Source organism: Blennius ocellaris, assembly GCF_963422515.1.
Source record: "Blennius ocellaris genome assembly, chromosome: 23".
In the NCBI taxonomy this organism is placed as follows: Eukaryota; Metazoa; Chordata; class Actinopteri; order Blenniiformes; family Blenniidae; genus Blennius; species Blennius ocellaris.
The window spans coordinates 535,021-823,378 of record NC_137672.1 but is presented as its reverse complement, the minus strand read 5'-3'; the positions used below and the strand labels follow the sequence as shown (position 1 = coordinate 823,378).

The 288,358-nt window shown below is 44.4% G+C and overlaps 1 protein-coding gene across 8 annotated transcripts; it reads left to right on the top strand.

Moving 5' to 3' along the window:
• Positions 1 to 63,191: 63,191 nt before the first annotated feature.
• camk2d1 (calcium/calmodulin-dependent protein kinase (CaM kinase) II delta 1) lies at positions 63,192 to 224,553 on the top strand (the record flags this gene model as incomplete). Of its 8 annotated transcripts, XM_080519060.1 has the most annotated exons (19): positions 63,192 to 63,452; positions 66,115 to 66,209; positions 123,776 to 123,835; positions 147,223 to 147,277; positions 148,742 to 148,807; positions 159,137 to 159,209; positions 174,029 to 174,131; positions 175,592 to 175,675; positions 178,078 to 178,172; positions 196,049 to 196,171; positions 196,245 to 196,328; positions 196,413 to 196,455; positions 203,176 to 203,216; positions 213,072 to 213,116; positions 215,002 to 215,050; positions 219,319 to 219,394; positions 219,475 to 219,569; positions 220,210 to 220,438; positions 220,682 to 224,553. In XM_080519060.1, exons 1-19 carry the CDS (start codon positions 63,391 to 63,393, stop codon positions 220,683 to 220,685), a joined length of 1,482 nt encoding a protein of 493 aa, XP_080375186.1. In that variant the 5' UTR covers positions 63,192 to 63,390. The 8 variants fall into 8 exon arrangements, with proteins under 8 accessions (XP_080375186.1, XP_080375188.1, XP_080375187.1 ...); XM_080519062.1 differs by lacking the exon at positions 213,072 to 213,116; XM_080519061.1 differs by lacking the exon at positions 220,682 to 224,553 and having other exon boundaries at positions 203,179 to 203,216; positions 220,210 to 220,442.
• Positions 224,554 to 288,358: the final 63,805 nt, after the last annotated feature.

Here is a 288,358-nt window from a genome sequence, read left to right as displayed (position 1 = left end):
AGTTCTGTGAGGCGTCGTTTCCCTGGTCCCGTCCTGGAGGAACCGGGTGGTTCCCTGGAGAGCAGACTCTGGGTGCTGGTCTCTGGATCAGGGGAAGGTCTGACCCTCGTGGTCGGGTCAGCGGATGAGTTGAGGAGTGAAGGCCTCTGGTTGCAAGAGCGTCTGGTGTTAGCTGTGTGCTAACGCTGGGTGAGTTGAGCTGCTGGGAGCAGCTCGTCAGCAACCCACCTCCTTAGAGTTTGCTTTGCAAGAGAGCGATAATGGAGGCTGGTTGAAGCCTTTTGTTGAACGTGTGAATTCAGAGGTGTCCAAGCCTGAGAGCTTCAGCCAATCAGTGACTGGCTGATTGCATGGGGGAAGAGGCTTGTGAGCAGAAAGGGGGGGGGGGAGGAAGGTCCTGTGGAAGCCCTCCACCCCCACTGGGTGTGATGGGCAATCACATTCCTGGGTCAGAATTCATGTCATGACTGCGTCTCATGACAAATGAATATTGTCTCTCCCCAGAAATGAACCAACTTTCTGTGGTCCTGCAGATCCCAACATCCCTCCTGTGTCTTCAGAAGCAGACTCGATGTGTGATTCTGAGGGCACACACGTTCAGTCCACAGATAAGAAAGTTCATTCATCATTTCATCAGTTCATCAGTTCATTCATGTGGTAACATCTGGACATTTGGTGACCAACTGGGCATTGTTGGTACTATCTATCTCTGCTATGCAAGAGTAGTACAAAACAATCCTTCATGTTATGGAACAAAATTCAGATAAACCACAATGACACTGGCATGATGTGAAATAACTAACTTGTTTCCCACTAGGTGTTAGTGAGACACAGGGTTGTTAGTTAGAATGGGTAAAGGTGAGAAGGAGGAGAGGTGTCACCTTGATGAGAGCTGCATGGAAATGCATGTATATGACTATGTGTAAGTTATACTGAGTCCTAACTAGTGTTTCAAACTAGCTATGTGTCTGACAAGGTTGTGCACAAAATATAATCCAAGTGTACTTGTTAAGTGGACAGTGGTGTTTTGAGTCCAATCAGGAGTTAGGCTTACCAAGTTAATAGCAGGGTGTCTTGCTATTACTGTTTAGGGACGGAGTTTCTGCTGCCGCTGACCACTCAAGTCTGCCTAACTGCAGGAAGCAAGGTGGCTACATTGGATTAGCATTTGTGTTGATGTCAGTGCAGGGATGGACTATGAGGAGCCCTGGAGCGTCTGTGGTTTGCTCGGGGCTCCGGGCGGTAACGCTCCTGGTTGTGGGAGACAGAGAGACGTCGGAGGCGTTGTCCCTGTCTGAGAAGTCCTGACTGTGCCTGGAACTGCCAGAACTGTCAGAGTGGGCGTCGCTGTCAGACCGGTCACTGTGCACGTCTTGGTTTTGAGTCAGAATCTCCCAGTATGGTCTTCTGCAGCTTCTGTTCTGAGCATGGCCATCTCTAGGCAGCTGTGGGATGCAGCGGTTACGCTTCTGGGTTCCCTGCTTTCTCTTCACACCCTCCCTCGACCTGTTGTGAGAGGGCTGTGGGGGAGAACATCTGTTTGACACTGTAGGATTGGGACTGGCAGGTTCAGATTGTTTTGCGATGATTTTAGAAGTGACAGCAGTTTCCCAGACTGCTTGTGTGATCTTCCTGAGCTCATGCATGGATGGAATACCTTTAAGTGTCATGAGTGCAACGTGAACACGTATGGAAGGGTGCAGGTTACGCAAGAACATGGATTTGAACTTTGGGTTCTCTTCCAAGCCTGGTGCGTTTCTACCCTGAAAGTACATGTGTCTCAAACGTTGATAAAAATCCCTGGGATTTTCAAGACGTGAATGTTTAATTTGGAGAGCTGCAACTATACAGTCAGTTTCGTCAATAGCAGAAGAAAATTCCTCCGTCATCGCTTGGCGAAGCTGAGTGTAGTTGTCTTGCACACTGGGAGGTTGTGTTTGGATAAACTTGTGGACCACTCGTGAGCTGGTTTTCTGCAAAAAGATAATCCTTTCCCTGTTGGTGGCGTGTGGAAGATCAACTAGGTGAGTGTCTAACTCTCTCAAATAATCCTCAATATGTTGATCAGAGTTGTCTGGATCAAATATTGGCATGTCTTCTGCTAAAAATGTCAGCTCTTTAAAGCGAGGGAACTTGGATTTCCTCTCTGATAAAGGCAAGACTAAATTAGCATTTGAAAAGGTATGGCTTGAGTCACATACCTCAGGTCTGGGAGGTGTGTTGGGGGGAGCTGTGAAGCAGCTGACCCCCCTTCTCCTGTTGACCTGGGAGTCACAAGATGGATGAGAGGGACTTGGATCAGAGAATCTGGATGATAATCTTACTGTCTCCTCAAAATCTGAGTCGGAAAACTGGGAAGTCAAGTCATTGCTGACTGTGTCTGTTGACAGACAGGTTGCAAATGACTGTAGTCCCAAAGACATTGACTCGGTTGGGACAGATTTCACCGTCTGTGGGGATCCCTTCTCCTCTTCACCAGAGGATGAATCTGTAAAACCAGAGTCACGTTGGCTGGAAGATCTGACTGGGGTTAGATTCTCTGATCTAAGCCTGAACAGTTCTTCTCTTTGTGAGCAGAGTTCTGACTCTGCTGCATGTAGATCTTTTAAGTAGTGTAATGCTTTCCTACTCACTGCTCCAGCTTCATGGAGGAGAGAAGCATTTTGCACTTTTAAAAGTTCTACTTCCTTTTCTAAGTCTGCTTTAATTTTACAGGCGAGGGTGGTTTGCCTATGAAAGATTAGAAGCAAACATCTCAACAATGAACCATGGGATGCAGTCTGTGCATTACCAGAACCATTACTTAGAGAGATTATCTCTTCATTGCATTCAACCAGACTCAATCTGCCAATGAGTTCCGTGAAACCAGGTTTCAAGCTTTTTGCAATTGAAGCGATCAACTTGTCCAAATTATTAATTTCCATTGTTTCAAAAGGGATGGTGATGATGAGGCTAAGATTAAGTTATTGTTTGAAAACTTAAGTGTGTGTTTATGGAGTTGTCTAGCAGACACCATAAAATGTTCCTGTGGTTAGCCTGATCAAAGGATTGTTCTTCTCTATGTGGTGAGGGGGACTCCCTGTGGAGAGAGAGCTTCACACACACAGATAAGATTAGGTAGGAATTTACGATTGTAAATGCGTACCAGGGTTAAAACATACACTATCTAAAATGCATGGCAGTATCAGTTAGGAAAAGTTTTAAATTTAACTCGAGCTGGAATTTGTGAAATAACAGCAAGGTAAAAACTTCACAGTGCTTTTGGTCACTGTGGCTAAAATGCTCTTATGCTGATATGCGTTGGCAGTATCAGCTGATTCTCACTCACTCTTGAAGTATCACACGGCCGGTGGCACTGGTGTGAAAAGTTTCAGGACAATAGAATCACCAACTTTGCTTCTAGTTGCATTGAATGGGTGTCATTCGAATGCTAATGTTTCACTGCAGGGCAGTAACTTGGAGACATCAGCTGGAGCAGCAACTCCAGTGTAACTCAAATGGCTTATTTACTCACACACTGTCTCTCAATTTTGATTCAGTTGTGAATAAAATCATTTTCACCACATCGTACTTTTGTGAGTACGGCTGGATGTCTACTGCGGTAGCAGGAAGACAATGGTGGATGTGAAAGCTTTGGGAGATTTCACACCGGAATCAGAGATTTTTTTGGTTTGTACCAAAGTGTACGCTGATATTAATATTGCACAAATATGAATGAAAGCCGACTTTGCTATGGCCTCACACGGAGCACCATTATGTAGGGATTTACTACCTCATATGGATCACTATTCATGTTATGGTTGGCTATCGATAATGATTAATAATTATCAAAGATAGTCCCGTCCTGGAGGAACCGGGTGGTTCCCTGGAGAGCAGACTCTGGGTGCTGGTCTCTGGATCAGGGGAAGGTCTGACCCTCGTGGTCGGGTCAGCAGATGAGTTGAGGAGTGAAGGCCTCTGGTTGCAAGAGTGTCTGGTGTTAGCTGTGTGCTAACGCTGGGTGAGTTGAGCTGCTGGGAGCAGCTCTTTCAGCAACCCACCTCCTTGGAGTTTGCTTTGCAAGAGAGCAAATGGAGGCTGGCTGAAAGCCTTTTGTCCACGTGTGACTTCAGAGGTGTCAAAGCCTGAGAGCTTCAACCAATCAATGACTGGCTAAATGCGTGGGGGAGTGTCTTGAGCAGAAAGGGGGGGATGAAGGTCCTGGAGAATGTCCCCCCCCTTCCCCACTCTAGGTGTGAAAGGCCCTGGTGGAGGTGCTCCACCGTGAATTCCAAGCTCTTCGTGAGTCGCTGGAATTCAGCCAACAGCAGGTGGCCGACCTAACAGCAGAGAACATCGGACTAAGAAGTGAGATAGACCTGCTGAACCAGGGACTGAGCTGCATGACTCGGGAGAATAAGAACATGAAGGAGTCGATCCTGGACCTCCAAAGCAGGAGTATGCGGGACAACCTCGTCTTCGCGGGACTTCCAGAACGCGAGGAGGAAAACGCGGAAACATCGCTGCGAGGATTCATCCAGGAGCACCTGAAGCTTCCCGAGGACACTGTGAACAAGATCACCTTCGCCCGAGTTCACCGCCTGGGAGGGAGACGACAGGACAATCAGCGCCCGCGGCCCATCGTCGCCAAGTTTGAACATTTCAAACAGAAAGAACTGGTGAAGAGCTGCGGCCGGGAACTACGAGGGACGCACTTCAGCGTTAACGACCAGTTCCCGAAGGAGATCTTAGACCGTCGCCGCTTGTTGTTTCCTGTGAGACTGTCAATACTGTCCCACTTACACATGTGATGTCAGCAGTCTCACCACCCTGGAGTACATTTTTACACAGCAACGTACATGTAAGTATTATCTCCATTTATGAACTTATTTTTCATTGACAGATTATGATGTGTGATCAAATTAGTGATCAAATGTGTGACCAGATTAGCCTACTTTGTTGTTAGCTAACAGTATTGTATTTAGGTAGGTAACACAGTATTGTGTTCGCTAACAGTAGCCAACAGTATTGTTAGCTGCATCTATATAATTTATAGTTTTCTGTGCATTTTAAACATTGTCCTTTCTAGTCTTTTTATTTATTTATCTAAAGTAACATGGCTGCTAGGAGGCCAGCGAGGATCCCTGTGGACCTTGTCATACAACTGATCCAGGACGGATGGGTTATGTAGAGGACTCCTAAAAAACATACAGACTGGTACATCCCAGTTCTTCTCACTTCCATCAGCACCTCTTCTATTATATTATCAGACATGAACAGCTTCCTTGCATCTATTGGGGAGATAGTACAAAACCCAGGTGCAGGCCCTGGCTGACAATTTGGAATATTGTGCCGTGGTGTTTTAGCCTGGTTGGGCGGTCACTCTGCCCAGTAAGAGCCTTAGCGCCTCATTCTGTTGGACACAATATCAATTTCTTCTTCTGAGGACTCATCAGAGGACTCCTCTGTGTCTGACTGGCCTTGTTCAGTGGGGGACGACAGTCTGGGTCGTCTACATCTGAGATGTCACATTCTGAGTCAATGCCTCTGATGGGCTCCAATGATCCAATGATCCAATGATCCAATCTGTCCTGGATCATTTGTATGGAAAGTCCACAGGGATCCTAGCTGGTCTCCTCGCAGCCATGTTACTTTAGATATATATATATAAAAAAAAAACATTAGAAAGGACAATGAATGCACAGAAAACTATAAATTATATAGATGCAGCTAACAATACAGTTGGCTACTGTTAGCGAACACAATACTGTGTTACCTACCTAAATACAACACTGTTAGCTAACAACAAAGTAGGCTAATATGATCACTAATTTGATCACACATCATAATCTGTCCATGGAAATTCATAAATGGAGAGAATACTTACATGTATGTTGCTGGGTAAAATGACCTCTCGGGTGGTGAGACTGCTGACATCAGGTGTGTAAGTGGGAAAGTATTGAGAGTCAAAGTTACATTAGATGTGTGAGATGACATCAGATGTGTATGTGGGACTGTTAGAGTTGCTAAGAATTAAGTTTCATAGAAGATTCCATAGGAACTGCTTGGGGTCATTTTTGACCCCACTTGTGCAAGAGTGGGGTAGTGATACAAAAACTGCAGTTTCTTAAAATTTATGAAAAAATTAATAAAAATGCAAATGGCCTCATGTCAAAAACATGTTTTTTGAGGAATACCTGGAATATGAAGATATTACAACTTTTCATTTTAAAGATGTTGAAGAAAAACAACCCCTGGGGTCATTTTTGACCCCACCTGTGCATCTAAGGGTTAATTTAGTGAAGCTGTTTGAACCAGCTAAAGACATATCTTCTTCCACAACTGCTTCCAAAAGAAATCTGAGGTCTAATGTAAAGAAAAGCTTCATAGTTACAGTGAATTTCACTGTAACATCACATTCACACCACACACGCCTTTTTCATGGTAACAGGCAATTTGCAGCTCATTGCTAAACTTCCTGTTTCAAATAAAGATTTCAACTGATTTCTCAAAACCCATAACATCGCAGCGAAACAAAATAAGATAGAAATGAAAGGAGACTGGAAAGAGACGGAATGCAATGAAACGAGAAGAAACGAGATGAAACGAGACTAGGGATGTCCGATAATATCGGTCCGCCGATATAATCAGCCGATATTATGGGCCGACATTGACTTAAAAATGTAATATTTGGAAATATCGGTATCGGATTTTTACAACCGATATCGGAATTTCCGAGTCTGCATGAACGCAGCATGGGACGTTTACGGCGCGCGCTTGATGACGTTTAACAACAACAAATACAACACGCTGGACTCGTGGCTAAGAAGGAGAAGCCCGGTGAATGAAATGTCCGTGGAGGACTGGAGGCTCAACCAGGCCCTCTTCCCTGCTGGACCAGTACCTGACTGCACCCTGCACCAGTGTTGACAGTGAACCAGTGTTCAGAACCAGTACCTGACTGCACCCTGCACCAGTGTTGACTGAACCACTGTTCAGCACTGGTACCAGTACCTGACTGCACCCTGCACCAGTGTTGACAGTGAACCAGTGTTCAGCACTGGTACCAGTACCTGACTGCACCCTGCACCAGTGTTGACTGAACCACTGTTCAGCACTGGTACCAGTACCTGACTGCACCCTGCACCAGTGTTGACAGTGAACCAGTGTTCAGCACTGGTACCAGTACCTGACTGCACCCTGCACCAGTGTTGACGGTGAACCAGTGTTCAGCACTGGTACCAGTACCTGACTGCACCCTGCACCAGTGTTGACGGTGAACCACTGTTCAGCACTGGTACCAGTACCTGACTGCACCCTGCACCAGTGTTGACAGTGAACCAGTGTTCAGCACTGGTACCAGTACCTGACCGCACCCTGCACCAGTGTTGACAGTGAACCAGTGTTCAGCACTGGTGCCAGTACCTGACTGCACCCTGCACCAGTGTTGACAGTGAACCAGTGTATTCATACAGAACAATCTCCCTCTTACACATGAGGACATGGGGAAAGAAATAGACCAGTTATATGGACGAGTCAACTTCAGTCTTTGTTTTTGTTGCACTTTAAAGGATGGCTGTTTTAATTTTGTGAGCATTTCTGTGCCTTTCTTGTTTATATTTGCACTATTTTGTTACTCTTAAAAGAGATTGAGCCCAGTTTGAGTCTATTATTTGACAAGTTATGTCCAGTTATTCATTCATTGACTGTTTACAACTAATGGACTGAAGATATGCCTCTTCCTTTTTTTTATATTGTCTGTGGTGTTGTTGAGTTTGTTGTTGAGGTTTCTCTCTAACACTAAATAAATATGGCACTTTTTTCCAGAATTTAAGTTGTTGTTCTCTTATTTTTCTCAGTGTGTACATTTGGAAAGCCATGTTTGATTCACATATGCATCCAGTGGGGCGTCACAATAAAATTAGGCATAATGTGTTAATTCCACAGTAGGAGATGTTTTATGTTGTTGTTACCTAACAGTTTTGATGTAAAAAGCCAGCATATATCGGTATCGGTGATATCGGTATCGGTGATATCGGTATTGGAAATTAAGAGTTGGACAATATCGGAATATCGGATATCGGTAGAAAAGCCAATATCGAGCATCAATAAACGAGACAGAACGAAAGTAGACCGGAAAAGATGGAAAGAGAAGAAACGAGGTGAATCAAAAGGAGACGGAACGAGATGGAACAAGAAGAAATGAGATGGAACGGGCGGGAATAAAGCGGAACGAGATGGTCTGGGGCTCGGCGGCTGGGGCCCTCTCTGTGCCGCCGGGGTTGGGTGGGTGGTGGGGGGATGGCCCCTGGGGGTCCCGGCTTGGCGGCTCGGGTCGGGGCCTGGGGCTCTGCGCCCTTTATCATTCTCTTGTGGGCCCCTCTGGCCTGGGGGGGGGATCTCTTCTCTGCACGCTCCGTCTGGTGCCGTCCGGGTAGGGGCGTGGCTCTTCGGGGTTGTTTGTCGGGGCCTCCCTGGATCCGGTGGGCTGCTGGGTACTTCCACTCCTCATTGACGATTTGCTGCGGATTTTTCATATTTTCTGCTATTGTTCTGTCAATGATCAAAATCATACTGTTGTTGTTTTTTTGTTTTGTTTTTTTGTTCTTGATTTTGTTTTGTTTTTTTTTGTTCTTTGTTTTGTATCCTTTTTGTTTTTGCTTTTGTTATCATTCTTGTGATTATTTTGGTTTTTGCTCTGTTGTTGCTCAGGCTGGTTTAATCTCATGGCAGTTGGAAAATATTTGGATCACTGTGATTACTGTATTTATAAAAAAAATAAATAAAATAAAATAAAAATGTAGCACTAACAAGGGTATTGCATGTATCTCCCCACCAAGTCTATCTCTGTCTTTCCTATCCTATCCTCTCCTCTCCTCTATCCTTTCACCCCAACCGGTCCGCAGAATTCCTCCACCTCTGACTCTGGTTTCTGCAAAGGTTTCTCCCTGTTGGGGGAGTTTTTCCTTTCCACAGTCGCAAACACACCTGCTTGCTCATGTGGATATGTTGGGCTTCTCTATTTTCTCTATAAAAGCACATTGGAATGACTGTAATGGATTTAAAAATGTCTTTTGTTAATAAAAAAAAAAAATGTTTTCTAATCTTCAGCTGCTGTAGTTGTTTCGGTTACTCCGTTTCATGACTGGGGAAGGTATATATATATATTTATAATTGTATTTATTCACCATTGCATTGCAGTTAATGCTGTTTGTTTCACTTGAGGTTAGGGTCAATAAAGTACAATATACTTGAAAAAAAAAAAAAAAAAAAAGGAGTTGTGGGTTGAGCCAAATAGTTTATGTTCATGGTGTTAACGGGGATTGTGTTTGGCTTCCACCAGGGTCACATTTCTGAGTGGTTGGGTTCATTACCCGATGAATATACTGTACAGTCATTTGAAATATAAAAGATTATTTTTAATTCAAAAAAAAAAAAAAAAAAAGTAGGTGTCGCTTTCTTGGGTGTATCGACATGTTTGTCCTGCAGACAAACACACATAAAAATGGGTAAAGTAGACGGGGATAGGGGGAGGTAGGGGTGTACCTGTTGGTTTTTTTCCGATGCAGGAATAAAATTTCCTCTAGATCAACAATCTGTTGTCAGACATGACGAGTGATTTCGCTCTGATCCTCAGGTTGAATACCAAATCATGTTCTGGCTCTGTGAGGCGGTCCTGCAGATATCTGCTGCTCGGGGATGCAGGGGCGATAAAACACACGCCTTAGCCCACATGGAAAGAACCTATATGAGGATATATGCACATATATGAAACCTATATGCAGCATATATGCACATAAATGACAATATATATGCTGTATATATGCACACCTATATGTGCACCTATGTGTGCCCATATATGCACACCTATATGCGCATATATGCACACCTATATGTGCCCATGTATGCACACATATATGTACATATATGTGTGCATAAAATATAGGAAAATGGCCAATTTTATATATGCCACATATATCCTAACCTTTATATAGGTTATTTCCATGTGGGCCCACACTGGATGCTGTTATTTGCTCAGTGACCACTAGCGGGAATCGAACCAGGGTCTCCCGTGCACCAGTCCGTTGCCTATATAGGTCCATATATGTGCATAAAATATAGGAAAATGGCCAATTTTATATATGTCACATATATTCAAAACCTATATCAAAACCTCAATTAAAACATATATGTTTATATAGGTTCTGTCCATGTGGGACTTTCCATATATGCAGCATATATATTGTCATATATATGGTCATATATGTGCATATATGTGCATATATGCAGCATATATATGGTCATATATGTGCATATATGCAGCATATATGTGCATATATTGTCATATATGTGCATATATGCAGCCCATACATTGTCATATATGTGCATATATGCAGCATATATGTGCATATATGTGCATATATGCAGCATATATATGGTCATATATGTGCATATATGTGCATATATACAGCATATATATTGTCATATATGTGCATATATGCTGCATATAGGTTTCATATATGTACATATATCCTCATATAGGTTCTTTCCATGTGGGGAAGCACGGGATGCTCATCGCTGCACCTTTCCTCTGCAACGTGGAGCAGGTTGCTCTGGCTGTGTGGGAGAAGGTTGGTTACAGCAGCGTGAAGGCGTATATATATGCATATATATGCTGCATATATGCACATATATGACCATATATATATGCACATATATGACAATATATATGCTGCATATGTGCACATATATGCACATATTTGACAATATAGATGACAATATATATGCTGCATACATGGAAAGTGCCACATGGACAGAACCAGAATATATATACATATAAAGATAGTGGCTCGATAGCTCAGGTGGCAAGGCAACGGACTGGTGAATGGGAGACCCTGGTTTGACTCCCGCTAGGGTCACTGAGCAAATGGTAAATGGTCTACATTTATATAGCGCCTTCCAACCACACTGACGTAGTCCCAAAGTGCTTTACATATCAGCTCATTCACCCATTCACGTTCACATTAACACACCAATGGGACAGAGCTGCCATGCAAGGCGCTAGTCGACCACTGGGAGCAATTTAGGGTCTGCGGTGTAGACTGGGATCGGACCTCTCACTCCGAAGACGACCACTCTACCACCTGAGCCACGGTCGCCCATGATGCCCCAAATAACAGCATCCAGTGTGGGCCCACATGGAAAGAACCTATATAAAGGTTAGGATATATGTGGCATATATAAAATTGGCCATTTTCCTATATTTTATGCACACATATATGTACATATGGTCTAGATTTATATAGATTTATGTATATGTACATATATGTGTGCATACATGGGCACATATAGGTGTGCATATATGCGCATATAGGTGTGCATATATGGGCACATATAGGTTTGCATATATTGGAACATATAGGTGTGCGTATATGCACATATAGGTTTGGAATATATGTGACATATATAAAATTGGCCGTTTTCCTATATGTTATGTACATATATGTACATATATGTGTGCATACATGCGCATATAGGTTTGGCATATATGTGACATATATAAAAAAACCTATATCAAAACCTATATTAAAACATATATGTTTATATAGGTTCTTTCCATGTGGGAGACAATGGAGATTTAACACTTCACTGCTCAAGGATCAAGACTTCCTCACATTCTTTAAAAAACAATGGACACTCTTTTTAGACACAAATGATCTGCCTGGTGTTTCTCCCGGTGTCCTCTGGGAGACAGCTAAAGCTGTCATGAGAGGCAAAATAATTTCTTACTCCTCATACAAAAGCAAAAAGGAAAAAATAAAGGAAAAAGAATTAGAAGATAAAATCAAGACCATAGAGACAGCTCATGCTGCTTCCAATGACGACCGCTTATTAACGGAGTCAAAGAGATTCAAAATGGAGTTGAATGAAATAATTGAACACAAAACACAATTTCAACTACAGAGATTACGCTGGGAGAACTTTGAACATGGAAATAAATCCAGCAAACTCTTAGCCACTCAGCTAAAACGAAATAAAGAAAAATGTACAATCCCCTCAGTTAAAACTCAAAATGGTGAAATCACTTGTGACCCTCAGGAAATAAATACTACTTTCAGAGAATTTTATAAAAAACTTTACTCTTCACAAATTGACCCTTCACAATCTGAAATAGAGACCTTTCTAAGCACAGTTGACCTCCCAAAATTAAAAGACGAACAGATCCAAGGCCTAGAAGCTTCCATCTCAGTAGAAGAACTGCATGAAGCTCTCCAGCACATGCCTGATGGTAAACCTCCAGGACCTGATGGTAAACCTCCAGGACCTGATGGTAAAGCTCCAGGACCTGATGGATACACCACTGAATTTTACAAAGAATTTTGGCCTTTACTCTCACCAATTTTTTTTAGAACAGTTGAGGAAATTAAAGAATCTTCAACTCTCCCCCCACATATGAACTGTGCAAATATCAATCTTCTTCTTAAACCGGATAAAGATCCTCCCATCTAGCTATCGCCCAATATCACTAATCAATGTAGATCTTAAAATAATCAGTAAAACCTTAGCAAGCAGAATAGAAAAAATTACACCCCACATAATACACCCTGATCAAACAGGGTTCATTAAAGGACGACACTCCACTAACAACACACGCAGATTAATTAATCTTATAGACCACTGCCACCAGAATAAACAAAAGGCCATTATCACCTCCTTAGATGCAGAAAAAGCTTTTGATAGGGTAAATTGGAAATTTCTACTCGCTACACTACGGAACTTTGGATTTGAACAAAATTACCTCTCCTGGATTAAAACATTGTACACTTCACCCAGTGCCTGTGTTAAAACAAATGATCAAATTTCCTTTTTTACAATTTCAAGTCACTTCCAGATTCACATTACAGCTCATACACATTCACCGTTATACCCACCAAATGTGTAGAGGCTTTAATATAGTTATGTTATAGAAAGAATGGAAATAGACACCCCACCCATAAAACTTATTTTTATTTTATTTGTTTAGAATTAGTTGGTTCAAATACAAGCTCTTTTGAGTCAAGTGTAATTCCTATACTGTCCATTAGACGGCGCATGTCGGGAAATAAACGGCTTCAACGCATGTGCTCTCTCTTTTCTTTATCACAGGTTGGTAAATACTTAAGATTCACAAATGTAAAGCATATTATCTGGGTTGTAACATGTCAAGGATAATTTTGTGTGAGTAAGGAGTCGTAAAACTAAGTTTTACCGGAGTTTTTGAGTGAAATGTGAACCGTGTTGATGCTAACCTGCTAAGCTAATAATCCCACATGGAAAGAACCTATATAAACATATATGTTTTAATATAGGTTTTGATATAGGCTTTGAAAATATGTGACATATATAAAATTGGCCGTTTTCCTATATTTTATGTACATATATGAACATATATGTTTCTAGTGACACACATCTTCTAGGTGGGTTTTCTAATGCTGTGTGTGTGTGTGTGTGTGTGCGTGTGCGTGTGCGTGTGCGTGTGCGTGTGTGTTTGTTTAACCCTCTGGGGCCGATTGACGCTCCAGAGCGTCAAAATCACATGAGCGTAATAAAAGGCAGTGACGTCACAGTGTAGCGTCATCTGGTTCAGTCATTCAATCCGTGCCGAAAGTGGAGATGTAAAACTACAAAATTGTTTTCAAATTATGTTGATGTTATGTTGTGGTATGTTGAAATTATGTTGGAGATATGAGGAAAACTGTGTCCGTGTTTTTCCGCGTCATTTTAGGGTGAGTAAGGTGCACCAAGAGCGCTTCCAAAATGAAGTGAAAGGAGCAGAGATTCAAAAAATAACGGTCGGAATATAACAGTATGCCTTTCACACATTGGTTGAGAAGAAGAGCCCATGTCCAATCAAAAGTTTTCACAGGTGGCGGTTACATTTCAAATCGCTCACCTGTGCAAAACTTTGCATAGCGAGCGGCGGCGAGAGAGCGAGACGGAGCGAGCGAGAGCGAGTTACGATTTACATCAGCAAATTAGCGATTATTACCGTGATTTAGCCGTGTAAATACTCAGGAGTGAGTGAGATTAGAGTGGAGTGTTTTTTAGTTTCGTGTGGACTCTTTTTTTTCCCGATCAAGACAATGAGGCGCCTTCTGAACGTGGATCAGGCGCTCCGTCTTTTTTATGAAGAAGAAGGAGAAGAGCACATCGAGTCAGACAGTGAGTTTGATACTGACTCCGATGATGATATTGATGACCCCAGCTTCGTTTTGGAAGAGGGGAGAGATGGACAAGTGGGAACAGAGGAGGAGAGAGAGGATCCTTGGAGGAGCGCAACGCAGCTCACCGTTGCGCACCGTCCCGCTGCGCAGCGCCCCGCTTTGCAGCGCCGTGCAGTTCAGCGCAACTCGACGCAGCGCAGCTCAACGCAGCGCAGCAGGTCCACACGATCCAGATCTCCAAGAGAAGACAGCAGGTCAGAGACGATGGAGCAGCCACGCTGCTCTGATGCATGGAAGACTGAGAGGGATGTTGACTCTGGTCCTGAGGTGAGCAGATTTCAACCCAGGAGAACACCAGGAGTCCAGTTGGACACTCACTCCACCCACACACCAAAGGACCTTTTCCTCTTGTTTTTTGGCACTGATTCAGTGAAAGCTATCTGCAGAAATACCAATAAAAATGCTGCAAAAAACAAAGAGGCTGGGAAGAAATTTGCATGGACCGACATAGAACAAGAGGATTTGCACAAGTTCTGTGGACTCCTGCTCTACATGTCGCTGATGTCTCTTCCCAGTGTAAAAGACTTCTGGAAACATAACCACGTTCTGTCTGCACCTCTTCCCCCTCGAGTCATGCCCAGAGACAGATTCTTGTCCATTCTTTGGAATATTCACCTGAGTGATCCTGAGGAGGACGTGGAAAATGACAGGAAAAAAGGAACACCAGCACATGACAAACTTTTCAGAGTCAAGCCGCTTTATGATGACATCCGCACTGCCTGTCAAGCTTACTACCATCCAAAGAGGGAGCTGGCAGTGGATGAAAGGATGGTGGCAACAAAAGCCAAAACTGGCATGACTCAATACATGAAAGATAAGCCAACTAAATGGGGACTGAAACTCTTTGTTTTGGCTGAGTCATCCACTGGTTACACCATCAGGTTCGACTTTTACACTGGGAAAAGAACAACCTCCAGTGAACATGGGTTGTCGTATGATGTGGTGATGAACCTTGTGCAGCCATCCTTTCTTGGCACTGGGTACCACATCTACGTGGACAATTTTTATACAAGTCCCAAACTGTTCATAGAACTGGAGAAAATGAAGTTTGGAGCATGTGGGACGTACAGGGAGAACCGGAAAGGCTGCCCCAGAGGCAAGGAAAATGCGCTCACCAAAAAAAGTGAGAGAGGATCTCTGAGGTGGATCCGTGAGGGGCAGCTGGTGTTTGTAAAGTGGATGGACACGCGAGAGGTGGCTGTGTGCTCCACCATTCATCCTGCAGTGATACAACAGACTGCCCGGAGGAGAGTGAAGGACAGAGATGGACACTGGATGGTGAGAAACATCCCCTGCCCCAAACCAATAACAGAATACAACAAACACATGGGTGGGGTTGATTTATCAGACCAGCTGCTGCAGTACTACTCGGCTCATCGCAAAACTGCCCGGTGGTACAAGACTGTTTTGCTCCACTTCCTCGACATTGCAACGACGAATGCTTACATTCTTCATCGAGAGTTGTGCAATGTGAAGGAGGGGCAGCCAATGTCCCACAAAAACTTCCTGGTGGAGCTGGTCTGTCAGCTTTGTGACACAGATGCAGCAGGTGTCCCCCAGAGCAGGAGAGCTGACCACATCCCTGTCCCCATCATTGCAGCCTCCACCGCAACAGCCAAAGGCAGGCTAAAATGTAAGCATTGCCTGCAGGTTCACAACAAAAGAAAAGACACTCCATGGAAATGCCAGGCCTGTGATGTGCCCCTCTGTGTGCTGTTAGATAGAAACTGTTTTTCTGAGTGGCACAAATAGTAATAGTCACTTGATATTGTATGTGTGACCTTTTGTAAAAAAATTTACAAAAAACGCCTGAGTCATTGCTTCTTATTTCAATGTAAATACTTGTATATAGCTGTTTTTTTAGCCCTGTTTTGATTAATCTTTGAAGAATATAGTTCATATTTACTTTACAAGTAAACAAAATGATTCGTTAACCATGTCTGTGAATTTTATAGTCAATAACTCTAGGTTTTTTCCATCCGAATTTTTAGCTTTATGGTGTTTTTAGATCCACTGTGTTAATACAGTATGCCATACTGACGAAAATACTTCAGAAATGCATTTATGAGGTTGTCCTGAACAAAATGACACCAAACAAGGCAAGGTTTAAGGATTTTATCTCTGAGATATAAAGGAAAAATCAACTGTAGTGAAAAACGGCACAAAATGCTTCAGGCCCCAGAGGGTTAAGATTCCAAATTCTGACTGGTTAATTAAACATGGGAGTGTGTGTCTGCCAATATATGATATCATGACAGTTGGATTGTGGTTTTAGTGTGGCTAAAACAGTGGAAATGCATTACTATTAAAACAAGGGAGGGGGTATAGAAATAGAAAGTAGGAAACCAAAACCAAATTAAAGCTGCAAGCAGCATTGGCCGGGACCTCATGAAAGACCGCCTGTCGGGGTGGGCACAATCCTCTAGACTGGTTGATTATCATTTTTTAAGTTAACATTTTTTTTAATGACTTTTATTTTGAAAAAACGGCGTAAAAAAACAGCTAGTTAGCTAGTGATTCGTGACTGCTGCGCCCCCATTAGGCCACCTACCAAATTTCAGCTCAATCAGACAATGTTTGCTAGCATGCTAACGGGCATGCTAGGCCGCAAGCTAGCTCAGCTGCCTTAAAATGTCTGTTGGGTACTCTCCAGGTGCTCCCGATCCGGAATCTGGTCTTACTTCAATTCTGGTGTGAATGACACAGCACTTATGGAACAATAATAGTTTTTCAAAAACATTCACCAACATGAATTTGAGGGCCTTAGACCAGGCCTTCTACGGAGGTCAGTGCGATGCATGAGAGTAACCTGGTGGAGTGCTGGGCCTAGGAGGCCCGGCACTAGTCGGCGGCGTACGAATTACAAAATTCGTCGAGGTCCCTAATAATATACTCCTCAGTCCTGCATGCAGTTTGTCCTGACTGTAGACGGTGCGTTCAAGGACCTCCAGGAATAGTTCGTCTTGAAACTTGTTTGGACCATAAATCTGCAGCCAAACGTCGTCGTTTCCTCCTTCAGTCACTGCAGGTTGATAAAAACACTGTTAAATAAACAACGATGTTGTTGAGAACCTGTCAGGACAAGAGGACAGAATTATTTAATGAGTCTTCATGGACAAAATATGATCAACATCAGTCTCTGATTCAGATCCTTCAAGGCCTTCAAGGCCCTGACGGTCCGCCACTGTCACAGAGAACCAAGATGGCGCCGGTGTGTCTGGTACGCCGCTTGGCTCTGCTCAGTCTAATTTGTTTTATGCTGCTTTTAACTTCTGTCACAAGGACCATCGACTCACTGCTGGTGTATAATCGTCAGGAACTACTAATAATACAACAGACGGTGCAATCGTGTACCATTCGTGACGCAAACAAGTCAAATGCTTTCTACCTGGCCGACCTGCCTGAGCACCTCGTCCGGGTGAATATGCCGCTTCCCAAGAAACGCAAATGCCGGGGAGTGCGATCCGGTCGGCTCGTGAAGTTGAAAGCCTGGCTGGCCCTTTCTCCCGGCGCGGTGTGGTCCTCGGATCTTCCACGAGACTACAGAGACTGCTTTCGTCGTTATGTCTCTCCGACGGACACTCGCTCCTGTTGGCACCTGGTTGGTGCCCATTCTTGGACACCGGGAGGATTTCTGCGCGCTGCGCCCTCACCGCTCTTCTTTCCGGGGCTCTGGCGGTGTGTCCCCGGCTAACCTCAGGCCGCTGAGCCGGGCAGCTCACGCGGCTACCACAGCTTCAACGAGGTGCGCACTCGTGAACGCGAGGTCTGTGGTGAATAAGACTTTCATCCTGCAGGACTTCTTCACATCGTGCACTTTGGATGTACTTTTTTTAACAGAGACTTGGATCAACACCGGTGAGTCCACCGCTTTCTCAGAGCTACTACCTCCAGACTGTACTTTTATAAACGCACCGAGAACCACCGGTCGTGGCGGAGGTATAGCTACTATTTTAAAAAACTGTTTTTACCACAAAGTGGTATCTGAGTGGTCATTTTCTTCATTTGAACTGAGCTGTTTCGAGCTCCGCCAGACTGACCCAGTACTGTGCGCTGTCGTCTACAGACCGCCGAAGCACAACAAGGATTTTATGAGAGACTTTTATGAATTTATTGCTTGTGTGCTCACGCGTTATGACAGGGTTTTAATTGTCGGAGATTTTAATGTGCACGTATGCTGTCCCTCTAAGCCAATGGCCAGCGAGTTTTTGGACTTGGTGGAAGCTTTTAATTTAACACAGCACGTCACTGACCCAACACAAGTGCACGGGCACACGCTGGACCTTGTGTTGTCTTGTGGTTTTTCTGTTGACCATGTCCTTGTCGGAGATGCCGTGTTCTCTGACCACAGCCCTGTCACCTTTGATTTTATTTTGGACTTGGAGGTGAAGCTGTCTCCCGTGCGTCATGGTCGTGTTATCAAGCCGGGCACGGCCGTTGCTTTTTCTCATCTTTTTACTGCATCGGCACTGGATCTTCTAAACTCCGCTGCATTTATGGACACGGAGCAATTGATGAACTCTTTTATTTCCACCTGCTCTGAAGTCCTGGACAGTGTTGCTCCACTTAAAGCCATTTGTCCCAAGCCAAAGCAGGAACCGTGGCTCAATGACACTACGCGCGCAGCTCGGCGTGAGTGTCGGAGGGCGGAGCGTAGGTGGAAGAAGGATCGCTTGGAGGTCTCGCACCAGATTCTTAGAGAGTGCTGGAGAAATTATCAGAGTGCTGTTAAAGCTGAAAAAACGAAATATTTCTCAGACTTGATTTTAGATAATATCAGTAAGCCTCGAGTTCTTTTTAAAACTATTGGTTCTGTTTTTAATCCGAGTCTGTCCACTTCATTGGAGATGTCAAAGAAAATGTGTGAACAATTCCTCTCCTTTTTTAATGAAAAGGTTGCTGCTATTAGGGCCAACATATCTCCCTCTTCATTGTGGTGTTCTTTATCCACTCAGTGCTCAGCTGTTTTTGATCAGTTTGAGTCTGTGACACTGTCTGTGCTCACAGGTATAGTTTCTAAACTAAAACCTTCCTCCTGTCTCACAGACCCAGTCCCTCCTCGCTTTTTTAAAGAGGTTTGGGGCACCATTGGCTCTTCTGTTAGGGAGATCATCAACAGCAGCCTGGCTTCTGGCATAGTGCCCTCCTTTTGTAAGAAAGCTGTTGTAGAGCCTTTGATTAAAAAACCTGGCCTTGACCCTGCAGTTTTAGCACACTACCGTCCAATCTCCAAATTACCTTTAGTGTCTAAAATTTTTGAAAAATGCGTTTTTGCACAGTTGCAACCTTTTTTAGATGCAAATGGCACCTTAGATCCTTTTCAGTCAGGTTACAAAGCTTTGCACAGTACTGAATCTGCACTTTTAAAGGTTTTTAATGACCTGTTTTTAATGACTGATTCTGGAGGCTCTGCCATTTTAGTGCTTCTAGACCTCACGGCTGCTTTTGACACAGTCGACCACACAATTCTTTTAAACCGCCTAAGAGATTGCGTGGGTGTCAGGGGGACCGCGTTGGAGTGGTTTAAGTCCTACCTGTCGGGGAGGTCCTTCTCCGTCAGGCTGGGGGACTCCACCTCTTCTTCTGCCCCGCTTCACTGTGGAGTCCCCCAGGGATCTATCCTGGGACCCATTCTTTTCGCCTTATATCTCCTCCCACTTGGAGAGATTTTTAAAAAGCATGGCATGTCTTATCATTTTTATGCAGATGACTGCCAAATTTACATGCCCATTGCCAAGAATGAGCACAGCCCCCTGACACCCCTGCTCCACTGTCTAGGTGACATTAAGGCTTGGTTAGCCCAGAATTTTTTAAAACTGAATGAGGGAAAAACCGAAATTATGGTATTTGGATCAGCCCTCACGGACTTGGGATCACTCGGAAATTATTTGCATCCCAAAGTCACCAGCCTTGGCGTCACCATAGACAGTGATTTTAGATTTGATAAACAGATAAATGGCGTTTTAAAATCGGGCTTTTATCATCTTCGACTTTTATCTAAGGTTAAGCCGTTTTTATCTTTAAATCTTTTTGAGCAAGTCGTGCACGCTTTTATTTCTTCTCGTCTGGACTACTGCAATGCACTTTATTCTGGCATTAGCCACAAAGCACTTTCCCGCTTGCAGTTAGTCCAGAACGCTGCGGCACGACTTTTAACAGGGACCAAAAAACGAGAACATATTACCCCAATCCTCGCATCTTTGCACTGGCTCCCTGTTAATTTTAGAATTGATTTTAAAATTTTGTTGTTTGTTTTTAAAGCTTTGAATGGACTGGCCCCTCAGTATATTACAGACCTCATTCAAATTTACCAACCCCCTCGCGCTCTGAGGTCTGAGGGCCAGCTCCAGCTCATGGGTCCTAAGACCAAGTGCAAAACAAGAGGGGACAGAGCGTTCTCCGTTGTAGGCCCTAGGCTGTGGAACGCTCTGCCCCTCCACGTCCGAACAGCCTCCACTTTAGACTGTTTTAAAGCTCGTCTTAAAACCCACTTTTATTCTCAGGCTTTTAACGCCGCGTGAGTCGTGTGGTCCCCTGTGTCTTTTACTTATTGTTTTATTTATTTATTCTCATTTATTTTATTGCTTTTTAAGCGTCTTTATTTTTCCATTTATTCTTTTGAATTGTCTTTATTCTTATTTGTAGTTTCTTAATGTGTTTGTAGTTTTTCATCTGTTTTGATTTTTATTCTATGGTTTTATACTTATTTAGTGTTGGACTGTTTAGTTTTTATGTGCAGTATGTGAAGCACTTTGTAAACGCTTCGTTTTTAAAAATGTGCTATATAAATAAAGTGGATTGGATTGGATTGGTCACTTCTATTTCTCAAAAAAAAACTAAACAAAGAAACGATGACTAAATAAATAGATGAAAATAAATAAATGGATACATGCAATACTGTAAATACTAAAATTTGAATAAATAAATACATAAATTGACATTTTAAAATTTTAATAAATAAATAAGTAAATAAAAGACATTTAATTAAGTTTTAATATTTAAATAAATAAATACCTAAATTGCCATTTTAAAATTTATATAAAAAAATGAATAAATTTTTTTAAATAAATACATTTAATTAGGTTTAAATATTTAAATAAATACACAAATAAATATATATGTGTGTATATATATATATATATATATATATACTGTATATATATATATATATATATATATATATATATACATAATAAGTAAATAGATATATAAATAAAACACTTTGTCTCATGTCATTTCTTTGTATTTCAACAATAACCTGGTTTTCATCACTGTGTTCAGATTCTACGTCTCCATTGTTCCATAACTGGACTCATTTGACTGAAATGTTCCTTCCTGTGGTTCTAAACTTTACTTTGTTGAAGGTTTCTACTTGACTCTTTTTACCGTCGTTACTCATGCAGGTGATTCAGACACTTTCCTTCACTCTTTTAGAATCTATATGTTTCAGAAACACTACCCTTCTCATCATTAAAGGATTCATAAACATGAGAAAATGACCTAATATGTCATAAAGGGTTGAATCAAAGAGCCATTTCCTTTGTTTTTTTTATTTTAAAAAGCCACAGCAGTACATCAAAGGGTTTCAAAGTGTCTGAGACAGTAACAGTCTCGAGCAACACACTGAATATTTGTACAAATACAATCTTCAACTTTATGTGACCTTCAGCTTCGTACCGTCTGAAAAACCGTGTCGACCAGCAAACAGAACCAGAAGAGACTTTATGGTCATGAAACAGGAGAGAACGGCTATAGATGTATATCGGTAGGTGTGTAACCTGGTGGTCTCTACAGGACGCTGGCCTCAGAAGAGCCATCCTGCTGGATCTACAGCGTCACGGTGATCCTCAGGGCTTTTTGGAACCAGGGGTAGAACAGGACGTAGATCAAAGGGTTCAGGCAGGCGTAGATCAGGGCGTGGAACAGGGCGTAGATCAAAGGATTCAGGCAGGCGTAGATCAGGGCGTAGATCAGCAGGTTCAGACACAAGTTGGAGTAGAACAGGAATATCCTGATCTCCACACCCCGTCTACCTTCTTCTACCTTCTTCTCTCTTCTTCTCTTGTTGACACTTCATCTCTTCCACGTCTCTTATTGACAGATATTGAGGATTATATGAAAATAAAGTCAAGCTAAAGCAGTACATTTGGAGTCGGACGGTCGGTCAGGGAGCAAATTCATAAGGTGGAGGCTCAGTGGAACCCAGAAGTGGATTTTTGTAGTACGGCCCCACCTACAAGACAAGACAAGACAAGACAAGACAAGACAAGACAAGACTGTCAGGATTTTAATCAAAACAACCACGTTGCTAATAGACGTTATATTTACCTGTGGGTGTGGCTGAGCGGGGTCCACAGCCTCTGGCTGGAAAGGGGGCGGAGCCTGAGCAGCGAGCGCACCGTCGGCAGTCTGAACGACGACTTGTGGCTGCTAGAAGACGAGAGACACAGAATGTCACTGAGGCCCCGTTTCCATGACGACGATTCACATTTTAAACATTTTGAAAAAGATGCCTGTTTACATGGAAACTGCAGAAATGCTGACAAGTTTTTTATGCCACTAGTTGGTGCTGTTGTTCATTTTTGTAATAAAATCACACATACACACACACACACACACACACACACACACACACACACACACACACACACACACACACACACACACACACACACACACACACACACACACATACACACTCACACACACACAACGTTCTAGTGGACAGACGACCAAGCTAGATTGTTATTATTCCAAGCACTTTGAGAGAACGGGTCCTGGCCATGGTCCACGGTGGCCATCTTGTAAAGGTCAAACGAGGCTGCTGGGTCCTGGTATGGTGACCAGGTATGGTAAACAGGTATGGTGACCAGGTATGGTCACCAGGTATAATGGCCAGGTATGGTGACCTGGTATGGTGGCCAGGTATGGTGACTTGGTATGGTGACCTGGTATGGTGGCCAGGTATGGTGACTTGGTATGGTGACCAGGTATGGTAACCAGGTATGGTGGCCAGGTATGGTGACCAGGTATGGTCACCAGGTATGGTGACCTGGTATGGTGACCTGGTATGGTGGCCAGGTATGGTGACTTGGTATGGTGACCTGGTATGGTAGCCAGGTATGGTGACCAGGTATGGTGGCCAGGTATGGTGACCAGGTATGGACAGAGACATCGAGGTCAGAGACTGCGTCCTGCCTCACCAGTAGTAAAACCGGCCCAGCTCTCCTTCCTGTTACTGCAGCTCTCCTTCCTGTTACTGCAGGTTTCCTTCCTGTTACTGCAGGTTTCCTTCCCTTTCCTGCAGCTTTCCTTCCTGTTACTGCAGGTTTCCTTCCTGTTTCCATCCTGTTACTGCAGGTTTCCTTCCTGTTACTGCAGGTTTCCTTCCCTTTCCTGCAGCTTTCCTTCCTGTTACTGCAGGTTTCCTTCCTGTTACTGCAGGTTTCCTTCCTGTTACTGCAGGTTGCCTCACCTCCCGGCAGCAGCCGCAGGTTTCACTACTGCAGAACACGGCCATGGTGATTGAAACGATGAACTGCAGCAGCTGGAACAGGGCCAACAGGGCGGAGAAAACCATGTCGTAACCCTGCAGAGAGGAAGTGAGGATCTGCTCAGAGGAACGGCGGCAGCAGGAGACACGTCAAACATAAAGCTCTGGGCGTCTTCGCTCACGCTGGAGTGAACGTAAACCCTAACAGGAGCCTGGTTACCATGGAAACAACCATTAGCGTTCTTCCGTCAACGGGGTGGTATAAGACCTCCAGGACGTAGAGAATGGTTCCGATTCCAGCAACAATCGCCGCGATGATGTTCAACACCAGAGAGGCGTTGATCTGGAGGGACGGGAGAAATTAGACGGAAACAATCTTTAGAATGTCAGATTTTTTTTCTTCAAAACTTCATAAATGATAAAAATTTCACATTTTTTTTCCTCAAATGCACGAATCTGCTTCACTCACCAGACAAAGGCTGGCCTTCTTCTCTGCAGCCACCGTCACTGATCCAGAGGCAATGTACTGCAAAACATAATTGTAGGGATTTCTTACCACATAAGGATCAACATTTATGTTTTGGTTGGCTATCGATAATGATTTATAATTATCAAAGATAGTTATTAATAATGTTATTGAATTTTAATCTGATCTGTATCAGAACCTCGGAGCTCCACCTGTCTTAACAGGAAATGATAGCCAATTCGGTTATATCAGTCTCATAAGATATACTAAACAGTTAATCGGGAATTTGAATTAATAGTTAAATTAATTACAGTTACCAGAATTAACAGTAAAGGTTGAAGTATTTTGGAGTTCTTGACACAGAAGAGGTCGACATTTCATTCACCTTTGTGCACATTAACAAAACAGCAAGTATGATTCCAAACATTATATTTATTAACAATGAAAACAAGTAAACACACATTCTAACTACCTATATACAGCTTGGTGTGTGTGTGTGTGTGTGTGTGTGTGTGTGTGTGTGTGTGTGTGTGTGTGTGTGTGTGTGTGTGTGTGTGTGTGTGGAGAGAGAGAGAGAGAGAGAGTTGGAGGGAGTGTGTGTGTGTGAGATGTGTGATGGAACTAGAAAACAAGATGGCGGATCACAAGAAACTCCATTCAAATAGAGGTTATCAGAGAGCAGGAGGTCTGTCCTGGGTCTCCACCACGTGCTGGAGAACAATGGAACATGGAAGCTAGTCTTTAGCGTCTGCTTCCTGTGTGTCTCTGCTAAAGGACCATTTCTAGAATGAGTTGATGTGAATGAGACTTGTTTTGTAAAACGTCAGGAGTCATCAGATGGTGTTCAGTTACTGTGTGATGTTGTCTTTGATGTGATATGTGTAGGATTGTGAGTTAACAAGTTAGTAAAGCAAAGATTAGCATGCAGACCCTGTGTCTGTGGCAGAGCTAACGGTGGTTTACAGGTTAATAACTGCTCCTAATATGACTATCTATAGAACTCAATCACTGTAACAGAACCAACACATCTTCATGAAGTTAAACAGTTCTATCATAGCATCAGGTTTAACTCATCTCAGGTAAAGCCCAGTTGTTGTAGCCCTGTAGTTAGCACCTCCTGCTAACTGTGGTTGCTGGTTCTGCAGGCTGAGGAGAAGAAGATGAAGTTGATGTTTCAGGAGTCCTTCTTTGCAGCTCCTGGTTGTTCCTTTTGTCCAGACTGAGGAGCTGGTCGCTCAGGTCTGTGATGGTTTTCCTGCTGGTTGAGGAAAACACAAAGAAGTTCTGTGAAGCGTCGTTTCCCTGGTCCGTCCTGGAGGAACTGCTTGGTTTTCCTGGTTGATGGGAGATCAGACTCTGGGTGCTGGTCTCTGGCTCAGGGGAACCCACATGGAAAGAACCTATATGAGGATATATGCACATATATGAAACCTATATGCAGCATATATGCACATATATGACAATATATATGCTGTATATATGCACATATATGCACATATATGACAATATATATGCTGCATATATGCACATATATGACAATATATATGCTGTAAATATGCACATAAATGCTGCATATATGCTGCATATATCCACATATATGACAATATATATGCTGCATATATGCACATAAATGCTGCATATATGCACATATATGACAATATATATGCTGCATATATGCACATATATGCTGCATATATGCACATATATGACAATATATATGACAATATATATGCTGCATATATGGAAAGTCCCACATGGACAGAACCTATATAAACATATATGTTTTAATATAGGTTTTGATATAGGTTTTGAATATATGTGACATATATAAAATTGGCCATTTTCCTATATTTTATGCACAGATAGGTGCATATTTATATATATAGTGGCTCGAAGTCCTAACAACTCCTAACAAAGACCTAACAACTCCTAACCAAGTCCTAACAAGTCCTATCATATCGGAACGCAGTCCTAACTGGTCCTAACGGGTCACGTGGTACAATACGTCATGTCATCAAAACTCCGCCCCCCTGAGACGTGCCTGCACAACACTTGAGGAAGAGAGGAAAAGGGAAGAAAACTAAGAGGTACCTCCAGTAAATTCATTATTGTTCTTTTCCCTAAGTCTATATCAGTTTCGTGTTGTCATACTACCGTCATAGTCGCTCCTAATATCATAACTGCTTCATAATTCATAATTGCGCGATTATGAATCCCGTAAAAAATTGGAGGTGGTTCACTTTTAAATATAAATGTATATATCTATAAGTAGACATATTTATCGATATGTCCTGTATGCATACATATATACTTGTATGCAAACATGTATATTATGTCTTGGACTGTACGGGGAATATTTAACTGAATTCCCTTCGCTTTTCATTCTGCTCGCGGGACGTTATCACGAACCGTCGGTGGATTATGATTTAATAAGCATTATTTATTCTCCGATCGATGGCAATGTGCCCACTCCATAGAAGACTTAAATACTCTTTTTATTGGTGCGTGCATGTGCAATATTGCATGCAACAATAGGTTACGTTAATTTGCTCTTTTATTATGACGACTGTACTCAAAAAATAAAGACGTATATCTTGTGTAATTTTTGCATGTGTATATAGTATGTGTAATGTATAAAAATTATATAGTGTATGGATTTCATCGTAATATTGCATAATTATTATTTTAATATAATATAAATTACTTCTTTTTCTTCTTCTTCTTCTTCTTCTACTTCTACTTCAGTTTTACTTCTACTTATTATTATTGTTAATAATATTATTATACTCAATTATAATATATAATATATTTTATAATAATAAAACATGATAAATCTCAAAGACAGACCTTATTTCTTGAATAAAAAATAAAATCTTTCTTCTCTGACGGCCCAGTGTGTATTCTGGGCTGTATTCAACCATGTGTATTTGTTTATTATTAAAGAGAAGACATTTTTAAATACATTACAGTCATTCCAACGTGCTTTTATAGAGAAAATAGAAAGCAAGCAGGTTTGTTTGTGACTGTGGAAAGAAAAACTCCCCCATAAGGGAGAAACTTTGTAGAAACCAGACTCAGAGGTGGAGGATGGAGGAGAGGAGAAGAGAGGAGAGGAGAGGAGAGGAGAGGTGGAGGAGAGGAGAGGATAGGATAAAGGAGAGGAGAGGAGAGGAAAGACAGAGATAGACTTGGTGAAAAAAAATCATGTCTATTCTGCTCATTCACAAAAACATTCTTCCCTTTTCTTTGCTGTTCTCAATGTGTTGTTTGTGTGTTTTTGTTTGTTTACAACAGGCGAACCATCGCTGTGGAACACCTTCTCACACAGTCCAACAGGGAGACTGTCCCCAGCAGGACAGTGAGCTGGACATCACTGGACCAGATCTGCAGGAGGAACGTCCTGATGTCAAATCAGTGATCAGCTGATCTCTGTGAGAGAGCACCTGAAGAGCCCCCTGTGGGACACCATGGACTCTTCCCCTCCTCACAGTCCCTCTGGCCATGGTGACTCCACTCATCCATCATCTCAGGTAATGAAGGATTGAACAAGAATGTTTTACAGGCACTGAACATAGAAATTATTCATTTGTACATGCTGTGAAGAACTCGGTACACAATGTTTCAGAGTTTCCAGGAGCAATTTGTGCCACATTTTTAACACCATGCACTGAAAACAACCTACAGAATAAGAATACAAGTGATCAAATCATTGCCAGAGTTTCAGCTGGAACCTTGTCAATTAGAAACCGTACCAGAGAGGGATTATTGATGTTCAGCATAGTGAACCTGTTCATTCTGGTCATCACATGACAGGAAGTGACCTCCACACAAAGTAATCACATGTGTCCAGGCATCATTTCTAATGATTGTGTCTTTCTTCCAAGGATACTAGTACCAAGGATACTAGCACCAAGGATACTAGCACCAGCAGCCACCACCAGCCCCATCTCCCACCTGGTCCATGTTTCCCCACCAGCAGCCACCACCGGCCCCTTCACCTGCCTGGTCCTCCCTTGGACAGAGTCAACAGCTGCAACCAGCTGCTTGGCCTCAGCATCAGCTGCACCAACCTCCACCAGCGCCACCATCTGTCTCCCCAACAGCCCTTCATCACCCCCCCTCTGTCCCCTCTTCATCTTCAGGTTCCTCTGCATTGACACAAGACGTGTTTCCTTCGTACTTGAACTGTCAATTAAAATGGAGGCACCAGCGGGCAGCACTTGAAGATGAGAAGCCATGGAGAGGGGGGAGACACCAAAAAAGCCCCCTTTCAAGGAGGACTATTATGACACATGTAAAATGTGTGGCCTCTCAAAAAACAAGAGCACTGGCCACACTCAAATAAAGGGGAAATAGTACTGTCCAGCCTCTGGCAAGACTGTGACATAATGGAGAGAGAGCCTGGAAAAATAGCTTCTGTCTTCTTTTTATTGCAATATTTTTGTTGGGTCAAATCTAAGATGCAATCATCTGTCAGTTTTGTGTGCACAAATAAACTTCATTTCTTTGTAAATAGTTACAAAAGTGCCTTTTTTCCGTTTTGTGTGCATAAATAAACTTCATTTCTTTGTAAATAGTTAAAAAAGGGCCTTTTTTCCATTTTGTGTGCACAAATAAACTTCATTTCTTTGTAAATAGTTAAAAAAGTGCCTTTTTTCCGTTTTGTCCCACATGGAAAGAACCTATATGAGGATATATGCACATATATGAAACCTATATGCAGCATATATGCACATATATGATAATATATATGCTGTATATATGCACATATATGACAATATATATGCTGCATATATGACAATATATATGCTGCATATATGCACATAAATGCTGCATATATGCACATATATGACCATATATATGCTGCATATATGCACAAATATGCACATATATGACAATATATGCACATAAATGCTGCATATATGCACATATATGACAATATATGCTGCATATATGCACATATATGCACATATATGACAATATATATGCTGCATATATGGAAAGTCCTATATATCATGGACAGAACCTATATAAACATATATGTTTTAATATAGGTTTTGATATAGGTTTTGAATATATGTGACATATATAAAATTGGCCATTTTCCTATATTTTATGCACATATATGGACCTATATGCACAGATAGGTACATCTTGTATATATATATATATACATAGTGGCTCGATAGCTCAGGTGGCAAGGCAACGGACTGGTGCACGGGAGACCCTGGTTCCCTGCGCATATAGGTGTGCATATATGGGCACATATAGGTTTGCATATATTGGAACATATAGGTGTGCGTATATGCGCATATAGGTTTGGAATATATGTGACTGTAACGAACAGGAAGCTCGTTCCTTTATTTTGATGCACTCACAGCACTTTATAATGTTCATCAGCACTTTAAGAAGCACACGGCACTTTAAGATAAAGATATTTGCACATATATAAATGAATTTGCACACAATTGTTGTTTTAACTTATTTATTGAATGGTCTGTTGTCGATAGGTCCGGCCACCTGTGGAGAAACACAACAATGAATAGAGCAATGTGCAATATCTGTATTTAAGAATATCTTATTATTTTAATTGTTGATGTGTTGTGTGAGGAGTTTCCACTTACCTTGTCTTGTGTTCAGGCTGGTGTCCGAGTAAAAGATTCCCCCTGGGACGGACACATGGAAGAAGGTTCCGGGCTGAACCAAGAGGAGGAGCAAGTGGGGGTGTTGCACATAGTTTTAGTAGGGTTTAGGATTTAATTTACTATTTAGGGGTTTGGTTTTAGAGGTATTGGCTGATAGGAGTTTTGGTTCATTAAGTTATAGTTAGGGTTTTGGTTTGGAGGATTTTAACTTAGTTTTTAGACACTAATGTTAACTTGTATTACCTATGGAGTTTTAATGGTTTCACCCAGTTGAGGGAAGTGTATTTAAGGCGCCTTTTTACATCATTCACGGTTCTGCTGCTGGAGAAGCCACACTCCTCAATCCTCCAATGCATTTGTAGCACGTTGTAAGTTTTTGTTTTGGGCACGTGTGAAAAATAAAAGAAAGAAAGATGTGGACCACCTGCAAAGCTGACTCATCCCTGATTTTACTCACGGCTCAACCCGCTCGCCAGACATTCTGAGGCCATATCGGAGATCCGAGGTCTAACAGTGACATATATAAAATTGGCCGTTTTCCTATATGTTATGTACATATATGTACATATATGTGTGCATACATGCGCATATAGGTTTGGCATATATGCGCGCATGTATGCACACATATATGTACATATATGTACATAACATATAGGAAAACGGCCAATTTTATATATGTCACATATATGCCAAACCTATATCAAAACCTATATTAAAACATATATGTTTATATAGGTTCTTTCCATGTGGGAAGGTCTGACCCTCGTGGTCGGGTCAGCAGATGAGTTGAGGAGTGAAGGCCCCTGGTTGCAGGCCTCTAGTGTTAGCTGTGTGCTAATGCTGGATGAGCTGTCTCCAGCAACTCACCTCCTCGGAGTCTTTGCTGCAAGAGATTGGGGAGGCTAGTTGAATGCCTTTTGTTCCACGTGTGGATTCGGAGGTGTCAAAACCTGGGAGCTTCAACCAATCAGTGACTGGCTGAATGCCTGGGGGGGAAGCGTCTTGTGAGCAGAAAGGGGGGAGGAAGGTCCTGGGAAAGCCCGCCCCCCCCCCCCCCCCCCCCCTCACTGGGTGTGAAAGACATTCACATTCCTGGGTCAGCATTCATATGTCATGACTGCGTATCAGGACAAATTAATATTGTCTTTCCCTAGAAATGAACAAACTTTCTGTGGTCCTGTGAGATCCCAACACAATGTTCTAGTGCAGGGGTCTCCAACCCTGGTCCTCGAGGGCACCTGTCCAGAATGTTTTAGCTCTCTCCCAGTTGCAACACACCTGATTGCAATGAAGGGCTCGTTATTGGGTTTTTCACAACCTTGGTGATGACATCATCATTAGCTTCAGGTGTGCTGAAGCAGGGAGAGAACTAAAACATGCAGGACAGGTGCCCTCGAAGACCAGGGTTGAAGACCCCTGTTCTAGTGGATCTTCATGTTGAGCTCCAGAGGGAGACCTCTCCAAGATGGCGGCGCTGTAGGCATCTAGGGTTTTATATCTACGGTTGGGGTGACCTTGGATTCAAGAAAGCAGAGTTCACCACCATCCGCACCGGACGTTGGTCCCAGAATCAGGACAGACTGTGGAAACTTGACCCTTGACCCCCAGCAGCTCGGTGGGGTTCCTCCACCGTCGTCCCCCAAACCCTCGGACCCCGTTGAAAGACATACTTTACTTTCCTGGGACAAGAGGACCGTGGTCCACTGGCCGACAGTCCAGTCCTTCTAGCGTCTGAATGCGGCGCCGCTCTGCACCCTGGATCTCGGCCAGATTCTTCAATTTTGTAGTTTGATAATCCGCCGAAGCCCCTGGTCATACACTTTGCTGGTGCTTCTTCTCCTGCCACATTTGGCCGTTCCACGAGACGTTCCACTGGACACGGCACTCCGTGAGCGGCCGGCCTCCTCAGCGAGGACGGTTTGTGGCTCAGCCATCCTGTAGGGGGCGTCGCTGATGGTCTCCGGGCCAGTTGTCCAGTCTGTCGTCTTCCTCGTATCGAACCGATCTGGAGCAGTTGAGTGACCCTGGAGAACCTGAGCAGGTGCTTCGAGTCTCGTAGAGGATCAGGTTCAGACATTCAGTCATGCTCTGAAACATTTGGGCTGATTTCTTCTCAGTACTCTGATTTTCTTTTGAATTCCTGTTTTCATGGGTTTTAGGAGCTGGAAGCTCAAATGATGTCAAAATAAACAAATAAATACTTGAACTTGTTTAAATTGTGGGCCCTGAATCTGCAATCTATGAAAGCTTATCTGTTTGAATGATGGAAATAAAGAAACTTCTCCACAATATTCTGATTTCTTGGAAAGAGTCTGTACTTCTACAATCACATGGTGTCTTTCTGTTGATGAAGACGGACGGAGATGACTTGAAGACAGAGGAGGATAAAATCCTGACTTACGATCGCAGCTTTCCAAACGAAAATCCCGATGAAGATTCCCAGTGACTGGTGCATAATAGCTATCGTGATCCCGAACAGCAGGATGATCACTCCAATCATGATCTGGACCGTCTGTAGAGACAAACACGACTGATGATGGACAGAATGACTGAAGGGAGGAAGGAAGGAAAACCTTGGTTCCCTCCAGGAGACAGTGTCTGTTATGAGAATCTCACCCCCAGCGCCTTGGGCTTTCCCCTCCTGAAACTGCTGCCTCTTTACCACGCCGGGAGCACATGGGTGACCACCACCATGTTTCCCACATTGGTGGACGTAGAAGAAGAACCCATGTTGAGATGTTCCTCTGACCCTCTGAGCTGCTTCCCTCACTGTCACATTTAAAACCATCAGTCACTGTCATGAACCTGAGGAGGAAGATGCTCTATAATCTGGATTAGAGGAGGAAGATGCTCTATAATCTGCTGCTGCAGCTCAATACAAGCTTCAATAATATATTAAAGCTGCAAGCAGCATTGGCTGGGACCTCGCAAAAGACCGCCCGTCGGGGTGGGCACGATCCTCGAGACTGGTTAATTATCATTTTTTAAGATACATTTTTTTTAATGACTTTTATTTTGAAAAAACGGCACAACAACCAGCTAATTAGCTAGTGATTCGTGACCGCAGTGCCCCCATTAGGCCACCTACCAAATTTCAGCTCAATCAGACAATGTTTGCTAGCATGCTAACCGGCATGCTAGGCCGCAAACTAGCCGAGCGGCCTGAAAATGTTTGTTGGGTACTCTCCAGGTGCCCCCGATCCAGAATCTGGTCTTACTTCAATTCTGGTGTGAATGACACAGCACTTATGGAACAATAATAGTTTTTCAAAAACATCCACCAACATGAATTTGAGGACCTTAGGCCAGGCCTCCTACGGAGGTCAGTGCGATACATGAGAGTAACCTATTCGGCGGTGTACGAATTACAAAAGGGACCTGCCGTTGGCCAGGCCTATGGCCTGGCCTTTCAAAAAGTGGCACATATGACAGCAGGTCAGCCCATAGAGCAGTTCTGTAATGTTCCTGCTATCTAGGCTGTCAATCACACAGCAGTGATGAAACCAGAAGCTACAGGAAGCTGCCCATATATGGAGTGATTCACTGACCAATCACGGTGTAGAATTTCACAGCTGTGTCAGGCGCAGGCACTCTGAAATCAGAGTGAGAGAGGCTGGATTTTAATTCCAAGATTTTGGAAACAACTGCTCTGAATCCATACTTATCAGGGAAGTATGTGGATAAAAATACCATTACTTTGTAGGAATTTTTGTCCTCTTTCAGACTGTGTGGGTTTGGAAGCAGCCAGAGGTAAACTTTGGACATCAGGGGGCGCTGTTTGGCACCAACGCCCGATTATTCCCCATAGGAATCAATTGAAAATCTCGGACGAAAGAATTTTTACTCTGTCGCTTTAATTCGTCATAAAGGTGACTTGTTTTGGAATTTTCCCCACATATGTTACATCGCCTTGTTCTCCAGGTTCTCGTGGCCATGACAATGTGCTCGGTGTGTGGCTGAGACTCATGGTTTGCGAACAGTTAAGAGTAGTTCGGGGTGTTTGATATAGGTGGTTTTGGAGAGAATTTTCCGTCTCCCCATGTTTCCGGATGGTAGGAGGGGGAGAGCTGATTTCGGCGTTGGGAGCTTTGACGGCTAATAAAAACTAAACCGGACTAGGTAAGAAAAATCCCCTCTAAGTTTTTGTCGTAAACAATGTCCTCCACTTTTGTATGTGTGAATTGAACCGATACGACCTTCGCCCTATTGCAAGTAAAATATAGTTTGGGCTTTTTTGGGCGAAAACCTTACTTTGAAAGGCAAATAGCGGACTTCCTGTTGGAGTTAGGTCAAAAGTTAGAGCACGTGAGTTGTAGGTCTCGAGGAGTCGAACAAATGGATGTTCGTTTGATCTCTCTACGACATTCCTACGGGCCGTGGTGGGCGATTAAAAGTGTCTAGGTGGCGCTAGAGAGCCATTTTTTGACTTTTTGGGGATTTTTTATGTGATTCTTCACGAGCCTGCCAAATTTGGTGAGTTTTTGAGTATGTTTAGGGAGTGATTTATGAGTGAAAGTGGAAAAAAACACGGAATAATAATAATAAGAAACATTCAAAAAGCAATATAGAATTTCGCCACTAGGTCAGAGTGGCCGGGGCCCCCTTGGGAGGCCCCGCACTCATTCGGCAATGACGAATTACAAAAGGGACCTGCCGTTGGCCGGGCCTAGGGCCCAGCCGTCGGCGAGGTCCCTAAAAAAACGACAATCCCAAACTCATAGGTGACATACGCGGTGACGTAATGAGTGCCTATTTTTTTATATACATATATACACTCATACATGCATACACAGCCGTTGTATGTGTGTGTGTGTGTGTGTGTGTGTGTGTGTGTGTGTGTGTGTGTGTGTGTGTGTGTGTGTGTGTGTGTGTGTGTGTGTGTGTGTGTGTGTGTGTATATATATAAAAAAAAAAAAATCCTCCTCTCGCCCTCCGCGGGCGGTCACCGGTTTTTCTATTCCAAGCTCGGGTCCTCTACCAGAGGCCTGGGAGCTTGAGGGTCCTGCGCAGTATCTTTGCTGTTCCACGTACTGCACTTTTCTGGACTGAGATGTCCGAGGTTGTTCCAGGGATCTGCTGTAGCCACTCCTCCAGTTTGGGGGTTACTGCCCCGAGTGCTCCGATTACCACGGGCACTACTGTCACCTTCACCTTCCAAGCCCTCTCCAGCTCCTCTCTCAGCCCTTGGTATTTCTCAGGTTTCTCATGTTCCTTCTTTCTGATGTTACCATCACTTGGTATTGCTACATCCACCACCACGGCTTTCCTCTGCCCTTTATCAACCACCACGATGTCTGGTTGGTTCGCCATTACCATCCTGTCTGTCTGTATCTGGATGTCCCACAGGATCTTGGCTCGGTCATTCTCCACCACCTTTGGGGGTGTCTCCCACTGTAACCTTGGAGTTTCCAGACCATACTCCGCACAGATGTGTCGGTACACTATGCCAGCCACTTGGTTATGGCGTTCCATGTATGCTTTCCCAGCCAGCATCTTGCACCCTGCAGTTATGTGCTGGATTGTCTCAGGTGCCTCTTTGCACAGTCTACACCTTGGGTCTTGTCTGGTGTGGTAGATCTGGGCTTCTATGGCTCTGGTGCTCAGGGCCTGCTCCTGTGCAGCCAGGATGAGGGCCTCTGTGCTGTCCTGTAGGCCAGCCCTCTCTAGCCATTGGTACGACTTCTTGAGGTCAGCCACTTCAGTTAAGTTCTGGTGGTACATCCCATGTAGGGATCCCATGTAGGGATATATATATATATATATATATATATATCCCAGTGCTGACAGTGCTGCAAGTCCAAGATGATTAACACTATAATAATATTGTAAACATTGTGCATATTAATGATGTAATACCAATTAAGAGACTGAACAGGCTGGTCAGGAGAGCCGGCTCTGTCCTGGGACGCTCGCTGGACTCGGTGGAGGGGGTGGGACAGAGGAGGACATTAACCAGAATGTCCTCCATCATGGACAACACACTCCACCCACTGCACCTGACAGTGGAGGAGCTCAGCAGCTCCTTCAGCGGCAGGCTCCGACACCCGCAGTGTGAAACAGAACGCTACCGGAAGTCACTCATCCCAACAGCTGTTAGGATATTAAACAACTCACTGTAAATGTCCTACATGTACCGTTTACACCTGCACTGAGTACAGCTCTTTTACCTATCTACACTGTGTGTATATCAATCCTGGCAATTTACTCTATTTTTAGAGGATTTCTTTCTTTTTTCACTGGATTGTTTTACTTTTTTATTTTATTTTTACATATTCTATTTTTTGCTCTTGTTTACATATGTTTCCATATTTTAATTCCTTAATTTTATAATTTCTGCACCTTTTTACCTTGAGCTGTTGTAAGTTTGTGTTTCCCCCTGGGGAGGACTAAAGCTCTCTACTCTAGTTTCGTCATATTTAATCAATCATGATGTGTCAGGTCTAAACCCCTGAAATAGGTAAATAAAGAGAAGACACGTGAATCAAGAAACAATCAAGGTACTTGAAGCAAGAGAAGACACCAAGTTCACCTCACAGGGTTCACCCAGAAGTCTTCCCAGAACGCTCTCTACCAGCCTTCTTTATTGATAGCTCAGTGGGCGGGTTCACAAGTTGTAAACACACTGGTTCAAACTGGGTCCTGTGGTCTGTCTTACAGGGTCGTAAAAACACAACTAATTCGAAGGGGGGAGAAACACAAACACTTAACAGATAAAGATCTCATGTGAGGTACAGGGCTGCAGTCCGCTGCACTCAAAGGTCTGCACAGAATTTGCACAAGCATGAACAGATGATAATGAAACATTTCTCCTTACATTTCCCTCCTGTTTATCATTTGTGAATGCCAAAGTTTTCCATAGCATGATTATTTTCTATAACACCTTCACAACTTACACACAGAAAGAAAATTGTACTGATATTTTCACAACATCATCATATTCTTCTCTCTCGCGTGGGTTACAATCTCCTCGAATGGAGTGAAACAAAGTCACATACTCATCAGACAACATTACATTCGTGACTGAACCAGTGGTCATTTTCAAAATCATAGAACGAATACACAACAAGTTGCATAAGGTGAATAGACAGGATAACAATGATATCATCAGAATCTGGATACATATTTTTTCAACAGCATTATTTTCCATCCGCCTTGCTAAACCAAGACGCAAGGTCTCAATTTGCCCAAGTATCCTTTCATTCTTTTATTTTCTTCTTTAAGTCACTTGGTTTGTAATGAGGAAATAATTCACGCAGAGTCTGGAATGTACATACAGCAATGTTCTACAATTATTTCACAAACTCCTCCCTTATCTGCCAATAGAAAGTCCAAAACCACTCTGTGTTGTAAAATCATTGCGCGCATGGCTCACTCTTCTGGATCATCTCTCCACTCTTGTGCTTACTGCAACACAAGTTCCATGAGATCCTCCAAGTCCCAGTAGATCTCATTCATTCATAAGCAACACCATACTGAGGAAATAATGTCATAAATACTCCTCATACATCAGAAATTACTCACTTGTGATTTCATTTATGGACCTCTTTTCCGGCGAGAAGATTTCAGGTGGGGAGTGTGTGTAACATTAACTCTTGGATAACAATTGCTGCTACAGTTAATTTAGCCAAATAACAAGTTCCACACCAAAACAAAGAAAACACTACAACAATTGCTACAAGAATACCAAATGTAACACAGCTTGTAGTTGCATCCTGGAGTGACTCCCAGGGGGAGTCAACCTTTCTTCTTTGTTGATGTCATCTCTGGCGGAGTCATCTCTGGCGGAGTCATGACCTATCTTGGAGGGATAGGTTACAAGCACAGTCATTGGGGTTCTCTAGTTAACAGTGTTCTTTCCTGCTGGGTTCCTCAAGTGTCAGGTTCTCTAATGACTTAGAGGCTCTCCCTGCTTCACTGACGGTTGAGACGCGCAGACTCTAAATTGCTCCGCACCCCTTTGTAGTCAGCCTTCCCCTCTTAGTCGTCAGAACCTTCCTTGAGAAACCTCCATGTCTTGCAGTGAGACAAGTGGATCCAAGTGGATCGCTCAGCAACCTTCATAGCAGTTGGTGTGGTCGGAAGTACTTGGAACAGACCTTCCCGTCGAGGGCTGGACCATGTCTTCCGTTTCCCACCTTCACCGGTTCTGCTTCCTGTTGGGAAAGTTGAGAATCTCGCATTTTGTTAGTTTATTTTACTTCCTTAGATTTCAACATCTCCCCTCATATAATCAGCAAGTGACATTTCAGTTTCATCTTGTAGTCTCATAATCTATAGTTGGAGTAAGTGGTTCGGTCTGCCGTAGATGATTTCAGATGTTAATCCTGTTTCAGTGTTAGGCACTATTCTCATGTTTAGTTGCACTAAATCTAAACATTTAGTCACTTGGTTGCACATTGGTTTACCATACACTGTTCTAGTCTGCTTCTAACTGTCCCATTTGTTCTATCTACTAGTCCTGCACTTTGTAGATGATAAGCAAACTGTTTTACTAGTTTTATTAACAAATTTTCCTACAACTTTTTTGTACGATCTAATTTACAAAATCTTCCATTATCACTGTAAATTAGTCTTGTGATACCATGTGTTGGTATGATAGTTTTACATAGTTTTCGCTACTGTTATTGCGTCAGAGTGTTTTCATAAAATTTTTTAGAATAGGAATTTAATCCATAGGTATTAGTGTACTAGTGCCTCCATCCCTCCTGTTGAGACATGTCTTTGCCCATGACTCATAATTGCTGCCAATTTGTATGGGGGTTTCAAGAGGATGGGTTTATCTCTCACTTTTTTTTCCTACATTAGCCAAATAATGCAAAAATGCGATTGTGTCAGTCATACACTGTTCTTTCGTTTTAGACGCTACAAGAATATCATCCACATAGATTCCAATTTGGTTTTCTTCTGGAGGAAGAAATTTAGCTAAGCAACTTGGAATAGCTTTTGAGAATATTGTAGGACTTTCACAATATCCTTGAAGTAATCTTGTTGTATATGTATACCAATTTCCATTCATATATAAATTCAACCCATATTGGCTGTATGGATGTACAACAATTAAGAAATTCCTCACTTAGATCAATTACTCAGAATATTTTTGCTCCTGGATCCAGACTATTTAACAGAGTGTGAAGATCTAGCACCACGATTGTACGCTGTATAACTGCAAAGTTTCCAGCCTGTAGATCTTGCACCATTCACCATCCCATTGACGGCGCTGCCTATTTTTTTTACAGAAAATATTGGAAGTTAAATCAAAACATTCTCTGAGTAGTCCCACTTGCAACAATTCTTTGATCACCAGTCTAATTCCCTCTTTAACATCTGGTTTGAGAAGATATTGTTTCACACAGGATCTATATTCAGTTTTACATCTGATTTTTATTGATTCGCCATCTTTCAGCAGTCCCACATCTGTGTGCTCTTGTCTCCACAGAGATAGGGAAGACTCTTTAAGTGTTCTTCCTTTCCTGCTGTGAGCAGAATGTTTCACCATTCACTTTCCTGCTGTGAGCAGAATGTTTCACCATTCACTTTCCTGCTGTGAGCAGAATGTTTCACCATTCACTTGTGCACTTGTCTGTCTTTTGGATAGCGGGTGTTGTGTTCGCAACCCAGCCTAGATTTTATTGCCACAATCTGACGTACTGGCCATAAAAACTCCCAAATCCTCATGTGGCTGCCCATCAGTCCTTTGAAGGTAGAGGATGTCAGGTTGATAACATCTGTGTCTGTTGGTCTGCTAATCTTCTCCAAACCTTGCTGTTTGACAATTTCAATCCCCTGGGTTTTGAAGGAATATACAAGTTAAACATTTGATTTCTGTGGGACAACTGAAGACATTGTATTGTTATCTTCCTACACAGCTGGGATTCCTCCCTGCTAAAGTTGGGAAAAACAAAGCTATAAATTAATGTTCAGGGACATCCCAAGTTGGCTGGCAGACGTCTTTTAAGTGCCCCACTCTGTACATTTTATGGTTAAGGTAAGATTGGAACAGATAAGAGGTCAGAGGTCACTTTGGTCCCACAGGAACGTCAAGCTCTGAGGAAAACCAGTTTTAAGCAGTTTTGTAGACAAAGGAAGAGCAACTTCACCAAAGCAACGCATACATTACGAGGAACTGACCAATGTGAGGTTGAGGTGTCGTATGCAAATGTATAAATAGGGACCACGCGTTGCAACAGGGCCCTTCTTCATTGTAAACCTGGCCTATATACTTGGGTCTGCAAGGAAGAACGGTCCGAGCTCATATAGATGCAATCTCTGATATATGGAATTTTGTAGCATTGTATAATCTGATATGCATTTTTGTAATCTCTTGTTTGTGTGATTAATAAATGCATTATTGAAGAAATTAACGCTCTCTTTCTGCCTCTCCCGGATCAAACGAACATGCAGGAATTCAGGGGAACACAGGTACGAATTCCAACAGTTTAAATCACAAAACTATTCTGCAAGTTCCTCCGTCACTTAGGAAAACAACTGGTTGTCTGTCCACGAACAGTGTTATTTCTGGTTTACAGCTAAATCCCTCATATGCTGCTAGAATGTCCCTCAAATCTATGTCAAATTCTTCACTTGGGTACATGGGTATGGGTCTGTCACCTATTTGCTCCATTTGTATGTCTATTTCATCATATACTCTGAGAATAGCTTTATCTCTTTCTGGTTCACTATTCTGTCCTCTGTCTAGCCATGCTTGTCACTGACCCTTTCTTCCCTTTTTCCTACAGTCTCTTGCAAAATGTCCAATCTTTCCACAGTTCCAACACTCATCTCTTCCATTTGCTGGTCTAGGTTGTCTACCTGCCTGGTTACTGTCATAACTTCTTCCTTGTCTTCTCCCTTGTCTTCTGCCTCTTCTTTTTCTTTGGCCGTCATGGCCATCAAAGTAACATACTTCTCCTTCAAAACACACATTCTCTTCTCCTTCAAAATAAATCACCTTTCTGTTTCTTGTCCTTCTTCTTTCTGCTAACCTTCTCTGCATGTGTTGACATCTCATCAATTGTGCTGTGTTTCCAGTTGTAAGGTCAACACAGTGCTCTCTCACCCTACTTTGCACTTCTGGTCTAAGTCCATTCAACAAAGCATTTGATACAGTTGATTTCTCTGGGCTAAGTAATCCACCTTTTTTACTCCAATTTTGTTTAAGCGGTTTTGTAAATCTAGTGTTTGGTCTCAAACTCTCTGATTGTTCATGTAGGCAATAATAGACAGTAAATCCAGAGAGGGGTAAATTCTTGCACCACTGTTTACATAAGGACGGGGGTGTCTGCTCAACTACTCCCCCAGCCTGTCCTTCATCCTCCTCTCCCTGTTCATTATCTCTATGTCCCGGTCTGCTTCTGCCCTGTGATGTTGTTTTATTGCCCTCTTCATTTGTTACTAAGCCATGAACTGTTTCTGTTTTTATTTTTATTACACCTAATTTTCTGCGGTGGGCTTCACTAAGCCATTTTTCCGTGCGCGTTGTCGCTCTTTGGTTTTTCTTTCTTTTCTCTTCCTGCTTGTTGCATTTCTTCTACTTTAAGTTTGTTAACTAATTGAGTACATGTTTCAACATGCAGTTTCCCATGGAATTCATATTTCTTTTTCCACGATTTTAAATATTTAACTGAATCTGGGTGTTTTAGTTTCATATTTAGTTTTGCATCTCCTTCCACTTCAGTAGTTTTACCGCAACAATTTTCCATTTTCTTTTGTTGTTCTTTTGTTTTTAGAAATGTCACTGTTGCAGATTCAAAGATGAGAAATGTCTCACGGACCAGTCGCTTCCTCCTTGACAGACAAGCTTCTTGGGCAAACCTGTTGTTCGCTCTGGTCTTTCACTTGGTGTTCTATCACAGGAGTAAGGACCGTTTTAGTTCTCACTTCAAAACTGCCTAAAGATCCTCAATAAAAGGCTGAATTTACTCAACTGGAATGACCTCAGTTGTCACCGTATGGTTTACCAGTCATCCAGTGTTTCGATTCAGTCACTTTTCATTCACACAGTCATTCACTGAATTTCAGAGTCTTGCTTCCCTGTTCTTAAATCAGCTCACCAAATCCATCAGTGGGTTCAACTAGTTTTTTATTCTTTTTTATTTAGCGCTGCCTGTGGACTTACCTACTGCTCCTTTATAAGACTTATGCAGGGTTTTTGCCTCCCTGAGGACTTTTCTTCCCCACTCGCCTGATTCAGATCTTGCTGATCTTAAATCAGCTCACTAAATTCATCAGTGGGTTCAACTAGTTTTTTCTTCACTGAATTTTAGTTCTTGCCTTCGTACATCACGTACTTTAAATACGATCACCAAATCGGCTCACTCGATTCTTAAATGTAGTCCTTGCATTCACGATTTCCCACGTAAAGTCCTGCGCTAAATCGGCTCATCAATAACTGTTGAGTCCTTGCCTTTATGATTTAGGTCAACAAAATACCTTCATGAGCAATTCACCAAATAAGTTCAGTTCTTGCCTTCATGATTTAGTCCCTCACGCACTTTAAATACCTTCACTATTCGCTCACCAAATATTCATTCACTCACCCGATTATTCTTTGATCGTGTCTTCCTCGGATCCCGTCAATCCGGTTCTGAGAGGAAATCCCAGACGCTGGCCTTCCAACCAACTCGTGGTTGGAAGTCTTTCAGGAGCCTGCTCCTGACGTGCACGTTTTCAGCAGTCTGTTGGATGTTCTCCCAGAAGCGCGGGTATGTTGGGATCCGGCTTGAAGGACCAAGTTCTATGTCAGGTCTAAACCCCTGAAATAGGTAAATAAAGAGAAGACACGTGAATCAAGAAACAATCAAGGTACTTGAAGCAAGAGAAGACACCAAGTTCACCTCACAGGGTTCACCCAGAAGTCTTCCCAGAACGCTCTCTACCAGCCTTCTTTATTGATAGCTCAGTGGGCGGGTTCACAAGTTGTAAACACACTGGTTCAAACTGGGTCCTGTGGTCTGTCTTACAGGGTCGTAAAAACACAACTAATTCGAAGGGGGGAGAAACCCAAACATTTAACAGATAAAGATCTCATGTGAGGTACAGGGCTGCAGTCCGCTGCACTCAAAGGTCTGCACAGAATTTGCACAAGCATGAACAAATGATAATGAAACATTTCTCCTTACATGATGTTTACAAATGTTGCTGTTAAATACATACCTGGGCCTGAGTAAACCTGTGATGTGTGTGTGTATGTGTGTGTGTGTGTTCGAGGGGTTAATACTCAGTTGTGAGGGACCATCAGTGGAACCAGGGGGTGACGGCGGGGTCCCGGTACAGCTGGTCATTGATGTAGAGTCTGTCTACTGTGATGACGGCTTGAGATCCTTCAGCGATGAGATTCTTTGTGAGGAATTTCCATTTGGAAACTGGTCGTTAATTCTGAAGCGCGTCCCTCGCAGTTCCCTGCCATGGCTCTTCACCAGTTCTTTCTGCTTGAAGTGTTCAAACTTAGTGACGATGAGCCATGGGCGCTGGTTGTCCTGTCATCTCTCTCCCAGGAGGTGGACGCAGACGAAGGTGATCTTTTTCATGGTGTCCACGGGAAGCTTCAGGTTCTCCTGCATGAAGCCTCGTAGCGATGTTTCCGTGTTTTCCTCCTCCCGTTCTTAAAGTCCCACGAACACGTGGTTATCTCTCATGCTTCTGCGTTGAAGATCCAGGATGGATTCCTTCATCTGCTTGTTCTCCTTCGTCAGTCTGTTCAGTCCCTGGCAAAGCAACTTTACCTCGTCTCGGAGCCCTTGGTTCTCAGCTGTCAGTTTGGCTACCTGCTGTTAGCTGAATTCCACGAGTCTCGAAGAGCTTGAATCTCACGGTGGAGCACCTCCACTAGGGCGAGACGGGTATTGAAGCTGGACAGCTTGGTGTTGATGCTGTCCAGGATGTCCTCAAACTGTTTGGTTGGAGAGCTTTCAGCACGGCTCCTCTTTGAAGATGAGGTCTGCAGAGTCTTCGACGTGACGAGATGGTCGTAACACTCGTCCAAGTAGGCTTGAAGGTCTTCTACTGTGTCCTCTTCCAGCGTTATAATTTATCCTTTGTTTCTTTGTTTAGTTTAGTTTGAGCTTTTTTTGTGAATTTTGGTCAGAGAAGTTTGCTTTACAGCCTGGGTGTGGTCATGGTGGGTTGCACTCGATGACGTCACACCCGAATCACTCACTGCACATGTCTCCCACCTAACCTTAATCTTAATCTTTACCCTACCTAATGAATGTTTTTGTCTGCAGGGACAAGGCTGTGTTGACCATGGCAATGTCTTTGTGGTATCTGGTCAATTAAGATGCTTCATTACACTGATGAAACATTCATATGTTTTGAAGTTGATTTGCTAAAAGCTCAAACCCTAGCTCAGTGAGGGGAGGCTCCTCTCTGATAAGGATGAGGCGGATGCTGATGAAGAACATGCACAGTTTATCTGTGCAAATCCACAGAAAGCAGCCATCGGTGTGTTTTACAACCCCTCACTGCTGGATTAGAGCAGTTTAGTGGCTGATGGAGGATTATCAGAGATCCAGTTAAGTGCAGGTCTGCAAGGTGGACTTCATCTGGACGGTTTCTCCTCTGATCATTGCTGCCGGCGCTTTGGATGTCATGTGCTCCTTTATAAAAATGCACTTTTTAAAAGCTTTGAATGGAGTCATTTAATGACATGAAAATAGTTTCTAGTTTTAGAAATGCGGCGACCTAATTACTTGATTAGCCTGCAGCTTTACACTAATGACTGACCTGGTGTGTTCCTCCTATATCTCCTATTGAGAGCTTCTCAATGTAGGTCTAGGTCTCTCCTCTGCCTGGAGGAGTGTGGAGGTTCTGATTCACTGCTGATGTTTGCTCCGAGATTGACCAGTAGGGATCTCTGAGACTGACCAGCAGTAGATCCCTACCCACATGGAAAGAACCTATATAAACATATATGTTTTAATATAGGTTTTGATATAGGTTTGGCATATATGTGACATATATAAAATTGGCCGTTTTCCTATATGTTATTGTCAGGTTTAGGCTACAGACATTTATTAAATCTGCAAGAAAGAAGAAGACAACACGAATGAGCTTTGGTTACTCGCGAGGAGAATGGCCTAGGAGCGTGTTCAGATTACACCTCCTACCCACTCTGAGCTTCAGACCATTTCTCCTGCGGTTTTATTTCATTAAACAAAGGGGAGGGTTTACAGGATACACATCATAGTAACAAAACATTCTGTGAGTTTTAACAGTTTATCAACTATGAATACAATCAAAGGACATCCCGCGCATGGGACGTCGAGATGGCAGCTGTGTGGAAGACGTGGCTCATCTTGTTTATCAGCCTCGGTCAGGTTGACCTGCTCAGAACATGTGATTAGTGAGCAGCGCCTCAGGGGCGCTGCTAAGAGAGAATACACAGAAATAAGATAGAACTTGAATATGAATATAATTAAGCACGAATATGGCAACTATATATAAAATTACTCTGACATATTCCCCCTGTTTGTCATATCTTATGCTTAATTTCTCACACCACTTGTAACCAACCACTTCAATATTGATTTTCAGTTGCAAGATCATTTTCGCAAGAACACAAACATTTACACTCAGGTTTCTAATGTTTTACTGTTACTCGTAATCTTCAGGGTCTGAAAAAAAGGTCGGGCAAGGATGGAAAGTCATCATCCTCGCTAATTTCAGAGTCATGATCAGCATTCCCCAACAATGGATAAGCCTGCGCCAGGTCCTGTCTTATGGGAGAGTTAGCAGTGTTGATTAGGCGGGTGAGAAGGGCGCGGATACATGGAATACAGCAGCAGCCACACGGGGTGAGGGTGGCGATGAAGATTTGCCAAGGAGATCAAAACAGACATTACTAGAGCTTTGTATCTCCCAAACATATCAACCCAACCATCCCACATAGATGTGTCAACGCCAGAGTGATCTTTCATCTTTTTATTCAAAGTACGAAGACCCTCCACGGCGCGTGTGAGCGTTTCATCTGCTGCTGTGTTGTTCGGAATAAAGGTACAACATTTGTCACCAAACATCGAACACACACCCCCCTTCTCCGCCAACAACATATCAACCGCTATACGTGTCTGGAAAGCCGTCGTCGATGTTGCTGAAAGCATCAGTCTGCAACAATTTCTCAGAGATTTGAGTTACATGCAGGGGAAGGACGTTTTACTGGAATGATTAAAATTATGAGTGCACACAATCCTTGCGCTCGCTTAGGAAGGCCATCATAGATTTTGTTTGGGCCACACCACCACCACACGTCTGCTCGTGCTCATGGTGTGAATTTGGCTGGAGCTTGAACTGTTTCAAGGCACCAGGAATTGTTTAGGCTTCCAAGGAAATGTTTAGGGTTTGTGCTCGTGATGTTTATGCAGGTGAAGTTCTGAGGTGCTACGGTGTATCTTTTATGTCATTAGTTAAGTAGTCAGTAAGTCTGTTTGGAATAACAGTACAGCACATTTCCATATGTTGACAATGAGACAATGTCTAAAAAAGAAAAGAAAAGAAAAAAAATCTAAAGTACCTCCTATCTAAGGCATCTGTTCCTGTCTCGAAAATTATTTTCCCCAAAAATTTTAACGCAAACTAAGTATTTGTTTTTCCTTAAACAGTTATTTAAACTGAATTTATTAATATTAAACAATTGAAGTTGATTTTGTTGGCGGTGCAGCAACATCAGTTCAGGATACACCTGCAACATCTCACATCAGATTAGACAGTTCGATAATTTTATTAATGATCAACCACCAAAGAAATACTGACTTTAAATTATTGTCATTAGAATTTATTCTATGTGCTCCTTATTACCAAATGTGTCTTTTGAAGATTATCTTTTAACTCTCATCATGTTTTTTTATTGCTTTTATATATATTTATTGCCATTCCCCCTTTTATAACAGAAATAGAAAACATTAAATAATCTTTTACTTTTAATTTAACATTACTTTTAATTTAAAGTATTCCCCATTTATCCTTTATTCCACATCAACACAAAAACATCTCTAGTTGGGTCACTGTGCTCCTCCTCTTTTCCTCTGTCAGCGTCTCCCATGAGAACTGTCCTGGACAAAACATCGTCTCGTGAGGAAGTCATGTTTCCACCTCATGCTCCTCGTCTGTGGTGTTTCTGATGTGTCACAACAATCTCTGCAGAGAACCCACGGTCTGTCCTGAACTTCTTATCAGGCAGGTGGTGTTCTCTTTGTACCACAAACAACGTCTGAGTCTGTTGAGGGACTGGACAGCGATGGTCAAGAGGACAAGAGGCTGAGAAGACAGTCCGAGGATGCATCAGTAGATTTAATTATCATCATTTGAATTCAAAGGGAATGGCTTTGCCCGTCGCATTAGTTTGACTTTAAACAGGTAAAAAACCGTAAAACTAGTTATTTTCATATCTCTTGGTTGGTTCATTTATTGGTTTATTAACTTTGTTCATACACTTTTTCCTGTAGAAAGTTGAATCACTAAATTTGGAGTTTGAAAGTATTGCCCTGGTGGTGGTCTGTTTAAATTGCATCTGATGGTTTGTTATTTGGACTTTTAGTTCAGTTCTTTTGATATTAATTGTTATGAGACCCACAAGATCTCTTTCTGAAACTTTTACTCCTGGTAAGTAAGTAAGTAAGCAAAATTTATTTATAAAGCGCTTTTCACAGATAAAAATCACAACGTGCTGTACAGGAGAAAAGGTAAAAAACAACAATATAAAATGTATATACATGTGTAAAATTTAAGTGACACTAGTGAAAAAATACCCATCAACCAAAAGCTCTTCTAAGTAAACATGTTTTCAAATCCTTTTTAAACGAGACGACATAGTCTGCCAGGTAGACGGTTTTAACTAGAACCTGTTCTGTTAGTTATTTTAACTAAAACTGCTGGTTGGAAGTGATAACTTTAATTTAATTTAGTTTAATTTAATTTAATCAATTTATATTAACCATGTTTCTTTTCATTTATTTTACTTGTTAGATTAAATCTACATCAGTTAAAAACATTATTTTAGAATAATGGCTGGTAGTGTGTTTGATCTGGTTTGGTTTCTTTCGCTGTGTTGAGGCGGTTCCCACAGGAACCACACTAAGGCAAAAAGCATTATTACGATTGCTACGACGGTTAGGGTCCGTTTGACTTTGTCATTACTGCTCAGTTCGGCTTCCGCTAAGTCACTTCACGGCTTGGAATGGTTCTTCTGCTGACTTTCAGGTCTACCCAGGCTCTAAACGTCTGAATCCACCCTATTATCAGTCTTTTGCTCGTTAGGTGGGGTCGGAGACTCAGCAGTGATGATTTTACAATGTGATAAATGTATCTAAGTTTGCCTTTCTGCTATTTTGAATATGTTTCCACTAAATCAGCTCTTTCTGGACAAAAGCTCAACGATTTTTTATTTTATTTTATTTTGTTCCTAAATTTTCTGATACCTTCTATGTGAATTTGTTTACCGAATGGCTTCCATTATCGCTGTAAATTGTTTTTGCTATTCCGTATGTTGGGATTTATAATTTTTGCAAAGTGCTTTTGCTAATGTTACAGTATCTGGATGTTATGTTGGAAATAGTTCTATCCATTTAGAAAATGCATCTATTATCACTATTCTGGTTTTGGAAATTTACCTCCTTTTTTGTTTTCTGTTTTATACAGATTATACATACTGCTCAAAAAAAAAATTATTATATATTTTTTTTTATTTAGTAAGAATTGATGATATTATTAGTGTACCATCCCTCCTGTTGAGGCATGGCGAAGCCCATGGCTCATTATTGCTCCTATTTATATCGTGGTTTTGGTGGAGTAGGTTTTCCTTTTGGTCAGAAATAGAAAATCTCTTTCTGCTGTGCTACATTTTTTATTTATTTATTTATTTTTCATTCTATTTTCTCATCCAATATTGTTAAATCTGATTTTGTTAGACGCACCTTTTAAATCTGGTCAAGGATGTACGTTTTTGGTAGACAGTCAAACTGTCATGTCTCGCATGATAAGATAGTTTGTTTTGACGTAATATCACAGACAAATACTAGCCAGATTATTTTGTTTCTGCAAAGGTAACAATCTATTATCTTAAAAAATTGAGAATAATTTGATCAGTTTCTTATTTTTTAATTTCTTGTTTGAGGTTTTGTTTTTTTTGTAAACTGACTCTTTCCAAACTTCATCTAAATGTTTAGTCTAGTTTTAGTCACCATGTTAGTTTAGTTTAGTTTCACTAATCTATTGTTGATTTTATAAACCATTTAATTCCTGGACCTCTGTAAAAGGTCTTAAATTTCATTGCACACATCAAATTCTAATTTTGATCCTCAAACTTTCAAGTTTAAAACTCGTATCTACTTTTTCCTACTGAAATGTTCAACATCGTGTATTTGAATCCCTTCATTCTCCCACTATGTGTGTGCGTCCTCATGGTACGACCTTGGCACGCTGAAGTGTATTTTACGTCGCGACACGGCATGTCGTCATTGCGTTGAGAGTTTCCATGTTTGTAGTCCAACCTAGCGCCTCCACAGCCTCTCATTCCTCCACCAGCAACGTCTGGTAGAAGCAGAATGGGATCGGAGCTGTGGATTCTGTTTTCATTCAATGTCCTCGGTCTCCATAACAGCTGTTTGATAAGGAGGAGCTCTGATTCATGCATATACACCCAAAGTATTTGTTCAAGGATTCCTTTATTGATTCATTTATTTCATCCATTTATTTTATTCAGTTTATTTATAGATTTTTTAAGTTTAAATTCCAAATAACTTAAGTTTACTTTAGATAAGTTTATTTCTTCACTAAACACATTAAAAGTAGTCCCGACACATTACTTAGAGCAGCTTTGTTTTGTTTTTGTGTTATCTCGTCTAAAGCCGTTCAGTGTGGAGACGTGTCTCCTGCACACACACACTGAACACACACACAAACACGCAAACACCTAAAAACACAAACACACACACACTTGTACTTTAAGTTGTATAACTAATTTTACACACTCTTCTGATTGCAGTTTTCGTTTAAATCCGTATTTATTTTGCTTTACTGTTTTAGATATTGAGTCAAGCGAGGGTGACTTTTACTCATAAATTTTGCGTCACCAACTTCATTACTAATTAGTTTTTGTACAACAGCTTCCCATTTTTTATTTATGTTGCCAGTGCGATCTCATGGAGAGAAAATGTCTCATGGACCCACTAATTCCTCCTTGAAAGACGAGCTTCTAGGGCAAACCTGTTGTTCGCTCCGGTCTTTCACTAGGTGTTCGATCACAGGAGTGAGAGTCATTTTAGATTTTCCCACAATTTCACCTGATGAGTCAGCAATAAGAGATTATTTTGACTCCCCAGATAGAGCTCAGTTGACACCGTGAGGTTTTACTGATCGTCTGGGTTTCGAAAATAATGTCTCTTCATACACACAGTCCTTTGGTCAGTCACAGTCACTCGAGTACTTTTTGTTTTTATTTATATAACGCATACCATTTCTATGTGCTGTCATAACCTTTTTGCATCTTTTTAGGATCCTTTTTAGTTTTTTTTTTTCTTTAATCGCCTTTTGTAAAGCTGTTATTTATTTATTATTATTTATTTATTTTGGTGTATTGAGACTCCCGTCGAAGTCGTATTTTGCGATCCAATTATCCAAATGTTTTACATTTTCTTCGCTGCAGCGTTCTACATATTTCCAATCTTTACAAGTTAATTTATCGCGCGTTTTAGGTTTTTTTCGTGTTCCCTTGTCCCATTTTGTTTTTAAATTTGGACGGACCGTACTACGTGGGGTAGTCTATGGTTCCGTTGGTCAACCTGTCAACAGGGTAGTGGTTAATCTTTACTGATCGTGGTAATTCTCACTTCAACCCTTTCAGGTGGAGAATTCTTGCCTGTGCATCCACGTCAGCCCACTACTTCCTTTCCTGTTGTTTTTAAATGGTGGCTGTAACCTAGTGGTTCACAGTCCACCCACTCATTCAACATGCACACTTTTAGTTTATTTCTTACGGAATTTTCGGTGACGCTGTAACCGTGGACTCCGCCGTCCGTTTTTAGTGTGAACTATTCTCAGGCGTCCACTACCTCAGCGCCTTTTTATTTACGGAATTTTCGGTAACGCCGCAACCGTGGACTCCGCCGTCCGTTTTTAAATGTGAACTATTCTCAGGCGTCCACTCCTCAGCGTTTTTAGTTTTACCTGTTAGAGTCTAGAATTCACAGGGTTTTACTATCCTGCAACCCTCAGTCGCACATTTTCTTTTTAACCCAAAACAATGCTCACCCGTCGGAGTCTTTTCCTCTCGCCGTTGGATGCCTTCAACCTGCGGGTCCCAGCACACGAAGCAGTGTCAGTTCCTGGAAAAGGTGCTGGGTCTCACCTAGTGAGGCCCGCCACGGCCGTGGGCTTGCTGGCGACGACCGCGTGTGCCGGAACCACCAGGCGTTGTTGGCATCCGGCTCGAAGGACCAAGTTAAATGTCAGGTTTAGGCTACAGACATTTATTAAATCTGCAAGAAAGAAGAAGACAACACGAATGAGCTTTGGTTACTCGCGAGGAGAATGGCCTAGGAGCGTGTTCAGATTACACCTCCTACCCACTCTGAGCTTCAGACCATTTCTCCTGCGGTTTTATTTCATTAAACAAAGGGGAGGGTTTACAGGATACACATCATAGTAACAAAACATTCTGTGAGTTTTAACAGTTTATCAACTATGAATACAATCAAAGGACATCCCGCGCATGGGACGTCGAGATGGCAGCTGTGTGGAAGACGTGGCTCATCTTGTTTATCAGCCTCGGTCAGGTTGACCTGCTCAGAACATGTGATTAGTGAGCAGCGCCTGAGAGGCGCTGCTAAGAGAGAATACACAGAAATAAGATAGAACTTGAATATGAATATAATTAAGCACGAATATGGCAACTATATATAAAATTACTCTGACAGTTATGTACATATATGTACATATATGTGTGCATACATGTGTGCATATATGTACATATATGTATATAACATATAGGAAAACGGCCAATTTTATATATGTCACATATATTCCAAACCTATATGCGCATATACGCACACCTATATGTTCCAATATATGCAAACCTATATGTGCCCATATATGCACACCTATATGTGCGCATATATGCACAACTGTATGTTCCCATATATGCACACCTATATGTGCACATATATGTGCTCACATATGCACACCTATATGCGCATATATGCACACCTATATGTACATAAAATATAGGAAAATGGCCAATTTTATATATGCCACATATATCCTAACCTTTATATAGGTTCTTTCCATGTGGGCCCACACTGAATGCTGTTATTTGCTCAGTACCCCTAGCGGGAATCGAACCAGGGTCTCCCGTGCACCAGTCCTTTGCCTTGCCACCTGAGCTATCGAGCCACTATGTATGTATGTATATATATACATATATATATACATATACATATATATATACATATACATATATATACATATATATATATATATATATATATATATAAAATATGTACCTATCTGTGCATATAGGTTCATATATGTGCATAAAATATAGGAAAATGGCCAATTTTATATATGTCACATATATTCAAAACCTATATCAAAACCTATATTAAAACATATATGTTTATATAGGTTCTGTCCATGTGGGACTTTCCATATATGCAGCATATATATTGTCATATATATTGTCATTTATGTGCATATTTGCAGCATATATGCAGCATATATATTGTCATATATGTGCATATATGCAGCATATATATTGTCATATATGTGCATATATGCAGCATATATGTGCATATATGCAGCATATATATTGTCATATATGTGGATATATGCAGCATATATGTGCATATATGCAGCATATATTGTTATATGTGCATATATGCAGCCCATATATTGTCATATATGTGCATATATGCAGCATTTATGTGCATATATGCAGCATATATATTGTCATATATGTGCACATATATGCAGCATTTATGTGCATATATGCAGCATATATATGGTCATATATGCTGCATATATGCAGCATATATGTGCATATATGCAGCATGTATATGGTCATATATGTGCATATATGCAGCATTTATGTGCATATATGCAGCATATATATGGTCATATATGTGCATATATGCAGCATATATATTGTCATATATGTGCATATATGTGCATATATACAGCATATATATTGTCATATATGTGCATATATGCTGCATATAGGTTTCATATATGTGCATATATCCTCATATAGGTTCTTTCCATGTGGGTAGACTGACCAGAAGGAGGCTCTTAGACTGAGCAGCAGAAGGTTCCTACACTGACCAGGGGGTTCCTAGACTGACCAGCAGGGGGTTCCTTGACTGACCTGCAGGGAGTTTGTAGACCGACCAGCAGGAGGTTCATAGATTGACCAGCAGGAGGTCTGTAGACTGACCAGCAGAGAGTTCATAGACCGACGAACAGGAGTTTTGTAGAGTGACCAGCAGGAGGTTCCTAGCCTGACCAGCAGGGGGTTCATAGACTGACCAACAGGAGGTTCATAGACTGACCAGCATGAAGCAGGTTTTTGTCTGGACAAGTAAACAAAAGTAAAATTTAGGGTTCCTCTCATTTACTTATTCAACACATTGACCACTGGTCATAACATTTGTGGACGTTTCTGTTTTCATTATGATTCCTGCAGGAAAAGCAGAATCAGGATTTTAACTGTACTTTTCAAGATAACAAGCGTCACCTTGGATATTTAATTCAATTCAATTCATGTTTTTCCAGACACGAGGTCCAAAGACAGAGGGACAAAGTATAACAAACACCACCAACATACAAATACAATACAATACAATTACACAGTCACTTTAAAAAGACAGCCATACCAGTGCCGCCACATCCTCAACTGATAGCGAATGGCACCATAGGTGACATCAACCCAATTACTGTATTCACCGACTTATTCAAAGTGTGTATAAAACTATACATAAGCATCCGCAGTGTGGCTTGCAGCGTGTATATTTCAGCAGTGACAAACATCTCACTCGCACTGGACCACCTCAGCCTCCTGAGAAGCACACGCAGAGCGTTATTTTATGCCACCTACAACCTTTGCAAAGTTCCTTTTTTATAGCTCGACCAGAGGTGCGATGTGTACATAGGTGTACAACATGATTTGAACATTATTTTCACTTTGTCTCTACAAAAACCAAATTTACACACCAGCGTGTTCTCCTGAGCATACAACGTTCTACATTGTCTCTTTATGTCAGCATCATCAGACAAGTCCTCTATGAATATATGCCCAAGATATTTTGTTTTGTTTGTAACATAAAGCATTGTCTTAGTCAAATAAGAATCAGAAATGTTGTACTTTTATCCTCCTTGGTTCAAACATATCATAACCAAACTTTTCACTGCATTATATTTCTTTGTATTATATTAAATTATATTATATTATATTATATTATATTATATTATATTATATTATATTATATTATATTATATTATATTATATTATATTTCTCTCTTCTCTCCTCTCCCCCTCGTCTTCCCTGCTTGCTGCTCCCGTCCTGTACTGTCTCGTGTCAGATCTAACAAGAGCCTCTCTTCACACCCCCATCCGAAATTAACCGAAACCATGGACTGGATCAACTGGTCTCTCAATACGATCGACCAAATTTTTACGACACGACGATCGGACAAAGGAGAGCCCGCATGTCTCGATTACAGCCGGATACACCCACATGGAAAGAACCTATATAAACATATATGTTTTAATATAGGTTTTGATATAGGTTTGGCATATATGTGACATATATAAAATTGGCCGTTTTCCTATATGTTATATACATATATGTACATATATGTACATATATGTGCGCATGTATGCACACATATATGTATATAACATATAGGAAAACGGCCAATTTTATATATTTCACATATATGCCAAACCTATATGCGCATGTATGCACACATATATGTACATATATGTACATAACATATAGGAAAACGGCCAATTTTATATATGTCACATATATTCCAAACCTATATGCGCATATACGCACACCTATATGTTCCAATATATGCACACCTATATGTGCACCTATATGTGCCCATATATGCACACCTATATGCGCATATATGCACACCTATATGTGCCCATGTATGCACACATATATGTACATAAAATATAGGAAAATGGCCAATTTTATATATGCCACATATATCCTAACCTTTATATAGGTTATTTCCATGTGGGCCCACACTGGATGCTGTTATTTGCTCAGTGCCCCTAGCGGGAATCGAACCAGGGTCTCCCGTGCACCAGTCCGTTGCCTTGCCACCTGAGCTATATATATATATATATATATATAAATATGTACCTGTCTGTGCATATAGGTCCATATATGTGCATAAAATATAGGAAAATGGCCAATTTTATATATGTCACATATATTCAAAACCTATATCAAAACCTATATTAAAACATATATGTTTATATAGGTTCTGTCCATGTGGGACTTTCCATATATGCAGCATATATATTGTCATATATATTGTCATATATGTGCATATATGCAGCATATATATTGTCATATATGTGCATATATGGAGCATATATATGGTCATATATGTGCATATATGCAGCCCATACATTGTCATATATGTGCATATATGCAGCATTTATGTGCATATATGCTGCATATATGTGCATATATGCAGCATATATATGGTCATATATGTGCATATATGCAGCCCATACATTGTCATATATGTGCATATATGCAGCATTTATGTGCATATATGCAGCATATATGTGCATATATGTGCATATATGGAGCATATATATGGTCATATATGTGCATAAATGCAGCATTTATGTGCATATATGCAGCATATATATTGTCATATATGTGCATATATGTGCATATATACAGCATATATATTGTCATATATGTGCATACATGCTGCATATAGGTTTCATATATGTGCATATATCCTCATATAGGTTCTTTCCATGTGGGCATGCTGGATTCCTGGGGTTCCTGGAGGTCCCTGTGTTTGGCCATTCTTTCCATCGAGGATGTGGAGGACCTCTACATATTGGTAGCAGGTATGCTGCTGATTGGGGCTGGCGGCTTTCTGATCTATCGCAAAGTTGAGAAGACGTGGGCAGCTGCATTGGGAAGGCTGCCTATCGTCACTGAAGGACTGTGCCGAGTTTGAACGCTCAGACTCATGTGATAAATGAACTCAAGAGTACGCAAATCACGACTCTTGAACGTTTACACGAATTTGGATCCATCTTGGAGAATATTAGAACTCGGTTGCAAAGTTAAAATCTTGCCAATATTGGAGCAGCATTGGAGACCAGAGACACTCAAGGTGGACAGATAAAGCTGAATCGCCTGAATGAAAACAAACCTAATCTACATTTCAGATTCCCAGATATCCAGTCGCCAAGGCTGGTGTTTTGTCTTCAACTCTCCTGGATGTGACCAAGGAACGAAGGCTCTACTAACAGGTTATGAGCTAATAAAACCAGCTGACAAGAGTCCAGAGGTCCGTTTCACAAAGCAGGTTCATTGATTACCCCAGGTTAATTAACCCCGAGTTGAGGGAAATGCAGGGTTTTCCGTTTCACAACAGGAGGTAACTCCAACCAGAGGAAGCGAGGGAACTCCAGCCTGTTTCACAGAGAGGGGTAACGTCAACTCTCGGTCAGTTACCGGGGCAACAGACGCTCTAGAACTAACCTGGTTGGGAGCAGGTTTTTGTCAGTGAACCTGGAGTTTTGCTCTGGCTCCGCCCCCTTTCAGACGGACACGGGATTTCATTTCCTCATTCAGCGGGGGAGCTTTGGCGAAACCGTTCTGCAGTGCCTTATTCCCGAGGCAAATTGGACGTCAACTTTTTTCCCTCAACATGGTGTGTCCTTTTGATAATGATCCGATTGATGAAGGCGCAGCATTACTTCGCCAAGAATTTAATATTGACAGACAGATCATCATCAGACCATAGATGTACTGGCATTTCCAGACACCTTCCTTTTTGAGCGGTACCGTTTTACTGCAGAGACCATTATGTACATCTACAGTTTAATCGGTCCGTACATTAGCAACATCACCAGCCGTAGCCATGCCCTGACAGCAGATATTGTGTGTTGCGCTGCGTTTCCTCGCAAATGGCAGTTTTCTGTACAATATTGGAGACGCAGAGCACCTGAGTAAGGCCACTGTATGCAGTCAATCAGAAAGGTGCGCCTGGCCCTAAAAAGGTTTTTAGCAACTTTTGTTGTTTTCCCTGGAGAGAAACCTTCAAGAGTTATCAAGGAGGAGTTCCACAGGATTGCAGGGAATGATGAGAATGATGAGAACGTTATTTAATATTTATTTAATGGATCTCAATCCATTAAATAAATATTAAATAACATTCTGTTAATGATATTGTGCTGCAATCTTAGAGTAGGATTAGTAATTTTCCTGTCTTTCAGGATTCCCAAATGTGATAGGGTGCATCGATGGAACACACATCCCCATCAAAGCTCCTTCACAAAATGAAGCAGATTTTGTGAACAGGAAGTCCATTCACAGCATAAATGTGCAGGTACATGAGGATTGATTGTTTCAGAATGTTAAAGACAGAGTGCATCATAGTTAAACATCTCTTATTCTGTGCACCATCCAGATCATATGTGATGCTGCAAACATCATCAGTAATGTGGAGGCCAAGTGGCCTGAGTCTGTACACGAGTCACGGACGTACCGCGAGTCACACCTCAGCACCAGACTGCAATGTGGTAAGTAGCCTCAGGATTTGCACAATATAATTCACCTATCTCCCTCATGCATATCATTTAATGTGTCCACTTAACATTACAGGAGTTTGATGGCCTTCTGCTGGGTGACAGGGGTTACCATGCCAACCCCGGCTGCTGACCCCTTACCCAGACCCTGAACCAAGCCCCCAACAGAACTTCAACCGGGATCACTGCAGGACAAGCGCCCAGGTGGAGATGACCATAGGCCTGCTGAAAGCCTGTTTCCAGTGCCTACGTCACCTCAGGGTGACCCCTGAGAGGTCCTGTGATATTATAGTGGCATGTGTTGTCCTTCATAACACCCTGCCCTACATAGAGAGGACCCTGCCCTACATAGAGAGGACCTTGCCCTACATAGAGAGGACCCTGCCCTACGTAGAGAGGGCCTGTGATATTATAGTGGCATGTGTTGTCATTCATAACACCTTGCCCTACATAGAGAGGACCCTGCCCTACATAGAGAGGGCCCTGCCATATGTAGAGAGGACCCTGCCCTACATAGAGAGGGACTGTGATATTATAGTGGCATGTGTTGTCCTTCAAAACACCCTGCCCTACATAGAGAGGACCCTGACCTACACAGAGAGGGCCCTGCCCTACGTAGAGAGGACCCTGCCCTACATAGAGAGGGCCTGTGATATTATAGTGGCATGTGTTGTCCTTCATAACACCATGCCCTACATAGAGAGGACCCTGACCTACACAGAGAGGACCCTGCCCTACGTAGAGAGGACCCTGCCCTACATAGAGAGGGCCTGTGATATTATAGTGGCATGTGTTGTCCTTCAAAACACCCTGACCTACATAGAGAGGACCCTGCCCTACATAGAGAGGGCCCTGCCCTACATAGAGAGAACCCTGCCCTACACAGAGAGGACCCTGACCTACACAGAGAGGACCCTGACCTACACAGAGAGGACCCTGCCCTACATAGAGAGGGCCCTGCCCTACGTAGAGAGAACCCTGCCCTACGTAGAGAGGGCCCTGCCCTACATAGAGAGAACCCTGCCCTACACAGAGAGGACCCTGACCTACACAGAGAGGACCCTGACCTACACAGAGAGGACCCTGCCCTACATAGAGAGGACCCTGCCCTACATAGAGAGGACCCCGATGATGATGATGAGCCCATTGACTTGTCAGCTATGCAGGACGGCAGAGCTGTCAGAGACACCATATGCCATCATCACTTTGGGGTCTGATCACCACCACCACCACCACCACCACCACCAAATAAAGACATGATGCACAATTCATTTGGTCTTCTTTATTTCCTACAAATACAAGAGCTAGTTTAGTTAATGTAGTTAGTAGTTAGCATAATTCACCTGGGACTGTACACCCACCCTTAACTTGTGCTCCAGTAGTTCAATTTCCACATCTGCCTTTCTAATCTGGTGGTCCAACTACTGCATTTCCTTAGCAGTTGTTTCCATCTTCTGGAGCAGGTGGAGTCTATAGATCTGTTTTACAGATAACTGGGAGGACATAAGGAGGACATTCAATTATTACAGTTGGACATGAATTCCACAGAATGAACCTCTGGTGTTTACTGAACATCTGTCTCACTGTGTCAGTCCTTGCAGTGGCTGTTGAGGGACCCTCCTGCTGCTGCCCAGCCAGGCCCTGTTAAAAATACTGTGTCAATACTTCAGTGTAGACAAAATATCACTCTTTATTCCACCACAATGTTTCAGAAATGTAAACAGGATGAGAACTATCATACCTCTACAGGCCTTTGTGGATCCTCCTCTGTAAAGGCAGCAGGCAGGGTTTCCTCGTACTCTTCATCCTACATGAATATGTTTCAGTATATTTAAATTACCATTTTGCAAGATCTTTGGAGTGTTGTCTACTTACAAGGTCTGTTGTGGCATGAGGGGGTCCAGCAGGCAGAGAGCACCATCACAATCTGTTGGGTGACAAAAAAAAAAAAAGACATGATGGGGAAATAAAGATGAACAAAAATAGGCTTAAAGAGATATATAGGCCTCGGCATATTATATATTATGAAGGAAGTGGTATCTTGAGGGGTGAGCTCTGAAGAGGAGCTCCTCCAGGGATTCCCTCAGCCACTGGCCTCCCAACATTCTGGCTTAGGGCTCCTCTGCCTCTGTTAAAGGTGGAGGTGCTGGGCCACCACCCGTTTTACTGGCCACCACCCGTTTTACTGGGCCACCACCCATTTTACTGGGCCACCACCCGTTTTACGGGCATCTGCCTTCTTTCTGTTGGCTGAGTAAAGTCTGCGTTAGTTTAGCCTTAGTTATTTGACAGCACATGATATGGGTGAGAAGACATTTATGTGTTTGAAAACAGCATTATGTTGGGAATAAAACACCTCACAGTCAAATGGCCACTTGATATTTACTGTACAATGTCACACATGATCGAAATTACGTTAAGAAATGTATTGATTAACAATTAAATTGGCAGCGGTCTTACCCGATTGGACAATGTTTTTATATTTCACTTTCAGCTGCTGCCAAGAGGCTTCTCCCCCACGGAATTGCACCTAAAAGAAATAAATTAATAAGCTACCATCCAAGCAGTATTCCCTTGCAATAATATCGCGATGACAAAGACGTTTGAACTTACGCATTCACTTGAGCAGCAATCTTCTTCCACGCCGCCTCCCTCTCTTTAGCAGCCGCTGCAACGTTGCATTTTTTTTTTTTAATATGTTCATATTCGCCATATGATCGGATCAATACTTCCTGCTCCACTGGCGTAAAAAACGCTGCACTCCGCGTCTCAGTTGTCATGGTGACTCGTTGAATCGGGGCTCCATTGATGCGGTCTTTTTAGAGTCGTGGTGCACGCACTTAACTCCAGGTGAAACTACTCTGAGTTCATCAAACTGACCAAAATCCAGTGTTGTGGAACCGAAATCTCAGCGTTTTCTGTCTCAGGGTAACTCAACTCAGAACTTGGGGTTAAGCTCAGGGCTTGTTAAACCTGCTTTGTGAAACGGACCCCTGATGTGCATCAGTGAAAGTGAGCGGGTTTTATCCTACTGTGCGTTCCACGGCTCTTCGCTCTGATCGTCCTCGGTGCTCCTCCTCTCAGTGCAGCGCTCCTCCTTGTTGCAGTCCTCTCACCTTGCACCCCGGAGTCTCCGACCCCGTCTCACAGGTTATGCAATATAAATAAACTGTTGCTAATTGGACCCATTCTGCCACCTGGTCTGCTTCTGTGTTTCAGAACACTACACTCTGGCTCCCAGCCGTATCATGTAAGAAATGTGTAAAATTCTGCTGAAGCGAGCTGCGCCAGTCCAAGTGTGGGAATGGGACTGGAGATAAAGACAGACTTTCCACAGTTACTTAAAAACTTAAAAACCTCATTAAAGTCCTTCTTCGTCACTTCGGATTGCTGACGGGCCGTATCATTAGTACCAATATGGACTATAACTTAGTGGACGGACGGGGAAAGTGTGCATCAAAAGCTCTAGAATCTTACCAAGGATTATCGGAACCCTTGCGCCAGGAAAACAATGTGTGATCGCGTTGAAGTGGATGTTTCTGGTGATGGAATCTCCTATTATTAATGTTGTTGGAGAGAAAAGAGGACAAGGAGTAGGTAGTGGATGAACATGAGGAGGTGACCGGGCAGGCTGGTTCTGTGGTGAAGCGGTGCCGGCGACAGGAGTGACGCGGTCTCTCATCTGGGCTTCCTTCAGGAGTCTGTGATGCGAAGCGGCGGTCTTCTGACGGGGAGAGGGTCACTGGTCTGGCTGTCAAGGGGAGAGGGAAGCCGCTCCAGTGCTGTTGCTCTCCGATGATGAAGATGCAGCTGTTGTGGGTGCAGGAGGAGGGAGATCCAGGCGGGAAGCTACCGGGGCAGCAGCAGGTGAGATGAAGTCTCAGTGCGCTGGGCCGACAGAGCCACACTCTTCTGCCCACCCAACGCACCACCATTTGAGCCAGAAAAACCAGCCCTGCTGTTGCGTGGCTCATAAAAGCGCCTTACATAGACACCAACAGGGCAGATGCAACGCCATGTAACTGGGATTCTTTCTCTTCTGGCTCCTCAGAAACCAAATCCAGCAGCACCAAGCAGGACTGATCACAGGATTGATCATACATTAAATATAATGAACAGTAGAATGGAGACTTGCTCCATGTGAGAAATGTCCTGACATTCTAGATGATTCAGCTCTACATTAATGAAACTGACCTGAACTTTGTTAAAATTGTATATTTGTGTTGTGAATATAGATCATTGTTAAAAAAAAATAATTTTGTGTGAGAAGCATAGCCAGTGGTGATGAGGGGAATGATCCTTCACAATGGGGGAACAGCTGAGCTGTTGAAACTGTGTATATTGGAAGCAGTACTTCCAATATATGAGAAGATTCTCAACAGTACATTTGATTAAAAACAGACTCAGCAGCACATTGACCAGAAGAAACTTGAGGCATTCATGCTCATGAGCCCCGAGGAATAAATCCTCATGTTTGTGGACAATGGTATTGTCAAAAAGTGGCAGAGACCAGGGCACTGCTCAAGGTTTTTTCATATTCCAGGGTTGGCCATATTTCTTTGAAAAACACATGATAGTGTTATAAGAAAGTACATTTTTTAATTCAATGAATGAAATGTTTTTGTTTTTATTTTTAAGTTAACACATATTTGAAAGATTCTAAAATTATATAAAAAAATATGTGTTGTATAATGTTGGTGCACTTGTGTTGAACTAAATTTTCATTATGAAGCCACCCTTACTTGCAATGAATTGGAACCCTTTTTGAAAAATACACTGAATTACAAGGCTTTACAGAACAGTGCGATGGACTTCACATGTAATATTATAATGACATGATTTTAATAGGTTGTGATCTAAAGTGGGCCGGTCTGAGGTGTGAAACTCCAGGGCTGAACATGAGTCCCACTCCGGCCATGGCTGTAGGTGTGAAACACGCCGCTGGATGGAGCCACTGTGCAGCGCAAAGCAGAAACTGCGTTCAAGCCTGACGTGCACCCGCCGTGCGACTGGTTTATCTCCACAGCGAAATCAGGAGAAGCGAGTAAATCGAAATTAAAAACAAAAAATAAAGGAAAAATAAAACGTCATTCAATGGTATTTGAGTGATTTATTATAGCTATTTTTATTTGTACCAGATATTTGACTGTAGTTTATTCACTATAAACTATATATAATATAATGAAGATCAGAGTCAAATCTTCATTAAAGCTATTTGTAGATAAAAGTAGAAAATATAGTCGTATGAGTCTATCAAAATATGTATAAGAAACCAGCCATCAACAACAATAATGACTAATAATGATAATGTATGTATCAAATCATTTGTTTGCAGTTGAATAAATAATAGATAATCGATATCGACAGGGCCATTTGTACTTTAAGCAGCTACAAAACATTTACCTGCTTTGATTCGAGATTTCTGTTGGATATATTCTCTTGAACTCAAACACACGCGTCACTCAGAGTACTTTTGTTGTGAAGAGCCAGGCCGGATGTACGTCTGGTGAGTCCCGACGCGCCGAAATGACCGAAGTTGTCAGTGCGGGACAAACAGAACAGCAGGTCACGACGTCTCTGTCAAGTCTGGGACGAGCCGACAGGAGCGCTCCCAGGACCCATGCAGCTCCTCCCTCCGCAGAGCCCCCACCCCCCGGAAACACACTTTGTGGAGGAGACGCGCACAGGGAGCGCGTTAGTGATCCGAGAAACGAATCTCTGCTCGGAGCTTTCACTTTCAGCAATTCTCTCACCTGAACATGGCTTCAACTATCTGCACCAGGTTCACCGACGAGCACCAGCTGTACGAGGAGCTGGGCAAGTGAGTGCTTTCTACTTTACGCACGATTCCACCGCCAACTTCCTGGGCTGGCTTTAGATTTGCGCGCACGCAGGTGGACTTCCTCCCGCTTACCTGCGCGTGTTTGTCTGTCCCTACCTGCGCCGGTCTCTCTGTCCCTACCAGCGCCTTTCTGTCTGTCCCTACTGGCGCCGGTCGCTGTCCCTACCTGCGCCTGGGCATAAAATGTGAAGCGAGATGTGGCGCGCGCCGGAGTGCACAGTCTACATTGTCTGTGCGGTGAAACAGACCTCCTTCCTGCACCTGGAACCTGGAGGGAGGCGACAGGTAGAAACGTGGATTTTCAGGTGTGATTGAGGTCTGCCGCGGGATGATCGTATTTTTACGCACCGTCGTTTCATGCAACCTTCAGAAAATGGAAGTCACTTATGTGTTCATCCTGTTTTGTGTGAATTTACAGCATTTTTAATGCGTGTTCAAGCTCCACGGGAGAGCACGAGCTGTGCGGGGAAGGTGTGGCTCTGCTCTGCAACCTGATCCGAGGTGAAGCGCAAAGCCAAATCGGGTCACCTGAGCTTGTCGAGTCAAGTCAAGTCTGGAAGTTCCTCTGCTTGCAGCTCCAGGCAGAGTTCATGCGATTGAGATGCTCGGCTGCATATTTTTTTTTAGAGTGAGTGCCCAGAAAAATCCTTTAGAGAAGGTGAGTGCAGGGTGAGGAAAGAACAAGGGCCATTGGTTGTGAGCATGGCTCTCATCAGAGAGCAGAGCACCTTTTTAAAGGGACAGAATCAGCTTCTGCCTGTAGCTTCTCTCCTGAGCTCTGCCTCTCAACCTTGATCTCTGGTGGCACTGTGGTGACCCCCTGGTGGCACTGTGGTGACCCCCTGGTGGCACTGTGGTGACCCCTGGTGGTACTGTGGTGACCCCCTGGTGGCACTGTGGTGACTCCTCTTAGCACTGGTGACCCCTGGTGGCACTGTGGTGACCTCCTCTTGGTACTGTGGTGACCCCCTGGTGGTACTGTGGTGACCCCCTGGTGGCACTGTGGTGACCTCCTCTTGGTACTGTGGTGACCTCCTCTTGGTACTGTGGTGACCCCCTGGTGGCACTGTGGTGACCTCCTCTTAGCACTGTGGTGACCCCCTGGTGGCACTGTGGTGACCTCCTCTTAGTGCTTTGGTGACCCCTGGTGGAACTGTGGTGACCTCCTCTTAGCACTGTGGTGACCCTTGGTGGCACTGTGGTGACCACTCTTAGCACTGTGGTGACCCTTGGTGGCACTGTGGTGACCTCCTCTTAGCACTGTGGTGACCTCCTCTTAGCACTGTGGTGACCCTTGGTGGCACTGTGGTGACCTCCTCTTAGTGCTTTGGTGACCCCTGGTGGAACTGTGGTGACCTCCTCTTAGCACTGTGGTGACCCTTGGTGGCACTGTGGTGACCACTCTTAGCACTGTGGTGACCTCCTCTTAGCACTGTGGTGACCCCCTGGTGGCACTGTGGTGACCTCCTCTTAGTGCTTTGGTGACCCCTGGTGGAACTGTGGTGACCTCCTCTTAGCGCTGTGGTGACCCTTGGTGGCACTGTGGTGACCTCCTCTTAGCACTGTGGTGACCCCCTGGTGGCACTGTGGTGACCTCCTCTTGGTGCTTTGGTGACCCCTGGTGGAACTGTGGTGACCTCCTCTTAGCACTGTGGTGACCCTTGGTGGCACTGTGGTGACCACTCTTAGCACTGTGGTGACCTCCTCTTAGCACTGTGGTGACCCCCTGGTGGCACTGTGGTGACCTCCTCTTAGTGCTTTGGTGACCCCTGGTGGAACTGTGGTGACCTCCTCTTAGCACTGTGGTGACCCTTGGTGGCACTGTGGTGACCTCCTCTTAGCACTGTGGTGACCCCCTGGTGGCACTGTGGTGACCTCCTCTTGGTGCTTTGGTGACCCCTGGTGGAACTGTGGTGACCTCCTCTTAGCACTGTGGTGACCCTTGGTGGCACTGTGGTGACCTCCTCTTAGTGCTTTGGTGACCCCTGGTGGAACTGTGGTGACCTCCTCTTAGCACTGTGGTGACCCTTGGTGGCACTGTGGTGACCACTCTTAGCACTGTGGTGACCTCCTCTTAGCACTGTGGTGACCTCCTGGTGGCACTGTGGTGACCTCCTCTTAGTGCTTTGGTGACCACTCTTAGCACTGTGGTGACCTCCTCTTAGCACTGTGGTGACCCTTGGTGGCACTGTGGTGACCTCCTCTTAGCACTGTGGTGATCTCCTCTTAGCACTGTGGTGACCCCCATTAGCACTGTGGTGACCCCTGGTGGCACGGTCGGTCGGTCTAAGTTATTCAGTTTATTGCATCATTGCACTTTGAAATGAAAGCATAGAACAAATAAGCAGTAGTTGGTTCTGTTGAGTATTTGAGTGGAGGAGTAGGATGAGCTTGAACTTCCTCCTTTTTGGCCATTTGGAGACACAAAACCTTTTTTCATTTGGTTTTAGGTTGGGTTTTTTTTGTCCCTTTCTTTGCCTACATTTTTTTTTTTTTTTTTTTAACATTATAATATTATGAATAAAGCCGTAAACAGCCTTTTGTGTGATTCAGGAGGGAGATTGTGTGAAGAGATGAATTATCTTCTCACAGCTATTTTCACGTCAGGCTCCTGGTGTAACGAGCTTCTCTCTCTCTGCAGGGGGGCATTCTCCGTGGTGAGGCGCTGCATGAAGATCTCCACTGGCCAGGAGTACGCTGCCAAGATCATCAACACCAAGAAGCTGTCTGCCCGGGGTGAGTGACTGCCTGACGGGAGCCAGCGGTCACGTCACTGAAGGCCTGTGGCCAGAGGTCACCAGAGGCCTGTGGCCAGAGCAGTTTTGCTGAATGGTTCCTTTTTCCCACATGTTGAACTTCAAACCAACTTCTTTTCTCATGACTGCGGTCAGTTCTTCACGCCTCTGCTCTGTCATGTTCGGCCGCTGTCCTCAACGTGGCTCCCTTCCCTCCCGCTCCGTACACGCCGCTGGTTTCTGTTTTGGTTGCTGTGTCTGCGACGCGCTGACTCGCTTTCAATCGGCTGTGGATTCCTGGTGACTCGTGCATGACTCAGCACTTTTCGCTCCAGAACCCACAGCATGATGCTCGGGCCAGGAATAGTCTGCTCATGACCTCAGTGCTTCTCTCTTTGAGGAGGAAGATGCTCTATAATCTGATGTTTGAGGAGGAAGCTGCTCCATAATCTGGATGTTAGAGGGGGAAGATGCTCTATAATCTGATGTTAGAGGAGGAAGATGCTCTATAATCTGATGTTGGAGGAGGAAGATGCTCTATAATCTGATGTTAGAGGGGGAAGATGCTCTATAATCTGATGTTAGAGGGGGAAGATGCTCTATAATCTGATGTTAGAGGGGGAAGATGCTCTATAATCTGATGTTGGAGGAGGAAGATGCTCTATAATCTGATGTTACAGGAGGAAGATGCTCTATAATCTGATGTTACAGGAGGAAGATGCTCTCTAATCTGGATGTTAACGGAGGAAGATGCTCTCTAATCTGGGTGTTAGAGGAGGAAGATGCTCTATAATCTGATGTTAGAGAAGGAAGATGCTCTATAATCTGGATGTTAGTGGGGGGGGCGGTTCTGGAAGGGCAGCAGATGATGGATTCCTCACTGAGTGGGGCGGTAATGGAAAGTGAAGCCGTGCTGGTAAATCTCTGAATGGATCCAGCCAATGGTTACTGCTTCAGTCCAGAGGCTGTTTAAAGAGGAATATTCCATTTTATTTTACTGCTTTTTATAGACATTTGTTCCCTGTTTCCTGACTATTGTTCTCTGAAAGTATCAGTTTCATTTTCTTTACATTTATAAACCTGAAGGAAAAAGTAAGGCTCCATCACAATAGATTTTTTTCATTGTTGGACTTTTTCATTTTCCTCCATGTTGTGTCACATGTTCAGCATCCCAATGCTTTTAACACTAAATGTGGAAAAAATGTCAAATATGAAGTTCTCTCCACATTTAAGAAATTATGAGAAAGCTAAAGTTCAAGATTTAGGCTTTGTTTATGCAACTTTTCAGCTGTAAACATTATTTTATTGCATTTTCAGTTTCAGAAAAGTTTTGTTCACACAACTTTAATGAAAACGTCTGTTTCCAGGGCAATGGCAGAAACCCTGGTAATTATGTAATTCCATGTTGGGCCACTAGTTGGAGCAGTGGACAGTTTCCACTGCTAAAGACACTGAGAATTGTTTTTGCCTGTTTATATGGTGATGGAGCGCGAGCATTTTCATAAAGGTTCATCTTTATATCTACAATATTCCGTGTAGATCTGGTTGGCATGTCTTCTAGTCCTTGAAAGTTTGACATTTTGAAAATGACTGGCTCAGTTTTCTGGCTGTCGTGCTAGACTGCCGGTCACTTCCTCCTTGGATCACCGCCAGCACGTTGTTAAGCAACCATTGCATGAGTGCTGCATTACATGTTGCCCCCTACCTCCGTTAGACTGGTGGTTTTATTTATCTGCTTGTAGACTGTTTAACAGATTTGAACTGTTGGAGGGTTTTCTCTTGTTTCATGAAGCTGTGGTTCTTTCATCCATTGTTCCTTTCATACAATCGCTTTGATGATGTGCTTTTTTAAAAACATTTTTACACTTTTAGGCTCCTGTGTCTGCTTGACCAGCTTCAGTGGATTTAAATTGAGGGATGTTCTGATACTACACAGCGTACTGTGTAATATCTGTTACAACTCGGTTACAACTCGGGGATTGTCACACGTCGTCCATCAGCAATGTCGCCTGCCAGTACGCAAGAGAGGACGAGGGAATGGCGGTAGTTTAGAGTCTTTATTATCAATGAGATTGACAAATGTAAGACAGACTGAGAAGTATGTTCTGACAAAATATGAAAAGGAGAATGATGCAGTTCAGTTGGTACGTCACCAGCAACTTCATCACTGGAGACATTTGGCAGCACAGTTAGCCTGAAGTCGCTCAGCAGTTTAACTGCTCAGGGGATCAGGAGGATTTCACTCCGAGCCATGCTACGTGCTACATGCTAAGGAGTTTGAGAGATCATGAATCAGCCATGCTAGATGCTGAGGAGTTTCAGAGGTCATGCATCATCCATGCTTCACGCTACACATGATTAAATGTGAATAATGTGTGATCATTTAGTTGCTGGTGTTGTATGAACTATTTTATCTTCTTGATTTGCTGGCAGAACCTAATTCCCAATCAGTCTTACTTTTTTCGTTCTCATTATTAACGATGCTCGTGCTCTCTTGTATACATGCGGCTGACACACGACGTCACGTAATACTGGCTGGATTGTATCGGTGATCTCTCACGATTACCGGTACTCCATGCTGTATCGGGCCAATACCTGATACTGGTATCGGTGCATCCCGACGTGAATCTGACTGTATGTTTCACTGACAACAGGCTGTTTCTGTGTCTGTACCTTTAAAAGCTTGAGCTGTGTCTTGTTTTCCAGTCGTGTCTATGAGACGGAAAAAGTGGCGCCCGCTCATGATTTCGGAGGCCAGAGCTCCCTGTTACGCAGTCAAAGGTTAGGGTTTTGAGCACACTTTGTATATAAAGTGGATGTAGATGATGGGCTTCCTTCACTTCAGGGGCCTCACACAGGCTGTGGAGACACACGTTACTGATAGAAAACCATCAGAAAGTAAATTTTGCACAATATAGGACCTTAAGTTGTTATCTCATCTCTCCCTCTCTAAAACCAATATTCTTAGTTGTGATTCCTTACAAAAAATAGCAAAAGACGAGAGGACAAAATGATCTAAAAAGAAGAAAAACGTTCCTGTTATCCCCGTCACCTGCACAGCAAGCCTGGTTCTTCAAGTTTCCCCACAATATCACCACAGAGCATGAGGAGGACCTCTAACTCTGTTCATTCTCAAGCTGCTTTTGGCCTGAGTTGGTAGGAAACGTGGGTTCTTGTGTTTGGACTGTGAGAACATGGACAGTCTGATGGAGAGAATTATATCAGCCTCAAGGATGAGCAGGCATTGAAGTGATGGGACCACAGATAGACAGACATGTGATCAGGATCCTAAATGTGGAGCTCCGGCCCATCACAGAGTTTTTATGTGCCTATAAACCTCAGCTTCACCTCCACAGCTGCATTGTGTGGTAAGGAACCCTTCCAGTAGCCCCGAGGTGGAATCAGACAAGACAGTTGATTGATTAGTTGCATCTAAACACAACAAAAGGCTGACATGACATTGAATTGTTCTGTTTCGTCTTTATTGTGTGGCTGTGGTTTCTTGACAGAGCATTTTATAGTTAAATACATAGAGTTCAGGATCAACTCCATCCATCCAGACCAGTCTTGGCATTGTGCCAACTGGATCCTGGATCCACTTCTTTGCATTCTTCGACAGTTACATGATCTTAATGTCTTATTTGTTTACATTATATCCTGTGTGTTTGACACAGTGGTTTGCGGAGGCCTAGAACGCCAGGCCCATCCGAGCACATGGTTCTGAGAATATCCAAACATCTCTGCACTGTTGTCCATTTTCCTTGTCATTGGCTTCCTGTGCTGCCAAACAGCCCCATGACACCATTTCCTGCGCTTGTGCTCCGCTCCTTCCTGTGGAGGGCTGCTGGGGGGCTAACCGCCAATAAATGAAACCAGACAGGCAAACGTTGTGGGTGTTCCATCAACTGGGAAGTTGAGAAGTCACTTCTGAGGAAAATCCCATTTCCCAGTTGGGCCATCCAAGCCATAGTTTCAAAAAGACACGTTTTTCAGTCCATTTTTACTTTTGTCATTCTCATTAATATTAAAGACTCTCCAAATCGCTGACATGTCTCTTGTGTCCTTGTGGGTGCTGCTGCTGACACATGACATCACAAAATACAAGCTGGGTTGTAACGAGGAGCTTTTCCTGAGTACAAGTATTGGATCTGATACCCATCGATTGGATCGGTGCATTCTGAGGAAATACTGCAGATCATAGTTGCTAGCACACTCCGTAGGCCAAGCTGCTGAGATGTGGGTGTTCTCACTTTGAGTGTAAGGTGATGTTTGTTCATTAATATTTCTTGTGCGCACACAATGTCAGTTGTGTTATGTGACGTTGTGTTCAGTTGTGGACGGTTCGAAAGCTTCACACAAATTTTCACGTGGAATCATCTCGGCTTAACATTTCCATTTGTAACTCCCGCTGCAGCACAGCGCAGCACAGACTCCTGTTCTTGGCCATCTTCTTAGATTTTTCGTCATTGTTCTAGTTCCTATAGAGTGAAAGCTATAAAAGCGCTTTTGTCCAGATGTACCTCGCCAGCAGCCCGGCGGTCCTGCTGATGGCTTGGGGAAACTAGGGCAGCGGCTACACGATGATCTACTGATGCTTGGACTCGACAGAGTGGAAATTATCACTTGACAAACCCCAGTAGGCTGCGGAAAAGCCCGCTCCGCTTCCAGCGCATTCGCTCCTTTTTAATGTCTTCTGGAAAATACCCGCGTGCCTCTCCATCCCCATGGAAACAAAGAGATGGTGAGCTAAATATAGTTCATGGGGGTAACTTGAGATTGGGAGTGTATCACACGCTGGTGGGTAATTGTGCACGATGGTGAATGCCTTGGCTGTCGCGCACCGAGCCAAACAATAAGCAGCAAATGCTCAACGGGCCATTGTTGGGCGACATCCACTTGATGAAAAAAACCCATCTTTTTTCTCCCCAGTCTTTTCCAAAAACATTCTGTCCACACGTCACTATGAACATGGCTCAACACAAGGCTTCAGGGCATGTAGTACACTCTACCTCATCTTTTTTCTCCATAGATGGTCATCTTTGATGTCCACACCCCGGGGTATTGGACGGCACGAGCTGGGGTTTTAGAATTTACCCACTCTGGGACCATTGTTAAAAAAAAACTATTTTCACGCTTCTAAAACCGCCTCATGTAGATGACAGGCCAGAAACATCTGGTTTTGATGAACCAGGTTCCTGGTGTGGACGAGTCCCTGGTCTGCTTTTTATGGTGGCTCTAAGCTCGGAAACAAGTGGGGGTATGACCCGACCCTGTAACCCCGAGGTTCACATCCAGGCGGGGTACCTTAATCCCCGCAGACACACTCATACACACTTAGAGCCAAACTAAATAAAGCCCTCCATCAGAGGTGTATGCCGTGCCAGCCGGCGGCTTAGCGGCTAATGTCACTGGCTCAGCACGCCATTTACACAGCGCCCTGCTGACACCGGCCATGAAAGAAGCAGATAAGCGGAGGGAAGCCGCTCGCAAAGCGACGGCCACTTTAAATTGTGCCTTTTGTGCGGTTTAAACGGTATCTGGCACTTTAAATGGTGTGGTGGGAGTTCCTGCAGCTGGTCAGCCCTCAGACCTCGGGCTGACCCACCGGACCCCGTGTCAGGTGAAGGCTGAAGCCGAGACTCATAACACAAACCAAGGACTCGATGACGAGGGAAAGTCCAGACATGTCTCACTTCTTGATTCGTTTAGTCAGTGTTTCATATTGATGATGACCTTCAATGCCGCTCATTTGAATAACGTTGACATCGAAAAGAAAGTGAAATATAAAGGCTGATTCATCCTCCATGAGAACAAGAAGAAAGCTGGGCAGTGTGGAGTCCTGCCCAACAAAATGATGTCATTTCCTTCGTCCAGCTCCTTCTAGAAGAAGAAATTAGTCTGGACTGTTCCAAGTGTCCTGGTGGAACTGTGTCGGAGCTGCTCTGCTGAAACTTCTGCTCTGACGTGTTCCAGCTCGCTAATCACTATCAGTCATATTTAGCTTGTAGCATCGCTACTGTCTGAGCCTCTCAGCTCGTTAAAATGTCCTGATGCACCTGAACGCATCACTCAAAGCTGTCAGCTCCTGCAGTTCAAACCAGACCAACATGGCGGCTCAGACACAAACTCTTTTATTACTGAAACAGTTCAGAGGAATGTTTCTGTAAGTTCTGGAGGAGAGAAAAAAACTGTGCAGTTGAAAAGTTACAGTGGTGCTTCACAGACATGTGGCTGCTATGAGGGGGCATGGCCTTCCATGTGGGGGGGTATAGCCTACAAGTTCGACAGCTTTTTATCGGCGTATGAACAGTCCTGTAGAAAAAGCATTAATTTCGGCAGCTGGCTGAATGTTGTTCTTGTTCTTCTGGGTTCTAAAAGAGAGTCTGCAGGGACCTTTAGTCATCTCTATGAGTCAGAACAGGAAATGCAGGGCTGGCTTCATGAATCCTCATTTAATGTTTGAAAGTTTTGTTTAACTGAGTATTTCTTCTGTTTCTGCTGGTGAAACGGTGGATGTTTTCTCAGAAGGAAAACGTCATTGACATAATTTGTCATGTCGATTTTTTTCCAGGAATCAAATCCGTTATGAAAGTGAGTCTTGGTTGTTGATAATGGAGCAGTGGTGAGAAAGGTGAAAGAACAGCTCTGGTTTGAATCCAGCATGTGGATCTGCCACATGAAACCTTCAGCTGGACCGTGCCAGACAAACGTGTGACTTCCTGAGAGGAACCTGCACCTTCTTATTGTGTGTGCAGAAGAGAAGAATCACACAGCAGATAGTTGAATTTGACCCAGAACTGCTGAGAAACCGTTCAAAGGGTAGTTTGAAGTGTTTTGGGTTTGGCTCAAGTTGTCCTGCGAATGTGGGCTCACGGTTTCCCGCAGGAATGCAACAGCTCCGTCGACAGCTCTTGAAAATGGCCACACCCGCTGAGTGACTGGAAAAATATACAACTTCTTGTGGCAACTTGCTTCACAGGTGCCCTTCATGTTACTGTCTAGTTGGAGCTGCTTTGGTTGGTTTAATCTCATAACAGTTGGAAAATATTTGAATCAGTGTGATATCTGTCAATAATATATGTAGCACTAACAAGGGTATTGTATGTTGTCCCACACCCATCCTCCTACCCCCACTCTCGCTCTCCTCTCAATCTTCTCTCTCCTCTCTCTCTTTGAGCGTTTCCCCCCCGGTCGCGTTCGGCAGCCATGTCAACTTCTAATAAAGCAGTAACATGGGGAGACTCTTAGTCTCTTCCTGTTGTAAGAGCAAAAACTGTTCTGACATCAGAAGCTCTCAATCATATATTGTCTGCCCAAGCTGCCGAACAGGAGTGTAAAAAAAAAAAAAAAATCGGTGTAAAATATGTTGTGATCAAAAATATGATACCAAATGACTAGTTGTCATTTGCTGTTTGTTTCTTTTCACATGTGAATCTCATGTTGACACGTCTCTAAACACCCAGGGTGGAAAACTTGTGTTTAAATCCATCCTGCAGTCCACTGACACTAGTGGTTGGGTTTATGTCACAATGTGAGTGACGCAGGACAAAGTTCACATCCTGTGGTTCACTGCTGTGGATTTTCATCCTGAAGGAAGATTAGTCACAGTTGGACATCACAACTTCTTGTGCTCTTGCTTCCAGTCAGGCCAGATGCTGTTTATCCCTGAAAGCAGCATGAAGAAGAACTGCCTGTCCTCACCAGTGTTACTAGTTACTCCTTTAAAAAGTAACTTGGTAACTTCACCGATTACTTGTTTTTAAAAGTAACTAAGTGAGAGATCACAAGTTCCTTTTTTAGTAACTTTTCAGCAGCTGCCGACCCCCCCCCCCCCATCTGAACATAAAAGCTCTGCTGATCCCTGCCTCCTGAACCTGCTGGTACATATTTAACCTTTGACCTCCCACTGGTACATATTTAACCTTTGACCTCCTGCTGGTGCATATTTAGGCCGATCGCTTCCTGAATCATGACTCACATTCATGGCCGCAGATGACTCTAAATCACATGGAGCATTAAAAATCTGACTACAAACAGTCAGACTGAACAAACTCGACGAGAATGGAAGAAAAGCGGTAATGCAGGTGGATCACCAGCTGGACTTTCAGGCGGTTCGGATAACCACCAAGCAGAACCAGACTGAGTCTCCTCCCTCGATGTCTGATCGGTGCTTTAAGGTAGAATGGACACAAACGTTTATCAGCTGGTGAATGTTTGTGATAAATGATCACAGAAGTAAAAAGCAAAACAAAGTTTTATCTCTCATCTGCAGGGAAATGGCACCTCTAAATCCGAGGCCATGGTTCTCGACCGGAAAAAGGTGGCTTGCCCCCTCCAGGTCGGTGGAGTACCCTTGTCCCAAGTGGAGGAGTTTATGTATCTTGGGGTCTTGTTCACGAGTGGGGGAAAGATGGAGCGTGAGATCGACAGGCGGATCGGTGCAGCGTCTGCAGTTATACAGACGTTGTATCGGTCCGTCGTGGTGAAGAAGGAGCTGAGCCAAAAAGCGAAGCTCTCGAATTACCGGTCGATCTTCGTTCCTACCCTCACCTATGGTCATGAACTATGGGTCATGACCGAAAGAACGAGATCCTGGATACAAGCGGCTGAAATGAGCTTCCTCCGTAGGGTGGCTGGACGTACCCTTAGAGATAGGGTGAGGAGCTCAGTCACCCTTAGAGATAGGGTGAGGAGCTCAGTCACCAGGGAGGAGCTCGGAGTAGAGCCGCTGCTCCTCCACATCGAGAGGAGCCAGCTGAGGTGGCTCGGGCATCTATTTCGGATGCCCCCCGGACGCCTCCCCACGGAGGTGTTCCGGGCATGTCCCTCCGGTAGGAGGCCTCGGGGCAGACCCAGGACACGCTGGAGGGACTATGTCTCTCGGCTGGCCTGGGAACGCCTTGGGGTGCCACCGGAGGAGCTGGAGGAAGTGTCTGGGGCGAGGGAAGTCTGGGCAACTCTGCTTGGACTGCTGCCTCCGCGACCCGGCCCCGGATAAAGCGGTAGACAATGGATGGATGGATGGATGCAGGGAAATGTTTAATATAACAGTTAATGCCACATATTGGGCTTTTGTAATGCTCATTATTGAGTTTCATTGTGTTGCCAACCTCACAATCTTTTAGAATGCCTCAGATAGGCCTGGGCAATAAACCAAAAAATGTACCAATACGGAAATTTAGGAAAATTACTGAGACCATTTTGCTCATGTTGGTATATTTGGTGTTTAAAAATAAAGAAAGGAAAGGTTGGTTTTGAGTGTGTGTGCATAGGCTGTCCCTTTAAGACGCTATACTGTGTGAGAGACGTGACTCCACCCATCCAGTCTGTAACAAAAATGGAGAAAGGAGGCGATGGAGGATGGTTCAGAAGTTGTAGCGGCTGCTGTGGTGGCTGAAATGAAAGGCTTTAGAAGCCATCAAAGCAAATCGTCCGTATTTAGAATCAACAGGCAGAGTGACACGATCTGCGGGAATCTGCCTCCATCACGGGCAGAGCGCCATGTCGTGTGTCGTGCTGGACGTAAAGTCATTTTACACACAAAATATGTAAGTTCTTTTAGGAGAATTAGGTAAGATAGGTCTTTTTTCAGATCACTGTGGAGAAATCTCCCATTTTCAGGTGCGGTCAACTCACGGTATATCCTCTCCCAGTCATTCTCACTTCAAGAAATCTGTGCTTATCAGCTCTTAAATAAATCTCAACTAAAAGTACTTAATTTGTATTTTATTAATTTATTTTCAGACAGTGTAGTCTTACGGCCCTTTTAAAGTGGCAATAAATAGGTCCAGGGGAGTCATGCTATCAATATAACTGCTGCATCAAGTGTGCAAACATTTTTTTTGCGCAGTGGAGTCGTTATCGTCCATTTATCGTGATCAAGATGAACTGTTTAATATTGATTTTGAGGCCATATCGCCCAGCCCTAGCCTCAGACATAGCAGGAGGCCTGAGGGTTTCTCTGCTCAAAGAGAAACTTCTAGAACCTGGGCAGACCCGCGAAGCAGCCGACTGATGTATTTCTGAAGCATCCTGCTCTTATTGTGGCTGTAAGCAGGCTGTTGGAAACAGGGTCGGGTCATTGCTTAAAAAAATTGGTCAGTAATAGTGTTTAGTCCTGGCATTGATAAGTATACTTCTCATACTTCTGAAGATTTTCTGCTGGGATTCACTCCCCAAATGACGAGGCTTTTTAGTTTCTTTCCCTCATTTATTTTACGCAGGTGAGAAAACCTTAACCTAACAAACACCAATGCAACTATGCAAGATGAAATATAATCAACACATAATCAAAAAAAAGTTACAGAAATATGACATCACAATTATAGTTGTCAATTTAGCAAGTACTTAATATATTAATATAGTTACATTAGAATGACTATTTGAGTCAAATTATTAACCATTTCCAATTCAATCATTTATCCTAAATATACATGCTGGTATTTAATTTATCAAGCACTATAGAATGATAACAGTTTATGTAAGTTCAATATACATAACATTGTTTAAAGTATATTTTAGTAGATTCAAGTATAATTTGCCATAATAATTACAGTTGACTTTAATATTAAATTACTCATTTATGTACAGACACATAGCAGCTATATTTACCCAAACGATGACTACACAGTGAGATGAATAAACCATTTAGGCCAAATCAGGAAGAATAATCCTGGTTGTTTTTCACCTTCAGAAAACCAGATCTCTGGTGAAGCAAGTTGCACCAACACGTTAGTTTAATATTTATGTCAGAGTGAGCAAGGTCTCTGAACAGAGCGTGGCTGTATTTTCTTTGCTGATGACATAACTGTGTTTGTATCTGAGTGGAAACTTTCATCTTCCTGTTTGGACTGTGAGTCCACCTGAATGGAAAACCTTGTTTTTCTGCTTTATTCCGACTGTCTTGATCTTCTTCCTTCTCCTTGATCCTGAAGTGATTCTTACACAGGTTTTCTTCATCGGCTGTTGAAGTCTCCATGTGTGACTCGGTTGAGAGGAAATCCTCCGGAGCTCTGAGGATATCTCGGTTGATCCTGAATCTGAGCAAACACTTGATCCCAATGAGAAAAGGAAAGCAGCTGAGAGGCCAAAGATTTGGATTAGTTACATAAAGTGTTTATAATGTTTGCAATAATTCACCCCAGATTCCCTCTTCTGGTAAGTGATGCGCAGCTGCTCGCAGCAAGCTAAAAATAGCTGATGAGGGCTCCAGTGGGGAGCTGGAGAAACAGGAATCAGGCTGCTGCGTAATAGAGCAACTGTGGATGGGAGGTGAGGACTCCCTGTTCCATGACAAAAGGTATTCTCCTCTCCTGCTGGCCTCATTTCCCCATCAATCAACTGGCAGCATGCATCACCCTGCTCATTTAGCTTCTGTGTTGTTTCTCCCGCCGCATGTATGTAATTAATGTGATTTCCACTCCAGCTGTGAAAACTCAACAGAGGACCTGGTGAAAGAATGATGAGGAGGAATGGAGGATAAGAAATCAGGGGAAGTATGTGTTAGATTAATGGCAGCAGTGAGACAAGTCCAGCAGCCGTCAGACGGGAACATGTTGTCTTATCCCCTCACTATTTAACAGTACGGCCTGTTGGCTTTGCCACATGGTGCCGATGGTGTTTGGACTGCATTAGGATTTTCTCTGAGGTTGTGTTTATGCTCTGCAGCAGATGGTTGGTTTCTCTCTATTTCATTTAGACTCTGATTTTATGATTGAAAAGCCCAGCGACTCGCAGTGTCCTGACGGCATGAAGCGGACGGCTCATGCTGGTGGCTGCAGGTCCAGCAGCCGCGGGAGGCCCCGGATGAAGGTCGCCACTGAGTGTAAAAGTGATCCTGCAAAATGCTTTGAAGGTGAACTCGAAAGGTGAAGTGAGTTTGTTGTCATGCAGGTACAACTGGGTCATCTTAGTCTGATAGGAATCGTATCAGCCAGCGTTTCATCTCCTCCTCTTGGTCTGGTCGGTCCAGAAGCCTTGTATTCAAAGTTTACAGCTCCTCCTTGATTTTCCTCCATTTGAATATTGGATCCTAGGTGCTGCATACAGAATCTGCTGTCTGTGTGATCTGGACTGGCTCCGCCCACACATGCCCATCTTGGGAAGAGGAGGAAGTACTTCCTCTCGTGGTGCCATGTGCCAGAGCAGAGTTGCCTAATTGTGGGAGGAGTCAAAGGGGAGGAGCCTACCTTGATTTTGATTGGCTAAACCCCCAATGACACTATATAGTGTTTGATATCTGATTGGCTGGTTGGAGCGATGCACTTTTTAAAACCTGTAACAAGCCAGGGAGAGAGAGAAGACACACTTTCTTCGCTTCTGGGGCGTCGTTTGAGGTATGGAGACAATTAGTACTGCTGGAAAACCTCTAGGAAGTGGATTTAGGATAACATGAGCCCATTAATGAGACCGTTCAAGCTGGTAGCACGAGGGCTGGAGTCTGTCTGAGCTAACATTGAGTCTGGGACGCAACACACCGCTAAGAAGAAAAAGAAACAAGCAGTCATACTCTCAGAAGTTAGGTTCACTACTTAACCTAAAAAGAATTATTTAGGATTGTAGGAGGAAGATGAAGAATGTTGAAAACCCTGGTATACATGAAAATACAGAAGGTGAGACCTCCACAGTAGGGTCTGGAGACTAACCTAGGTTTTCTCCTGTGCTGCTTACAACATGGTAGCGGCCACCTTGAAACAGGAATGGAGACAAGGCATAACCTTGATTGTCCAACAACTCTGAACACCAGGTATGCCAGTAACATTTCAAAAGACCAACATGACCTTTATTCCTCACAAAATGCTTTGGGAAGGTCTCGGGACTATCCGTCTGATGTTGACACTCGGCTGGTGAAAAGTGTTCAGTGTTTGTCTTGTACCTGAACGAGAGCTCAGTGGTTTTATCACTGTTTGGCTCTAAAACTGGGATGCTGAAGGAGCTTCTCTCAATCTCTTTGACACCTGTGGATAAAGTGGAGTATTCCCTTTGAGTTTTCTTCCAAATCTTCATTTAGCCAAGTAGGCCAGCCTCTTGAGACGAGCCGGCTGCCTTAATTAGGGCTTTTTGTCTGCCAGCTCGTCTCCAATCCAGAGAGGTTCTCTCCTCCACCTTCATAAACACTGGGCTGCCTCTGAGAAGACCTGGGGCCTCATTTATAAAACTGTGCGTAGGATTGACGTCAAAATTGGCGTACGCACTAAACACAGAAAGTGCGTACGCACAAAAATATCCTGATTTATAAAACAGTGCGCACGCACGTCCTACGCCGATTTCCCTTTATAAATCACAATCCACTCTAAATGTGGCGCACCTGTGTGCGGGTCAGACCACGCCCATATTTGCCTATAAATATTCAGAGAAACGCCTCTCATGAATATTGATTCATGACTGACAGCATGCCGAAAGCAGAAAGAAAAGCCAAGAAGCGCAATTTGACCCAGTGTGAGGTGGAAGTTCTGGTCGGGGAGGTGGAGAAGAGCAAGGCGATATTATTTGGTGGACACAGTGTTGGGGTCACCAATGCCAAAAAGGCTGTAGAGTGGCAGCATGTGGCGGATGGTGTCAATGCTGTGGCCTCAGAAGGTCGGAGTGTGGCTGAGGTGAAAAAAAGTGGTCCGACATCAAAGTAGATGCAAAAAAGCGCCTGGCGTCACACAGGCAGAGCGTCTGTGCCCCGGGCGGGGGAACGGGCCCTCCGGAGCTCACCCCGCTGGAGGAAACACTGGCGGGGGTCATCGGGGAATCCCTCCTGAGTGGAGTGGTGACGGAGGTGGAGGGGGACACCGCCACCTGCCCTTCAGGAGCCGATGGTGCGCTCCACAATACTATAGATTCTAGGTCCTCTCCTCTGCGCCTTGTGGGTGAGGAAAAGGGGTGAGCAGCCACCGCTTGAGGGTTAGGGTTCTCCACTGTCGCCTGCAAGGTCGGTGAACGGGTTAAACACTACTACAAAATTGCAAGCCTCAGGATTTCCACATGAATTCTCCGTACCTAGAAGCCACCCATCACGTACAGCCTCCAGTCTGCGCCCAACACTGCTATATGGGCTATATGATATAGGATATTACACTGCATTCATATCAGTGGAAACATCATTTACCCTACTGTTGTCTTACTATTGTCTTAATCATATGTTTCCTGTGTGCACTCCAGGGAGTATGTTTGTTTATTCATTGTAGAAATTAAATTTTTTACTATCCATTTCTTGCAAATAAACTGTCCATATATGAGGTCATATAACTATTTATTTTACACGATCAGTTTCACACAGTTTCTCCCGTTTCTTTCTTCTGCCATCAGTGGCGCAGTTTCTCCTTCCCCCAGTTCTGTGCGTACGCCTGGGTCAGAGTTGGGTTAGGGTTAGGGTGACCCAGGGTCAGAGTTGGGTTAGGGTTAGGGTGACCCAGGGTCAGAGTTGGGTTAGGGTTAGGGTGACCCAGGGTCAGAGTTGGGTTAGGGTTAGGGTGACCCAGGGTCAGAGTTGGGTTAGGGTTAGGGTGACCCAGGGTCAGAGTTGGCGTGGAGGACCGCACATTTTCCCGTCAAGTTCTCTTTTTATAAATCCCACGGTTTGCGTAGAGAGTGGCGTACGCATTCTTTTGTGCGTACGCAACGTTTATAAATGAGGCCCCTGGTCTGGAATCACACTTCCTGGTCTCTTGTGCCTCCGGGTCCTGTGGAGGGGACAAGAAGCTTGGACCTTTGGCTGTTTGGTCCATCACTTGTTTTTGAGGAGATGAGGGTGAAGTGTGAACGTCTTAATGACCTGTGAGACACGTAGTCCCAAAACCTTTCAAACCCTCCTCCTCCCCGAAGTCACAACTGTGTGTGTGTGTGTGTGTGTGTGTGTGTGTGTGTGTGTGTGTGTGTGTGTGTGTGTGTGTGTGTGTGTGTGTGTGTGTGTGTGTGTGTGTGTGTGTGTGTGTGTGTGTGTGTGTGTGTGTGTGTGTGTGTGTGTGTGTGTGTGTGTGTGTGTGTGTGTGTGTGTGTGTGTGTATTCAGTACAGTTCCTCCTGAGTTTTATGTATCCCAGCACTGTGAAGCATTTTTAGACCACTGACCCTGTGTGTTTTCATCTTTGCATTTTAAGCTTCTTAAACCTTGTACCTGATCACATGATCTTTTAGATACACTTGTTTAGCACTTTGTGACCACCGTCTGTGAAAAGCACTATATAAATAAAGTTTACTTACTTACTAAGTTCAGTACTAAAACTAACGACACCACCTAATGGCCCAACATGAAAACTACATAATTTTCATTGTTTCTGCGGTGCCTTCACAACTCCTCTGAACCAAATGTTCCAAAAACATGTATTTTCACTTGACACATCTAGGAAATGTGTTGTATTTGTTGCAATATAAATAAGATCGGGTTGAATGTGGCCTGAGTCATGCTGTGAAGAGGCTTCAACCTGTTTTGAGTGTTTCCTGTTCCTGCAGGAGTGGAACTGTTTCTGTCATGGCAGCACACTCTGATTCTGAACCTACCATCCAGGAACTATTCTGCTGAACCAACCTGTCAGTTGAATGGAGCTAATTATTCCTTTGAAGACCGTTGATGATTAGGTCGGTTTACGCACCTTGATTAGAGTCCTCAATTATCCTGGTTTGATTGAAATGGGTTGTGTTTAGTGCCGTGATATTATTCACTTGAAATGGAATATTTTCTGACTTCTTTCCCTCAGTCCACTAATGCTAATCTGATCCTCTGTGTCGTCCATCAACCTCATTTCCCTGCACTTGCTCTTCCTACTGCTGTACTTCACTCTAGATGTTCTCGTGGGGTGTGTTCTCTCTATGTTCCAGAGCTCTCTTCAAACAAAGGCATCCTTCGTATGGTCCATCCACACGATGGGAAAAAAATAAAAATTTTCTCCCCATCCTTCTCCATAAACAATTTGTCCACACATCACTATGAACACTGCTCAACACGAGGCTTCAGGGCATGTAGTACACATGGAGGCCTTTCGGGGCGCTGTGACTCAAGAAATACACTAAAAACACAGAAGAAGACAGACCACATAGAAATTTAGAAGTAGATTCCTGCTCATAAACCTGTATATAACTCTAGTTCTATAGGCCTATGGCCGGAGCTTGTAGTCCCTGATTGTTGTGGTTATTTGATGACATCACGGACCGTGGTGGGGGATTAGAATTTCCCCACTCTGGGACCCGTGTTCAGAAATATTTGTTTTCACGCTTCTAAAACCGCCTCATGTGGATGATAGCCCAGAAACATCTGGTTTAGGTGAGCCAGGTTCCTGGTGTGGATGACAGGCCAGAAACAGCTGGTTTAGGAGAAACAGTTTCATGGTGTGGATGACTGGGCAGAAACATCTGGTTTAGGTGAACCAGGTTCCTGGTGTGGATGACAGGCCAGAAACATCTGGTTTAGGTGAACCAGGTTACTGGTGTGGATGACAGGCCAGAAACATCTGGTTTAGGTGAACCAGGTTCCTGGTGTGGATGACTGGGCAGAAACATCTGGTTTAGGAGAAACAGTTTCATGGTGTGGATGACTGGGCAGAAACAGCTGGTTTAGGTGAACCAGGCTCCTGGTGTGGATGACTGGGCAGAAACATCTGGTTTAGGTGAACCAGGCTCCTGGTGTGGATGACTGGGCAGAAACATCTGGTTTAGGAGAAACAGTTTCATGGTGTGGATGACTGGGCAGAAACATCTGGTTTAGGAGAAACAGTTTCATGGTGTGGATGACTGGGCAGAAACATCTGGTTTAGGTGAACCAGGCTCCTGGTGTGGATGACTGGGCAGAAACATCTGGTTTAGGTGAACCGGGCTCCTGGTGTGGATGACTGGGCAGAAACATCTGGTTTAGGAGAAACAGTTTCATGGTGTGGATGACTGGGCAGAAACAGCTGGTTTAGGTGAACCAGGCTCCTGGTGTGGATGACTGGGCAGAAACAGCTGGTTTAGGTGAACCAGGCTCCTGGTGTGGATGACTGGGCAGAAACATCTGGTTTAGGAGAAACAGTTTCATGGTGTGGATGACTGGGCAGAAACATCTGGTTTAGGTGAACCAGGCTCCTGGTGTGGATGACTGGGCAGAAACATCTGGTTTAGGTGAACCAGGTTCCTGGTGTGGATGACTGGGTAGAAACATCTGGTTTAGGAGAAACAGTTTCATGGTGTGGACGACAGGCCAGAAACAGCTGGTTTAGGTGAACCAGGTTCCTGGTGTGGATGACAGGCCAGAAACATCTGGTTTAGGTGAACCAGGCTCCTGGTGTGGATGACTGGGCAGAAACATCTGGTTTAGGAGAAACAGTTTCATGGTGTGGATGACTGGGCAGAAACATCTGGTTTAGGTGAACCAGGCTCCTGGTGTGGATGACTGGGCAGAAACATCTGGTTTAGGTGAACCAGGCTCCTGGTGTGGATGACTGGGCAGAAACATCTGGTTTAGGAGAAACAGTTTCATGGTGTGGATGACTGGGCAGAAACATCTGGTTTAGGTGAACCAGGCTCCTGGTGTGGATGACTGGGCAGAAACATCTGGTTTAGGTGAACCAGGTTCCTGGTGTGGATGACTGGGTAGAAACATCTGGTTTAGGAGAAACAGTTTCATGGTGTGGACGACAGGCCAGAAACAGCTGGTTTAGGTGAACCAGGTTCCTGGTGTGGATGACTGGGCAGAAACATCTGGTTTAGGTGAACCAGGTTACTGGTGTGGATGACAGGCCAGAAACAGCTGGTTTAGGTGAACCAGGTTCTTGGTGTGGATGACTGGGTAGAAACATCTGGTTTAGGAGAAACAGTTTCATGGTGTGGATGACAGGCCAGAAACAGCTGGTTTAGGTGAACCAGGTTCCTGGTGTGGATGACTGGGTAGAAACATCTGGTTTAGGAGAAACAGTTTCATGGTGTGGATGACTGGGCAGAAACAGCTGGTTTAGGTGAACCAGGTTCCTGGTGTGGATGACTGGGTAGAAACATCTGGTTTAGGAGAAACAGTTTCATGGTGTGGATGACAGGCCAGAAACATCTGGTTTAGGTGAACCAGGTTCCTGGTGTGGATGACTGGGTAGAAACATCTGGTTTAGGAGAAACAGTTTCATGGTGTGGATGACTGGGCAGAAACAGCTAGTTTAGGAGAACCGGTTTCATGGTGAGGACGGACCTTAAGATTCATGAAACACTATGAAGTGCATGCGTGTGCGAGTTGTGCTCTTAAAGTCTTGTGGTGGATCAATAACCTGTCCGTCACTCTGCAGGCCTCCATAACTTCCTTTCATAGCCTCCATAACGAAGTGGGTATAGAACAGAGAGTTTAATGATGAACATGTTTTTACCTAAAGATTTTTTAGTAAATAAAAGTAGGAGTTATTTCAGCCTCTTTTCAGGTGCTTGTAAAGAAGATGGGGAGGAAAAGAAAGTTGAATAATTCTTCTTTTCCCTCCTGGATCCTGTGAATCCTGCTGCTGAAATCCTCTGCACTCTGATGAGCACCACACTGACCTCACCCTGTTCACATGTTCTCTCACATGCGTCTTTCAGTTGGAAGGCTGTGGTTTCGATTCACCATCTCTCCATGTTTACATGAGGACGTGACTTCAGCATGACTTTAACCCCCAACCGTTCCTGTTGGTGGATAACATGCTTTCAGGACAGTTTCCACTGGGTTTGAAGAGTTTCCTTCTGGGGTTAATAAAGTATTTCAACTCTGTTCTTTACTGAACCTCTTGGAATTGATCTGTGTTGGAATGTCAAGCTGACACATTTAAAAAGTGGATTTCCACACAAGATGTGATGATTGTGTTTCCCTGGTAGCAGATGTTTATTATTCTGCACTGCCTCCTTGATTCAGAGTTAAAGGTTGAGCTCTGGCTCTGTGTTTGCCTCAGTCAGGTTTGATCTGCTTGTGCAGGTGGACATGTGAAGGAAAGAATTAAATCTTCTCTATTCATAGCAGATCATGAGAAAACCTCATTCCTACTTCAGGAAATGCTGTAGAGTATGACCATGTTTGGTAAAGTCAGAGGTTAACGAGGGGTTCTTAAAGAGAGGTGATTTTGTGAATGCCAGAGGAGAGGAGTGAAGGAATTCTGGAGGAGAGGAGTGAGGGAGCCTGATCAGAATCTCAGTTGCACCTGGGTAGATCCATTTTTGTACATCGCCAATGCAGCTGTTGACTATTTCAGCCTCATTAACATCTTTTCCACACTCTCATTCACTCAAACTCATTAAATTCCACATCATTTCCTGTCCGGGTGAATGTGGCTTGTTTTAAAACAAGCTAATCCTGCTTTCATCCCACCCTGCGTTCCGCTTTGGCAGTGGCAGCAAATTTTGCTTCCAGTCTATGCTCCAGAGCAGCTTCCTCAGCCTGACACAAACTGGCTTGACTGAGCAGGAAACCAGAGTTGCTTCACCAGGCAGAGAGGCGGCAGGATCCGCCAGGGTTCGTCTGATCGGGGGCTTCCACGTTCTGTTCTACACTGGAAGCACATGACACTTGGTGAAAACTGGGATGTGTGTTAGGATTCAGGGGTTTGGTTCTCTCCTGGATGGACAAGAAGCAAGGACCACCACTTTCCCAGGACTGTCATGCAGAAGAGTGTTCGGGTTACCCGTCCAGGGTGTCCATCACCTTTCAATTTCTGCCAGGTGTGATTGGCTCCAACTCGGTCAACATACCCAAGACGACCGGCTGAGTTGAAACCTATAGATGCTGATGGTTCACATGACATGTTCACCCTCCTTTTTTTCAAATTGCACATCCGTCGTCATCTAAACAAGCCAGCTGGGATCTGATCTTTCTGGTTCCAATGAGTGGGAAAATGCAAGTTTACGGCATCCACCACTACGTACCGCTGTCCAGTGAGCTCATGACTTAGCATGTCAATGTAGTGAAGATAAACTGGAATTGAAGCACTTTCACCTCAGGATTAATCATTTTAACTGTGATTAAGTTCCGATGCATAAAACTTTTAATCCAACCACACACTAATTGTTGCAGTCATGTTCAAGTCTCTCCTTTTTCTCAGAAGGTTGAGTCTGAAGCGACTGCGGAGGCTGCGGCTGAGCATAATTGAGTGTTGCACCACTGTGGACATGAAACGCCTCCACTCCAGTGTGACTCAGCACTATAAATGGGCTGTGGGCCAGAAGGAAATGTACATGCATGTATGCCTTTTATATGCAGTTCTAATTGCATGTCTGTCAGGACTCTGTGTCAAAGTGAGGAGCAAAGTGGTGCCAGAAGGAATGTTAAACAGCAGAGAGCCGTCACAGAAGGTCTGGCACCATCGCCTTGCCACACAAGACTGGAACCCCACATTACAGCAGTGCATATCACACGTGAGCTGTGGGACGGGTTCCATTTCAAGTAAAAGTTAAAAATTAAGCTGCAATCTTGACAAAAGACAAAAACTCAATGAATGAATCAAGAAAAAAAAATCTAAATACTGACAGTTGAAAGGAGGCTGTGCAAATGACGGAAGAAGAACCTTGCAAATGTCAAGACGATGAAAGAGAAGCAGAAAGTGTGAAGGTCGTTAAGACTGGAAGTGTTGAATAGAGGAAATCAGCTCAAATGTTTGGAGCAAAGTTTATTTGGATTAAAATTAAAAGCAAAGCATACGTTTGGATGTTTTAAACATTTCTTTACATCAGTGTTTTTCAACCACTGTGCACACTGGTGTTCCGCGAGATATAGTCAGGTGTACTGTGGGAAATTATCTAATTTCACATTTTTTTCTAAAAATCATTTGCTCTCACAGCCGCTGTCAGCTGTGAGAGCAGTGTCTTGCAGAGTAATCATGTATAAATACTCTTCACCAATAGATAGCAGCACAGAACTTTGAGACAAGACGTTAGGATGTGCCGGTGAAATCGAAACTGAAAGACGTCAGTCTCATTAATCACCATCACCTACGGCTGCTACCATCTTGTATAAAAAGTACTCTGTCAGTGACAGTGATGGAGAAGTTTTTGAAAAGGGAGGATTCGAACTCCGAACTAGACATGTTCGTGTTTGTCTATTCCTGCCAGGATCTCAGCTCTGTGTTCATCCATCAGGTCCAGGTTTCACACTCAGTGAGTAAAAATTAAAAAAAAGAAATTGGGAAATACTTTTTTTCTGTATTTGTTTGATTCCCGTTGATAAAACTTTGATGAGAATGACGTTGTATTGTTAATAGAGGCTACATAGTTTAAAATTGTAACATTTTCGGGTGGTGGTGTGCCTCCAGAGTTTTCCAAAGAAAAAAGTGTGCCTTGGCTCAAAAAGGTTGAAAAACACTGCTTTACATATTTCACAAAAAGTATCCCAATTGTGCAGTTTTTTCGTCCTTGTGTGTTCGTGGTGTTCTGCTTGTAAACAAGCCAAGTTTGGTGTGGATTATATTTGAAAATAAAATGTGTGCTCACTGGGCAGCAGTGACTCGGCTGTTGGATCCAACCTGATCTGGTCGTTCCTCTGAGGAGCTGACGTCACATGGCAGTGAAACCCAAGGAGGACATGTTTCTCCGTCACACACACCATGTTTGAGGCCCAGTGAGAGTGGGAAGCCATGCCCAATCCAGCAGCAGATTAGTTTTTATCATGTGTAATCCAGGGTTTCTAATTCCCCGGTCTCGTGCTGCCATTTCTGCGTCGATGCCACAGACTCGCACACCTCCCCCCCGCCACAGTGGATTATGTCCTCGTCTTTGTTGTATGTCACCGTTGCACATCTGACAGGAAGCTGTCTGGAGAAATGACTGCTGGGATTGAGGGAGGAAGAGGAGTCCTCCATCCAGCAGTTGCATCTCCCTCTCATTCCCTCTCTCACACTCTTGCTCTCTCTCTCTCACACACTCCCTCTTGCCCTCCCTCTCTCTCTCTCCCCCTCTCTGTCTCTCTGAGTTGTTTGATGGAGTTGAGATCAGGAATCTGCAGATCAGTTTTTTTCAGCGACCCCCTCTAACCTCTGCCCTTATACGAGTCACTGAACACGAGAGTAGAGTCTCCAGAATGCCTCACTCAGTGGGAGGGTTAGGAATCATTCGGTGGGGGGTAAGGAATCATTCAGTGGGGGGTTAGGAATCATTGAATGGGGGGGGGGGGGGGGGGGGGTTCTAAGGAATCTCCTTCAACCTGCCTTCAGGGCAGTGAGACTCTTCCAGCAGGCTGAGATGTGGAGGTGTGACTGAAACGCAACCAAACAACCGAGTTCAGGTTGTGCATTCATGTGACCACTTCCTCCAGTTAGAGCCCAGCTGTGATGGAGCTCCAGCAGCTCATCAAGCTGGAGAAGAAGAATGGCTCAGAGTCGTTTCACTGACTGGAAGCCTTGGTGAGAGCTTGTTTCAACAACACCCTCTCGTGTGTGAATCCCCCTCAGTGATGTGGAGCCTCCGACTGTCAGGACAGCTTGGACCAGCGCTCCAGCGCAGTGGCCTAGAGCTCCAGCTTCATGGAGGTGGCGCAGTGGCCTAGAGCTCCAGCTTCATGGAGGTGGCGCAGTGGACCAGAGTTCCAGCTTCATGGAGGTGGAGCAGTGGCCTAGAGCTCCAGCTTCATGGAGGTGGAGCAGTGGCCTAGAGCTCCAGCTTCATGGAGGTGGAGCAGTGGCCTAGAGCTCCAGCTTAATTGGATGTGGAGCAGTGGAGCAGCTTCATGGGAGGTGGAGCAAAGGAACAGAGTCCCGCTCTGTGTAGGGCAGAGCGGCGTTCAGGCCACAGTTGACTCATTTAAAAAAAAAAATTTTCTTTGGCGAGGGTGACTCACCTGCAGCCCAACCTGCTAGCTCAAGACCGCTGCCGTAAAAATGTGGCTGGTTGAACTGGCAACATAACCAGCATCTGAAACGGCAACTGAACCGGCTACAAAACCAGCAACTAAACTGGCAACTGAACCAAGAAATAAATCGGCAACATGACTAGCAACTGAAGCAACAGCTGAAGCAAAACAAAGTCAGCTGACAGACTGAATGCATCAGTGAACATCTGGAACTGGTGGTGAAGTTGACTTCCTGCTGATGAAGGTGGCTGGCAGGAAGTGAATGTGGAAGACTTGAAGATGATGGAGAGACTAAGAACTGAGAAGTTCTAATCTCTGAATGGTCACATGTGGAGGTTTCCCTCTGACAGTTGGTCAACAATAAATGAGTTGATGCACCTTTAATGCAACATGATGAGGAGTTGGTCCAGAGGGCGTGTACACCTGGGACTTGATGAAGAGTTAGTTCAGAGGGATTGTACACCTGGGACTTGATGAAGAGTTAGTTCAGAGGGATTGTACACCTGGGAGATGATGAGTGAGTTCAGAGGGATTGTACACCTGGGAGATGATGAGTGAGTTCAGAGGGATTGTACACCTGGGAGATGATGAGTGAGTTCAGAGGGAGTGTACACCTGGGAGATGATGAGTGAGTTCAGAGGGATTGTACACCTGGGAGATGATGAGTGAGTTCAGAGGGAGTGTACACCTGGGAGATGATGAGTGAGTTCAGAGGGATTGTACACCTGGGAGATGATGAGTGAGTTCAGAGGGATTGTACACCTGGGAGATGATGAGTGAGTTCAGAGGGAGTGTACACCTGGGAGATGATGAGTGAGTTCAGAGGGAGTGTACACCTGGGAGTGGAGGTGTGACTTCAGAGTGGGTGTACATCTGTGAGGTGATGCAGTTTCATGGTCACACACCAAGAACGATCGAAGAAATTAGAAATCCACGATGTGCCGCTCACACGACAACGTTTCAAGTAAAAACACTTTGTTCTGTTTTCATTTCAGATAAGGTTTATGTTTACATGGCAACATTTTGACCACATCCATTTCCACAGCAACAGCAGGAGTTTTAGTACTGAAAACACACGCACACGCATACACACACACAGCAGAGAACAATGAGCTCTAAACATTAACAATGGGAGAACACTGGCATTCTAGTGGACAGACCAAGTTGGATTGTTATTATGCTGTCTGTCAAGATAAAACTATCAAGATGGATTGTTATTATGCTGTCTGCCAAAATAAAACCACCAAGTTGGATTGTTGTCATGCTTGCTGTCAAAATAAAAGTACCAAGTCAAGGAGAATATGGACTGGGAGTCATGAGTCACTCTGGAGGAACCTTTGTTCTGATTGGCTCTACTGAGCATGTGCAGAGTGATATTTAGCCAATATTTTGTCGAGAGGCACGTAGAGCACCGCCACCAAGTCATCCTGAGGGGGGGGGGGAGGGGGGAGGGGGGAGAGGGGAGGGGGGAGAGGGGAGAGGGGAGAGGGGAGAGCTTCCAAACGTCAATACGATTCAGGAGCTAGCTAGCGAAAGAAAAAGTCCAGACAGGAAGAGGCTCGTGCTTCACTTGAAGGTGGGATGTTGTTGAAATAAAAAAGAAAAAAACTTTGTGGCATAAACTGTTTATGCCACAAAGTTTTTTTCAGACGTGTGCATCTGTAAAGTTATTGTTCCACTGTTGATAGAGGCTGTTCATTTGATTCGTTAGTAATTGTAATTTATGATTATTGTTATTGTTACTATTATTGGAAGGGGGGCCCCAAAATAAAATCCTGCTTAGGGCCCCCACTTGGCCAGGGGCGGCCCTGCAAATCATTATACATGTTCAACAGAGGATCGACCAGCACATTGTGAAATTCCTTGTAAAATTCTGCACTCAAGCCATCTGGCCTGGGGGACTTGCCAGATTGTAACCCTTTAAAACCATTTTTTTAGCATCCAGACATGTTCTCTGCTCTTCTCACAAACATGGCAGATTCAATGTAGAAAAAAAGCAATCCATTTTCTCAAGGTAATCAGGCTGCTGTTCAGATTTGTATAAGTCCTTGTAAAAGCTTTTAAATGTGTTTTTAATATTCAAGGTGTCAAATGTTTGTGTACGTTGTTTGTCTATCCCAAATACTTTCCTGCTTTGTCTCCGTGTTCATACAGTTTCTGTTTTGAAAATGTTATCTGAGTTTCGGCTTCCTCTGGCAAAAGTGATTCTAAGGCAAATCTGAGTGCAGATACTTCATTTTTTTGTGCAGATGGGCATTGGACATATATATTCTCAGCACGTTTCAATCGAGACTGAAGAGTCTTCCTTTGTTCACCCTGCCTTCACTTTTTAGCTGATGTATAAGATATAATGAGGCCACGAGAAAAGGCTTTAGATGTGTCCCACAATAATGACGAGTCATTTGTGGAATTTGAGTTGGTAGCTAAAAAAACATGAAATTCATCTTTAAAATAGGAAAGAAGCTTCTGATGTGTTAATATGATGGGTCTAAATCGCCAATGCCTCAAATGATTAGCTGGGTTTGAGAAATTATATTGTAAAAAAAAAAACAGCAGAATGATCAGAAATTATAATTGGGCCTATTGAGTTCAAAGTCACTGAATATAGTAGATTTGTAGGAAGCAAAATATAGTCTATCCTAGTAGATGATAATGAAACATTTGAGAAAAAAGTATATTCTTTATCATTATCTCACCAAACATCAGCATAATCCATGTCTTCGCAAAATGCGTTACAACACTTGGCATGGGGAGAGAGTGATAGTTTACTAGGCGGTGATTTACAATGATAGAATTGAGATGGCAATTAAAGTCTCCTCCTATTAGAGCCTGTCTTATACCTAGGTTAATAATGATGAATCCGTTTCAGTTATTAAATGTGATTTATAATCAGAATTATTTAGACAATAATAGACTCTATATTTCCTGATGTTCTTTACATAAATTCAAATCAAATCAAAATTATTTTTTCACAAATTTATTGAAAAAATAGTGCAATAGTAACATTTTACAGGGTACAGTGCTTCTTCTGCCTGTAACCACGAAGAACAGGGTTTTGTTTAAGTACATTTCACAATGTTAAACATTTTAAACATTAGTTTAAAACTAAATCTGAGTAATGTGCCATGCAAAACAACTTGACATTTAACCCTATACAACAATTGGTATACAAATATTTTTCATAAAGGAGACACACAGCTTTTGGCAGGGTCGCCAGTCTGTCCACAACAACTTCACCCTCAATGACTATTTTCAGGCTCTCCGGGTCTGGCATTTGGAAGGAGACACCTTCAGGATTCACCAACAAGGTCCCAACATCCATTTGGCCAAATAACTCATCACCTTTCTAAAGATAAACAAAAATGATTACCAGAAATATTCCCACTGGTGAATAAAATGAGTGAACTACAACAGACCACCATTAAGAATGACAGAACAGGAATTGTATGAAAAGCAATTTATGCTGACGTGACAACCACTATTTGGAGGAGCATTTTTACATTTTCTCACATTAAACATATTCCTGGACAGAATTAACAAATTAGCATTAGCTGCTATCTGTTATCAGGCTGGCGTGGGGTGAAAATGATATTTTACACAGCGACTATATGTATTATGCTGTTAATGGAACCAAATGTGGGTACTTGCCCATAAATTGATCAACCAGACTGACGCTTATTCCCCCACTTAACAGTTAACACGCAACAGGAGACGAGAGTCATCGCATCGGCTCACCACCAGCTCAGAGCTCATAGGTAGTCAAGGCCCTCCCCAAACCGGTAAAAACATGCAAGTGTGAGGTGTCTCTCCTTAGAGACTTTAGTGCAGAAATAACTTTTTGACATCGTTTACAATTCACGTTTTGTTTAGTAATGGTCCCTCCTTTTCCTCTGTTTTCCAGGTCATCAACTCGCTCGACCAGGTAGTTCATGGTGTTCTCCAAGGTTGTTACTTTAGCATAAGCTGAATTAGCTGCATCTTCAAGCGCCGAGTTACATCGCTCAGACTCTTTCAGTCTGCTTCCATGGCTCTTGAGCATGCCACCCTGTTTCCTGAGCAGCTCCAGTAATGGAGCCAACTTCTCGTCGATTGCTTTGGTAACACTGGCCGTCATCTCAATCATCGTCTCTCGTATACATTCACGCATACTAGCGTCCAAGCCGCCCTGAACAATGCTGGCTTGACAAGCCTGCTGCGCCTCCTCGTTAGCATCCTGCTTGGAAGTGTCTCCCGCGTTGGTTTTCCTATGTGGTGGCTTATTTGCCTGTATCACAAAGTAGTTGTTAAGGCTCATTTTAAGTTAATCTACTGATCAACAAATGGTTCTGTAGTTCTTAGTTGAGTTAAGTGATGATGTAAGCGAAAAGTCTGTCCAGCATTCTCACAGGATGGCCGAAGTACCAACATAGAATGATTCATTACTGTAGTTTAGATTAGTATCTAAACTTATTTATTTCTTTTCAAATGATTGAGTGCAGTACAACAGTTTATTTTTTACTACTACATTACAAGATATTTTTATATATTTAACAGGAGAGTTTTTTTTTTTTCAAAACATGTTCAATAACTGCTGTTCCAAATTCAAAGACATAATCGTGTAAATAATTGACCAAAATAATCATGATTATGATTTTTTTCCATAATGGAGCAGCCCTACAACCCATCACCCTGTCATGACGCAGCGCCTCCATGTGAAGATTCAGGGGGTGAAAAGTGGAGCAGAGGGATGAAAGAAGTGTGAGATGTTGGACGTGACTGAAGAGCGTCCTCCTTGCTACATGCGCCTGCGGTTTGACAGACGGTTAATAACCTCATGGAGGATCGTTCAGACGCTGGCATGAACATGGCCTCTGTGTCGATTTGGGGTGGTGGGATCACTGGAATGCAGCCTCGCTCCCACATGTTAGCGTTTCCTCAGTTTATGTCGGAGCAGGTCGAGTCCTGCAGAGGCGTGCTAGAAACCAGGAATGTGGATTGATGGACGTGTTGGCGGCAGTGAAGAGACGCAGTAACAACGGAATATGTTCCTGCTTGTGAGATTGTAGTCATTCTGCGCTTTCTGTCACCAAAATGATCAAACTGAATGGTTTTTCCACGTGTTCACCGAGAATGTGGATGGACTGTAAGGAAGCAGTGAGACGTTCACACCTCCTCCTCACTCTTTCTACAGTTTCTACTGCCTGTCTCCCACCATCTTTTTTAATAAGTGTAATGTCACAGCAGACTTTAAGGACTCCCTAACAAAGTGTCCAAATTTTAGAACTGATGCCTGTAAACTAGAAAATTGAATTAATTGGATTGTCTGTTAGTGGCGGTCGGTAAAGATGGACGACTTATCGTCAGTATGCGCCCATACTAATATTAAGTATTAGGTCTGATATTGCACAGTTCTAGTACTAGTACTTGTGAAAGCTCCCAGATTCAACCCGGCGAGCACTACAGGGAGACAACACAAGACCGACTGTCAATTATGTTCTGACAAAATATCAAGAGGAGGAGAAAGATGGTTGGTACAACACCAGCAACTTCATCACCAGAGACATTTGGACGAGCAGTTAACCTGATGTAGTAGTTTCCAGCAACTTCATCACCAGAGACATTTGGACGAGCAGTTAACCTGATGTAGTAGTTTCCAGCAACTTCATCACCAGAGACATTTGGACGAACAGTTAACCTGATGTAGTAGTTTCCAGCAACTTCATCACCAGAGACATTTGGATGAGCAGTTAACCTGATGTAGTAGTTTCCAGCAACTTCATCACCAGAGACATTTGGACGAGCAGTTAACCTGATGTAGTAGTTTCCAGCAACTTCATCACCAGAGACATTTGGACCAGCAGTTAACCTGATGTAGTAGTTTATTGACACAGGCTGGTGGAGGTGATGTCGCATTGATAGACGCTGGTGGAGGCAATATACTGTTGACACAGGCTGGTGGAGGTGATGTGGCGTCGACAAAGGCTGGTGGAGGTGACGTAGCATCGACACCCAGGCTGGTGGAGGTGATTTAGTGTCGACAAAGGCTGGTGGAGGTGACGTAACATTGATACACAGGCTGGTGGAGGTGATGTAGCGTCGACACAGGCTGGTAGAGGTGACGCAGCATTGTCACAAGCTGGTGGAGGAGGTTGAAGGTAACAAGGCCTTGGTGTATTGTTTGCGTACGAAGTATAAATTAGGCTTCATGGTGTGGGGATCTCACAAGACCACAGAACATAGACAATTTTCATTTGTCATGATAAACGGTCATGACATGAATTTGGACCCAGGAATGTGAGTGACCCTCACATCCAGTGGGGGCGACCTTTTGCCACGGCAGACCCATGAAATTCCTCCCCCGCTTTCTGCTCAAAAGACACTTCCCCCATGCACTCAGCCAGTCACTGATTGGGTGAGGCTTCAAATCCCACAAACTTCACCAAAAGCCTTTGGAAGAGACTCCTCAAGCGAGTCTTGCCCCGAGCCTTCCCTGGTGAACACCAGGAAGGAGCTGCATCCGAGCAGTTCCTCTCACAAAAGACTTTTGCTCCTGTTCTTCAATGGAGGAGGTGGGTTGCTGGAGGCAGCTCACCCAATGTTATCATCCAGCTAACACCAGAGGCCTGCAACCAGGGCCTTCACTCCTCAACTCCTCTGCTGACCTGACCACGAAGGTCAGACCGAACCTTGAGCCAGAGACCAGCACCCAGAGTCTGATCTCCCATCAACCAGGGAAAACCAACCAGTTCCTCCAGGACGGACCAGGGAAACGACGCCTCACAGAACTTCTTTGTGTTTTCCTCAACCAGCAGGAAAACCATCACAGACCTGAGCGACCAGCTCCTCAGTCTGGACAAAAGGAACAACCAGGAGCTGCAAAAAAGGACTCCTGAAACATCAACTTCATCTTCTTCTCCTCAGCCTGCAGAACCAGCAACCACAGTTAGCAGGAGGTGCTAACTACAGGAGAAGACACCAGCTTCCCTCCAGCAGGACAACAACTGAACTCCTTCAAGGAAGTGGGAACAACAACTGGGCTTTACCTGAGATTAGTTAAACCTGATGCTATGATAGAACTGTTTAACTTTATGAAGATGTGTTGGTTCTGTTACAGTGATTGAGTTCTATAGATAATGATATTAGGAGCCGTTATCAACTTGTAAACCAACGTTAGCTCTGCCACAGACACAGGGTCTGCATGCTAATCTTTGCTTTACTAACTAGTTAACTCACAATCCTACACATATCACATCAAAGACAACATCACACAGTAACTGAACACCATCTGACGACTCCTGACGTTTTACAAAACAAGTCTCATCCACATCAACTCATTCTAGAAATGGTCTTTTAGCAGAGACACACAGGAAGCAGATGCTGTGCTTCTATTGTTCCATTGCTATCAGCACATGGCCGAGACACAGGACAGACTTCCTGTTCTCTGATAACCTCCATTTGAATGTAGTTTCTTGTGATCCACCATCTTGTTTTGTGGTTCCATCACACGTCTCACACACACTCCCGCCACCTCTCTCGCTCTCTCTCTCTCTCCACACACACACATGCACACACACTTATACGCACTAACCTGTATACAGGTAGTTAGAGTCTGACTTTATTTGTATACATTGTAAATAAATATAATTTTTGGAATCATACTTGCTGTTTTATTAATGAGCACAAAGGTGAATGAAATGTCGACCTCTTCTGTGTCAGAACTCCAAAATACTTCAAGATGTACTGTTAATTCTGGTAATTGTAATTAATTTGACTATTAATTCAAATTCCTGTTTAACTGTTTAGTATATCTTATGAGACTGATATAACTGAATTGGCTATCATTTCCTGTTAAGACAGGTCGTGCTCTGAGATGAGATCAGATCAGATTAAATTTTCAATAACATAACGATCTTTGATAATTATTCATCATTATCGATAGCCCACCACAACATAAATGGTACCAAACGATGCTTATGAGTTAAGAAATCCCTATAATGGTAAATTGATTTCTCTCGTATAAAGGTTGCGTGGCCTGTCCTGAAACACTTTAAATTGTTAATCACACTCACTCACTCACTCGTTCACACACTCACTTATTCACACACTCGTTCACGCACTCTCTCACACTCAGTCATTCACTCATTCACACTCTCGTTCACACACTCATTCACTTGCTCACAAAATTAACTAAGTACCAGTATCTGTACTCTACAGTAGCAAGTTGCCAAATGCTCTGTTTCTATAATATAATTTGGGCTTTATCCATCCATCCATCCATTGGCTACCGCTTTATCCGGGGCCGGGTCGCGGAGGCAGCAGTCTGAGCAGAGTTGCCCAGACTTCCCTCGCCCCAGACACTTCCTCCAGCTCCTCCGGTGGCACCCCAAGGTGTTCCCAGGCCAGCCGAGAGACATAGTCCCTCCAGCGTGTCCTGGGTCTGCCCCGAGGCCTCCTATCGGAGGGACATACCCAGAACACCTCCCTGGGGAGGCGTTCGGGGGGCATCCGAAATAGATGCCCGAGCCACCTCAGCTGGCTCCTCTCGATGTGGAGGAGCAGCGGCTCTACTCCGAGCTCCTCCCTGGTGACTGAGCTCCTCACCCTATCTCTAAGGGTGACTGAGCTCCTCACCCTATCTCTAAGGGTACGCCCAGCCACCCTACGGAGGAAGCTCATTTCAGCCGCTTGTATCCAGGATCTCGTTCTTTCGGTCATGACCCATAGTTCATGACCATAGGTGAGGGTAGGAACGAAGATCGACCGGTAAATCGAGAGCTTCGCTTTTTGGCTCAGCTCCTTCTTCACCACGACGGACCGATACAACGTCCGCATAACTGCAGACGCTGCACCGATCCGCCTGTCGATCTCACGCTCCATCTTTCCCCCACTCGTGAACAAGACCCCAAGATACTTGAGCTCCTCCACCTGGGACAAGGGCACTCCACCGACCTGGAGGGGGCAAGCCACCTTTTTCCGGTCGAGAACCATGGCCTCGGATTTAGAGGTGCTGGGCTTTATAATGTTTCTAATGTGATGCAATGAAAAACACCACAGATTTAATGTGACAGAGGCAACGTGCCGCCATTTAATCTTCATATCTCGTTTTGTTGGAACAACAAAAAGAAGCACGGCTTCGCCTACACCCTCTGAATTTAATCCACTTACTTTGTTAGCTTGTTTTAGTTTGAAGTTTAAATGTTGGTGTTGAATCCTTCAAAATGAGTTCTGGGAATGACCTTGTGAAAACCTAAGCTAACATTTAGCGATGTTGCATTTTCTGCTGACGTCACTCCTGCGCCGTTTGGGAATCCAAAGTCATTGAATATTGAGAATATTGGCACGGTGGACATGAAAACGAAAATGCAATCCCCTCTTTAGGTTTTCTTTTAAGTTCTGTTACAAAATATGTAGCCTGAATAAGAACATGGAAATACAGTTTGGATGATGCATCAATTTTATTATCACTATTCTGCTAATGCAGATTAATTTTCAAAAATGACATTTCAAAATGAATTTTGGTCACTATTGGCTGGAGTGTCATTTGAAAATTCTAATTATTGTCATTTTCTTTTTGATTTTAATTAAGTCACAGAATAAACTGTCTTGTTTTAGAAAATGAAAATGCTGTTTAGATGATTGATTGTTAATTTTAATTTGAGTCAAAAAATTAAATACCAAAAAGTATTTCAGTTAATACATTTCAAATTGATTTTTAAGTCACATTCGTTTTCATAGTGATGGCGCTGGAGAGTTCACAAGTCGTCTTCACTGCAAAACATTTCCCTGAGTCTCTTTTTCTTTCACTTCATCTTTCATTCATTCAGCTTTAAATATGCTGCCTCAGCCTTTATCCAGTTAAAAGCGGCCATTTTCCCTCTAAAGCGATCAATTTCACTCCATCTCGGTTTGCGTTCATTTATTTGGACAGTTTGTCGCCGGCGGTTCTGCATGTTGTTGGCAATATAGTGAGCTCCTGTTTGCTGATCTGCATGAGCTGATGAATGGGCAAAAAGCAAGGCTGGTTTCCAAAGCGAAGCCCCAAGGTCTTGGACACGTTTATCCAGTGTGTCGGGACGCAGCCGACCGACTGACCGAATCGTTAAGCTCTGTGAGCTTCTGGAGCCACAGAAATGGTTTTGACGTCTGAGTGGTGAAGGAACTCAGAAAAACCTTGTTTCACTTGGCTTTTCACAGTAAAACAAGCAAACGTCAAGATTTGTGCTGACGATTCAGTATCTTATAGGGTTTTTATTTATTTTTTTGTACAATTTGATGCAGTTTTTTTACATTAAAGACATGTTTGACAGCCATTGGAATTTGTACGATCAGAAAAAAAAGGGTTGTAGTTTTGGGAAAGGATGTTTGCTACAGAAATTGGAACACGCAGTAGCGTGCTGTGGTGTTTCAGTCAGGGCCACCAGTAGCAAAATACCTCCACCCTGCCACACATTATGTCCTAAAGTGAATACACAATCCGAATCCAATGTAAGGTCACTATTATGCATCAGTACTAAATCCACACCAACATGATAGCTGATCAACGACCACAACACATCAAGACACCACTGTGCAGCTTCGCCATCAGATAATTTTCTGGTGTTTCCAACAGGTTTGCACGAAGGGGGAACAGCAGCGCCAATCTAATCCAGATAAAGTAAAAAAAAAAAACTAGCACTCACCATGACTTGTAGATTAAATCCATCCTGCTGTAAAATGCTGCACAAAGCCTTTGTTAGTCTGAGTTAACTCATCCATTTCTGTTGTAGGTCTACTCACAATTGAAAAAGCCCCAGAAACAGGTCCTCTATGTATCATGGATCTTGCTGTTAAATTAGCCGCCATCACTCCAGAATAGCAGATAATAGAGCGTCATCACCACCTGCCCATGGGCCAATCAGTCAAGCTCATTTCAATGGTGACAGCAAGGCCAGCGCTTGAAACTTTGCTGGTCCGAAGGCATTCTGTCAATGACACATCAAAATCTGATTGGCTGATGACACTGTCACTCAATATTTTAACCCAATAGCAGCATCCAGCTTCCATCAGAGGTTAGCAATGAAGTTACTGCCCCCCCCCCCCAGCAGAGGAAAGGCGTTGCGATGCGTTCAGATGACATAGGAAATTTGAGCTCCACAAAATATAACCAGTCGTCTTCTGGATAAAGTTGCTTAATCACTAATTGATTCCAGACACAGATTTTAGAATCACTTTTTAATTATAAAAAAAAAATGAAATATCATTTTTGACATCATGACAATCATTCTGCCCCTGGCTGCACACCACTGGGATTAAGTCATTGGTAATAAATGACATCCAATATTTTGATTGGAGAAATATCCCCAAATAAAAAACTTAACTATTGCGATTATTGGCTTGACGATACAACACCGAAGCAAACCAAAAGCATGCATGTTTTCCCGTGGTCACGTGACTGCAGTGAAACATGAATTGGTGATTGTTTAATATGACAAATACAAATTGTTCAGCTGTGTGTTCGTGGGTTTTGGAGTTTAGTGTCTTTATTCGATGTGGAGCTGCAATGAATCTGGGTTAGAAGTGTATGGGAAAGGGTTGAACTTTATCAAACAGGAAACAGCTTTCATGAAGTGTCAAAGCTGCTTCATCAGTTCAGATGAAACCCAGAAAGAAAAGTCGGGCAAACAGAGTTATGGAGGAGGCACCATTATGCTGGAAGGCTGCCTCCACTGAAAACTTTTTGTTTGTCAGAGGAATGATGAAATATTTTAAGGAAGAATTGTGAAGAAACTCTTTGGGCTCTTGGGTCAATTTACTTTTTTTTTTAACTAACGTTCTTTTACTTTGTTTTTCAACATACACGAGTCTTCAATGCTTGGTGTCTTAGCCCAAACTATGTGATTCTACAATTATTTACTAATTTTGAAATACTGGATGAACACAGACATTTTATATATCTACTGAGATACGACTTTTTAACCCTGAGAACCCTTTCTTTTCTTTTTTTCTTTTTTATCTGTACTGATGTGAGAGTGTTTTAATCATATATATAGCACACACTGGATGTTGCTGGACATTTCACCTGAATTTCACCTGAATTTCCCCAATTTTCTATTTATTTTATTTCATTCATACAGGAGAACCAGATTGAGATTAATAATGTCTTTTTCAAGTGTGTCACTAAGAGAATGGGGGGGCTGAGGGTCCTACTCAGGGACCTCCCAGTGCATGTTTTTTTAGTACTTCTAGTCTACTTCTGCTACTCACTGGTTTTGAAACGGCAAAAAATTTAATAAAATCTGAGTGGGGGAAAAAAACTGTTTTTTTATATTGAGACACACAATCTGTTAGGGGAATTTGTACTTTATGTTTTTTATTAGTACTTGATATAATGGGAATTAACATTTTGTAAGTAATCGTTGATTCATGCGTGTCTATTATAACCACTGTTCACTGTTTCACATCTGCAAGGGCACGAGTCTTTGTATTATTGACACTGTACCACTCTGAGACTCTTCAAGGTCTCTGGCCTCTGGGCCGGGGGACATCTGATCTGAGACTCCTGCTTCAACTGTGTGAACCACATAGAAGTGTGTTGGGCCACTCAACCTCATGGAAGTGGGGAGGGGGGACCACGTTTTGAGAACAAAGAGACCACATGGTCAGAACTGGAAAAGTTCGCCATTGGTCACGTGATCACCCCCCGGATCCCCCCCGTCCAAGGTGCAATACTGGAGGCCAACGGCAGGGGGAGCACAAGAGCTCCCTCACCAGCTGGAATGTCTGGGGCGGGCCCTCCGTCAGGATTGGTCCACATGACCCAGAGCCCACCGGAAACACGAAACCACAACAAAAGGTATAAAAAACCCCCGCGGGGGTGATTTCTTTATCTCCAATGTTGAAACCTGCGTAAAGACAGACGCATCCTTTTCGCACGGAGACGAAGTGCCACGTGTGCCCGCTGACCGGGCCCCGGAGTTCCACACCTGGCCGGACGAGCCGACAACCACCGTGGAACTACTTTCGTTTTTCCTTTTTCCTTTTTTCTTCTTCACCGGAGTCCGAGTGTGCAGCTGGCAGCGCACACTCCTCCCGCATGCAGACCTGAAGCCGCTTCTCACCCCCCCCCCCCCCCCCCCCCCCCCTCTCAAAAGAAGCGCTTGATTATCCTGTGGACTTTTCCCCGTCCACAGACCAGTTGAGCTTGTTTCCCTGGGACGCCAGAGAAACCAGCTCGCAGCCGGGAAATCAACGGACTTTCCCCGCCAGCACGTTCGCCCTCGTCAAACTGAGTAAGGCTTAGAGTCTGGGCAGGCAATGAGAATAACGTGACTGTAATATTGCTGTGTGTTTTATTATTGTGTTGAAGTCAGGGACGCCGATCCCTGTTTCAACCAATCTGTGTCTGCGCGTTGGATTTACATCCACGCGAACCTCCTCTCTCTCTCTCTCTCTCTCTCTCTCTCTCTCTCTCTCTCTCGCTCTCTCTCGCTCTCTCTCGCTCTCTCTCGCTCTCTCGCTCTCTCTCTCTCTCTCTCTCTCTCTCGATCCTGCACATTCTCAGATCTGGACTGGTGAAAAGCTGCACAGTTACACACACGGACTGTGCAGTTGGACAAACTCTGTCCTCCTTTCTCCCCCTCCTTCTCCTTTCTCTCTTCTCCTCCTCACTAAACGAGCGCATAAAGCAGCAACAGCTGCTCCCCATGCGCTCTGTGACCGTGTGTAGTTCACTGCCCCTGGGAAAACTCGCTCACGAGACCCCAGGCGCGCTCCAAGCAGGCTCACGAGCCGTGCACGAGCACAGTGACGTCACGCCGTCCAGAAAGAGTGCGCCGAGCGCCTCTGGTGGCCGTGTGGGTGATTGCATTCTCTTGAGAGACCGCCACTCGGTGGACACGTCGAGTCATTGCATTATCCGTCCGTGCGCCGCCGCGCCCCTAGTGGTCGTTACGGTCACTGCCCCGAACCAGACGCCTGCCGCCACCTAGTGTTCGTTCGAGGTCATTACACCCACACACACTGACCCTCCAAGGTCCGCTGCCACCTGGTGGACGTTCAAGGTCATTACACTCACTGACACTGACCCGCCAAGGTCCGCCGCCACCTGGTGGACACTTGTGATCATTACACCCACACTCAGGCTTCCACACACACACACACACACACACACACACACACACACACACACACACACACACACACACACACACACACCCTCTTTCATTGTACATAGTGTTGGCTGTTTAATAGATTAGATCTCCGTGTTTGATTGTTTATTACTTAATTGTGTTGTTTTAATAAATAATTTCGGAATATTTTTTTTTATAATTATCCTTTTGTTAATAAACGCATTTTAACTGAATTGATGGATTCTTGGTAATCATTGTGTATTTATTGTTGACAATTCACTGGTTTGTAACAGTCTGTGCTCGAATCTCACACCTTCCTTGTTATTTAATATTGTTATATTTACACAGAAATATTAACTTACTTAAATAACCCTTTTGACAAATGAGACTGAAATTTGGTATTAGCTATTTCCAGCTTAGCTGGTGGTGCCCCGATTCATTATTATTTGATAAATAATCAATTTATTCAAATTTATAATTTTTCATTAATAAATTCTTTTTGATAATTTATTAACTTTTGAGTAATTACTCAAGTACTCTAGGAGTTGCTGATGAGTAACTAACCGGTTACTTTATTAGTAATTCCAATTTTTCCTCAATTACTTTCAGTAATCTATTACTTTCAGTAGTCCATTACGTTCAGTAATTATTAATGCTAATTACCAACCATAAATCCCCACAAGTGTAACCATACACACACACACACACACACACACACACACACACACACACACACACACACACACACACACACACACACACACACACACACACACATATACACACGGGCCTGAGAACCAGTGTTAATCTGCTTTGTTGTATCTGTGTATAAAAATGTAGCCACCTACTTTAACTTTGAATAAAACTGGGCAGCGAAATGAAGATCTCTGCAGATCGATGAACTTCAGCTCCTGAGGTGAATTCATTTCTCTGTCCTTGTACAAGCTGACTTATTGTTTTGACTCTTTATTGCTCTCGATACTGGGGTTGTCTCTCTTCTCTCATTCTTGTAGGTTTTTTACCTAACATAAATGTATAATGAAACGTTTTCACAACTTAGAAGGCATATCCAATTAGTTTATCTACCATCCACACATTTCTAAAAAAAAAAAAAAAAAAAGTAATTTTCATGCCACTGTTTGCATCAAAATATAAGAAATTCCCAGGTGTTTTGCTCAAAGCTACAGTTCCAGTTGGTTTCAGGTGAAGCTGTTCGATATGCGAGGAGCCAAAGCTCTCATCCAGCTGTACAGAGGGATGACCAGTTCAAGAGATCCACAAGAAAACATTAAAGTTTGTAGGGTTACCACAGAATAATAATTTGGGGACGTTGCAGTGGGAACATCTGTCATAAACACTTGGTATCTTCAGTGTAAAGCTCCAAACTGGTGGTGATACAAAATATTGTGTTTGGTTTTCTGACATCTTGGCATGGTGTTTGTGTTCACATTGAGATCTCCTGGGTGACACCTCCTCCTATTAATGTTCTCCCTCAGAACCTCCTCAAACTCTCTTTCTGCTTCTTCTTCTGTCTGTCCTCTACGCTGCCGAGCGGATGCCACTTGGTTTTCATTCCTTTCACAGCCTTTCATTCCTTTCACAGCCCATTTTTCTGGACTTGACTCCATTAAACCTATAAAAACATTTTCTCCTCCTGCATGACCTTTTCTTCATCCTCTCATCAGCTCCTGTGAGCCTCGGGGGGGGGGGGGGGGGGGGGGGGGGGACACCTTTTTATTAGAGTTGTAGGAAGTGTGACGCATTGTGTTTCTGATGTGCTTCCGATGGAATGATATCCTTCTGCCTGTCTGTAGTGTTGTAAAGGCTATTATATTTGTGTGACCTTCCCTCAATATCAAAGTATTTTTATCCGTGATGCCAAATACAGCAGACATAGCATTGGGTTGCAGGACAGTTTTAAGTGCCTCTGCCAATGTTTAAACGATTATAGCCCAAAACGTTGGCAGGACGGGATCAGAACATGTGGTTAGCAGGTGAATAATGACATCTGTGGAACACTTTCTGATGGAGAGAGCTGGGTGGATGGATCAAAAAATAAACCAAGCTCGGAACTTGATAGAAGAATAGTTTGCGTGTGTGTGTGTGTGTTTTCTTTAGTTCTTGGTTTTTGGTTAGCCATGTTTTGATGAGACGCTAACTGGGAGCTGGCTAATGAGGTGTCCCCCGCTATTGAACAGCAGCAGTGGTATCAATTTCATTACTGGCTTTCTACGCACTATACCTCGTCCTTCATTAATCCCACTAATAAGTCATTTTCAACACTTCCTGGAAAACCTAGAATCATGGTTTGCAAAGCATCACAGGACTGATCCTCTGGCTGAGTGGCTCAATGAAAACATGCACATCAATGTAATCAGTCAGTGTTCATGTGAACGGAGAAATATCCTCCCCATTTCGAATGAGAGTCACAGTGAACCTTGACTTGCTCCTGACGGCAAGTAAAATACAAATATTTATATATTTATAAATAATCTCTTCACATACGAGCTGAAGATGAGCCCAATCAATAATACAATTAATGTCAGAAATAAACTGAAATTCTTTCGGAGGTTGTAGATGAGATAAAAATATATACCATACACCCCCCGCCCCCCCCCCCCCCCCCACACACACACACACACACACACACACACACATACATAGCGAGAACAGCTGTTCCTGTCTTCCTGTTTATGCTACATCACATGAGCAGTCTGAAGTGTGTGTGTGTGTGTGTGTGTGTGTGTGTGTGTGTGTGTGTGTGTGTGTGTGTGTGTGTGTGTGTGTGTGTGTGTGTGTGTGTGTGTGTGTGTGTGTGTGTGTGTGTGTGTGTGTGTGTGTGTGTGTGTGCGTGCGTGCGTGCGTGCGTGCGTGCGTGCGTGCGTGCGTGCGTGCGTGCGTGCGTGCGTGCGTGCGTGCGTGCGTGCGTGCGTGCGTGCGTGCGTGCGCGCAAATCTGGGCCGCAGCATTTAATCTCCACACGTAATCATGGTCACTCAGGCTATGGGGTCTTTTCCTCTCATCAGAGGCTCCGCCTCCTCTTCTTCATTTTACTCATCCTAACTCTGGCCTTTCAGGAGCCTCGATTGTCACACAAGGGATTATGATGGATGTTTCTCTGACTGCTGCTAGTAACAGCAGGTCACATGCTGATGGCAGAATCCCCTGCAGGCTCCATAGCATGACCCCCCCTCCCCATACTTCCCCCCACCCCCGCCTGCCCACATGACCCCCTCCATACTGCCCCCCCACCCCTGCCTGTCCACATGACCTCCCCATACTTCCCACCCCCGCCTGTCCACAATGACCCCTCCCCTTCCCACCAGAGTGTCACTGATTAGCTCAGTGTCATTAGGATTAAATGAACAATAAAGGAGCTGAACGCTCCACCAGCTTTGTTGGCTGATTTAAAAAATATACAGCAATCATCTCTTCACAATGATTTAGTGCGAATGCTAGTTAATCATCCATGACAAAAGCATCTGAATAAAGGGATATCTTCACTGCCTCGTCCCACATGAAAGAATGTATAACAAGTAGGGATGCTCCGAATAAGGTTTTCTGCTGCCAATCACTGATACTGAGCACATGGATTGGCTGCAAAGTTTTCAATTTAGTTATGATGAGTGCTACTGGCTCAATGATTTGAAAAAAAAGGAACGACAAAATCACCTTAATTTAGACAAAAGGACATTTATTCAGCCAGCGTAATGTTCATCCGGCCACTTGGTTTGTCGGCTGGCAGGAGGACAATACTTGTCTGACTGCATTGTTCCTGTAAATTTTGGGCAATTTCATGCTCCCAACATTTTAGTAATATTCGGATCTCAAAATCAATATCTGGAAACCAACACAATGACTGAACGTTCAGATATTTGGATAATCGGATCAGGTCCTGGAGTACTCATCTAGGATATCACACTGCAGGTGTGAGTTAAGAAAGAATCTCAAATATTTCTTCAAAGCAAGTAAAGTCTAAGGAGTGTTGAAGTCTAAGATAGTCTGAATTCTAAGTCAGACTGACAGACAGGAGCAAAGACCTGCAGGGTGATTAGTGAGGGTGCAGCTGACCGAATAACAGTTTTCACAATGTTTTCGGTGTTTCCTCTGATTCAGTGAAGAGTTGAAACAATCACAGTAATCCAGAGCAGAAGGTCGTATTGTGTCGTTGAGCAGTGTATATACAGTATGTCATAACTTTGAGTGTCTTTTCCTCATAAATAGATCTTTTGAGTTGTTCTGTGAAAATTCTAGAAACGGTGCAAAATGTTGACCAGAAATGCAATCCTGTGCCATCACCCACAGTTCGCTTGGATTGGCCCGTGACCTTGGGATACTACTCGGTCTAGATAGATGGTGAAACAGGCAGATCATTCTCCAACTGGGTTTTGTCTGTAACCAACCATCATTCCCCCTGGACAGGCAGCTCTGGGTCCCGACTGGGTATATAGTTGAGAGGATTCCAGTGTGGGTGGAGTGCATTTGAGGGTTTTGCAACCGATACAAAGATTCTCCCCGCCGTCATTAGTGAAATTCGAACTTTTCAACACACAGTCCATTAACAATAGACTTAAGGAACTCTGGGCGAATCTCATCCACTCCTGGTGCCTTGCCACTGAGGAGCTTCGCAACAACCTCGGTGACTTCAGCTTTGGTAATGGACGAGTCCACCTCTGAGAACCCAGTCTCTGCTTTCTCAACGGAAGACGTGGTGGTGGGATTGAGGAGGTCCTCGAAGTATTCCTTCCATCACCCGACGACATCCCCAGTTGAGGTCAACAGCTCCCCACATCCACTGTAAGCAGTGTTGGTGGAGAACTGCTTCCCCCGCCTGAGGCGCTGGACGGTTTACCAGAATTTCCTCGGGGCCGACCGAAAGTCCTCCTCCATGGCCTCTCCGAACTCCTCCCAGACCCGAGTTTTTGCCTCCACCACAGCCCGGGCTGCAGCTCGCTTGGCCTGCCGGTACCTGTCGATTGCCTCAGGAGTCCTATGAGCTAACAGTGCCTGATAGGACTCCTTCTTCAGCTTGACAGCATCCCTTACTTCTGATTTCCACCACCGGGTTCGGGGATTGCCGCCACGACAGGCGCCAGAGACCCTGTGGCCACAGCTCCGAGCAGCAGCTTCAACAATGGAAGTGGAGAACATGGTCCACTCGGACTCAATGTCTCCAGTCTCCCTCGGGATCTGTGAGAAGCTCTCCTGGAGGTGGGAGTTGAAAACTGCGTGGACGGAGGGCTCGGCCAGGTGTTCCCAGCAGACCCTCATAAGACGTTTGGGCCTGCCGAGTCTATCCGGCCTCCTCCCGGTCCAGCGCATCCAACTCACCACCAGGTGGTGATCAGTTGACAGCTCTGCCCCTCTCTTTACCCTAGTGTCAAAGACACACGGCCAGAGATCAGATGACACGACCACAAAGTCTATCATTGACCTCCGGCCTATGGTGTCCTGGTGCCACGTGCACTTATGGACACCCCTGTGCTCGAACATGGTGTTCGTTATGGACAAGCTGTGACTGGCACAGAAGTCCAATAACAGAACACCGCTCGGGTTCAGATCGGGGAGGCCGTTCCTCCCAATCACCCCCTTCCAAGTCTCGCTGTCATTGGCCACGTGGGCGTTGAAGTCCCCCAGGAGAACAATGGAGTCCGCAGTTGGGGCACTATCCAGCACCCCTCCCAGGGACTCCAAGAAGGTTGGGTTCTCTGAACTGCTGTTCGGTGCATAGGCCGAGACAACAGTCAGAGACCTGTCCCCTACTCGAAGGCGTAGGGACGCGACCCTCTCATTCACTGGGGTGAACTCCAACACATGGCGGCTGAGCTGTGGGGCAATAAGCAAGCCCACTCCAGCCCGCCGCCTTACACCGCGGGCAACTCCAGAGAAGTGGAGTGTCCAACCCCTGTCGAGGAGCTGGGTTCCAGAGTCCAAGCTGTGTGAGGAGGTGAGCCCGACTATATCTAGACGATGTCTCCCAACCTCCCTCACAAGCTCGGGCTCCCCCCCCCCAGCGAGGTCACATTCCATGTCCCGAAAACCAGATCCTGTGTCCGGGGATCGGGTCATCGAGGCCCCTGCCAGCGACTGCCACCCAATCCACACTGCACTTGACCCCTACGGCAGCCTCTGTAGGTGGTGGGCACACAGGAGGACGAGGAGGAGGGGCCCGCGTCGTCCCTTCGGGCTACCCCACCACGATAAGGTAACAGTTCAAGGGGGAGACTGAAAAACATATTGGGAGAAAGGACTTAACTTTGTGTCCGACAGAAACCTGGTACCAGCCAGAGGTTTACTCCACCCTGAATGAAGCCTGTCGCCCCAGCAGGGCCTCCAGCTCTCTCCCAACTCGCTGTCTACAACATCCTCCTGCGAGTGTCTGGCATTCAGCTGTAAGCCTCCAATCCCATGACTCATCCACTGGCCCCCAAAGCCCAACCCAGCCTTCATCTTACAAATATCTGATCTCACAACTTTCTGTACTCCTGTGTCATAATTGGGCGGTATAATTGGGCGCCTGTGTCATAATTGGGCGGTATAATTGGGCGCTTGTGTCATAATTGGGCGGTATAATTGGGCGCCTCTGTCATAATTGGGCGGTGTGGCTCGGTGGGTAGAGCGGTCATCTCCCAATCGGAAGGTTGCAGGTTCAATTCCCATCTCTACCTGCCCAAGTGTCAAAGTGTCCTTGGGAAATACACTGATCTCTGAACTGCCTAAACTCTGGTAGTCTGCCTACGTGAATGCAGTGTGAGAGTGAATGATCAGCCTCATAACATATACTGAACAGTTAATCAGGAATTTGAATTAATAGTTAAATTAATTACAATCACCATAATTAACAGTAAAGATTGAAGGATTTTGGAGTTCTTGACACAGAAGAGGTCGACATTTCATTCACCTTTGTGATCATTAATAAAACAGCAAGTATGATTCCAAACATATTATATTTATTTACAATGAAGACAAATAAACACACATTCTAACTACCTATATACAGCTTGGTGTGTGTGTGTTTGGAGAGAGAGAGAAAGAGAGAGAGAGAGGTGGAGGGAGGGAGTGTGTGTGTGAGACGTGTGATGGAACTAGAAAACAAGATGGCAGATCACAAGAAACTACATTCAAATGGAGGTTATCAGAGAGCAGGAGGTCTGTCCTGGGTCTCCACCATGTGCTGGAGAACAATGGCACATGGAAGCTAGTCTTTAGCGTCTGCTTCCTGTGTGTCTCTGTTAACCCTCTGGGGCCTGAAGCATTTTGTGCCGTTTTTCACTACAATTGATTTTTCCTTTATATCTCAGATATAAAATTCTTAAACCTTGCCTTTTTTGGTGTCATTTTGTTCAGGACAACCTCATAAATGCATTTCTGAAGTATTTTCATCACTTTGGCATACTGTATTAAAACAGTGGATCTAAAAACACCATAAAATTACAAATTCGGGTGGTAAAAACATAGATTTATTGACTATAAAATTCACAGACATGGTTAACGAATCATTTTGTTTACTTGTAAAGTAAATCTAAACTATAATTAACTAAAATGTATCAAAACAGGACTGAAAAAACAATTATATACAGATATTTACAGTGAAATAGAAGCACTGCCTCAGGCGTTTTTGTAAAACTATTTGCAAAAGGTCACACATATAATGTCAGGTGAAGACAAATGATTTGTCCACTCAAAAAAACAGACTCTGTCCAACACAACACAGAGGGGCACATCACACATGGCATTTCCATGAAGTGTTTTTACTTTTCTTGTGTTCCTGCAGGCAATGTTTACATTTTAGCCTTTGGCTGTTGTGATGGAGCTGGAATGATGAGGACAGGGGTGGGGGACACGTCTCCTGGTCTGGGGGACACCTCACTCCCCTCTAACAAAAATAAGCTGAGGTCTTCAATATTGTCATCAGAATCACTCTCAAACTCAGTGTCAGACTCGATGCTCTGCTCCTTCAAAAAAAAAAAAAAAGTCGGAGCGCCTGATTGACGTTCATAAGGCGTCATTGTTTTGACAGAAAAAAAAAAAGAGTTCACTTGAAACTAAAAAACACTCTAATCTCACTCACTACACACTCACTACACACTCACTACACACTAACTACACACTCACTACATGGTCAAATCATGATAATAGTCGCTTTTTCTCTGATATAAATCTCAACTCACTCTCGCTGTCTCCGTCTCTCTGTTTACTTTTTCACGGGTGAACTAAACAAAATGACACCTCCCACTATGGAAACTTTTGATTGGACATGGGCTCTTCTTCTCAACCAATGAGTGAAAGGTATACTGGCACATTACAAGTGTTGTTTTTTTTTGCTGCTCAGTTACTTTCACTTTCACTCCTGACCGGTCTTCTGCACCTGACGCACTAAAATGTCGCGGAAAAACACGGACACAGTTTTCCTCATATCTCCGCTTTTACTTGGGCTATCAACATCATTTAAAAACGAGCTTGTAGTTTTATATCTGCACTTTCGACACGGATTGAAACACTGGACCAGATGACGCTGTGCTGTGACGCTACTGCCTTTTCAAACGGTCATGTGATTTTGACGCTGCAGAGCGTCAATCGGCCCCAGAGGGTTAAAGGACCATTTCTAGAATGAGTTGATGTGAATGAGACTTGTTTTGTAAAACATCAGGAGTCATCAGATGATGTTCAGTTACTTTGTGATGTTGTCTTTGATGTGATATGTGTAGGATTGTGACTTAACAAGTTAGTAAAGCAAAGATTAGCATGCAGACCCTGTGTCTGTGGCAGAGCTAACGTTGGTTTACAGGTTGATAACTGCTCCTAATATCATTATCTATAGAACTCAATCACTGTAACAGAATCGACACATCTTCATAAAGTTAAACAGTTGTATCATAGCACCAGGTTTAAGTAATCTCAGGTAATGCCCAGTTGTTGTTACCACTTCCTTGAAGGAGTTCGGTTGTTGTCCTGGAAGCTGATGTCTTCTCCTGTAGTTAGCACCTCCTGCTAACTGTGGTTGCTGGTTCTGCAGGCTGAGGAGAAGAAGATGAAGTTGATGTTTCAGGAGTCCTTCTTTGCAGCTCCTGGTTGTTCCTTTTGTCCAGACTGAGGAGCTGGTCGCTCAGGTCTGTGATGGTTTTCCTGCTGGTTGAGGAAAACACAAAGAAGTTCTGTGAGGCGTCGTTTCCCTGGTCCGTCCTGGAGAAACTGGTTGGTTTTCCTGGTTGATGGTTGATGGGAGATCAGACTCTGGGCGCTGGTCTCTGGATCAGGGGAAGGTCTGACCCTCGTGGTCGGGTCAGCAGAGAAGTTGAGGACTGAAGGCCCCTGGTTGCAGGCCTCTGGTGTTAGCTGGATGCTAACATTGGGTGAGCGGAGCTGCTGGGAAGCAGCTCTTCCCAGGTGTTCACAGGACTGGTTTTGCAGGCTTTTTGTTAAAGGTTTGTGAATTTGAGGTTGTCAAATCCTGATAGCCTCAACCAATCAGTGACTGGCTGAGTGCATGGGGGGGGGGAGTGTCTTTTGAGCAGAAAGCAGGGGAGGATCTGCGTGGGTCTGCTGTGGGAAAATCCCCTCCCCCTCACTGGATGTGATGGTTAATCACATTCCTGGGTCTGAATTCATACGTCATGACAAATGAAAATTGTCTTTCCCTTGAAATGAAAAAACTTTCTGTGGTCTTGTGAGAGCCCAACATTATTATTATTGTTATTGTTATTGTTATTGTTATTATACAAGGACATAGAAATATTGGCTTCAGACTTCCTCCAGCTCTGGACTCCCTCGACCTGCAATGTCTTGATGTCCCAACTCCGGTGACACATATTTGACCTGGTCATCTCCGACTCCGCCCCCATCAGCAGACTACAGGTCTACGAGCTTTGTGTTTCCAACCACAAGATCATGTCAATGGAGCTGCTCTTTCCTTCCCTCATCCCAAAGCAGAGTGGAAGTCTTCAAAACATCAACATGGATGCCCCGGCGCTGGACCATCAGCTTCTCTCCTCGACTGACTCCCTCTCTGTCACTGACAATAGATTTCTACAACCAGTCCCTGAGCAGCATGCTGGACTGCCATACCCCCTTAACCTCCAGGCCACGTCTCACTGTGGCGCTCATCTGGTGCCTGTGAGCCACCAAAGATGAATCCGGCTGGCAGGTCCTGGAGTGGCAGTTCAATGCCTCTGGACTGACTGTTAACACTATGCAGACACTCTGAGGAGTGCACGGTCCAGTTTCACCCCGAGGCCACTGAGGAAAGGTGGAACATGCATTTTTAGAGAAAAAATGTATGACATCTGCTCACATCTGTCCACCATTGCCACCCGGCCCCTCTGCTGCTTCTCCACAGTCACCCAGGAAGAGGTGGAGGGCGTCATCAGAACAATGCAGCATCTTCCTGAGCCCTGAACCTTGAAAGACAACTCAAACGTCAGGATCGGTTGTGAATATCTGCAGTAGCGTTCAGATACCGAGTCTGCTGCGGGAGTTGCTGCGACTCCAGGTCAGAGGTCTTCAGTGTGGTGGCCACTTCCTGCCTTTCCGGTTAAACAGCAGAGAACTGGCGCCACCACCCGTCATTTTGGCATCACACAAGTCGAAGCATCTGCTCAGTGCGCTCCATCCTTTCGACCCCAGCTTGAGTGAAAGTGGAGAAGGGGTGGGGTCTCACTACAAAAGTAACGCTACAAAAGTAACTCTACAAAAATAACTCTACAATGGTAACTCTACAATTGTAACGCTACAATAGTAACGCTACAATAGTAATGCTACTATAGTAATGCTACAATAGTAATGCTACAATAGTAACGCGACAATAGTAATGCTACAATAGTAATGCTACAATAGTAAGAAAGTGACTTGGGAAAGTAACTTTAATCTGATTACTGGTTTGGAAATAGTAACACATTAGATTACTCGTTACTGAAAAAAGTGGTCATATGAGAGTAACATTAGTAATTAACACGTTACCAACATCACTGGTCCTTCGATTACCTGTAACCAGTGATTTGTTGATTTTGGGAAATGATCTGGCAGCTAGTGGATGATATGGACTGACATGCGGCGGACAAAGAAAACACTTTTCATGACCGGTCTTGTAACTTATAGAACTCATGCTCTCTGGCCACCAAACCCCATGACTCATCTTTTACTCTGAAGCAGGGCGGTGCTGAGGAATGACTCATCTTTTCTGTGTTGTTGAGGTCAAAGGTCCTTTCCTTTGAAGACACTGGTTCACTGCTTCCTAAATGTTGTGTTGCAACAGCTGATCGAGATGTTTGCACGTCGACTGGAAATACCTCGAAGCTTCGGTTTGGTCGAGGCAGTTTGGGAACATTTCAGATGCATGTCAGAGTCGGATTGTGATGGACACTGTTGGATAGGTAATGGAGTATATCACTGAGAAGCCCCCATTAGTGTTTGTGTGTGTGTGTGTGTGTGTGTGTGTGTGTGTGTGTGTGTGTGTGTGTGTGTGTGTGTGTGTGTGTGTGTGTGTGTGTGTGTGTGTGTGTGTGTGTGTGTGTGTGTGTGTGTGTGTGTGTGTGTGTGTGTGTGTGTGTGTGTGTGTGTGTGTGTGTGTGCGTGTGTGTGGGGGCGTGTGTGTGTGTGTGTGTGTGTGTGTGCGTGTGCGTGTGCGTGCACGTGCATGCGTGTGTGCCCTCCCTCCCTCCCTTCCTTCTGGAATTTATTGAACCTGCAGACAGAGGAAGCAGATGTGGAAGCAGCTCATGCCGTAAGGCGACTGCATTGAAAATAGCCAACCTCATTTTACGCCGCCTGCTGACGACGTTCACGTGTTCTTCTTGGTTTTCTAAATGGGGCCAGCTCCGGAGTGGATCACAATCAACCACCTTGGGTTGAGGAACATCAGGAACATCCAGGGGCGCGTCGAGTCGCGTGCTGGGCTTCGTTCTGCACCATGGTCCTTGTTCATTTAAAAAAAAGATACACCAAATAGGTTGAAAAGTAACTAACTCTAGAAAAATGAATATTTTTTAAGTGTTTTATTAGTCTAAAAATAATATAGTTTTTAGTATTGATGTTATAAGAATTCAAGGTAAAACACAAGAAGAATTGTGTTTTATGAATCGCCTTGGGGAGGTTTCTTTACTGAATTGACCCGTCAGTGAGCAGCCACGTAGCATAGCGGGCAGCTGCTGGAGGCCACGGAGGGAGAATATGCAAACTACACACATCCAGCCTTCACACCTTGGCACCCATGTGAGGCGAGGGCCCTGACTACTGTGCCACCGCGTAGCCGACATCCCGATCGCCGCCACCATTTAATTGAGGATCAAAGCCCATAATAGCTGAAAAATGCAGCTTGGCTGCCGACCAATTTCAGTACTTTGTTAACCCAACAGGCATCCACCAGGTGGAGAGTGGAAGTTTTCATTGAGCTGCCTGAATTTCGCTGCACCAACATCCCTGAAAGAGTCGACCATAACAAACCGTCATACATGCAGACGTTCAGAGCGACAACTCCAATGAACTGGCTCCATTTAAATTCCTAATCATCTATTATACAAGTGGGTTTCATTCAGGTAAAGTGGTATTCACCAAGGTTTTAGACTCCTTGTGTGACATTTTTGTTAACCAAAAACCGACTTCTAAATATAAATACTGACATTCGTGTGGTATTATTAGACGTTTTCAATTTTACGTGAAACCACAGATTTCTGTGAATCTTCTTGACAAGCAGCAGTGACGGTTCATTAAAGCTTCCGATGGACAAAATCCTACTTTTAACCTTTTACTAATGACAGGATTTTGTGTTTTTCTGAAAACCTGTGGCACTTCCTCTGGTGTGGCACCACATTGGCTCTCCTGTTAACATTTCAACCAAAGCTTCATGCTTTCATTGTTGATGTTCTTTGCTTCAGTTTGTGCATCAGCACTCGACAATGTTCATCATCAAGCTGTCACTTCCTCCTGTTTTTTTCTGCAATGCCTCTCTGGTTCGTCCAGCCAGCCTCTCTCACTGCCTCCATCTTTGCTCTTCAGCCATCGACAGTCTGTCAGCCAACACTTTGGTTCACACTCGGTTCTTGAAGCTTCTTTTTTTTATAGTTTTTTTTAATACATTTTTAAATACATTACAGTAATCCCAATGTGCTTTTATAGAGAAAATAGAAAAGGCCAACATATCCACATGAGCAAGCAGGTGTGTTTGTGACTGTGGAAAGAAAAACTCCCCCAACAGGGAGAAACCTTTGTAGAAACCAGAGTCAGAGGTGGAGGAATTCTGCGGACCGGTCGGGGTGAGAGGATAGAGGAGAGGAGAGGATAGGGAAGACAGAGATAGACTTGGTGGGGATATACATACAATACCCTTTGACAGAACAATAGCAGAAAATAAGAAAAATCAGCAGCAAATCTCGTCAATGAGGAGTGGAAGTCTGTGTATGTGTGTGTGTGTGTGTGTGTGTGTGTGTGTGTGTGTGTGTGTGTGTGTGTGTGTGTGTGTGTGTGTGTGTGTGTGTGTGTGTGTGTGTGTGTGTGTGTGTGTGTGTGTGTGTGTGTGTGTGTGTGTGTGTGCGTGCGTGCGTGTGCGTGTGTGTGTGTGTGTGTGGTTTGTCCTCTGGATGTGAATGGAACTGTTGTGGGGGGGCCCGCAGTACCACCGCGGGGCCCGAGGCCACCAGGGCCGGACGCCGCCACTCCGGCACCCAGCGACCCACCGGATCCAGGGAGGCCCCGACAAACCCCCCCGGAGAGCCACGCCCCAACCCTGAAGGCACCAGACGGAGCGCGCAGAGAGCACCCTAAAAGCCAGCTTATCCCCTCAAGATCCTGTGTGACTAAGTGTAGTTAAAATTGTGGTCGGTGCAAAGTCGGGGGAGGGACAGACCACAGTTAAGTGGCCTGGACCCCCCACCCTAGGCCCTGTCCACTGGTTCCTATTGTTGAATGAGGTAAGGTGAGTTAAGGTAGGGGGGCCTGAGAGGCTCTTGCAGCTTCTAAGTTCTAGCCAGAGCTTCAGGTCTGTGGATAGAGTTGATCGAGAGGTGACTTGTCTTCAAGACCTTCCTGTTGCCTTTGGAATCTTCCGGAGTTCTCTTCATATGCAGTCCATAATGGTTCTCTTCTACAAGCCCTTGGCCTGGCTTTTTGTAGCCTGAGACCAAAATATATGCAGGAAATTATGTACCTGCCTATTAATGATATTTTAATGCACCAACACCCAAAACGTCAAACCTATGAGCTGTGATGGTTTCAGCGTTTGCTTCCTGATGCGAAGCCTCAGTAGTTATTTACAGTAATGGAGGAAATTCACTGTGAAATGAAGAACAGCCCAGTCAAATCCATACTGCTCAACAAAAACAAGCGCATGCTTTATCTCTTTATGCCGTTCATCTACAGGTATTTGCAAGTATGGTTTTGACATGTGGTTGTAATGCCTGTAAAAACAGAAATCACCACCTATACTCAGCCATAATTGCTTCAAGCAGATGTAATATGAAGATACTGGACTGAATAATATTCTGAAAACACAGACATGAAGAAAGTGAGAGTGCAGACAATGTGGTGAAGGATGGGTATAAAGGAAGAATAGACAAAGAAGAGGTCATGCTTCCTGGTTGCAGTGGGACTCGGGATGACTGGGATCCGGTGGCTGCTTCTGCTCTAATCTTGTTATGTCACAGATTAGCGGCATGTCATGCGTTGAAATGGAAAAGGGTGACGTGGCACTAGTGAGAGTAATCCACCTTCACCTGGTGGCCACGCTCACCCGGTGGCCACCCTCACCCGGTGGCCATGCTCACCCAGTGGCCACCTTCACAGCCCCTGTAAAAGCACATCCCACCGATCGGATCAGGATTAGCGACTCGTAAAATGACGAGATTGGAGACGATGTGACCTGGTTGAACCTCGATGGGATTACAGGGCAGCATGGCTAGATTCTACTGACAGCTCAGTGGAGGAGCAAACACTCCATAATAATCGAGTATGACCAGTAGAGAAGTATCGGCCAACATCACATTCATAAACTACAAGGCAGAAAGAGCTTATTGAGAAAAACATCCTAAGAATTTCAAATATAATTGTTAAAAAAAAAATCGATCACAATTTTTGTGAATCATTGACAATTTAACCTCTGTCTATTGTGGTCTTTTTTCAAAATGTAACTGGCGTTTGAACCCTGACCACCTGAAATCTTTCTTGTTTGACTCTCTGGTTTGACTGTGGTTTGATTCTCTGGTTTCACTCACTGGTTTGACTCAGTGATTTGACTCTTTGGTTTGACACAGTGGTTTGACTCTGGTTTGACTCAGTGGTTCCCTCCCTCTGCTCCTCAGTGATTACTCAAACACATTTGCTTGAGCTCTTAATTCAGTATTCATCAGTCTCCTGGGAAACCTGGTCCCTGCTGTTTTGTTTAAAAATTGTTTTATTTGAATATGAAATGAGGTGAACTGGCCATGATGGCGTTGAAGACCCACTAATGTCGCCGCTGCTCACAGTTTAGCTTCTAGTCTTAAAGTCTGCAGTACCAGTTAATTAATAATTACTTACCTGTGCAAAGAAGATACCTCAAAACATTTGAAATGCCAAAACATTTAGTAGAAATTTAGAAAAACTCCATCAGATAGCTATGGCAAAAATCTGGTACAAAGCATCTTTTCTTCAAGATTGTTTTTGTTCATGGTCCCTGAAAAAAAAATAAAATAAACAAAGAAATGTTTTTAGTGTTTGGAAAGTGTTTGGAATGAAATGGATGCTCTGGTCCTGGATGACCTGATTAAAAGTCATGTCGCCATCTCTGTTCAGAAGCGTTGATCATTTCTAGAAAGGGAGAAGTCTGTTTGCTGCTTCTCCACCCACGGTTTTCGTTTCTCACTTTAAGCTTTCCTGTGCCATTTTACTCGATTGTGTGTTTTCTACGAGGCCAGTGTTCTAGTTTTCTAGACCAGTGTTTTTCAACCACTGTGCACACTGGTGTTCCGCAAGATATAGTCAGGTGTGCCGTGGGATATTATCCAATTTCAAATTTTTTCTAAAAAAACATTTACTCTCACAGCCACTGTCAGCTGTGAGAGCAGTGTGCAGAGTAATAATGTATAAATACTGTGGCGAGCGCTGCGGAAGAATTGCTCTCAGTCGAGATTCTTTTCTGCCAGCTGAACACCAGAGGCTTTTATTTTGACATGGACACACACAACCGGATCTTCATAACAGGATGACACTCCACACAAGACATTTCTCACTCATGGTTACACACCAACATCCAACAAACCAAACCAAACTAACCTAAATAATTAACTATCTGAACCGAGGAACAAAAACACAACACAACCACAAACCAACACACACAACAACCCCAACAATAACCCTCAATAACCTCCGGCAACACATAACCTGAACTCCCATCATGCCCTGCAGTGACCCACTCCGTGATCGCTACAATACTCTTCGCCAATAGATGGCAGCACAGAACTTTGCCGGTGAAATCGAAACGTAACAGACATCAGTCTGGTTAATCACCACCACCTGCTACCATCTTGTATCAAAGTACTGTGTCAGTGGCAGTGATGGAGAAGTTTTTGAAAAGGAAGAATCTAACCAGGATCTCAGCTCTTCATCCATCAGGTCCAGGTTTCACACTGAGCGAGTAAAAATAAAAAAAATAAATTGGAAAATACTTTTTTCTGTATTTATTTGATTCCTGTTGATAAAGCATTGATGAGAATGACTTTATATTGTTAATATAGGCTACAGAGTTTCAAATGTTGACATTTTCGGGTGGTGCTGTGCCTCGAGGTTTTTCCAAAGAAAAAAGTGTGCCTCACCTCAAAAAAGGTTTAAAAACACTGTTCTAGACTGTCATCCTCAAATTCACCCACTTGTTTCTACTGGTGGAGCAGTGAGGCAGCAACCTGCTACTGTCGACCTCCAGCGTTCTACAGTCGACCTCCAGCGTTCTACTGTCGACCTCCAGCGGTCTACTGTCGACCTCCATCGGTCTACCGTCGACCTTCAGAGGTCTACAATCGGCCTCTACAGGTCTACAGTCGACCTCCAACTGTCTACAATCGACCTCCTGAGGTCTACCATTGACCCCCAGTGGTCTACCATTGACCGGCAGCGGTTTACAGTTGTCCTCCAACGGTTGACCATTGACCTCCAGCAGTCTAGAGTTTACCTCCAAGGGTCTACAGTCAATCTCCAGGGGTCTACCATTTACCTCCAGAGGTCTATAGTCGACTTCCAGTGGTCTACCATTGACCTCCAGGGATCTAGTCGACCTTCAGCGGTCTACAATTGACCTTCACAAGTCTACTGTCGACCTCTAGTGGTCTACCGTTGACATCCAGGGGTCTACTGTTGACCTACAGTGGTTTACAGTTGACCTCCAGCGGTCTACCATGGACCTCTGGTCTACAGTGTCATCTGCCTGGATGTGCAGCTCTCCTCCTTCCACCATGGTTCTAGCACTCGGGGCCAACGCTGTCTGGTGAGCAGGATCTCACCGTGGTCATCATGGCGCTCAGCTGCTCCAGCTCACAACCACTCCTGAACTTCACACCTCCACCATTAAGGGCCTTGGACTGCTCCTCTTGATACGAGTTCGTCACATGTCTCACATCTGACATGTCATCAGAGCGCCGTCACGCCAGCAACCACCAACATGGGAAATATTGTGAGATCCTCACACTGTCGGCTGGACGGAGTGTGTGGAGTGGACTACAGTGCGCTCAGTGTGGATTTTGTAGTACAAGAGTTCCCTCCCCATCTACCAGTGGATCCATAACCCCATCTTCTGCCTCCAGAATCACCCTCCTGTCTTTTATGCTTTTCCTTTCATCACTCAAAGGCCTTGATAACCTGTTAAATTTTAACAGTTTTTCTTTTCAGTGGCACATTCAGATTGTTGAATGTGTAGGGATTTCTTACCACATAAGGATCACTATTTATGTTGTGGTTGGCTATCGATAATGATTAATAATTATCAAAGATAGTTATTAATGATGTTATTGAAATTTAATCTGATGTGTATCAGAACCTCGGAGCTCCACTTGTCTTAACAGGAAATGATAGCCAATTCAGTTCTATCAGTCTCATAAGATATACTAAACAGTTAATCGGGAATTTGAATTAATAGTTTCATTAATTACAATTACCAGAATTAACAGTAAAGATTGAAGGATTTTGGAGTTCTTGACACAGAAGAGGTCGACATTTCATTCTCCTTTGTGATCATTAATAAAACAGCAAGTATGATTCTAAACATTATATTTATTACAATGAAAACAAATAAACACAGATTCTAACTACCTATATACAGCTTGGTGTGTGTGTGTGTGTGTGTGTGTGTGTGTGTGTGTGTGTGTGTGTGTGTGTGTGTGTGTGTGTGTGTGTGTGTGTGTGTGTGTGTGTGTGTGTGTGTGTGTGTGTGTGTGTGTGTGTGTGTGTGTGTGTGTGTGTGTGTGCGTGCGGAGAGAGAAAGAGAGAGAGGTGGAGGGAGGAAGTGTGTGAGATGTGTGATGGAACTACAAAACAAGATGGGGATCACAGGAAACTACATTGAAACGGAGGTTATCACAGAGCAGGAAGTCTGTCCTGGGTCTCCACCATGTGTTGGAGAACAATGGAACATTGAAGCTAGCCGTAGCATCTGTTTCCTGTGTGTCTCTGTTAAAGGACCATTTCTGGAATGAGTTGATGTGAATGTGACTTGCTCTGTAAAACGTCAGGAGTCATCGAATGGTGTTCGGTTACGGTGTGCTGTTGTCTTGTGTAGGATTGTGACTTAACAATTTAGTAAAGCAAAGATTAGCATGCAGACCCTGTGTCTGTGGCAGAGCTAACGTTGGTTTACAGGTTGATAACTGCTCCTAATATCATTATCTATATAACTCAATCACTGTAACAGAACCAACACATCTTCATAAAGTTAAACAGTTGTATCATAGCATCAGGTTTAACTAATCTCAGGTAAAGCCCAGTTGTTCCCACTTCCTTGAAGGAGTTCAGTTGTTGTCCTGCTGGAGGGAAGCTGGTGTCTTCTCCTGTAGTTAGCACCTCCTGCTAACTGTGGTTGCTGGTTCTGCAGGCTGAGGAGAAGAAGATGAAGTTGATGTTTCAGGAGTCCTTCTTTGCAGCTCCTGGTTGTTCCTTTTGTCCAGACTGAGGAGCTGGTCGCTCAGGTCTGTGATGGTTTTCCTGCTGGTTGAGGAAAACACAAAGATGTTCTGTGAGGCGTCGTTTCCCTGGTCCGTCCTGGAGGAACTGGTTGGTTTTCCTGGTTGATGGGAGATCAGACTCTGGGTGCTGGTCTCTGGATCAGGGGAAGGTCTGACCCTCGTGGTCGGGTCAGCAGAGGAGTTGAGGAGTGAAGGCCCTGGTTGCAGGCCTCTGGTGTTAGCTGTATGCTAACACTGGGTGAGTTGAGCTGCTGGGAAGCAGTGTTCACAGGAGAAAGCTCGCTGCAAGAGAGAGCGTGAGACTGGCCCTGCAGCCGTTTGTTGCAAGAGTGTGGATTCAAAGTTGTTGAATCCTGGGAGCTTCAACCAATCAGTGACTGGCTGAGTGCATGGGGGAAGCGTCTTGTGAGCAGAAAGTGGGGGAAGAAAGGTCCTGCAGAAGGTAAAAGGTCCCCCCACCCCACTGGGTGTGATGGTCAATCACATTCCTGGGTCAGAATTCATATGTTTTGACTGTGTATCATGACATATGAATATTGTCTTTCCCGAGAAATGAACAAACTTTCTATGGTCTTGTGAGATCCCAACAAATGGAAATTCTTATCATTATTAATATTATTGTTATTGTCATGTTATTACCTTCAGCACTAAAAGGCCTGTGAGACGTTATGATCCATTCTAACGACTCCAGACAACAGAAGCAGACAGATGGTCTGTTTCACTGCTCCCACAGTAGAAATCTCATTTATAGACCTCAGTCTGTGCTTGAGTAACAAACCCTACAAACTAACGTGAGCTATTATCACTTCTAGTCCTGAGAGACTTTCACAACCACTCAGGATGTATGTCTCCGGTTATCAGCAGCTTGAGAGTGTGAGAATGTTTAAACATCTGTGGTAGTTTTTCTCCCTGTGGTGCCAAATAAATGAAACATGCAGAGAAACAAGAGATTCACACTTTCTACTACATACATGAATTCAATATATCAAGACCATCTCATAGGAATCCCTCTTTCCTTCTCTGCTCCCAACTTAAAACTCAATGTCTCAGGTTTTTGGTTGGAAGGAAATGAAATAAGGAAGTCTTAATTCTGTCTCACTTTCCTGAAGGCCAATTCTTCATGTTGACACATGCTGGAGGACGAACCAGTTCACTCTAAAGACAAAGTTAAACTCACTGAGATTTTATGCAGTATTTCATGAGGGATGAAGAATTGCATGATGGGAACATTGTACTGAAGACGTCAAATGTACAAAACCAGTGGACTCCATGAAGCATGTGAATGGTGCTGCACAAAGAATCTGTCAACTGGAAGCAGGTTGTTTCATGCTTTGAACACAATTTGATGAAAAATGAACCAGATGGTTGATTTTAAGAGTTTTGACTTCAGTAATCCTGGAGTTTCTCTGTCACTACTCTCGATGGATAGCTGACGTGTGGATTTGCTGGAGATGAAGCCTTGGCTAAATAATGAATGGAGAATAAGGATTAAGCCAGAAAGGGAGGGAATCATTTGTGACACATGGTTTTCTGTGTCATGTTGTGCAGAATGGTTCTCGTTCATAGGAAGGATTCCGCTGACAGCCGTGTTGTTTTTGTCTCTACAGATCACCAGAAGCTGGAGCGAGAAGCTCGGATCTGCCGCCTGCTGAAGCATCCCAACATCGGTAATGTTCCCCTCCCTGCATATCGTTCTGCCGCCTCACCGCTTCACCTCAACATGTTTTAAAGGAGCCATACCATTCAAAATTCACTTTCTACTGGTTTAACCAAGAATGACATCCCAGAAGTGAAGAAAGTATGTCCTCTGGTTTGTTTCAGGGTTTAAAAAGTGTTTTGCTCTTGCCTGGCCAGCAGGGGTCACTAGCTGGAGCAACAGCACAACCAGCACTATCACAAACTGCACCCAGACATTCCTCACCAGAATAGCAAGGACCACAGTCACCATCACAAATATTTTCACTCTCTCACACTGATCTGAATCCACCTGACATACAAAGAGTCGTCGTGGAACACATAGTGAGAGCAGATGAGCTCACAACTCACTCAGTAACCAACTTAAGACTCCATCCATTCTCCGGAAAAGTCCCCAAACCTGCAAATGAAACTGATTATGAAACAAGGAGATCTCACATAGAACTGTTGCTGGCTGATGTAAACTTACCTCCAGTCTATGTCACCCGAAAGATTATTGAAAGAGTCTACTGTCTCCTGCTGCTGATGTTGTGAAGGGCCTAAAGCCTGACACATTAGCATGTGTCTACTTACAACTGTTGGACTCAGCATACTCCACAGTCCAAGATGGAGAAGAGCTATTTTCCCAGTTTTTAAACATGGTTCAGGATCCTGGTGAAAAGCCCTCCAGTTATCTTCAGCGTCTGTTACTAACCATAAACACAGTCGTGAAGAGAGGCGGAATTGTAGCAGCAGACATCGACAAGCATCTGTCCAGACAGTTCTGTAGTGGGTGCTAGGATAATGACATCATCACAAAGCAGCTGGAACAGAAATGGGAGAATTCACCGGCATTTGCAGCGTTGCTCCTCCACCTAAGGAGCGTGCATCACTCCATGCCCAGACGTGTTCCTGCAGCCACAATGATACAAACACATCCTTCATTGACGAGCTGAAACAGCAATTGCAGAAGCTGCAACAATAAATGTCAACATTGCTTGCAACTTCCTAACAGAGCCGACATATACCTCTGCCAAAACCCTGAGCCGCAACAAACCTGCTATGACTCAGTTATCAAGCAGCAAAATGCGGAGCAGAAGACCCCGAGCTGGTTTTTGCTACAAATGTGGAGATGATGGCCACATTGCTACTAACTGCAAGCAACCAGCAAATCCAATCCTGGTGCAACAAAAGAAACTTCGACTTCAGCAAAGACAATGACAGTGGGATGGAAACAATAATCAGAAACAGTCAAACTAGATTCAGCCTCTTCTGTGGGACAAGCAGAGGATGCAGCGACATCACAGTGTCCCAAAACAAAGATCTCAACACCACTTCAATATACTGCCAAGAGGACTCATCGGTACCAAATGCACTGCTCAAATCATCATTAAGGGAACCCCGATCAACTGTCTGCTGGATACAGGTTCACAAGTCACCACCATTCCTGACTCTTTCTACAATGTTCATCTATCAGACTATGAACTCAAACCTCTGGACGACCTTCTTGAAGTTGAAGGGTCAAACAGCCAAGTTGGGCCTTACCTGGGCTACATAAACCTGGACATCACATTTCCTCCAGACTTCCTTGGGACTCTGATAGCTGTAGCCACGTTGGCTTTGGTGATGCCCAACATCAAGACTTCCTAGCTTTTCATCTTGGTTGAAACAAACACTCTTTATACCATATATGCTCTATCCAGTGAACACAGTTTCCACCCTTTTGCCTGTGGGTACCGTGCTGTAATGAAAATCCTGGAACATAGACACAAAATGAGCAGTGAGGAACATCATGGAATGGTAAAACTGCACAGCACTGCTCCACAACTCATCCCTGCTGGAGAAATCATCCTTCTGGAAGTCATCTCAATTGAACACTCCCTGGCAAGAGCGCGTTCCTGTGAAAAACGAGTCAGACCATGATGTGATCCACCTCCTCGGACCATGTTTGATGAAATAAGTGCTTTCCAGTCTGTGTCCTGTGCGGCTCACACTACTTCAGACCACACTCTATCCAACTCTCCTGAGCCATTGTTCAATTACAACTTTGAAAACTCTTCTCTCACTGCTGAGTGGAGAAACAGAATCATTGCAAAACTCGACAGCATTCCAGAAGTTTTTGCAAAACATGATCTTGATTTTGGCAAAACAGACCGGGTAAAGCATCAGCTAAAGCTCCTTGATCCAACACCATTCAAACCGAGACCTCGACCCATACATCCTCAAGATTTGGATGCCGTCAGGAAGCATTTGCAAGAGTTGTTTGATTCCAGAGTAATGAGTAGTCCGACTCATCTTTCGCCTCACCAATCGTGGTTGTATGGAAGAAGAACGGAAGTGTCAGGCTTTGTATTGAAGCTCAACTTACAGACAATCAAAGATGTATATGCTCTTCCCAAACTCTCAAAGGGTAAAGGGTTCTCAGTGGTTCTTGGTTTTGGACTTAACATCTGGGTATTATCAAATAGAAATGGCAGAACAGGACAAATGTAAAACTGCCTTTGTGTGCCCACTCGGATTTTGGGAATTTAATCGAATGCCCCAAGGGGTCACCAATGTTTTCAACGATCGATAGAAAAGTACGTCGGAGAGATGAACTTGAAGGAGGTGCTTGTATTTATCAACGACCTCATTGTCTTTGCCCCCACATTGGAAGAACATGAGGCAAGACTGATGAGAGTCCTGAAATGCCTCAAGCATTTTGGGCTGAAACTTTCAATTGCAAAATGCTCCTTTTTCCAGAACCCCGTATGATACCTGGGACACATTGTGTCAAAGCATGGCATGGAAACAGATCCTGACAAGATTGATGCCATCAGAACCTGGCCTGTCCCTAAAACCTTAAAAGAACTCTGATAATTCCTTGGCTTTTCCAGATATTATTATCAGAGATTCATGCTAGGATACTCCACTATTGTGAAGCCACTCCATGGACTTACATCTGAATATCCACCATCACAAAATAAATTTAAACCTAAACTCTACCTCAATCCCAAAGAGCTATTTGGTGGTTGCTGGGCATCTGCCTGCCAAGAAGCATTTGAGGCCATAAAAGAAAAACTTACCTCGGTGCCAGTGCTAGCTTTTGTCAATCCACAGAAGCCTTACATTTTACACACCAATGACAGTTCCACCGGGCTAGGTGCTGTATTATATCAAGAGCAGGATGGATGGCCAGAAGAGAGTTATTGCTTACGCCAGCCGAGGACTGTCAAAAAGTGAGTCTCAGCGCATACCCAGCGCACAAGCAAGAGTTCCTCGCCTTAAAATGGGCCGTCATCGACAAGTTCAATGAATATCTGTATGGGACAGATTTCACTATAGTGACCGACAGTAATCTGTTAACATACCTCCTCGTTTCAGGCAAACTCGATGCTACAAGCTACCGCTGGTTGTCTGCTCTCTCTTCCTACACCTTCAGGATCACTTACTGGGCTGGAAAGCAAAATGCAGATGGTCTTTCACGCAGACCTCATGGAGAACTCTTACCCGACATGATGTTCCAGAAAGAAAAGGAAAGAATTCTCAGGTTTACTGAGCGACATCTTGAAAGTCCTAATGTCATATCCATTGATCAACACACAGTTCAAGCTCTTTCAGATCGACAACTGATATGTAGTGCTCCCGATTCAACTCCTGATTATGCACTCATTCACTCGTTGTCCATGTCCGCTGACAGTCTGCCAGCTAGCTATACTGTTGACAGCAGTTTGCATCCTCGGTGGTCCCTCAGCTGAGCCCATCTGAAATTGCTGACAATTGCACTGACCCAGTTCTGAAACACGTGATCGCACAGCTGGAGATGGGTGAATCACCATTACCCTCCTTGAGAGACGAACTGCCAGAGTTGCCACTCCTTCTGCGAGACTTAAATCAGTTGGAGCTACAGAATAACATCCGCGTGTGGAGGAGGCAGCTTGGGCCCCAGCTCCAACATCAATTGGTGCTACCACTGGAAGGTCGCCCCGACGTGCTGGGAAGCTTCACGACCAAATGGGTCATATGGGCCTCAAACGCACCTTGGATCTTGTCCGGAATTGTTCTTTACTGGCCACGGATGGCCAACGATGTGCAGACTATGGTGAGGACGTGTGAAAGACGCATAAAACAAAAAGCTTTACCACAGAAAGCTGCACCTTTGGTGAACATCCGCACTTCACATCCGCTTGAGCTGGTCTGTATTGGCTTTTTGATGTTGGAACCTGATAAGAGCAAAACGAAAGACATCTTGGTCATCACCGATCACTTTACTAAGTATGCCATTGCTCCACCTACCCTGAACCACAAAACAAGAACCGTTGGCAAATGCCTCTGGGAAAATTTCTTTGTACACTATGGCATTCCTCAGAAACTTCACAGTGACCAAGGCCCTGACTTCGAATGGTGAACAATCAAAGAACTCTGTGCACTGACATGAATCCACAAGATTAGAACCACTCCTTATCATCCAAGAGGTAACCCGGTTGAGAGATTTAACAGGACTCTGTTGGACATGCTCGCAACACTCGCAGTACAACAAAAATCACATTGGAAGGACTTCGTCAAACCACTTGTACATGCGTATCATTGCACGTGAAACGACACCACTAGATTTTCACCATACAAGCTGATGTTTGATCACCAACCCCGACTCCCAATTGATCTTGTTTTTGGCCTCCCTGAGTGTAAGCCCAGCCAGAATCACACTGACTACATCCAGAAGTTGCGATCACACTTGGAGAAGAGCTATCATATAGCTTCTGAAAATGCAGAGAAAGGCATGCTGAAAAACAAAACCCATTTTGATCGAAATGCCACTGCATCAGAGCTGGAAGTTGGAGATCGTGTACTTGTCTGGATCGTCAGACTGAGAGGGAAGCACAAAATCGCTGACAAATGGGAATCCGACATCTACATAGTGGTAAAGAAAGCTGAAAACTTACCGGTGTACACTGTCCAACGTGAGCATACTGACAAGCTGCTGAGAACTCTCCATCGAGATCTACTCTTACCCTGCGGACACATACCTGCCAAGTCTCAAGTCCAGCCAATACCTGTCAAAAGACCTGCCAAACCCACTTTACTTGCAGCAGATCCGGAAAATGAACTAATATCCGAAGATGAGATCATTCATGCAAAATGGTATGAACCTTCTGTGCCATTTACCACAGCACTTGAACCTGCAACAGAATTTGAACCATCCATACAACATGACCCATCACCAGGGCACTCTGAATCTGAAGCTGCTATCTCAGACCTTGGACCTGACTTACCTGATGAAGATTCCTCTGAGACTGATTCCTCTGCTGAAGTACCAAATGCCAACTTACCTGGTCCCGAAACCAACTTACCTGATCCTGACACATCTGCCTCTGACGCTGATCCACCTATAAGAAGCTAATCACGAGCCAGATACCCTCCAGAGAGCTCCACTATGGCGAATTGGGTCTTCCGCTGCTGAAAAGTATGTGGTCGCTCTTTGATGGCCTGGGCAGTTTTTTCCTTTGTCATAATGGAAGATGGGAACCCTCCTCATATCGCTGGCCAGCCACCGTGACGCTGCCAGTCCAGCTCATGTAGAGGGATGTATATGAGGTCGGGGTCCCCCCCGACCTCATATACATGACCCTGTAACCCAAATCTCCTAAACTGCCGAGATGTCACCTCGCCCGTCCGCCACAAACGGTGCTGTTATAAAAGTGCCGATGGTTGTCACTTCCTGTCAGCAAGTCGATGCTTCCAATGTGACCGCACACTGCCAAACTTCCAAACAAACCTGCATAAAACATGCTATAACTTGGTGACCACTGAACCTCAATTCATGAGATTTGACGGTGAGTAATCGACGCTCATTCTCCATTAAATCGATGTGCCACATGTCTGATCGTAGCCGTTCAAAATGTTATCTAAATGATAATCGCTACTTCCGGGTTCACAGGAGCTGTTTTTTTGTCATATCGCTGTTTAGTTGTGTATATCTTTATTTATGTACTCAAATACAGTGGTTTTCCTATACCTACCTCAAGTAGAAACTCCGTACTGTTTGCTATATTGGCCATTTGCGAGTACCTTCTGTTGTTAAAGGACCCATATTTCGCTATATTTCATGTTTCACAGTCCATCCTATGCTCATGTGGGATAATGATTTGGGTGATACAGTATGCAACACTCAAAACTCGTGAAATTATAGCTATTTCTTGGATTGAGCTGACGTCAACACTCAGCTCCTCTGCCTGCACGGAGACTGCGGCCCAGCCCAAAGCCTGCCTCCTCCCACTCCCTAGGTGACGTAGCCAGCAGCTCACGCTTGCTTGGTAGTAACCATAGTGTGTGGGTTTGGCGTTCGCCGGTACATAGCGATACTTACATACAGAAAATAAACCTTTCCGAATAATGGCGATCCATCACATTGAGCCGTATGTCGTCGATCCAGAATCGGACCCTGAATTTGAAGTGCAACAGCCCCGACGGCTTCGTCAGGACGTCTCGGCTTGGTAAATGACTAACACTATGCCACTTTCATTGACGTTATTACTGTGTAGCATTCGCTTTGATTCCATCCTTTTGTAGGTGCACATGTGGGAATTGCAGAACAAATGCCAACAGATTTTCTTTAAGTGGCCCTGCTTGCAAAAACAGTTATGAACAGCAACAAAAGCAGCAGTGTTCAATGTGAAGCGAGCATTGGCTGAGATAGCGCACGGAGAAGAGGCTACGCGCGCTCCTTGGCACATTTTTGGGCGTGTCTTGTTTTAGTTTCTCTGCATGTCGGGGTGGTATGGCTCGGTTGGTAGAGCAGTTGTCTCCCAATCGGAAGGTTGCAGGTTCAATCCCATCTCTGCCTTCCCACATGCTGAAGTGTCCTTGGGCAAGACATTGAACCCTGAACTGCCTGTGTGAATGCAGTGTGAGAGTGAATGGTTGGTGGTGGTGGTCGGAGGGGCCGATGGCGCAAAATGGCAGTCTCGCTTCCGTCAGTCTGCCCCAGGGCAGCTGTGGCTACAGACGTAGTTTACCACCATCCCATATGGAATAAATGAATAATGCAATGCAATGCCTAGAAAAGCGCTATATAAAACCAATGCATTATTATTATGTCAACCTTCCTGGAGGCGGGCTTCTCCATCATCAAATTGAATCAACATGTAGAGCTCCCCCACCTGTTGGAACAGAGAAGGATCACCCTATTGAAGTATTGATGATCATGAACTGTTACTATTAACTGATGAATTATGTAAACCTTATGGGAATTTTCCTGAACTTGTTTTCAGATCAGATATTTTTGTTGTGTACACTATAAATGTTAATATATATTTATGATTCAGTTTGTATTCAATATAACTCACTTTAAACCTTATTTCTGAGTCCCCTGCTCTTCATTCATCCCAAGCTCCCATAATGAATCTGGTCTTTTGTTCAGTCAGATACATTCCATTGGAAGATCAAGTCCTAACCTTATTACATAATTTTATTAAGCATTACATATACACCCATACCCCCCCCCAACACACACACTTCCCAGGCCACCAGTCAGGCCCCCAAAAGATCCCATCCTCCATCAATTCAACGACAAATAAGGAGAGAAAGACAGAGTCAAAGACCCACATGGCCCAGTATGAGCCCGGCTGGAAACCGGTGGTTTGGGAACACCGCCCCGCCCCCCTCACATATTCACGCAAGACAACAGACACTGATATTTATATATAGAACACACACGCACACACACACACGTCCTCCCAGACCATCAAAGAGTCCCCCACTCCTCCAGATCCGGGAGTGAGGAGCACGGCAGCAGGGGCCAATCCGCTTCACCATAGCGGGCACCCCCACCAGAGAGGGGAGGGAACCCGGCCCCCAGGGTCCTGAAGCCAGACAGATAAGCCCCGGCCAGACGGGCCAGCCGGCGCCCGACAACCAGAGACCCACCCCCCAGTAGGACCACCCCCAACCCAGAGCAGACCCCCCCACACAACTCCCCCAACACCCCCCCAGGCCAGGCCACCACCTCACCAGGATAGACGCCGGCACTCCCCACAGACCGTAGAGCCGTCAACCACCAAAGCCACGATGCCCCAGCCACAGATGGCCCCAAGAGCCCCAGGGCGGAGCCACTGCTGTTACAGCATAGAGCCGGTGCGTGTAGTCCTGAAACCCAGAAGCAGACCAGTAGGCAGAACAGGTGTAATTGTCAGTGATTTTATTGCGAACCAGGGCCTGGGAGATGAGGAAGCGGAGACTCCGGGATGCAGAGTACGCAGGCAGAAGGGAGGTGCACTGCACCACGAGGAGGAGTGCTGAGGGCGCACGAGGAGCGCAGCAGGGAGTGCTGTACGGCGAGGAGGCTGGCCGAGGACGCTTGTAGAGGGAAGCCGTGGAGTGCTTTCATACATGTTACTCGTACAAGAGACACAATCTTCTGGCACCGGACCCACCTCACTGCAGGGTTTAAGAGCTGGGAGCAATCAATTAGTTGATTACCTGCAGGAGTGTCAGTGAGGGCGGATCCAGTGCTGGAGCGAGGTGTGGATCCTCACAACTGCCTCCCCACAGGGCTACATGGTGTATTTAATTATTGTGGACCATGTCAACTCAAATTGTGCCAAACATTTTTTTCCTACAAGCAGACATTCTCTCCGATGTGATGTGGTCGAGAAGTAAGTTTTTAAATAGCTTTATATTGAGATTGCTTTGGGATTTCCAGTTCATGAGAATCGCTTTTGAGGATTGTGTTTGCAACGCTTAGGGAGACCGTGAGCAGGAAGGACCCCTTATTCTCTCTTTTAATTTTTTTGAGATCACCTAACAGGCAAAGTGCAGGTGAGACTGGAATGGGGTGGCCCAGGCGTAACGATAAGGCTTTACAGATTTTTTTGCCAGAATGTTTGGACTGGTGTACACTGCCAGAGTGCGTGTAGATGGGTATCAGGGAGATCACCTGTGCAGTTTGAACATATGTTAGTGGAAGTGAGACCATCTTGAACATCCTTGTCCTGTCTAATGAACTGTGTGAAGGACCTTGTATTGAATGAGCTGTATATTGGTGTTTTTGCTCATTTTGAATGTATTTCTACAGATTTGTGACCAAAGCGTTGGGTCTGTGTTGATGTTGAGATCTTCTTCCAATTTGGAAGTGGCAAGGGATATTGTGGTATTTGAACATGACAGGATTGAAAGGATTTTAGAAAGTGGTTTTGGTGCTGAGAGCTTCTCAAGGTTTGTCACTGTCTGAGGTAAGTTTAGGTTAATCTGTTCTAGTTTGAATTTCCATTGTATTATTGACTTGAGCTATAGATATTCCAGATAATTGTTTTGACTGATACCATATGTTTCTATTAGATTATTAAATGGAATAAAAGAGCTATTGAAGAAAAGGTGTTCTAAGTTTCTTATTCCCTTGTTTTGCCATCTTGTATAGTTTATTGCTTTCTTTCTTTGCGGGATATAACAAGCTGAGTATGTGTGAGGGAATTGTAGTGAAATGAATTTGTGATGTCCTGTGGAAGGTGTGTGTGTCTCTTGTATTAAGACAATGTCTGCCTTTAGTTTATCCAAGTGTTCAAAACCTTTGGCTTTTTGTTTGTGTCCAATCCACGCACATTCATTCATCTTCTAGGTGTGTGTGTGTGTGTGTGTGTGTGTGTGTGTGTGTGTGTGTGTGTGTGTGTGTGTGTGTGTGTGTGTGTGTGTGTTTAATATTCCTAATTCTGACTGGCTATTTAAACATGGGAGTGTGTGTCTGCCGATATATGAGTGTGTGATATGACAGTTGGATTGTGGTGTCGTGGTATTAATCTGGTTAAAACAGTGGAAATGCATTACTATTAAAAGAAGGGAGGGGGTATAGAAATAGAAAGAAGGAAACCAAAACCAAAAAAAATCTCAAGTGTGTGTGTGTGTGTGTGTGTGTGTGTGTGTGTGTGTGTGTGTGTGTGTGTGTGTGTGTGTGTGTGTGTGTGTGTGTGTGTGTGTGTGTGTGTGTGTGTGTGTGTGTGTGTAAGTAAAGGGTAAAAACCAAAGATTCTAGTGCCTAACATTTTAGCCTGATTATTTTTTGTTATGTAACATCACACAGCATAGTTGTAACAAAGATGGCGTCCAAAATGTCTGCCACGAAACCAAAAAATGCTCAGACTGCAGGAAATAATAGACATAGAATAGTGATTTTTGATCTATCACTAGGTTTTTGGGATCAATTCATTAGATGGACACCCTTCAAGATTCCTAGTTATCATGTGTATTGCTGAAACAAAGATGCAGTCCAATATGGCTGTTCCAATAGCATAAACCATTGTTCACCAACTAGTAATTGGAACTAAATTGGGGTTTGTATGATTTGCTAACTTGATATGGTTTTCACCAATTTGAGATAATATAGTCTGCACTGTGTTTGTACCGGCTCATGAAAATAAAGTGCATGGCACGACTGTTCTGGCCCATGACAGAACGTGACACAAGCCTACAAACACATGCACATGGTCAGTTGGCCTACGGTGGGGTTGCCGTAGTAATGGCAACATGGAAAAGTCTGAATTTGTCCGAAAGACATACATGGTGGTACAGAACGAAAGACATACATGGTGGTACAGAACAAAAGACATACATTGTGGTACAGAACACGAGACATATAGGGTGGTACAGAACACAACCCCAGAGTGTGGGTGACCCTGACACGCTGACACAGGGTAATCAGAGTAGGGTTTCTAGGTGCCCCGAACGTGCTCAGCACAAACTTGGGTAACTTGGGTAGCTTCAGCACAGTTGTTAAGACATTGAAATTTATAGATTTCGTGGCAGCCATCTTGGACGCCATCTTTGCTTTGATCATTTGATTAGGTACTCTAGCCCAGAAAACCTTTCTTTTAGATACTTTAGTCCATAAAACCTAGATATACATGCAAAATATAATCTTTCATTCAAATACTTGGCTTGAAAATTGAACTTTTCAATCAAGATGGTGGCCATCTTGAAAAATGGTCGCCATCTTGAAATTTTGCGTGGCTAATGCCTTTTTTTTTTCAAAAAGTGGACCTCAAAGAGTATTTGTGCCAAATTCCATGCTTGCATCACAAACCGAAGTATTCTGGGGTATTTTGCAGTTATCTGCTGTGCTAACTGTGATGACGGCTTGTGATCCTTCTGCGATGAGCTTCTACCTCACGGGAAACGGCAACCGACAGCGGTCTAAAATCTCCTTCAGACATTGGTCGTTAACGCAGCTCCCTGCTACGGCTTTTCACCAGTTCTTTCTGCTTGAAGTGTTCAATCTTGGTGACAATGTGCAACAGTCGCTGGTTGTCCTGTCGTCTCCCTCCCAGGCAGTGGACGTGAGCGAAGGTGACCTTATTCACGGTGTCCACGGCAACCTTCAGGTGCTCCTGCATGAAGCCTTGCAGCGATGTTTCAGTGTTTTCCTCCTCCCATTCTGGAATTCCCACGAAGACGAAATTATCTCTTTTGCTCCTGCTTTGAAGATGCAGGATGAATTCCTTCATCTTCTTGTTCTCCTTCGTCAGTCTGTTCAGTCCCTGGTTCAGCAACTTTACCTCGTCTCGGAGGCCTTGGTTCTCAGCTGTCCGTTTGGCTGTTGGCTGAATTCCAGCGAGTCCCGACGAGATTGAAACTCACGATGGAGCACCTCCACTAGGGCTAATTGGGCATCAAAGCTGGACAGCTTGGTGTTGAAGCTGTCCAGGATGTCCTCGAACTGTTTGGTTGGTGAAGGAGCTGCTGTTGGAGAGCTTTCAGCGCTGCTCCTCTTTGAAGATGAGGTCTGTGGAGTCTTTGACATGACGAGACGGTCGTAGCACTCGTCCAAGTAGGATTGATGCTCTTCTATTGTGTCCTCTTCCTGCATTATAATTTAGCTCAATTTACCCTTTGTTTCTTTTAGTTTAAACTTTTTGTTTTTTTCCCCTCGGTGGTCGGAGAAGTTTTCTTTAGAGCCTGGGTGTCGCCATGTTGGGTTGCACTCGATGATGTCACACTCCAATCACTCACTGCGCATGTCTCCTTCCAACTGAATTGATTTCTGATCAATGCAGATCAATGGCGTGTAAACTGACCTCATAAAATCCTGCAGCCCAAACTCCACACAGAAAAACTTGGATTCAAACCCACAACCTCTTTTCAAATGTCTCACTACCGTACTGCAGTCCACGCCCTTCATACGATCACATTCACATAAACACAGGAATGATGATGGCCATGTTTGGAGTAGCCCTGGGGCTCAGCGTCTTGCACAAATACACTTAGGCAGGCTTACATGGGGATCAAATCAGCACTCATGTGATTCCAATGGGATCACTTGATACTTCCTGATCAGTGTTGGGATTTATGGTTGGTTATTAGCATTAATAATTACTGTAAGTAATGGATTACTGAAAGTAATAGATTACTGAAAGTAATTTAGGAAAAATTGGAATTACTAATAAAGTAACCGGTTAGTTACTCATCAGCAACTCCTAGAGTAATTGAGTAACTACTCAAAAGTTAATAAATTATCAAAAATAATTTATAAATGAAAAATTATTAATTTGCATAAATTGATTATTTATCAAATAATAATTAAATCGGGGCACCACCAGCTAAGCTGGAAATAGCTAGTACCAAATTTCAGTCTCGTTTGTCAAAAAGGGTTATTTAAGTAAAGTTAATATTTCTGTGTAAATATAACAATATTAAATAACAAGGAAGGTGTGAGATTCGAGCACAGACTGTTACAAACCAGTGAATTGTCAACAATAAATACACAATAATTACCAAGAATCAATCAATTCAGTTAAAATGCGTTTATTAACAAAAAGTATTTATTCAAAAATAATTCATAAATCATTTATTAAAACAACACAATTACGTAATAAACAATCAAACACGGAGATCTAATCTATTAAACAGCAAACACTATGTACAAAGAAAGAGGGTGTGTGTGAGTGTGTATGAGTGAGTGTGTGGAAGCCTGAGTGTGGGTGTAATGACCTCGAACGTCCACCAGGTGGCGGCAGGCGTTGGAGGGTCAGTGTGTGTGGGTGTAATGACCTCGAACGGACACTAGGTGGCGGCAGGCGTCTAGTTCGAGGCAGTAACCGGAGGGAGAATGCAATGACTCGACTTGTCCACCGAGTGGCGGTCTTTCAAGAGATTGCAGTCACCAACGCGGCCACCAGAGGCGCTCGGCGCACTCTTTCTGGACGGCGTGACGTCACTGTGCTCGTGCACGGCTCGTGAGCCTGCTTGGAGCGCGCCTGGGGACTCGTGGCCGAGTTTTCCCAGGGGGCAGTGAACTACACACGGTCACAGAAGCGCATGGAGGACAGCTGTTGCTGCTTTATGCGCTCGTTTAGTGAGGGAGAGGAAAAGAGAGAAAGGAGAAGGAGGGGGAGAAAGGGCAGTGGACAAGGTTTGTCTAGCTGCACAGTGTCTCGGCCTGCACAAAAATCTAGAAATGATCTGTGCAGGTTGAGAGAGAGAGAGCGAGAGAGATGCACAGTGCGGGAGGTTCGCGTGGATGTGAATCCAATGCGCAGACACAGATTGGTTGGAAACACGGGATCGGCGTCCCTGACTTCAACACAATAATAAAACACACAGCAATATTACAGTCACGTTATTCTCATTGCCTGCCCAGACTCTAAGCCTTACTCAGTTTGACGAGAGTGAACGTGCTGCGGCGGCCGGGGAAAGTCCGTTGATTTCCCGGCTGCGAGCTTTTCTCTGGCGTCCCAGGGAAACAAGCTCAACTGGTCTGTGGACGGGGAAAAGTCCACAGGATGATCCCAAGAGCGCTTTTTGTGAGGAGGGGAAAGAAGAAGCGGCTTCAGGTCTGCATGCGGGAGGAGTGTGCGGTGGCAGCTGCACACTCGGACTCCGGTGAAGAAGAAAAAAAGGAAAAACGAAAGTAGTTCCACGGTGGTTTTCGGCTCGTCCGGCCAGGTGTGGAACTCCGGGGCCCGGTCAGCGGGCACACGTGGCACTTCGTCTCCGTGCGAAAAGGATGCGTCTGTCTTTACGCAGGTTTCAACATTGGAGAGAAAGAAATCACCCCCGTGGGGGTTTTTTATACCTTTTGTTGTGGTTTCGTGTTTCCGGTGGGCTCTGGGTCATGTGGACCAATCCTGACGGAGGGCCCGCCCCAGACATTCCAGCTGGTGAGGGAGCTCTTGTGCTCCCCCTGCCGTTGGCCTCCAGTGTTGCACCTTGGACGGGGGGGCATCCGGGGGTGATCACGTGACCAATGGCGATCTTTTCCAGTTCTGACCATGTGGTCTCTTTGTTCTCAAAACGTGGTCCCCCCTCCCCCCTTCCATGAGGTTGAGTGGCCCCAACATCAGGATCTTCGATCAAAGTCATTTCCTTTCAGAATTTATAGGTAAAATGTGTCATAATGATCAAATTGACCACCAGTGAAAGTAATCCTGCTGCTGCAGTAGGTCGGATGTGTCATCGCTTCATTCTTGGTGTCACTAAGACTGGAGCCACTTAAAGTCCATTAGCTGTGTTGCTAATTGGCTTTAAGAACCTCAGCGTGGCATTCAGTGAACGCTAAATGCTTCTTCTCTCTGGCGCTCATTCACAAGAAACCGACAGGTGGAGGGTAACGTCAGCCAGCTGGCTCAAAGCCAACAGTGTGTAGAAGAATATTGTGTAGCATGACTTTCAGAATGGCTGCAGGGTGTTCCGGAATCTGACTTGACCAAACGTTACGATGAAGTCCAACACTAAACAGGGAATCTTTCAAATCTGAAGGGGTCGCATCATCCTGTGGCTTTTCTGTCCATGAAGCAACAGCAAGGCGGAGAGAAATCATCTCCCATGGATGAAGTGATCAGATTGATGGTGGATCAATCCCATTATGCTTTGCACTGTTAGTAAAGGAAGCCTGGCATTTACCAATATTTTTTTTAAGTTCCCTAATCTAGAGTTTAAAAACAAACTGTGAATAAAAAAACAGCATATCTAGATTCTAGTGTCTTGAACCGTCTGGAAGATTTGAGTATCAACTTGTATTGTTCTGCTACAGCCTGCATGGTATTTGTGTTGAAAAGACGCAGATTAATGAACTATAAATTGGACATCTGGGACGCAGGCAGTAGCCAACACTCATAAAAAGCTAAAGCGACGTTAATCCAGCTGTGCTAATTCAGCCCAGCTGCTGTGGATGTACACCAGTGTCACTTCCAGTTGGCGCTGTTTCATTGAGCTGTCGGATGTTACGTAATGCTGTGAGGAGATGTCCTGCGATCAGAGCGCTGCTTCACTTTCAGGTTCGCTGTGCAGGACAGACGGTGAGAGTTTTAATGTCGGATGTAAAATTTTCAACTTTGTTTTGTTATTTTTTAACTTCCTCCTATCCTGGCATATGATTGGCTGAAAAGACAAATAAAGTCTGATTGCAAAGGCATGGAAGCAAAGCAAGAGTCCATCACAACACTTGCATTGCTTAAAGTACTAATGCAATTTGAAATACCTAAGTGTTTGTCTAAAAACTGCTAAAGTAATTTCTTAGAATGAACAAAATGGCCAAAAAAGACTGAAGTGAGTCCAACAGTGAGACGGGCTAAATTAAGGTTTTAAAAGATGCTATGAGGACTGAAAAGGGCTTGCAGGCTAAAAAGGCTAAGAAGCTAAAAAGCATAACTGGCTAAAATGATTAAAGGGACCGACGAGCTGAAGAAAGAAAAAAAAAAAGCTGAAATAAAAGAGCTAAATAGGCTAAAGGGGCCAAAAGGACTAACTAACGTAAAAGGGCTAAAGGGTTAACATAATTTTAATGACAATAGGACTGAAATGGTTAAAATGGCGAACAAGCTAAAATAGCTAATGGGGGTGATGACGGGCTAGAAGGGATTTAAACAGCTAAAATATTTATATAACTGAAAACAGAGAAAAGAGCTAAAACAGGTCAATTGGTTTAAACCACTGAAAAAGATTAGTAGTTAAAAAGGCTAAAATAGAGCAAATATGAGTTTGTTTTGGATTTTATTTTTTAGTTATTAAAAATACAAATGAAGTCTTGCTTATGAAGCAACAATATGTATAACATTTTGAAAGCTGTTTAACTTGATTTGATGTTTGAATGGGGGTGTAAAATATAAATTTTTATTTATCCTCTGTCACTGAAATAGTACAAATAATTCACTTATGATAATTGTCTAAAGGTTTTTAGTCTGACAGTTGACGGCTATTTATTTATTTTTTCCTACACCGCTGATTTCACATTTGTTTCATCATGAGATTCTTTCAGTTCCTTTGTGTTGATTTGTGTGGTTCCGTTGTCTTGAAATTGCACTGAAAGTCATCATACAAAACCATAGAACAGGACACGTGCATTCATGCGACTTTTTCTTCAGTTTTCTCTGAGCTGGACGAAGTTTGACACAAACTGCAGACTAAGCAGTTTATTAATGAGGACGAGTGGCAGAGCTCGAGCATTGACACGACACACGTCGTGTTTGCGTTTCAATGCAGTCGATATTATGTGTTAATGTGTTGCACTCATGGTTTGGTCAGTTGCTCGGCTTTGCATCATCAAATCTAGAGCAGAGATGTGGCAGAGCGCAGACCTTCGCCAACGCCACATTTGTCACCATGGACACCAACAGATTACAAGCTTATTTGATCCACCACACCACTGCTTCCATCATCTGAATCGCTTGTTGTTTCGCTGTGTGGCATTGATGTGTGCACAATTAAGGGATTCACAACATTTTGGTGTTGATTTGACATCAGTCTGATTAAAATTGATTGTGTGATGACAAAAATAATTTTTTGACTTCATTACCTAGACTTTGACAATCACCCAATCACACTCAAAATGTAATGGAACCGTCCTTGGATAAAGAGAAATCATCCTTGAAAATGTCACGCTATTGGGATGAAGAGTTTGTGTGAAAGCCATATCTCCATGGCAACATAAGTTGATCTTTGATCTCATGCATGAGGTTCCTCTCGTCCACTTTGTATGAGACAAATTTTCCAGTTTTTTTGGATTAATTCAGAAACGTTTTGCCATTAACATCCCGAAGTCTAATCAATTGGTCCTTGGATGATGACAAAGATTTCATGCTATTCAGGTCAGTGGTTTTCCATACCAGGGATTGCGAAATGCCAAAATGTTTTAGCAGATGCTGGTCAAGTAATCATGCAGTTTTTACTGTACCGAAGCAAAGTTTGATGAGAATATTTAACTACTCCCCAAGTTATTGTTTATTTGCAAAACTATGAATAATAAGACAGGTTTATGGTAATATAAAGTTTATTTCCATCACAAACTGTCAAAACAGGTGTGAAATACAATGTGAAAAAAGAACAAAAACGTATTTTACTTACAACAATAAATGCTAAATACTTCAGCACAATTTTTTTTCCTTGTCCTGTTCGGTAGCTTGTGCAGACAACATGATGTGATTGAGAGCTTCTGATGTCAGAACAGTTTTTGCTCTTGCAACAGGAGGCTAAGTCTCCCCATGTTACTGCCTTTATTAGAAGTTGGCATAGCTGCCGTACACGACCGGGGGGGAACGCTCAAAGAAAGAGAAGAGAGAGGAGAGAGAGAGAGAGTGGGGGGGTATGGGGGTGGGTGGGGGACAACATATAATACCCTTGTTAGTGCTACATATATTATTTACACTAATCACACTGATCCAAATATTTTCCAACTGTTATGAGATTAAACCAGCCTGAGCAGCTCCAACTAGACAGTAACATGATTTTCTAGATTAAACCAACTTGAGCAGCTCTATCGAGACAGTAACATGATTTTCTAGATTAAACCAGCCTCAGCAGCTCTATCGAGACAGTAACATGATTTTCTAGATTAAACCAACTTGAGCAGCTCTATCGAGACAGTAACATGACTTTCAAGCAAGAGTGTAAATTAGCAGGTAGCAATACAACAAAACAAAAACAAAAACCACAACAACGATAACAAAAACAAAACAAAACAAAAACATGATTTGGCTCATTGAAAGAACAATAGCAGAAAACAAGAAAAATCAGCACCAAATCTTCTCGATGAGAAGTGGAAGTATGTATGCGTGCATGTGCATCTGATTTCTCCACTGGGTGTGGTTGGAACTCTTGTGGGGGGGCCTGCAGTACCACCCCGGGTCCCAAGGCCACCAGGGCCGGACAACCCACCCCAGAGAGGGTTGGCCAATGGGTTGTTGGATGCACGTAGAGGTGTGTATTTGTGTTTTGAAAAGGTGGATGCAATGTGTGTGTTCAAGGTGCAGTTTAAAATTGAGGGCGAGCTGGAGCCCATGCGTTCTACTGCTGCCAAGTGGCAGAACCCCGAAAGCCAGCTTATTCCCTCAAGACCCTGCGTGACTAAGTGTAGTTAAAATTGTGGGTGGTGCAAAGTCGGGGGCGAGGCCAACATGCAGTTAAGTAGCCTGGACCCCCCCACCCTTGGCCCCGCCCACTGGTCCCTATTGTTGAGTGAGGTAAGGTAGGGGGGGTTGAGAGGGAGAAGGTCCCCCTGTCGCTAGGACCTTGGCCCAGCTGGACCCCCCACAGGGCTACATGGTGTATTTAATTATTGTGGACCATGTCAACTCAAATTGTGCCAAACATTTTTTTCCTACAAGCAGACATTCTCTCCGATGTGATGTGGTCGAGAAGTAAGTTTTTAAATAGCTTTATATTGAGATTGCTTTGGGATTTCCAGTTCATGAGAATCGCTTTTGAGGATTGTGTTTGCAACGCTTAGGGAGACCGTGAGCAGGAAGGACCCCTTATTCTCTCTTTTAACAGGCAAAGTGCAGGTGAGACTGGAATTGGGTGGCCCAGGCGTAACGATAAGGCTTTACAGATATTTTGCCAGAATGTTTGGACTGGTGTACACTGCCAGAGTGCGTGTAGATGGGTATCAGGGAGATCACCTGTGCAGTTTGAACATATGTTAGTGGAAGTGAGACCATCTTGAACATCCTTGTCCTGTCTAATGAACTGTGTGAAGGACCTTGTATTGTATGAGCTGTATATTGGTGTTTTTGCTCATTTTGAATGTATTTCTACAGATTAGTGACCAAAGCGTTGGGTCTGTGTTGATGTTGAGAGCTTCTTTCAATTTGGAGCTTGAAGGGATATTGTGGTATTTGAACATGACGGGATTGAAATGAGTGGTTTTCGTGCTGAGATCTTCTCGAGGTTTGTCACTGTCTGAGGTAAGTTTAGGTTAATCTGTTCTCGTTTGAAGTTCGTTTGTATTATTGACTTGAGCTGGAGATATTCTAGGTAATTGGTTTGACTGATACCATATGTTTCTATTAGATCATTAAATGGAATAAAAGAGTTGTTGAAGAAAAGGGGTCCCAAATTTCTTATTCCCTTGTTTTGCCATCTTGGGAAGCTTATTGGCTTCTTTCTTTGCAGGACGTCAGGATTGTTCCAGATGGGTATGAGTTTGCAGGGAATGAGTGATGATCCATTAATTTTAAGAAATTCCCACCAAGCTGTCAGAGAGGGTTTCTGATTAAGCCATTTTACAACACAAAGTAATTTATTGGCTAGATAATAATTCTAAAAGTTTGGGAGTTATAAGCCACCTTGGTCCTTGGTGTTCTGTAGTGTTTTTAAATGTATACATGATGGTTTGTTTTTCCCATAAGAATTTTGAGATATAGGAATCCAGTGTGTTCATCCAGGTTTTTGGTGGTTTTGTTGGAATCATTGAAAAGATGTAGTTAATTTTAGGCAGCACCATCATTTTAATTGTTGCTACTCTCCCCATAAGTGATATAGGAAGTGCCCTCCATCGAGTGAGGTCCTCTTCTATGGTTTTAATAAGGGGGGTGTAATTTAAGTGCACGAAGTCTGACAGCTTTGCTGAGATGTGAATGCCGAGTTATTTGATGTTCCCTGGTTTTAATGGGGTATTTGGTGTGTGCTAAAAAATATAGTTGATAGCAAAGACAACTGATTTATTCCAATTTATAGAATATTCTGAAATTGCAGAGAGTCTGTCTATTAACTCTATTGTTTCTGGAAGAGAGGTCTGTGCGTTTTGCAGGAAAAGTAACACATCATCTGCATGAAGGCGTATTTTATGGGTTACATTTGCTGTTCGTATTCCTTTTATGTTATTGCTCTGTCTGATGGCTGCTACGGGTTCGATAAAAATTGCAATGAGAGATGGTGAGAGTGGACACCCCTGCCTAGTGCCTCGCTCAAGATTTAGCCTTGAAGAAGTTTGATCATTCGTTTTAACACAGGCACTGGGTGAGGTGCACAATGTTTTTATCCAGGAGAGGTAATTTTGTCTAAATCCTAATTTATGTAGCAAGTAGAAATTTCCAATTTACCATATTATCAAAAGCTTTTTCTGCATCTAAGGAAGTGATAATGGCTTTTTATTTATTGTGGTGGCAGTGATCTATAAGATTAATTAATCTGCATGTGTTGTTAGTGGAGTGTCGTCCTTTAATGAACCCAGTTTGATCAGGGTGTATGATGTTGGGTGTAATTTTTTGTATTCTGCTTGCTAATGTTTTACTAATTATTTTAAGGTCTACAGTGATTAGTGATATTGGGCGATAGCTAGATGGTTTTGTAGGATCTTTATCTGGTTTTAGAAGAAGACTGATTTTTACACAGTTCATGTGTAAGGGGAGAGTTGAAGATTATTTAATCTCCTCAACTGTTCTAAAAAGAAATGGTGAGAGTAAAGGTCAAAATTCTTTGTAAAATTTAATAGAATATCCGTCAGGTCCTGGAGCTTTACCATCAGACATGTGCTGGAGAGCTTCATGCAGTTCTTCTATTGAAATGGAAGCTTCGAGGCCTTGGAACTGGTCGTCTTTTAATTTTGGGAGGTCAACTGTACTCAGAAAGTTCTCTATTTCAGATTGTGAGGGGTCAGTTTATGAAGAGTAAAATTTTCTATAAAATTCTCATAAAGTAGTGTTTATTTCCTGAGGGACGCAACTTATTTCACCATTTTGAGTTTTAACTGAGGGGATTGGACACTTTACTTTATTTCGTTTTAACTGATTTGCTAAGAGTTTGCTGGATTTATTACCATGTTCAAAGTTTCCCCAGCATAATCTCTTTTGTTGAAATTGTGTTTTATGTTCAATTATTTCATTCAAATACATTTTTAATTTCTTTTCCTCCATTAATAAGTGGTCGTCTTTGGAAGCAGCATGAGCTGTTTCTATTATCTTGATTTTATCTTCTAATTATTTTTACTTTATTTTACATTTTTGGTTTTGTATGAGGAGTAAGAAAGGATTTTGTCTCTCATGACAGCTTTCGCTGTCTTCCAGAGGACACAGAGAGAGACACCAGGCAGATTGTTTGTTTCTAAAAAGATTGTCCATTGTTTTTTAAAGACCGTAAGGAAGTGTGGATCCTTGAGCAGTGATGTGTTAGCTCTTCATTGTCTAATAGGAGGGGTGAGTGTTCTATTAGTGACGTCATAGTGACAGGTGCATGGTCACTGATAGTGACGTCATAGGGACAGGTCATGGTCACTGATAGTGACGTCATAGGGACAGGTCATGGTCACTGGTAGTGACGTCATAGTGACAGGTCATGGTCACTGGTAGTGACGTCATAGTGACAGGTCATGGTCACTGGTAGTGACGTCATAGTAGCAGGTGCATGGTCACTGATAGTGACGTCATAGGGACAGGTCATGGTCACTGATAGTGACGTCATAGGGACAGGTCATGGTCACTGATAGTGACGTCATAGTGACAGGTGCATGGTCACTGATAGTGACGGGCTGAATCTGTGTGTCCGAGGTGTCTTTAATCACTGATTTACTCACCAGAAAGTAATTTAAGCGTGAATAGGCTTGGTGCACTGCTGAGTAGAAGAATTTGAGGGCTATATTGAAGGTCTCCTCCAACTATCAGTGTTTCGTCAGAGTGTGTTGAGAGGGTGGTGAAGAAGTTGTGATAGAAGGAGGGGTCATCAACATTTGACCCATAGATGTTTGCGATATACATCTCTATGTTCTGAAGAGAGATATGAATAATTCTACATTTTCCCTCTGGGTCTGTGATTGTGTCTTTATGAGAGAATTGTATTATATTGCTGATTAATAGGGCTATGCCTCTCTGCTTGGAGTTACAACAAGCTGAGTATGTGTGATGAAATTGTGGTGAAATCAATTTGTAATGTCCTGTGGAAGGTGTGTGTGTTTCTTGTAATAAGACAATGTCTGCCTCTAGTTTATCTAAGTGTTCGAAAATGCATGCGTGCGTGTGTGCGTGCGTGCGTGCGTGCGCGTGTGTGTGTGTGTGTGTGTGTGTGTGAGAGTGATCCTTCAGCTATGAGCTTCTTCCTCACCGGAAACAGCAAGCCACAGCGGTCTAAAACCTCCTTTGGAAATTGTTTGTTCCCACTGAAGTTCCTTGTTCCCTGCCGCGGCGCTTCCCTAGTTCTTTCTGCTTGAAGTCTTCAAACTTAGCAATGATGGACCGCGAGCACTGGTTGTCCTGCCGTTTCACTCCCAGGAGGTGGACGCAGGTGAAGGTGATCTTATTCACTGTGTCCATGGGAAACTTCAGGTGCTCCTGCATGAATTCTCGCAGCAATGTTTCTACGTTTTCCTCCTCCCTTTCTGGAAGTTCCACGAAGACGAGGTTGTCTCTCATGCTCCTGCTTTGAAGATCGTCTCGGAGCCCTCAGTTCTCAGCTGTCAGTTTGGCCATCTGCTGTTGGCTGAATTCCAGCGAGTCCTGAGTCCAGTAACCAGCGTATCTGGCTAGAATTCACAAAAGACGCCAAGTCATGTGACGGGACCTCACCATTCAAAATAGTGGTGCCCATTGATAGTGTAACAGTTCATGTGTGCGGTCTTCATATTGTTAAGTGTTCTTGATGTTCTGAATTCCGACTGTTCAAGGAGTCAGTGAATGCATCCCGGAGAGCGGGATGAGGAGCAGGAGAGAGAGCGAGCGAGTTAGCAGAGCACAAGTACCTGCTAAAATACTGCATTTTCCCTGTCCTCTCAGCAGCGTGGTCATAGCCAACAGTGAGCAGGTAATAAAGCTGGTGAACGAGCCACCTCATCCTTCTGACAACATTACAGTATGAAAGACTGGGAGGAGATTCTTGGCTTTTTCACAGTGTTCAATGAAAACGTGGGACATGAGACCAGTTTTAAGAGGATATTAACTGGACCAAGGGCATTTTTATCAGTCATGACCGACTGTTCCACGTATTTCGCGATCACTGACATACAAACCAATAAATAAATACACGCAGCTAAAATCATGACCATGACAGTTGGTCAAGGTGATAAGCAAATATAATGTAGCGACCGTCGGCTTGGCTAATGGCCCCAGCAGCAATGGCATGACATCTTGCCGTGAGCTAAAGTGTTTGAAGTTTGAGTTCCGTTGCCGCAGCAACACGCCTGATTGACCAAGCTCACTGTCTTTCCTCTCCACAGTTCGGCTCCATGACAGCATATCGGAAGAAGGATTCCACTACCTGGTCTTCGATCTGTAAGTGCTGCTTCACAATCCTTCTACAGAAGCAGGGAAGTGAAAGTCGAAGTAGAATTATGTCATAAGATCATGAAACATCTCAGAAGTTAATCTGTTTGGTTCAGTAACATTCAGTAAGGATTGGTTTAGTTCAGTTTTGTTCTACTGAATGGCTCAGTTTAGTTTGGTTCAATAAGGTTTTGAGCGGTTCAGTTTAGTTTGTTTCAGTAGGGTACAGTAAGTTTCAGTTTAGTTCGGCTCAGTAAGGTACAGTAAGGTTAATTTTAGTTCTGTTCAGTACGGTTCAGTAAGGATCCGTTCAACTCAGTTCACTTCAATAAGGTTCAGTATAGTTCAGTTTAGTAAGGTACAGTAAGGATCAGCTCAGTTCAGTAAGGTTCAGTTCAGTTTAGTAAGGTACAGTAAGGGTCAGTATGGTTCAGTTTGGTTCGGTTCAGTTTAGTAAGGATCAGCTCGGTTCAGTAAGGTTAATTTTAGTTCTGTTCAGTACGGTTCAGTAAGGATCCGTTCATATCAGTTCAGTTCAGTTCAATAAGGTTTAATACAGTTCAGTTTAGTAAGGTACAGTAAGCATCAGTATGGTTCAGTAAGGTTCAGTTTAGTAAGGTGTAGTAAGGATCAGTATGATTCAGTAAGGTTCAGTTTGGTTCAGTTCAGTTTAGTACGATCAGTTCTGTTCAGTAAGGTTCAGTTTAGTTTGGTTCAGTTCAGTTCAGTTTAGTAAGGTATAGTAAGGATCAGTACGGTTCAGTAAGGTTCAGTTCAACACAACAAGGATCAGTTTAGTTTGGTTCAGTACAGCTCAGTAAGGATCAGTATGGTTCAATAAAGATCAGTAAGGTTCAGTTCAGTAAGGTAATGACCGGAATCGGTGCGGAAACAGCTTCTATCCGTAACAATAATGAGAAACGCTCCACTAGATTTCATCTTTGTTTTATTGCTAAAAAGTTTTATTGTGAAAAGTATCATCAATTAAAAAGTCTCATTTAATGATCTGCCCTTTTAAAACACACAAACCTGAACTTACAAAAAGAACAGCAGCTTCAAGAGCACGCCTCAGTTCATCACAACTCACAGATCAGTGGGTTTCATTAAACTATTTACTGTACATTTTTAAAGGCATTTGGCTGCATGGAGCTGGAATTCTGAAGCATAGACTGTTATCAGGATCACTGGCTCCTGCTTGAGAGACGATTTCTAAAGAATCGTCAGGTGGGCTGAGTTCTTGTCGGTCCAGATCCGTCACCTGGTGAGAGACGTGTTGTGGTGTCTCCCACCTGGTGGAAGATGTGTTATCTCTACTGCTTCTAAAAGTCATAGGAAAAAAGCGGAATTCCCTCCAGCTGAATAAATAGTATAGGGCAGCCATCTCTACTGGAACCTGGTTCAGCTGCTCTGACAACTGAAAATAACTTCGTCAAAGAGATTGAGCAACTTTATGAAGCTTTGTTTCTTCTGCAGTGTCACCGGCGGCGAGCTGTTTGAGGACATCGTTGCCAGGGAATACTACAGCGAGGCTGATGCCAGGTCAGTGGCTCTCTGAGGGAACTCTTCTCGCTCTTTTTACTACAAGTGTGACGTGAGTTGGTCTGAAGGCAAATCGAAGAAAAATCTGTATCCTGACCTTCACCTTCGCCCAGTGTTCGCTTACTGTGGCTCTAAACAACACTGCCACTTTAACTCTGATAACGCCGTTTTCGTGTAAAGTACTCCCAAGTGTATTACAGCTTATTGGACCCCAGTGAGTTTATCAGGATGGGTTATCTTCGATATGCCTTCATGGTCCAGTTCTCTCCTCCAGCTTCAACCTTCTTCTCTCAACTTCAAGCTTCTTCAATGTTCCTAAAAATATAAAATTCACTTCAGACAGAACCCTGAGTTTGATTTCTGTGAAGAGATGAAGCTATCAAAGTAGAAGTTTTCGCACAATCAGAAGTGACTGGAGCAGTTCACCAAAGCTGGAATGGTTGATGTCTCCCAGACTGAGACTGGGGATGTACCCATACTAACACCAGCATCTGAACATCTGATACTGTACAAATTACTGAATGCTCCCCGATACCACCTGACCAATACTACCTGATGACGTCCGTCAGCCGCAGGGAGACGAGTGGACAAGTCACGTCAGTGGTTTGATTATTCTCTAATATTGATGAGAACAACAAAAGTCAGAGACTGTAAATTATTTTCTGACCAAATATAAATAGGCGACGAAAAATAGTTGGTACAACATGAGCAACTTCATCACCAGCAACTTAACCAGCAGCAACGTCATTAGCAACAACTTATTCACCAACAGAGTTAGCCTGGTGTCGCTCAGTAGTTTAACTGCTCAGTGGATGAGGAGGATTTTACTCCAAGCTGTACTGCATGCTACCTGCTAAAGAGTTTCAGGCTCACACACCAGCAATGCTACATGCTAAAGAGTTTCAGACTCACATATCAGCGATGCTACATACTAAAGGATTTCAGACTCACACACCAGTGATGCATAATGCTACATGCTAAACATGAAGTGACTGATGCCCTTATCACCAGTAGCTCCGTCCCTCAGTGTACTGTAGAATAGCGCTATGATGTGCTATGCTGCAGTAGAAGGGGAGGCTGGTGGAGGTGACGGAGCATCAACACAGAGGTTAGTGGAGTTGACGTAGCGTCAATACAGGAAGTGACGTAGCATCGACATAGGCTGGTGGAGGTGACATACCATCGATACCGAGGAAGTGGAGGTGACATTGTGTCGACAGAGAGGAGGGGGAGATGATGTAGCATAGATACAGAGGAGGTGCTTCACAGCAACATATAGCCTTTGTGTATCGTATGGAGCATAAATGAGGTTTTACGGTATGTAAGAACTACTCGTCTCTTTAGCGAATCTCTTAACAAACGAGGTTTAGATGCTGGTCGACGTCCTAAAGCTCAGTTCCAGTTGGGGTTCATTGAAGCCTGAAGATGGAACCCAGACGTGGTGTTCAAGAGGTGGTGCTCACCCTCTGGCCTTCATCCAGTTGACATGGTGTTCATGAGTTGGAGCTCACCCTGTGAGGATCCACACCTCGCTCCAGCACCGGATCCTCCCTCACCGACACTCCTGCAGGTAATTTTCTAATTGATTGCTCCCACCTCTTAAGCCCTGCTGTGAGGCGGATCCGGTGCCAGAAGATTGTGTCTCTCTTCCGAGTCACCTGCTTCGTGATTGCGCTCCACAGCTTCCCGTTTCAAGTGTCCTTGGCCAACCCTCCTCGCTGAGCAGCACTCCCTGCTGCGCTCCTTGTGTGCCATGGCTCCTCACTCCGTGCATCCTCAGCCCATCTCCTCCTGGTGCAGCACGCATCCCTGCTGCGGTCCTCTCGCCTGCGTATCCCAGCGTCTCCATTTCCTCATCTCCCAGGTCTTGCAATCTCAATAAATAATTGCTAATTGCACCTGCTCTGCCTCCTGGTCTGCTTCTGGGTTCAGAACTCCACGCACCAGCTCTCAGCCATAACAGAATCTTCTGGCCACGAAAATGAACCCAGCGGACCTCAACTTGGTGGGCGAAGCCCTCTCCTCCCATGGGGCGCTACTCGGTCGTCACGAACGTCTGCTGCCATCCAAGACAATCATAAGCGGCTGCTTCAGCAGACTTCAGCAGACGCTTCCGTGTCAAACCTTGGAGCCACTCACTCCCCACTGGCCCTGGACGACTCTTCTCCCAGCAAAGAGCCCTTCCTTCCCCCACTGGAACCATACACTGGGGAACTGGGATCCTGTTACCAGTTCCTGCTGAAATGCCGCCTCGTCTTTGACCTCCAGCCCTCCAAGTATCCCTCTGATTGGGCCAAGGTCGCCTACACCACCAACCTCCTGCGAGGGAAGGCGGCTCGGTGGGTGACGGCACTCTGGAACCACACTTAACTGGTTATTCAGATCTGGGCCTGCTTTACCGAGGAGCTGAAGAAGGTGTTTGATCAACCGGTAAAGAAAGGGGAGGCAGCGCGGCGTCTTCTCTCTTTCTCCCAGTGCACCATGTCAGCAGCCGACTACTCGATCGAGTTCCGGATCCTGGCGCAGGAGTGTGGGTGGCATGACGAGGCTCTCCAGGGAATCTACACCCAGGGTCTGTCGGAGAGACTCAAAGACCAACCGGGAACCTGGGACGAACCCTCCTCCCTCAACAAGCTCATTGCACTCTCCATCTGCTTGGATCTCCCGGCTGAGGGACAGGCAGCGGGAGCGTGCTGACCGCTGATCCTTCCCCGCCGGACTCTCCTCCTCCCAGCCGACTCCTAGGTCCTCAACTTTCCCGCCGGGCCCCAGAGCTTTCGACGAGTCAGCAGATGAGCCGATGCAGCTCTGGTCTGGACCCCCGAGAACGACGCCGGCGTATCCAGAACCAGCTGTGCCTCTGCTGTGGTGAAGCCGGACATCTTCACGGGACATCTTCCGGTACTCCTGCCCAAGTCTACCAAAAAGGTGTGGCTCGTCAGTAACCGGGAACCCTCCGACGAACCATATCTCCCGTATCCCGAGTTCCTCTGCTCGAATGAAGGTGCCCGCCAGCCTCCACTGGGATCAACACTCCGATGACAATTTCGTGGATGCTGGGGTGGCGGCCCTGCTCGGACTGCTGCTGGAGCTCCTGCCTTCTCCCCAGAGTGTCAACGCCCTGAATGGTCGACTGATTTCCCGGGTTACCCACCGCATGACGACTCTCACCATGGTCATCTCTGGGAACCACAGAGAGACTCTCCAGCTGCTGGTGATCCCTTCTCCAGTCACGCCCCCCATCCTCAGTTACCCTTGGCTGCACCAGCATAACCCACACCTCAACTGGAGGAACTCCTCAATCATCAGGTGGAGCCTCCAGTGTCACGCCCAGTGCCTCCGGTCCGCCGAGTTTATATCCTGTTCCTGTTCCTGTGCTCTGGCTCCTCCTGATCTGGCTGCGGTTCCCTCGGAGCGTCATGAGCTGGCGCCGGTCTTCAGCAAGGATCTCGCTCGGACTCTCCCTCTTCACTGGCCCAATGACTGTTCCATTGACCTGCTTCCTGACGTTCCGCTGCCGGCGGTGCGCCTCTACAACATCTTGCGTCCCGAGAAGGAGGCGATGGAGATATACATCCAGGAGTCATTAGCAGCTGGCCTCATTCGCCCTTCATCATCTCTGGTGGCAGCAGGATTTTTCTTTGTAAACAAAGTAGATGCCACTCTCTGTCCCTGTATTGAATTCAAGGGCTTGAATGCCATCACCATAAAGAACAGGTCACCCCTTCTCCTCATCGATCCCTCCTTCTAACCCCTCTGTGAGGCACGGGTATTTACCAAACTGGACCTCCGGAACATATACCATCTCATTCAGATCAGGGAAGGGAGGAGATGAATGGAAGATGGCGTTCAGCACCCCGCTGGGGCATTTCGAGTATCGGGTGATGCCGTTTGGACTCACAAATGCACCAGCGGTGTTCCAGACATTCATGAATGATGTCCTCCAGGACTTGCTTAATAAGTTCATCTTCGTGTACCTGGATGATATCTTCCCGGAGAACCGGCTATATATCAAGCCAGAGAAATATGAGTTCCACGCTGCCTTCGTGCAGTACCTTAGCTGTCCCCACGACCTGTAAGGAGCTATTGAGATTCCTGGGGTTCACCAACTTCTACCATCGCTTTATCAGGAACTACAGAAGGGTGGCCCTGACTCAACTGACCTTCACCAAGGTTCCGTTCTGGTGGTCCGAGGAAGCAGGTGCAGCATTTGCCCGGCTGAAAATACTCTTCACCAGCGCCCCGGTTCAACTACATCCCAACCCCTCTCGGCAGTTCGTGGTGGAAGTAGACGCCTCCGACACCGGGGTTGGAGCGGTGCTTTCCAAATGGCATCCTGGATCCCACAAGCTCCACCCCTGCTCCTACTTCTCCCGCGGGCTCTCTTCGGCCGAGAGAAATTACAACTTGGGGAACTGGGAACTGCTGGCGGTGGTGTGGGCTCTGCAAGAATGGAGACACTGGTTGGAGGGTGCTTCAGTCCCATTCATCATATGGACGGACCATAAGAACCTGGAGTACCTTTGCTTGACCCGCAGGCTCAACTCCCATCAGACGCGCTGGTCAATCTTCCTGAGTTGGTTCAACTACACTGTCCTTCCGACCTGGACCCCGGAACATCAAACCTGACGCCCTGTCTCGGCTCCATACCTCCCCTTCCTCCTCCGAGTTACCAGACCTCATCATCCCGTCATCCTGTATCCTGGGTGCCGTCAAATGAGACATCGAAGCAACCATCCGGGAGGCTCAGGGGGCAGACTCAGATCCAGGCACCGGTCCCCCGGACTGCATCTACGTTCCGGGCTCTGTCCGCTCCCAGGTTCATCAGTGGGGGCACAACTCTAAACTCACCTGCCATCCTGGAGCCGTCCACACCCTCTCCTTCCTGCAGCGACAATTCTGCTGGCCTGGCATGGCCTGGGAGGTCCAGGAGTTCGTTGCAGCTTGTTCCATCTGTGCCCGCAGTAAGTCCGTCCATCAACCTCCATTGGGTCTCCTGCGACCACTGCCAATTCCCAGCCGGCCCTGATGCCACATCGCCGTGGACTTCGTCACGGGGCTCCCCCCTTCTGACAGGAACACCAACATCCTGACCATAGTGGACCGTTTTACGAAGTCCATCCACTACGTCCCTCTCCGGAAGTTGCAGACTGCCCGGGAGACGGCTGACCTCCTGGTCCTCCATGTATTCAAGCTCCACGGAATTCCCAGGGACATTGTGTATGACCGGGGACCTTAATTCGCCTCCCGGGTGTTTAAGGCTGCTTGGCCCTGGGGGCAACGGCCAGCATCTCTTCTGGATATCACCCCCAGACCAACGGCCAGACGGAGCGAGCGAACCAGAACCTTGAGGCGGCTCTCCGGTGTATGCCTGCAGGGCTCCCTTCATCCTGGAGTGCCTACCTTCCATAGATTGATTACGCCTATGTTGTCCTCCCGAGACCATCCCCTCCAGGTCGAGTCGCCGAAGCTGGCTCCCCGCTACATCGGCCCATTCCTGGTCGCCAAGGTGATCAACAAGGTGTCCACCTCCAGCTCATTGACTCCCTCAAGTACACCCCCATGTCTCTCTCCTCAAACCCGTCTCCTCTAGCCCCCTTTGTCCTCCTGCAGACCCCCACTACCCCCTCGGATCATCAATGACCATCCTGCCTTCACCGTGTCCAAGATCCTGGATGTGCGGCCCCGGGGTAGGGCTTTCCGATATCTGGTGGACTGGGACATCTCCTCCCGGTGCAGCACACCTCCTTGCTCCAGAGGAGCGGTCCTGGCTCCCTCATCGGCTCTTCCTGGAGGAGACACTCATCTCGGACTTCTACACTGAGCACCCAGACAAGCTTGGTAGGCCGCCAGGTGGCGACCGTTGAGGGGGGGTAACTGTGAGGATCCACACCTCTCTCCAGCACCGGATCCTCCCTCACTGACACTCCTGCAGGTAATTTACTACTTGATTGCTCCCACCTCTTAAGCCCTGAAGTGAAGTGGATCCGATGCCAGAAGATTGTGTCTCTCTTCTGAGTCACCTGCTTCGTGAATGCACTCCATGGCTTCCAGCTTCAAGTGTCCTCAGCCATCCCTCCCTGCTGCGCTCTTCGTGCGCTCACTCTGTGCGTCCTCAGCACATCTCCTCCTGGTGCAGCACGCCTCCCTGCTGCGATCCTCTAGCCTGTGCACTCTGGATCTCGGGGTCTCCATTTCCTCATCTGCCAGGTCTTGCAATCTCAATAAATCATTGCTAATTGCACCTGCTCTGCCTCCTGGTCTGCTTCTGGGTTTCAGAACTCCACGCACCGGCTCTCAGTCGTAAGACACCCTCTGGCCTTCATCCAGGAATGCTGTGGCAATCAAGACTCACAATTTGTTTCACATCAGCCCAGTCTCATCATGGCAATGTGCTTAAAGCCAACTAGAATGTCCGCTTCTCCCGAGTGCTGCTGTGAACAACCTGAGCACAAACCCGTCAGGTTACACTTCAGGTTTTCTCTGTCTTTTCAAATCACAACAGAAAGCCTACAGTAGGCGCTGGTGTTTGGCTTGTTTTGATTCAAATGTCCCATGGGGATTTCAGCTGATTACCAGTTATTGCTGCTACCAAACACAAACCAGCTTCTGGGTTCTGTTTTTAGTGGATTCATTTATTTTTATTTGTAAGTGTTTTTGAAGACAAAATCTGTTTTACCTGAACTTGTGTCTGTTTACCTGAACTTCCCTCTGTATCTTTCTCCACCTGTTGAGTAACTTGAAGGAAGACTTCAGCTCTGGGCATCTTTAAAGTCCTAGTGAAATGTAAAACACTACTTTGCAAAAAACGATAGTTGGGGTTCTACTTATAAGGTTTCTCCAACTCTGCCTCACCACTGTTGTCGCATCACAAAGTTATTTTAATTTTTAATCTCTAGCCGACGAAGTCGGGGAAATCCTTTTTCGTGAGCGTGACGTCAAGAGATGTGCAGATCTCGATCTGTTGTGTTTACATTGGCTTGTTCCCCTCTTAAATATCGAAGTTTTAACAGTGTTTTGAAGTTATAGTCGGTGTTTTATGAGCCTTAACGAAGGATTGAGCATGGAAGAGACCCGAGAGAGGAGAAAAGGAGCACAGGCGGCGGGAACGGTTAGCCGTTAGCTCGCGTGGCTAGCGGCTAGCGGGAGCCGCTAGCTCAGGCAGCTAGTCGATGATCAAGTAATACCTGGACTCATCTTCGGTGATTCCGCGCAGTCGGAAAAGCACTTCGACATGATCCACGAAGCCGGGTCATTCTTCCAAAAGTCAGGAGCCTCAACGCTGCGGTTAAAACTGCCGGCTGCTGAGGCACGGACGAACAGTCTTCTGCTTCTCCAAACATGTTCGAAACGGGGTCACCAATGGCAGAACAACCCATTCTATGTATTCTTCATCAATCACTGGATTTGAAATGCCTGATGATGGTGAAATATCATTAAATTCAGTCCTCTTCTTCGTCAAAACTCTGATCCACCATAATGGAAACACAACTTGGGCGTGTGCACATCCAGTGACGTCACTCTATTATTGTCAGAAGCTCCGCCCAGCAGCGGAAATACAGCTGTTTATCGGCTATTTTCTCGCAGATTGCCGTGTTTTAGCATTTTACCCTCGGACCAGTTGGCATAAAAAATGTCCCTAGAAGCAATAGCCAGAGTGTTTTTGAGGTCGGATTTTCATTTCACGAGGACTTTAAGACCTTATATTGGTCTCATGCTGGTGTGTTGGGTTAGAAATGGGGAGCGGTATTGTATGCAGTCCAAAACGTTCTGATGCAGTATTTTGTGTTTGACTAAAGAACTGAAGTAGCAAAAGAGATCACAGGGGAAACAACAGATAGTAGCAGGCAGTTCTGACTGGAGGAAGATACTAGAATTCGTGAATGAGAACGTGAGTGATGAACTCAGCACACAGACAGGTGACTGGATCAGTACGTGTTGTGGTGGGTAGATAGTGTATTGATAGGTAGAACTGTATGTGGGCGGGTTGATACGTGGTTTTGGTTGGGTGATATATCTGTAGATGGGTTGCTGGCAGGTAGACCAGCCTTGTGGAACTTGTCAAAGAAATTGGTGAATTGACCTACATACAGTGGAGACTGATTTCACTCAAAATAAGTTTAGTTACAGCATTAGGTAATTAGGTGCAGATATTGTATTTACTTTGTTTAGGGAGTGACCAGAGTCAATGAAGGACACCTCTACGATGTGAAGACCCTTGGCCTTTAGGAGAAACGTCACAAGCTTTTTGTCAGTCGTTGAAAAGATTCAAAAGAGTTGTTCTTGTGATTTCAAACCAATTTCCAGATGGACCTCATAAGGCAAAATATTGGACATTTCCAACATCCTGAGACTTATTCCAGGATACTAAAATCTGATTGAAATCTGAAAACCTTTAACTGCCTGGTAATAAAGCCCAGCACCAGTTATCCACGTCAGAGGCCCTTTGGAGCTAAAGCATTATTATTTTTTGCATTATTAGAGGAGACCAAGAGGTGCCTGGACACGGTAACAATCGACAAGGTCAAAGCTGAAGGGAGGACGTCATCATACCAACCTAAAGACCTGCGCCACGGGCTGGTCAAGGTTGTTTATCAATTTCACTGTAAATTCAGCAATGTGTGACCAAGAAGGACTAGGAACCAGTAGCAGTTGGCCCAGAAGAGTTTTGAAACCGGAAATAGATGTAAGAAAACCCTCACTTTTGTAGTTTCTTGACTTCAGATGGCGTTCAAGGACTCTGAAGGAATGATTAAACATAATTTGAGGTTTTGGTGAAAACAAAAAATCTCCCTGTACTATGTTGAAGTGCTGAACCGGAAGGAAAGGCTGTGTCTCAAAGATTGTCTAAATGTCAATTAAAATCCTGGCTCTGGTTCTGAGCTCCACACACCTCCACCTGCTGCAGTGGATTTCCCAGCAGGCTGAGCTCCTCCTTCAGGACTTCCTGTGTGGATCAGGTGTCGTTTCCTGTGTTTGGTGTTGTTTCCTGTTGCTCCTCTCATTTCCTGACATTCACCTATTCTTCCTCTTCCTCTCCTTTCTGCTTCTGGCCTGCTGTCTCCCTCCTCCACAGTCACTGTATACAGCAAATTCTAGAAAGTGTAAATCACTACCACGTAAATGGCATAGTGCACAGAGAACTTAAGGTTAGTAAGTGACTGGAATGGCTTAAAAGCAGAAAATCCCACCTTCCCTCACTCTTCTGCTGCCTGATCAGTCCGCAACTCCACCTTCCCGCTGGGTGCTGCCTGCCCTTGAAGCCCCCGCTTGCCACCCCGCAGGGTGCTGAAGGCATGAGGGGGGCAGCGGGGGGCAGTTCTCATCACTGCCTGTCGAGGCACGACGGCGTGCATGTAGCACTATGGTGACCGCCACTGGGGGTGGGGGGGGGGGGGGGGGGGGTGAGAGGAGGAGGTCCGGTTTGAAATCTGTAAATATGGACGAACATTTGTGATCTTCTGGTTGAAAGAAACTTAACTCTGATCATGTGACCTGTGAAAGGACAAACTCAAAATACTGAGTCTCGAATTTTTGTTGAGCTTTTTTCATACGACAGAATAAGAAACAACTGTTGACATGACAACCGTACTCAGACTCTGAAAACACAACTTTTTGAAAACTGCTCCTAAGGTAGAACTTTAAAAAAAGAAACAACAACAACTTTATGCGCAATCGCACCACATCCGTAGTAACTAATAGTTGTGCACATGCTCTTTGGATTCTGGTATTCTGATAATCTCACAAACTTCACCATCTAATGTGGAAAATTCTTAGTTTTAAGTCCTCGGTGACATAATATGTTCGATGCAGGTCACCATTGGTTGATTAAAGCAGAAATTTAAATGTTTCAAATCCTTTTGTTCATCATCACCAGTTGAGTGAAATAAAGTAAATATGAATGGCTGATGAGAGACGCCTCCTCCAACCTGCCCCCCTCCCCCCCCCCATCCCCACGGCTCTGGCCTCCAGCTGCCTTCCACCTAATACCTCTTCTGCTCCGACACTCAGAGAATCGGCCGCATGTGTGTGTGAGGGTGAAATGTCCAGCAGCAGGGGGCTGATTGTTCCCCATAGCCCCATTTCTGTCAAATGGCCCGTTGATGACGGGCATATTGCCCCCGCTCACCCCCTTCCCACTGGGCAGCAGGGGCAAATTGCCCCCCCCACCCGGCAGCAGGGGCACATTGCCCCTCCCATCCGGCAGCAGGGGCACATTTCCCCCCTCCACCCGGCAGCCGCCCCCGAGTGTCGGAGCCAGCTCACCACCAGCAGACAGCGAGTGAGAGCTTGTCACTAACCCATGGCCCCTGGTGTTTGCATATGCAGTCATTGCATTCAGCAGATCCTCGAGGCCGTCCTGCACTGCCACCAGATGGGCGTGGTCCACCGCGACCTCAAGGTAAGTCGACAAACACCCTCAGAAAGCCTCTTTCTTTTCACATGGTCCTCCTCTGGATTCACCCTCCAACCATTTTCTACTGATTTTCTCCAGAAGTGGCAACTCAGGTTCCACAGCTTTTATTTTCTTTCTCGTAAAGTCTAAGGAGACAAGGGGTTTATTTCAGCCCTCTAAAACATGTTAATGGGCTCAAATATAAGGGTGGCCAACCTCAAGCAACGTTGCAGCTCTTACCAGTCGTGCACCTTGTAAAAAGGCATGAGTGCAGAAAACCTGCAGTCTGTACTCTGTGAGGGTGTTTCTGTGCACTGCCTTGGACTGAAGTGTGCAGATTTAATCAAAAACTCTCACAACTGGGTCATAAAACAGCTATTGAAGGTTTTATACAAAACTCATTGTCATTTATTGAGTTGTAGTGTCTCTTCCTAAATACATTGAATTAAAGTTCTTACAACATATATCGTTTAGTTTGTAGTTGTGTTTGGATTTAGGATGTGGAAATTAATGAAACTTTAGATTTGGTCAGATAAAATTGGATCCCATTGAAATAATAGTAAGGAACAAGTCTAAATCAGTTTAAATCCACATAACAGTCACAAACTAGGCTGGACAGAAATCCAGTCCAGAAACTATTTGGAAACATGTTGAATCATGTCAACTTGTCTTGAGCCCAAGGTGTTCAGAACAGTGACTGTCCTGTAAATCCATTAGAAACACACCTCCCACTGCTCCCATTTGCCAAGCAAATGACCTGGCTGTGTTTGAGCTTTGGTTCCCATTCACTGGTGATAAGCCGGCATTTCGCATCCGTCCCCTCCTGCCAGTCGCCCGGCAGCCGCCACAGCTCGTTGCAGAAACACAAAGCCACACAAATACAATCAAAACAAATGGGAAGTAGCATTTCTCCACATAACGACTCTCAACACAGAATGGATGACAGATTCACTGGTGATCCTGAAATCTTCATCAGCAGATTCATTTAAATCACAAAAACTCTTCTCGCTAAAATGTCCTCAACATTTATCTCCGGATTAGATACATTCATTAGATATATTAACATAATTCCAATGCTGCTGCTTTCAGGAGGTGATATAAACTTAAACAACATATAAAAAGGAGAAGAAAACTAGATTTAAATTACAAAATCTGTATAAAATATATGTAAAATATACAGCAGATTTATCATTATCACAATATCAACATGCAACAAACTGTAAAAGTAGAAGTGAACTGCTGCAGATTCTGTTTGTATTTAATTTCCGATAAAACGTGCAGACATTTCGTTGCATGTTGAAACTGAGACTTTCTTTCCATTTTGTGGGATTTAAGTTCTGCTGCTAGATTGAATGTAACTGGAGGTTCTGCACAGGTCAGAGGGTGATCACGTGACGTTTGGGAGTATTGTTTCTCACGACTTTGTTGACATGACGACTCATTCAAGCTTGAGCGTGTTTAGAAATGGCTTGATGAGACTTATGGTGATAAAAACTGGTCTTGATGAAGTGGTGAATATTCACAGTATATGAAGGACTAAAACGACTGGATGAAGGACAAGAACTGATAAAGGACTTAAAGGACTGGATGAAGGACACGAAAGACTGATGAAGGAGTGGATGAAGGACTGATGAAGGAATAGAAGGACAAAAAGAAGGATTTGAAAGATGAGGAGAAGAACTGGATGAAGGATGAGAAGAACTAGTAGAAGGACTGGAAGGGCTAGAAGAAGGACTGGATGAAGGATGAGAAGAAGAACTGCACAGTGGAAGATGTAGGATGTTTATATTTGTGTGATTTCTATGTGAATGCAGCATCTTTTCATCAGCAAACGTTTGGTAATCTGCTCCTGTTGAGGGGACTTGAAGGTGTCGATGCTTCCAGGTGTTTAGGAACATCTTCCAGTGAAGCTGTCGATTGGCCTGTAAGCCACTTAGTCTCTTTAGATGTAGTTTCTGCTAAAGTGTCAGCCTGTCTGAAGTAATACCCTGCCTTCACCCATCGCTGGCTACAATCAGCTGCAGCAACACTAAACCCTGAGCTGGATGACTCTGGACACAGGGTCAAGCTGACTGTTAACATACTTTGAGAAATGGTCAGAACTTCTACATAATGTTTAGCATGTTGATGCAACAGTTGCAAGTGTCCATCCATAGATGTGTTCCTGATTTGGGTCCATGGAAACGCAGTTTGAGCAGCTGAAACCTGTTGACTGTGAAACAGCTGATGAAGCAGAGGCTCATTGTGAAAAGCAGGAATCTACCTTCAGCTTTGGCTTCACTGTATCTGATTGACCTTCCTGGAAGGACGGTTCGGTTTATACATCAATTAGGATACTTGACTTGATCTCATCTGTCTAATTTGCCCAGCCTGTGAGAAGAGCAGTTGAGGTGTTTCAGGCTTCGTTCTCAACAGTACTTTAGATTCTGTCACCATTTTGGTTTTGTTGAAGACTATTCATAGTAAGTCTAGGAATGATCCGGCCATTTTGGAAACATAGACACAAGAACCATGTAATCAATCCTGAGGGTTAGACGATCAATGTTAAGCCAAGTTAAGCATGCTCATCTTTTCATGCATACTAGAAATAAGGGGTTTGTGTTTGTAAATATGTCTCTGTGAACACGATGTCTATTAAGAAAAAGCTGGAGCCAAAAGATACAACGGTGGGAAATATGCATCTGTCTGCTTGTTTCAGTGTAAACACCAAAGTAAACTCTGATTACACATAAGAGGAAAATTATTTTGTTGGGACCACTCTGGCGAGGACCGTCGATAACAGTCCAAATTGTGAAAGAAGTGTCTTCACTTTCACTTAAGTACCTCGGAATGCATCGTAAAGAAATCCACACTTTTTTATTTCTGCATCTGTTTTTTCTGATTCATGCTGTTGGCTTTGTCTGTTTACTACCCAGGATAAATTGCACACTATGTCCCCCCACCCCACCCCCCCCACACACACACACATATCTTGATACTTCCAGTTCAGAGATCGTGGCGTGTTCATGTCACCCAAACCCAACAGTTTTTCCCTAAAGACACTCTGGTCCGGAAATTGGGGAAGTGAAAGCACCTTTACCTTTATCAGGTCGAAGTGCTGATGTCCAAAACTGGAAAGTATTCTCTTGTTTGATCAGGAAGTCACTGCATGTTGTACAGAAGGTTTTTGCCATTTTTCTCTGGAGAAAACATGACGATGCTTGAACGTTTGTTACTGATGATTAGTCCAGCTGAACGACTGAAGTACAGACTTGGAACCGAGCAGATGATCCTTGTTCGCCAGGATGGTTCAGCGTCAGGATTGCTGACGTGATCAAACCTTATTATGAAGTCTTTTCCTTCTTTCCCTTCTTGCCTTCCCATGTTGTTGAAATCTCACAAGACCACAGAAAGTTTGTTCATTTCTAGGGAAAGACAATTTTCATTTGTCATGATACACAGTCATGACATGTGTTGGGCCACTCAACCGCATGGAAGGGGAGAGGGGGGCCACGTTTTAAGAACAAAGAGGCCACATGCTCAGGCCAAGAAAAATTCACCATTGGTCATGTGATCACCCCCCGGGTCCCCCCCCCCCTCCAAGGTGCAACACTGGAGGCCAACAGCAGGGGAGCCCGAGAGCTCCCTCACCAGCTGGAAACCCCGGGGCGGGCCCTCCTTCAGGATTGGTCCATATGACCCAGAGCCCAGCGGAAACACGGAACCAAGCGGAGTGGTATAAAACCCACCCGCGAAGGTAAACAAACTCTCTTCCAAGTCGTAAGCGCGCCGAGAAGGATGCACCTCTTCGCATGGAGAAAAAGTACCGCATGTGACAACACTCTGACCGGGCCGGAGCTTCTTCACCTCGCTGGACGAGCCGAGAACCACCATGGGAACTACTTTTGTTTTTCTTTTTTTTTTTCCCTTTTTTCCTTCTTCACCGGATCCCGAGTGTGCAGTGGCAGCGCACACTCCTCACGCATGCAGACCTGAAGCCGCTTCTTCTTCCCCTCCTCACAAGAAGCGCTCCTGGGATCATCCTCTGGACTTTTTCTTGTCCACAGACAGTTCAGGTTGCTTTCCCTGGGACGCCAGAGAAACCAGCCCGCAGCCGGGAAATCAATGGACTTTCCCCGGCCACGAAGCACCTTCATCCTCGTTCAACTGAGTAAGGCTTAGAGTCTGGGCAGGTAGTTAGAATAATATTGCTGTGTGTTGTTATTATTGTGTTTGAACTCAGGGACGCCGATCCCGTCTGTTCAACCAATCTGTGTCTGCGCGTTGGATTCACATCCACGCGAACCTCCGCACTATGCATATCTCTCTCTCTCTCCCTCTCTCCCTCTCTCCCTCTCTCCTCTCTCCCCTCTCCCCTCTCCCCTCCCCCCTTGCCTCTACTCCTGGTGTCCAAATCCTACCTCACTCTCATATTTGGACCTGTGGACAAACTGCGCAGTTAGACAAACCCTGTCCACTGCCCTTCTCCCCCGCCTCTTCTCTCTTCTCCTCTCCTCACTAAACGATCGCGCAGCTCAGCAGCAGCTGTCCTCCATGCGCTTGTGTGACTCTGTGTAGTTCACTGTCCCTGGGAATCTCGGCCACAAGACCCCAGGCGCGCTCCAAGCAGGCTCACGAGCCGTGCACGAGCACAGTGACGTCACGCCGTCCAGAAAGAGTGCGCTAAGCGCCTCTGGTGGCCGTGTGGGTGATTGCAATCTCTTGAGAGGTCGCCACCTGGTGGACGCGTCGAGTCATTGCATTATGCCTCCGTGCGCCGCCGCGCCCCTAGTGGTCGTTACGGTCACTGCCTCGAATCAGACGCCTGCCGCCACCTGGTGTCCGTTCGAGGTCATTGCAACCACTCACACTGACCCTCCAAGGTCCGCTGCCACCTGGTGGACACTCGTGGTCATTACATCCCCACTCAGGCTTCCACACACTCACTCACACACACACACACACACACACCCTCTTTCGTTGTACATAGTGTTTGCTGTTTAATAGATTAGATCTCCGTGTTTGATGTTTATTACTTAATTGTGTTGTTTTAATAAATAGTTTATGAATTATTTTTGAATAAATACATTTTGTTAATAAACGCATTTGAACTGAATTGATCGATTCTTGGTAATCATTGTGTATTTGTTGTTGACAATTCACTGGTTTGTAACAGTCTGTGCTCGAATCTCACACCTTCCTTGTTATTAAAGATTGTTATATCTTATAATATCTTATATTGGGGCGACTGTGGCTCAGGTGGTAGAGTGGTCGTCTTTCGGAGTGAGAGGTCGGAGGTTCGATCCCAGTCTACACTGGTCTATGAGTCGAAGTGTCCTTGGGCAAGACACTGAACCCTAAATTGCTCCCAGTGGTCAACTAGCGCCTTGCATGGCAGCTCTGTCCCATTGGTGTGTGAATGTGAGCGTGAATGGGTGAATGACTGATATGTAAAGCGCTTTGGGACTACCTCAGTGTGGTTAGAAGACGCTATATATAAATCTAGACCATTTATATTTACACAGAAATATTAACTTTCTTAAATAAGCTTTTGACAAACGAGACTGAAATTTGGTATTAGCTATTTCCAGCTTTGCTGGTGGTGCCCCGATTCAATTATTATTTGATAAATAATACATTTATTCAAATTAATAATTTTTCATTAATAAATTATTTTTGATAATTTATTAACTTTTGAGTAATTACTCAATTACTCTAGGAGTTGCTGATGAGTAACTAACCGCTTACTTCATTAGTAATTCCAATTTTTCCCAAATTACTTTCAGTATCAATTACTTTCAGTAATCCATTACTTACAGTAATTATTAATGCTAATTACCAACCATAAATCCCAACACATGGGAATTCGGACTAAGAAATGTGATTGACCAAAACACCCAGTGGGGGGGGGATCTTTTTCCACGGCAGACCGATGCAAATCCTCCCCTGCTTTCTGCTCAAAAGTCACTTCCCCAATGCACTCAGCTAGTCACTGATTGGGTGAGGCTCTCAGGATTTCACACCTTCGAATCCCCCAACCTTTTGCAAGAGACTCCTGAAATTAGTTCAACCTGATGCCATGCATAGAACTGTTATGAAGATGTGTTGATGCTGTTACAGTGATTGAGTTCTATTGATAATGCTATTAGGAGCAGTTATTAACCTGTAAACCAATGTTAACTCTGCCACAGACACAGGGTCTGCATGCAGTAACTGTACACCATCTGACAACACCTGACATTTTACAGAGCAAGTCACATTCACATAAACTCATTATAGAAATGGTCCTTTAGCAGAGACACACAGGAAGCAGATGCTAAAGACTAGCTTCCATGTTCCATTGTTCTCCCAGCACATGGTGGAGACCCAGGACAGACTTCCTGCTCTCTGATAACCTCTATTTGGATGTCATTTCTTGTGATCCGCCATCTTGTTTTGCTGTTTCATTCCACGTCTTACACACACACTCCTTCCACACCCCCCCTCCTCGCTGTCTCTCTCTCTCTCGCTCTCGCTCTCTCGCTCTCTCGCTCTCTCTCTCTCTCTCTCTCTCTCTCTCTCTCTCTCCCTCTCCCTCTCCCTCTCCCTCCCCCCCCACACACACACCTACACACACCAAGCTGTATATAGGTAGTTTGAATCTGTGTTTATTTGTTTTCATTGTAAATAAATATAATTTTTGGAATCATACTTGCTGTTTTATTAATTTGTACAAAGGTGAATGCAATGTCAACCTCTTCTGTGTAAATAATTCCAAAATGCTTCAAGCTTTACTGTTAATTGTGGTAATTGTAATTAATTTAACTATTAATTCAAATTTCTGATTAACTGTTTAGTATATCTTATGAGACTGATAAAACTGAATTACAATAACATAATTAATAACTATCTTCGATAATTATTCATCAGTATCGATAGCCAAACACAACATAAATATTTCCTAGTGAAATGCCTACACTGTTTCTCAGGACTGGGTTTGGGGTTTGTGTAATGTTCTGGATGGTGTCAGCGACCAGTGTTTGCAATAACTGCATGATGCCTTCACCCTTCCTCCTCCACCTCTGTCTCCACCTCCCTTGTCCACAGCATGCCCTCCTCAAACGCACGTTCTGGAAAATCCTCACATGCTCTACTAACAGTGTTGCCAGATCAGACTGACAGCTTCCAGCCCAATCACATTTTAGAACCCGCCCAATTCCAATAAAAAGCCACTCAAACCACAAAGTTGCAAAAGCCAAATGTATTTTTTCCAGCTTGAGGTACACAAAGACAGCCCAATTGGGTGGAAAACCACCCAACCTGGCAACACTGTCTACCAACATCTGACCTTTCAACATGAAAACCCAATGGAACCTTTGTGGTTGATTTTTGCGAACGACGTGGCTGAAGCCTTCCTGAATGAGCAGGACAGAGTGCAGATTCTTGTGTTTCTCCTGCTCCCTCTTTTTAATCTATCCAAAAAAGTGCTCATTTATATACACTAACGACACCGTTGTCTGCATACACGGATATACTTTTCTTCTATGCAGCAGAAACTGAGTGGAGCTGTACGATGAAGCATCGTGTATGCCATACTGTTTGGACGGATTACACAAAATAGCACTAACTAGTGGACTAGCATGCAAATTATAACATGTCAGGTGTAACGGGGCATAAGTCCACAACATGAATGCAAGGGCTAATGCTAATGAAAGCAGTTTTAGTAGACCCAGTTGCTGATAGCTTGCCGTCTTTTGAAGTTGTCTTGTGGCTTTTGCATCGTATTCAATATTTGCCAAAGTACAAATTGGTACAAATATCCCAGAGAACCTTCATATCAGGAAGAAAACAATAATTTGACTGTGAGTGAAAATGCATTCGTGTGGTTGAAGACCTAAGGTTTGCAGATGAAGATGCACCAGTATCAAGTGTAATACTACACGGAGTACTCATACTTGGAAAAAGATCCCCGACACAACCCAGTGGGTATTACAGTACGTGACATCATTCATCAATAATGTCGCTCACTGGAGAGGATGAGCAATTTCACGCTTTGGAGATTCTTTAGCATTAATGACAAAAGACGGACTGTAAATTATGTTCTGGCAAAATATCAATAGGAAGAGAAAGATAGTTTGTACAACAATTGTGACTTAATCACCAGCAGAATTTGTTCAATGTCCCTCATTAGTTCTACTGCTCAATGGATCATGTTGCACAGCCATGCTACATGCTATATATTAAAGTTTAAGGCTCACACACCAGCGATGCTACATGCTAAAATTTCAGGCTCACACACCAGCAATGCTTGATGCTGAAGTTTCAGGCTCACACATCATCGATGCTCCGTGCTAAACATGATCAATGTGACCAATCCTTTCATCACCAGCAGCTCAGTCTACAGTAGCATAGCGCAGAGTGGAGAGAGATGCTATGCTCTGCTATGTTACTGAAGACTGAGAGGCTGGTGTAGGTGATTTAGTATCAATAGAGGCTGGTGGTGGTGATGTAGCATGGACACAGAGGCTGGTGGAAGTGACGTTGCATGGACACACACTGGTGGAGGTGATGTAGCGTGGACACAGAGGCTGGTGGAGTTGACGTCGCATGGACACAGAGACTGGTGGTGGTGGAATGTCCTAAGGTTAGATGTTCCTCCGGCCTGGCGGCCAGAGACCTTGAAGACATCTCAGAGTGTCACAGTTTTGATAAATCTTCTCGTGATTACAAAGTACAATGACTCGTGGCCTTGCAGATGTAAAACAGCGAACAGTGATTAAAATAGACATGCATGAATCAACGATTACTTAATTCCCATTATACCAAGTACTAATAATTAATATAAAGTACAAATTTACTTAACAACCACCTCAACCGCCTTAACCCTAACCCCCTATTAAACCCTTCACCGTGGCCCTGCAGCCCCCGTTAAACAACATTAATTCTTCACCCCTGCAGCCCCCCGTTAAACGTTAACTATACACCCCTTCAGACCCCCATTAAACAATGTTCACCCTTCACCCCTGCAGCCCCCTGTTAAACAAGGTTAACCCTTCACCACAGCCCTACAGCCCCCATTAAATGTTAACCCTTCACCCCTGCAGCCCCCCGTTAAACAACTTTAACCCTTCATCCCTGCAGCCCCTCATTAAACAACGTTAACCCTTCACCATGGCCCTGCAGCCCCCGGGTTAAACAACGTTTACCCTTCACCCCTGCAGCACCTCCTTAAACAACATTAACTCTTCACCCCTGCAGGCCCGATGTTAAACAAAGTTAATGATTCACCTGTGCAGCTCCCCCATTATTCAACGTTAACCCTTCACCGTGGCCCTGCAGCCCCCAGTTAAACAATGTTGACCCTTCACCCTTGCAGCCCACCCTTAAAGGGTCCCTGAAATAATTCTATTAAAATACACCAGTATTTAGCATTATTTTTCCCCCTTTCGAATGATATATGACACACCAATGACAATCACACCACTATCTTGCTCTTGAGCGCCGAACGTCTAAAAATGCCTTTAAATCTCCCGCCCTGTGAATCTGACCTAGTTTTCCCAACTTGCCGTAGTTTTGCGCTGTGACGTATGAGGAGTTATTTACTTCCGCCCACAACAGCTGATCGTAGTGTCTTGTTTACATGTGCTCTGCATTATCTAGCAGTTTTTTAGAGTCATGCCTAAGCGTTGTGTTGCGGCTGGGTGTTCCCAAATGCCCAGTCCGTCTGTAAGTGTCCATAAATTCCCAAAAGATGAAACTTTGAGGAGATTATGGACAAAACAAGTGCAGCGCACTCGCTCCAACTGGACACCAACAGAGGCCTCCTATCTCTGCAGTCAACATTTCATGGATGACTGTTACGAAACAGCACCCGCAATCCGAGAGTCACTTGGTTTTGATGTGAAGAGGAAACGTATCCTGAAACCTGGTTCTGTCCCCACCATTTTTAAACGGCTTTTTAACGGATTTTTAAACCCAACCTTCAGTAAGTCTTTTTAAAACCTGCTAAAACTTAAGACAAATAGACCAATAAACTTTGCAAAACACCCACTCTGACACAAGGGTAAATACCCGGTCACACACAATATGTGCACACGGGTAAATACCCGGTCACGCACAATATGTACTTACGGCTCAAACATGTATGGTTGAACGCCTTGATTTTCTTCTAATTCTTCCTCCGATGATTCCTCTCCTTCATCTTCGTCCAAAACCAACGATACGTCACTTAAATCTTCGCTAACATCGCTCCTAGGTGCTTCTGTATCGCCAAACCCCTCCATTCTTCAATCAGCTGATGTTGTTTTGGTTGGGACATATAACCCCTCGTACGTCATATCCGGTCTAGCTCAGGCGGCTCACATTTATGGCCCGCAAATATACCGTCGTCTGCTGCATCATGTAAAGTCAATTAAAAGGGTCGGAATTCGGACTTTTATCTGGGAATGTTATATACCTTTCGAAAGCATATTTATTCTTCTTTCTAAAGATGAAATCTGAAAAACATTTCAGTTACCCTTTAAACAACATTAACCCTTCACCCCTGCAGCCCAACGTTAAATAACGTTAATCCTTCACCCCTGCAACCTCCAGTTAAACAACAAGAGCCCTTCATCCCTGCAGCCCCCTAGTTGAACAACATTAACTCTTCAGCCCTGCAGCCCCCAGTTAAACAAAGTTAACCCTTGCCTTTGGGAAGCAAGATGGCGCCGCTGTGTGTTGCTGGCCGCCGTCTGCTCCTACAATGACAAATATTTCTGCTGTTTTTAACACTTAGCACTAACCAGATCGAGTCTCTGCTGGTGTATGATCGCCAGACTCTTTTGCATCTTCGACATAATGTCGATAAACTGCGTACTTTTAACCATTGTGGGAAGGGAACGGTGTCCCCGCTACTAGCGGGGATACAGACTCACCTGTGCCGGGCTCCTGCTCCACTTCCTCGGCTGAAGTATCCCCGCCGTCACGGCAAACGTGGCGGCCGGCTGGCGAAACTGAAAATCTGGCTGGTGCAATCTTCGTCCATTTCCCGGACAGGATATGGACTAATTCATCCCCTCGCCCTGCCTCGGCGGTTCCTGGACCCTATCAACGCCTGCCTTGTACCTGTCGCCGGCTCGTTTGAGGGACTCCGGCCCCGCCGCACCCGCCCTCTGCGGCTTTCTCAGCGTGGCGTGAACCTCCGGCTCCTGAAGTCACTGCCCCGGGCTCCGCGAGCTGCCGAACCGAAGCCCCCGGCTCCTGCCAGGCTAGGCCTGGTGAATGCCAGATTGCTGGTGAACAAAACGTTTATCCTGAGGGATTTCTTCGACTCCCGCTGCCTGGATTTCCTCTTTGTGGCAGAGACGTGGATTGGCGCCAGCGAGTGCAGCCCTATGATCGAACTTTTACCGGTTGGCTGCTCTTATTTTAACTCCCCGCGGTTGTCGGGTCGTGGAGGAGGGACGGCGACTGTTTTTTAAAGGGATTTTAACTGTAAACCGCGTGCTGTCTCATCCTCTTTCTCTAGCTTTGAGCTAATATATTTGAGGTGGGTCGCTCAGACCCGGTTCTGTGTGCCGTCATCTACCGACTGCCAAAATACAACAAAGACTTCCTAAAGGACTTTTCCGATCTTCTGGCTGAAATTATGCCCAGGTACGATCGTGTCCTGCTTGTAGGGGATTTTAACATCCATGTGTGCTGTCCTGATAAACTGTTGGTGAAAGACTTTTTAAGCCTTATTGACTCTTTTAATTTGGCGCAGTGTGTGTCTGGACCCACACATGAACATGGACACACACTGGATCTCGTCCTCTGTCATGGTCTGTCTGTGTCAAATGTGGAAATCTGTGACAGTGTGTTCTCTGACCATTTGCCGGTGTTGTTTGAAGCTACCATCTCCTGTGCTGCAGTTAAATCTGCCGCTCCTGCTCGCCGCCGCCGGATCTTGAACTCTGCCACTGCCGGCCAGTTCTCCGCTGCCTTCAACCAGCTCTGCGTCCCCTCGGACGTAACTGAGCTACTTATTTCTTGGTTTCATTCCTCCTGCCGAGGCATACTGGACTCTGTGGCTCCTCTTAAAACTGTGCAGCCCAAAACTAAGCCTGAGCCCTGGTTCAATGCTAGAACTCGAGCAGCCAGACAGGAGTACCGCAAAGCCGAGCGCAAATGGAAAAAGGACAAGCTGCAGGTTTCACGCCTAATCCTGAAAGACTGCTGGCGCTGCTACCAGACCGCCGTCAGAGAGGCCAGAACAGAGTACCTGTCGAACATTATTGAGTCTAATACTCACAACCCTCGTGTGTTATTTAAAACCATAGAATCTGTTCTGGACTCACCTCAGCCTGTGTTCACAGAGGAATCCCCAGAAATGTGCGATAGCTTCCAGCACTTTTTTATTGATAAAGTTGCTGCCGCGAGGGCTCTCATTACCACACTTGCATCTGACCCCTCTGACCACATTTCTCCCTCAGCTGTGCTTGATGCCTTTGAACCGGCGTCTTTGATTGCACTGCAAAAAGTGGTTGGCCATCCGGCTCTCCCTGTGACATTGTCCCACCTCACTTTTTTAAAGAGGTTTTTCCTTGTACAGGGCTGTCAGTTCTGGCCATTATTAACAGCAGTTTGTCTTCTGGTGTTGTCCCCCAAAGTTTTAAACATGCTGTGGTGCAACCCCTGCTTAAGAAACCTGGTCTTGATCGTGGTATGCTAGCCAACTATAGACCTATCTCCAAGCTGCCTTTTATATCGAAAATCCTGGAGAAAATTGTCCATGCTCAGTTGAAATCATTCCTAGATGAGCATGATATCCTGGAGGTTTTCCAGTCTGGTTTTAAAACATTGCATAGCACTGAGTCAGCCCTTTTAAGAGTTTTTAATGATATCCTCGTGGCGGTTGACGCCGGTGACCATGTGGTCCTTGTCCTGCTGGACCTGACTGCAGCGTTCGACACTGTGGATCACAATATTTTAGTATCTCGTCTGCAGCACATAGTGGGCATTGGTGGTACTGCCCTAAATTGTGTCAGATCCTATCTTGGGGGAAGATCCATGAGTGTACTCCTTGGTGGCTCTGAGTCCCACTCTGCGCCACTGTTATATGGGGTTCCGCAGGGTTCTATTTTAGGGCCACTGCTCTTCTCCCTGTACCTGCTTCCCCTGGGTGCCATTCTGAGGAAGCATGGCATCTCTTTTCACCTTTATGCAGACGACAGTCAGATTTATGTGCCACTAAAAATGGACAATGCCTTGTTGAAATTACTTCTGTCTCGTCTTGAAGACATCAAAACCTGGATGTCGCTGAACTTTTTAAAATTTAATGAAAAAAAGACAGAAGTGATGGTGTTTGGCCCGAGCGCCACTAGTGAACCGCCCTCTGCCGATTTCGGCCGTCTGACACGATATATAAAGCCATTAGTCTCCAACTTGGGTTTTAAAATGGACAGTGATTTTAAATTGGACCGGCAGATAGGGGCTATATTGAAGTCCAGCTTCTTTCACCTGAGGCAGCTGGCGAAGGTAAAGCCCTTTCTTACCTAGAAGCAGTAATCCACGCTTTTATTACATCTCGGCTAGATTACTACAACTCACTCTATTTTGGAGTCAGCCAGTCTTCCCGCACCCGCCTCCAGTTGGTGCAGAACGCTGCTGCTCGCCTCTTAAGTGGGGCACGTAAGAGCGAGCACATCACCCCCATTCTGGCTTCCCTCCACTGGCTGCCTGTGCATTCTAGAGTCCGTTTTAAGATTCTTTTATTTGTTTTTAAATCTTTAAATGGTCTCGCCCCGCCTTACCTCTCTGAGCTTCTTCATTCATACGCTCCTGCTCGGTGGCTCAGGTCAGCTGTCCGGCTGCTCCTGGAGGTACCGAGGTCCAAACGGAAGCTCAGAGGGGAAAGAGCCTTTTCCACTGCCGGTCCTCATCTCTGGAATGCCCCCCCCCCCCCCCCCCCCCCCCCCCCGTTAGACAAGCCCCCTCACTGTCCATTTTTAAAACTCGTCTTAAAACCCATTTTTATTCTTTGGCTTTTACCTCAGCGTGAGACTCTGCTCTGGTTTTAGTGCCTTTGTTTTTTGTTTTTTTTATTGTTTTCACCTTTTATGTTTTGTTTATTGTTTTACCATCTGATTGTTTTTATTGTTTTAACTTTTTTATTGTTTTAATGTTTTTATTTTGCCTCTTATGTTTTTAATTCAATGTACAGCACTTTGTCTCAGCTATGGCTGCTTAAAGCGCTTTATAAATATAGTGGAGTTGAGTTGAGTTCACCACGGCCCTGCAGTCCCCTGTTAAACCACATTAACCCTTCACCCCTGCAGCCCTCCGTTAAACAACATTAACCCTCTACTCTTGCACCCCCGTTCAACAACGTTAACACTTCACCACGGCCCTGTAGCCCTTCGTTAAATGTTAACCCTTTGCCACGGCCCTGCAGCCCTCCATTAAATATTAACCCTTCACCCCTGCAGCCTCCAGTTAAACAACATTAACCCTTCACCCCTGCAGCCCTCCATTAAATATTAACCCTTCACCCCTGCAGTCCCCTGTTAAACAATGTTAACCCTTTGCCCCTGCAGCCCCCTTGTTAAATAACATTAACACTTCACCACAGCCCTGCAGCCCCCCTGTTAAGCCACATTAACCCTTCACCCCTGCAGCCCCCTGTCGACATTAAACTCTACGCATCGAGCCACCCGGCGTAGCTCTGACTGACCAGCCCTTCATTTAACTGCGCAGTAACAATCCCACCTGTAGATTTAAGAGCCTGTTTGCTTCCAGCACTCAAGACCAGTTAAAGTCCTGACCCCAGCCATGTTTCCTTTCAATTCTAGCTGCTCTAACGGTATGAAATACTCAGGATTTTTATTTGTCTCTTTCACGTAAAGCCTGAGAACCTGCTGCTCGCCAGCAAGCTGAAGGGCGCAGCGGTGAAACTGGCAGATTTTGGCCTCGCCATCGAAGTGCAGGGAGACCAGCAGGCATGGTTTGGTGAGTTATCCCAGCTTCCCCCGGTTCTGATGTGTGATTTTATATATATATATATATATATATATATATATATATATATGTATGTATCTCCATAACCATTCAATTTATTGGTCTCATCCGGAGGGAGTGGGTGTGCCACTGCTATAGGCGCTCATCTCTACTTTGATTTTGGTGGATATGAGGCCTGTTTCATTCCTGTTGATCCGAGAGGAACAAGAAATAATAACTCTCACACACACACACACACACACACACACACACACACACACACACACACACACACACACACACACACACACACACCCCAGTGACAGACTGCTTCTGAAACCAGTTCACCATAGCTGTGGTTCCACCTCATTCTGTGCCGGGACGTTGTGGGGTGGGACAGGTTTTCTCCTGGTCCGACAGAAAAAGTTGTGGATGGTACAGGAAGAAACCTTAACCACCAGCTACAATTTTCTGCCACCCCGCTGTTGAGGTGCCTAGCACTGTGGAATGGGTCTGTGAGGAGGACATCTGCTGATTGGTCAGTGACAATTGTCAGTCTAGACTTGTACACAATATTTAAATATTTCATTGGCTGTTACCCTCCTGTTGTTGTTTACATTTGCCGCCTGGCTCCTTTGTTAGCTGGTTTATTGAAACATCAGTGCACGACACAATATGACATCTTTCAACGAGGTGCAGATGCGTCTATCAGTAACAGGAGGGGCGGAGCTTCAGCAGGAGCTCCTCCTCTCAGGAACAGGAGGGGCGGAGCTTCAGCATGAGCTCCTCTTCTCAATCACAGGAGGCAGAGCTTCAGCAGAGCTCCTCCTCTCAGGAACAGGAGGGACAGAGCTTCAGCTGGAGCTCCTCCTCTCACTAACAGGAGGGATGGAGCTTCAGCTGGAGCTCCTCTCAGGAACAGGAGGCAGAGCTTCAACAGGAGCTTCTCCTCTCAGTAATAAGAGGTGGAGCTTCAGCAGGAGCTCCACCTCTCAGGAACAAAAGGGGCGGCGCTTCATCATGAGCTGGACACTGCCGTTTACAAGGAGAAAGTTTAACCTGAGTCACAGAGAACGACTTGGATGGCCTCCGTTTCTCCAAGTCGTTCACAACCCCATCTACATTTTTACCATACTTCCTGTGGTGGGATCATGTGACAGAGTTGGTCCTGGGGTGTGCTTTGTCGTACTGTACCCTCCTGCCCCACCCAATCGGCTCTGCCGCGTACTGCGGTGGAACAGCGTCTTGTCGCTTGCCACTTCTTCCAGGTCCTTCCTAAAATAGGCTGCGTGCAATTGGCCGCTAGCCAAGCCCCAAACCCACAGACAGGTGTTTTTCCTGCTTTAACCAGCTTTTTAACCTCGACTCATAAACATGACGTTACGCTCTGAATCGCTGCTGTCAGGAAACGTTCCCAATGAGCTTTTAATGGCCATCTGTAAATAGGAGTTTGATGCTTGTGTGTATTGCAGGTTTTGCCGGGACCCCGGGGTACCTGTCTCCAGAGGTCCTGAGGAAGGATCCTTACGGGAAGCCAGTGGACATGTGGGCCTGCGGTGAGACCATCCACTCTCTCCACAAATAACTTTTTTTGGCCTCGAAGAAAATTACCTGTGAACAAATATGTTTAGTGTTGTTTTATTTGTACAGCAGCGGATCTTTAAAGAGACAAATGTGACATTTAAACTCCGCCACCTGCTGTTTTTCACTGCAGCCGAGTTTCTAAATGCTCCCCTTGGTCAAATCAGGATTCAAGCCAAATGAAGAAAAGTCTCATTAAATATCATTAGATGGAAATAGTTTAACTTGATGTAAGTTAGAATTCCCTGGCCTATAAATGCTACAGATCCTCCAAGGACCCAAACCTATTCTAGAAATATGACAGGAAAGAAACGACAAGCCTCTCCAATAACTAAGACCTTTTTACCTCACCTTTAGATTTCCCAGCATGCAGCAAACACATGACACAGTACACATCAAAGAAAAGTTCATGAAAACTAAAGAAGAGTAAAATTAAATAAAAAAGAAACGTCAGTGGAAAGTCCTGCTGGGCGAGTAAATCCTACACATGGATGGATTTCTGTGGAATTATTAATCTCCAAAAATATTCACTATCAGCTCCTTCAGATAGTCAAAGTACACTTGTGTCATTATGGCAGTTCTCCGACTGAATCTTATATTATACTTTAGTGAAATTTATTTTTATGATTATTATTCATATCAAGTTACAGTCCTACTGGAACTATCAATAGGATGGAGTGAATACTTAACCAATACTTTACAGAGGTAATTAATTTCCTTACTTTTATGGAAAATGTTGAAGATCTTAGTTAAGATCAATAGTTTTTATTAGTAGTGTCAATCGACTAAAACAATTAATTAATTCATTGCACAAATGTCTGTAATTAAATGCGATATCGCATTGTTTTTTTACTGAAGACTGAAGCTTGTAATGATTTTTATTCAGGAAAAAACCACGGAATCAATGTCAAATCAACACAGATTATACGTTCTTTCAACTTTACGTGAAACTGTTTTTCTCCAAGAGTTCCAAAATAATAAAAAACCTGAATAAATTAATTAATAAATATCTGGCATAAGTCTGGGTTTAGTTGGAGTGCAGGTCCACCACTCTGAGAATTTTAATATTTCTAGAAACAAAGTCAGAAATGTATAGCAATAATATACTGTAATATCCACACACACACACACACACACACACACACACACACACACACACACACACACACACACACACACACACACACACACACACACACACACACACACACACACACACACACACACACACAGACAGTATAGAGGAGAGCCAGGGATGAATTAATATTTTACCAGTATTTCCTCCAGCTTCACCAGTTTAGTGGCCCCTGGTCAGCCAACATGGCAACCTGCTGTTTTGCTGCAGAATTACTTTTGTGGTCAAAATATATATATATTTTTTTAAACTAATGACATTTACTGGAATCAAATGTGTAAAAAACAAACAAACAAAAAACAACAGATTACTGTGATGGTGCTGTGCTGATTTAAAGACCACAGGTCACCTTTCTCACCTGATGACAGGTGATACTTTAAGGTTCAGGTGAATTTCTATCCAGTTTGTACTCCAGCGACATTTGCATTCAGCCATGTGTGCATTCTTCCATTTGTGGACCACAGAGGACCACAAAGAGCTTCAACCTCTTGAATTAATCATTGTTGACACTCATTACACACACTTCTGATGGGCAGGCCACCTGGGCCCGAGAACACACACACACACACACACACACACACACACACACACACACACACACACACACACACACACACACACACACACACACACACACACACACACACACACACACACACACACACACACACACACACACACACACACACACACACGGTGCGTTCATGGTTTCCTCCACAATACAGAACCCTTTGATGGTTTCATGGCCTCATCATTCAGCCAATTAACCATCAAACACAAGCTGCTTCGTTATTTATCCCACCGTCTGTTTCTGTCATGAATTGGATTTCGCTGGAAGCTGGAGTTTGGGGCGACGGGTTTACAAATTCAATCGTCTTCCATTTAGACTTAAGGAGGGAAAAAGCAGGAGCAAAAAAATTATTTTGTCTTTGTTGTGAAAAATGGTGAAAGTCAGATTATAGATTAGAGGTGGGGGTTTTTTTTCCTAAAGCCAACTCCGATTCCTTCTCAGAAAGTCTCTCTGATCTCGCCACTTCACAGTGAAGTCAAACTCTGGACACACCAACTCTCACCTGCACACAAAGATACCAAAGATTAATATCCGCTCTTTGTTCCAAAAGGTTTTAACAAACCTGTACATCTGATGTTGATGTTTGGTGTCCTGGTTTACTGAATCAGCAGAAATCCACAATATGAGGCTAACGGCGAACTGTGTGTGTGTGTGTGTGTGTGTGTGTGTAGGAGTGATCCTCTACATCCTCCTGGTGGGATACCCTCCATTCTGGGATGAGGACCAGCACAGACTCTACCAGCAGATCAAGGCCGGCGCTTACGACGTGAGTTTTACGTCATCACACACCCAGAAGTGCAACTCGGTCGTGTCCTGTGTCGCGTAGCCGCGAATGCTAGCTTAGCTTATCACCACAGGAAGTAGCCGTGCCTGAACATCATTCCGAGGTTTAGCTTATCATTCCAGTTTCTAGTCATTATCAACTAGTGCGGCGTTGAATTGTGGAAGTAGAACAACATATTAAAGCTATCAGAGTCAACATCAAACAATCTTACGGTTGCCTACGAGTAAGCAGACCGCTAGCTTTGCTAGCTAGCGGTCTTTCTACAAATTGAACCTTGTTCAGGTGTTTGATTCCACACGATGGCTCATGTCATTATTTCTATATTGCTCAAAAAACTCCAGGGAATACCTAAACAACACAATGTTAAGCAGAATCTTGGTCCTCAGAGGTGGACTCGTCCATTACCCAAGCCGAAGTCACGGATGTAGTTGTGAAGCTCCTCGGTGGCAAGGAACCAGGAGTGGATGAGATTCGCCCAGAGTTCCTTAAGTCTCTGGATGTGCAGGGACTGTCGTGGCTAACCCCTTTCTGCAACATCGCGTGGCGGTTGTTGACAGTACCTCTGGACTGGCAGACTGGGGGGGTGGTCCCTCTTTTTAAGAAGGGGGATCGGAGGGTGTGTTCCAACTACAGGGGGATCACACTCCTCAGCCTCCCCAGGAAAGTCTATTCCAGGGTACTGGAGAGGAGGATTCGACCGTTAGTCAAACCTCGGATCCAAGAGGAACAATGCGGTTTTTGTCCTGATCGTGGAACATTGGACCAAAAGGTGGCAAAATCCCACCTCCTTAATACTAGAAAAATACACTTCTTTTTAGTGAAAATGTACTAGAAACAAGTGAAATTATCTGCCAGTGCAGTAAGTGAACTTTTATTCAAATAAGAATATCATCTAGATCTAAATAAAACTAAAAACTTCTAAGCAACAAATAAGACCATAAAATAAGCCTTCGACACTTATTCCAGGCAACAAATCAGGACAATGAGATCTGAAATAAGCTTAAAACACTTATTCTAAGCAACAAACCAAAGCAAATAATCTAAAAATTATTACACAAAATAATTTTTTAAGATAATTTTTCTTCTTTAATGTATTTAATAAATCCTAAAACTAGTACTTTAAGACTACATTTCTTATACAGGGTAAATAAAACGTAAGCAGAGCATAATCATTGTCAGTGTCCATCTTTATTTGTACACTTGACTGGAACATAATCACCATCAGGTAATAGTGATACAATTGAACATTGTGCCTTTTACAGGTACGTGTGATTTTGTTCAAGCGGCTTCAACACCACAACTTTTGTTTGTATAATGACAAAACTAAATACTGGTATACAGAATTACTGAAACAGGCATACATAAAAAGAACTCCGGAATATTCTATTCTTACACAACAGTTCCATGTTGGCCTTTTAACATAAAACCTTAACCAACAATATTGTCAGAGTTTTCAGTGGCATTAATGTTTTTAAACTAGTATAACTTTCAAGGTTCATTTGGTCAGACATTAAGATTAGAGATGTTGAAATCTTTACCTATACCTATTTCAGCTGACATCTGCAGGCTGTCCAGAAATGAACTGGCCAACTGAACCTTGAAACTTATACTAGTGTTGGGATTTATGGTTGGTAATTAGCATTAAAAATCACTGTAAATAATAGATTACTGAAAGTAATAGATTACTGGAAATAATTTAGGAAAAATTGGAATTACTAATGGAAGGAAACTGTCATTTACGCATTAGCAATTCCTAGAGTAATTGAATAATTACTAAAAAATTTATAAATTATCAAAAATAATTTATTAATGAAAAATTATTAATTTGAATGAATGGATTATTTATCAAATAATAATGGAATTGGGGCACCACCAGATAAACTGGAAATAGCTAATAGCAAATATCAGTCTCATTTGTAAAAAGGTTATTTAAGTTAGTTAATATTCCTGTGCAAAATATAACAATATTAAATAACAAGGAAGGTGTGAGATTTGAGTACAGACTGTTACAAACCAGTGAATTGTCAACAACAAATACACAATAATAACCAGGAATCGATCAATTCAGCTAAAAGACGTTTAACAAAATGCATTAATTCGTAAATAATTCAGAAAGTATTTATTAAACCAACACAATCAAGCAACAAACGTCATCTAACACGGAGATCTAATCTACTAACAGCAAACACTATGTACAAAGAAAGAGAAAGAGAGGGTGCGTGTGTGTGTGCGTGTGCGTGTGTGTGTGATGATCTCGAACGGATGCCAGAGGGAGGCAGGCGTCTGGTTCGGGGCAGTGACCGTAACGACCACTAGGGGCGCGGCGGCGCACGGAGGGACAATGCAATGACTCGACGTGTCCACCAAATGGCGGCCTCTCAAGAGATTGCAATCACCCACACGGCCACCAGAGGCGCTCGGCATGCGCTTTCTGGACGGCGTGACGTCACTGTGCTTGTGCACGGCTCGTGAGCCCGCTTGGAGCGCGCCTGGGGTCTCGTGACCGAGAAATCCCAGGGACAGTGAACTACACATGGTCTCAGAAGAAGAGGAGTGGAGGAGCGCACAGGAACAGCTGTTGCTGAGCTGTGCAACGGGTTAGTGAGGAGAGGAGAAAAGAGAGAGAGGAAGCAAAGAGGGGGAGAGAGAGAGCAAGAGCTCTAAATCCCGTACTGTGTACAGAGTCCAGATCTGCGAGTTAGGCAGGATTAGACTCCACGAGCAGAGGGGTAAACTGAGAGAGAGAGAGAGAGAGAGAGAGCTCAGCTAACCCCTCTGCTCATAGAGTCTAATCCTGCCTAACTCGCAGATCTGGAGAGAGAGAGAGAGATGCACGGTGCGGAGGTTCGCGTGGATGTGAATCCAACATGCAGACACAAACTGCTTCAGAACGCGGGATCAGCGTCCAGAGTTCAATCACAGCAATGAAAACACACAGCATTATTACAATCACATTGTTCTAACTACTGTACCTGCCCAGACTCTAAAGCCCCGTCTCCACCGCACAAAAAGTACCAGCCTAGACCGGTCTAAACCGCTCCGGTTCGCGTGTCACGACATGGAATGCAGTCTAAACCGCTCTAGACCGCTCCAAAGGCGACCGCTTTTCCGCTCCCCTTCCGTTGGGGTGCCGGGGACCAGGGAACGGGTCTGAGGTTGAGCTGCTGTCTGCTGATTGGTCAGTGATTTACGTCATTCTCGGAAGTCCCGCCTTACAAACGGCAACACACGGGGTTTCATTTCACAAGATGGCGAAAGAAAATACGTGGACCGGTGCGGAGGTCCAGCTCTTCCTCTCCATTATAGGAGAGGAGGGGGTCCAGCAGGAGCTTGACGGGGCCGTGCGGAATGAAAATATATTTCGAGTGGTGGTGGAACGGATGGCGGCACATGGCTTCGTCCGCACGCCAGCACAATGTCGCTGCAAGCTAAAGAAGCTTCGCAGCGACTAGGTGAAGGACCACAACGGGAGGACCGGATCTCAGCGGAAGCACTGGCGGTGGTACGAAGCCATGGATACTATTTATGGGCACTGACCGGCGAGTCAGGAACGTGAAGGTGGCGTGGACACTGATGGAGGAGAATGGTGAGTCAAATGCTCCAAAATGTGCTGACAACCTCTGCTCACTGTAGTTAATAAACCCGTGTGACTATGCATTCATCCGCGGCTTTCCTCAGAGCCTTTCTTTTAACAATTGCATTGAAAACAATGCCAAATGCTGTTTGTTTTGGTTAGCTTCATCCGCTAGCGCGGTCTTAACGCTAGCCTGTCGTGTATTTAGCATGTGGGCTATGCTACATTTCAGGAAGTGGGAGTATGGGAGAGCCAGCGTCCACCTCCTCCGGCACCAGTGACGCCCGAGCCGCCCGCCATCTGTCCCCGACGCCGTCAGCTCCATCCCCCTCGCCGGCCGTTCCATCAGCCTCCCCGTCTGCTCCATCCCCCTCCCCGTCTGCTCCAAATAGTGTACATAGTTGTGATTGTAAATAGTTGTTATTGTGTTAATACAATTTTGATTTTCCATACGTGTTTGTGTTCATTGAATCAATATCAGCACAGAAGTAGCAACTTTCCATATCATGCCATCAATACAGATATGGCACTGTGCCAACAGTGAAACTGACATGTCCTTTATTTGTGATGCTGAATATGTTAAGTAAAGGTAAGTGTATTAATTGTATCAAATCTTGCACTTTGCTCCATAGGATATTGTCCGTCCCCCCCCCATTATGTGAAACACATTTATTATAATTATATTGACTATACATACCAAGTCCATATGTGCAGAATGAAACGAATGCCCTTATAATGGCTCCTGAGCATGGTGTTAGCCAGTGTCAATGTAAATATTGGAATATTGTGTGTAGTAGCTATAAGCTGAAATATTACAAGCTGTCTTCAGAAAGGATAAACACTTTAAATAAGGAGGGACAACAAGGAGGCAACTGTGGTTGGAACATATATATACAGGAACTATGTACAGGAACTATGTACATTGCAGGAGGTCTTTATGCATTTAAATACTGCATTACAGCCTCTCTGACGTCCTGCCATCCTCATCTGCACCCGGAGCCAGTGCCTCTGCAGGTTGGTCTGCTGCAGCTGTAGTCCTCTCCATGGGACTCACACAGGTTGTGCAGAGCACAACACACCACCTCCATCGACTTCACCAGGCTGATGTCACTGTCGTTCCTCTTAAGAAGGCAGCAACAACATGAGCTGAAACACATACAGAGCACATATTTTCATATCATAACAACATATTGTAGCGATCACAGAGGTGGTCGCTGCAAGGCATGATGGGAATTCATGTTTTGTTGTTGTTGTTTTTGGTTATTGTTGGGCTTGGTGTTGGTTGATTGTGCTTTTGCTGTGTTTTTGTTCCCCAGTTCAGGGAGTAATTATTTCATCTAGTTTATTTTGGTTTGTTAGAAAGTTTGGTTGCAACCATGAGTGATGATGGTGTTGTGGAGTGTCATCCGCTCTGAAGTTCCGGTTGCGTTGTTCGTGTTGTCAGAATAAAAGCCTCTGGGTGATCAGCTGACAAATGGCAATCTTCAGCAGAGCAATTCTTCCACGGCGCTCGCCACAATATTATAAGCTGCACACACATGCAAAATGTTTGAACACGCAACTACTCCAATTTGCTTTGTACAATTACAATACAACAAACACAAGGTCGAATGATGTGGAGGACAACACGCGAAATGGACAAAACACGTGAAAATGACGCTGATGCACGGACATGACTACAAAAGAAACATGGAACAACAAACATGCACAACTTGTGGACGAGCCACAATGGTCATAACAACCTCATTCTTTAGATAATCAGGTAATGACTGTAAAAACAGGAGCCAAAGTGCTATAATCAGGTAATGAAACTAGTCAGATGTCATGAATATTTCACTTTTGTGAATTGTAGCGGCAACTCTATGAACTCACTACGTTTATCACGAGGTCATATTATACTTCATAAGCTGTGTCTGGCTCACATTAAAGGTTAAATATGTATTATAGCACCAGTTACATTGTTGGAAAGTCACAGAGAATGTTTGTTTGTCGTGAGGCTGCTTACCCTGTTGCGTCTCCTTCTTCTTCTCCTGTCCACCGCGTGTCGGGAACGCTATCGACCGCAACAATGTCATTCGTCTCCTGTGTGCGCGCAGCACTGCTTCCTCGAGCAAAACGTGTTCTTGCACGCAAAACAAGAACCACGCAAGCACAACAACGACCACCACTTATCCTCCATGTTGCTCCGAGCTTCTCCCACAATCCTTTGCCGCACTTCGTTCTTGCGTGATGACGTCACCCCCTGCGTCGTTACGCGGCGCTCAACATCCCGCCCACTTTTTACGCTCCTCTCTGCAGTGGAGACGCGATCCAAAATTTCAGTCGGGGTTAGTGCTTCCGAACTGCTCCGAACCGCTCCGCTCCGGCCCGGCACTTGTGTGCGGTGGAGACGGGGCTTAAGCCTTACTTGGTCGGACGAGCGTGAACGTCCTTCCGTGGCCGGTTAATGTCCATCGATTTCCTACCGCGGACTGGTTTCTCTGGCATCCCAGAGAAATGAACCTGAACTGGTCTGTGAACATGGGGAATGGTCCACAGAATGATCCCGGGGGTGATTAGGTACTTCTTGAGAGGAGGGTGAAGAAGACTGGTTGGTTCTGGTTGGCATGCCGGGAGTGCACAGTCGCAGCGCACACTCAGGATCCAGGTGAAGAAAGGAAAAAAGAAAAAGGAAAAAAAAATAATAATTCCATGGTTGGTTCATCCAGCGAGGTGAAGAAACTCCGGGTCCGATCGGCGTGCGTTAACACATGGTCCTTTGTCTCCGTGCGAAGAGGTGCGTTGTGTCCAGACGCACGGTTGGTTTGGAAAGACGTGTTTGTGTCTTTTGTGTTTCGCGGCTGGATTTTATACCTCTGCGTTGTATTCCGGGTTACCGCTGTGCTCTGGCTGACATGGACCAATCCTGAGGGGGCTCACCCCGGAGCTTCCGGCTGGTGAGGGACGTTTTGGATCCCCCTATCGTTGACTTGCAGTGTTGCAACGTGCTGGGGGGGTAAGACCCAGGGGGGAGGGTCATATGACCAATGGCAAATTTTTCCAGGCCTGAGCATGTGGTCTCTTTGTTCTTAAAACGTGGTCCCCCCTCCCCCCTTCCATGAGGTTGAGTGACCACTGGACCTTGGGTCCAACACTAGCAAGAGAAGTGGACAAAATGAACGCAACTAAGCTCAATGTTTTTGGACCCTGAACAAATGGGCTGATGAGTTAAAAAAAAAAAAATCTTTTGTCAAATGTGCAGCATTCTTTAGACCAGTGTTTTTCAACCTTTTTTGAGGTGAGGCACACTTTTTTCTTTGGAAAAATCTCAAGGCACACCACCAACCGAAAATGTTAACATTTTTGACTCTGTAGCCTCTATTAACAATATAATGTCATTCTCATCAAAGTTTTATCAACAGGAATCAAATAAATACGGAAAAAAAGTATTTCTCAATTTCTTTTTTTTAAATTTGTACTCACTCAGTGTGAAACCTGGGCCTGATGGATGAACACAGAGCTGAGATCTTGGTTAGATTCTTCCTTTTAAAAAAACTTCTCCATCACTGTCACTGACACAGTACTTTGATACAAGATGGTAGCAGGTGGTGGTGATTAACCACACTGACCTCTGTTAAGTTTCTTTTCACCGGCAACATTCTGTGTTGCCATCTAGTGGTGAAGAATATTGTAATAGAAACAACCCACCAATGCCTAGTCCAAACCGAAGACAAAAGAAAATAAAAACTTTTTTTTTCCACACCTGAAAAACGAATTTTTAGCTCAGTTGGTTAAACCTGACTTCTTCTCGACTAGTTTGAGTAAAAATTGGGTTTTACACCTTCATCATTGCGTAATAACGTGGTACGAAAGCAGGTTAAAGCGTTAAAAAAAGAAGTGAATTTCTCTATTTGGGGCAAAAAACTGTGTGGCCCGTAACGGGGATCAAACCCACGACCTTGGCCTTATTAGTACAACGCTCTAACCAACTGAGCAAAAAGTTTGTTTTTCAGGTATGGAAAAAAAAATTGTTTTTATTTTATTCTGTCTTCGTTTTGGAATAGGCATTGGTGGGTTGTTTGTATTACGAGCTGTAGTTAATTATTTCGTCTAGTTTGGTTTGGTTTGTTGAATATTGGTGTGCAACCATGAGTGAGAAATGTGTTGTGTGGAGTGTCATCCTGTTATGAAGTTCCGGTTACGAGTGTTCATGGCAAAATAAGCCTCTGGTGTTCAGCTGGCAGAAAAGAATTTCGACTCAGAGCAATTCTTCCGTGATGCTCGCCACAGTATTCATACACGATTACTCTGCACCCTGCTCTCACAGCTGACAGCGGCTGTGAGAGTAAATGTTTTTTTAGAAAAAATGTGAAATTGGATTATTTCCCACGGCACACCTGACTATATCTCGCGGAACACCAGTGTGCACAGTGGTTGAAAAACACTGCTTTAGACTATGGTGCCACCAGTTAAGTTCCCCCAATAATCTCATCTGAAATCTACAAACTACTTTCCAATAAATGCATGCCTTACATCATATTTTTCAATTAGTCAGTATTACTGTATATGCGGTAAAATAGGGAGGCGGTATAACGGTATCAAAATTTGAATACCGCCCAAGCCTGTAGTCCATCTTTATAAAGCACATTATATAAATATATCTTTTTTGGTGGAAGGGCAGGTGACGGCGTTGGAAGAGCTTTCATCACGTCAAGGTGGGCTTCAGCTGGACACAGCAAATACAAACCTTCATTAACCTACATTTCAAAGGATGAGAACTTAGGACTCAAATTGTATTACTTTTGTCCATGGTCAGTGCACCCTGGAGCAGAATTCCTCCCATCTCAGTTTTATTTGACTGATAAACTTGTCGTTTTGTGGATCCAAAATTCTGCGCAGCTCACCCAACGCCTGAAAAAAAAGTTTGAAGAAAAATAAAATAACTTTAATACCACACCAAATACATTTGTAACTGATTCATCATACCGATTGTATTTGATTAATTCCCAATAACTTACATTATGCAATTCTTTAAAATATGCATATGCATCCAAGATGTGGGAAGCTCTGTTATCCTCTTTCAGGGAGTCTGAGTCAATGAAGGCTCTTCAGACCTCAAACTCGAGGTCTAATAACTGAGACACATCTTCGTGGTTCCGTTTTGACTTCTTGCACATTTCTTATAATGTTTTGGAATGTCTTGCTTGTATTAGCCGAATATTCTTGAGAAGCACAAGAACATTTCAGTTTTAATAGTTACAGAATTAGACATCTTTTCCACAAACAATTAGCTGCAAATGGTTGTGTGATGACAACCATTTTACAAATTCCATGTATGAACTTACATGAAGTAGAAGCATCATCAGAATTGCTGGCAGGTGATAATGCCAGAGTAGATGCACCACTGGAAGAACTGCAATCAGCATATTCATCATCAGCTTCTTTATCACTTGGAGAGAAGTCAGTGAGCCTTTTCTTTGGCCGTCCCCTGTCAGGTGTTTGTCCCTGCTTTTTTACTGGACTTTTTATATTTTGCAGGGATTTTTGCAACTTGGCAGTAATGCCCTCCTGTTGACAAATACATACATTTTATGCTTCATGAACAAAACAAAATGACCTATAGGAGACATGAATATCTTACATGTTTCACGCTTGTATCATTATCTTGCTGTGAGGGTTAGTGGAACTCAATTGCACAGCAGACTGTCACGGCTGGGAGCCGGTGCGTGGAGCTTGAACCCAAAAGTAGACCTCAAAGCAGATTAGGTGCAATTGTCACAGTTGTATTGTGCAGACAGGGAAAAGGAGAGGTGGAACGGTGCGTGGCACCCCGTGGACTGGGGGTGCGGATGACGCAGTGCGGATGACGCAGTGCAGATGACGCAGTGCGGCGCAGGCGGGAGACCCAGCAGCAGGGACTCTGTGGGAGGAATGCGGATGGCGCACGGGGAATGATGCTGCTGGACGCGCTGCGCGGACTGGGGAACGGCCGCAGGGGAACTCTCGGGGATCTCGGGCATCGGGGGCCCTCGGAACTCGCGGGCTTCTTGGAACGGGGCCCAGGGAACTCGCAGGCTTCTTGGAACGGGGAACGGGGCCCGGCGAACTCGCGGGCTTCTTGGAACGGGGCCCGGGGAACTCGCGGTCTTCTTGGAAGGGAACGGGGACTCTCGGGCTTCTTGGACAGGAACTGGGGCCCGGCGAACTCGCGGGCTTCTTGGAACGGGGCCCGGGGAACTCGCGGTCTTCTTGGAAGGGAACGGGGACTCTCGGGCTTCTTGGACAGGAACTGGGGCCCAGGGACTCTCGGGCTTCTTGGACAGGAACGGGGACCCGGGGACTCTCCTCTCGGGCTTCTTGGACAGGAACGGGGACCCGGGGACTCTCCTCTCGGGCTTCTTGGACAGGAATGGGGACCCGGGGACTCTCCTCTCGGGCTTCTTGGACAGGAACGGGACCCGCCCCGGGGAGGACACTCACTCCCCGGGGAGGACAAACACAGCCTCACCGCAGTCGACAGGAGACTAACCACATGGACTGACGACCAACAATCCTCTGGCCCCGAACCCACCTCACTGCAGGGCTTTAGAGCTTGGAGCAATCAATTGCTTGATTGCCTGCAGGAGCGTCAATCAGGGCGGGTCCGGAGCTGGAGTGAGGTGTGGATCCTCACACAGACAAGAAGCTCAGTTCAATAGTGTTTAATATCAAAGCAATGGCAGAAGCAAAGTCAGGCAGTCCAAGGTCAAAACCAGCACAGGTGATAGTGGAGGAAATCCAGGAGGAGAAGTCGGGCAGGCAGGCGGTCAGAACACAAAGGCAACACGAGGAAAAATGGCATGTACAACTGGCAACCAGAGCTACAAGAGAGGGGAACTAAATACAAACACAAATGACAATTACCAACAGCTGTGACCAGGAGGAGGAAGCATGAGAGCAGAGGGGCGGAGCTAAGGGGAACACAGGAGGGGAGGAGTGAAAACTCTCAGGAAGGGAGGGCTGAGTGAGAGCAGGATGATGACGGTACCCCCACCTCAAGGGCCGGCTTCTGATGGCCCAGGCAGGTCCGGGTGGGTGTCATATAACTCTTGAATGAGGGAGGGTCATGAATGTTACTTGCTGGGACCCATGAGCACTCCTCCGACCTATATCCCTCCCAGTCCACAAGGAATTGGCGACCCCTCCCACGACGACGGACCGCCAGGAGCTTGCGGACCGTATGAACTGTTTCGCCGCTGTCCAGTATCCGGGGGGGTGGAGGGGGTTTTGAGGTGGGGACCAGGGGACTCTCTGTGGTGGGTTTGATGTGGGAAACATAGAAAGAGCGATGGATCTGGATGTTCCTGGGGAGTTGGAGACGAATGGCCACAGGGTTGATTATTTTGGAAATGGGAAAAGGGCCAAAGAGTTGTGGGGTTAACTTGCATGATGGTCCCTGGAGTCGGAGGTTCCTTGTGGAAAGCCACACTTGCTGCCCTGGCCGGTAGGTTGGTGCCTGTGATGACGGTCAGCATAGATCTTATGAGACACCGCGGTTCGAAGAAGATGCTGGCGGGCCTGGATCCAGACCCAGCGGCACCTCTGAACCAGGGCTGCCGCCGAGGGAACATGAACCTCCTTCTCCAGGGCTGGGAAGAGTGGGGGCTGAAAACCATAAACACAATGAAAGGGTGAGAGGCCAGTAGATGCAGAGGGAAGAGATTTGTGTGCATACTCCACCCAGATGATGTTTTTGGACAAGGAGGGTTGCTGGTGGGACAGGAGATGATGGCCAGTCTCCAGGACTTGGTTTAGACGCTCCGTCTATCCATTAGGCTGAGGGTGGTAGCCAGAGGAGAAACTCGGGGAGGCTCAGATGAGAACACAGAACTCCTTCCAGAAATGGGAAGTAAACCAGATCCTGAGGGAGACCGTGAAGCTGGACAACATGAAGGAGGACTAATTCAGTGGTCTCTGTGGCAGAGGGTAGTTTAGTGAGGGGAATGAAATGAGCCATCTTAGAAAAACAGTTAACTCCAGTGAGGACAGTGGTTTTGCTATGGGATTCGGGAAGTCCAATGACAAAATCCAAAGCGATGTGGGACCAGGGACATGAAGGGACAGACAGAGGGAGGAGATTTCCCGCAGGAGGTGAATTACCGGACTTGCAACAGGAGCACTCAGGGCAGGCTGCCGCATACTCGCTGACGTCCTCCCGCAGTTTGGGCCACCAAAAACATTGTTGGATTGAGGCCAATGTCCGAGTGACCCCGGGGTGGACCGCCAACCGAGAAGCATGAGCCCATTGGAGGACCTGGGAACGGAGCACTCGTGGAGCAAACAAGCAGTTATCAAGGATATTATCAGGTACCTGCTGTCTCATGAGAGCATCCGACACTCGCTACTCCACTTCCCAAAGGACACCCCCGATGATCCTCGCTGAGGGGATGACAGACTGAGGCAGGGCGGCGGACTCCCCCTCCTCTTAGATGTGAGTGAGCGCATCAGGTTTGACGTTCTTCTCTCCCGGTCTGAAGGTCAGAGAGAAGTTTAAGCGTGCAAAAATCAAACGACAGCGGGTTTGCTGTGCATTTAACCTCTTCGCTGTTCTCAGATATTCGAGATTCTTGTGGTCTGTCCACACGATGAAGGGTTGGGTAGAGCCCTCAAGCCAATGCCGCCATTCCTCAAGGGGCCAACTTGATGGCCAGTAGCTCCCTGTCTCCCACACAGTAGTTCCTCTCGGCATCTGAAAGGCAACGAGAAAAGAATGCACACGGGTGAAGACGGCCATTGGAAACTGACCTCTGTGACAGGACTGCCCCCACGCCCAAATCAGAGGCGTCGACCTCCACCTCAAATTGCCTCTCGGGATCTGGTTGAACAAGAATGAGGGCCCAAAGGGCCACTCATAGTGGCCGGAGGAGGTATTGAAGGATGTCTTCCAGTCATCGCCCTCACGTACCAAATGGTAAGGATTCTTGAGGACAAGTTTGGTAAAACAGTTGGCGTCTTTGAGGAGCTCAAACGCAGATATCATGAGTGGCAGAGGATAGCGGTTCTTAACAGTTATGGCGTTTAGGGCTTGATAGTCAATACGAGGTCTCAAAGACCCTGAAACAGCTATTATCCAATTCAAAACTATTGAATTGGCATGCTCAGTGCTGGACCTCAGATTTGCCCCAAGGCCAGTTTTTTGTATGACATTAATGATGGAAGTATTTTCAAAACCCACCCACTCTTTTCAAAAAAGAACTCTGCTTTACAACTGACACTGTACTCCAATGAGATTTAAATTTGTAACTCCCTAGGGTCACCTGCAAGTATAAATAAATTACTAATGTTTTATTACACTTTAGGCAACATAGACCCGCAGTTTCGATCAAAGCTGGCTTCAATCAGACTTCTCACAATCGCAAAGTCTAAGGACATAGATGAGTGTGGGGTAGATATTATACTACGGAGAATCGATGAGGACTTGAAGATACTGTATGATGGCATTAAGATTGACACGGTGAATGGGGAGTTTGATTTAAATGGAGCAAATGTTGCTGTGTGCGGAGACACTCTTGCCCAGCATGAGCTTGCAGGGTTTAAGGAAGAAGTCAGTTTTGCATACAGATGTCGTCATTGTGAGTGTACTTTTGATGAAATGCAAGCAAATTTCAATGAAATGAGTTTCACCAGACGGACATTGGATGGACACATTAGGCAGTTCATTGAAATACAAAGGGCAACTACTGAATTCTTAAAATCCTCGCTCAAAACGACCTTTAGCATAAACAGACAAAGCAAGTTAGATGATTTCCCATGTGTTAATCTAATAGAGCAAATGCCACAGGAAAGAGTGGCACCAATGGAAATTAAGTGTGTGTTGAAATACCTCATTGCTAATATAGCTCGTTGCTAATATTGAGCATTTACATTCAAAGGTTGTAGATTTTTGGGGGATTGAAGATGCAGTACATCATACTGTTAGAGTAAAGTGGCTTATTTTACATGGTAGCAAATTCATCTCTTTCAGCAAATGATTCAAACCCTACCTTTGGACTTATAAAAAACATTTTTGTTGTTAATATCAGGTGTATGAAACCTTGGGTTTTAACAAAGACTTTTTTGCCTATGAAGTTGCGATACTTAACGTTGCCCAAGCCAATGAACTGACTGATGTTGAAAACCTACTTGATAATATGTCTTATTACCAAGTTCATTTCAAAAACAGTGTCTTTGTTATGACAAAATATAACCTTGAAGATGTCATTGCTTTAAAAACTTAAGGTAAATATATGTTCAAATGATATGGGAATGACTTTCTTATTTCAAGAAAAAATGGGAATGTTTCTTATTTTGAGAAAGATTTTTGTTCTGAAAACAATTTTTTGCTTAAAATAAATATAAAATGGCTAACTTTTAGATATACAGACTAAATAAGAACAAAAAGTAATATTTACTTGAAACAAGTCTATTTATCTAACACATGAAACTGGAAACGAGCTTGTAATGCTCCAAACAAGATGCAGAAGATAATTTGGCTAGATTTAAGGAAATACATTTTGTAAAGCTACAAGAAATTTGCAGTGCATACTCACAACCAGGTGCTCCAGGGTTCATGGTTCCACGTGTGTTTTGTGGATCTGGAGAAGGCGTTCGACTGCATCCCTCGGGACGTCCTGTGGGGGGTGCTCTGGGAGTATGGAGTCCGGGGCCCTTTGTTAAGGGCTGTTTGGTCCCTGTATGCCTGGAGCAGGAGTTTGGTTCGCCTTGCCGGCAGTAAATTGAACCTGTTCCTAGTGCACATTGGCCTCCAGCAGGGGTGTCCTTTATCACCGGTTCTGTTCATTACATACATGGACAGAATCTCTAGGCACAGCCAGGGCCTGGAGGGGGTCCGGTTTGGGGACCACAGGATCTCCTCTGCTTTTTGCAGATGATGTGGTTTTGTTGGCTTCATCGAACCTGGACCTTCAATATGCACTGATGCGGTTCGCAGCCGAGTGTGAAGCAACTGGCATGAGGATAAGCACCTCTAAATCGGTGGTTCTCAACCAGAAAAAGGTGGCTTGCCCACTTCAGGTCGGTGGAGTGCCCTTGTCCCAAGTGGAGGAGTTAAAGTATCTCGGGTTCTTGTTCACGAGTGGGGGGAAGATGGAGCGTGAGATCGACAGGTGGATCGGTGCAGCATCTGTAGTTATGCAGATATTGTCTGTTGTGGTGAAGAAGGAACTGAGCTAAAAGACGAAGCTCTCCATTTACCGGTCGATCTTCGTTCCTACCCTCACCTATGGTCATGAACTATGGGTTATGACCGAAAGAACGAGATCCTGGATACAAGCGGCTGAAATGAGCTTCCTTCGTAGGGTGGCTGGGCGTCACCCTTAGAGATAGGGTGAGGAGCTCAGTCACCCTTGGAGATAGGGTGAGGAGCTCAGCCACCACGGAGGAGCTCGGAGTAGAGCCGCTGCTCCTGCACATCGAGAGGAGCCAGCTGAGGTGGCTCGGGCATCTGTTTAGGATGTGCCCCGAACATCTCCCCAGGAAGGGGTTCCTCATGTCCTTCCGGTAGGAGCTGGCATGCATGATGAGCACTTCAGTCAGTGGAATGAGGATTTGTGTTAGGAGTCACACACCTCGCTCCAGCACCGGATCCTCTCTGGCACTCCTGCAGGCAATCAGCTAATTGATTGCCTTGCAGTGAGGAGGGTCCGGTGCCAGAGGATTGTCTATTCTTCAGTCCGTGTGGTTAGTCTCCTGTTGGCTGCTGCCGCAGGTGAGTCGGTGTTGTCCTCCCCGGGGAGTGAGTGTCCTCCCCGGGGTGGTTCCCGTTCCCGTTCCTGTTCCGACGCCAGAGATCCAAGAAGTCCCCCCAGGTTCCGTCCCGGGTCCAAGAAGTCCCGTCCGGGTTCCGTCCCGGGTCCAAGAAGTCCCGTCCAGGTTCCGTCCCGGTTCCAAGAAGTCCCTTCCGGGTTCCGTCCCGGTTCCAAGAAGTCCTGTCCCGGTTCCGTCCCGGTTCCAAGAAGTCCCGTCCCGGTTCCAAGAAGTCCCATCCGGGTTCCGTCCACCCGGTTCCAAGAAGTCCCATCCGGGTTCCGTCCCGGTTCCAAAAAGTCTCGTCCGGGTTCCGTCCCGGTTCCAAGAAGTCCCGTCCGGGTTCCGTCCCGGTTCCAAGAAGTCCCGTCCGGGTTCCGTCCCGGTTCCAAGAAGTTCCCCCCGGGTCCCGTCCCGGTTCCAAGAGGCCCCCCAGAGATTCCCCAGGTCCCGTCCCGGTTCCAAGAGGCCCCCCAGAGATTCCCTGGGTCCCGTCTCCGTTCCAGCTCCCCTTTCCCTCCCTGCACAATAAAACTTTGACGTTTGCAAACAATTCTCTGTTTTGAGGTCTGCTTCTGGGTTCTAGCTCCACGCACCGGCTCCCAGCCGTGACAATTTGGAACAAACTCAGTCAAGATATGAAACAATGTCCAAGCATGACACCGTTTAAAAAAGACTCAAACTTAAAATATTAACTGAATACAGGGATGAAGAACAGTGAAGAAACTGTAGGGTGTCTTTTACACTGCAAATGGGATTATGCATGGGTGTTTGTAGAAATAATTTTATATATAGGTTTTGGGTGTTTTCAGGCATATTGTGAAGGGGAGCCCCGTGTGAATGAATGTAGATGAATGCATAATTTACATTTTGTGTGTGTGTGTGTGTATATATATATATATATATATATATATATATGCGAGTATGTGTATGTATGTATATGTGATAATTATGTATATGTTTGAATATTGTGTGTATATATATATATCAATCAATCAACTTTATTTGTATAGCACTTATTATACAATGAAGTAATACAAAGTGCTTTAACAAGATTTAAAAACAGTGCAAAGATAAAATACATAATTAAAAAGCAAATGAACACACACTCAAGCAAATGAACACACACTATGTGTGTGTGCGTGTGTGTGTGTGTCTTCGATGTTAGATACAATTATTACTGTTATATTTATTAATATTTTAATACAGAAAGACAATTATGATATTGGATAAGGGTTAGGATAAGGTTGATACATGTTCTTCTTCCTACCCCTTTTCAGGCATGCTAATCAGATATATGAGATATGTATGGGTGTGTGTGTAGGTATGTGTGTTGATAAATATGTGTTGGTCTAATTAAACATTTTCATACATTTTCATAAGTTATTATTTATGAACATCAAATAATGTAAATTTTTTTTGATGTGTGTGTGTACAGTGGTCCATCGTTTATCGCATGGGTTACGTTCTAAAAATAACCCGCAATAAGCGAAACCAGCGAAGTATTTAACTTTTGTTTTTTTTTTACAAGTATTATATATGTTTTAAGGCTGTGAAACCCCTCACCACACACTTTATACACATTTCTCAGACAGGAATGAACATTTTCTCACATTTCTCTCTTGTTTAAACACTCCAAAAGTTTAAACCTTCGTAGATTTTAAAACATAAACATACCTCTGCCGTTTGGCTGCGACCCCAGATGCCTCTGTCGGTGCAGAACGTTTTGTTGACATTGTGGAGTTTGTCAAGAACAAAACTTGCAAACACACAGCACTTCAGAGTCATGCTGCTATCGATCAGACATTGATAAACATCAATGTCTGATCAATATGATGCAATATGTATATGTATATGCAAGTCGAACACATTGGCGTACATGAGACACGGCACGGAGATTGATTGACAAGGGTCTACAGTCCCTTAGCCAATCAGGACACAGAATACAATGTGCAAGTTCTCCCTTAGCCAATAAGGGCGCAGGACACTGTGTGCGTTCATACACCTTAAAAAAATAGCATGCAAAATTGCACAGACAAAAAAATCCACAAAACAGTGAACCGCGTTATAGTGAGGGACCACTGTATATGAACATTTGAAAATGTATGATTGCACAAAATGCATTAAATGCAACATGCCTCAAATGAATTAATAAAAAAAAAAAAACAATATAAACAGATAAATAGTGCTACAACAGCCTACATCTACACCAACGGTAAATAAATACCAGTAATAGTAAAAATTGGACAACAAACCATGAGTCGGATGAAAATGCAAGAAGAATGTAGGCCAAAGGTTAAAACATGTATTTATATAGGTCATGAAGTGGCTCAAGCATATTTGTTTTCATATAGCTTTCTGCTGTAATATTATTGATATAATAATTCAATATAATATATGGGTCATATACATTTTCTTTCCATACTTGGTTTGCGCTGATTGTATGAGTGTGAGATGTAGATGTCCAGCTTCATGCGACAGTAAGAGTAAACAGATCTGTGATTTGTGAACTGTCCTCCAGTTCCCATCCCCGGAGTGGGACACGGTGACGCCTGAGGCCAAAGACCTGATCAACAAGATGCTGACCATCAACCCGGCCAAGAGGGTCACCGCCACAGACGCACTCAAACACCCCTGGATCTGCGTAAGTGTCCATCAGACCTCTAACATGTCGCCCCGCCGGCCAGCTCCTCCTCTGATCCTCCCTGCTCCCCCAGCAACGCTCCACAGTGGCGTCCATGATGCACAGGCAGGAGACGGTGGAGTGCCTCAAGAAATTCAATGCCAGGAGGAAACTGAAGGTGAGGTCGTCCAGCAGGGTGTGGTCTGCTCCTCACCCCTCCGGCCTGTAGAATTCACCACTCCGTCTGTTGATCTCTCCGCAGGGCGCCATCCTGACGACTATGCTCGCCACACGTAACTTCTCAGGTAGGACGGAGCTGAAGGCTGAGGGTTAACGGCCACGTTTCTCTGCAGTATCGACTTTCTCGGTCTGAAATACCAGTGTCTCCTCGACTCATTCTCTGTCTGGTATTAGCTCTTTGGTTTGAGATGCCTCTACTCCTTTAGAGCCTATTAAGCCTCATCGGTCCTCCATTTGAGGTGCTGATCAAGTGCTGCAGTTGATGAGGTCACATCTGGAGGTTCCTTTAAACGGCAGGATGTTCAGACGCATCGCCTGTGTTTATGACAAATGGCAGGAAGGTTGATTTGCTTCAGTGGTGTTTTCCTTTACTTTAACATCCGTCTGAGGTTTGATGCTAAATCCGGGCTTGGATTTTGTGGAAAAGAATGACCTGTGGCATTCATCACCTGGCTCTTCAGTGATCACGTCACACTAGAACAGTTTTAATTAGTTATAAGCTGTGTGTGAATAACCCACAGAATATCTCACATCACCGTCGGTACAATATTTTATGATTCTATGTTTGCCGGCTGGCTTTGCTAACCACTGTCAGAGGCGAGTTGGTATTTTGGACAAGTCAAGGAAAGTAGGGCGGCATAATTATGTTCTACATTTTTAATCAAGATCTGTCCATTTTAATCCAGGATCCATTTTCAAGACAGTGGTGGTGATTGTAAGTTTACCTTGAATCAGCTCCTCATGCAAGAGGACGTCTTACTTCTGTTTAACTATAACGCAGGCAGAACCTGCTGAATGTGAGCTCAGGTAACGTAAAGACAGGTAATCTCATTCTCTAAGTCACTACAGAATAACGCACTCAGCAGCTATTTTACGAGGTAGAACTTGCTCGTACCAGATTGAACATCCTTCTTTTTATTGTCTTGGGTTCATTCAGGTTCTGGAAACAATCCTCAGAGAGTCTTCTGCATATCGACATAACTTCTCACAGTTCTGATGATTTGTGGTCTGAACATCTAGAGCAGGGGTGGGCAATCCTGGTCCTCGAGGGCCGCAGCCCTGCACGTTTTAGATGTCTCCTCACATCAATACAGCAATTAGTGGCTCCTTGTCAAGCTTTCTGCAGAACCTCATCATGATAACAGGTGTGTTTGAACAGGGAAACATCTAAAACATGCAGGACTGCGGCCCCCGAGGACCAGGATTGCCCACCCCTGATCAAGAGTCACTTAAAGGGTCCCTGAAATAATTCTATTAAAATACACCAGTATTTAGCATTATTTTTCCCCCTTTCGAATGATATATGACACACCAATGACAATCACACCACTATCTTGCTCTTGAGCGCCGAACGTCTAAAAATGCCTTTAAATCTCCCGCCCTGTGAATCTGACCTAGTTTTCCCAACTTGCCGTAGTTTTGCGCTGTGACGTATGAGGAGTTATTTACTTCCGCCCACAACAGCTGATCGTAGTGTCTTGTTTACATGTGCTCTGCATTATCGCGTTATTTAGCAGTTTTTTAGAGTCATGCCTAAGCGTTGTGTTGCGGCTGGGTGTTCCCAAATGCCCAGTCCGTCTGTAAGTGTCCATAAATTCCCAAAAGATGAAACTTTGAGGAGATTATGGACAAAACAAGTGCAGCGCACTCGCTCCAACTGGACACCAACAGAGGCCTCCTATCTCTGCAGTCAACATTTCACGGATGACTGTTACGAAACAGCACCCGCAATCCGAGAGTCACTTGGTTTTGATGTGAAGAGGAAACGTATCCTGAAACCTGGTTCTGTCCCCACCATTTTTAAACGGCTTTTTAACGGATTTTTAAACCCAACCTTCAGTAAGTCTTTTTAAAACCTGCTAAAACTTAAGACAAATAGACCAATAAACTTTGCAAAACACCCACTCTGACACAAGGGTAAATACCCGGTCACACACAATATGTGCACACGGGTAAATACCCGGTCACGCACAATATGTGCACACGGGTAAATACCCGGTCACGCACAATATGTGCACACGGGTAAATACCCGGTCACGCACAATATGTGCACACGGGTAAATACCCGGTCACGCACAATATGTACTCACGGGTAAATACCCGGTCACGCACAATATGTGCACACGGGTAAATACCCGGTCACGCACAATATGTGCACACGGGTAAATACCCGGTCACGCACAATATGTGCACACGGGTAAATACCCGGTCACGCACAATATGTACTCACGGGTAAATACCCGGTCACACACAATATGTACTCACGGCTCAAACATGTATGGTTGAACGCCTTGATTTTCTTCTAATTCTTCCTCCGATGATTCCTCTCCTTCATCTTCGTCCAAAACCAACGATACGTCGCTTAAATCTTCGCTAACATCGCTCCTAGGTGCTTCTGTATCGCCAAACCCCTCCATTCTTCAATCAGCTGATGTTGTTTTGGCTGGGACATATAACCCCTCGTACGTCATATCCGGTCTAGCTCAGGCGGCTCACATTTATGGCCCGCAAATATACCGTCGTCTGCTGCATCATGTAAAGTCAATTAAAAGGGTCGGAATTCTGACTTTTATCTGGGAATGTTATATACCTTTCGAAAGCATATTTATTCTTCTTTCTAAAGATGAAATCTGAAAAACATTTCAGTTACCCTTTAAGCCACATTTACACGTACCTGTTTTTTGTTGTTATTTCCCCCTCTCCCTTTAAAAAAAAAAATAAAATCTTAATTTACACAGATGCATATCTATCTGGTTCAGAGCTGCTATGAGCAGCCAAACCTGTAGGGGGCAGTGTAATGAGAAGCATGAAGCCATGATAGCCATGATTTGCTTTCTTTCCCTCTCTTCCTCCTCTGGTCTGGTAACTTATGTGGAAGGTAAGAATCCACCAGCTGCAGGCATGCCATGTTCACTAAAGGCTCTGTAGCGGACTGACACAATGCATGCACTGGCGGTCATATTGGATGACAAGATAATACAGATTCCCACTATATGTCCATTAACTCCTTCAGCATCATTCATTTATGAACACACTTATTGTTGTTTCATTATGAAACCAAAGTTGTTCAGATGAACATCAGGCCCCAATCTTCTTGTTTTATTAGAAAAATTGGAATGACGCCAATGACGACGAGGACAGTTTTCCATTTAGTGTGTATTGCAAAGTATTGTTCGTCCAATATAGCCATGTTTCCACCGCACAAAAAGTGCAGGGACGGAGAGGAGCCTTACGGAGTGGTACCACAAAGCATAACTGGAGCCAAATCCAGTACCTGTTTCCACTGTGGAAAGGAGCTTAAAAAGTAGGCGAAGCTTAGCGCTCCGCAGATATAGGACGTTACGACAGTCGTCTCAGACAGACGGCAGATCTGGAGCTTATGAATCCTCTGTTGTTGTTTACATCCTCCACTTTGCACTAGTTGTTTTGTTAACTGTTGTTTTTTGCAGCCACAGAGCTGCAGCTGCAACTTCCATGTTGGTCCCGAAAGAGCGAATGCTCTGGTGACTTGCCCGGAGCGCGCCTTGGCTGGCCATGGCACAGAGCCGTGCCAGTGCGCTGCACCGCGACACGAGAGCCCTTAGCTTTCTGCTGAAACACCGGAGCAGCCACTCAGGCAGCTCCGAGCATCTCTTTGCATCGCGTCTGCCTCCTGCCCGACCACCAGCACCGCAGACGCGGAGCTTTCTGTTCAAACTTGATGCAGTGGCGCTGACCACAGTTGAACAGAACGCTGACCACCGCTGCATCGCGTTTGAACAGAAACCTCAGATACGATTCAAAGACAGACCTGGCGTGGCACACCCCCGGCACGGCGCACTAACGCTATGCTGCAAACAGAAAGCTCCAACGTGATGCAAAGTCCCGAGCCTCGGTCTCCCCCTGCGTCACATCCACTCTTTCACAACCAACCCGAAAGTTGAGCAGCAAAGAAAAGAAAAGAAAAAAAAAAAAACAACAAGTGCAAAGCTGACCACACTAACAGCAGAGGATTCATACAGCCGACACATTAAAATATTGAGAGCGTGTAGTAAATCACTGACCAATCAGCAGACGGCTCCTCAAACTCAGACCCGTTCCATAGTCCCGGGTACCCCGATGGAGGGGTGTCAGAAAAGGGGCCGCCTTTCGAGTGGTTGTTTCCGGAAAATGACACATTCTTGTGGTGGAAGCGCGAACCGTAATGGACTGTTGGGATTTATGGTTGGTAATTAGCATAAATAATTACTGTAAGTAATGGATTACTGAAAGTAATGGATTACTAAAAGTAATTTAGGAAAAATTGGAATTACTAATGAAGTAAACGGTTAGTTACTCATCAGCAACTCCTAGAGTAATTGAGTAATTACTCAAAAGTTAATAAATTATCAAAAATAATTTATTAATAAAAATTATTAATTTGCATAAATTGGTTATTTATCAAATAATAATTAAATCGGGGCACCACCAGCTAAGCTGGAAATAGCTAATACCAAATTTCAGTCTCATTTGTCAAAAAGGGTTATTTAAGTAAAGTTAATATTTCTGTGTAAATATAACAATATTAAATAACAAGGAAGGTGTGAGATTCGAGCACAGACTGTTACAAACCAGTGAATTGTCAACAATAAATACACAATGATTACCAAGAATCGATCAATTCAGTTAAAATGCATTTATTAACAAAAAGTATTTATTCAAAAATAATTCATAAATCATTTATTAAAACACAATTAAGTAATAAACAATCAAACACGAAGATCTAATCTATTAAACAGCAAACACTATGTACAAAGAAAGAGGGTGTGTGTGTGTGTGTGTGTGTGTGTGTGTGTGTGTGTGTGTGTGTGTGTGTGTGTGTGTGTGTGTGTGTGTGTGTGTGTGTGTGTGTGTGTGTGTGTGTGTGTGTGTGTGTGTGTGTGTGTGTGTGTGTGTGTGTGTGTGTGTGTGTGTGTGTGTGTGTGAGTGTGTGTGAGTGAATGTGTGGAAGCCTGAGTGGGATGTAATGACCACGAACGTCCACCAGGTGGCGGCAGGCGTTGGAGGGTCAGTGTGTGTGGGTGTAATGACCTCGAACGGACACTAGATTGCGGCAGGCGTCTAGTTCGAGGCAGTAACCGGAACGACCACTAGGGGCGCGGCGGCGCACGGAGGGAGAATGCAATGACTCGACTTGTCCACCGAGTGGCGGTCTTTCAAGAGATTGCAATCACCAACGCGGCCACCAGAGGCGCTTGGCGCACTCTTTCTGGACAGCGTGACGTCACTGTGCTCGTGCACGGCTCGTGAGCCTGCTAGGAGCGCGCCTGGGGGCTCGCGGCTGAGAAATCCCAGGGACAGTGAACTACACACGGTCACAGAAGCGCATGCAGCAGCGCGCGGCTGCTTTTACGCGATCGTTTATGAGGAGGAGAGGAAAAATGAAAAGGAGGGAGGGAGAAGGGCAGTGGACAGAATATGTTCAGCTCTGCACACTGTCTTGGACTACACAGTCTAGAAATGGTCTGTACAGGTTGAGAGAGCGAGCGAGCGAGCGAGAGAGAGAGAGAGAGAGAGGAGGTTCGCGTGGATGTAAATCCAACGCGCAGACACAGATTGGTTGAAACAGGGATCGGCGTCCCTGACTTCAACACAATAATAAAACACACAGCAATATTACAGTCACGTTATTCTCATTGCCTGCCCAGACTCTAAGCCTTACTCAGTTTGACGAGGGTGAACGTGCTGCCGGCGGCCGGGGAAAGTGCGTTGATTTCCCGGCTGGAGCTTGTTTTTCTCTCTGGCGTCCCAGGTAAACAAGCTCAACTGGTCTGTGGACAGGGAAAGGTCCACAGGATGATCCGAGGAGGATCAAGCGCTTCTTTTGAGGAGGGGGGAGAAGAAGCGGCTTCAGGTCTGCATGCGGGAGGAGTGTGCGCTGGCAGCTGCACACTCGGACTCCGGTGAAGAAGAAAAAAAAGGAAAAAGGGAAAAGTAGAAGTAGTTCCACGGTGGTTGTCGGCTCGTCCGGCCGGGTGTGGAACTCCGGCCAGGTCAGCGGGCACACGTGGCACTTCGTCTCCGTGCGAAACGGATGCGTCCGTCTTTACGCAGGTTTCAACATTGGAGAGGCAGAAATCACCCCGGCGGGGGTGTTTTATACCTCTTGTTGTGGTTTCGTGTTACCGGTCGGCTCTGGGTCATGTGGACCAATCCTGACGGAGGGCCCGCCCTGGACATTCCAGCTGGTGAGGGGGAGCTCTCGTGCGCCCCCTGCCGTTGGCCTCCAGTATTGCACCATGAAGGGGGGGTGTCCCGGGGGATCACATGACCAACGGGACTTTTTCAGTTGTAGGCATGTGGTCCTTTGTTCTCAAAACGTGGTCTCCCCTCCCCCTTCCATGAGGTTGAGTGGCCCCCAACAGACTATACCTGTCCATTCCAGCACTTTTTGTGCGGTAGAAACGGGGCTTTAGGCGACGGAATAACCATGTCGTTCCATGTCCCATCACACCATCATTCAATCAATCAATAAATAATAAACGTGGACTCTCAGTGTGTCCACTATTTGTTTTAATCTAAAAAGTAAATTTGTAGCTGCTGAGATGACTCAAACTGCATGTTCCTTACTAATCACCAGGTTTTACAGTGTGTGTGTGTGTGTGTGTGTGTGTGTGTGTGTGTGTGTGTGTGTGTGTGTGTGTGTGTGTGTGTGTGTGTGTGTGTGTGTGTGTGTGTGTGTGTGTGTGTGTGTGTGTGTGTGTGTGTGTGTGTGTGTGTGTGTGTGTGTCCACTGATGTTCTTCATTGTTATCATTGTCTCTGCAGCAGCCAAGAGTTTGCTGAACAAAAAGCCGGATGGAATCAAAGTAAGTGCGCCTCCTGTGGTTTGTGTTTCTGCTCCTGTGTGTGTCGGGGGGGTTGTATTTCTACTTTCTGCCTCAAGAGCTCACCCTGGGTTAGCAGGTTTGTGATCCACACTGATGAGCTCCTCTCTCGACGTCTGAGGACAAATTTAGGTCTGAAAGCCAAATTGTCATAGAAAGTCATCTTCATGCTTCCCATTGAACAAAGAGGAAAGTTTCAATAATGCAGTTAAAACTGCATTCTCGTTCATTCCAACAGTCGAGCAGCTCAAAGGAGAATAAAATAATTAAAAGTAGCAGATCCAACAAACAACATGAAAACAGTTTGTGATGTTATATTATTACCTCTGATCTGCAGAATTCAGCGAATCAGCAGATCAGAAATGGTTCAGTTTAACAATCATATTTACTTAAAGATTTGATCCAGCAATGAACATTGAGGCGCTGTCAGTCAGAGTTCAGAATATTTAAAGACAAAGGACTTCTAGTTTCCAGATGGACTCTTCCAGAGTTTAAAGCGGAAGACAACAGTTTGACGCTGATGCTCCCGTCTTCTTCTCACAGTTGGTTCATTTGGAACCTACACAGTCCCACAAAGTGCTTTAGGTTTTCTTTATCGGTCCAGACCAGGTCCAGACAGGAAAGGCTGAAATGTTTTAAACTAAGTCCTGGACCTGCTGATGAACTGAGGCCACAGAGACGCCAAGCAGAGTGTTGCCGGTGGATGAATCTAAAGAGCGAGTCTCTGCTGCCGTCAGCTGTGGAAAATGAACAACTTGTTTTCACTCTCCTTCTGAAGGCTGATATTAAAGGAGAAACATCTTCAGGAGCAGACTGGATGAATCTGGATTGTGGATAGTCTTCAAACGTTATTCCAACTGTTGGAAGTTCTGGAAAAAGGTGCTTTATAAGCCATGAATCGTATTTTATAGGTCCATGGGTAAATGTTCTGTCCACAAACGTCAAACATTTTCAATTTCTTCAGTAACATGTGGAACATGTGGAGTGGAGTTTCAGTTTCCAGGGTGTAGTTATTGATCCAACACCCGGACGAAGGGAGAATCGCCAACATTGGTTCCAAATGTGCGTCACCTTCATCTTCACTGCTTCAGCAACCTCAACATGCTTCACTCTGTTCGTCACATTCATCCAGTCACACACCAGTCGACGCCGCCACTGAAAACAGGCTAAGGCTCCAGATTGAACTGATCTCTTACTGGAAATGTAATGTCAGTACAATCAAACTTTATCTATAAAGCATGTTTAAAGACACTGCAGGGGACCAAGGAGCTCGACAAAGAATAAATTACATGTAAGAGTTCACACTCTAAAAGGAATTAAAAATATGGGTGATAAGACATTAAAAACACAAGTAAAAACCACCTGGGATAAAAAGTCAACAGCTCACATGAAGTGGAAGGCCAAAGAGAAAAAGTTGGTTGTGATAGTTTTAATAGCAGACAGGGAAGGGACCTGTCTGTCAAGACATCCCAACATTTCCAGCTTTATGGCCAGATAATGAAAACGTCTAATGGGAGGATTCATGCTGTTCCGGCAGGAAACCAAACTCTTCTGAAACCCCCCCCCCCAAAAAAAACCTGTAAAGTTCACGATTTCAGTATGTAGATTATTTAACTTCAAAGAAAATTATCTTCGAGAGAACAACTGAACACAGATATTTTCAAACACTTGGAGGAAACGGATTGTGTTTTGTGTGTCTCGTGTCTGAAAATGACAAAATAACTTCAATATTCCAGGTAACAGATGACGAGATGAAATTGAGGGAATAAATCATTAGAGACGTGGTAGTGTTCAGCTGATCGTGCAGCTCAAAACAAAGAACTGAACTGAGCCACCTGGAACCTTCAGTCAGAATCAGACCTTCAGTCCAGCATCAGAACCTGGAAGTCTTTTTTTTAAGTTCTAGGTTCGAGAATTTTCCTCGGCTCTTCAGAGTAGCTGAGCTCCAGAACGAAGTAGGGAAACCTTCAGAATACCAGTGGAACGCAGTTTCACTCCAGTGTGTGACGTTTTCACCAATTTTGACCACTGACGGTGTTTGACCATCAGGTAGCAGCTCAGGAGGGGAGAAAGGTTGAATCTGAATTAAATAGGGCTGCAACTAACGATTATTTTAATAATCGATTAATCGGTCGATTATTATTTCAGTTATTCAATGAACCTGTTAAAAACAAAAAAAACATTTCAAATTGTAGGACCAGTTGATATTGAACGAACCAAACACCAAATATCTTATGATTATATAAAAGCACATAACTGACCCAATGCAAATACATATAGTGTATATCTACATATATACACATGTATATAAGATGTATACAAGATAGTTATTAAATAAGATTTAATGTATGTACTTCAGAGACTATATACAGTCCAGTTTCATCCTGAGTGGACCAGACTGGTAAAATATTGCTATAATAACCTTTAAATTTACACTTCAAAGTTTTTATTTGTCGTGGTCACAGTGTATGGAATGTCATTATTTTAACAAGATCAGACAGTTAGTACTGAAAATTATCACAATCTCAACATAAAGTCAATTTTAATGAAACCTTCTGGTCAAAATACAATGAAATGTCAAAATAAAACTAGTATATATCCTCGATGAGCTCCTTGCTTGGTGGGACCAGATCGGAGGCTCTTGGTGGGTTTATTTTCTCTGCTGGAAAGGGAAAGTCAAACTTTAGGAGAGGCGCTTCACAGGAGGCGATAAATCACATCTCAAAAACATGCACACACAACAGATGCTCAATTGCAGGTTAGCTTCAGGCTAATCTCGCGACGCTGCCCAGACAAAAGCTCTCTTACGGTTCCGTTGCACTGTGTCGTACAGCACCGTCTGTGGGATGGACGCCCTGCTTCGCTGCAAGGAAGCATCGGGTTTGCAGCTTTGTGGGAGCATGGGCACGGCCTGGTCTTTTTGAAGATGTGGCTTCGCGTCTGGCTCCCAGGATCCACAAAAAGAACAAGGGAAAAGAGGAAAAGTGTAGTCCAAACGGTGTGTTCTGCTCGCCAGCGGGCTGAACCTTGGTTTGGTTCATGTGGTCCACTTTGTGCTCTCTTGGCCTCCCAGTGCTGCAGAGACGTGCTCCCTGCTTGGAGACCGAGTTTGAGAAGCGGGGGGCAGTTGGTTGGTCGCTGGATTTGACCAAGTTTGCATTTCGGACACCTGCTGTGTCCGGGTTGGGTTCGACCAATGATAGGGCTTTTCCAACGCTGTCCTCCCCCCCATGCGGTTTTATTACCTTACCATTGTTCTTGCAGCCTGTACTCTTGGGGGAGAACTGCTTGTAGGAGAGCATGGATTCCGGGCCCAACCGTATGTATATTCCAATAATCAGTATTTTGGTTATTTTTGTGTCGCTCAGCTTGAAATGTTCCAGGAAAACCTGTCAGTTGTCCTCATCAGGCAGGTTGTTCTCATTAGGTGTGTTAACAGTCAAATATGTGTTAAAGGGTAACTGAAATGTTTTTCAGATTTCATCTTTAGAAAGAAGAATAAATATGCTTTCGAAAGGTATATAACATTCCCAGATAAAAGTCCGAATTCCGACCCTTTTAATTGACTTTACATGATGCAGCAGACGACGGTATATTTGCGGGCCATAAATGTGAGCCGCCTGAGCTAGACCGGATATGACGTACGAGGGGTTATATGTCCCAGCCAAAACAACATCAGCTGATTGAAGAATGGAGGGGTTTGGCGATACAGAAGCACCTAGGAGCGATGTTAGCGAAGATTTAAGTGACGTATCGTTGGTTTTGGACGAAGATGAAGGAGAGGAATCATCGGAGGAAGAATTAGAAGAAAATCAAGGCGTTCAACCATACATGTTTGAGCCGTGAGTACATATTGTGTGTGACCGGGTATTTACCCGTGTGCACATATTGTGCGTGACCGGGTATTTACCCGTGTGCACATATTGTGCGTGACCGGGTATTTACCCGTGAGTACATATTGTGCGTGACCGGGTATTTACCCGTGTGCACATATTGTGCGTGACCGGGTATTTACCCGTGTGCACATATTGTGCGTGACCGGGTATTTACCCGTGTGCACATATTGTGTGTGACCGGGTATTTACCCTTGTGTCAGAGTGGGTGTTTTGCAAAGTTTATTGGTCTATTTGTCTTAAGTTTTAGCAGGTTTTAAAAAGACTTACTGAAAGTTGGGTTTAAAAATCCGTTAAAAAGCCGTTTAAAAATGGTGGGGACAGAACCAGGTTTCAGGATACGTTTCCTCTTCACATCAAAACCAAGTGACTCTCGGATTGCGGGTGCTGTTTCGTAACAGTCATCCGTGAAATGTTGACTGCAGAGATAGGAGGCCTCTGTTGGTGTCCAGTTGGAGCGAGTGCGCTGCACTTGTTTTGTCCATAATCTCCTCAAAGTTTCATCTTTTGGGAATTTATGGACACTTACAGACGGACTGGGCATTTGGGAACACCCAGCCGCAACACAAAGCTTAGGCATGACTCTAAAAAACTGCTAAATAACGCGATAATGCAGAGCACATGTAAACAAGACACTACGATCAGCTGTTGTGGGCGGAAGTAAATAACTCCTCATACGTCACAGCGCAAAACTACGGCAAGTTGGGAAAACTAGGTCAGATTCACAGGGCGGGAGATTTAAAGGCATTTTTAGACGTTCGGCGCTCAAGAGCAAGATAGTGGTGTGATTGTCATTGGTGTGTCATATATCATTCGAAAGGGGGAAAAATAATGCTAAATACTGGTGTATTTTAATAGAATTATTTCAGGGACCCTTTAAACAGTGACATGCCTCCCAGTAAAGGGTCGCTGCTCACAGATTCTATTGTACCGCCTCCGCTCTGCCTCTGCCTCGCTCTGTTCGCTTTTTTTTAACTTCATTTCGGTCAGCCAGCATTGACAAAGCTCTGAAGATGAAGTAAACGACTCTACAACATGGCGAGTGGCACACAAATCACGCAACACAACAAATCGATGATGAAATTTGTTGCCAACGCTTTTAATAATCAAATTTTATTGATTTTATCGATTCGTTGTTGCAGCCCGAGAATTAATCCGTTTTATTTGCGGATTTTTCTTCTGCCTTCAATAAGATGCAGCCCCACATCCTGATTGAAAGACTGGCCACTGTTTTTAATTTGCCTGACCAGCTTCTTTTATTGATTTTAAATTTCCTCACGGACAGGACCCAGCGAGTGCTCGTGAATGGTCAGATGTCCCCAGCGTCAAGCTCAAACACCGGATCTCCTCAGGGGTGTGTCCTGTCCCCCCTCTTGTTCATACTGTATACGGACAGTTGTCGGGTCACTCAGAAAAACCGGTCCCTGGTCAAGTTTTCAGACGATACAGTCTTGGTGTCCTTACTTTCGGGATCTGAAAAGAACCACGGTCCTGCGTTGACCGAGTTTGTCCAATGGTGTGACAGCAACTACTTGGATCTAAACGTCTCCAAAACCAAGGACATGGTCATTGACTTTAGACGCACCACAGCGCCCCCTTTTGGTAGCAGTGACATTCATGGGGAAGTGGTTGAAGTGGTGGAAAAGTACAAATATCTTGGTTCTTAGATTGACAACAAGTTGCGGTTCGAAGCAAACACAGACTCTATTTTTAAACGTGGTCAGCAGAGAATCTATCTTTTAAGGAAACTAAACTCTTTTAATGTAAATGAAAGCATTCTCTGCAACTTTTACTGCTGTTTCATAGAGAGTCTCTTAACTTTTTCATTTGTTTGCTGGTTCAAGTGTTTTTCTATGAAAGATAAAAATAGACTGCAAAACATCGTCAAAATATGCTCTAAAATCATTGGCGTTAAACAAAAAGACCTAGAGTCCCTATGGAAGGAGAGGGCTCTAAAGAAGGCTAAATGTATCTTGGGTCAGCACCTCCATCCTCTGTCCTCAGAGTTTTCACTCATGCCTTCTGTTTTTATGTACCCTTTCGGAAAACAAATCGTTTTTCCAAGTCTTTTGTCCCCTCTGTCACTGTACTGTTAAATTCTGAAGGGAGTGTGTTTAATTAACATAGACCGTATTGTAACGGGTCCTCTTAAATTCAATTATTGTCCGTTCTGTTGGAAGTGACACACAGTGAGTGTTTGTGATGTGTTTGTGCAATGTTCTGCTTTAAGATTGGCTACAAATGAATTGCCCTTTGGGACCAATAAAGTTTTCTGAATCTGAATCTGAATTAAAAGCCACTTAAAGTTGTTGATGTGGCTGCAGCCTATTCTCATGAATAAACCCGGGGTTCAAGCTCCTTTGCTCAGATTTAAAAAGCAAAACACCACAAAGTGAGCTTCTTTCTCAGCTCTACGATCGAGGTATTTCCTTTTTAAACACTGGTTTGGTTATTCAACACTTTTTAGTCTGAGCATAGTGATAGTGTTGAGCTGCTGATAGCAGGAAATTCCTCTCCATCTGCTCAGTCACCAGGATGAGTTTCTCATGCAAACTCCCCTCATGGTCTGTTTCCACCAACTAAGTGCTTTCATCAATGTGACTGGATGAGGGATAGTTTGACAGCAGCTCTTAAGTAGATTCCATTTACTGAACAGGTGTTGATGATGATCATTCTGTGGTGCTGCAGCCTTTTCAATACTTTCCCTTCTTGGTCAGTCTTTCTTCTCACAGGAACAGAAAGGCGAAGGGAGACTCTGTTGTGTGTGAAAATGTGCAGCTCAAATCTGGCTGTGGTGTCTGTGGTTGTCTTGCACTGCAGAAGCGGAGGATGGATGGTGCCGAACCCTTGAGGGTAGGGATGAGTCGCTGTGGGACGCTAGTGATAGAAACTAGTTGGAGTTTAGATTCTACCACAACTCGATTGTTTGAGGCTGGAGAGATGCTGAGGACGTCAGTCAATACTGAAGAATCATCTCAAACCTTTTAAATTGAGCGCTACTTCAAGAATACCACGTAATCTAATGGACCACTGGACAGAAACTTCAGGAGTAGTTACTTGTACACAGTTTAGTCTTCATGAGAGTATATATTCCTCTTCAAACGATGCCCCGACGCTTTTCACTGAAAAACAAGAAAATTACAAACAGCAAGATCACTCGATGCCAGAGACGCCCTGATACCACCAGTACAATTACAAGTAATAACCTTTAGCTAACCAACACGGAAGTTGCAGCTGCAGCTATGTGGCTGCAAAAAATAAAAGTTAACAAAACAATTAGTGCAAAGTGGAGAATGTAAACAACAACAACAGAGGATTAATAAGGTCCAGATCTGCCGCCTGGCTAAGACGACTGTTGTAACGTCACATATCTGCGGAGCTCTAAGGCCCGCCTACTTTTTAAGCTCCTTTCTGTAGTGAAAACGGGTATTGGATTTGGCTCCCGTTACGTTTTGCCGTACTGCTCCATAAGGCTCCATGGCTTAAGTACTGATACTAATACTTAATAAATGCCCTAAAGCATTTCATAGTAGTGTCCAGTACACAAAACAAGAGGTCTAATTATTCCTGAGGCTTTGTCGTGAGGTCGTCTGTCGTATTTCTCAAAATGTTGTTGACTCCCAAATTAACTTGTTAAAACTGAGAAGTTCAATCTGATCAAGTTTCATCGGCCGTATCCAAAGATGTTTGTAACCACATTAATTAAACAGAGCGTTTCCCCCCCGGTCGTGTACAGCAGCCATGCCAACTTCTAATAAAGGCAGCAACATGGGGAGACTCTTAGTCTCTTCCTGTTGCAAGAGCAAAAACTGTTCTGACATCAGAAGCTCTCAATCTCATCATATTGTCTGTGCAGCCAAGCTGCCGAACAGGACAAGGGAAAAAGAAAAAAAAAAAGGAAGTACTTCGTCCACTTCCCAAAATGGGCATGTGTGGGCAGAGCCAGTCCAGCAAACACAGACACTGCAGATTCTGAAGGCAGCTCCTATGATCCAATATTCAAATTGAGGAAAATCAAGGAAGACCTGGAAACTTTGAATTCAAGGTTTCTTCTTTCAATGTCGTCACAGTCTTTTAGTAACTGCTTGTCCAGAACCTGAAGCCTTAATTTAATCTTTTAACTTTTTTCTAAATCAAGGGTCACCGCTGTAAAGTGTGTTGATATTATGGACTGTGTCATGATGTCATCAAGTCCGTTGTGATGTCAGGAAGGGTGTTATGATGTCATGGAGTGTGTCATGATGCCATGGATGATGTCATGAAATGAGTTATGGTGTTATGAAGTGTGTTATGATGTCATGAGGTGTGTTATGATACCATTGGTGTGTGTAATGGTGCCATGGAGTGTGATATTGTGGCATGAGGTGTGTTATGGTGTCATGGAGTGTGTTATAACGTCATCAGAGTTGGGAAGGTTACTTGAAAATTGTAATCCGTTACAATTACAAGTTTCCTGTCAAAAAATGGAATCAGTAATTTACTCTAAGTACTAAAATAAAAGGTAACGTACCAGAGTACTATTGGATTACTTCACCAGCAAACATAAAAAATAAAGACAAGAAAGAATAGAATGTGTCATCTGCTCAGTGTATTGACAAATCTTATACACAGCAGATACAAATTGCACTTAACAGAACAAGTTTTGAACTATCAAAACTCAGTAACCAATCAGGGGTCTCACACTGATTTTTTTTTAAAGAATCAAAACCACAGTACAAATAAAGGTTTCAATTATTCAAGTGTTAGTCCTCAAAACAATTTCTATTCAAGAAAATGTGCTCATCTCTTTCAAAACTCTCTCTCTCCCTCTCCCTGTCTGTGTCCCTTTCTCTCTCTGTCCCTCTCTCATCCCATTTCCTCGTTGGTTTTAATGTTGTTGTTTATTTTCCGAACTAAATGTAAATGTTTGAAAGGTTTGAGAGGTTGTATCTGGCAGCATAAATCACTAATTGATAATAACTGAACAACCCGCTGGACCCGCTACTTAAAAAATAAAGTTATGGCACGTGTTGCCCCAATTAATATCTAAAACATGAGAACCTCTAAACATATTGAAAATGGCTTCCTACCATCAGCACAAATACTGGTATTGGCAGGTTTCTGACATGTTAGTGAGATATAAAGCAAGTTGACAGAGTCCAGGTGTGTATCAGTGTCAGGTTTGTTCCTTCCTGTCGATGTTTCTTCAGGTGAGACGTTGAGTTCCTGGACGCTCACAGCACTTTCACTGCTGGGAAGCATCATTAGCATTGCACAGAGAGGTTACGAGGTTCTCCCACTTCAAAACAAAATGATGTCGGAGTTTCCAGCCAGAAAATGCGTTTCTTTCTCTGGAGCAGCCATGACCAGAGCAGCTGGCTGCAGAATCCATGGCAACGCGCCAGTGCCGCTAGGTAACAACACTGTGTTGATACGCAATGCCAGTGGACGGCGCGTGTGACAGTTGCATTTCTAGTCTATTCCATCTGATTTTCTATTGTAATCCCACTCAGTAATCCCAATTTTTATCGAATATACCTCCAACGAGATTACACATTTTTTTTATGTACTGTAACGGATTACAGTAAAAAAAAATGTGTATCCTAATTACGTAACACTGTTACAAGTAGTCCGTTACTGCCCAACCTTGAACGTCATGATGTGTGTTACCGGAGAAATTATTGCGTATTTTCAGCACACGTCAATGAAAGTTGATGGTGATGTTGGGAGTGTGGTTACAGTGTGTGTGTGTGTGTGTGTGTGTGTGTGTGTGTGTGTGTGTGTGTGTGTGTGTGTGTGTGTGTGTGTGTGTGTGGGTGATGATGATAATTCTGATTGTTAACCCTTCGCTTTCCCTCAACATCGCTTCTGTTTCCTTCCTTCATTCTTTCTTTGAATGTTGCTGCTGAATTCTTCCTTCCTAACTCTTCCTTGGTTCTGCCCCTCCATCTCCTCCTCCAATCAGGAGCCTCAAACCACCGTTGTCCACAACCCTGCTGATGGAAACAAGGTATTCTGATGCTGCAGCGTTAGCAGTCAAGTCTTTGTTGTGGCTTCTAATGACGATGCTCGTGTGTCTCTGGTCATTAAACCAACGTTAAGAAGAAAACCTTCATCTCTGCATGACTGCTGCATGGGATCATTTCACCAGGATCACCCACACGTCTGTCCTTTACTCTGATGTGTGGCAGTAGACCAGGCTCTGAGGAGAACTGTCATTGTAAGTAGTCCTGCAGTGACGTGATGTTTGGAGTCTGCCACCATCCTGTGGACCGGCGCAGCAGCATGATGGTGGTTGTAGCACACTCAGTGTTTACCTGTGCAATATGATCCAGAGCTGTTGGTAGCTTCAGTCTGTGGTTCCTCTCATCACTCTCATCACTTCATCTGCTTATTCTGACCTCACATTCATATTACTGCAGGTTTTCCATTGTTTCTGTGTCCAAGTGTCGCTGAGCGTTCTGATTGGCCATCTCCGTTTGTCGCTACATCCATCATGACAGCTTCTTTTTAAAACTGGTCGCAATCCTGTTCTTGGAGGTGACATGTAGATCCCGCACACGTCTGCTCAGTGGTTTAACATGTGAACAACTGAAGTCCTACATTGCTTCTCGCTTTTACGTCCATACGTCTCTTAGTGACTGCAGCTACTTTAGAACATTTGAACAGATTTTTTTCTCATGTAAAACACATGAACTGTCATATAGAAGCAGTTTATTCATTATAAAGAAATTGTGAGATCAGACAAGCTCCGATGCCGATCCCAGTATCAGATATCTGTCCGATACTGCATGGAGTACTTGAAAGATCCTTGATACAACCTGGCTGGTACTAAGTGGCATCGTCCTTCAGCAGAAGAGAGATGAGACGACGTGTGGCGTCGACGGTTATGAGATTCTTTAATATGAATGAGAACGACAAAAGTAATACCTGCGGTAAATTATGTTCTGAAAAAATATCAAGAGAAGAAAGGTAGTTGGTAAAACACCTGTAACTTCATTACCAGCAACTTTATCACCAGCACAGGTCGCCTGATGTGGCTCTATAGTTTAACTGCTTTGAGCTTTGCTACATGCCATATGCTAAAGGCTCAGGCTCACACACCAGCGATGCTACATGCTACATGCTAAACATGATTAAAGTGACTGATCCTCTCATCACCAGCAGCTCCGTCCCTCAGTCTGCAGTAGTATAGTGGAGTGGAGAAACGCTACACGCTAGACTGTGAGGCTGGTAGAGGTGACGTAGCATTGACATATAGACTGCTAAAATAAAACTACCCAAGTTGGATTGATATTACGGTGACTGTCAAAATAAAACTACCAAGTTGGATTGTCATTATGGTGACTGTCAAAATAAAACCGCCAATTTGGACTGTTATTACGGTGACTGTCAAAAAAGAAGTACCAAGTCCAAGGAGAAGATGGACTGGAAGTCATGGCACCACGGAGGAAACTTTGTCCTGATTGGCGTTATTGAGCATGTGCAGAACGACTAGTGACCAGGAGCAGCGATTCTGCCGCCCACACGGAGGTGAAGCCTGAACGTTTTCAAAAAGTTGTTTTCGGTGTTTACGAGCATCACTGCTTGTAAACGGAAACACAAATTGTAACCAAAGTTTTGAAAATGTTGTCATGTAAATCGGGCCTTTGAGCTTCAACCAGTCAAATCGGTCTACTGCCATAATGAATCTATACTTAATGACTGAGTTCCACCTCACGGCTCAGGTTCCTCTCAAGCAATAGTTTCACATCGAAGACGAATATAAACTGATGAAGCAAAACCAGTTTGTTGCTTCTGACTTGGAAGGGAAGATCAAACCTGAATCAGACCAGAAAACGATGGTTCAGTCTGTTTACCTGCTCACACTCGTTTCTTCTTCATTGATTTGACAGGAGTCCAGTGAGAGCACTAACACGACCATGGAGGACGAGGACGTCAGAGGTAGGGAGGCTTCCTCACACTCCCAGCAGGCTTTGCTTCTTAATGCTCTAACCTGAGTTTATGCTTTGTGAAGGTGAAACAGTCTTCCATGTTGTTTACTCTGCATGTTGGGATGTTTCCATCGCGTGAAGATAACCAGTCTGACCCAAACTGAATGATAAGTGCTTGTGTGAGAGAGTGAAAGTTTGTTTTGGGTCATTTGAGTTTCTGGCCACATCAACACTGACAGTTTGCATTCAGATATTCAGCTTTTTATTAGAGGAAATACAAGGGTACCATATTTTCCAGACTATGAGTGGCTTCAGAGTATGTTACATAAGTCCAAAAATGTGTCACGAAGAGTAAAAGTCACAGTTCTTAAGAAAGTTACTTCACAAAATCCAAGAAAAGACATTTCGTGTGGGAAGGGAAGTTTTTCTGTCTTGGTTTGGTTTTCTGTTTGAACATGACTATTAGTGGACATTTTGATCCATTTTCACATCCTGCCATCTCCACTGCCAAATGATTTTACCAGTCTGTCACTAGATTCACACTCTTCTGCCGTTTCTCTGCAACACTTCGACCCGTGGGGGTGTCAGCTGTGAGGGGAGCTACGCTAATGCTTTTAATGGCTGAGCCTGGTCTCTACCTGCGCATGTGAGCCGTCCCCACGTTAAGCTAACCGCTATTTGATGGCTAAGTTAGCAGCTGATTGATGGCTAAGCTAAAAGCTGTACATATTTCTTGGAACCTGTTCACATGGCAACAACTCAAGTGAAAATGCAAAACTTTCATAGTTTTGTGTTCCGAGGCCTCGAGTGCGATTCGATGGTTTCCTGCAGAGAAATATTCTCGGTCACGTTACAAGTTGATGCTTCCAGGTGGAGACTGGAGATGAACGGGATCTTTCACAAAGTTGTTGTCGAGCTGCTCAGGCCTTGATTGAAGAACAATCTAAGAGGACTAATGTGACTTCAGTGGTTGTTGTCTAACATTTGAGTTCTTTGTTGACTGAAGTTGTTCATCAGGAGACTAAAAGCAGAAGTCATCTCTGTCGACCTGCAGCCTTCACACATCAGACAGAAAGCCTAAACGTAAAGTAAACATTCATTCTTCCCACCTTGTTTTAATGTAGTTACAAAGCAAACAGTATTTTGAAAGGCCTTCCATCGAGGTGAAAAACAACATATGTTGTCTACCAAGTTTCAAAGGTATTTTGAAAAATACTCAGAGGCAGAGGAACTCCATGACCAGATTCCTTCCAGTCAGCTAATCGTCAGTGGTCCATTCCACCGCCTCCCTTCAGCACAGACCACAACGCTTCACTGGTCCATTCTGCTTTTATTAGTCAGAACCTGAACAAACTGTGGAAGTCAAAATGGAAAGACTACAAATGTCCCGGCAAAGATTAATTAATCACAGGAGGAGTGCGAACATGAAGATTTGTGCTCCTCATGTGATTAATGTGAAGGTCCTGTGTGTTCAGGTCAGTTCTGTGTGTTCAGGTCAGTTCTCTGTGTTCAGGTCAGTTCTGTGTGTTCAGGTCATTTCTGTGTGTTCAGGTCATTTCTGTGTGTTCAGGTCAGTTCTGTGTGTTCAGGTCATTTCTGTGTGTTCAAGTCAGTTCTGTGTGTTCAGGTCAGTTATCTATGTTCACTTCAGTTCTGTGTGTTCAGGTCATTTCTGTGTGTTCAGGTCAGTTCTGTGTGTTCAGGTCAGTTCTGTGTGTTCAAGTCAGTTCTGTGTGTTCAGGTCAGTTATCTATGTTCACTTCAGTTCTGTGTGTTCAGGTCATTTCTGTGTGTTCAGGTCAGTTCTGTGTGTTCAGGTCAGTTCTGTGTGTTCAGGTCATTTCTGTGTGTTCAAGTCAGTTCTGTGTGTTCAGGTCAGTTATCTATGTTCACTTCAGTTCTGTGTGTTCAGGTCATTTCTGTGTGTTCAGGTCAGTTCTGTGTGTTCAGGTCATTTCTGTGTGTTCAAGTCAGTTCTGTGTGTTCAGGTCAGTTATCTATGTTCACTTCAGTTCTGTGTGTTCAGGTCAGTTCTGTGTGTTCAGGTCAGTTCTCTACATGTAGGTCAGTTCTACAGTATATGTTCAGGTAAGTTCTTTGTGTTCAGGTCAGTTCTATGTGTTCAGGTCAGTTCTTTGTGTTCATTTCAGTTATGTGCCTGTAGCAGAGAGTTGATGAAACCTTGATTGGAAGCGGGTGTTCTGCCTGACCTCACCTCTCTGCCCATAAAGGAGGAGCTGCCCGGACACATGGAGAGGAGTGGGCTCGGTGTCCATATTGCTGGTCCTTCAGGCTGATTGATCCGTGGTTGTTCAATGATTGATCGCTGGTTGTTCAGGCTGGTTGATCACTGGTTGTTCAGTGATTGATCGCTGGTTGTTCAGGCTGGTTGATCACTGGTTGTTCAGTGATTGATCGCTGGTTGATCAAGCTCCTGGTTGGCTTCAGAACTGGCAGCAGGTTTTATCTGCAGTACAGTGGTCCCTCACTATAACGCGGTTCACCTTTCACAGCCTCGCTGTTTCGTGGATTTTTTTTGTGCAATTTTGCATGCTTTTTTGTTTTTTTTGTTGTTGTTTTTTAAAGGGGTATGAACACACACAGTGTTCTGCTGATTGGCTAAGGGAGAACCTCCACATTGTATTCTGTGTCCTGATTGGCTAAGGGACTGTGGACCCTTGTCAATCAATGTTCGTGCCGTGTCCCTTGTACAGGAATGCGTTCGACTTGCATATACATATACACATTGCATATACATCACCATCTGATCGATAGCAGTGTGACTCTGAAGTGCTGTATGTTTGCAAGTTTTGTTCCTGACAAACCTGACAATGTCGACAAAACGTTCTGCACCAACAAAAGCACCTGTAGTCACAGCCAAAATGCAGAGGTATGTTTATGTTTTAAATATATAAAGGTTTGAAGGTTTGAAGGTTTGGGAGTGTTTAAACAAGACAGAAATCTGAGAAAATTTTCATTCCTGTCTGAGAAAAGTGTATAAAGTGTGTGGTGAGGGGTTTTACAGCCTTAGAACATATATAATACTTGTAAAAAAAAAAAAAAATGAACTACTTTGTAGATTTTGCCTATTGCGGGTTATTTTTAGAATGTAACCCCTGCGATAAAGGAGGGACCACTGTAAAGCAAATGTTTGCTCAGTAAAGTCCAAGTAGTTTCTGCTGTGTCAGCGTGTTCAGGGGGTCTGTGACCTCCTGACCGTCGATCTGAGCGACTGTATACACGTCCTGTGGAGCTGAAGCCTGCAGCCTCATGGTGAACATGCATCGCGTTGCAGTCACCAGCTTCCTGCTGCTCGTCTCCCTTCAGGGACTCGGTGGCCAACAGAAGACTGTGAGCGTCCAGCCGCCTCAGAACCAGAGCGAAGCTCAACATGTCGGAGGTAAAACTGCTCCCTGGTCTCTGGAGTCGCTCTGAAGGGTTCAGGCTCTCTGATGTTCTCTCCTCCAAGCCTGTCTGGAGATCTGGACTTGGTTTCAATGAGTTTCTCATGGATCTTGAAGCTTTTCTGTGATTGAAGTGGTCAACAATTTCTATATTTCATTTACAACCTTTATTTGGAGGGAAATATATGGAAGCAGTCTGTCCAGAGTCAAAGGTGTGTGTGTGTGTGTGTGTGTGTGTGTGTGTGTGTGTGTGTGTGTGTGTGTGTGTGTGTGTGTGTGTGTGTGTGTGTGTGTGTGTGTGTGTGTGTGTGTGTGTGTGTGTGTGTGTGTGTGTGTGTGTGTGTGTGTGTGTGTGTGTGTGTGTGTGTGTGTGTGCGTGCGTGCGTGCGTGCGTGCGTGCGTCTCAGAAAATTTGCTCACAACAACAGCTCTTATTCTTTCCACTGGTTGTTTCCTAGCTTACCTACTTAGCATAAAAGGTAACCTGGATGTTGTCATGTGAAGCCCCGCCCACCCCTCACTCCTGTCCCTCCCACATTCATTGGTGTGGCGTGTGTTGTCACGTCAACGATGTGGTTCGGTTCCATCCTGGACATTCTCGCGTGGTGATGATGTCATTGTCACTTTGTCCAACGTTTTCTGATGTTCTGTCTGGAGGATTCTGGAGATGAGTGACTGTGTGTGTGTGTGTGTGTGTGTGTGTGTGTGTGTGTGTGTGTGTGTGTGTGTGTGTGTGTGTGTGTGTGTGTGTGTGTGTGTGTGTGTGTGTGTGTGTGTGTGTGTGTGTGTGTGTGTGTGTGTGTGTGTGTGTGTGCGTGCGTGCGTGCGTGCGTGCGTGCGTGCGTGCGTGCGTGCGTGCGTGTGTGTGTGTCAGTCCGGAAGCAGGAGATCATCAAGGTGACGGAGCAGCTGATTGAGGCCATCAACAACGGAGACTTCGAGGCATACACGTTAGTCCCTCCTGCTGATCACCACCACACCACGGTGGCAAAAGCTTCCGGATTAACCAGGCTACTTCCTGTCTCCTCAGAAAGATCTGCGACCCGGGTCTCACGTCTTTCGAACCCGAAGCATTGGGCAACTTGGTGGAGGGAACCGACTTCCACCGCTTCTACTTCGAGAATGGTAGGAGAACGAGGAAGAAGGAGGAGGAAGAGAAGGGGGTAGGAGGAGGTAGAGAGAGGATGGAGGGGGGAGGAGGAGGATGAAGAGGAAGGAGGAGGAGGAAGAGGAAGGGGAGGAGGAAGAGGAAGGGGGAGGAGGATGTAAATGTGATTAAAAAGTTTTAACAGCAGAAAACATTGATGAGAAAATTCTTTTTAATGTTGTAGAGAATAAAGAGTTATCGGAAGAAGTCCGGGTGGTACCAAATACTTTGTATTTTCAATTTGTGTTGACAAATTACTGGATCAATAATAAATTACTGGATCAGTAATAAATTACTGGATCAATAAGAAATTACGCGATCAATATTAAATTATTGTATAAATATTAAATGACCGGATCAATAGTAAATGACTGGATCAATATTAAATGACTGGATCAATACAAGAAGTTGCTCATTAAGTTATTGCATTGATGTGATGGTTCTTCAGACTGAGCGACCAGCAGGTTACATTTTTAAGAGGATCTAGGACTCAAACCATCAGATATTTTCTCAGTTTCTACGTTCAGAAGTGCAGTGAATAAGTTCAGCCTGCTGCCCCCTGGTGGACAGCAGTGAGATGACAGCTCCCTCAGGTTGAGTGTCGTGTTTCCTCCGCAGCGCTGTCCAAAGGGAAGCAGCCGATCCACACCATCCTGCTCAACCCGCACGTGCATCTGATCGGGGACGAGGCGGCGTGCATCGCCTACATCCGCCTCACCCAGTACATCGACGCCGCCGGCCTCCCGCGCTCCATGCAGTCCGAGGAGACACGCATCTGGCACCGTCGCGACGGCAAGTGGCAGAATATCCACTTCCACCGCTCCGGCTCGCCTACCGTGCCCACCAAGTGAGGACACGCGCACACACACACACATACAAGCACAAACACACACACGTACACAGTAATCACAGCTGTACTGAAGCAGATTATTCTCTTTTTTATTTGTTTATAAATCTAAATAAAACATAAACATCCCGATTGAAGAGCATCTTCCTCCACTGAAAACATTTTTCAGCAATTTTCTCACTGATGTTTAAACAGTGTTTAATTTATTCTTAACTCTAATCAGTGGTTTTCCTCCCCCTGCAGCTGAGAAGGCGTCTCCTCGGATCACGAACGCCCTCTGGCGGACAGCGAGTCAGCTGACACCCCCCCCCCCCAATCACCAAAAAAAGCCAATTCCCTGCCCTGGTTTGCTCAAGCCCCGCCCCTGCCCTGCCCCATCAGTGTGTCGCATATTGTCGCATATTGTCGCTGCTAGACAGAAGATGATTGGACGTTGCAGCGAGGGGGAGGAGTCCTGTGGGGATCGTGAGCGTGTGCTGTTCATGTCAGGATATCTCATCCGCAGCATCTTTTAATACTCATCTTATTTCTTTTGTAAACTTTAGATGCTTTGTTTTGATTGGCAGAGGATCCGCTGGATCCCCGATGTGACCAGCTGGTGGGAGTCAAACTCGCAGTTGTCTTGTAGTGACACCTTCCAGTGGTCCTGACGTTTTAGGGGAATTTTTTTTAGTCCTTTTCGGCTTGATGACTAATATTTGACATATCTGCTTTGTACTCATGGATGTTCTCGGATTAAATGGATGCTCGCTTTGTTTCAGTGACGTAGAGCAGCGCTTCCTAACCCCCGGGTCCCGGGCCCCAGACCGGTAGAGGTCTGTGGGTTGTTTGGTACCTGGCCCCACAGAGAGAATAAACAACTTGCATTATTCCCCTTTTATTTATGTCGTCAGTTTGAACAATGTTTTATTATTGTTTCATCCTCTGTCACTCACTCTTGTCTCGGTCACATGATACATTAACACTGATGATTAAACCCACAAGCAGCAAAATGAATAAAAAACAGTCAAGTCTGGAAAGTTTCTTTTCAAAGAGGAAAAGGTCCAGTGAGGAGACAGAAGACAGAAGTAGAAAGACAAAATACACAGTGGATTCACATTTATTATTATATTTACAAAATGCCACAGTTTTTCTGTTGGTCGTATCATTTTATTTTGTTGTATTTATCCACCACACCTTAAAGGCCGGTCCGTGGAAAAAAAGGTTAGGTACTGCTGCCGTAGAGGTTTTTTTGATAACTGCTCTTTCTGCTTTTCACTTGAGTCTTAGCTTCATGAGCCGAGGTTAGCTTTTAGCTCCTCTAATTTATTCCAACTCTTTTTATTGACATTTTTCAAAACAAATGTAAATGAAATGGTACATTTCAAAAATAATAAAGCCCTTCATGCCCCCCTCCCTTCACCCACCCACCCCACTCAGGTCATATAACCTTAGACACATGGCACAAACCTATGATACAAACATAGACATTCGCACACACACTCATACCACGTAAAGGACAGACATTAAAAATTGGAAAAAAAAAAAGGGGGGGGAGGAAAAATTAAATAAATAAATAAACATATAAATAAATAAATAGAAGAGATCATTCCTCATCAGGATCTGGGGATAAATCAAGAGACTTGATGTACAACAGAAAGGGATTCCATGAGCTCTGAAACGTTTGAGTAGAGCCCTTTAACGAGAACCGGAGTTTTTCCAATTTTAGATTGTAGAGGACTTCTTTAATCCAACGAGCATATGATGGGGGTTGAGCCAACTTCCAATTGTACAAAATGAGTCGCCTGGCCAACAAGGTCGTAAAGGCAACAGAATGTTTTAATGACTTAGAAAATGTGGTGTCAGGGGATATGCCGAATATAGCTGATAACGGATTAGGAGGAATTGTCTGACCATATGCCCCTCCTATAGTGTCGAAAATACTCTCCCAAAAAGAACATAGCTTAGGACAAGACCAGAACGTGAATATGATCAGCAGGCGATTGTTTACATCGAGTGCAGATATTGCTAACAGAGGGGTAGATTTTAGATAGCCTTGAATTGGTATAGTGAACTTTGTGGAGAATTTTGCATTGGATGAGGCCATGGCGGGCGCATATCCAGGAGGAATGGACCAACTTCAGGGCGGAGTTCCAATGTTGCTCGGTTATATTCATATTTAAATCACTCTCCCATGAAGCTCGAATTAATGATAAGGGGTTTGGGGCAATTGAACGTAAGGAGGTGTATAGTACGGAGATGCACTTTTTATGATTGGGGCCCATTGATAGCAAAGTGTCGATCAAAGTTTCCGGAGGGCGATTTGGGAAGTGTGGGAACTGCTTCTTTACAAAATCTCTCGCCTGGAAAAAACGAAAAAGGTGGGAGTTCGGTAAGTCATATTTAGAAGACAGTTCAGCGAAGGATAAAAAGATGCCATCTTTATAGAGGTCTTTCACGGTAATAATACCACGATCGTGCCAAATTGCAAATGCGGGGTCAATACAAGAAGGTTTGAATAATAGCTCCTCTAATTTAAAGGTACAGTATTTTTCGTCTTCAGTCAAAAACCAGCTATGGCTAGTTTTCATGATGTATACGATGACCTAGGCCACCTGGATCTCTGCTGTAATTCCACTTTCTACCACTGGTTGGTGCCATGAGTCGCTCCACATTCATTCACATTCAGAATAAGAACGGGAGAAAGGACCACAAACTACTGAGACTGTGTGGCTTGTTACTGCCACCCAGTGCACAACGGTGGTGTTGCTTGAAGCATACGTATTGTACCTTTAAATAGTTGAAACTACATGGTAAAAAGGGAAAATTAGTCGCGATGGTAATAGAGTGTAAGCTGTAGACATCTTCAAGTCCGTTCTGTGATGACGACCAGTCGGATCCTGTTTTCGTACCATGAAATTATAACGGAGTGAATTTCTATCAGGTTTGTTCTGTTTGAGGCAGATGTGACTGACCGCCAATCAAAGAGTCAGCTGGGTTTCAAAGTACACCTTCGGTGCCATATTGGATATGTGCCAATATCCGACACGCCAGACATTCAGAATCTTGTCACTTTCCTGCTTCACATTTACCCCAAACTTTCATAAAACATCTGAAGTAGCAGCAGTGGAACCAAAACCAGGGTCTATTCAGCAGCTGGCGCTTTTTTCATGACGTGTTCACGACATGTTCACGACGTGCTCATGATGTGTTCACGGCATGTTTATGGTGTTTACATGATATGGTCAAGTGGCCCCATGGCCGGGGCAGCTGTCCTGAAGCTGGGGTATTTCTTCTTCCTCTGGTGTATGAAGATGAAAGACTTTAGTCAGTTGTCCATTTTAAATCCAAACAATCATGTTTTTTTTTATATTTCAGCTATTTTGTGTCGATTGTTAATCACAATAAATGTCTTTGGTCACTTTTGTTTTGTTTTCTTAGTTTTTTTGTGTTTGCTGAATCTTGTGATCATTTTTAATGTTATATGCATTTTCCCCTCTTTTTGCTTGTTTTCATTTCCTCTGACTTCCGCAGTCATTTCCTGTCTTGAGAAAACTCAGATTCTATCTTGAACCTGAATCAGCTTCAAAAAAAACTTTTCTTGTTGGTTCCTGTTTCTGAAGTCGATCCGCCTGCTTCGTCTTCCTCTCATCTTCATGTCGTCTTCTTCTCATCTTCCCGTTGTCTTCCCCTCATCTTCTCTCTATCTTCCTGTCATCTACCCCTGATCTTCCTGTCATCTTCCCCTGATCTTCCTGTCATCTTCCCCTTATCTTCCTGTCATCTTCCCCTGATCTTCCTGTCATCTTCCCCTGATCTTCCTGTCATCTTCCCCTGATCTTCCTGTCATCTTCCCCTGATCTTCCTGTCATCTTCCGCTCATCTTCCTGTCACTCTCATCTTCCTCTCATCATCCTTCTATCTTCCCTTCATCTTCCTGTTGTCTTCCTCTCATCCTCCCTTATCTTCTTCTTGTCTTCTCCTCATCTTTCTGTCACCTTCTAATCTTCCTCTCATCTTCCCCTTCTCACCCCTCATCTTCATTTCATCTTCTTCTAATTTCCCTGTCATCTTCCCCTCTTCTTAATTTAATCTTCTTCCCCTTCTTCTGAAGATTACTTCCCCTGAGATGTAGACGAGGGGACGATTAGAAGATGACAAGAAGATTCTTGTCATCTTCTAATCGTCCCCTCGTCTACATCTCATCTTCTCCCCTTCACCTCGTCTTCCTCTTGTCTTCCCCTCATCTTCCTCCCCTCATTCCGTTGAATCGGTGGTTTCCGGTGATGAACCCTGCCCGGCTCGTCACTCTGAGGATATTTAGGTTTCAGTGTGAAGGGAAGAGAATTTCTGTGTTGGTGTTGAATATCGTTTCTTTTTCTGGCATTTGACACAAAGAGATTTTCCCCTCTGGTTCCGTCACGGTTGTACATCATACTGCACATGTTTTGTTTTATCTTTACAAGTAGACTCCCTGAGGGGGTGACAAGTCTGATGTATGTTTAAGAAATCTCTAATAAAAAGCCTGATTTATGCCCACATGTGTTTCTCTCTTTATCCTGAAGCGGGGCTGCTGAAGAAGTAGAATCCTAGGTTCTTAAAGTAGAAGGAACTTTAATCTGAATGGTGGACCTCTGTAGCCAGAACCTAAAAACAAATTTTAACATGGAGGGATTTCTTAGCTCATAAGGATCACTTGGAAGCATTTATGGTGTGTTTGGCTATCGATAATCATTCCTAATTATCGAAGATAACATTAATTATGTTATTGAAAATTTAATCTGATGTGTATCAGATACCTCGGAGCACCACCTGTCTTAAAAGGAAATGATAGCCAATTCAGTTGTATCAGTCTCATCAGGTATACAGTTAATCAGGAATTTGAATTAATAGTTAAATTAATTACAATTACCAGAATTAACAGTAAAGCTTGAAGGATTTTGGAGTTCTTCACACAGAAGAGGTCGACATTTCATTCACCTTTGTACACATTAATATCACAGCAAGTATGATTCCAAAAATTATATTTATTGACAATGAAAACAAATAACTCCCCCTTGAACTGCAACCTTATCGTGGTGGGGGAGTTTGAGCACCCGAATGACCCTCGGAGCTATGTTGTCGGGGGACTTGCCCCCCCAGTAGGGTCTCCCAAGGCAAACAGGTCCGAGGCGACGGGTCAGACTAAAAGCAGTTCAAAACACCCCTATGTGTATAAGAGGAGCACAGAGACGTCGCCCAGTTTGGCGCAGCCGGGGCCACCCCCTGGAGCCAGGCCCGGGGTGGAGGCTCGCACGCGAGCGCCTGGTGGCCGGGTTCTTGCCCACGGGACTTGGCCGGGCTTAGCCCGAAGGGACGACGCGGGCCCCTCCTCCTCATCCTCCTGTGGGCCCACCACCCACAGAGGCTGCCGTAGGGGTCGGGTGAATTGTAGATTGGGTGGCAGTCGACGGCAGGGGCCTCGACGACCCGATCCCCGGCCACAGAATCTGGTTTTTGGGACATGGAATGTGACCTCGGTGGGGGGAAAGGAGCCCGAGCTTGTGAGGGAGGCTGAGAGATACCGTCTAGATATAGTCGGGCTCGCCTCCACTCACAGCTTGTAGGGGACAGGTCTCTGACTGTTGTCTCGGCCTATGCACCGAACAGAAGTTCAGAGTACCCAACCTTCTTGGAGTCCCTGGGAGGGAAGCTGGATAGTGCCCCAACTGGGGACTCCATTGTTCTCCTGGGGGACTTCAACGCCCACGTGGCCAATGACAGTGAGACCTGGAAGGAACGGCCTCCCCGATCTGAACCCGAGCGGTGTTCTGTTATTGGACTTCTGTGCCAGTCACAGCTTGTCCATAACGAACACCATGTTCAAGCACAGGGGTGTCCATAAGTGCACGTGGCACCAGGACACCCTAGGCCGGAGGTCAATGATAGACTTTGTGGTCATGTCATCTGATCTCTGGCTGTGTGTCTTTGACACTGGGGTAAAGAGAGGGGCAGAGCTGTCAACTGATGGTGGTGAGTTGAATGCGCTGGACCAGGAGGAGGCCGGATAGACTTGACAGGCCCAAACGTGTTATGAGGGTCTGCTGAGAACATCTGGCCGAGCCCTCCGTCCGCGCAGTTTTCAACTCCCACCTCTGGGAGAGCTTCTCACAGATCCCGAGGGAGGCTGGAGACATTGAGTCCGAGTGGACCATGTTCTCCACTTCCATTGTCAAAGCTGCTGCTCGGAGCTGTGGCCGCAGGGTCTCTGGCGCCTGTCGTGGCGGCAATCCCCGAACCCGGTGGTGGAAACCGGAAGTAAGGGATGCCGTCAAGCTGAAGAAGGAGTCCTATCGGGCACCGTTAGCTCATAGGACTCCTGAGGCAATCGGCAGGCCAAGTGAGCCGCAGCCCGGGCTGTGGTGGAGGCAAAAACTCGGGTCTGGGAGGAGTTTGGAGAGGCCATGGAGGAGGACTTTCGATCGGTCCCGAGGAAATTCTGGCAAACCGGCTTTGACTAACGGCCGGACCCTCCACTCCAGTACACTGGAATAGACTTTCCTGGGGAGGCTGAGGAGTGTGATCCCTCTGTAGTTGGAACACACCCTCCGATCCCCCTCCTTGAAGAGAGGGACCACCACCCCATTCTGCCTGTCCAGAGGTACCGTCCCCGCGTCACGCGATGTTGCAGGGATGAAGGGTTTGCCAGAATTTCCTCGGGGCAGACCGAAAGTCCTCTTCCATGGCCTCTCCAAACTCCTCCCAGACCCGAGTTATTGCCTCCACCAAAGCCATGAACTATGGGTCATGACCGAAAGAACGAGATCCCGGATACAAGCGGTAGAAGTGAGCTTCCTGCGTAGGGTGGCTGAGCGCACCCTTAGAGATAGGATGAGGAGCTTGAGAGTTGGTTTTTAGAATAAAGTTTGTATTTTACTAGAACATAGTCGTACTTTCACTATTCAAGTTTAAACATGAAGTGTTTATCAGGTTTAAGCAGTTTCATTATGCTGGATTTGACTGCTATTTTCATTTCATCAGGAGTGGCCGAAATGATGCTCCACACGAGATAGAGTGATTTTGGAATAAAGTTTTTATTTCATTAGGACAAACTAGTACTTTCTCAATTCAAGTTTAAATGATGTGTTTATCAGGTTCAAGCAGTTTCAACCAGTTTTATTTGGTGGAGTAACTGCTATTTTCATTTCATCAGGAGTGGCCGAAATGATGCTCCACACGGGATATGGAGTGATTTTGGAATAAAGTTTTTATTTCATTAGGACAAACTAGTACTTTCTGAATTCAAGTTTAAATGATGTGTTTATCAGGTTCAAGCAGTTTCAACCAGTTTTATTTAGTGGAGTAACTGCTATTTTCATTTCATCAGTAGTGGACGAAATGATGCTCCACACGAGATATAGAGGGAATTTGGAATAAAGTTTTTGTTTCATTAGAACAAACTAGTACTTTCTCAATTCAAGGTTAAAAATGATGGACTTAGCAGTTGCAAGCACTTTCAAACAATTATATTTAGTGGAGTAACTGCTATTTTCATTTCATCAGGAGTGGCCGAAATAATGCTCCACACGGGATATAGAGTAATTTTGGAATGACGTTTTGATTTCATTAGGACAAACTCGTACTTTCTCAATTCAAGTTTAAATGATGTGTTCATCAGGTTCAAGCAGTTTCAACCAGTTTTATTTAGTTGAGTAGCTGCTATTTTCATTTCATCAGGAGTGGCCGAAATGTTGCTCCACACGGGATATAGAGTAATTTTGGAATAAAGTTTTTATTTCCTTAGAACAAACTGGTACTTTCTCAATTCAACTTTAAACATGAAGTGTTTATTAGGTTAAAGCAGTTTCAACCTCTTTTATTATGCTGGATTTGACTGTTATGGTCTTTTCATCAGTTGTGGCCGAAAAGATGCTTCAGACTAGATACTGAGTATGTTTTTAGAATAAAGTTTTAATTTCATTAGGACAAACTTGTACTTTCACTATTCAAGTATCTACCCAGATAAATGTACACTAACACAACTATTGCTCACCCAAGGTGCTAAAAACACTGTGTTGCAGTTGCGAGGTTACAATTTGTATAGACTACAGAAGTGAAAGCCACAGGTGTTACCATCACCTGTGCATTAACAACATTTTCGCACTTTTCGAAACACAGCTTTTGCGTGACTCCTACCATGAGTCGTCAGAGACACTGCATGCTCGGAGCAAAGATACCTCGGGAGCCACATGACCCAGTTGAAGACTGTTGTCGCCGGTCTTCTATGCCTGTCTACAGAGGAGAGAAGAAACCTCAACAGCGAGTTGCTATGACACACATCCATCAGTGCTCTCAGCCGCACCACCACGTGGTATCGCAGCTCTTTCACTCCTTTTCAGGAGAAGGAACATTGTCATTTTCCAGCACCTGACAGTGCTATCAGCTCCCTCACTCTCTCCACCGGAGAGAACCAGGATGTTCTAGCTCAGATGACTCTGACCATTCCGATATCCCAAGGGTACCTGGTCTTTGGACCAGCCAGCTTGAGTCCCTTGCAGAGGACATAGAGCAGTTCGAACCAAACAACCCGGAGATTCGTGTAGCGGACTACCTGGGGGAGGTTGAACGCTGCCTCTTCAACCTGCCTCATCCTTCGTCCCGAGAGAAGCTTACGCTTCTCTGGAAGATGACATCCAGGAGTGTCCATGTTTACATAGAGTCCCTCCCATCTGCCATCAGAGACCATTACTCAGCCCTCTGTCATGCACTTAGGGAAGCAGGATCATCTGCACAATGATCCTGCCTCTGCGAACTTTGGTGCATTTACAATCACTCAAAAGGGGGCGGAGACTCCCAGATAGTATTTATAGGTGCCTAAGGGCTGCCTACTTCCAAGGCACCAGGATTGGACAAAGACCAGACTTTTAAGTCCCTCTTCGTTAACAACCTCCACAACAGTGTGCGGATCGATGTCGCCCTTTTCTGCAGGACCAAAAACCCCACCATGAAAGACCTCCGCAAACATGCGCAGATGGTGTGGGAGCTGCACCACCGTTCAGGTGAAAACTATGATGGTGATGCAGGTGTCCTGAGGTCTCAGGTGAGGAGAGGTAAGTCTAAAAACCGAAGCTGAGGTCAGACTCAAAACAACTGGGATGCAGATGTCCCACAGTGGATTAAAACCTGCATCAAAGAGGTGAAGCAGCACCTGAACCCGCCTGGCAAGAAGGGACTTGGCTCCCCCTGACCGCATGACTTGGCCCCTCTCCTCCGCACACAAAGTTCATTTTGGCAGGAGGAGGAGATCCAGGAGGTGAAAGAGGCCCATTTGACATTCTTGGGTAATCTTGGCTATGCCAACCACAGATACACTTCAGTGGTGGTAGGGGTTGTTGACACTCTCTCACTGCTTGGTACTGGGTCAGAAATCCCCCTCATGTGTTCAGACACCTTCGCACGGGTTGCTAGAACCACGCTTGCGCATGCCACTTAAGGAAAGCCACTTCAGGTGGAAGAGTGTAGCATAAACAACCGAGGCTTCACTCAGGACTTGCACCACATCACTCAATGTGTCTGGGTCAACAGCTTTCCAGGACATGTCAGCGACGCATCCCATCCACGTCACTGATCTGGACACAGAAGAACTGCTTATTGGTCAGGACATCCTAAACCGACTCGCTGCCACCAAACGGCGCCTTTGGTCCCCAGTCGTCAGCCCGACTCCCATTGGCTAAGAACTAGGCCACCCAGCTTCTAACAGCCATCGTTCAGCCAACCCACGGGTCCAAAATCTGACACCTGGTCAGATTAAAGTGACCGCATTTCCACCTTTAGAGATGTAAACTGACAGTTCATTCCACAATCTTGAACTAATTCTCATCTCATTGACAATCTGCCTTCGTCCCTCACCAGCGACGACACGCATGACACAACTCTCCTCATTTCCACAACCAAAACCATCACCAGCGCTCACCATGTTAACCTTGAACAGGTTCTTCATGGTACAAAACCGAGCACCGAAGGTGACATGGTTGTGCACGCTCCAATGACTCAACCAGAGAATACAGACATTTCAGGTAAACAGACCATGTCTGTACCAGAAGAACCTTATTCAGGCTTCGAGTCAAAGACCGAGCAACGCTCTGCTGAGGCTCGCGCTTTACCACAACAGAAACAAGGAGATGCATTTGTATGAGGAGGTCTCCCACGATTATCACACGATCTTCGCAAGGGACTCGCACAAAAGGGGGGGTGGAGTCACATACATCCACCCAGTGCGCGTCCCCACTGACCTCGAGACACTTTCATCTTCTGAAACCCAGTACATACCCTTTCTAGCTGACGGGGTCAAGCGGTCCTGGTTCACTGGTTTGAAACAGCCTGCGCTCGAATCTCACACCTTCCCTGTTATTCAAGATTGTTATATCTAAAGAGAAACATTAATCAATTTAAATAACACTTTTTTTGGCATTAACTATTTCCAGTTTAGCTGGTGGTGGCCCAATGTCATTATTATTTGATAAATAACCAATTTATTCTAATTAATAATTTTTCATAAATAAATTATTTTTGATAAAATGTTGCTCCGTGCTCTTGTTTATCTTCCAACATGTGAGATGTTGTTGATGAATACACAGCACAGTTCCACAGTAACCAATGTGTTTTACACAGCCACTGTTCTTTGTGTCAACATGTAGGTCCAGAACACAACTAAAGACGATGTCTCTAGACATCCAGAAGACTTCCTCAGAAGAGCCTGAATGAAAGTTTTTTGAGACGTCTTTCTTGAACATTATATTGACGTCTTGTCTGGACGTCACTGAAAATACGTTTCAAAAGAAACAGAACATGTCATCAGTCTACCACGGGACATACACAGAGAGTCAGTTTAGTATTACCATTAACATGCATTTAATTGGACTGTGGAAGAAAACCAGAGAACCCTGAGGAAACACATGCACACACAAGTTAATTCCACAAACACCTCCAGGTGGATTTAAACCCACAATTTTCTGTCTGTAGCCATTGAGACAATTTGACCATTGTAATTGATAGAGCTGATAAAACCTTTATTTGGTATATAGTTGTAATCTCAATATGAAAGGTTGTAGAAATTAATCATGCCCAAAAACTCCTGCAGGGCCTTAACCGAGGCTGGACGAGGGAAATCTGTCACCGCTTGCACCTTAGAAGGCAATGGAATGGCACCCTGAGTTGAAATACGATGACCCAAAAAGTCAATCACAGGCAGACCAAACTGGCACTTAGCAGGGTTGACAATTAGGCCATGTTCCTCAAGGCCAGACCTGGGCATTTTAAGGCCCGCGGGCCAAATGCGGCCCGTGACCCGATTCTGACCGGCCCGCGAAAGGTTGCTTAGAATTAAGAAAACAAAAGCTTCTTTCAAATTTTAATGTGTGGACTAAAACCATCGGCTCTATAAACTAAAACGGAAATGCTTTTACTTTGAAGCCTGTTTATTTATATACAGTGTACGTAACCTACGTACGTCGTATACGTAACCCGTAAAACAAGTCAATCAGTGCATGTGATTGTCGCCCCTCAATGATGTACGGGCACGTCAAGAAAAGAAAGGTGGATGCTGAAGGCCGAAATTTCAAGAAGATTTGGAGCACTAAATATTTGTTTACTGAAGTCGGTGGTAAACCCATCTGTTTAGTTTGTGGAGAGCACGTCGCCGTGTTTAAGGAGTACAATGTGAGTCGGCATTATGAGACAAAACACGCGGAGAAATACAGACACTTGGCGGAGGCTGTGAGAGCGCGAATATCAGAAGACTTGCTAGCAAAGCTAGCAAAACAACACGGCTGTTTTAGCAAACTACACACAGCCCAGGATGCAGCGACCAAGACCAGCTTCGTCATATCCCACAAAATCGCTAAAAACAGCAAGCCGTTCTCGGATGGCGAGTTTGTGAAAGAGTGCTTGGTGGACTCTGCCGCGCTAATATGCCCTGAGAATAAAGAAGCATTTGAAAAAGTCCCGCTGTCCAGGCGAACCGTCACCAGAAGGGTGGAAGGAATCGCGGAGAATCTCGAATGTCAGCTCAAAAGTGGAGTTGAAAGTTTTGACTTTTTCTCTTTGGCTTTGGATGAGAGCTGTGGTGTCCGTGACACTGCCCAGTTACTGGTGTTTCTCCGGGGAATAAGGCAGGACTTCAAGATTACGGAGGAGCTGGCAGCATTGAGGTCAATAAAAGGAACGACAACGGGAAGCGATCTGTTCAAGGAGGTCGATGCATGCATGGTCAAGCTTGGACTGAAATGGGACAAACTGGTAGGCGTCACTACTGATGGTTGTCCGAATATGACAGGAAAACATGTCGGACTTTTGAAACAGATCCAAGATAAAGTGACTGAACTCGGCACAGAGCATCATTTAGTGTTGATACATTGTATTATACATCAGCATGTACTGTGCAGGTCTGTGCTAAAACTTAACCATGTTATTGATGTTGTAACAAAAACGGTTAACTTTATCAGGGCACGAGCATTAAATCACAGGCAGTTTGTTGCACTTTTAGAGGAGCATGAGAATGAACATGGTGACATCATGTACCACACAGCTGTCAGATGGCTCAGTCCGGGCAAAGTGCTCAAAAGATTTTGGGACCTGAAAACAGAGATTCAAGAGTTTTGTGAGATGAAAGGCAAAAACATCCCCGAGCTTTCAGATATGAACTGGATGGCAGATTTTGCATTTGCTGTTGATGTGACGGCACTGATGAATGAACTGAGCACTAAACTGCAAGGCAAGGGCCTTTTCGTTCATGAAATGCATAACCTGGCGAAGGCTTTTATGAGAAAGTTGCTGTTTCTTTCAAGTCAACTACAGAACAACACTCTCACTCACATGCAAACCCTTAAAGAAGTCAGAATATCAGCTAATCATCTCTGCAGGTACTCATCCATGTTAGGAGATTTGCATGGTGAGTTTTTAAGGCGATTTGATGATTGTAAAAACATTGAGGATGAAATGCACCTGGTTTCCTCTCCCTTTGCCTGCAGAGTAGATGATGCACCCAGTGATGTTCAGCTGGAGCTCATTGACCTGCAGTCTGACACAGTACTGGCAGAGCACTTTAAGTCAGCATCACTGCTGGAGTTCTACTCATCTCTTAAGGAGGAGAACTTTCCAAACATGAGGAGACATGCTCAGAAGATGTTGGTTCTGTTTGGATCTACCTACATATGTGAACAAACATTCTCAGTAATGAAGTTTACCAAATCCAGGTTCAGATCCTCTCTTACTGATGATCATCTGTCAGCTGTGCTTCGCATCTCCACCTCAGACATTCAACCTGACTTTGATGCACTCGTTAAAGGGCAGCAAAGGCTAGATTTCTCTCACTGAACAAGAAAATACCCAAATGTGTGTTCACTATTACTTTTTGTCTGCACAGCTTGGTAGTTTGACAATCATAATGTGACATATCTTGTTAATGATATTTGGCATACAAAGACATTGTGATGTCTTAATAGAAAAAAGTGTTTTTGGTTAATGTAATTCAAAAAAGAGTTACAAATGTTTCATGTTTACAATTGTTTTGAATAACTGCACTGAATAAAAACATTTTTTGTTAAAATAACCCTCACTTTCTCTTTACCTAATAATAACACAGACACTTACCAGCATGTGTAAACAATGCCATTTACTGCTTTCAATTTAGAAATAAAATTCATATGCAGAATAGAGTTTAAACTTTTGGCAAGGCCCTCCACAATATTTTCTGCTTCTCATTTGGCCCCTTCGGAAAAATAATTGCCCACCCCTGCTCAAGGCGCTGAAAAACTTGCTTTAGGTGTGAAAAATGCTCCTCAACTGAAGAACTAGCCACCAAGATGTCGTCCAGGTAAACAGAAACGAAAGCGAGGTCGCGCAGCACAGAGTCCATCAACCTCTGAAAAGCCGTGCCTCTACTCTTGCCTGGCCATAATAAAACATAAAAAAATGACAAGAAAGAATAGAAAGTGTCATCTGCTCAGTGTATTGACACATCTTATACACAGCAGACACAAATTGCACTTAACAAGTTTTGAACTATCAAAACTCTGTCACGGATCATGGACAGGACCCAAGTGCAGGACTCTGGAAACAGGCTGAGTTCAAACAAGTCTTTTATTGACTGACAGCACAGACAGATGAACCGCCGGTTGCTCCTTGACATGCGGGGTGCAGCAGACTGGACTCCAACGCCCTGGACAGACCGGACGAGACATGGACGACGAACACTGGACCGGACGGACAGGACATCAATAACAAACAAACCAACACTGAACAAACACACAGACAGGACATATATAGGGTAGGGTGATTACAAGAAGTGACCACAGGTGAGGTGCTGACAGCCCAGACCTATGGCCCGCCCACTCTTAAAGGGGACCTCACCCTACACCCTGACAGTACCCCCCCCCTCCACGACCGGCTCCAGACGGCCCAGGCATCTCAGGATGCTGCCTATGGAAGTCTCTGATCATGCCTGGGTCCAAGATGTCTCTAGCAGGTACCCAGGCACGTTCCTCAGGGCCATACCCCTCCCAGTCAACCAGGTATTGAAACCCCCGCCCACGCCGGCGAGCTGCCAGGAGCCGCCTGACAGTGAAAACCTCCTCACCCTCCACCATACGGGGAGGAGGAGGGGCTCTTGAGGGGGGAACTAGGGGGCTTTCCCGGGCAGGTTTAACCTTTGACACATGAAAGGTGGGGTGCACACGAAGCGAGCGGGGCAAACGAAGACGGACTGCAGAGGGACCAACCAGCTTAATTATTGGATAAGGTCCAATAAACCTTGACGCCAGCTTCTTTGCATCTGAGCGGAGTGGCAGGTCCCGGGTGGAGAGCCACACACGCTGACCAACATCATAAGTTGGTGCGGGAACCCGGCGCCGGTCTGCAAGCCGCTTGCGCTCAGCAGAGCATTGCAAGAGCTTGCTTCTGGCCTTGAGCCAAGCGCGCTTGCATCGCCGCACCATTGCCAGAGCTGACGGGACACTAACCTCCGACTCCAGGGCTGGGAACAGGGGGGGTTGGTACCCATACACGCACTCAAAGGGAGACAGCCCAGTGGATGAACAGGGAAGGGAATTGTGCGCGTATTCCACCCAGACTAACTGCCTGTACCAAGCAGCTGGGCTGTCAGAGACCAGACACCGAAGTATGGACTCCAGCTCCTGGTTCACCCTCTCCGTCTGGCCGTTAGACTCTGGGTGGTACCCGGACGAAAGGCTCACCGTAGTTCCCAACAGCCTGCAAAACTCCCTCCAAAACCGAGACACGAACTGAGGCCCCCTGTCCGAGACAATGTCCCTTGGGAACCCGTGAAGACGGAACACATGTCTCAGCATGACCTCTGCCAGCTCCTTGGCTGATGGGAGCTTTGTCAAGGGTACAAAGTGGGCCATCTTGGAAAACCGGTCCACTACGGTGAGGATGGTGGTAAACCCCTCTGCATCTGGGAGACCAGTGACAAAATCAATGGACAGGTCTGCCCATGGTCGGGTGGGTACTGGGAGCGGCTGCAACAGACCAGAGGGGCGAGACCGCGAGGTCTTGTTACGCGCGCAGACAGGGCAAGCCCGGACATACTCCCGGATTTCCCTGCTCATCTCTGGCCACCAGAAACGCTGTCTTGCCACAAACAGTGTGCGCTGAGTTCCTGGGTGACATGACAGCAGGTTAGTGTGGGCCCATTCAATAACACTAGACCGTACCGGGGAACACACAAACAGGCGGTTGGGAGGACAACCTGGCGGCACCGTCACCCCCTCCAGAGCCCGCCGAACCTGCTCCTCAATCTCCCACGTCACCGCCCCCACCACACAGGTCGGAGGTAAAATTGGCGTGGGGGAACGAGGAGCAGGATCCGGCTCAAAGACCCGGGAAAGGGCGTCAGGCTTCACGTTCTTAGACCCCGGCCGATACGACACCACAAAGTCGAACCGGGTGAAGAACAGAGCCCACCGAGCCTGCCGAGAATTTAACCGTTTGGCCGACTTGATGTACTCGAGGTTTCTATGGTCGGTCCATACCACAAACGGATGCTCTGCGCCCTCCAGATAATGCCTCCACTCCTCCAAAGCAGCCTTGATGGCCAGGAGCTCTCGATTGCCGATGTCATAGTTCTCCTCAGCCGGGGTCAGCCGCCTGGAGAAAAAGGCACAAGGGTGCAGCTTCCCATCCTTACTGCTGCGCTGAGAGAGCACTGCCCCGACCCCGACATCTGATGCGTCCACCTCCACCACAAACTGCCGTCCAGGGTCCGCGACACCAAGCACGGGAGACGAGGTGAACCTGGCCCTGAGCTCCGAAAAAGCCTGCTCAGCTGAGGAACCCCAAGAAAACGGGACCTTGGGGGAAGTTAAGGCATGTAGGGGTGCCGCGACAGAGCTGAATCCCCTGATAAACCGCCGGTAGAAGTTAGCAAACCCCAAAAATCGTAATAATTGTTTGCGGTTACCCGGGGTCGGCCAATCCGCTACAGCCCTAACCTTCTCCCTGTCCATCTCCACCCTCCCCTCTGAGATGATGTGCCCAAGAAAAGAAACGGTGGGAGCATGAAAAACACATTTCTCGGCCTTGACAAATAAGTTGTTGCTGAGAAGACGCTCCAAAACAAAACGAACATGCTTAACATGACTGGCAAGGTCCGAAGAAAAAATCAAAATGTCGTCGAGGTAAACGAACAGAAACTTATTCAATGCGTCTCTCAGCACATCATTTACGAGATTCTGGAACACTGCGGGAGCATTGCATAAACCGAAAGGCATCACCAAATACTCGTAGTGGCCAGAAGGTGTGTTAAACGCCGTTTTCCACTCGTCCCCTTGCCTAATCCGGACCAGGTGGTAAGCATTGCGCAAGTCCAACTTCGTAAAGACCTTGGCTCCCTGCAGGCGTTCAAAGGCCGAAGTCATGAGGGGTAGTGGGTAGCGGTTTTTAATGGTTATCTCATTGAGGCCCCTGTAGTCAATGCACGGCCGAAGAGTCTTGTCCTTCTTTGCTACAAAGAAAAATCCCGCCCCTGCAGGAGAGGACGAGGGTCTGATTATCCCAGCCTCTAAGCCGGACTCGATGTACTCTTTCATGGCCTGATTCTCGGGTTGTGAGAGAGAGTAAATGCGACCCTTGGGAGGAGTGGTACCCGGCAATAACTCAATGGCACAGTCATAAGGACGATGCGGTGGCAGGGATGTCGCCTTCCCTTTGTTGAACACCTCCTTTAGATCGTGGTAGCAGCTGGGAACTCGCTCGAGGTCCGGATACACAGGAACCTCCACAGCTGCTACCTTAACTCCCGACACTGACCGACCGTGCTCGGAACAATCCCCTCCCCAACTCAAAATAACCCCCGACTCCCAGTCAATATGGGGCTTGTGCAAACGTAACCAAGGAAGGCCCAGGATAACTGGGTAGGACGGACTTAAACCTAAATGAAAAGAAATCTCCTCAAAATGGGAGGGACCAAACAATAACTGAACAGAAAGAGTCTTTTTATCAATAGAAAATATTTTGCGTCCGTCTAAAGCAAAAGCCTTTAAAGGCACTGATAACAGTTCAGTGGGGATCTTATGTCTCTCAGCCCACTTAAGGTCCATAAAGTTCTCATCCGCACCAGAGTCAATGAAAACATCAATGTCCAAGGTGGTGTCGGCATACCTCAGTTGAGCCGGTGTGAGTCTTCTTAAAGGCGCAGTGGAGGAGTTCTTAAGACTCACCGGAGCCCTCCTTAACCCAGGTGAGTCTGTCCCTTTAAGAGGACACGCTGCAGCTCTGTGCCCATGCTGACCACAGTGCAAACACAGGCCGCTGGTCAGGCGCCGATGCCGCTCCTGCGTGGAGATGCTGGTGCGGCCAAGCTGCATCGGCTCCTCCGGAAGCTGTGCAGCACTCGGGACCTGCTCCTGCTGGGAGGTGGGGCGGAGAGGGGCGTGCTCCTCCCGCGCGCTCCTGGATTCTCCTCCCTGCGGGTCAGTCTGCCTCAGGCGATCACGGACCGTCAGACGATTCTCCATCCTGACCGCCAGGGCAATGAGGGAGTCCAAGTCGTCGGGGAGATCCCTCAGGAAGAGCTGGTCGCGAACCGGGCTGGCCAGCCCGTAGAGGAAGGTGTCCCGCAGTGACGCATCGTTCCAGGCGCAGTCTGTGGAGAGGGTGCGAAACTCAATTGCGTAATCGATCACCGACCTCCTTCCTTGACGCAGCGCTGCCAGCGCTCGAGCCGCCTCCTGTCCGCCGGGACGCCGATCGAAGATCTTAGACAGCGCGGCTGCGAACTCGTCCACCGAGTCACACAGCCGGGATTGGCGGTTCCATTCAGCGGTGGCCCAAGCCTCCGCTCTGCCGGACAGGTGGGAGATGATGTACGCGACCCTCGACCTCTCAGTAGGAAACGCGCCCGGCTGCATCTCGAAGTGGAGACCACACTGGACCAGGAAGGGTCGCGAATCCCCGGAGTCCCCCGAGAAGCGTGCTGGGCTTGAGAGCGGTGACGGCGACATCACGACGGCGGCAGCGGCGGCAGCTGGCGGCACTGCGGCGGCAGCGGCAGCCCGAACCTCTGGGACCGAGAGGCGGGTGATGAGCTGCTGGAGGTGACCGGTGAGTTGGTTCAGTTGACTCTCCACTGACGTGTGTCGATGTGAAAGGTCGTGGAGATCCGCCGTTAAACCAGACAACTGCTCGTCGTGTTGCGTTAGCCGGTCCTCCTGCTGACCAACTGCTCCTAGCAGCTGGTGACCAGAGTCCGCTGGGTCCATGATGGTTGGTTTGTTCTGTCACGGATCATGGACAGGACCCAAGTGCAGGACTCTGGAAACAGGCTGAGTTCAAACAAGTCTTTTATTGACTGACAGCACAGACAGATGAACCGCCGGTTGCTCCTTGACATGCGGGGTGCAGCAGACTGGACTCCAACGCCCTGGACAGACCGGACGAGACATGGACGACGAACACTGGACCGGACGGACAGGACATCAATAACAAACAAACCAACACTGAACAAACACACAGACAGGACATATATAGGGTAGGGTGATTACAAGAAGTGACCACAGGTGAGGTGCTGACAGCCCAGACCTATGGCCCGCCCACTCTTAAAGGGGACCTCACCCTACACCCTGACAAACTCAGTAACCAATCAGGTGTCTAACATTGATTTTTTTTTTTTAGAGAATCAAAACCACAATATAAATAAAGCTTTCAATTTCTATTCAAGAAAATGTGCCCATCTTTTCTAAAACTCTCTCTCTCTCTCTCTCTCTCTCTCTCTCTCTCTCTCTCTCGCCCCGTTTCCTCATTAGTTTTAATGTTGGTTTTTTTCCGGAATAAATGTGAATGTTTGATGAGAGGCTGTATCTGGCAGCATGAATAACTCATTGAGTAAAAAGAAAAAAGTGATGGCACGTGTTGCCCCAATTAATCCCTAAAACACAAGAGCCTCTAAACGTATTGAGAACAGGTAGGAAGCATGTTACGAGCTAATAAAACTAGTAAACAGAGTCCATGTGTGTATCAGTGAAAGTGAGCAGGTTTTATGTTTCTATGTTTCTTCAGGTGAGATGTCCAGTTCCTGGACGTTCACAGCACTTTCACGGCTGGGAGACATAGTTTGCATTGTACAGAGAGGTTAAGAGATTTCTCCGACTTTAAAACATAGTGATGAAAGCAACTGTCTGCAGAATCCATGGCAAAGCATGGATTGTCAGCCTGAAAGCGTCGGGAAGTGTCGCAATGCCAGTGCATGGCGCATGTGACAGCTGCATTTGTAGTTTATTCCATCTGATTTCTACTGTAATCCTGCTCAGTAATCCCAGTTTTTATCGAGCATACCTGTAACGAGATTACACATTTTTTTATGTACTGTAACAGATTACAGTTATATGTTTTTTGTATCCTAATTATGTAACACTGTTACATGTATTCCATGACTACCCAACCCTGGTTGCACCTAAACATGTGATACACACTCAGACCTTACTGAGACTTGCTAAACTAAAGTTTTCTAGCTGTGCAATGACTTGAAGTAAAGCTCTGGTAAACAAGCTGCATGTAATGATGTTCATGTAGGTACAAACAGCCAGAAGAGTCTTTAGAGCCAGAAGTGGACAGACGAAATCACCTTGTACTGCAGGTGACAGGAGGAGCAGCAAGGTGGGCGAGATACAGGTTCTGGGAGATTCCCACAACACACTGTAGACAAAAGAAAAGTGTTAAATGCACAGGTTCCACAAGTTGAGAGACTCTTAAGATCAACACCAGGAGACACCAGATCACTTTGATTGATTGTGAGGACAACACACACGGAGTGAGGTGGTATTGAAAGGCTAATTGCAGGAGGAAAGGTTTGTTTTGTAGAATGGGTCTCTTGTATTAAATTCAATGTAATTTGGATCAAATGTCTTTGTTATTTTAAAAGCATGTTTTGTTGTGAGATGTAATTTAATTTAATCACAATAACCAGCCAAAGTATTTTCTATGTTTACTACGTTTAAAACTAAATGATCAACCATCTCAACAGTCATTGGTGGACATTTAATGTATATTTCATGACCTGAAGAGTCCAACTTTGCTTTACATCTTTAACTTATATACAAGTGAAATCACAGCTCTAAGTTCTTGTTACTGAATAGTCCCTAAACGGCTCACCTGTCTCTGGCTGTGAGGCCCTGTCCGGAGGGATGGATGAGCCCGATGAAATGTGGGATCAGCCGTTGGTGGAGATTTCCACTCAACCCTTTGAAGCGCTGCTCCCACGTTCCTCCACTTGGACCATGGTTTAATCGAGGAAAATCGTGTCACACTGAAAAAACAATTCTGTCATTTCATTTTTGAGTGTACTTTTTTAAGATAGAGCTTCTCAGGCTGGTTTAATCAAGTAAAATCATGTTACTGTCTTAAAGGTGTACAGGAGGATTTTCTTTTTCCGGGTGGATCATCAAGACTATTGGTACTCCCAACTGTCAATCATTCTGGTGATATATTACGTAAGGCCGTCGTATGTGCTCGTCCCCAGGTAGCGTGGATCTATTAGTTTTCACTTTCTGCGCATGCGCGCTTTCAGGTGTATATGGTGAGCTACGCCTTCAGCGAGCTCGCAGTTCTCACCGGGTACTTTGAAAATGGCAGAGGGTCGCAAAAGAGAAAAAGTGTCTTCGAAGTGTATGAGAAGAAGAGAAAGGCTTCGGAAGAGAGAAACAAGACCAGAGTGTTTTTGGGAGATTCTTTCACACGATGGCGTGCGCTGAAAGCCCAGGTTGGGCTTCCCACTGATGCTTCAGTCGCGAAGTTTCTACTCGACAGGTAAAGTTTGGCATTCTATTTGGAGAAATCCATTTCAAATCACTTCCAGTAAAAGTTATCTATGTTTATATTGTAACTTTCCAGGGTTGATTAGTGGAAAAAGTTCAAATCTTCTTGTAAAGTGAGCTTGTGTAAGCGATGCTGACTTGTGACTTGTAAACAGTGCGTGCACGAGGAGAACTGGGCTCGTTCATGTCTCTCGCACACGTTTTAGTAGGCGTTCCATCTCGAGAGCAGGTAGAGCTTTGCGTGCATTTTTCAAAAGGTGGAGAGGGTGGTTCTTTCCTAAAATTCGGGAAAATCCTACTGTACTCCTTTAAGATAGAGCTGCTCAGGCTGTTTTAATCTAGACAAATCGTGTTACTGCCTTTAGATAGAGCTGATCAGGCTGGTTTGATTTAGAAAATCACGTTACTGTCTCTAGATGGAGCTGCTCAGGCTGGTTTAATTAAAAAAAAAAAAAAAAAAATATCAATCCCGTTACTGTCTTTAGATATAGCATCTCAGACTGGTTTTATTAAAAAAAAAAAAAAAAAAAAAAAAAAAAAAAAAAAAATCAATCCCGTTACTGTCTTTAGATATAATATCTCAGACTGGTTTAATCTAGAGAAATCGTGTTACTGCCTTTAGATAGAGCTGATCAGGCTGGTTTGATCTAGAAAATCACATTACTGTCTTTAGATAGAGCTGATCAGGCTGGTTTGATTTAGAAAATCACGTTACTGTCTCTAGATGGTGCTGCTCAGGCTGGTTTGATTTAGAAAATCACGTTACTGTCTCTAGATGGAGCTGCTCAGGCTGGTTTAATTAAAAAAAAAAAAAAAAAAAAATCAATCCCGTTACTGTCTTTAGATATAGCATCTCAGACTGGTTTTATTAAAAAAAAAAAAAAAAAAAAAAAAAAAAAAATCAATCCCGTTACTGTCTTTAGATATAATATCTCAGACTGGTTTAATCTAGAGAAATCGTGTTACTGCCTTTAGATAGAGCTGATCAGGCTGGTTTGATCTAGAAAATCACATTACTGTCTTTAGATAGAGCTGATCAGGCTGGTTTGATTTAGAAAATCACGTTACTGTCTCTAGATGGTGCTGCTCAGGCTGGTTTGATTTAGAAAATCACGTTACTGTCTCTAGATGGAGCTGCTCAGGCTGGTTTAATAAAAAAAAAAAAAAAAAAAAAAATCAATCCCGTTACTGTCTTTAGATATAGCATCTCAGACTGGTTTTATTAAAAAAAAAAAAAAAAAAAAAAAAAAAAAAAAATCAATCCCGTTACTGTCTTTAGATATAATATCTCAGACTGGTTTAATCTAGAGAAATCGTGTTACTGCCTTTAGATAGAGCTGATCAGGCTGGTTTGATCTAGAAAATCACATTACTGTCTTTAGATAGAGCTGATCAGGCTGGTTTAATTAAAAAAAAAAAAAAAAAATATCAATCCCGTTACTGTCTTTAGATATAATATCTCAGACTGGTTTAATCTAGAGAAATCATGTTACTGACTTTATGTAGAGATGCTTAGTGTTGGAATTCGTTCCTGTGTTCCCCTGAATTCCTGCTTGTTCGTTTGATCCGGGAGAGGCAGGAACATAGTTAATTTCTTCAATAGTGAATTTAATAATCACACAAACAAGAGATTACAAAAATACATATATCAGATTACATAATACGAGCTCAGACCGTTCTTCCTTGCAGACCCAAGTGTGCAGGCCAGGTTTACAATGAAGAAGGGCACAACTGCAACACGTGGTTCATATTTATACATTTGCATACACCACCTCAACCTCACATTGGTCGGTTCCTCGAGATGTATGTGTTGCTATAGTGAATTTGCTATTCCTTTGTTCCCAAAACTGCTTCAAACTGGTTCTTCTCAGAGCTTGACGTTCTGTGGGGCAAAGTGACCTCTGACCTCTTATCTGTTGATCCAATCTTACCTTGACCATGTTTTTGCAAGTAGAGCACTGAGGAGACATCGCCAACCAACTTGGAATGTCCCTGAACATGGATTTATAGCTGTGTTTTCCCAACTTGGGCAGTGGGAGAAACCCCAGTAGTGTAGAAACACAACTGAATACAACATGTCCAGTTGTCACACAGAAAACAAATGTTCAACCACTATATTCCTTCAATTCCCCTTTTGACCTCTGACCCCAGAGGTCAATAATTAGTGTCAATACAGTATGAGGCACTCTTCGTATAATAGAGGTCATATGTAAGCAAAATCAACAATCATATACTCAAATAGCAACATACAAAACTTTTAAACGGTGGTGACTCCCCCTTGAACTGCAACCTTGTCGTGGTGGGGGAGTTTGAGCACCCGAATGACCCTCGGAGCTATGTTGTCGGGGGACTTGCCCCTCCTGTGGGCCCACCACCTACAGAGGCTGTCGTAGGGGTCGGGTGCATTGTGGATTGGGGGGCAGTCGACGGCAGAGGCCTCAACGACCCGATCCCCGGCCACAGAATCTGGCTATTGGGACATGGAATGTGACCTCGCTGGGGGGGAAGGAGCCCGAGCTTGTGAGGGAGGCTGAGAGATACCGTCTAGATATAGTCGGGCTCGCCTCCACTTACAGCTTGGACTCCGGAACCCAGCTCCTCGACGGGGGCTGGATACTCCACTGCTCTGGAGTTGCCCTCTCTCTCTGGAGTTGCCCTGTCTCTCGGCTGGCCTGGGAACGCCTTGGGGTGCCACCGGAAGAGCTGGAGGAAGTGTCTGGGGTGAGGGAAGTCTGAGCAGAGTTGCCTCCGCGACGCGGCCCCGGATAAGCGGCAGAAAATGGATGGATGGATGGATGGACTTGGCACGTCACATGAACAGAGAGGAGCGCTATTTCAACTCCTCCCTTGCTGTCGTCTACTTCTCTGTGTTCTTCTTACTTCGGTGTACAGGGATTATTCCGCCCTTTGACGTGTGGAGCTGTCTCCTGGATCAGCCGATCCAGGGGCAACTTGCTTCAGATGGATGGAGGTCTCCTGAAGAGTGCGATGTGGTTCTCCCGCCAGAGTACACTGCGACAGATGGCACCGCATTGTTCCTCTTTTATCCAGGGTTCGACTAACGGCCGGACCCTCCTCTCCAGTACCCTGGAATAGACTTTCCTGGGGAGCCTTTGTCACTTAGCCGAACAGCGTGAGACGTCCTCTCGACGACCTTAAATCGACCCGTTCACCTGGGCTCGGACCACTTCCTCTTTATCACCCTGAGAAGTACCCAGGGGCTGGTGTTGAGGATCTCAGCCGAGTCCCCCCTGGCTGCCGGTCCCGGCAACATGTGCAGAGAAACGAGATTCCAGACATCTCAAAACTGCGTTGTCACATCTCTCACCTGAACATAGATTTTTCTCTTGTATAGATTTGGCTAATGCTTTTTTCTGTCTGCCACTGGCGGATCAGGTGAAACCACTGCAAACAGGTCCAACTTATTGCCGCCAATGCAAACCAAACTCCTGTTCCGGGAATACAAAGGCCGAACAGCCCTTAACAAAGGGCCCCGGACTCCATGCTCCCGGAGCACCCCCCCTACAGGATGTCTCAGGGGACGCGGTCGAACGCCTTCTCAAGATCCAAAAAACACACGTGGACTGGTTGGGCAAACTCCCATGAACCCTCAAGCAGCTGGTGGAGGGTATAGAGCTGGTCCAGTGTTCCACGACCAGAATGAAAACCGCATTATTCCTCTTGGACCCAAGGTTTGACTAACAGCCGGACCCTCCACTCCAGTACACTGGAATAGACTTTCCTGGGGAGGCTGAGGAGTGTGATCCCTCTGTAGTTGGAACACACCCTCCGATCCCCCTCCTTGAAGAGAGGGACCACAACCCCATTCTGCCTGTCCAGAGGTACCGTCCCCGCGTCACGCGATGTTGCAGGGATGAAGGGCCCCGGACTCCATGCTCCCGGATCATGGAGTCGGTTTGCCAGAATTTCCTCGGGGCAGACCGAAAGTCCTCTTCCATGGCCTCTCCAAACTCCTCCCAGACCCGAGTTATTGCCTCCACCACAGCCATGAACTATGGGTCATGACCGAAAGAACGAGATCCTGGATACAAGCGGTTGAAGTGAGCTTCCTGCGTAGGGTGGCTGAGCGCACCCTTAGTGATGATGGGATGAGGAGCTTGAGAGTTGGTTTTTAGAATAAAGTTTGTATTTTACTAGACCATAGTCGTACTTTCACTATTCAAGTTTAAACATGAAGTGTTTATCAGGTTTAAGCAGTTTCATTATGCTGGATTTGACTGCTTATGGTCTTCTCATCAGTTGTGGCCGAAAAAATGCTTCAGACGAGATACTGAGTGTGTTTTTAGAATAAAGTTTGTATTTCACGAAACATACTAAACCCTCACTATTCAACTTTTAAATGATGTGTTTAACAGGTTCAAGCAGTTTCAACCAGTTTTATTTAGTGGAGTAACTGCTATTTTCATTTCATCAGTAGTGGCCGAAATGGTGCTCCTCATGGGATATAGAGTGATTTTGGAATAAAGTTTTTATTTCATTAGAACAAACTAGTAGTTTCTCAATTCAAGTTTAAACATGATGGACTTAGCAGTTGCAAGTACTTTCAACCAATTATATTTAGTGGAGTAACTGCTATTTTCATTTCATAAGGGGTGGCCGAAACTAGTAGTTCCCGTAGGAGCTCCACACGGGATATAGAGTAATTTTGGAAGAAAGTTTTTATTTCATAAGAACAAACTAATACTTTCTCAATTCAAGGTTAAATGATGTGTTTATCAGGTTCAAGCAGTTTCAACCAGTTTTATTTAGTGGAGTAACTGCTATTTTCATTTCATCAGGAGTGGCCGAAATGATGCTCCTCACGGGATATAGAGTGATTTTGGAATAAAGTTTTTATTTCATAAGAACAAACTAATACTTTCTCAATTCAAGGTTAAATGATGTGTTTATCAGGTTCAAGCAGTTTCAACCAGTTTTATTTAGTGGAGTAACTGCTATTTTCATTTCATCAGTAGTGGCCGAAATGATGCTCCTCACGGGATATAGAGTAATTTTGGAATAAAGTTTTTATTTCATTAGAACAAACTAGTACTTTCTCAATTCAAGGTTAAACATGATGGACATAGCAGTTGCAAGCACTTTCAAACAATTATATTTAGTGGAGTAACTGCTATTTTCATTTCATCAGGAGTGGCCGAAATGATGCTCCACATGGGATATAGAGTAATTTTGGAAGAAAGTTTATATTTCCTTAGAACAAACTAGTACTTTCTCAAAGTTTAAACATGATGGACTTAGCAGTTGCAAGTACTTTCAACCAATTATATTTACTGGAGTAACTGCTATTTTCATTTCATTAGGAGTGGCCGAAATGATGCTCCACACGGGATATAGAGTAATTTTGGAAGAAAGTTTTTATTTCATTAGAACAAACTAGTACTTTCTCAATTCAAGGTTAAATGATGTGTTTATCAGGTTCAAGTGGAGTAACTGCTATTTTCATTTCATCAGGAGTGGCCGAAATGATGCTCCACACGGGATATAGAGTAATTTTGGAATAAAGTTTTTATTTCATTAGAACAAACTAGTACTTTCTCAATTCAAGTTAAAATTATGTGTTTATCAGGTTCAAGCAGTTTCAACCAGTTGTATTGGTGGAGTAACTGCTATTTTCATTTCATCAGTAGTGGCCGAAATGATGCTCCTCACGGGATATAGAGTTATTTTGGAATAAAGTTTTTATTTCCTTAGAACAAACTAGTACTTTCTCAATTCAAGTTTAAACATGATGGACTTAGCAGTTGCAAGTACTTTCAACCAATTATATTTACTGGAGTAACTGCTATTTTCATTTCATTAGGAGTGGCCGAAATGATGCTCCACACGGGATATAGAGTAATTTTGGAAGAAAGTTTTTATTTCATTAGAACAAACTAGTACTTTCTCAATTCAAGGTTAAATGATGTGTTTATCAGGTTCAAGTGGAGTAACTGCTATTTTCATTTCATCAGGAGTGGCCGAAATGATGCTCCACACGGGATATAGAGTAATTTTGGAATAAAGTTTTTATTTCATTAGAACAAACTAGTACTTTCTCAATTCAAGTTAAAATTATGTGTTTATCAGGTTCAAGCAGTTTCAACCAGTTTTATTTAGTGGAGTAACTGCTATTTTCATTTCATCAGTAGTGGCCGAAATGATGCTCCTCACGGGATATAGAGTGATTTTGGAATAAAGTTTTTATTTCATTAGAACAAACTAGTACTTTAACTTTTCAAGTTTTAAATGATTTGTTTATCAGGTTCAAGCAGTTTCAACCAGTTTTATTTGGTGGAGTAACTGCTATTTTCATTTCATCAGGAGTGGCCGAAATGGTGCTCCTCACGGGATATAGAGTGATTTGGGAATAAAGTTTTTATTTCATTAGAACAAACTAGTAGTTTCTCAATTCAAGTTTAAACATGATGGACTTAGCAGTTGCAAGTACTTTCAACCAATTATATTTAGTGGAGTAACTGCTATTTTCATTTCATAAGGAGTGGCCGAAATGATGCTCCACACGGGATATAGAGTAATTTTGGAATAAAGTTTTTATTTCATTAGAACAAACTAGTACTTTCTCAATTCAAGGTTAAATGATGTGTTTATCAGGTTCAAGTGGAGTAACTGCTATTTTCATTTCATCAGGAGTGGCCGAAATGATGCTCCACACGGGATATAGAGTAATTTTGTAAGAAAGTTTTTATTTCATTTGAACAAACTAGTACTTTCTCAATTCAAGTTAAAATGATGTGTTTATCAGGTTCAAGCAGTTTCAACCAGTTGTATTTAGTGGAGTAACTGCTATTTTCATTTCATCAGTAGTGGCCGAAATGATGCTCCTCACGGGATATAGAGTGATTTTGGAATAAAGTTTTTATTTCATTAGAACAAACTAGTACTTTCTCAATTCAAGGTTAAATGATGTGTTTATCAGGTTCAAGCAGTTTCAACCAGTTTTATTTAGTGGAGTAACTGCTATTTTCATTTCATCAGGAGTGGCCGAAATGATGCTCCACACGGGATATAGAGTAATTTTGGAATAAAGTTTTTATTTCCTTAGAGCAAACTGGTACTTTTCAATTCAAGTTTAAACATGAAGTGTTTATTAGGTTAAAGCAGTTTCAACCTCTTTTATTATGCTGGATTTGACTGTTATGGTCTTTTCATCAGTTGTGGCCGAAAAGATGCTTCAGACGAGATACTGAGTATGTTTTTAGAATAAAGTTTTAATTTCATTAGGACAAACTCGTACTTTCACTATTCAAGTATCTACCCAGATAAATGTACACTAACACAACTATTGCTCACCCAAGGTGCTAAAAACACTGCGTTGCAGTTGCGAGGTTACAATTTGTATAGACTACAGAAGTGAAAGCCACAGGTGCATTAACAACATTTTCGCACTTTTCGAAACACAGCTTTTGCGTGACTCCTACCATGAGTCGTCAGAGACACTGCGTGCTCAGAGCAAAGATACCTCGGGAGCCACATGACCCAGTTGAAGACTGTTGTCGCCGGTCTTCTATGCCTGTCTACACAGGAGAGAAGAAACCTCAACAGCGAGTTGCTATGACACACTGATGGATATCAGTGCTCTCAGCCGCACCACCACGTGGTCTCGCAGCTCTTTCACTCCTTTTCAGGAGAAGGAACATTGTCATTTTCCAGCACCTGACAGTGCTATCAGCTCCCTCACTCTCTCCACCGGAGAGAACCAGGATGTTCTAGCTCAGATGACTCTGACCATTCCGATATCCCAAGGGTACCTGTTCTTTGGACCAGCCAGAGTCCCTTGCAGAGGACATAGAGCAGTTCGAACCAAACAACCCGGAGATTCGTGTAGCGGACAACCTGGTGGAGGTTGAACGCTGCCTCTTCAACCTGCCTCATCCTTCGTCCCGAGAGAAGCTTACGCTTCTCTGGAAGATGACATCCAGGAGTGTCCATGTTTACATAGAGTCCCTCCCATCTTCCATCAGAGACCATTACTCAGCCCTCTGTCATGCACTTAGGGAAGCAGGATCATCTGCACAATGATCCTGCCTCTGCAAACTTTGGTGCATTTACAATCACTCAAAAGGGGGCGGAGACTCCCAGATAGTATTTATAGGTGCCTAAGGGCTGCCTACTTCCAAGGCCACAATGCACCAGGATTGGACAAAGACCAGACTTTAAAGTCCCTCTTCGTTAACAACCTCCACAACAGTGTGTGGATCGATGTCGCCCTTTTCTGCAGGACCAAAACCCCACCATGAAAGACCTCCGCAAACATGCGCAGATGGTGTGGGAGCTGCACCACCGTTCAGGTGAAAACTATGATGGTGATGCAGGTGTCCTGAGGTCTCAGGTGAGGAGAGGTAAGTCTAAAAACCGAGGCTGAGGTCAGACTCAAAACAACTGGGATGCAGATGTCCCACAGTGGATTAAAACCTGCATCAGAGTGGCAGCACCTGAACCCGCCTGGTAAGAAGGGACCTGGCTCCCCCTGACCGCATGACTTGGCCCCTCCCCTCCGCACACAAAGTTCATTTTGGCAGGAGGAGGAGATCCAGGAGGTGAAAGAGGCCCATTTGACATTCTTGGGTAATCTTGGCTATGCCAACCACAGATACACTTCAGTGGTGGTAGGGGTTGTTGACACTCTCTCACTGCTTGGTACTGGGTCAGAAATCCCCCTCATGTGTTCAGACACCTTCGCACGGGTTGCTAGAACCACGCTTGCGCATGCCACTTAAGGAAAGCCACTTCAGGTGGAAGAGTGTAGCATAAACAACCGAGGCTTCACTCAGGACTTGCACCACATCACTCAATGTGTCTGGGTCAACAGCTTTCCAGGACATGTCAGCGACGCATCCCATCCACGTCACTGATCTGGACACAGAAGAACTGCTTATTGGTCAGGACATCCTAAACCGACTCGCTGCCACCAAACGGCGCCTTTGGTCCCAAGTCGTCAGCCCGACTCCCATTGGCTAAGAACTAGGCCACCCAGCTTCTAACAGCCATCGTTCAGCCAACCCACGGGTCCAAAATCTGACACCTGGTCAGATTAAAGTGACCGCATTTCCACCTTTAGAGATGTAAACTGACAGTTCATTCCACAATCTTGAACTAATTCTCATCTCATTGACAATCTGCCTTCGTCCCTCACCAGCGACGACACGCATGACACAACTCTCCTCATTTCCACAACCAAAACCATCACCAGCGCTCACCATGTTAACCTTGAACAGGTTCTTCAGGGTACAAAACCGAGCACCGAAGGTGACATGGTTGTGCACGCTCCAATGACTCAACCAGAGAATACAGACATTTCAGGTAAACAGACCATGTCTGTACCAGAAGAACCTTATTCAGGCTTCGAGTCAAAGACCGAGCAACGCTCTGCTGAGGCTCGCACTTTACCACAACAGAAACAAGGAGATGCATTTGTATGAGGAGGTCTCCCGCGATTATCACACGATCTTCGCAAGGGACTCGCACAAAAAGGGGGGGGGGGAGTCACAGACATCCACCCAGTGCGCGTCCCCACTGACTTCGAGGCACTGCCATCTTCTGAAACCCAGTACATACCCTTTCTAGCTGACGGGGTCAAGCGGTCCTGGTTCACTGGTTTGAAACAGCCTGCGCTCGAATCTCACACCTTCCCTGTTATTCAAGATTGTTATATCTAAAGAGAAACATTAATCAATTTAAATAACACTTTTTTTGGCATTAACTATTTCCAGTTTAGCTAGTGGTGGCCCAATGTCATTATTATTTGATAAATAACCAATTTATTCTAATGAATAATTTTTCATAAATAAATTATTTTTGATAAAATGTTGCTCCGTGCTCTTGTTTATCTTCCAACATGTGAGATGTTGTTGATGAATACACAGCACAGTTCCACAGTAACCAATGTGTTTTACACAGCCACTGTTCTTTGTGTCAACATGTAGGTCCAGAACACAACTAAAGACGATGTCTCTAGACATCCAGAAGACTTCCTCAGAAGAGCCTGAATGAAAGTTTTTTGAGACGTCTTTCTTGAACATTATATTGACGTCTGGTCTGGACGTCACTGAAAATACGTTTCAAAAGAAACAGAACACGTCATCAGTCTACCACGGGACATTCACAGAGAGTCAGTTTAGTATTACCATTAACATGCATTTAATTGGACTATGGAAGAAAACCAGAGAACCCTGAGGAAACACATGCACACACAAGTTAATTCCACAAACACCTCCAGGTGGATTTAAATCCACGATTTTCTGTCTGTAGCCATTGAGACAATTTGACCATTGTAATTGATAGAGCTGATAAAACCTTTATTTGGTATATAGTTGTAATCTCAATATGTAAGGTTGTAGAAATTAATCATGCCCAAAAACTCCTGCAGGGCCTTAACCGAGGCTGGACGAGGGAAACTGTCACCGCTTGCACCTTAGAAGGCAATGGAATGGCACCCTGAGTTGAAATACGATGACCCAAAAAGTCAATCACAGGCAGACCAAATTGGCACTTAGCAGGGTTGACAATTAGGCCATGTTCCTCAAGGCCAGACCTGGGCATTTTAAGGCCCGCGGGCCAAATGCGGCCCGTGACCCGATTCTGACCAGCCCGCGAAAGGTTGCTTAGAATTAAGAAAACAAAAGCTTCTTTCGAATTTTAATGTGTGGACTAAAACCATCGGCTCTATATACTAAAACGGAAATGCTTTTACTTTGAAGCCTGTTTATTTATGTACAGTGTACGTAACCTACGTACGTCGTATACGTAACCCGTAAAACAAGTCAATCAGTGCATGCAAGAGATGTCGGTGGAGAATCAAAAATGGCGGTGTTGCGGGCGCCGCCATACTTATTTACCGGTCGCCGCCATTTTGAAAATATGCGTACCGGAAGTGACGTTTACTGTAGCGACATACAGGAAGTGACGTATCAGACCCCGCGGAACGTCGGGAATTACGTTTTCGGAGGCCCACCCACCGGAAGTGACGTTGGAGGACCCACTCGCCGGAAAAAAACTGTGCGCCGCGCTTCAAACGCACATTTGTTCCCATTGCATTGTTTTCTTCACACGTGTACTCGAAGCTCAACAGAGTAAAGGATTGTCTTCTGCTAAGGTAAATAATTGCATTTTTTTCTATGTGTAAAGTATCAGCCTGCACTAATAAGAACGAAATAGTAGGTGGAGTTATACCAGTATTTAGAGACTATGTTTATACTCGCACTGGAAGACCGGAGCCAGATCAGCTTCACAACCTTCCATGAGGGAACAGATATGTTCATCTCTCCCCAACTGTGTCAGTCTGTCCACATATCTGCTGCTTTATTTCTCCGTCCAGACAACTCACAGTTTACTGTGTGCCTTCACTTATCACTCCTGCTAACTGCAGTTTCATCACAACATTTAGTTGCGTTTACGTCCTAAATGGCTGAATTTTGTCACGTGGGTGAAAAGCCTCAAAACGGTGTGCATCAGCCTGCACTAATAAGTAGGACATGGTTGATAGGTGTCATTATATCAGTATTAGTGAGAGGAAGAGTCGTTGTATAGTTATGTTGGGAGCAATTCAAGTAAGATCAGCTCAAAGTTTATGTTGCTCTTTTTTTATCTTTGTTCCATGTGTTGGTTTATTTAGACCCGTACTGGTATTTTTTATCATACTGCATTACTGGATTTTTACAACCTGACTGGGATTTCTGTGTTATTATCAGAGCATCCAAATTAGAGAAAGTTTAATGGTTGTGAGGGAGATTGAATATCTTATATATAACATACTGCAATGAATCACTTGGATGCTTGTCAGTTTGCAATCATCAATGAGAGATCAGTACATTTGAACAAATACTAATGATTCTGATTTAAATATTTTTTCAGACGCAGTGTTCAATCAGAATGTCACGTCATCGTAGCAGCGAATGCGTGGGCATGGAGCATTCATATGCACACCCAACAATGCACACAGCATCTGTGCTGACCACGGATCCAGAGACCGTAAAGGAATTGAGTGTCGCATGTCTGCATGCAGAACACTCCTATGACTCATCAATCAAGTTTGAGATTTTTTATGTAACATAAGCTCAGTTTGTTTATTTTTATTCGTCTGTATTGCAACAGATCTTCGAGATGCTGAAAGAGATGGAGGAGGTCATGGAAATCAAGAAGGGGGACCTGAGACTCATCGATTACATTTTTGATGTTATGCTTCCAGAATTAAGATGATCAATCAATGGAGGACATCATAGAAGTAGTGGTCAATATTTTGTGTCTTTTGAAACCTATCTGCATGCACCTTGTCCATCTTTTTCAGATCATCATCAACATCCTGATGGCTGAAGGTCACACAAGGCTTCAAGCACAGGTCATCATAGCCAGTGGGAGAAAGTTCTAGCAAGCTCCTGTCGTCTGTGCTCTCATCCTCCCTGCCGGATGTCTATCAATATAGTGGTTTGAAGTCTCCTGTCCCAATTTTCAGAGTGTATCTTTTATCTATCTGTCTGTCCTCTCCTCTATCCTCTCATCCGAACCGGCCAGCAGAATGCCTCCACCTCTGAGTCTGGTTTCTGCAAAGATTTCTTCCTGTTAGAGGGACTTTTTCCCTTTCCACAGTCGCTCACGCTTGCTCATGTGGATTTGTTTGGTTTTGTCTTTAAAAGTGCTTTTAATATATAATAAAGAACAATGACGTGATTCATGGATGGTTTTATTCTTTTAAAGTTGTCAGAGGTACTTTTTGAAGGTTTGTCATGAACATTTACTCTGAAGTAACTACAGTTACTCTCCATTTTTGTAGTTAGTTTTGCTTAATGCACTGCATGAATGAAGAAGGCAGATCAGTTTAGTAGCTGAACTCTACAGATGTGGTTCCAGCTGCAGTGTCTTGTTGAAATAGGTTCAGAGAGATATTGAATATGGAATATGATGAGGGGGGGGGGATTCTCCCTCTTCAATCCACTTGGCTCTGGACCTTATAAACACTCTGAGCTCTATTCACATAATATCTACCTGGATGTTTCTCCAGTGTTCTTGTGCTTCTTCAAACTGAACATGATCCATGAAACCGTGACGTAACTGAAGCAGTGACATCAGTTGTCCTTTTAAATATGGCGGCGACCACAAACACGCATGGCGGCGGCCAAAAACAAGTATGTCGGTGCCCATAAGCCGCCATTGTGATACCGCACTGGCGAGGTTTGCGTTTTGAGAGTAGTATGGCGCTGACCGTGAGTAATAATGGCGGCGTCCACAAACAAGCATGTCAGCGGCCGTACACCGCCATTTTTATACCGCACTGGCGAGGTTTCAAGTCTGGAGGAGCACGGTTGCATTGCGGATCATGTTCTCTTGCCTCCCACCGACAGTGACGCTGTAATTGTGCGTCGGAACAAAACATATTGCATGTAGTACTGCCTCCCACCAACAGTGGCGCTGGGGTGGTGATTCGGATCAAAATGGCCGAACAAGATGGCGGCGGTGGATTCCCCACCGACGGCTTCTCAGTGCATGTGATTGTCGCCCCTCAATGATGTACGGGCACGTCAAGAAAAGAAAGGTGGATGCTGAAGGCCGAAATTTCAAGAAGATTTGGAGCACTAAATATTTGTTTACTGAAGTCGGTGGTAAACCCGTCTGTTTAGTTTGTGGAGAGCACGTCACCGTGTTTAAGGAGTACAATGTGAGTCGGCATTATGAGACAAAACACGCGGAGAAATACAGACACTTGGCGGAGGCTGAGAGAGCGCGAATATCAGAAGACTTGCTAGCAAAGCTAGCAAAACAACAAGGCTGTTTTAGCAAACTACACACAGCCCGGGATGCAGCGACCAAGACCAGCTTCGTCATATCCCACAAAATCGCTAAAAACAGCAAGCCGTTCTCGGATTGGCGAGTTTGTGAAAGAGTGCTTGGTGGACTCTGCCGCGCTAATATGCCCTGAGAATAAAGAAGCATTTGAAAAAGTCCCGCTGTCCAGGCGAACCGTCACCAGAAGGGTGGAAGGAATTGCGGAGAATCTCGAATGTCAGCTCAAAAGTGGAGTTGAAAGTTTTGACTTTTTCTCTTTGGCTTTGGATGAGAGCTGTGGTGTCCGTGACACTGCCCAGTTACTGGTGTTTCTCCGGGGAATAAGGCAGGACTTCAAGATTACGGAGGAGCTGGCAGCATTGAGGTCAATAAAAGGAACGACAACGGGAAACGATCTGTTCAAGGAGGTCGATGCATGCATGGTCAAGCTTGGACTGAAATGGGACAAACTGGTAGGCGTTACTACTGATGGTTGTCCGAATATGACAGGAAAACATGTCGGACTTTTGAAACAGATCCAAGATAAAGTGACTGAACTCGGCACAGAGCATCATTTAGTGTTGATACATTGTATTATACATCAGCATGTACTGTGCAGGTCTGTGCTAAAACTTAACCATGTTATTGATGTTGTAACAAAAACGGTTAACTTTATCAGGGCACGAGCATTAAATCACAGGCAGTTTGTTGCACTTTTAGAGGAGCATGAGAATGAACATGGTGACATCATGTACCACACAGCTGTCAGATGGCTCAGTCCGGGCAAAGTGCTCAAAAGATTTTGGGACCTGAAAACAGAGATTCAAGAGTTTTGTGAGATGAAAGGCAAAAACATCCCCGAGCTTTCAGATATGAACTGGATGGCAGATTTTGCATTTGCTGTTGATGTGACGGCACTGATGAATGAACTGAGCACTAAACTGCAAGGCAAGGGCCTTTTCGTTCATGAAATGCATAACCTGGCGAAGGCTTTTATGAGAAAGTTGCTGTTTCTTTCAAGTCAACTACAGAACAACACTCTCACTCACATGCAAACCCTTAAAGAAGTCAGAATATCAGCTAATCATCTCTGCAGGTACTCATCCATGTTAGGAGATTTGCATGGTGAGTTTTTAAGGCGATTTGATGATTGTAAAAACATTGAGGATGAAATGCACCTGGTTTCCTCTCCCTTTGCCTGCAGAGTAGATGATGCACCCAGTGATGTTCAGCTGGAGCTCATTGACCTGCAGTCTGACACAGTACTGGCAGAGCACTTTAAGTCAGCATCACTGCTGGAGTTCTACTCATCTCTTAAGGAGGAGAACTTTCCAAACATGAGGAGACATGCTCAGAAGATGTTGGTTCTGTTTGGATCTACCTACATATGTGAACAAACATTCTCAGTAATGAAGTTTACCAAATCCAGGTTCAGATCCTCTCTTACTGATGATCATCTGTCAGCTGTGCTTCGCATCTCCACCTCAGACATTCAACCTGACTTTGATGCACTCGTTAAAGGGCAGCAAAGGCTAGATTTCTCTCACTGAACAAGAAAATACCCAAATGTGTGTTCACTATTACTTTTTGTCTGCACAGCTTGGTAGTTTGACAATCATAATGTGACATATCTTGTTAATGATATTTGGCATACAAAGACATTGTGATGTCTTAATAGAAAAAAGTGTTTTTGGTTAATGTAATTCAAAAAAGAGTTACAAATGTTTCATGTTTACAATTGTTTTGAATAACTGCACTGAATAAAAACATTTTTTGTTAAAATAACCCTCACTTTCTCTTTACCTAATAATAACACAGACACTTACCAGCATGTGTAAACAATGCCATTTACTGCTTTCAATTTAGAAATAAAATTCATATGCAGAATAGAGTTTAAACTTTTGGCAAGGCCCTCCACAATATTTTCTGCTTCTCATTTGGCCCCTTCGGAAAAATAATTGCCCACCCCTGCTCAAGGCGCTGAAAAACTTGCTTTAGGTGTGAAAAATGCTCCTCAACTGAAGAACTAGCCACCAAGATGTCGTCCAGGTAAACAGAAACGAAAGCGAGGTCGCGCAGCACAGAGTCCATCAACCTCTGAAAAGCCGTGCCTCTACTCTTGCCTGGCCATAATAAAACATAAAAAAATGACAAGAAAGAATAGAAAGTGTCATCTGCTCAGTGTATTGACACATCTTATACACAGCAGACACAAATTGCACTTAACAAGTTTTGAACTATCAAAACTCAGTAACCAATCAGGTGTCTAACATTGATTTTTTTTTTTTAGAGAATCAAAACCACAATACAAATAAAGCTTTCAATTTCTATTCAAGAAAATGTGCCCATCTTTTCTAAAACTCTCTCTCTCTCTCTCTCTCTCACTCTCTCTCTCTCTCTCTCTCTCTCTCTCTCTCTCTCTCTCTCTCGCCCCGTTTCCTCATTAGTTTTAATGTTGGTTTTTTTCCAGAATAAATGTGAATGTTTGATGAGAGGCTGTATCTGGCAGCAGGAATCACTCATTGAGTAAAAAGAAAAAAGTGATGGCACGTGTCGCCCCAATTAATCCCTAAAACACAAGAGCCTCTAAACGTATTGAGAACAGGTAGGAAGCATGTTACGAGCTAATAAAACTAGTAAACAGAGTCCATGTGTGTATCAGTGAAAGTGAGCAGGTTTTATGTTTCTATGTTTCTTCAGGTGAGATGTCCAGTTCCTGGACGTTCACAGCACTTTCACGGCTGGGAGACATAGTTTGCATTGTACAGAGAGGTTAAGAGATTTCTCCGACTTTAAAACATAGTGATGAAAGCAACTGTCTGCAGAATCCATGGCAAAGCATGGATTGTCAGCCTGAAAGCGTCGGGAAGTGTCGCAATGCCAGTGCATGGCGCATGTGACAGCTGCATTTCTAGTTTATTCCATCGGATTTCTACTGTAATCCTGCTCAGTAATCCCAGTTTTTATCGAGCATACCTGTAACGAGATTACACATTTTTTTATGTACTGTAACAGATTACAGTTATATGTTTTTTGTATCCTAATTATGTAACACTGTTACATGTATTCCATGACTTTCCATGACAACCTGGTTGCACCTAAACATGTGATACACACTCAGACCTTACTGAGACTTACTAAACTAAAGTTTTCTAGCTGTGCAATGACTTGAAGTAAAGCTCTGGTAAACAAGCTGCATGTAATGATGTTCATGTAGGTACAAACAGCCAGAAGAGTCTTTAGAGCCAGAAGTGGACAGACGAAATCACCTTGTACTGCAGGTGACAGGAGGAGCAGCAAGGTGGGCGAGATACAGGTTCTGGGAGATTCCCACAACACACTGTAGACAAAAGAAAAGTGTTAAATGCACAGGTTCCACAAGTTGAGAGACTCTTCAGATCAACACCAGGAGACACCAGATCACTTTGATTGATTGTGAGGACAACACACACGGAGTGAGGTGGTATTGAAAGGCTAATTGCAGGAGGAAAGGTTTGTTTTGTAGAATGGGTCTCTTGTATTAAATTCAATGTAATTTGGATCAAATGTCTTTGTTATTTTAAAAGCATGTTTTGTTGTGAGATGTAATTTAATTTAATCACAATAACCAGCCAAAGTATTTTCTATGTTTACTACGTTTAAAACTAAATGATCAACCATCTCAACAGTCATTGGTGGACATTTAATGTATATTTCATGACCTGAAGAGTCCAACTTTGCTTTACATCTTTAACTTATATACAAGTGAAATCACAGCTCTAAGTTCTTGTTACTGAATAGTCCCTAAACGGCTCACCTGTCTCTGGCTGTGAGGCCCTGTCCGGAGGGATGGATGAGCCCGATGAAACGTGGGATCAGCCGTTGGTGGAGATTTCCACTCAACCCTTTGAAGCGCTGCTCCCACGTTCCTCCACTTGGACCATGGTTTAATCGAGGAAAATCATGTCACACTGAAAAAACAATTCTGTCATTTCATTTTTGAGGGTACTTTTTTAAGATAGAGCTTCTCAGGCTGGTTTAATCAAGTAAAATCATGTTACTGTCTTAAAGGTGTACAGGAGGATTTTCTTTTTCCGGGTGGATCATCAAGACTATTGGTACTCCCAACTGTCAATCATTCTGGTGATATATTACGCAAGGCCGTCGTATGTGCTCGTCCCCAGGTAGCGTGGATCTATTAGTTTTCACTTTCTGCGCATGCGCGCTTTCAGGTGTATATGGTGAGCTACGCCTTCAGCGAGCTCGCAGTTCTCACCGGGTACTTTGAAAATGGCAGAGGGTCGCAAAAGAGAAAAAGTGTCTTCGAAGTGTATGAGAAGAAGAGAAAGGCTTTGGAAGAGAGAAACAAGACCAGAGTGTTTTGGGGAGATTCTTTCACACGATGGCGTGCGCTGAAAGCCCAGGTTGGGCTTCCCACTGATGCTTCAGTCGCGAAGTTTCTACTCGACAGGTAAAGTTTGGCATTCTATTTGGAGAAATCCATTTCAAATCCCTTCCAGTAAAAGTTATCTACGTCTATATTGTAACTTTCCAGGGTTGATTAGTGGAAAAAGTTCAAATCTTCTTGTAAAGTGAGCTTGTGTAAGCGATGCTGACTTGTGACTTGTAAACAGTGCGTGCACGAGGAGAACTGGGCTCGTTCATGTCTCTCGCACACGTTTTAGTAGGCGTTCCATCTCGGGAGCAGGTAGAGCTTTGCGTGCATTTTTCAAAAGGTGGAGAGGGCGGTTCTTTCCTAAAATTCGGGAAAATCCTACCGTACTCCTTTAAGATAGAGCTGCTCAGGCTGGTTTAATTGAGAAAAAAATCATGATATTTTCTTAAGATAGAGCTGCTCAGGCTGGTTTAATCTAGACAAATTGTGTTACTGCCTTTAGATAGAGCTGATCAGGCTGGTTTGATCTAGAAAATCACATTACTGTCTTTAGATAGAGCTGATCAGGCTGGTTTGATTTAGAAAATCACGTTACTGTCTCTAGATGGTGCTGCTCAGGCTGGTTTGATTTAGAAAATCACGTTACTGTCTCTAGATGGAGCTGCTCAGGCTGGTTTAATTAAAAAAAAAAAAAAAAAATCAATCCCGTTACTGTCTTTAGATATAGCATCTCAGACTGGTTTAATCTAGAGAAATCGTGTTACTGACTTTAGGTAGAGATGCTTAGTGTTGGAATTCGTTCCTGTGTTCCCCTGAATTCCTGCTTGTTCGTTTGATCCGGGAGAGGCAGGAACAGAGTTAATTTCTTCAATAGTGAATTTAATAATCACACAAACAAGAGATTACAAAAATACATATATCAGATTACATAATACGAGCTCAGACCGTTCTTCCTTGCAGACCCAAGTGTGCAGGCCAGGTTTACAATGAAGAAGGGCACAACTGCAAAACGTGGTTCATATTTATACATTTGCATACACCACCTCAACCTCACATTGGTCGGTTCCTTGTGATGTATGCGTTGCTATAGTGAATTTGCTATTCCTTTGTTCCCAAAACTGCTTCAAACTGGTTCTTCTCAGAGCTTGACGTTCTGTGGGACAAAGTGACCTCTTATCTGTTGATCCAATCTTACCTTGACCATGTTTTTGCAAGTAGAGCACTGAGGAGACATCGCCAACCAACTTGGAATGTCCCTGAACATGGATTTATAGCTGTGTTTTCCCAACTTGGGCAGTGGGAGAAACCCCAGTAGTGTAGAAACACAACTGAATACAATATGTCCAGTTGTCACACAGAAAACAAATGTTCAACCACTATATTCCTTCAATTCCCCTTTTGACCTCTGACCCCAGAGGTCAATAATTAGTGTCAATACAGTATGAGGTACTCTTCGTATAATAGAGGTCATATCAACAATCAACAATCATATACTCAAATAGCAACATACAAAACTTTTAAACGGTGGTGACTCCCCCTTGAACTGCAACCTTGTCGTGGTGGGGGAGTTTGAGCACCCGAATGACCCTCGGAGCTATGTTGTCGGGGGACTTGCCCCTCCTGTGGGCCCACCACCTACAGAGGCTGCCGTAGGGGTTGGGTGCCTTGTGGATTGGGGGGCAGTCGACGACCCGATCCCCGGCCACAGAATCTGGCTATTGGGACATGGAATGTGACCTCGCTGGGGGGGAAGGAGCCCGAGCTTGTGAGGGAGGCTGAGAGATACCGTCTAGATATAGTCGGGCTCGCCTCCACTTACAGCTTGGACTCCGGAACCCAGCTCCTCGACGGGGGCTGGATACTCCACTGCTCTGGAGTTGCCCTCTCTCTCTGGAGTTGCCCTGTCTCTCGGCTGGCCTGGGAACGCCTTGGGGTGCCACCGGAAGAGCTGGAGGAAGTGTCTGGGGTGAGGGAAGTCTGAGCAGAGTTGCCTCCGCGACGCGGCCCCGGATAAGCGGCAGAAAATGGATGGATGGATGGATGGACTTGGCACGTCACATGAACAGAGAGGAGCGCTATTTCACCTCCTCCCTTGCTGTCGTCTACTTCTCTGTGTTCTTCTTACTTCGGTGTACAGGGATTATTCCGCCCTTTGACGTGTGGAGCTGTCTCCTGGATCAGCCGATCCAGGGGCAACTTGCTTCAGATGGATGGAGGTCTCCTGAAGAGTGCGATGTGGTTCTCCCGCCAGAGTACACTGCGACAGATGGCACCGCATTGTTCCTCTTTTATCCAGGGTTCGACTAACGGCCGGACCCTCCTCTCCAGTACCCTGGAATAGACTTTCCTGGGGAGCCTTTGTCACTCAGCCGAACAGCGTGAGACGTCCTCTCGACGACCTTAAATCGACCCGTTCACCTGGGCTCGGACCACTTCCTCTTTATCACCCTGAGAAGTACCCAGGGGCTGGTGTTGAGGGTCTCAGCCGAGTCCCCCCTGGCTGCCGGTCCCGGCAACATGTGCAGAGAAACGAGATTCCAGACATCTCAAAACTGCATTGTCACATCTCTCACCTGAACATAGATTTTTCTCTTGTATAGATTTGGCTAATGCTTTTTTCTGTCTGCCACTGGCGGATCAGGTGAAACCACTGCAAACAGGTCCAACTTATTGCCGCCAATCCAAACCAAACTCCTGTTCCGGGAATACAAAGACCGAACAGCCCTTAACAAAGGGCCCCGGACTCCATGCTTCCCGGAGCACCCCCCCACAGGATGTCTCAGGGGACGCGGTCAAACGCCTTCTCAAGATCCAGAAAACACATGTGGACTGGTTGGGCAAACTCCCATGAACCCTCAAGCAGCTGGTGGAGGGTATAGAGCTGGTCCAGTGTTCCATGACCAGAATGAAAACCGCATTATTCCTCTTGGATCCAAGGTTTAAATAACGGCCGGACCCTCCACTCCAGTACACTGGAATAGACTTTCCTGGGGAGGCTGAGGAGTGTGATCCCTCTGTAGTTGGAACACACCCTCCGATCCCCCTCCTTGAAGAGAGGGACCACGACCCCATTCTGCCTGTCCAGAGGTACCGTCCCCGCGTCACGCGATGTTGCAGGGATGAAGGGCCCCGGACTCCATGCTCCTGGAGCATGGAGTCGGTTTGCCAGAATTTCCTCGGGGCAGACCGAAAGTCCTCTTCCATGGCCTCTCCAAACTCCTCCCAGACCCGAGTTATTGCCTCCACCACAGCCATGAACTATGGGTCATGACCGAAAGAACGAGATCCCGGATACAAGCGGTTGAAGTGAGCTTCCTGCGTAGGGTGATGAGCGCACCCTTAGTGATGGGATGAGGAGCTTGAGAGTTGGTTTTTAGAATAAAGTTTGTATTTTACTAGACCATAGTCGTACTTTCACTATTCAAGTTTAAACATGAAGTGTTTATCAGGTTTAAGCAGTTTCATTATGCTGGATTTGACTGCTTATGGTCTTCTCATCAGTTGTGGCCGAAAAAATGCTTCAGACGAGATACTGAGTGTGTTTTTAGAATAAAGTTTGTATTTCACGAAACATACTAAACTCTCACTATTCAACTTTTAAATGATGTGTTTATCAGGTTCAAGCAGTTTCAACCACTTTTATTTAGTGGAGTAACTGCTATTTTCATTTCATCAGGAGTGGCCGAAATGATGCTCCACACGGGATATAGAGTAATTTTGGAAGAAAGTTTTTATTTCATAAGAACAAACTAGTACTTTCTCAATTCAAGGTTAAATGATGTGTTTATCAGGTTCAAGCAGTTTCAACCAGTTTTATTTAGTGGAGTAACTGCTATTTTCATTTCATCAGGAGTGGCCGAAATGATGCTCCACACGGGATATAGAGTAATTTTGTAAGAAAGTTTTTATTTCATTAGAACAAACTAGTACTTTCTCAATTCAAGTTAAAATGATGTGTTTATCAGGTTCAAGCAGTTTCAACCAGTTGTATTGGTGGAGTAACTGCTATTTTCATTTCATCAGTAGTGGCCGAAATGATGCTCCACACGAGATATAGAGTGATTTTGGAATAAAGTTTGTATTTCCTTAGAACAAACTAGTACTTTCTCAATTCAAGTTTAAACATGATGGACTTAGCAGTTGCAAGTACTTTCAACCAATTATATTTAGTGGAGTAACTGCTATTTTCATTTCATCAGTAGTGGCCGAAATGATGCTCCACACGGGATATAGAGTAATTTTGGAAGAAAGTTTTTATTTCCTTAGAACAAACTAGTATTTTCTCAATTCAAGGTTAAATGATGTGTTTATCAGGTTCAAGCAGTTTCAACCAGTTTTATTTAGTGGAGTAACTGCTATTTTCATTTCATCAGTAGTGGCCGAAATGATGCTCCTCACGGGATATAGAGTGATTTTGGAAGAAAGTTTTTATTTCATTAGAACAAACTAGTACTTTCTCAATTCAAGGTTAAACATGATGGACTTAGCAGTTGCAAGTACTTTCAACCAATTATATTTAGTGGAGTAACTGCTATTTTCATTTCATCAGTAGTGGCCGAAATGATGCTCCTCACGGGATATAGAGTGATTTTGGAATAAAGTTTTTATTTCATAAGAACAAACTAGTACTTTCTCAATTCAAGGTTAAATGATGTGTTTATCAGGTTCAAGCAGTTTCAACCAGTTTTATTTAGTGGAGTAACTGCTATTTTCATTTCATCAGTAGTGGCCGAAATGATGCTCCTCACGGGATATAGAGTGATTTTGGAAGAAAGTTTTTATTTCATTAGAACAAACTAGTACTTTCTCAATTCAAGTTAAAATGATGTGTTTATCAGGTTCAAGCAGTTTCAACCAGTTGTATTGGTGGAGTAACTGCTATTTTCATTTCATCAGTAGTGGCCGAAATGATGCTCCTCACGGGATATAGAGTGATTTTGGAATAAAGTTTTTATTTCATAAGAACAAACTAGTACTTTCTCAATTCAAGGTTAAATGATGTGTTTATCAGGTTCAAGCAGTTTCAACCAGTTTTATTTAGTGGAGTAACTGCTATTTTCATTTCATCAGGAGTGGCCGAAATGATGCTCCACACGGGATATAGAGTGATTTTGGAATAAAGTTTGTATTTCCTTAGAACAAACTAGTACTTTCTCAATTCAAGGTTAAACATGATGGACTTAGCAGTTGCAAGTACTTTCAACCAATTATATTTAGTGGAGTAACTGCTATTTTCATTTCATCAGGAGTGGACGAAATGATGCTCCACACGGGATATAGAGTAATTTTGGAAGAAAGTTTTTATTTCATTAGAACAAACAAGTACTTTCTCAATTCAAGGTTAAATGATGTGTTTATCAGGTTCAAGTGGAGTAACTGCTATTTTCATTTCATCAGTAGTGGCCGAAATGGTGCTCCTCACGGGATATAGAGTGATTTTGGAATAAAGTTTTTATTTCATTAGAACAAACTAGTACTTTCTCAATTCAAGGTTAAACATGATGGACTTAGCAGTTGCAAGTACTTTCAAACAATTATATTTAGTGGAGTAACTGCTATTTTCATTTCATCAGGAGTGGCCGAAATGATGCTCCTCACGGGATATAGAGTAATTTTGTAAGAAAGTTTTTATTTCATTAGAACAAACTAGTACTTTCTCAATTCAAGTTAAAATGATGTGTTTATCAGGTTCAAGCAGTTTCAACCAGTTGTATTGGTGGAGTAACTGCTATTTTCATTTCATCAGTAGTGGCCGAAATGATGCTCCACACGGGATATAGAGTGATTTTGGAATAAAGTTTGTATTTCCTTAGAACAAACTAGTACTTTCTCAATTCAAGTTTAAACATGATGGACTTAGCAGTTGCAAGTACTTTCAACCAATTATATTTAGTGGAGTAACTGCTATTTTCATTTCATCAGTAGTGGCCAAAATGATGCTCCACACGGGATATAGAGTAATTTTGGAAGAAAGTTTTTATTTCCTTAGAACAAACTAGTACTTTCTCAATTCAAGGTTAAATGATGTGTTTATCAGGTTCAAGCAGTTTCAATCAGTTTTATTTAGTGGAGTAACTGCTTTTTTCATTTCATCAGGAGTGGCCGAAATGATGCTCCACACGGGATATAGAGTGATTTTGGAATAAATTTTGTATTTCCTTAGAACAAACTAGTACTTTCTCAATTCAAGTTTAAACATGATGGACTTAGCAGTTGCAAGTACTGTCAACCAATTATATTTAGTGGAGTAACTGCTATTTTCATTTCATCAGGAGTGGCCGAAATGATGCTCCACACGGGATATAGAGTAATTTTGGAATAAAGTTTTTATTTCATAAGAACAAACTAGTACTTTTTCAATTCAAGGTTAAATGATGTGTTTATCAGGTTCAAGCAGTTTCAACCAGTTTTATTTAGTGGAGTAACTGCTATTTTCATTTCATCAGTAGTGGCCGAAATGATGCTCCTCACGGGATATAGAGTGATTTTGGAAGAAAGTTTTTATTTCCTTAGAACAAACTAGTACTTTCTCAATTCAAGGTTAAATGATGTGTTTATCAGGTTCAAGCAGTTTCAACCAGTTTTATTTAGTGGAGTAACTGCTATTTTCATTTCATCAGGAGTGGCCGAAATGATGCTCCACACGGGATATAGAGTAATTTTGGAATAAAGTTTTTATTTCATAAGAACAAACTAGTACTTTCTCAATTCAAGGTTAAATGATGTGTTTATCAGGTTCAAGCAGTTTCAACCAGTTTTATTTAGTGGAGTAACTGCTATTTTCATTTCATCAGGAGTGGCCGAAATGATGCTCCACACGGGATATAGAGTAATTTTGGAATAAAGTTTTTATTTCATAAGAACAAACTAGTACTTTTTCAATTCAAGGTTAAATGATGTGTTTATCAGGTTCAAGCAGTTTCAACCAGTTTTATTTAGTGGAGTAACTGCTATTTTCATTTCATCAGTAGTGGCCGAAATGATGCTCCTCACGGGATATAGAGTGATTTTGGAAGAAAGTTTTTATTTCCTTAGAACAAACTAGTACTTTCTCAATTCAAGGTTAAATGATGTGTTTATCAGGTTCAAGCAGTTTCAACCAGTTTTATTTAGTGGAGTAACTGCTATTTTCATTTCATCAGGAGTGGCCGAAATGATGCTCCACACGGGATATAGAGTAATTTTGGAATAAAGTTTTTATTTCATAAGAACAAACTAGTACTTTCTCAATTCAAGGTTAAATGATGTGTTTATCAGGTTCAAGCAGTTTCAACCAGTTTTATTTAGTGGAGTAACTGCTATTTTCATTTCATCAGTAGTGGCCGAAATGATGCTCCTCACGGGATATAGAGTGATTTTGGAATAAAGTTTTTATTTCATTAGAACAAACTAGTACTTTCTCAATTCAAGGTTAAACATGATGGACATAGCAGTTGCTAGCACTTTCAAACAATTATATTTAGTGGAGTAACTGCTATTTTCATTTCATCAGGAGTGGCCGAAATGATGCTCCACACGGGATATAGAGTAATTTTGGAAGAAAGTTTTTATTTCATTACAACAAACTAGTACTTTCCCAGTTGAAGTTTAAATGATGTGTTTATCAGGTTCAAGCAGTTTCAACCAGTTTTATTTAGTGGAGTAACTGCTATTTTCATTTCATCAGTAGTGGCCGAAATGATGCTCCTCATGGGATATAGAGTAATTTTGGAATAAAGTTTTTATTTCCTTAGAGCAAACTGGTACTTTTCAATTCAAGTTTAAACATGAAGTGTTTATTAGGTTAAAGCAGTTTCAACCTCTTTTATTATGCTGGATTTTACTGTTATGGTCTTTTCATCAGTTGTGGCCGAAAAGATGCTTCAGACGAGATACTGAGTATGTTTTTAGAATAAAGTTTTAATTTCATTAGGACAAACTCGTACTTTCACTATTCAAGTATCTACCCAGATAAATGTACACTAACACAACTATTGCTCACCCAAGGTGCTAAAAACACTGTGTTGCAGTTGCGAGGTTACAATTTGTATAGACTACAGAAGTGAAAGCCACAGGTGCATTAACAACATTTTCGCACTTTTCGAAACACAGCTTTTGCGTGACTCCTACCATGAGTCGTCAGAGACACTGCGTGCAAAGATAGCAAAGATACCTCGGGAGCCACATGACCCAGTTGAAGACTGTTGTCGCCGGTCTTCTATGCCTGTCTACACAGGAGAGAAGAAACCTCAACAGCGAGTTGCTATGACACACTGATGGATATCAGTGCTCTCAGCCGCACCACCACGTGGTCTCGCAGCTCTTTCACTCCTTTTCAGGAGAAGGAACATTGTCATTTTCCAGCACCTGACAGTGCTATCAGCTCCCTCACTCTCTCTACCGGAGAGAACCAGGATGTTCTAGCTCAGATGACTCTGACCATTCCGATATCCCAAGGGTACCTGGTCTTTGGACCAGCCAGCTTGAGTCCCTTGCAGAGGACATAGAGCAGTTCGAACCAAACAACCCGGAGATTCGTGTAGCGGACAACCTGGTGGAGGTTGAACGCTGCCTCTTCAACCTGCCTCATCCTTCGTCCCGAGAGAAGCTTACGCTTCTCTGGAAGATGACATCCAGGAGTGTCCATGTTTACATAGAGTCCCTCCCATCTGCCATCAGAGACCATTACTCAGCCCTCTGTCATGCACTTAGGGAAGCAGGATCATCTGCACAATGATCCTGCCTCTGCAAACTTTGGTGCATTTACAATCACTCAAAAGGGGGCGGAGACTCCCAGATAGTATTTATAGGTGCCTAAGGGCTGCCTACTTCCAAGGCCACAATGCACCAGGATTGGACAAAGACCAGACTTTTAAGTCCCTCTTCGTTAACAACCTCCACAACAGTGTGAGGATCGATGTCGCCCTTTTCTGCAGGACCAAAACCCCACCATGAAAGACCTCCGCAAACATGCGCAGATGGTGTGGGAGCTGCACCACCGTTCAGGTGAAAACTATGATGGTGATGCAGGTGTCCTGAGGTCTCAGGTGAGGAGAGGTAAGTCTAAAAACCGAGGCTGAGGTCAGACTCAAAACAACTGGGATGCAGATGTCCCACAGTGGATTAAAACCTGCATCAGAGTGGCAGCACCTGAACCCGCCTGGTAAGAAGGGACCTGGCTCCCCCTGACCGCATGACTTGGCCCCTCCCCTCCGCACACAAAGTTCATTTTGGCAGGAGGAGGAGATCCAGGAGGTGAAAGAGGCCCATTTGACATTCTTGGGTAATCTTGGCTATGCCAACCACAGATACACTTCAGTGGTGGTAGGGGTTGTTGACACTCTCTCACTGCTTGGTACTGGGTCAGAAATCCCCCTCATGTGTTCAGACACCTTCGCACGGGTTGCTAGAACCACGCTTGCGCATGCCACTTAAGGAAAGCCACTTCAGGTGGAAGAGTGTAGCATAAACAACCGAGGCTTCACTCAGGACTTGCACCACATCACTCAATGTGTCTGGGTCAACAGCTTTCCAGGACATGTCAGCGACGCATCCCATCCACGTCACTGATCTGGACACAGAAGAACTGCTTATTGGTCAGGACATCCTAAACCGACTCGCTGCCACCAAACGGCGCCTTTGGTCCCAAGTCGTCAGCCCGACTCCCATTGGCTAAGAACTAGGCCACCCAGCTTCTAACAGCCATCGTTCAGCCAACCCACGGGTCCAAAATCTGACACCTGGTCAGATTAAAGTGACCGCATTTCCACCTTTAGAGATGTAAACTGACAGTTCATTCCACAATCTTGAACTAATTCTCATCTCATTGACAATCTGCCTTCGTCCCTCACCAGCGACGACACGCATGACACAACTCTCCTCATTTCCACAACCAAAACCATCACCAGCGCTCACCATGTTAACCTTGAACAGGTTCTTCAGGGTACAAAACCGAGCACCGAAGGTGACATGGTTGTGCACGCTCCAATGACTCAACCAGAGAATACAGACATTTCAGGTAAACAGACCATGTCTGTACCAGAAGAACCTTATTCAGGCTTCGAGTCAAAGACCGAGCAACGCTCTGCTGAGGCTCGCACTTTACCACAACAGAAACAAGGAGATGCATTTGTATGAGGAGGTCTCCCGCGATTATCACACGATCTTCGCAAGGGACTCGCACAAAAAGGGGGGGGGGGAGTCACAGACATCCACCCAGTGCGCGTCCCCACTGACTTCGAGGCACTGCCATCTTCTGAAACCCAGTACATACCCTTTCTAGCTGACGGGGTCAAGCGGTCCTGGTTCACTGGTTTGAAACAGCCTGCGCTCGAATCTCACACCTTCCCTGTTATTCAAGATTGTTATATCTAAAGAGAAACATTAATCAATTTAAATAACACTTTTTTTGGCATTAACTATTTCCAGTTTAGCTAGTGGTGGCCCAATGTCATTATTATTTGATAAATAACCAATTTATTCTAATGAATAATTTTTCATAAATAAATTATTTTTGATAAAATGTTGCTCCGTGCTCTTGTTTATCTTCCAACATGTGAGATGTTGTTGATGAATACACAGCACAGTTCCACAGTAACCAATGTGTTTTACACAGCCACTGTTCTTTGTGTCAACATGTAGGTCCAGAACACAACTAAAGACGATGTCTCTAGACATCCAGAAGACATCCTCAGAAGAGCCTGAATGAAAGTTTTTTGAGACGTCTTTCTTGAACATTATATTGACGTCTGGTCTGGACGTCACTGAAAATACGTTTCAAAAGAAACAGAACACGTCATCAGTCTACCACGGGACATTCACAGAGAGTCAGTTTAGTATTACCATTAACATGCATTTAATTGGACTATGGAAGAAAACCAGAGAACCCTGAGGAAACACATGCACACACAAGTTAATTCCACAAACACCTCCAGGTGGATTTAAATCCACGATTTTCTGTCTGTAGCCATTGAGACAATTTGACCATTGTAATTGATAGAGCTGATAAAACCTTTATTTGGTATATAGTTGTAATCTCAATATGTAAGGTTGTAGAAATTAATCATGCCCAAAAACTCCTGCAGGGCCTTAACCGAGGCTGGACGAGGGAAACTGTCACCGCTTGCACCTTAGAAGGCAATGGAATGGCACCCTGAGTTGAAATACGATGACCCAAAAAGTCAATCACAGGCAGACCAAATTGGCACTTAGCAGGGTTGACAATTAGGCCATGTTCCTCAAGGCCAGACCTGGGCATTTTAAGGCCCGCGGGCCAAATGCGGCCCGTGACCCGATTCTGACCAGCCCGCGAAAGGTTGCTTAGAATTAAGAAAACAAAAGCTTCTTTCGAATTTTAATGTGTGGACTAAAACCATCGGCTCTATATACTAAAACGGAAATGCTTTTACTTTGAAGCCTGTTTATTTATGTACAGTGTACGTAACCTACGTACGTCGTATACGTAACCCGTAAAACAAGTCAATCAGTGCATGCAAGAGATGTCGGTGGAGAATCAAAAATGGCGGTGTTGCGGGCGCCGCCATACTTATTTACCGGTCGCCGCCATTTTGAAAATATGCGTACCGGAAGTGACGTTTACTGTAGCGACATACAGGAAGTGACGTATCAGACCCCGCGGAACGTCGGGAATTACGTTTTCGGAGGCCCACCCACCGGAAGTGACGTTGGAGGACCCACTCGCCGGAAAAAAACTGTGCGCCGCGCTTCAAACGCACATTTGTTCCCATTGCATTGTTTTCTTCACACGTGTACTCGAAGCTCAACAGAGTAAAGGATTGTCTTCTGCTAAGGTAAATAATTGCATTTTTTTCTATGTGTAAAGTATCAGCCTGCACTAATAAGAACGAAATAGTAGGTGGAGTTATACCAGTATTTAGAGACTATGTTTATACTCGCACTGGAAGACCGGAGCCAGATCAGCTTCACAACCTTCCATGAGGGAACAGATATGTTCATCTCTCCCCAACTGTGTCAGTCTGTCCACATATCTGCTGCTTTATTTCTCCGTCCAGACAACTCACAGTTTACTGTGTGCCTTCACTTATCACTCCTGCTAACTGCAGTTTCATCACAACATTTAGTTGCGTTTACGTCCTAAATGGCTGAATTTTGTCACGTGGGTGAAAAGCCTCAAAACGGTGTGCATCAGCCTGCACTAATAAGTAGGACATGGTTGATAGGTGTCATTATATCAGTATTAGTGAGAGGAAGAGTCGTTGTATACTTATGTTGGGAGCAATTCAAGTAAGATCAGCTCAAAGTTTATGTTGCTCTTTTTTTATCTTTGTTCCATGTGTTGGTTTATTTAGACCCGTACTGGTATTTTTTATCATACTGCATTACTGGATTTTTACAACCTGACTGGGATTTCTGTGTTATTATCAGAGCATCCAAATTAGAGAAAGTTTAATGGTTGTGAGGGAGATTGAATATCTTATATATAACATACTGCAATGAATCACTTGGATGCTTGTCAGTTTGCAATCATCAATGAGAGATCAGTACATTTGAACAAATACTAATGATTCTGATTTAAATATTTTTTCAGACGCAGTGTTCAATCAGAATGTCACGTCATCGTAGCAGCGAATGCGTGGGCATGGAGCATTCATATGCACACCCAACAATGCACACAGCATCTGTGCTGACCACGGATCCAGAGACCGTAAAGGAATTGAGTGTCGCATGTCTGCATGCAGAACACTCCTATGACTCATCAATCAAGTTTGAGATTTTTTATGTAACATAAGCTCAGTTTGTTTATTTTTATTCGTCTGTATTGCAACAGATCTTCGAGATGCTGAAAGAGATGGAGGAGGTCATGGAAATCAAGAAGGGGGACCTGAGACTCATCGATTACATTTTTGATGTTATGCTTCCAGAATTAAGATGATCAATCAATGGAGGACATCATAGAAGTAGTGGTCAATATTTTGTGTCTTTTGAAACCAATCTGCATGCACCTTGTCCATCTTTTTCAGATCATCATCAACATCCTGATGGCTGAAGGTCACACAAGGCTTCAAGCACAGGTCATCATAGCCAGTGGGAGAAAGTTCTAGCAAGCTCCTGTCGTCTGTGCTCTCATCCTCCCTGCCGGATGTCTATCAATATAGTGGTTTGAAGTCTCCTGTCCCAATTTTCAGAGTGTATCTTTTATCTATCTGTCTGTCCTCTCCTCTATCCTCTCATCCGAACCGGCCAGCAGAATGCCTCCACCTCTGAGTCTGGTTTCTGCAAAGATTTCTTCCTGTTAGAGGGACTTTTTCCCTTTCCACAGTCGCTCACGCTTGCTCATGTGGATTTGTTTGGTTTTGTCTTTAAAAGTGCTTTTAATATATAATAAAGAACAATGACGTGATTCATGGATGGTTTTATTCTTTTAAAGTTGTCAGAGGTACTTTTTGAAGGTTTGTCATGAACATTTACTCTGAAGTAACTACAGTTACTCTCCATTTTTGTAGTTAGTTTTGCTTAATGCACTGCATGAATGAAGAAGGCAGATCAGTTTAGTAGCTGAACTCTACAGATGTGGTTCCAGCTGCAGTGTCTTGTTGAAATAGGTTCAGAGAGATATTGAATATGGAATATGATGAGGGGGGGGGGATTCTCCCTCTTCAATCCACTTGGCTCTGGACCTTATAAACACTCTGAGCTCTATTCACATAATATCTACCTGGATGTTTCTCCAGTGTTCTTGTGCTTCTTCAAACTGAACATGATCCATGAAACCGTGACGTAACTGAAGCAGTGACATCAGTTGTCCTTTTAAATATGGCGGCGACCACAAACACGCATGGCGGCGGCCAAAAACAAGTATGTCGGTGCCCATAAGCCGCCATTGTGATACCGCACTGGCGAGGTTTGCGTTTTGAGAGTAGTATGGCGCTGACCGTGAGTCATAATGGCGGCGTCCACAAACAAGCATGTCAGCGGCCGTACACCGCCATTTTTATACCGCACTGGCGAGGTTTCAAGTCTGGAGGAGCACGGTTGCATTGCGGATCATGTTCTCTTGCCTCCCACCGACAGTGACGCTGTAATTGTGCGTCGGAACAAAACATATTGCATGTAGTACTGCCTCCCACCAACAGTGGCGCTGGGGTGGTGATTCGGATCAAAATGGCCGAACAAGATGGCGGCGGTGGATTCCCCACCGACGGCTTCTCAGTGCATGTGATTGTCGCCCCTCAATGATGTACGGGCACGTCAAGAAAAGAAAGGTGGATGCTGAAGGCCGAAATTTCAAGAAGATTTGGAGCACTAAATATTTGTTTACTGAAGTCGGTGGTAAACCCGTCTGTTTAGTTTGTGGAGAGCACGTCGCCGTGTTTAAGGAGTACAATGTGAGTCGGCATTATGAGACAAAACACGCGGAGAAATACAGACACTTGGCGGAGGCTGAGAGAGCGCGAATATCAGAAGACTTGCTAGCAAAGCTAGCAAAACAACAAGGCTGTTTTAGCAAACTACACACAGCCCGGGATGCAGCGACCAAGACCAGCTTCGTCATATCCCACAAAATCGCTAAAAACAGCAAGCCGTTCTCGGATTGGCGAGTTTGTGAAAGAGTGCTTGGTGGACTCTGCCGCGCTAATATGCCCTGAGAATAAAGAAGCATTTGAAAAAGTCCCGCTGTCCAGGCGAACCGTCACCAGAAGGGTGGAAGGAATTGCGGAGAATCTCGAATGTCAGCTCAAAAGTGGAGTTGAAAGTTTTGACTTTTTCTCTTTGGCTTTGGATGAGAGCTGTGGTGTCCGTGACACTGCCCAGTTACTGGTGTTTCTCCGGGGAATAAGGCAGGACTTCAAGATTACGGAGGAGCTGGCAGCATTGAGGTCAATAAAAGGAACGACAACGGGAAACGATCTGTTCAAGGAGGTCGATGCATGCATGGTCAAGCTTGGACTGAAATGGGACAAACTGGTAGGCGTTACTACTGATGGTTGTCCGAATATGACAGGAAAACATGTCGGACTTTTGAAACAGATCCAAGATAAAGTGACTGAACTCGGCACAGAGCATCATTTAGTGTTGATACATTGTATTATACATCAGCATGTACTGTGCAGGTCTGTGCTAAAACTTAACCATGTTATTGATGTTGTAACAAAAACGGTTAACTTTATCAGGGCACGAGCATTAAATCACAGGCAGTTTGTTGCACTTTTAGAGGAGCATGAGAATGAACATGGTGACATCATGTACCACACAGCTGTCAGATGGCTCAGTCCGGGCAAAGTGCTCAAAAGATTTTGGGACCTGAAAACAGAGATTCAAGAGTTTTGTGAGATGAAAGGCAAAAACATCCCCGAGCTTTCAGATATGAACTGGATGGCAGATTTTGCATTTGCTGTTGATGTGACGGCACTGATGAATGAACTGAGCACTAAACTGCAAGGCAAGGGCCTTTTCGTTCATGACATGCATAACCTTGTGAAGGCTTTTATGAGAAAGTTGCTGTTTCTTTCAAGTCAACTACAGAACAACACTCTCACTCACATGCAAACCCTTAAAGAAGTCAGACCATCAGCTAATCATCTCTGCAGGTACTCATCCATGTTAGGAGATTTGCATGGTGAGTTTTTAAGGCGATTTGATGATTGTAAAAACATTGAGGATGAAATGCACCTGGTTTCCTCTCCCTTTGCCTGCAGAGTAGATGATGCACCCAGTGATGTTCAGCTGGAGCTCATTGACCTGCAGTCTGACACAGTACTGGCAGAGCACTTTAAGTCAGCATCACTGCTGGAGTTCTACTCATCTCTTAAGGAGGAGAACTTTCCAAACATGAGGAGACATGCTCAGAAGATGTTGGTTCTGTTTGGATCTACCTACATATGTGAACAAACATTCTCAGTAATGAAGTTTACCAAATCCAGGTTCAGATCCTCTCTTACTGATGATCATCTGTCAGCTGTGCTTCGCATCTCCACCTCAGACATTCAACCTGACTTTGATGCACTCGTTAAAGGGCAGCAAAGGCTAGATTTCTCTCACTGAACAAGAAAATACCCAAATGTGTGTTCACTATTACTTTTTGTCTGCACAGCTTGGCAGTTTGACAATCATAATGTGACATATCTTGTTAATGATATTTGGCATACAAAGACATTGTGATGTCTTAATAGAAAAAAGTGTTTTTGGTTAATGTGATTCAAAAAAGAGTTACAAATGTTTCATGTTTACAATTGTTTTGAATAACTGCACTGAATAAAAACATTTTTTGTTAAAATAACCCTCACTTTCTCTTTACCTAATAATAACACAGACACTTACCAGCATGTGTAAACAATGCCATTTACTGCTTTCAATTTAGAAATAAAATTCATATGCAGAATAGAGTTTAAACTTTTGGCAAGGCCCTCCACAATATTTTCTGCTTCTCATTTGGCCCCTTCGGAAAAATAATTGCCCACCCCTGCTCAAGGCGCTGAAAAACTTGCTTTAGGTGTGAAAAATGCTCCTCAACTGAAGAACTAGCCACCAAGATGTCGTCCAGGTAAACAGAAACGAAAGCGAGGTCGCGCAGCACACATCAACCTCTGAAAAGCCGTGCCTCTACTCTTGCCTGGCCATAATAAAACATAAAAAAATAACAAGAAAGAATAGAAAGTGTCATCTGCTCAGTGTATTGACACATCTTATACACAGCAGACACAAATTGCACTTAACAAGTTTTGAACTATCAAAACTCAGTAACCAATCAGGTGTCTAACATTGATTTTGTTTTTTTAGAGAATCAAAACCACAATACAAATAAAGCTTTCAATTTCTATTCAAGAAAATGTGCCCATCTTTTCTAAAACTCTCTCTCTCTCTCTCTCTCTCTCTCTCTCTCTCTCTCTCTCTCTCTCTCTCTCTCTCTCTCTCTCTCTCTCTCTCGACCCGTTTCCTCATTAGTTTTAATGTTGTTTTTTTTCCGGAATAAATGTGAATGTTTGATGAGAGGCTGTATCTGGCAGCATGAATCACTCATTGAGTAAAAAGAAAAAAGTGATGGCACGTGTCGCCCCAATTAATCCCTAAAACACAAGAGCCTCTAAACATATTGAGAACAGGTAGGAAGCATGTTACGAGCTAATAAAACTAGTAAACAGAGTCCATGTGTGTATCAGTGAAAGTGAGCAGGTTTTATGTTTCTATGTTTCTTCAGGTGAGATGTCCAGTTCCTGGACGTTCACAGCACTTTCACGGCTGGGAGACATAGTTTGCATTGTACAGAGAGGTTAAGAGATTTCTCCGACTTTAAAACATAGTGATGAAAGCAACTGTCTGCAGAATCCATGGCAAAGCATGGATTGTCAGCCTGAAAGCGTCGGGAAGTGTCGCAATGCCAGTGCATGGCGCATGTGACAGCTGCATTTCTAGTTTATTCCATCGGATTTCTACTGTAATCCTGCTCAGTAATCCCAGTTTTTATCGAGCATACCTGTAACGAGATTACACATTTTTTTATGTACTGTAACAGATTACAGTTATATGTTTTTTGTATCCTAATTATGTAACACTGTTACATGTATTCCATGACTACCCAACCCTGGTTGCACCTAAACATGTGATACACACTCAGACCTTACTGAGACTTACTAAACTAAAGTTTTCTAGCTGTGCAATGACTTGAAGTAAAGCTCTGGTAAACAAGCTGCATGTAATGATGTTCATGTAGGTACAAACAGCCAGACGAGTCTTTAGAGCCAGAAGTGGACAGACGAAATCACCTTGTACTGCAGGTGACAGGAGGAGCAGCAAGGTGGGCGAGATACAGGTTCTGGGAGATTCCCACAACACACTGTAGACAAAAGAAAAGTGTTAAATGCACAGGTTCCACAAGTTGAGAGACTCTTAAGATCAACACCAGGAGACACCAGATCACTTTGATTGATTGTGAGGACAACACACACGGAGTGAGGTGGTATTGAAAGGCTAATTGCAGGAGGAAAGGTTTGTTTTGTAGAATGGGTCTCTTGTATTAAATTCAATGTAATTTGGATCAAATGTCTTTGTTATTTTAAAAGCATGTTTTGTTGTGAGATGTAATTTAATTTAATCACAATAACCAGCCAAAGTATTTTCTATGTTTACTACGTTTAAAACTAAATGATCAACCATCTCAACAGTCATTGGTGGACATTTAATGTATATTTCATCACCTGAAGAGTCCAACTTTGCTTTACATCTTTAACTTATATACAAGTGAAATCACAGCTCTAAGTTCTTGTTACTGAATAGTCCCTAAACGGCTCACCTGTCTCTGGCTGTGAGGCCCTGTCCGGAGGGATGGATGAGCCTGATGAAACGTGGGATCAGCCGTTGGTGAAGATTTCCACTCAACCCTTTGAAGCGCTGCTCCCACGTTCCTCCACTTGGACCATGGTTTAATCGAGGAAAATCGTGTCGATGCTGACTTGTGACTTGTAAACAGTGCGTGCACGAGGAGAACTGGGCTCGTTCATGTCTCTCGCACACGTTTTAGTAGGCGTTCCGTCTCGGGAGCAGGTAGAGCTTTGCGTGCATTTTTCAAAAGGTGGAGAGGGCGGTTCTTTCCTAAAATTCGGGAAAATCCTACTGTACTCCTTTAAGATAGAGCTGCTCAGGCTGGTTTAATTGAGAAAAAAATCATGTTATTTTCTTAAGATAGAGCTGCTCAGGCTGGTTTAATCTAGACAAATTGTGTTACTGCCTTTAGATAGAGCTGATCAGGCTGGTTTGATCTAGAAAATCACATTACTGTCTTTAGATAGAGCTGATCAGGCTGGTTTGATTTAGAAAATCACGTTACTGTCTCTAGATGGTGCTGCTCAGGCTGGTTTGATTTAGAAAATCACGTTACTGTCTCTAGATGGAGCTGCTCAGGCTGGTTTAATAAAAAAAAAAAAAAAAAAAAAAAAAATCAATCCCGTTACTGTCTTTAGATATAGCATCTCAGACTGGTTTAATCTAGAGAAATCGTGTTACTGACTTTAGGTAGAGATGCTTAGTGTTGGAATTCGTTCCTGTGTTCCCCTGAATTCCTGCTTGTTCGTTTGATCCGGGAGAGGCAGGAACAGAGTTCATTTCTTTAATAGTGAATTTAATAATCACACAAACAAGAGATTACAAAAATACATATATCAGATTACATAATACGAGCTCAGACCGTTCTTCCTTGCAGACCCAAGTGTGCAGGCCAGGTTTACAATGAAGAAGGGCACAACTGCAACACGTGGTTCATATTTATACATTTGCATACACCACCTCAACCTCACATTGGTCGGTTCCTCGTGATGTATGCGTTGCTATAGTGAATTTGCTATTCCTTTGTTCCCAAAACTGCTTCAAACTGGTTCTTCTCAGAGCTGGACGTTCTGTGGGACAAAGTGACCTCTGACCTCTTATCTGTTGATCCAATCTTACCTTGACCATGTTTTTGCAAGTAGAGCACTGAGGAGACATCGCCAACCAACTTGGAATGTCCCTGAACATGGATTTATAGCTGTGTTTTCCCAACTTGGGCAGTGGGAGAAACCCCAGTAGTGTAGAAACACAACTGAATACAATATGTCCAGTTGTCACACAGAAAACAAATGTTCAACCACTATATTCCTTCAATTCCCCATTTGACCTCTGACCCCAGAGGTCAATAATTAGTGTCAATACAGTATGAGGCACTCTTCGTATAATAGAGGTCATATGTAAGCAAAATCAACAATCATATACTCAAATAGCAACATACAAAACTTTTAAACGGTGGTGACTCCCCCTTGAACTGCAACCTTGTCGTGGTGGGGGAGTTTGAGCACCCAAATGACCCTCGGAGCTATGTTGTCGGGGGACTTGCCCCTCCTGTGGGCCCACCACCTACAGAGGCTGCCGTAGGGGTCGGGTGCATTGTGGATTGGGGGGCAGTCGACGGCAGAGGCCTCGACGACCCGATCCCCGGCCACAGAATCTGGCTATTGGGACATGGAATGTGACCTCGCTGGGGGGGAAGTAGCCCGAGCTTGTGAGGGAGGCTGAGAGATACCGTCTAGATATAGTCGGGCTCGCCTCCACTTACAGCTTGGACTCCGGAACCCAGCTCCTCGACGGGGGCTGGATACTCCACTGCTCTGGAGTTGCCCTCTCTCTCTGGAGTTGCCCTGTCTCTCGGCTGGCCTGGGAACGCCTTGGGGTGCCACAGGAAGAGCTGGAGGAAGTGTCTGGGGTGAGGGAAGTCTGAGCAGAGTTGCCTCCGCGACCCGGCCCCGGATAAGCGGCAGAAAATGGATGGATGGATGGATGGACTTGGCACGTCACATGAACAGAGAGGAGCGCTATTTCACCTCCTCCCTTGCTGCCGTCTACTTCTCTGTGTTCTTCTTACTTCGGTGTACAGGGATTATTCCGCCCTTTGACGTGTGGAGCTGTCTCCTGGATCAGCCGATCCAGGGGCAACTTGCTTCAGATGGATGGAGGTCTCCTGAAGAGTGCGATGTGGTTCTCCCGCCAGAGTACACTGCGACAGATGGCACCGCATTGTTCCTCTTTTATCCAGGGTTCGACTAACGGCCGGACCCTCCTCTCCAGTACCCTGGAATAGACTTTCCTGGGGAGCCTTTGTCACTCAGCCGAACAGCGTGAGACGTCCTCTCGACGACCTTAAATCGACCCGTTCACCTGGGCTCGGACCACTTCCTCTTTATCACCCTGAGAAGTACCCAGGGGCTGGTGTTGAGGATCTCAGCCGAGTCCCCCCTGGCTGCCGGTCCCGGCAACATGTGCAGAGAAACGAGATTCCAGACATCTCAAAACTGCGTTGTCACATCTCTCACCTGAACATAGATTTTTCTCTTGTATAGATTTGGCTAATGCTTTTTTCTGTCTGCCACTGGCGGATCAGGTGAAACCACTGCAAACAGGTCCAACTTATTGCCGCCAATGCAAACCAAACTCCTGTTCCGGGAATACAAAGGCCGAACAGCCCTTAACAAAGGGCCCCGGACTCCATGCTCCCGGAGCACCCCCCCCACAGGATGTCTCAGGGGACGCGGTCGAACGCCTTCTCAAGATCCAGAAAACACATGTGGACTGGTTGGGCAAACTCCCATGAACCCTCAAGCAGCTGGTGGAGGTATAGAGCTGGTCCAGTGTTCCACGACCAGAATGAAAACCGCATTATTCCTCTTGGATCCAAGGTTTGACTAACGGCCGGACCCTCCACTCCAGTACACTGGAATAGACTTTCCTGGGGAGGCTGAGGAGTGTGATCCCTCTGTAGTTGGAACACACCCTCCGATCCCCCTCCTTGAAGAGAGGGACCACGACCCCATTCTGCCTGTCCAGAGGTACCGTCCCCGCGTCACGCGATGTTGCAGGGATGAAGGGCCCCGGACTCCATGCTCCTGGAGCATGGAGTCAGTTTGCCAGAATTTCCTCGGGGCAGACCGAAAGTCCTCTTCCATGGCCTCTCCAAACTCCTCCCAGACCCGAGTTATTGCCTCCACCACAGCCATGAACTATGGGTCATGACCGAAAGAACGAGATTACGGATACAAGCGGTTGAAGTGAGCTTCCTGCGTAGGGTGGCTGAGCGCACCCTTAGAGATAGGATGAGGAGCATGAGAGTTGGTTTTTAGAATAAAGTTTGTATTTTACTAGACCATAGTCGTACTTTCACTATTCAAGTTTAAACATGAAGTGTTTATCAGGTTTAAGCAGTTTCATTATGCTGGATTGGACTGCTATGGTCTTCTCATCAGTTGTGGCCGAAAAAATGCTTCAGACGAGATACTGAGTGTGTTTTTAGAATAAAGTTTGTATTTCACGAAACATACTAAACTCTCACTATTCAACTTTAAATGATGTGTTTATCAGGTTCAAGCAGTTTCAACCAGTTTTATTTAGTGGAGTAACTGCTATTTTCATTTCATCAGTAGTGGCCGAAATGATGCTCCTCACGGGATATAGAGTGATTTGGGAATAAAGTTTTTATTTCATTAGAACAAACTAGTAGTTTCTCAATTCAAGTTTAAACATGATGGACTTAGCAGTTGCAAGTACTTTCAACTAGTTTTATTTTGTGAATTAACTGCTATTTTCATTTCATTAGGAGTGGCCGAAATGATGCTCCACACGGGATATAGAGTAATTTTGGAAGAAAGTTTTTATTTCATTAGAACGAACTAGTACTTTCTCAATTCAAGGTTAAATGATGTGTTTATCAGGTTCAAGCAGTTTCAAGCAGTTTTATTTAGTGGAGTAACTGCTATTTTCATTTCATCAGGAGTGGCCAAAATGATGCTCCTCACGGGATATAGAGTGATTTTGGAATAAAGTTTGTATTTCATTAGAACAAACTAGTACTTTCTCAATTCAAGGTTAAATGATGTGTTTATCAGGTTCAAGCAGTTTCAACCAGTTTCATTTAGTGGAGTAACTGCTATTTTCATTTCATCAGGAGTGGCCGAAATGATGCTCCACACGGGATATAGAGTAATTTTGGAATAAAGTTTGTATTTCCTTAGAACAAACTAGTACTTTCTCAATTCAAGTTTAAACATGATGGACTTAGCAGTTGCAAGTACTTTCAACTAGTTTTATTTAGTGGAGTAACTGCTATTTTCATTTCATCAGGAGTGGCCGAAATGATGCTCCACACGGGATATAGAGTGATTTTGGAATAAAGTTTTTATTTCATTAGAACAAACTAGTACTTTCTCAATTCAAGGTTAAATGATGTGTTTATCAGGTTCAAGCAGTTTCAATCAGTTTTATTTAGTGGAGTAACTGCTATTTTCATTTCATCAGGAGTGGCCGAAATGATGCTCCACACGGGATATAGAGTAATTTTGGAATAAAGTTTGTATTTCCTTAGAACAAACTAATACTTTCTCAATTCAAGTTTAAACATGATGGACTTAGCAGTTGCAAGTACTTTCAACCAATTATATTTAGTGGAGTAACTGCTATTTTCATTTCATCAGGAGTGGCCGAAATGATGCTCCGAACGGGATATAGAGTAATTTTGGAATAAAGTTTTTATTTCATTAGAACAAACTAGTAGTTTCTCAATTCAAGTTTAAACATGATGGACTTAGCAGTTGCAAGTACTTTCAACTAGTTTTATTTAGTGGAGTAACTGCTATTTTCATTTCATCAGGACTGGACGAAATGATGCTCCACACGGGATATAGAGTGATTTGGGAATAAAGTTTTTATTTCATTAGAACAAACTAGTACTTTCTCAATTCAAGTTTAAACATGATGGACTTAGCAGTTGCAAGTACTTTCAACCAGTTTTATTTAGTGGAGTAACTGCTATTTTCATTTCATCAGGAGTGGCCGAAATGATGCTCCACACGGGATATAGAGTGATTTTGGAATAAAGTTTTTATTTCATTAGAACAAACTAGTACTTTCTCAATTCAAGGTTAAATGATGTGTTTATCAGGTTCAAGCAGTTTCAATCAGTTTTATTTAGTGGAGTAACTGCTATTTTCATTTCATCAGGAGTGGCCGAAATGATGCTCCACACGGGATATAGAGTAATTTTGGAAGAAAGTTTTTATTTCATTAGAACAAACTAGTACTTTCCCAGTTCAAGTTTAAATGATGTGTTTATCAGGTTCAAGCAGTTTCAACCAGTTTTATTTAGTGGAGTAACTGCTATTTTCATTTCATCAGGAGTGGCCGAAATGATGCTCCTCATCGGATATAGAGTGATTTTGGAATAAAGTTTTTATTTCATTAGAACAAACTAGTACTTTCTCAATTCAAGGTTAAATGATGTGTTTATCAGGTTCAAGCAGTTTCAACCAGTTTTATTTAGTGGAGTAACTGCTATTTTCATTTCATCAGTAGTGGCCGAAATGATTCTCCTCACGGGATATAGAGTGATTTTGGAATAAAGTTTTTATTTCATTAGAACAAACTAGTACTTTCTCAATTCAAGTTAAAATGATGTGTTTATCAGGTTCAAGCAGTTTCAACCAGTTTTATTTAGTGGAGTAACTGCTATTTTCATTTCATCAGGAGTGGCCGAAATGATGCTCCACACGGGATATAGAGTAATTTTGGAAGAAAGTTTTTATTTCATTAGAACAAACTAGTACTTTCCCAGTTCAAGTTTAAATGATGTGTTTATCAGGTTCAAGCAGTTTCAACCAGTTTTATTTAGTGGAGTAACTGCTATTTTCATTTCATCAGTAGTGGCCGAAATGATGCTCCACACGGGATATAGAGTAATTTTGGAAGAAAGTTTTTATTTCATTAGAACAAACTAGTACTTTCCCAGTTCAAGTTTAAATGATGTGTTTATCAGGTTCAAGCAGTTTCAACCAGTTTTATTTAGTGGAGTAACTGCTATTTTCATTTCATCAGTAGTGGCCGAAATGATGCTCCTCATGGGATATAGAGTGATTTTGGAATAAAGTTTTTATTTCATTAGAACAAACTAGTACTTTGTCAATTCAAGTTTAAATGATGTGTTTATCAGGTTCAAGCAGTTTCAACCAGTTTTATTTAGTGGAGTAACTGCTATTTTCATTTCATCAGTAGTGGCCGAAATGATGCTCCTCATGGGATATAGAGTAATTTTGGAATAAAGTTTTTATTTCCTTAGAGCAAACTGGTACTTTTCAATTCAAGTTTAAACATGAAGTGTTTATTAGGTTAAAGCAGTTTCAACCTCTTTTATTATGCTGGATTTGACTGTTATGGTCTTTTCATCAGTTGTGGCCGAAAAGATGCTTCAGACGAGATACTGAGTATGTTTTTAGAATAAAGTTTTAATTTCATTAGGACAAACTCGTACTTTCACTATTCAAGTATCTACCCAGATAAATGTACACTAACACAACTATTGCTCACCCAAGGTGCTAAAAACACTGTGTTGCAGTTGCGAGGTTACAATTTGTATAGACTACAGAAGTGAAAGCCACAGGTGCATTAACAACATTTTCGCACTTTTCGAAACACAGCTTTTGCGTGACTCCTACCATGAGTCGTCAGAGACACTGCGTGCAAAGATAGCAAAGATACCTCGGGAGCCACATGACCCAGTTGAAGACTGTTGTCGCCGGTCTTCTATGCCTGTCTACACAGGAGAGAAGAAACCTCAACAGCGAGTTGCTATGACACACTGATGGATATCAGTGCTCTCAGCCGCACCACCACGTGGTCTCGCAGCTCTTTCACTCCTTTTCAGGAGAAGGAACATTGTCATTTTCCAGCACCTGACAGTGCTATCAGCTCCCTCACTCTCTCTACCGGAGAGAACCAGGATGTTCTAGCTCAGATGACTCTGACCATTCCGATATCCCAAGGGTACCTGGTCTTTGGACCAGCCAGCTTGAGTCCCTTGCAGAGGACATAGAGCAGTTCGAACCAAACAACCCGGAGATTCGTGTAGCGGACAACCTGGTGGAGGTTGAACGCTGCCTCTTCAACCTGCCTCATCCTTCGTCCCGAGAGAAGCTTACGCTTCTCTGGAAGATGACATCCAGGAGTGTCCATGTTTACATAGAGTCCCTCCCATCTTCCATCAGAGACCATTACTCAGCCCTCTGTCATGCACTTAGGGAAGCAGGATCATCTGCACAATGATCCTGCCTCTGCAAACTTTGGTGCATTTACAATCACTCAAAAGGGGGCGGAGACTCCCAGATAGTATTTATAGGTGCCTAAGGGCTGCCTACTTCCAAGGCCACAATGCACCAGGATTGGACAAAGACCAGACTTTTAAGTCCCTCTTCGTAAACAACCTCCACAACAGTGTGTGGATCGATGTCGCCCTTTTCTGCAGGACCAAAACCCCACCATGAAAGACCTCCGCAAACATGCGCAGATGGTGTGGGAGCTGCACCACCGTTCAGGTGAAAACTATGATGGTGATGCAGGTGTCCTGAGGTCTCAGGTGAGGAGAGGTAAGTCTAAAAACCGAGGCTGAGGTCAGACTCAAAACAACTGGGATGCAGATGTCCCACAGTGGATTAAAACCTGCATCAGAGTGGCAGCACCTGAACCCGCCTGGTAAGAAGGGACCTGGCTCCCCCTGACCGCATGACTTGGCCCCTCCCCTCCGCACACAAAGTTCATTTTGGCAGGAGGAGGAGATCCAGGAGGTGAAAGAGGCCCATTTGACATTCTTGGGTAATCTTGGCTATGCCAACCACAGATACACTTCAGTGGTGGTAGGGGTTGTTGACACTCTCTCACTGCTTGGTACTGGGTCAGAAATCCCCCTCATGTGTTCAGACACCTTCGCACGGGTTGCTAGAACCACGCTTGCGCATGCCACTTAAGGAAAGCCACTTCAGGTGGAAGAGTGTAGCATAAACAACCGAGGCTTCACTCAGGACTTGCACCACATCACTCAATGTGTCTGGGTCAACAGCTTTCCAGGACATGTCAGCGACGCATCCCATCCACGTCACTGATCTGGACACAGAAGAACTGCTTATTGGTCAGGACATCCTAAACCGACTCGCTGCCACCAAACGGCGCCTTTGGTCCCAAGTCGTCAGCCCGACACCCATTGGCTAAGAACTAGGCCACCCAGCTTCTAACAGCAATCGTTCAGCCAACCCACGGGTCCAAAATCTGACACCTGGTCAGATTAAAGTGACCGCATTTCCACCTTTAGAGATGTTAACTGACAGTTCATTCCACAATCTTGAACTAATTCTCATCTCATTGACAATCTGCCTTCGTCCCTCACCAGCGACGACACGCATGACACAACTCTCCTCATTTCCACAACCAAAACCATCACCAGCGCTCACCATGTTAACCTTGAACAGGTTCTTCAGGGTACAAAACCGAGCACCGAAGGTGACATGGTTGTGCACGCTCCAATGACTCAACCAGAGAATACAGACATTTCAGGTAAACAGACCATGTCTGTACCAGAAGAACCTTATTCACGCTTCGAGTCAAAGACCGAGCAACGCTCTGCTGAGGCTCGCACTTTACCACAACAGAAACAAGGAGATGCATTTGTATGAGGAGGTCTCCCGCGATTATCACACGATCTTCGCAAGGGACTCGCACAAAAGGGGGGGGGGGAGTCACAGACATCCACCCAGTGCGCGTCCCCACTGACTTCGAGGCACTGCCATCTTCTGAAACCCAGTACATACCCTTTCTAGCTGACGGGGTCAAGCGGTCCTGGTTCACTGGTTTGAAACAGCCTGCGCTCCAATCTCACACCTTCCCTGTTATTCAAGATTGTTATATCTAAAGAGAAACATTAATCAATTTAAATAACACTTTTTTTGGCATTAACTATTTCCAGTTTAGCTGGTGGTGGCCCAATGTCATTATTATTTGATAAATAACCAATTTATTCTAATGAATAATTTTTCATAAATAAATTATTTTTGATAAAATGTTGCTCCGTGCTCTTGTTTATCTTCCAACATGTGAGATGTTGTTGATGAATACACAGCACAGTTCCACAGCAACCAATGTGTTTTACACAGCCACTGTTCTTTGTGTCAACATGTAGGTCCAGAACACAACTAAAGACGATGTCTCTAGACATCCAGAAGACTTCCTCAGAAGAGCCTGAATGAAAGTTTTTTGAGACGTCTTTCTTGAACATTATATTGACGTCTGGTCTGGACGTCACTGAAAATACGTTTCAAAAGAAACAGAACACGTCATCAGTCTACCACGGGACATTCACAGAGAGTCAGTTTAGTATTACCATTAACATGCATTTAATTGGACTATGGAAGAAAACCAGAGAACCCTGAGGAAACACATGCACACACAAGTTAATTCCACAAACACCTCCAGGTGGATTTAAATCCACGATTTTCTGTCTGTAGCCATTGAGACAATTTGACCATTGTAATTGATAGAGCTGATAAAACCTTTATTTGGTATATAGTTGTAATCTCAATATGAAAGGTTGTAGAAATTAATCATGCCCAAAAACTCCTGCAGGGCCTTAACCGAGGCTGGACGAGGGAAATCTGTCACCGCTTGCACCTTAGAAGGCAATGGAATGGCACCCTGAGTTGAAATACGATGACCCAAAAAGTCAATCACAGGCAGACCAAACTGGCACTTAGCAGGGTTGACAATTAGGCCATGTTCCTCAAGGCCAGACCTGGGCATTTTAAGGCCCGCGGGCCAAATGCGGCCCGTGACCCGATTCTGACCGGCCCGCGAAAGGTTGCTTAGAATTAAGAAAACAAAAGCTTCTTTCGAATTTTAATGTGTGGACTAAAACCATCGGCTCTATATACTAAAACGGAAATGCTTTTACTTTGAAGCCTGTTTATTTATGTACAGTGTACGTAACCTACGTACGTCGTATACGTAACCCGTAAAACAAGTCAATCAGTGCATGCAAGAGATGTCGGTGGAGAATCAAAAATGGCGGTGTTGCGGGCGCCGCCATACTTATTTACCGGTCGCCGCCATTTTGAAAATATGCGTACCGGAAGTGACGTTTACTGTAGCGACATACAGGAAGTGACGTATCAGACCCCGCGGAACGTCGGGAATTACGTTTTC